Below are 288358 nucleotides of genomic sequence, written 5' to 3'. Positions count from 1 at the left end.
TTTTTGAGTTTATGATGTGTTAAAGCAGAGTTGAGTTCTGTAGTGGTGTAATATGGGTGATGCAGTATTTTTGTGATTTGTGGTGTTTGTCTTCCTTTTTAATTTGTGAAAATGGAATGGGTATGGGTGAGGGATGGTGGGCAAGCGTGGTGGTCTAGTGCTATGAGTCATTGATGAGCGCATATGAGATCTGTGGATGAGTTGGTTTGTGTGGTGTTAAGCAGTGTTGAGTTCCCCTGAGTGATTAACTTGGTAGATGAGGGAGATTGGGAGGATGGGGTTTGTAAGAGGTGAGGGTGGGAAGGTCTGTGATCTTTTCTGATGGTAAGGCTGGTTATGCTATCAGATGAAGGTTGCAGGTGAATGGTACTACATATAGAACGTGCTTGTGAGTTTGGGGTTGGGGGTTAAGAGTAGAGATAGTATTTTATATCAAATTTGTTATAGTAGATGTTAGTGGTAATTGGAGGGAAAGGTTATATGAGTTAGGACAGGGAGTTGGGGTATGGTAGATGGGGAAGATGCATGTGGTGCAACTGTGGGAGTCAGGGGTGGAGGTGACAGGCTGTGTTGGGTGCAGGATTGCTGTAAGAAGGGATAGCAGGGGAGTAGAATGTGTTTAGTTGGGTAGATCGACTGGGGAAGTGATTGGTGGTATTGATGTATTACTTGTTGAAGTGTGGTATAGGTGTGTGGGAAGTGAGGGAGGCCATAGGTATTGCAGTAGTTGTTTGGGGTAACAGTGTGAGAGAACAGTGGGTATGGAAGTGAGGTCGTGCATAAAGGATAAGGTGTAACAATAGTGTGTAGTTGGCAGGATGTGAGTGTGGCTACATGTGTTGTTTTTAATGTGATGAGATGTGATGTGTTCTAAGATTGTGTAGAGGTTACCAGAGCTGAAGAGGGAGTGGGTTTGCTACAGTAGTTTGCTATTTACCTTGCATGTGGTGGAGATATGTCTGCTTACCTGTTGTGAGTGGCTTTTCAGACAAAGCTTCTAGCCGTAGGCCATTTCCCAGCCCGAACAGATAGCCCCCTTAATTTGGCACCTTTTGCCTGGACACCCGGGCCAGACACCTTAAACCCTAATTTTAAATAACCCTAGTGATTACATGAACGGTGCCAATGGTAATCCTGCCCATGGGAAATAATAGGAGCCCAAGCCCTAAACCCAGACCAATAAAACCCCAGCCCTATGGACCAATAGGAGGCCAAGCCATAGACCCAGACCAATAAAACCCCGGCCCTATGGACCAATAGGAGGCCAAGCCATAAACCCTATAGCCAATAGAATCCTGGTCCATGTGGAACTTGTGGGAGACCAGTCCCTAAACTGTACAGCCAAGAGAAACTCTAGCCCAATAGGTCATGTGACCTCAACACGTCTGAAACGTAAGGGGCTGTGCAAGGTGGTCTGGAAGGAGGAATGTCTCATTCAGGTTAATCTGGGCCCAGACCAATCGTTTAGCCTACAACAGGTGTGTTGAGGGAGCAAGGAGCTGGTGTCTGCTCAGAATCCCCTTGTTTATAGAATGCACACACTTTGCAGCTCGTCTTCAGCACTGCAGGCAAAGTCCAAATTTAACCACTTTGAAATGTTTTCATGCACGTTAAAACCTCAAGTGCTAAACAGATTCTGTGACACAGTTTCAAATAAAAAAATACAGATTAAGCAGCCTCTGTGCACTTAACTCAAATTGTGATTTACTTTGCTTTGGTTTTTGGACTTTTTAACACCTTAATACAGTTGTTTAAATAGGAAGTCTTTTTATCTGGCCCATACACATAAAACAACAGATCCAAACGAGAAATTTCATAGCAAGAGCTGCCTCTTCTTATCAGCATTGATTTAGTGGCTACTCTGAGGTCACAAAAGCTGTGGGTCATTTAAAGAAGATAGCTATCTTGTTTCTCCTCTACCAAACTAAGTCAGTTGTCATGTGTACCCCATATGTGACCTAGATTCTTATTATACATGGATCAACAGTATATATTGCATATCCTCATAACGTACAACAGGGAATACTTTATTCCTTATAATACATGGTCACACCATTACCCTTCCCACACGCTGCTTTAAGTCCCTAGTGTAATGCTCTTTCATGTTCATTGCAGACAAGGTGAACAAAAACAAAATATGTACATTAAATTTAAGCACACCAAGAAGCGGTTAATAATATTTGCCAAAGATATTAAGATCAGTGTATTTCAAGCCAGATTAACAAAATGCTGTGACTCAAATTTTGTTGAAACATTCAGAGATTCTAGCTTTCCTCTAATGACCTGTAATGTGGCAATCATGCTGTGTTGGACCTGGGCCTTCTCACAGGGTCATCCCCAAACGTTTTACCTTCCTCCTCCTATTTTCTTTCTGACCATTTTTATTGACTTTAGGGATATCTCCTTTCTGCTGGTTTTCATTTTCCAAAAACATACCAGAACAGTTTCTGCTTGTTTAAAACACATCTGTAATTATACTTCATGACCCACCTTTCACATTGGATGCTGGCAGCAGGGATTGTGAGACGCGGAGTCAACTGTAATTATTACTTTTTACAGTTGAGGAGATGCATCATTTCTTCATCACTGACTAGACACATCAAAAGTTGCCTGTAATAAAGAAATTAGAGAAGACCTTTACACTATCATTGGAGGCTCCCATGTATTATTGATTATTGACTGTTAAAGAAAACCGTTTTGTGTACAGCGCACACACTGAACTCACATGTTTGACAGTGCTCACATGTGTGATAATACAAAAAGTGAGACTAGATTAAATAAAACGATTGCCTAGGATCCCACAATTTGGTCAAGTAGGGAGGCCAGGATTGATCTCAGAGTTTCTGGTTCCCCATTGTGCAGATCAGCTACTAATGGGTAACTCTTCCGCTTGCCAGTTTTGCATCAAGGTCACTGCTTAGTCTTTAATTCTTGGCGCAAGAGGTGCAAGGAGAAGCCACGTGACAGCTCAGGTTGTTTTGGTGTTGGGGATCCAAGATGACTTCAAACTGAGCCAGGTATCGGGCTCAAGCGTTGAGTGGCTCACCCACCTCTACTGATGAGATGCTTTTTACCCAGGAGGCCATGCTCGTTCTGCTGAGGTCTGCCTCTCAAGGAGATGTCATGCTCTGTCTCCAAGTAGAAGCTTTATGTCAGCGGTGGACAATCGCTCGTGAAAGGGTCTGTTTCTCAGCAGAGAGAGATTGGATGACTGAGACGAAGGGTGCAGTCAGGGGTGGGATTGGGATCAACAACAGGCTCCTAAAAAATAGTGTCCCACTTTTGCAATCTCAGCCTTTCATGAAACACTGCTATGTTAACATCAGGGGGCTAATGTGTGGTGAACTGAGCATTTGAAATCTTATAAGGGTTGGTAACATTGGCCAACACTGGAAAATCTGCACATTTGAAAACTGAAAACTAACTTGCAGTCTCGCTGCCTTGCACAGTGAAGTAAGAAATCCTATCCCAGCCAGCTATGTCCTGGATTCTGTGTATCTCTGAAAACTAGTCCAAAGCAAGATGGAAGGGTTTAGATAACCCTGCACTGGTTAGGCCTCAGTTGGAAGGGAGTGGAGTTTAAAGGTGAAATAAATGGTGGTCTGGCCCTGTGGCCCCCCTAGCTTGCCAGAGTTACAGACATCGAAGGGCTGAATGTCCCTGGTTGGTTTTGGCTGAGAGGGTTCAGGCCTGCCTTCAGCCTGGGTCTCAGAAGTTGGACTGGGCCACTGAAGGTCTTGGTCTAGGGTAGGAAATGGCTGGGGCATAAGGAGATGAAGATGTGTTCTGAAGCAGCAGCCTATTGGAGTAGGGTCTCCAGTGCACCTATGAGCTGAATAGCACTTTGCTGTGTCCTCCTGCTGCAAACGTTCAATTAGATTCTGCTAGTAGTGGGCAGTGTGGAGTCCAGTTGCTTTTATTTCTCTCACCTGCTAAATGTGGGCATGGAAATCAGGAGGCAGGAAGGAAGTCAGTCTAATTATCACCCCCCTTCTCTTCAGAAACCTCGCCTCGCTGGCTGGATGAGAAAGGGGTGAGGTCAAAGCCTCAAAACAGAAACCTTAAGGATTTCTGGGGCTCCAGGCAAGACCAATTTTGAGAGAGGGGCAGTTCAGAACAGTTATGGATCTTTTTTTATTTATTTTGAGCTAATGTAACCCCTCATGATGTCAAACAACATTGAATTATACATTAGCCTTTCAGAAATTACAGTACACAAACACAGTCAAAAGCTGAAGCTGCCCAGCATTGGTCATCCAAACAGTGCCAAAATAAAGCTTAAACAAGCACTGATAGTCATTCCTTTTTTTGAATTTAATTCTAAATATTTTGTTATGCAAAAACAATATTTTACATACAAATCAGTGTCTAACAATACTGTTCCTGCCATTGTAGGAAGGCACAGCAAGGGTGACTTGATGGATGTTTGGGGGACCAGTGCATAACATTAAAACTGATGCACATAGTTCTTGAAACTGTAGCTTGTATTGTCAAATATCTGTAATCACAAATAAATACCCTTTCACCACTGGTCCTCTTGCTGCAGTAGTGAAAAAGCAATTCTTTGAGCTTTCACTGTAATATGAGATGAAATAAAATATTTTTCTGCATAATTACTTCCACTGCCTTGTCCCTCTTTTCTTTCTCTGTCTAGATAGTGATCTCCAGCTCAGCTTAGTAAGTGTTGGAAATGGCCCTTCTGCAGGGTTATCCCCACACTTTTTGCCTTCCTCCTTCTCTTTTTCTGACCTCATTTTTGCTGGCTTTTAGACTCTGCGCACTATATCACTGCTAACCAGTGCTAAAGTGCATATGCTCTCTCCCTTTAAACATGGTAACCTTGGATCATACCTGATTGGACTATTTAATTTACTTATAAGTCTCTTGTAATGTGCACTATATGTGTCTAGGGCCTGTAGATTAAATGCTACTAGTGGGCCTGCAACACTGGTTGTGCCACCCACTTAAGTAGCCCCTTTGTCTTGTCTCAGGCCTGCCATTGCAAGGCCTGTGTGTGCAGTTTCACTGCCACTTCGACTTGGCATTTAAAAGTACTTGCCAAGCCTAAACCTCCCCTCTCCACATATAAGTCACCTCTAATGTGTGCCCTAGGTAACCCCTAGAGCAGGGTGCTGTGTGGGTGAAAGGCAGGACATGTACCTGTGTAGTTTACATGTCCTGGTAGTGTAAAACTCCTAAATTCGTTTTTACACTACTCTGAGGCCTGCTCCCTTCATAGGCTAACATTGGGGCTGCCCTCATACAGTATTGAAGTGGTAGCTGCTGATCTGAAAGGAGTAGGAAGGTCATATTTAATATGGCCAGAATAGTAATACCAAAAGCTGCTGACTGGTGAAGTTGGATTTAATATTACTATCCTAGAAATGCCACTTTTAGAAAGTGAGCATTTCTTTGCACTTAAATCTTTCTGTGACTTACAATTCACGTCTGGCTGGGTTTAGTTGACAGCTCCTTGTGCATTCACTCAGACACACCCCAAACACAGGGTACTCAGCCTCACTTGCATACATCTGCATTTTGAATGGGTCTTCCTGGGCTGGGAGGGTGGAGGGCCTGCTCTGACACAAAGGACTGCCACACCCCCTACTGGGACCCTGGCAGACAGGATTGAACTGAAAGGGGGCCTGGTGCACTTCTTAGCCACTCTTTGAAGTCTCCCCCACTTCAAAGGCACATTTGGGTATAAAACAGGGCGTCTGCCCTACCTCATCAGACACTTGCTGGAGAAGAAACCTGAACCAGAACCTGCATCCCGCCAAGAAGAACTGCCTGGCTGCCTAAAGGACTCACCTGACTGCTTTCTACAAAGGATTGCTGCCTTGCTGTTGCCCTGCTGCCTTGCTGAACTCTCGCCTTGCTGCTGAAGTGCTCTCCAAGGGCTTGGATAGAGCTTGCCTCCTGTTCCCTGAAGTCTCAGGACCAAAAAGACTTCTCTTTTTCATTTGGACGCCTTGTGCGCCGAAATATTTGACGCACAGCTTGCTCCGCGGTGAAAAATTCACTGCACACCGATACAGAAATACGCCGCTCGACGCGATGCCTGCGGTGCGACCAGAACTTCGACGCACGGCCTCGCCTGGACAAACGCCGCCCGACTTCAGAAAGGAAATCGACGCGACGCCTGCCGTGAGGGAGAAGATTCCACGCACAGCCCACCGGAACTACGAGCAGCCGGAAAACAAGCCTAGGATTCCACGCACAGACCCTGGGACATCTGGTAATCCAGCGAACCACAGAAAGAGACTGTCCGCACGCTGGAAAATGACGCCTGACTTCCCCGCATGAAAAATAACGACGCAAGACCGTGTGTGCAGGGGAGAAATCAAAGCACACACCATTTTTCCACGTATCTCTTCTTCTGCGGCCCTTTGCGGAGATTTTCCACTTTAAACCAGGTACTTTGTGCTTGAAAGAGACTTTGGGGGTCATTCTGACCCTGGCGGTAAATACCGCCATGGCGGAGGTTGGCGGTAGCACCGCCAACAGGCTGGCGGTGCTCCGCCGGGCATTCTGACCGCGGCGGTACAGCCGCGGCCAGAAGCGGAAAGCCGGCGGTGTACCGCCGACTTTCCGCTGCCCATGGGAATCCGCCATGGCGGCGCAGCTTGCTGCGCCGCCATGGGGATTCTGACACCCCATACCGCCATCCTGTTCCTGGCGGTTCGCCCGCCAGGAACAGGATGGCGGTATGGGGTGTCGTGGGGCCCCTGGGGGCCCCTGCAGTGCCCATGCCAATGGCATGGGCACTGCAGGGGCCCCCGTAAGAGGGCCCCACAAAGAATTTCAGTGTTTGCTTTGCAGACACTGAAATTCGCGACGGGTGCAACTGCACCCGTCGCACTTTCCCACTCCGCCGGCTCCATTCTGAGCCGGCTTCCTCGTGGGAAGGGTGTTTCCCGCTGGGCTGGCGGGCGGACTTTCGGCGGTCGCCCGCCAGCCCAGTGGGAAACCCAGAATGACCGCCGCGGTCTTTTGACCGCGGTACGGTCTTCTGGCGGTTCCAAGCTTAGAATCAGGGCCTTTGTTTGCTTTTTAAAGACTTAAGACACTTTATATCACTTTTCAGTGATATCTCTACAATTTCACATTGCATCTTTATTCGTTTTGACCTGCAATTATCCAGATAAATATTATATATTTTTCTGAACACTGTGTGGTGTATTTTTGTGGTGCTATATTGTGTTATTGTATGATTTATTGCACAAATACTTTACACATTGCCTTTTAAGTTAAGCCTGACTGCTCGTGCCAAGCTACCAGAGGGTGGGCACAGGATAATTTTGGATTGTGTGTGACTTACCCTGACTAGAGTGAGGGTTCTTGCTTGGACAGGGGGTAACCTGACTGCCAACCAAAAACCCCATTTCTAACAGTAAGCAAAACAGGAAGACTATGGAAATGTCACAGCGGGATGTGAAGTAGAGGCAGTGGTGTAACAAAGGACCCCGCAGCCCTCCTGGTGTAGGGGGGCGAGATTCAGGGGGCCCCCTCAGCACAAAACACTGTGCAGGGGGTGGGAGGACTGGGTCCAGAGGGGAGGGAGCTCCCTCCAGGTACTTTGCAGGGCCCCCTCAAGTTTTGTTACGCTACTGGGTAGAGGGAGAAGGGAGGTAGAGACGGGGGTGTTGCAGAGCAGTGCTTCACAAGCTTTTTACAACTACAACCCAATTTTTAGAACGACAAACTTTCGCGACCTACCTAGCTTTAATGGGTATAGGGTGGGGCACATTTTTACTGTAAAGGTAGGAATCTGCTGCCTGCAATTATGACACTGCAGGATGGCACATGGGGCATGTGTGTGCATTGTCGAAGAGTTGCGCTGTGGCACGACCATGCACAGTCTGGGAGAACAAAATGAGATTTTTGAGCCCCAGGGACTTTCTTCAGCTTGTGTTACAATAAAAAAAACAGGCCTTGTCAGGGCCTTGGAATTATGTGATTGTGAGGCTGAGTGTTTTCGTCATTATTATGCCACGTTTGCCACATAATTCATCATCTGCTGCATAATCTGCAGATTTTAACAAAAAGAAATTCTAGATCAAATGGATCAAAGGTTAATGAAATTACGATGCCCTGCGTTGCAGTGCAGTGGAAGGCCCTATGCAAAGGTAGGCGGGCATCTTTCAGCTGTTTATTACTGTATATGGCTATTAAACCAGTACTAACGAGGTAAATTGTCCAGACAGTGATAATGTGAAGCAGTGACAAAAGTATGAAGTAAATGTATCACAAAATGTGCTGCATTAGGTCACATAATTTGCCTTTTCTTTCTGCATAATTTATTCAACTCAGCCGCATAATTCCAGTGACCCTGAGTATTGTTTGCTTCTGACCCCTGTTTTGCACAGAAGCAGGAATCGTACTCCTTCGATATTTCTTCCACCACAGATATTCGTGACCTCGACAACTTTGCAGCATCTGCTTTTTTGTTGTTTTTGCAGATCAGTTTCCTCCAACCGAGTTTGGAGTTGGAGCTTCCAGTGTCTTGTCAGCTAGGTAGGCACTTTAATGTAATTATTTACAAGGCAGAAATGCTGAAAGGGTAGTAGGGCTAGGTCTTGTCAAATCAAGCTTATGCTTAATTTGTAACCCATTCCTCCCCAGTCTTAATAGGCAGAATACTTTGCTCAAAATGTAAATGCAACATGACAGAAGTGGACAGGTGTGCTTATGTTCCCAGTGATGTGTGTGATTACCTTCAAATGTGTAAGTTCAGGGTGTATGCTGTACAAAAACCTCTTGTAGTTGATTTAATAACCTATATTAAGGGCCATTGGAATTGTAAGATTCTGTGGACGAGGCGTTTCTGCATATTTATAGATTTGCTGCATAATCTATCAATTGCTGCATAATCTGAAGAGTTTAACAGAAAATGTTTCTCGCTCAAATGGATCAAAAGTTACTATAACTCACAGCAACCCATGTTGTTCTGCAGTGGTAGGCCCTATGCAAAAGTTGTCTGGTCACCTTTCAGTTGCTTATTGCTGTATTTGGGTGTTAAACTGGTACTAATGAGGTGAAACCTTTTCGCACACTGTGTTAACATGTAAAACTGACATAACTATCAAGTAATGTTATTGCACCACAGAATTAATAATTAAATAATAAATAATAATACTATTACAGGCTGCATTACACCGCATAATTTAATTTTACTTACCTTATAATTTAGTCAGCAATGCTGCATAATTTGGTCCTCCCCTGCTCAATATTTCCAGTGGCCATACCTGCAATGTTTTTCCATCCATAATAAGAATCTAGAATAATCTAGAACAGGTATAAGCCCACATGACAAATGACTTGCCCCTTAGTTCACTAATAGCATTTGAATCAGGGCGGGGGCAGGTATGTTTCTCAGTTCATGTTTATAAACTCTCACTTTTAAAAAGTAATCTTGATGCATAGATATGATCGGATGTACTAAGGTGAAACACATTGGTGTGATCAAGAAATATACTTTATTTAATTTTGAAGACATCTTATCATATTTCAACACATTGTTTGTTGAATGATATATGTGCCAAATATCTTCAAGGCTTGGCTTGTGCATGGGCTGTTAGACCTACAGCAGCCCTTGGCTCAGCTCTGGCTTGGCTCTTCCTGTTAATTTGTTGGCTCGCCCACTTGTACACATCCCCAGGGTGCGGAGCCAGCGAGGCTCATGGGCTCCCTTCTATTTCTGTTATCTCTCGCTCTCCCTCTCTTATGTACATGCAGACAGAATTCTCGCCTTCTCACACACCCTTTATCTCTTTATTTCTCATCCTTCTGCTTCCTCTTCTCACCGTATATGATCTCTCGATGTATCCGACAGCTCACCCCTCTCTATTTTGTCCCCTTGAAGATCTGTTCTTTCTGCCCCTCCTTACTAGTTTACTTCTCTCTCCTTCGCAGGTGAGACGGTGCCGCTTGAAGAACCACGCCAATTTTAGTGTCCAAAAGGCCACTTTAATGAATCAGGTGCGTATCACAAAACAGTTGCTGGTAAATGCCTTAGTGACTAACTATTGTCTTCACTAACATAGCAAGTCAATCCTGATCATAAATCCCACCCTTAAACACCCCAACAGACTTCGACCTAAGTGAAAACTCTGTAACGATCCCCACTCAAATGATGTCTCAAACACACTTCCCTAAATCAGGTCCCAGAGCCAAAACCATTTAAATGAACATTGTTTCAACACATAACCTCATCACAGCACCCCCTCAACCTCACTCCTTTTTACCCGCTTCGAGCTGGGCTGCCTGACCAGTAGCAAGACCACTCAATGCGTGCAACCTACAGCTACAATCCTCTCAACTTGCAGCGCACCTGCTCATCAACGACAATTATAATGCCTTTCCAAACCAATTTGCGCATCGGTGTTAACCCAGTGGGCCCTGTATTCCTCAACGTCTGCAAATGCCTATTCTGTCAAGGCAACCCAATCCTTCACTACCCCAAACTATTGCCTTTCCTAGCCCATGAGAGGAAGAGAGGGCTCTAACATTACCTCTCCCGAACCCCACCGGGTGAGACAGCACTGCACTAAGAATCACTTCATTCCACAGCCATATCACAACACCCCCAACCACCTTCCCTTGAGCTGATCCGCTCGGCCACTAGTGACACCAACCAATGCTTGCAACCAACAATTAAAAACCTGTCACCCAGTTAAATACTCCAAGAGGAGTTTTTCTGCTCCTAATCCAACATATTTCCTAACAAATTTGCCAATTTATCTCGCAGTTCCATCAATTACAGCTCCATACACATCACTGACAAATGTACTCTATCTCTGAAATAATGTGCATCTCCAAAACGAATCTGCCCATGTGTCTGTGAAATCCCTCTTCCCAAAGGAAAGTTACCATTTCCCTATTAACTTTCCTATGGCTCCGTCCATCGCTGCTTGCTTCAGTGCATCACTGCATACCCTCCTGCGCATCAACTACACATACACACAATAGACATAGCTACCCACAACTGCTTAATCTTGCGTATGTCTCTTTACATGTACTTCAATAAAGCCAGACCCTCCAGCTGCACAAGGTCATTCTGCCCAAGATGTACGACCAAAACATCTGAGCAACCCGTCCTTAAACAAATCTGCCTCTTCCTGCCTGTCCCAAATCCCCTTGATTTCCTGCTAATTCCGCCTTGACGGAATTTCTTAATGATTGTGTTTCCCCCTACATTTTGTACATTCATGTCTAAATTTGCATAATTTGCTGTTGTGCACACCTTTGTTACACCTTTCATTGGTGGGTCGCCTCTGAAGCGGCTGGTAAACCACTGGCAGTGCAAGTTGTAGGAGCAAGCTTGGACTGAGTCATCTTCTGTAGCCATACATTTTGGTCCAATTTCTTCCACTTCTCCTCAGTGTCTTCGGCTAACCTTGCTCTAAATTCCTCGTCATAGCACACCCATGCTAATAACCCCAAAGTCATGCGTGCCTTGCAGATAATGCCAATATACTTAAAAAGCTCAACATATCTTTCAGGGTGTTTCTCACAATAAATGCTGGCATAGATCAGGAATGATGCAATCCAACTCTCATCTGTGACTGGAACCTTGGGGCATCTCAGCAACTCCCATTCTTCCTTTTTGGGCTATCTTAGCTCTCACTTCCCTGAGTAACAGGTAAAACCTCCACATACACACGCATCTATATTTTTTTATCATGTGGTGTACATCATGTGCCCCCAAAGGCTTAGTCACGCCCATGTGTAGCATCTTTTTATGTGTAATTTCTTTACTTTCTTGTTTTGTCCCCTGTAACGTCCTTGCCCATCAACGTATGTGACTGACCATTCTTTTTGCACTCCACCTTCATCTCAAGCTCTTCGGTATCTATGACCTTCTATACCACATATTTCTTATTTCCGCAACTTTCTTTCCAACGGCACCACCCCCCCCCCCCCAACGGCAATGGTACATGTGCTTGTGGCTTCTTAGTTGCCTCCGAAAATACCTGGTCACACCACCGGGACACGCAATGAAACCTGCTGATCTGCCACCAACTTCTTGTTCTCTTTCTGTTTCCATTCTGAAGCCTTATCACCTCTTTGTACCTGTACACATTTTGTTTCTGTTGCCCTTTTGGAGAGGAACTAGGGCCTCCAATCGTCCATTTTCCCTTCATTGCTCGTCGTGTTAGTGACAGCTACCTTGACCAAGCCCGGCTTCTCCTTGCATGTTGGCTGCCGAACCCAAACAGCTACTGCACCGTGCCTCGTGTGGGGTCCGTTTTCCCAAGCAGGTCAAATGTGTTCCTCCTCACTGCTCGCAGGGGGCCCACCACATCTAGAGGTAAGATATGCGCTCCTCTTCAACCTGCTGCGCTCCTCCCATGCCTGCACCACTACCTGGAACACTGAAGCAGCACGCCTCCTTCACTCCTGCTTTACCACTGTGACCCAGGCCACTTGCCTAATCATCCCTGCCCATGTGGCGTAACGAAACTTGACGGTCTCCACACCCGCAAAGTACAGTGAGCCACCAACGCCCCCTCACCTCCCCAGATACAGCTGCCAAGGTTTCAGATTACTGTGAGAGACACTTTCACAATTTCAGCGTAATTATGAGTGACATTTGAACAACTATAAGTCACACTTACTTGCAACCAAAATCAAGCAATGAAGACGAAGGAACCATATAAATATCGTAATACATCAAGAATCCTGTACCTCCCGTTGTACACCAGCGCCAACCTGTGACCATTGATAAACAATACTCGGAGCTTACCTAGCAATGTGAGAAACTGGAACAAGAAGGTTTTACTGCAAGTCAGGACTTGCGCAACAATCTCAGGCATTGCGGTAATGCAGGAAAATGACTGGAAATGCATTATTCTAACGTGAGATGCGTGACACTTGGCACGGCTGCCCGGACTTACTCAGGAGCTTTCTAGCCTGGATACTGTGCTGAGGGGCTCCCGGGAGCTCAGGCCTAAACCAAGGAGAGTGTAGGGACCTTTGTTATGCCACTGCCCTGCCCCATCTGCCCCGTCTTTGCAACGCCCAACTTTTTTGGGACACAGGGGTGAGCAGGCCCAAACACCCACCGCCAAGCTTCTGCCTCACAGGTCTTCCATTCCTTGGGACCCCGGCCTGATCCCGGACCCCTGGAATTAACAAGTCCTCTCTACTGGTGTCCTGCAAACCCAGTAGCACATCCTTTACAGCCTTCGCCTTACTCTCCTCCTTATGACAATCCCATCAAATTCAACAAAGTTTGATAATGTTTGTGGTTGTTTGGTTTTGTGGTTGTGTGTAGTTAGTGGAGAATTTTTTTAATGCTAACTTTCAAAATAGTTTGTGTAAATTGGTATGTAAGTAAAATTAGATGGATCTAGTAAACTCTTTGTGGTGTTTAATTTGTTCAACTGGGTGCGCTGAAGAAGTTTTCTGTGTTTTCTCTTGACCGGGCTCGACTGTCTGTGGCTCGTCACGGAAGAACGAGTTACTTACCTTACCTGGTGGATACATTAGCTACCTGTGGATTCCTCACCTAATGAATACTCCCATGGCGCCAGCATTCGACGGAAATAATCTTCCTAGTCTCTGCACGTCGACGAGGACGTCACTCTAGCCCACGCGACGCCGTCTGACGTCATACAGGCAATAAGAGGTCCTCGACGACGTGCCGACGTCAGTACCAACATTTTTTACGTGCATGAGAACAACCACCCAATGCAATGAAAGAGCAAGGCAACATCCCATAACCTTGTAAAATACACAATATTGCAATGAATAGCTGTAAATTTAATATAACGAACAAATATATGCAAATCATGTATGTACACAAAGATATATACACATATATATATATATATACAGATAAATATACACAAGTATCCATATATACAACGTCTATTGCAACCTTGAAGACCAAGAGGAGCGCACTAAAGGATTACTTGGTAAGACCAGAAAGGCAACGGGGAGGCGGGTGGGACCGTGAGGAATCCACAGGTAGCTAATGTATCCACCAGAAAAGTCGTTACCGAAGGTAAGTAACTCGTTCTTCTGATGGATACAACTACCTGTGGATTCCTCACCTAATGAATAGAGTCCCAAAGCAGTACCACGCCCGGTGGCGGGTGCCTAAATGGTCAAACCAAGAAATCCTGCAGCACTGACCGTGCAAAATGGCCGTCCCTTCTGACCTCAGAGTCCAAACAGTAATGTTTCGCAAAAGTGTGAAGGGACGACCAAGTTGCGGCCTTGCAGATGTCAACCACAGGAACACCCCTGGCCAAGGCCGAAGTGGCCGACTTAGCTCTGGTGGAATGAGCTCTAATGCCCTCAGGAGGGTCCTTCTTTGCCAAAGAGTAACAGATTTTAATGCAAAGAACCACCCACCTGGAGAGTGTTCTCTTGTGGACTGCCTTTCCTCTCCTCTTGCCCACGTACCCGATGAACAGCTGATCCTCCAGCCTGAAATCCTTTGTTCTATCAATAAAGAAGCTCAACGCCCTCTTTGGGTCCAGACGGTGCAGTCTTTCTTCCTCTTTAGAAGGATGAGGCGGAGGATAGAACGTGGACAAAGTAATTGTCTGAGCCAAATGGAAGGGTGAAACAACCTTCGGGAGGAAAGCAGCCTTGGTCCTCAACACCACCTTATCTCCATAAAAAGTTGTATAAGGGGGCTTTACCGATAAGGCCTGCAACTCACTCACTCTCCTTGCAGATGTTATAGCTACCAGGAAAACTGTTTTTATAACCAAATACCTTAAGGGGCAAGAATGCATAGGCTCAAAAGGGGACCCCATAAGGAAAGTCAGGACCAAGGACAAATCCCATTGCGGCATAACGAATGGTTTTGGAGGATATTTATTTAGAAGACCTTTCAAGAATCTGATAACAATAGGGGATTTAAATAACGATGGTTGGTCTGGAAGACAAATGAAGGCTGACAAGGCCGACAAATAACCCTTAATGGTAGCCACTGCACAACCTTTCTGCGCTAGAGATAGAGCAAAAGACAAAACGTCCAATAGATGAGCATGTAAGGGATCAATCTGCCTCTCTCCACACCACGCAACAAATTTAGACCACCTATTAGCGTAGATAGATTTAGTGGAGTGTCGCCTGGCCGCTAATATAACATCCATTACATCAGGCGGGAGAGAGAAGGAACTCAGGTTGCCCCGTTCAATCTCCAGGCATGTAGGTGCAGACCCAGGTTGGGGTGTAAAACCTGCCCCTGCGACTGCGAGAGGAGGTCTGCCCTGAAAGGGAGACGGAGCGGAGGGCACATTGAGAGTTGGAGAAGGTCGGAGTACCACACCCTCCTTGGCCAATCCGGAGCTATTAAGATGACTAGCGCCCGGTCTTGGCGAATCTTCCTCAATACTCGAGGAATCAAGGGTATGGGAGGAAACGCGTAAAGCAACTGGCCGCACCAGGTTATTTGAAACGCGTCCCCCAACGCTCCCTGCATCGGATACTGGAGGCTGCAGAATAACGGACAATGCGCGTTCTCCAGAGTGGCAAACAGATCTACCCGAGGAAACCCCCACCTTTGGAAGATCAAACGGGCTTGATCTGGATGGAGACGCCACTCGTGGTCTGCAGAGAATTGGAGACTGAGACCGTCCGCACGTACATTCAAGACCCCGGCCAGATGATTTGCTACCAAGCAAATCTGATGGTCCTTTGCCCAGGACCATAGTCGAAGAGCTTCTCTGCAGAGAAGGTACGACCCTACTCCTCCCTGTTTGTTTATGTACCACATCGTGGTAGTATTGTCCGTCAGGACCTGTACCGACTGACCACGAAGGGAAGGGAGGAAGGCCTTGAGAGCCAGACGTACAGCCCGTAACTCTAACAGATTGATATGAAACATCTGCTCCTCTGGAGACCAAAGGCCTTTGATCTCCAGATCCCCCAGATGAGCTCCCCACCCTAGAGTGGAAGCATCCGTTATGACCGTGGCCACTGGTGGCGACTGCGCGAACGGCTTTCCTTGTGAAAGATTGTTGCTCGCAATCCACCACTTCAAGTCCACAGCAGCATCTCTGGAGATCTTGACAGCACCTTCTAGATCTCCTTTGTGTTGAGACCACTGCCTTCGGAGGCACCACTGAAGAGCCCTCATGTGCCAGCGAGCATGCGTGACCAACAGAATGCAGGAGGCAAACAGACCGAGCAGACGAAGTACCTTGAGGACTGGAACTACCGCTCCATTTCGAAACATTGGAACCAATTCCTGAATATCTTGAATCCGCTGAGGCGGAGGAAAGGCTCGACTCAATGTTGTATCCAGTACTGCCCCTATGAACAGGAGGCGCTGAGAGGGCTCCAGGTGAGATTTGGGCTCGTTCACCGAAAAACCCAGGTCGAACAACAACTGAGTCGTTGACTGCAGATGATGCGACACAAGCTCCGGCGACTTTGCTTTGATCAACCAGTCGTCCAAGTAAGGGAATACTGCTATCCCTTTCCTTCTGAGCTCTGCCGCAACCACCGACATCACCTTCGTGAAGACTCGAGGTGCTGAAGTAAGACCAAACGGAAGGACCGCATACTGATAGTGCTGCGATCCCACCATAAACCGGAGATACTTCCTGTGTGACTTGAGTATCGGGATATGAAAGTAAGCATCCTGCAAGTCGACAGACACCATCCAATCTTCCTTGTTCAACGCCAAAAGCACCTGAGCTAGGGTCAGCATCTTGAACTTTTCCTGTTTGAGGAACCAATTCAAGATCCTCAGGTCCAGGATTGGTCTCAACCGACCATCCTTCTTGGGAATCAGGAAATACCTTGAGTAACAACCTGGACCCCTTTCCTGCTCTGGGACCAACTCTACCGCGCCCTTTGAAAGAAGGACTTGTACCTCCTGTTCTAGCAACAGGAGGTGTTCTTCTGAACAATAAGATGGGCGGGGCGGGATGAGGGGCGGGAACTCCTGAAAAGGAAGGGTGTAGCCTTTTCCCACAATACTGAGAACCCAAGTGTCCGTTGTAATAGTCTTCCACTTGCGGAGAAAATGCTGTAATCTTCCCCCTACAGGAGAGGAGTGAGTGGGAAATGGTGAAAGCCTAAGGCTGCCATCCCTGCTGCACCCCTCCAGAGGACGAGGAAGAGGCAGAGTGCTGCTGAGAGGCTCCTCTGGTGCGGGCCCTCCCTCTCCCTCTGAAAGATCTATAGGGATGGGAAGAGGTAGGTTGCTGGAATCTCCCCAGAAAGGAAGAGGAGGAAGAGCCACGCCCAAATCCCCGAAACCTCCTGAAAATCCTGGAAGAGGCAGAGGAAGAAGGAGCTTGGAGTCCTAGCGATTTGGCTGTGGCCCTGCTCTCCTTAAAACGTTCTGTAAGGAAATGCCTCCTTGGCATGGTTGCCCCCTGACTTTTTGCCTTTGCTGATGCTATGTTTACAATTGAAAGTGTGCTGAGGCCTGCTAACCAGGCCCCAGCACCAGTGTTCTTTCCCTAACCTGTACTTTTGTATCCACAATTGGCAGACCCTGGCATCCAGATAAGTCCCTTGTAACTGGTACTTCTAGTACCAAGGGCCCTGATGCCAAGGAAGGTCTCTAAGGGCTGCAGCATGTCTTATGCCACCCTGGAGACCTCTCACTCAGCACAGACACACTGCTTGCCAGCTTGTGTGTGCTAGTGAGGACAAAACGAGTAAGTCGACATGGCACTCCCCTCAGGGTGCCATGCCAGCCTCTCACTGCCTATGCAGTATAGGTAAGACACCCCTCTAGCAGGCCTTACAGCCCTAAGGCAGGGTGCACTATACCATAGGTGAGGGTACCAGTGCATGAGCATGGTACCCCTACAGTGTCTAAACAAAACCTTAGACATTGTAAGTGCAGGGTAGCCATAAGAGTATATGGTCTGGGAGTCTGTCAAACACGAACTCCACAGCACCATAATGGCTACACTGAAAACTGGGAAGTTTGGTATCAAACTTCTCAGCACAATAAATGCACACTGATGCCAGTGTACATTTTATTGCAAAATACACCCCAGAGGGCACCTTAGAGGTGCCCCCTGAAACTTAACCGACTGTCTGTGTAGGCTGACTAGTTCCAGCAGCCTGCCACACCAGAGACATGTTGCTGGCCCCATGGGGAGAGTGCCTTTGTCACTCTGAGGCCAGTAACAAAGCCTGCACTGGGTGGAGATGCTAACACCTCCCCCAGGCAGGAGCTGTGACACCTGGCGGGTCACCCCTTTGTCACAGCCCAGCAGGGCACTCCAGCTTAGTGGAGTTGCCCGCCCCCTCCGGCCACGGCCCCCACTTTTGGCGGCAAGGCTGGAGGGAACAAAGAAAGCAACAAGGAGGAGTCACTGGCCAGTCAGGACAGCCCCTAAGGTGTCCTGAGCTGAAGTGACTCTAACTTTTAGAAATCCTCCATCTTGCAGATGGAGGATTCCCCCAATAGGGTTAGGATTGTGACCCCCTCCCCTTGGGAGGAGGCACAAAGAGGGTGTACCCACCCTCAGGGCTAGTAGCCATTGGCTACTAACCCCCCAGACCTAAACACGCCCTTAAATTTAGTATTTAAGGGCTACCCTGAACCCTAGAAAATTAGATTCCTGCAACTACAAGAAGAAGGACTGCCTAGCTGAAAACCCCTGCAGAGGAAGACCAGAAGACGACTACTGCCTTGGCTCCAGAAACTCACCGGCCTGTCTCCTGCCTTCCAAAGATCCTGCTCCAGCGACGCCTTCCAAAGGGACCAGCGACCTCGACATCCTCTGAGGACTGCCCCTGCTTCGAAAAGACAAGAAACTCCCGAGGACAGCGGACCTGCTCCAAGAAAGGCTGCAACTTTGTTTCCAGCAGCCTTGAAAGAACCCTGCAAGCTCCCCGCAAGAAGCGTGAGACTTGCAACACTGCACCCGGCGACCCCGACTCGGCTGGTGGAGATCCAACACCTCAGGAGGGACCCCAGGACTACTCTGATACTGTGAGTACAAAAACCTGTCCCCCCTGAGCCCCCACAGCGCCGCCTGCAGAGGGAATCCCGAGGCTTCCCCTGACCGCGACTCCGTGAATCCAAAACCCGACGCCTGGGAGAGACCCTGCACCCGCAGCCCCCAGGACCTGAAGGACCGGACTTTCACTGGAGAAGTGACCCCCAGGAGTCCCTCTCCCTTGCCCAAGTGGAGGTTTCCCCGAGGAACCCCCCCCTTGCCTGCCTGCAGCGCTGAAGAGATCCCTAGATCTCCCATAGACTAACACTACAAACCCGACGCTTGTTTCTACACTGCACCCGGCCGCCCCCGCGCTGCTGAGGGTGAAATTCCTGTGTGGGCTTGTGTCCCCCCCGGTGCCCTACAAAACCCCCCTGGTCTGCCCTCCGAGGACGCGGGTACTTACCTGCTGGCAGACTGGAACCGGGGCACCCCCTTCTCCATTGAAGCCTATGTGTTTTGGGCACCACTTTGAACTCTGCACCTGACCGGCCCTGAGCTGCTGGTGTGGTAACTTTGGGGTTGCTCTGAACCCCCAACGGTGGGCTACTTTGGACCAAGAACTAAGCCCTGTAAGTGTCCTACTTACCTGGTTAACCTAACAAATACTTACCTCCCCTAGGAACTGTGAAAATTGCACTGTGTCCACTTTTAAAACAGCTATTTGTCAATAACTTGAAAAGTATACATGCAATTTTTATGATTTAAAGTTCCTAAAGTACTTACCTGCAATACCTTTCGAATGAGATATTACATGTAGAATTTGAACCTGTGGTTCTTAAAATAAACTAAGAAACGATATTTTTCTATACAAAAACCTATTGGCTGGATTTTTCTCTGAGTGTGTGTACCTCATTTATTGTCTATGTGTATGTACAACAAATGCTTAACACTACTCCTTGGATAAGCCTACTGCTCGACCACACTACCACAAAATAGAGCATTAGTATTATCTATTTTTACCACTATTTTACCTCTAAGGGGAACTCTTGGACTCTGTGCATGCTATTCCTTACTTTGAAATAGCACATACAGAGCCAACTTCCTACACGTTCCAAGGCCGAATCTGCCTTGGCGCCAAAATGCTTGTCCCCATCAAAAGGGAGATCCAATAGGGTTGACTGCACATCTGCAGAAAACCCCGAATTACGGAGCCAGGCCTGTCTCCTTGCCACCACAGTCGTGCCCATTGCTCTGGCCACCGAGTCGGTCGTGTCCAGCCCAGACTGAATAATCTGGGTCGCGGCAGCCTGGGCATCTGAAACAACATCCAAAAGACCCTGGGGAAGCTCCGTAAATGATGAGGAAATGTCATCCATAAGAGCATGAATATATCTCCCCAGGATACAAGTTGCGTTGGTGGCTTTCAACGCCAGACTGCAGGACGAAAAGATTTTCTTGGACTGCGCATCCAGTTTCTTCGAGTCTCTGTCCCCAGGCACCGTCGGGAAAGAACCAGGCGCTGATTTGGATGAACTGGAGGCCTGCACCACCAAGCTCTCCGGTGTAGGGTGCCTAGAAAGAAAGCCAGGGTCAGTTGGTGCAGCTCGATACCTCCTGGCTACGGCTCTATGAACCGCTGGGGAAGATACTGGTCTCTTCCACACCTCTAGCACCGGATCCAGCAAAGCGTCATTAAACGGCAATAGAGGCTCTGCCGCAGCTGAGGCCGGATGAAGCACCTCTGTCAGAAGGTTCTGTTTTGTCTCTGCCACCGGCAAAGGCAGGTCCAGAAAACTAGCTGCCTTCCGTACCACTGCGTGAAAGGAAGGAGCCTCCTCCGTGTATTCCCCTGGAGACGAAAGATCCCACTCAGGGGAAGTGTCCAGCCCACTGGCTGTATCTAGACCATGCAGTCCATCACCCGAGTCCTCTAGTTTTCCTTCTTCCAGGACTCGTTGGTACTCCTGCTCCTCTAATAAACGGAGAGCACGTCTCCTCGAATGAAGCCTCTGTTCGATACGCGGAGTCGACAAAGCCTCCGCCGAAGCCGAAGATCGGCGCCGATCTTCAGAAGCCACCGACGCCGCGTCCGGCGCCACAGGTAGCTTCGGCGCCGATGAAAGAGCACTCGGAGCGGATGGACCCACCGGAGTCACAGGACGAAATCCGGACGACGGAATGGAAATCTCCAGGACCAATCCCTCCAAAGTCACCGGAGCGGCCACCGGCGCCGACACCGGCGCCGAGCCCACGTTCCCAAAAGGGAGAAAGGGCATAAAGGGTGCCGGCCGTAGAGGCGCAGGATCACCCAATGAAAAGGCCAAAGGGCCAGCCGGAGCACCCCCTGGAGCCATCTGTTGGAAGATGGTATACATCGCATTTAGGAATGCGGTACTATCGGCTCCAGGGGTGGGAAAAGCCGGATACTGGGGTGCCTGTATCGAAGGCGACCCCGACGCCGGCCTCGACGTCTGCGACGCCGGAGACAACACCAGAGGCTGCACCACTTCAATCACCGACGCCTGTCCAGGTGAAGTCGGTGACGCCGGAGAGGGAAACGGCGTCGATGGATGCGGCGTGACCGTGGGACTGACCTCCCAAGTCCTCCGGCGCCGATCCGAAGACCTGGAACGAGTCTCCTTGCTTGAATGGCGCCGTGATTCTCTACGGCGCCGGGAGTCTCGATGACGCCGATGCCTTGGCGAAGAAGACTTCTTATGATGTTTTTCTTTCTTCGACTTCGCCATAAACAACTTCGCCTCACGTTCCTTGAGGGCCTTTGGATTCATGTGCTGGCATGAATCGCAAGTCGAGACGTCGTGGTCGGAGCTTAAACACCAAAGGCAGTCGGAGTGAGGATCCGTAACTGACATCTTGCCCCCACACTCACGACAAGGCTTAAAACCCGACTTTCTTTGCGACATTATTACTGCAGCAAAGGACTGCGCAGCAAAAAATACACTGTAACCACGAAAGTAACAGTTGCTCCCTCGAAGATAACCGTTTCGAATGCACGGAAAAAAGGGAACTGACGTTGGCACGTCGTCGAGGACCTCTTATTGCCTGTATGACGTCAGACGGCGTCGCGTGGGCTAGAGTGACGTCCTCGTCGACGTGCAGAGACTAGGAAGAAGATTTCCGTTGAATGCTGGCGCCATGGGAGTATTCATTAGGTGAGGAATCCACAGGTAGTTGTATCCATCAGAATATGGTGTTTTTATATATATCTTTCACTATCCAGGTTGTTGTCCAATGATGCAATGTAGTTAGTGTGAAGGTGTGTTAGGAATGAGCTAGTACTCCCCAGGAGTAAATGTGGTGATCGTCATATGCTCGGAGCAGGGAATGTTGTGACATCATGATAATGATGTCACGGCATTCCGTGTTCTAAGGTGACAGTTGAAGGGTTTGAGAGCTCTGTGCCCCTTTCGTTGTATGGACGTTTTCTCTTGAAACTGAATTTTATAGAATAAAAGAATAATATACTCAATCTACTGTGGAGAGAGATCATTTCAGTGGCAACGAGGATGAAAAGGAAGCTACTTCAGACACGCTAGAAGTGGAGAAATCGGCCGTCTGATGGAAAGGAAGCTACTTCAAACACGCTAAAAGTGGAGAAATCGGTCGTCTGGAACTGAAACACGCTAAAAGTGGAGAAATCGGTCGTCTGGAACTGAACATTTTTACGTGAGCCGTTTTTTTATTTTTTTTATTTATATTTCGCGCTGCCGGGGGCACAGAGCTGTTTGTATTGTTAAGTATATCCTCGTGCGATAGCACGAGCGTAGGCGGTCTCAGATTTGCTCGTGCGACGGCACGAGCTCAAGCAGCTGTCACACGCGCGTCTTCACGAGCGCAGGCAGCTTTAATTCTGTACAGGACAAGCGCGTGTAAGCTCTGTATTAAAAAAAAAAACATATCTCCGTTTAAAAAAAAAGAAAAGGAAGAAGAAAGAAGTAAACTTACCTGAGGTCTCCACGATCAGAGTGTTTTCGAGTCTTTCATACAAATAAAAAAAAAAAAACAGCATAGAAAAGGGCTTCAGCTTTTAACCTCACCATTGCAATAGAGGAAGGACAATTATGTGAAGCTCGTTTTTTTAAATTTTGCAGCCATCTTTTAGTTGGTAATTTGACTTGTATTTCAAGAAGAAATAAACAAGAAGTAAGGCATTATATATATATTTTTTTTACAACATCTAAAAGAAAATAACATCTAAAAGAAAATAATAATAACAACAATAATTAATTATGCAAAACGTTTCACCGCCAGCACCTTTTTTACAAGATCCTGGTGATCCACCTCTTGAATGGAGATTGTGGCTACGTTCTTTTAAGGCATATCTTGGTGCTATAGATGGCCACATATTTAGACCGGTAAGAAAAAAAAGTTTATTGTATTATCATCTCGGAGTTGAAGGCCAAAACATCTTTGATCATCTACCGGCCCATGAATTGGCTGAAGAGGAGGAATTAGATGAGTTTGATATGGCCATTGCCCAACTTGATAAATATTTTATCAAAACAAAGAACATTGTGGTACATCGTTACAATTTTTTTACAAGATCACAAAGCTCCAGTGAGAGCATAGACACTTTTATAACTGCTTTGAAGGTTTTAGCAGCCAAATGTGAATTCGAGAATTTTACTTCACAACTCATCAGAGATCAATTAATTGCTAGATGTCACTCAAAAAGAATTCAAGAGAAATTACTAACTTGCAAGGATCCGTCGTTAGACAAAGCCATTGACATTGCAAAGAGCACTGAATGCTCAATGGAAGATGCCAAACAGCTAGAAGCTTCTATGGTCAAAACAACAACTTCTGGAGCAGTTCTTAATGTGCAAGGCAGCAACAATAAGAAACAAGACAATACTTTTGTTCGGAATAAGTTTAATCAGAAACTAACTTGTTACAGATATGGTTCCTCAGCACATGTGTCATCCTTCAAGAATTGCCCAGCAATTCATTTACAGTGCAAAAATTGTAACAAAACCGGACATTTTGCAAGAGTATGTAGGAGCGCCAGAAAGAACAATGTTCGTTGTGTATTGAGTGATGATACTGAAGGTGTTATGGGCGAACAAATGAATGAGTATGTTTTAGTTGTCAAAGATGTTGCTAATACAAACAAGGTTGTCAATGATCCAAACATTGATGTAATGATCGATGAGACAAAAATTAAATTATTAGTTGATACTGGGGCTAGAATAACCATTATAGCACAAGATAATTATAAGGAAAATTGGGTCTCCAAAATTCTCTTTCCTCCAGATGTAGCCACGGTTGCATTTGAAGGTAGCAAAATTGATTTGCTAGGTTATTTCTGGGCGTCATTGACTATTTTAGATAAGACGTTACGAGGAAAAGTTTATGTAGCCAAGAAAGGCATCAATGTTTTAGGGCTACTTCATCAAGCTGAATTCAATCTTGCAATTATGCCAGGTCGAGACAAACCCGTGGTAATAGAGAGAGAGTCCTTACCCAATTAATGTTGCTTCAAACTATGTATATGATTGGCAACAAAAGTTCAAGAAGTTGTTCTGTGAACAGTTAGGTAAGATTACTCACTACACTCATAAAATAAAACTCAAGCATGATGTTGTCCCTGTTAAACACAAACTAAGGAATGTACCCTTAAGTGTAAGGTCTGAATTGTCTAATTTGTTGAAACAAATGTGTGAACAAGGAATAATAGAAAAAGTTGAAGCAACATTGTGGTTGTCTCCTATAGTTTTGGCCAAGAAAAAAACAGGTGATTTAAGAATGTGCGTGGACTTGAGAAGCTTAAATGAAGCTATATGGGTGGACAGTTTTCCTCTTCCAAGAATCGACGATCTCATTGCAAAAATAGGTTCATCCAGATGGTTTCCCAAACTAGATTTAAAGTCAGCTTATCATCAAGTGGATTTGGATGCAGACTCAAGACATTTGACAACGTTCATCACTCCGGATGGAACCTTTCAATTCTGCAGATTACCCTTTGGATTAGCTTCGGCGGCCGCAGCATTTCAAAGACTGATGTCAGACATGTTTCTTGATAACCCTAATGTTGCAGTTTTTCAAGATGACATTTTAGTTTTTACTGGTGATGAAATTTCACATGATAAGATTTTAGAAGAAGTTCTTTGTACACTAGAAAATAGAGGGGTGACTTTAAGAGGTGACAAATGCGTTTTCAAAGTTGAGGAAATTGAGTATCTTGGTCATATCTTTTCAGAGGGTGGCGTTAAACCAAAGCCAAGTTTAGTCAAAAGTATATTAGAAGCTCCTGCTCCCAAGTCCAGGGATCAGATGTTGTTGTTTCTTGGATTGTGTGAATTCTATGCTAAGTTCCTTAAAAATTTCGCAAAAAACACAGAATGCTTTAGATCAGCATTGAGGAATTCTGTATTCGTGTGGTCTGATGAGTTTAACGATATGTTTGAACAGATCAAACGTGAAATTGTAAGCGTTCCTGCCCTACAACCATTTTCAGAAGAAAAAAAATACTGTTGTGACTGTTGATGCGTGTGAATATGGTCTTGGGGCTGTTCTGTCACAATTGTCCGATGATGGACATGAAAGCACTGTGGGGTTTGCATCAAGAACACTAAGACAGGTCGAGCGTAAATACTCTGTTATTGAAAAGGAACTCCTGGCTTGTGTGTGAGGTATTGAAAAATTCAGACAGTATCTATGGGGCAGACCTTTCACGTTGAAGACTGACCATAGACCTCTGGTAGAAATACTATCTGGCAAAAAAATGCAACGTTCAACGGCGCGAATAGCTAGACTATCTGCCAAGTTACTGGAGTTTACATTTTCAGTTGAATACATTCCTGGTGGGAGGAATAGGAGAGAAGACTGTCTATCTAGGTTACCTATTGAAAATAGTGAAGAACAAGATTGGGAAACTGAAATTGAAGAATGTTTTGTTGCTTGTGTCACGGAGAATGATATGCCTTTGAATGAAGAAGAGTGGACAAAAGCTGTGTTAAATGATGGTGTTTCGGCGATGTAATGCGTATGGTCAAAGCAGGTTGGCCCAAGGAAAAGTGTTTATCGTTGGAGTTACAACCGTATTGGAAAGTTTCTGACGGACTGTCTATTGAGGGTAGCAAATTAGTCAGAGGAAAGAAACTTGTTCCACCAGTGTGTTTGAGAAAGAATTTAATTGCTACATCACATACTGGTCATCTGGAGGCAACAATCACTAAAAGACGATTGAGGTCTGACTTTTGGTGGCCAGGTATGGATAAAGAAATTGATGATTTTGTAAAAAACTGTACAAGGTGTTGTACCAGTGACAAAGTTTTGATTACTGAAGGGTTGACCAGTACCTTTGTTCCGTCACCTGCAAGAGCTTGGCAAAAATTGGGGCTTGATTTTCTTGGCCCTTATCACATTTTACCTCCTGACATGAGATATTTTGTGGTCATAGTTGACCATCTATCCAGATGGGTAGAAGTTGAACCAGTGAGGTTTCCCACCACTCGTCTTGTGATTAATTGCTTGAAGAAAATCTTTAGTCGTGAAGGTTTCCCAGAGCAAATTCTGACTGACAATGGGGTTCAGTTTGTGTCGTCAGAGATGCTTCAATTCTTGAGTAAATGTGGAATCAAGCACATAAGAACACCACTTTATAATCCACAGAGTAATGGCATGGTAGAGCGATTCAATCGTGTTTTAGTAGACTGCATTCAGGCTTCCTACAGAAATCACTCATCTGTAGACCAGGCTATAAAGGAACTAGTGTGGTCTTATCGCACTTCACCTCATGTTGCCACGGGAAAAACTCCATTTGAACTAATGAGGGAGGTTGGCATCTACGGAAATATGTCCTTTTTGGATGGTGAAGTTGTTCCATGATGGTAGTGACTTGAAGGAGGTCTGGCAGGTTGCCAAACACAATGCTAATTTGTGTGGGTTACGGAGAGCAGAGGAAAATAACAGAAGTAGGGAATTGCAGGTGGGTGATTGGGTGAGAGTGAAAAACCCGGTGTTAGTTAAAAAAGGCTTATCTAAATTTAAAGATTCTCAACAGATACATGAAGTACGTAAAAATGCGGTGATGTTATCTGATGGGAGTTGGTTGAGTACTTCATGCATAGCTTTGGATCCAGCCGTAAAAAAGAAAAAAGAGGTTGAGAATACTCAAGTCAGTAGAATGAGCAAACCGGTTAGTGATTGTCACAGAAGTAGAACAAGTACTAGAATTTGTTACAAACTAAAGAGATTCCAAGACTTTATCACGTCTTAGTAATATTCACATAATATATGTAACAGTACAGTTATTGTAAATAGGAAGGTTGTAGTAGTGTACTGCACTATTTAGTTCTGTTAAAAAAAAAAAAAGGGGAAGTAATGTGGTGATCGTGATATGCTCGGAGCAGGGAATGTTGTGACATCATGATAATGATGTCACAGCATTCCGTGTTCTAAGGTGACAGTTGAAGGGTTTGAGAGCTCTGTGCCCCTTTCATTGTATGGACTTTTTCTCTTGAAACTGAATTTTATAGAATAAAAGAATAATATACTCAATCTACTGTGGAGAGAGATCATTTCAGTATCTAGGGTATATGTTGGTGTATAAGCTATTAATACATAACTGTTGGGCTCCTTTCCCTTGGTAAAGAGCTCTGGGGGGCAACAGGAAAGAAAGGATTGTGTGTTTATTCCTGTGATCTGTTAGTTTGTTTGATCCACTGTCTCTCTTTCCTGTCCCTGTGTCTCTCCTCTCTTGTATGTTTCCTCCTCTTACTAATTTCTGTTTGCCGCAGACTCACAATCATGTGTGTCCTGTCTGCTTTACAGTATCTATTTTCTGTGCGTTCTCGGTCCCCTCACAGACTGTCTACCCTGCACTCTGAATATGTCACTTTTAGTCTGTCTCTCTTGCATTCTATTGCCCCTCTCGCGTGACCTTCATCTACAGTGACTAGTCTCTTTCTCCCCTGCAGACTGTCTCCCCTTCCTCCATGCAGGCGCTCTTGCTTGTAGTGTGACACATCTGTAGTCTCTCACAAGTCGGTGTCCCTCCTATAGTGCCCGTCTCCCCTAAAGAGTACACCTCGCGCCTACAGTCGCTGAACCCCCAGAGCTGTATGTCTGAGAGAAGAAACAGAGGGAAAGGAAAGCGCAATAGTGAAAACAAGGAGATTTTGAGAAACACAGATGAAAGAGACATACGAGGTAATGACGAGAAGGGAGAGGCGGAGGGGAGATTTAGTAGGTAGAGGCAGTACTCAATTTATAAAAGAACAAGGGCCGTGCCCAAAGTTTTGCTTAAATACCACATCCGGCGCTGTCAAAGTTTGGGGTTGTATAATACCAAGGTTGTGTAGTCCTGATCCAACCTCATGCCTTTCGTCCACCACCAGACACTCCCTGCCCATCTATCTCACTCCTGCAGCTTCTTATTTCATCCTGCTTCCACACTTTGTCACTTTTTCCCCATTTTCTCCCTTCCCCCTTTTGTATTTTTCTCTCAGTCTAACATGACTGAGGAAAATGAGTTCCAGGTTCCCAAAAATAAGTCCCGTGGGGCTGATCTGCAACCACCAGCTACAATTAGGCATTAGCCAGATGGGACAGAGAGGATAAGGTGAGACTGAAAAAGATGGAGCAAAGAGATGGAGGGTGATGGAGGAAGATGCTGATGATGGGATGTAGGTGATAGGACAGGAGTCAAAGAGGACATATGACAGGGGGAGCTACAAGAGGGCTGCAAGATGGGTCAGGTAGAAAGAAATTTGACATAAAGAGGCAGCAGAGCACCGATGAAAGAATGGAAGAGATCTTTGTGGAGAGAAAAGGAAGACTTGGACTGTCTTGTCAGAGCAGTTCAATTTGGATTGGATTCAAACCTTAATGACTGCTGAACACTCTGGCATACGTCTTTGTTAGGCTACCAGATTTTATTTTAAGTGCTGCTACTTGTACAGGTAATGAGCCTTTTATTCAGTTTTGGATTACAATTCTTGAACTGCATGTGTGGAAAAATGTTGTAGAAAATTGATATTTCGCCTTTCAGAAATTCTTGGGTGGGAAGAAAACACCCAAGTCACCCATCCTTTACTGACAAACTGCTGGTTAAGTGGTGTGGCTCGTAGGGGGTTGGTGTGAGAACACCTCCAGCCCAATGAGGTGGAATACATTCAACAACTTTGAGATCATGTTTTATATGGTAGAATAATGCTTTATTGTACTGAATAAAATAATTGACCATCTAATATGTCAATAAAAGAACCCAGTTGGCTGGCCTAATTTACATAAACTAAAATAAATGTTAATCACAGCCATAAGGTATTTAAAATTTGAATTTAAAATGGAAGAACATAGAAAAAGTGTGGTAAAATCAACAGTGCAATGTCCAAGTCATACTGAAGGGTTGCCTAAGTGTACTATTGCAAATATAAGGAAGCATGTAATCTACTCCATGTAGTTATATGTTAGCAATAAAACCATGTGCCATAGATTCACAAACTCTCCTACAGTGTGATTCCCTAAAGATCAGGTATAAAAACCTTCACCTTACATGAAGTAAAACTGGGCAAAAGTAAATGATATGTTCTAAATTTTGCAATATGGCAGCAGATCCACTTAGTCTTTATGATAAAAAAAAAGCACATGGTCATGAGTGTCACAGGACCTGTAGCTGATTTATGGTCTCCAGAGAGGTGAGCAAAACCAGGAGGACCACCTGCAAAGCAGCAGCCTGAGCTATCAGGCTTGCTTGGATTAAAAGAACCTTCTGTACTGTTCCTGATGCAGCCCAAGGATGACTTCAGGCACAGCTACAGAGGTTCCCTCAATAGTCGAGTGTCGAACCAAAACCTTTAGCCAGCTCTTCACTAACTTTCTAAATCTAAGATGGTGCTCAATTAGCTGAATTGGAACGAGGCAGAACATCCCCTATTACACACTTTGAAAAGGCAAGTTTGCACCATCACAGCAGACTTTACACATTTTCAGCAGAATCAACATTCTTTGATCACTCAATCTGCTTTAAAGCAAGAGTGCAAGAGGTTCAGATCCCATTTGGCTCTGGACAATCCAACTGGGGAAAAAGGAAGAGGATTCCTCCCAAAAATATCTCTAGTCAGTGATGAAAAAGACTCCTCCCGTGTGATCCTATAAGTGTCTCTTGCTGTCACACTGGATTTGTATGTCTCAGTTTGGATACTTTATTTATTTATTTTACTTTATTTATGGAGCAAGGTCTTCACCATCTAATCAATCAAGCAATCATAGCATTTGTGAAGCACACTACTCACCTGTGAGGGTCTCTATTTGAATAAATAGCGGAAGAATGGGGGGCATGTGTCGTAGGGCACTGGACACACAGGATGCTGGGTGTGATACCTGGCCACAGGCCAGGCCCTGCAGCCATACTTCATTGTGCTGGCTGGACGTTGTGAGTAGTGGGATTGGTTGCCTCCTGCATTCAGAATAAGGCCTATGCTTAGGCCAAGTGACATTTTAAAGGTAGATGTATGGGAAGTCTGCAAACTTAGGTTTAAGTACTGTCCACACACTAATGCTCCAGCCATCTCTTTTTTTTTTTAACCCTTTCAAGCCCACTGACAGATTTTTGTAATGCTAATTTCTTGAAAACTACTGAACTGATTTATTCCAAACCAATCAAAAGAACTTTCCTGAAAATATTTTTACTTTCATTCCAAGATTGATGTAATTCCATCCAGAATTTCTTTCTGTAGCAGAGAGTGAAGTTTCCTATCAGAGCTAAAACGCACAGTGCTGCTTTTTTGGCCAAGCCTTTAAGTGTTCCCCAGCCCCAATGAGTTTCCATGGAACTCAAAACATCACAAGTAAGTTAAACTGAGTAAGTGTCTGCCAAGTGTTGTGCAGATCTGTAAACTGTGCCAGAGTTATTAGCAAAGTAAGGATTTTGACCCCCCCTCTTCTTGGATCTGCATACAACCTCAGATTCCTGCACTTGGCCTAGCATGCTAAGAGCCTGCTAGATTTCATGCAGATGCCTTACATGGCACCAATGTTATTAGCACAAGAAATTGTTTTTGCCTCTTGTTCAACTTTGCTCCCGCCAAGTTACTGAGCGTGCTTTAATGAGATATGACTGGTGATTTTACACTCAGGAACACAATCAGAGATTCACAGAGCGATCTGAATATGCTCATGTCATTGACCCTAAAAGCCTCTACTACATCCTAATGCTACCCTTCCCTGAACCTTAAAACCTCCTTACTTTATGAATTTCCACAAAACGTCTCACTCGCCTGTAGTAATATTGATTTGGTCAGGGGTGGATCTGGTAGTCTACTTTCCAATGCGCTGGTTTTTATTTCTAGTTGAGTCAGCTCCCCCTCCAGAGACTTTCGAACACCCACAACGTAGCTAATGCAATAACTGGAAGCCACAAGTTTAAGAGCATTGCACTCTATATTTGTGTGTGCCATAGTGCTGTGACTGATGTGAAAATATTCCTGCAAAAGTTCAGACAGGGGATATCTGAACATGGGTTTGTGCATGTAAGGTGTCAGTAGTTTCCATGTGGGGATAGGGGATGGCCTCCTACCCCACTCAACACTCATTAACAACGGTTTATGATCTGACAACCTTCAATCCAAGGTACTCTATAAACAAAACATGAGGGCCAAACTCAGGGGAGAACGCTAGTTAGTCCCAACTCACATGTACTGTATAGCGTGGACTGGGGAATAAAAACAATGTGATCTCTGCATATCATTTCTCTTTCGCCGAACATCAATATCACAGTTCCTCAACCATCCCTGAAAGGCCTGTGCCAGTCGCACACATGGGGAATCTCATGGTGGGGGGTGGACCTATCCCGTGAGGGATCTGCCACACAACTGAAGTCACTTTTTAGCACCATCAGGGAGGGACTGTGTATTGTAGGAAGCTGGCTCTTTATATGGTATATCAAAATGACATATACCGTGCAAAGAGTCCAGGGGTTCCCTTACTAGTGAGACAAAGTTTGCTCTAGCAATCTCAAGGTGCTCTTGTAGTCTTGCTCTTGGTCGAGCAGCCTTTGGCTTATCACAGAGGGTGTCAGACATCTGAAAATACACACACAGTCAATAAATGAGACAGACAACTCAATCCACGCGAACTTACAAAAATAACGAGTATCTTTATATATGTTTAGGCACCAGAATCAATACGATCAGGTAAGTACGTTTTGCAACAGAAATCTTTACAGTTTAGAAAAGTTGACACAGTGCACTTTTTGAAGCTGCAATGTAATCCTATGGAGGAACAACAAATGTGGCAAACAGGTACAGTACAGTGACTTCCGAGACCAATCTCCTGGAATTAAGGTGGGTATTGGGTAAGGGTCAGGACCACACCAGCAGGTCACATCGGGCGGGTCTAAGGCTGCCGGGTGCAAAGGTGTAGTGTTGTGTTGGGTGCCCAATGTTAGTCAATAGGGATGGGTTCAGTTGGAAAGAGGCTGCAGTTTAGGACTGGAAGTCGTGTTTGAGTGAGCCACCGAGTGAGCTCACGTTTTGCGATGCTCAGGGACGTAAAGACACCATTGGTCCTCTTCTCCTCAGTGGGGGGTGGCCGGGTGCAGAGGATTCTTGGACTTTCGAGTGTCCAACACCAGTCGCGGTGGAGGGGGCCCACAGAAACAGGCTGCAGGAGTAGACTGGAGGACCAGTCCGAGTGAACTAATAAGTGGGCTCAAGGCTCACAAGCCTGGGGGACGCAGAGACACCAGTGGCCCTCTTCTCCTTGGGGCGTCCGGGTGCCAAGGTGCAGTGGACCGTCTGGGTTGCCGTCACTGGGGGCGGTTGCGGTTCAGGAGGGCCTGCAGAAAGAGACTGCAGGTCAGAGTGAAGGTCGCGGTGGGGAAACCCACAATGGACTTCGTCTCTGGAGAGGCTGGGGACCAGGTTGACACCATTGGCCCACTTCAACACGGGCTAGGAGGCTCGGGTACAGTGGTGCTGTCCAACAGTGTTTTTGGTGGTCCGGAGGCCTCTTCAGCTGTTCTTGGATGCCTGCAAGGATGCAGCTCCGCTACTCCGTTGGAATTTCCTGGTGCTGAGGTGAAGGCTGGCAGTCTTCCTGGGCTTTTGGAAGTTTCAGCAGCTGGAGGATGAGGCGACTTTGGCACGAGTGTCGAAGCTGGCAGGCAGGGTTGCAGTGTTGGCACTGAGTCCATCACAGGTCTTCAGTTCTTGCGTCTCATGATTGTCCTTCTTTTTCATCTCAGGGGGATCTGATTTCCTGGTGCCATTGTCTCCCCTAAATACTGAATTTAGGAGCATTTCGGGGAGTGTAGGGTAGCAGCCAATGGGCTACTTAACCCTGGGGTCACTACATGCCCTATATGACCACTTCCTGTTGGAAATGGGCATAACCCTGTGCCAGTGTTCCTAATTCTGCCAACACCAAGATGGCAGATTTCTAAATGTTGTGTCCACATCAGGCAGCTCACCTTAGGGGTGGGACTGACCTGACAGGTGGATACACCTCCCTGACTACTAATTTTCCCACCTGTCCAAGAGCCAAATGGCCCCTGGGGTGGAGCGGTCTGCATCCACTCCTTTGAAGGAATCCAGATCTACATATCAAGGGCAGTGGGCTTATTTGAAGCCCCCCGCCTTGGAATTCACATTCACAGGTCATCCTGTTGGAAGGGTGCTAACACACCTGCCAGAACAGGCTTTGTTTCGGTCCAGCGGAGAGCAAAGGCATTCACCACTAGGAGTCAGAAACGTGTCTGGTAGTGGCAGGCCAGGGAGAACTAGTCATCCAGCACACAGGTAACTGGTAGTTTTCCAGGGGGCACCTCTAAGGTGCCCTCTGGATGCATGTATTAATAAATCCATCACTGGCATCAGTGAAGGTTTATTAATATGAGATGTTTGATACCAAACATCCCCATTTTCGTGAAGCCATCATGTAGTTCGGGAACTCGTATTGACCAGTGTCCAGCACATGTACTTATAATGGCTTCCTTGTTCACTCACTATGTCTAAGAATCGACAAAGACATAGCAGGGGCATATCTGCTTTTGCAGGTATGTCCTTGCATGTAATATAATCCACCCTGCCTTAAGGCTGGAAGGCCTGCTGTAGGGGTCACATACATCTATTGTACACAGTGTAGGGGGACTAGAAACACAGGCTGTGCACCATGTTGTGTTTTCACTTTTAGCCCCACCAAGACACGCAGCCTGCAAAGGCATGTGCTAAGTGAGGGGTCCCTGAGGGTGGCACAATACATGCTGCAGCCCTTGGGGACCCTCGTTGGTACCCACGCCCTAGTTTTCAGGGGTACCATTTACTAGGGACTTACAGGGGGACCAAAGGTATTGCCAATTGGGGAACAATTGCACATTTATAGGGAAAGAGATTAGGCACAGGGGACCTGATTAGCAGGAACCCATTGCACTTTCAGTCAAAATTGCATCAAATACCAGGCGAAACATGGGGGTGGCCATGTGTAATGATATTTGTGTTTTGACCACTGACTCCACGTTGCACTTAGCCTAGCAGCACACTGTCACATTGGTGGCCACCAGCTCCATTTTGATTACAGAGTCCATTTTGTACCTGACTTAGTTTTGCTGCCATGTTAGAGGTGCAAGTATTTTTCTGTGCACAACATCTTATGCAATGTGTTTTTCACTCATGTTTTTACTCTATGTGCCTGCGTGTTCTTTCTCATCAAGGGCTAAGGCATAACATGGGGGAGTCAGAGAGATAAGGATGTACCAGGATGATGTTCATGGTACGGCAGGGAACGGTTTGGTTTTGGAGAAGCACCTTGGGATCTTGGCGAGTTTCAATGTGTTCCTTTCAAAACTGACCTAAATAGCCAGCATTTTTTAACAACAACTTACGGAGGGGAGGGGTTTTCTAGAATTCTCCTCTCTGGCTTGTTTAAGGTATGTAAGAGACCAAACCCGGTTTGACCATGAGTGAACCAGACCTCTGGCAGGATCAGGACGCTGATGCTTGTCATCTTTCCCTGGAGGGTAGGTCTCTCGCTTCACGGTCGACCTGGGGTTTGACAACATTTTGCTGGCAGAAGACATGAAGCAAATTCAACCTTTCCCCATGGTGATGCATTTTTAATTCTTATTATCTGCTTTGCATTGTGCATGAATATATATCTGTATATTTATATATATTTTTTGTTTATAGATTCAAGCAAAATGTTCTGTGTACATGTTCCTATTTCATTGCTGTGACCATTTTCAAACGTGCATTTTTAGTCTTACACTTTTGACCTTTCTTTGCGAGCCTCACGGGGTGATTTAATAAATGTAATTCTTAGACTAAGAGTTGCATACCAGGAATTCCTTTCAGTGTGTGTGTTTTATCTTGGTCCGTAGTGAAGAAAAGCACATGTCAGAAGGGGGCACTTACCTATCTGAAGCAAGCATGGGCATGTAGGAATCAAGAAACTGTGACTGCTCATGGACGTCAATTCATCGAAATGCCTGGGGTAGCGGAAGTGACATCACACGCCCTTTGACCTCCATGTTCACATACACAAATTTACACTTACACACAGCCGCTCACATACATACACTCTCAAGCATGCACACAACATACATTTAAAATGATTTTTTTACTTACCTCAGCTGCCATGGAAGGGCACATTCCAGCTGAGTACTCCATTTTTTTTACACTAATAGTGAATAATATAATATTATTATTCACTATTAGTGTGATAAGTGATAACAAGAGTGGAGCCCCAACTAACGTCCATAAGGACGAGCTCCCACTGTGTTCTTGGCACTGAATTTGCAAACTCTGAGGCTAGGGGTCGCTGCTGCAATATTCAGAACATAGACGCACCCCAATGATACTTGTATTCAGTTAAGTGTCCCCTGAATCAACATAGTGCCCCCCCTTGTCAACGTGCACATCAGTAGATTTGAAGGACACCCCTAGTTTTATCCAAATCAATGTTGCCTTAGAAATGAGGGGTAACCCACGCCTTATAGTTTCCCTCGCCATCTCCTTTTCAATTTATGGACCTCTCCTTCAGCCCGATGTGTTTCCTGTATGAATGTCACATCCACTCTCCTGTGTTTCAGAAATGACAGGATTTTTGTATCTTTTGATAAGGCATCCCATGTCTCTCACATTCCATGTGAGCAATGATTAACTAATCAACATAGTGCCTATTCTGATATGTCAGGTTTCTTCTCACTACCAATTTGACTTAACCTGGCCACCTGGTCTAGATTCAGAGATGACTGGTGATTTTACACTCAGACACACAATCAGGGGATCACTGGAAGATCTAAGTGTGCTTATGTCATTGGCCCTAAAAACCCTTAGTACTATTAAAGCTACCATACATTGAACCCTAAAATCTCCTTACTTCCTTTAACACAACCCTTTCCTGAACCATAAAACCTCCTTAAAACTCCTTAACACTCCTCCTCCAAGGGAGGCAAAGGTGCATTAATGCAATGGGAAGCTCAATACAGGTCCAGGTCTGCACACACTGCTACTCACTCAAATGTTTACGCTCAGTGATAGGAGCGATCAAACTGAGGCAAAGCTACAGTGACTCAGTGAAGTGTCTGCACTCGTGGCTACTCACTCAGGGCTACACTCTGGGATCGGAATCCTTCAATCAGCATTCAGCACAAGTCCAGGTTTGTGCACACTGCAACTCACTCAGATGATCACTGGATCAGAACCCTCGATTGGCTATATACTGATATAAATTCATTGAATTACCCATTGATTGCCACTGTATAGTTGTGGTTTATATGATGTTTCAATTGAAAATATGTGTTTTGATTTGCCTATAACTTTTGGCCCCATGGATGGATTTGCATGAAACTTAGCAGTCTTCTTTGGCATGGCAAGCTTTGTAAAGATATTTCCACTAGAAAAATAGTCCAGTGGGTTTGAACAAAACATTAGTGATTTCCCATTTTAGCCAACATAGGAAATGTTGCTGGAATCTATAGCCCGAACAACTGAAAAGATTTACACTGAACTTGGCATGAAAGCAGAACTGAACCTAGATGCAGGTCTTTAAAGACGTTATTCAGCGTGCTTTAATCAGACATCCCTGGTGATTTTACACTCAGACATACAATCAGGGGTTCACTGAGGGATCTGCATATGCTCATGTCATTGACTCTAAAAACCTCTATTATCCCTCAATGCTACCCTTCCATGAACCCTAAAATCCCCTTGCTACATAATCACTGAAAATATAAGTTTGTGAGTGAATGACTCAGTATGTGACAGAGAGGAAATGAATGCACCTCAGTGTTTCCAGGTATGTCTCCAAACTTCCTTAGGTTTGTATATTAGTCCCTCGCGATCAGCATATGTTGATATTGAGTGTGTCTATAAAATGTGTCCTTCTAATACTGTACCAACATGTGTCTCCAGGTACTTTTAGACAATGATAATTCCGCATTTTAATGACGTGTATATATCAAAACCATTGACATTAATTGAAAAAACACAGCTACTATTTTTTGGCTCAAACATAAAAGACATTGAAATTCACCATACCTGATACCTACCCCCTGCGTACTGAAGATTAAACATGATTTCAGTGATGACACCACAAATAATAATATTGATTACATCTATTATAATATCACCATTTAAATCGTTGCTTGAACCACGACCAGTGCTACTTTAGAAAATAAGGTTTCCTGCTGGGGAAGACATCTGAACAAAGCATACAGTGGTCTTCTGAATGAGTATTTGCTTTTTCTCTGAGCCACCTATAATGATTCCCAAAGGGGAACCCATCCAGGCAAACAGCACTCCTTTTGTGAATCACTTACCAGCCCAAATCAGTCTCAGTGTCAGAAACTGATCAATAGTTTGCCACTGCACTTGTAGTCACTAACCTTTAACTGATACCACTGCAAAGCCCCCTCCTTTCTCTTTGCAGTTCCAAAAGCCATTTTGCAAGTTGGAAAGACTTTTTAAACATTTAAATTGGTTTGTCTACATATCAAAAAGGTATTTTGACATCTCAAATACTGTATTTTTGGCAGGCGTAGGCTTGGTAACCTCAAAATGCCTTTGTACATCTGGCTTTAAATGTCTGGAGAATCTTCCCCCTTGTACATAACAATCTAACATGTGGGATATGTAGCAGAACTCTTGAATAAGATTGCAGCATCTTCTCTGATGACTGTTGGTTAGATCGTTCCATGAGGAAATATCTTTCTTTTTCACAAAATACTTTTTGCATGAAACATGCAGTTCAAAATAGGATGTGTTACTTCATATGAAGGCACTGGAGCTGCTATCTGGAATGCTGACTTGTAAAGGTTTGAATGAACTCGAGATTCTTTAACATGCTATCTGGTAAGCCAAGACAACAGTGACATTTTTCCTCTACATTTCTCGTGGATCACTACACCTTTACCTCACGCTTCTCTGTAAAGCGCTCTGTTGCCCAGCTGAGTCTGGTTCGCCACTTTATGAAGCTGTGAACAAATAAATAAACCCTGGTATGTGTTTAGATTTAGGATTTTAGTGTTACAGTGGCACAGTTATTTAAAAAAACACGTTCTTTAGAAGTAACTAACTCAATCAATGTGAAGCCAATCAGTGGTGTCACAAATTCTGAGCATGTGGCTGGGAATGCCCAAGTAATGACTTGAGCTGACAGTTTGCTACATTAAACTTCAGCCGCTGGGTGTACCCTGACCTGCCTAAAGAATGCTCCATCACTCGTCTAAGTCTGCACCTATTTGACATACATCGTCAACTGGTATCAATTAAATTCTGATGTCTCCTGCCATCAGGACAAATATTGAAAACATATAAGCAGATTTTACCTTCATCCCAGACAAGGCTAGAATGGGAGATCTTTCCCTTACTGGTATGATGTTCATTTACACAAGAAAGCAGAGCGAGGATGATTTGTGGATCACCTACTGGTCTGTTTGTACCGACTATTGTGTAGGCCCCATTCAGATCATTGCTTCTTGGAACAGTAAAAGTCAAAGGATCCTGAAACCCTAGCACTGGTGATACCGGTAGGTGGAATTAAAGAGTGTCCACCCGCGCTGGCAGATAAGTTCCCCATCACACTCCAGATCTCCTCGTTCCTTGTCAATATTTATTGCTATTACAGAATCACTTGAAGGTGTTCTCAATGGTGAGATAGAAGAGAGGTTAGAACAATAAGGGATATAATTAGTGGTTAACAATAAAGGGCAGTGCATGCCATACAGGCAATGGTGAAACCTAGTGTGCTTCTTCCATAGCTCAAGAAACTAAGGAATGTTTAATATTGTCATATCTACTCAATTGCCACTGATAAATTATGCTCTTTGCATTTGCACCTAGTCTTGTTATGTTATTTAACTCCTATAGTGTGCCCTGCTCACAAGTCGAGGACTCCTGGGGGTATGACAATAATTTATCTCATCTATTTCGGGGCACGTCTAAAAACAAGATAGTAGTCCATCATCCTAATGCGGGCGGACAAGTTATTTCACAACCAGCACGGGGAAGAAACAACAACTTCATTAACTTAATTGACAGTCAGGCCTTAGGAATTAAATTGAAGGCATGTGGTGTTGCTATCTCATTCTGATGAAATTAGCAAAAGCTCATTGCCTTAGATTGTCCAATGAGCAAGGGAAAGAGGTTTACATTCCCCTCTTTTACAGTCAGGAAGCCACTAGAGAGAAGCAATGCAGGTGAGATGTAATCCTTAAATCCCAGTTAAGGAAACAAGTGGTCAGCAGAGCTTAGAAGGCACTGCAGTCTGGTAAAGTGGTAATTTTCCTTCTTCTGTGATAGAGAATCAAGTCTGTTCTGCAATTGCATAGCCCAAACATCCAGCAAGTTCTGCAGTGGTTGTAATCGTGAATGTTTCTTGTTCAAAACAATGTCATGGTGGTCGGCTGTCTCTTTCAAAGCACAACCCCTGCATTTTTGGCTATTTGTGGAATGGTCATACATTGCAACCCCTTAATATTCCTTAGACAAGCCTCATCACAAATTGTAACAATGGGTCACAATACGAGCCAGTGTATAAAATTTGTGATGAGACCCTTTGGTAACTAGGCCTCATCACAAATTGCATATGCATATGGCAAATGACTAAAAGACTTACACACAATCTCGTGTGATTTTATTTGAAACCCCATGGACAGTCAAGTTACAATCAGTGCCCCATATACAATGGCCTGCCCATCCAGTGGGCTAGGTAAGCTAACCATTTTAGAAACATTTAAGCTTTTTTTTCTTGAGTCCTCTTATTGTGCATGGTGTGGTTTTATTCCTAATTTCAGGAGGGATATGAAGTGGTGACCTATTTATTTATCTGCTTCACACATCACTGTGCCGGATCTCACAGCACCTGGGTATAACTCTAGACATGTAGTGTGAACTCAGCTTACAATGTCAAGTTAAGAAATGTATTCAGAGACTCTGCCGTGTTTTGCTACTGCCACTAATATGGTCTTTGGGCAAGCCAGGAAATTCATAGGGAGAGCAACAGCACAAGCTGGGCCTTCAAAAGATTCAGTATAGAAATAATGCAGCAAGTGTCATATAAAATCATGACTAAAAACTCTTTCAGATTAAACAAGTATTGGCAAAGCCAATAGGTTCCCGTTTGGAACCTACTGGCTTTGCTAATGGTTGTTAGATGAGCTGTACAGCATCCTCGATGCTGTGAAGCATAGCTAAAGAATTTAAAAAGTAGCCTTTGATATAGTCTTTTTTGTAATTCCTGATCCAAGTTGGATCGATAATTAAAAAGAAGAAAAATACATTAAAGTGTTTTTTTTTGTTAAGTGGGTTGGGAGAAAGCAACACGGGAGGCCGAAACAGGATGGGAGACTCTAGCAAGATGGGACGTGGGGCACAGTAGCAACACAGGTTGTTGGTGCGGTGGAGAGGCGAAAACAACACATGGGTGCAGACTGAGTACTTGGTTCTGCAGAACTGTGAGCAGGACAAGACTCGAGGGTATATGTGGGTAGACAGCACCCACCCACCCTTTTCACAGGGTGGATGCCGTCTACCCTGCCAGGAGGTTGGGCCCCAAAGAAATATGCTAAACTTGCCCTGGTAACAAGTTCATTCAAACACGTCTGCATGTTGTCAACTGTGGTTTCAAGCAGCAACGTGCAGGTGGGGAGGGGGCGTATAAGATTCCAGCTGGCCCCATAACAAAGGTCACAATTAAGGGAACATCAGACCTTCTTTTTTGGGAGTATCCTGACTGGAAGGTATATGGAGCCTCACACCTGAAGGCAAATGAAGGGGAAACAAAGACAGTTTATCACTTCACAGCTACTTAGGAGAGGCATGCTATAGACTTTGTAAGAAATATGCATACACTGTAACAAAGTCAGATATGTTGGTCTGTCCCAATATGTACACAGATAAAAATGTAGATACACTATTTTGTTTTATTTCTTTTATAGCACTATAGTGCTACTCATATTGCAGGGTGCCAGAGCACTTTACATCACATATACACATTATACATTGACAATAAATCATATGTGTGTAAATCAATGTGTAGGATGTGTTATATAAGACATTGAGAGTTACAGGATGGCAGGGTTTTAAAAATTAAATGTATAAGTTGAGGCCCAGATTTTGCATCAGGGTTGTGTCACATTTTTGGCACAAGCATGATGCAAAATCTAATTTGTTAAATATTGTAATGTGCTCATGACAGACCTGCTAAACATATGTGTGAGGTCTTAAGATCTGATGTCATTTCTTGTGATGTCACTTCCTGTGAGTTCATGGGGTTTGATGCCACTTCCTGAGATTCGACGTGTGATGTCACGTGCTGTGATGTCATGACGCGTTCCATGATGTCACTTGCATATTGCCTAACTTGGACAGTCCTCCTCTTTTCTTTTTTTAGGACTTGTGCCTGGATTGTGAGTGAATGCAAAGTGCGTTTTTGGTCCTGTTACGTGTGAGTAACCTCAAAGCGAGTTCTTGATCCTGCTACAGTATGAGTTAGCACAGAGCGAGTTCTTGGTTGCATATAGTTTTTACTTACGTTTAAAAAAGTAGCACTAAGTAAAGTGCAAGATCCTAGTTCTGGTGAAGTGTAAATGAGCACAGAGCAAATCCTTGGTTGTTCGGAAGTGTGGAAAAGAAGGGAGTAAGTCACTGAGGAGACAATTATTTTGGGCCACGTCATGCGCAGTATCCACCTTGGAGATGACTGGCTATTCATGAATATGTAATGTTAATGTTTAAGCTAGTGATTTGGGACCCATATGAAAGACACTATTTGCTTCTTCTAAGCATGGAGTGTGGTTACCAAATTCACCACTAGTGGCGTGTTGGCAAAAACGTAACACCTCACCCAATGGTTGCCATTTTGTCTTGATACCCAGACCCTTGGTGCAGTTTAGAACTGTGTGCTGCACTTTTCATTATGTTTTGTTACATGTCACTTCAGCTCTGTAAACAATGTGCCCAATTGCAGCAGCATTAAATAGAAGCCTCGCCTCCTTCACAGGGTCCACCCACAGGTACTATTATCTTCTCAGCACACAAAATTCATCCTTTGTCACCAAGGATACATAGAAAGTAGGAATCCTTGTTACGGTGAGCAAAACAGACTCCATCTAGCCCCTTTAACCCACAACTGCTTTTTCAAGAGACTTCACTGCCCAGGTCACTAGGACACTGATAGTAATATAGTACAGTGGGTTCATGCACCTGGCCCAGATTACCTCTATGCTGCTGTGATGAGTCTGAGGAATTACCTGACTGCATGATGTGGATTCCTCAACTGGACACTGGTGCCACTGACGTTCATCTTATCTCCCCACAGGATTGGGGATACTGTTTCTTTAAACAGAGCTGTCGTCAGGAGCCAGAAGAGAAAGAGCATGGCCCGGATATCTTTCCGCGCCCTGAGCCGGAAATCGTTGTTCGCCCAAGAGAAAAGGGGGAAGTGCTGAGTTCCTCGATGGGAGAAGAAATTGGAGAATATGGAAGACTTATCACCAAAGAAGCACCTAGGCAGTGGATACCAGAGGATGCTGTGAAACCTCAGGGACCACCCGAACGACAGAGGCCAGACACCACCAGCGTTCCCCAATGGATGCCAGAGTTGAACAAGGAAGCAATCGCCGGCGCTGAAGGGAGAAACAAACAAGTCCTACATCCCAGCCACATTCCAAGAGGGGCATGGCTAGACCAGGTGTGTGCCAGGGTTTTGACGTGGGGGCGGCGAGACCAAAGGCATATACGAAGCACTAAGAGAGAAGGGGGCATGAAGGAAAGAAAGTGTTAAATACTTCCTTCCCTTTTTTTGTTTGGTGACCTGTGGATTCTTATTTTTTTGGGGGCACATCACTTATTATTTGAAACTGTCACCAACGGTGGAAGTGAATGCAAGAGGCAGTTGTTGCCAGCCTTTCATTGCCATAAATGTTTCTTCGATGGCATGTTTAGCTGTAGATGCACATGCTTTGCATAGGTCCACCATCTAGTGTTGGGCCCAGAGTATTACAAGCTGTTTTTCTTCTAAGAATATTTTTGAATAACGAGATCAAGTGATTCCTCCTCTCGGTGATATTGTGCATGGGCATTGAGTCCTTTGTTAGATTGTTTTCTTTCCACCGTCGGGTTCGGATGTGTTTCCTCTCAATTTGTGAATCTCGGTTTGGTATCTTCTGAACTTTATTCTACCTTTCTTTTAACTTTGGTATAGTCTTCTATTGTGTTTTCTATACTTTATAGTTGATCCGATTTATATCGTCTGGATCGATTTTACGCCTTTAGTGGCGTCCATGCTCTTTTTGGGCCTACTTTGACAAACTTTATTTGAAGAATGATATGCTGATGGAACGAACTCCGTTTCTATTCTGTCCTCAGTGTCACTCCAAGTTTCCCTACACCTACCAACACTTGGTGTGTAATCTGTGTCTGTTTCCAGAACACAGGGAAGACACCTGTGACGCCTGTAGATCGTTTCGATCAAAGCAGACTCTCTGGGACGGAAGAGTGTGTCAACTAAAAATGGCATCCAAGTCAACAGAAGACACACCCAACATCTTCAGAGAACAGCATGTGCAGGAAGAAGGAGGACAAAGCACAGCCTTCTCCATTAGAGACTCTGACTAGGATTGAGACCGGATGTCGAGAGCCAATCCATCCCACCAGTGTAGTACAAAAGTACATTAACCCTATCACACCAAAGACTATTAAAAATACTCCTGCATTGGTTATCGGTCCTCCACTGCCCCCTGGCCATGGTCGGAGCTGAAAAATACATTCGGATGACCAACCTTCGGGTTCAGCACCGAAAATACATAAGTCCAAAATGCATTTGGCACCGACCAAACAGACAGCTACATCTATTTCGGTATTGAGACAAAAAACAGACATTTCTACTTCGGAGATGAAAAAGTTAACATAATTTTCGGAGCCAACATTTTCAGATCGAGTCAAGCATTTGGTGTCCAAACCTTCAGAATTGAAAAACTGCCATCATTAAACATTCTGCAGTTACTAAGGAGTCATCTTCCATAGGACCAATACTTGAAGTGATGGACCCTAAGCAGTGCATGCTTCAAGCCTCTTCCCCTGTGCTAATTAAGAAGAGACTCACATTTCAAGAGACTTTGGATGCTGCACATCCACCTAAGTATGTCTCTAAGGAAAAGGAGAAGGAAAAGGCAAGGAACAACATCCGCCTTCACCACCACATTCTGCTTTACTTCCTTTCACCCCACCACCTCCTCCCTCACCTACATATTCCACACAATTCTCTCCACAAACATCATCAGCATCACCTCACAGAGATGACTTAAGTGAGGTTTAACAGGATGTAGTCCCATGGGATCGCTATGGTCCTGATCCCATTTTGTTTAATGACCCAGATTTATATCCAGCAAGGCCATCTCCCCCTGAAGATTCCACAGCTTATTATCAAGTGTTAGCTAGAGCAGCTGCTTAGCACAACGTACAATTACATACAGATCCAATTGAAGAGGAATTCTTTTTTAATACTTTAACAAGTACACACAAAGAGTCAGAATGTCTCCCTATGCTACCAGGCATGCTTACACATGCCGCTGATATATTCAAAGAACCAGTCAAGGCAAGGATCAGCACACCTAGGGTTGATTAAAAAATACAAAGCTGCACCCTCTAATCCAACTTTCATCAAAATGCAATTACCGCCTGACTCCATAGCAGTGAGTATGTCACAAAAGTGTGCCAATAGGCAAATCTACAGGAGATGCTCCTCCTCTAGACAAAGAGAGTAAGAAATTTGACGCAGCAGCCAAAAGAGTGGCTGCTCAGGCTGGTAATCACTGGAGGATTGCAAATCCTCAGGCACTCCTGGCGAGGTATGATAGAGCCCACGGGGATGAAATGGAAGAGCTATTTCAATAGCTTCCACAGAAGCATCAAAAGAGAGGGCAGGAAATAGTAGCAGAGGGACAGGCTATTTCAAACAATGCAATCAGATGTGCTACTGATGCATCTGATACAGCAGCAAGGGGGTGAACACTAGCATAGTAACAAGGAGACATGCATGGTTGAGCTGTTCAGGTTTTAAACCTGAAATTTAGCAAGCTGATTTAACATGACTTTTGATAAAGAACATTTATTTGGGCGAGAGGTGGATACCACTATAGAGAAATCTAAAAAAGACTCTGAACAGCTAAGGCTATGGGTGCACTATATACCACACCCACTAGGGGCCCTTTTAGTAAGCTATAATTTAGAGGTTGTGTCAAACCATCACTCACAGAGCCGTTCACCTCGCAACAAAAACAGGGATCACACTTCTACAATAGAGGTTCATTTAGATGTTCATACAGAGGCTCAGACAATAGAGGAAGAGGTAAAACATCTGCCTCCCGAGGTTCCTCCACCTCAACAAAACATTGAATGAAGATGCTTATTTCCATATTCCCACACATCCAGCACACCGCAAATATTTAAGACTTGGCATTGCAGGAAAGCATTACTAATTTAAGGTACTACCATTTGAGGTAACAACAGCCCCAAGAGTATTCACAAAATGCTTGGCAGTAGTAGCAGCATTTCTCAGAAGACAACACATACATGTTCTTCCATATCTAGATGATTGGCTCATAAAAGCCAATACCATTCAAACATGCCAGCAACACACTCAGTACACAGTAAATCTTCTACACAATTTGGGGTAAATTACCTCAAATCGCATCTTCAACCCTCACAAATACAGCCTTATCTGGGAGCAATTCTGAACACTCAGTCAGTATAAGCATATCCAAATCTGATAAGGATTCAAGCTTTTCATAATCTCTTCTCTCAATTACAGGAGAATCATACTTACACAGTGAAACTGGTGATGCAACTGTTGGGAATGTGGCTTCCTGTTTAGCCATAGTTCCCCATGCAAGACTACACATGCGTCCACTGCAACAGTGCCTTTCTCAACAGTGGTCTCAGTCACAGGGTCATCTTCAGGATCTAGTGTTGTTGGACCGCCAGACTCACCACTCTCTGCAATGGTGGAATCCCACCAACCTTTCAAAAGGGCGGCCCTTTCAGGACCCTGAGCCTCAGATCACTCTCACAACAGATGCATTACTGACAGGTTGGGGGGCTCACCTTAACAACCTCACCATACAGGAGAAATGGGATCACATTTAACAGACTTATCACATCAGTTATTTGCAACTGCTAGCATTCAAAGCATTCCTTACACAAATCTCACACAAGGTAGTGTTAGTCCGCACAGACAATATGACAAAAATTTTGCAAAAACAGGGGTGGGGGTGCATTAATCTCAATTGTCCCTTCTAACTCAGACAATTTGGAAGAGGGTGATTCACAATCACATTCAATTACTGGCAGAATATATCCCAGGAATGGACAATGAGTTAACTGACCTATTAAGCAGGATGCAGCAACAAGTCCACAAATGGAAAATTCACCCACAAGTACTCCACCAGTACTTTTAATTGAGAGGAACACCAGAGATATATCTTTACCCCACCGCAGAAAACTCAAGATGCCATAACTTTGCACCCAGATACCCATACCCTCAGTCCAAGGGCAATGCTTTATGGATGAATTGGCCAGGGAAATGTGGTTATACTTTTCTGCCTCTCCCACTCAAACCATTTCTAATACGCAAATTGAAACAAACATCACTCATCATGATTCTTGTATCTTCCACATGGGCAAGTCAGCCTTGGTACACATCAATGGTGGAACTGTCCATGGTTCCACATCACAAACTTCCAAACAGACTAGATCTTTTGACTCAAAAGAGAGGTCAAATCAGACATCCAAACCTCAAAGCACTCAATCTTGTGATATGGATCCTGAAGTCATAGAGTTTGGCTACTTAAAACTTCCTTCTGAATGTGTGGACATTCTTAAAGAAGCACACAGACCTACAACTAGACAGTGTTCTGCTGCTAAATGAAAACATTTTGTATATTATTGTCGACCTAAAAATATTGATCCACTTAAGACGTTGTCTATTATTTGCTACATTTGCAAAAGGCAAATCTAGCATACTCTTCTATTAGACTTCATTTAGCAGCCATAGATGCTTACCTCCAAAAAAGACAACATGTTTCTTTATTTCGAATTCCTGTGATTGAGGCATTTATGGAAGGCCTTATGAGAGTTATTCCACCCAGAGTTCATCCAGTTCCTGTATGGAAACTTAACATTGTACTTACCAGACGTATGGATCCACCATTTGAACCCATGCACTCCAGTGCTTTACAATTCCTTTCATGGAAGGTTGCTTTTTTAGAAGCTATAACTCCTTTAAGAAGAGTTAGTGAAATACAAGCGTTCACTTTAGAGGAACCCTTCTTCCAAATATGTAAAGACAAAATAGTACTCAGAACAAATCCGAAATTCCTACCTAAGGTAGTTTCACCATTTCATATTAATCTATCAGTGAAGTTGACTGTATTCGTCCCACAGCCAGACTCACTCGCTGAAAAAGCTCTCCATACACTGAATGTTAAAAGAGCTCTCATGTATTACATTGACAGGACAAAATGTTTTAGGAAATCAAAACAATTATTCGTAGCTTTTTCAATTCCTCACAAGGCAATCCAATTTCAAATCATGGATTAGCTAGGATAGTCAAGTGTATCCAAGCTTGTTATCTTAAAGCTAAAAGACCACTACCAGTAGCTCCAAGAGCACACTCTACCAGAAAAAAAGGCCTATGGCCTTTTTAGGAAACATTCCAATAGCAGATATTTGTAAAGCTGCTACTTGGTATACACCACATACATATACTAAACACTACTGTGTAGATGTTATAGCTCGTCAACCAACAAATGTTGGCCAAGCAGTCCTTAGGACATTATTTCAAGCTACCTCAACTCCTACAGGCTAGCCATCGCTTATTTGGGAGGGGACTGCTTTACAGTCTATGCAAAGCATGTGTATCTACAGCTACACATACCATCGAACGGAAAATGTTACTTACCCAGTAGACATCTGTTTGTGGCATGTAGTGCTGTAGATTCACATGTGTTCTTCCTTATCCCCAGAAGCCCGTGGTTGTTGTAGTACAAACACCCTAACAAAGAACTCAATGCACATGCGCAGTATCACTGAGAGGAGGAGTCACTCGATCTGGTGACTCAAAATTATTCTTCTAGGAAAAATAACTTGTAACACTCTGAGCCCCACACTAGATGGCAGGCTTATGCAAAGCATGTGAATCTACAGCACTACATGCCACAAACAGATGTCTACTGGACAAGATTACACAACCCTCGAGCACAAACACTTCCGGGTATACTGATGAAGGGTGGCAGTGTACTGAAAACAGTGAATTATGGGTACGTACGGTTTTGCTTATTCCAAGATCATTGGAGGGGAAACTCCGACCTCTGCGTCACCGGCCTGAACCAAGGGAAGAAGAGAAATCCTACCAATCAGGATTATTCAACCTCGTATCCGCTGTCAGCATAAATAAACACCGAATAAGCAATATACATGTATGTGTGTAGTTATCTGGCCCAAACCGGACAACTGCCCATAAAAAAGGCATATAAAAGGAACAACATTATGGCAGTATCCCCTTCAACACTGTGCTCAGCTAGTATACCAGCTGCAGACATCTGTGTATGACCTGTAGTGATGGCACGTCATACACCCGTCCTATGCCTGCTATGACAGTGCAGTGTTAATGCGCTTGATGAAGAGGATGGATGAGGGTTGGTGCGTTTACACATGGGTCTTGAGCAAAAGTGCACCTATGGAAGCTTGTACACCAAATCCTGTGCACTGGCCATACTGATAAGATGATTGGTGAATTAATACACTTGCTGTGTATTCATGCAGCAAAGACAATATCAAGCAGGTCTCTCTCGTCTGATTACAGAAAACCTCAACAATCTCATTTTTGATTCTTTGATACAGTGTTTTTGTTGGATATGGGAATGCACACTTCAGTGGTGTCCGGAGTGAGATGATGGGGTCATGTCCCTGGGCAGGGGTGGTTAGTCTGCTATCACATAGGAGAGTCTCACACCAGCAGTTTTTGCTAACGTGGAATCCTGTAATTTCTAAAGAATGTGCAGTAACACATGTGCAGGGGAGTGAGAGTGGTGCAGACACCAAGACCCAGCGCCTTCATCTTACCTCAGCCTTGTAGAAACCAAGGAAACCACCAACCATCTACTGGAACAAACAGATTTTATTAAGTCACCCCTGAGCATACAGAATGATTTAGGTGTAGTGCATTCCACCTGAGATGCACCAAAAGTGAAATGTGCCCACAACTTAAAAATATACACCTGGAAGGTGTGAGCAATGGAGTTTTATATCTGCACAAAACAAAAACTTTACATCGAAGTCCTTAGTATGTCTATGCAGAGCTAGTGCTTCGAGTAAGGACACCAGATGCAGACCGCCTTTTCAACAATTTGCTCATGAATATCAGAGGAAGAGTTCTGTTGGTCTCTTTAAGGCACTATAGCAGACCAGGCACTGCAACAACCCACACTACCCAGGTGGTACAAGCAGCGGCACCACTCTTTGCGGACAACTGCCCTTGCACCAGCATTACAGGCCCACAGTGCCTGCCTGGCCTCATGTCTACCAAGGGTCAAAGGAGGGCGGGGCAACTATGCTGGCCTCCCACCACACTTGGTGTGTTTAAACGTCATACTAAATGGCAATTCTGAGTTCCAAAAAGGGTGGGATTCACAGGTGCACAAGAAAAACCAGTAAGTAAAATATAAATTAAAAAAGCAGAGTTTTCATTCATCCACGCCGTTCTCAAGCAGCGAGGCAGGAGGTGGTTGGGGACATTTGACATTGGTCTTTGAATGCACAACAAATGTAATGAGATGAGAACAAGATTTACAGGCATTTGGAGGCATTAAAAACTTCAGGTGTGCTTGTGTTAAGTGCTCTTTAACAAAGAAAAAAGTATTTCCTGAAACAGAACCTAAAATGAAAGCAGTGGAGTGATAGTGTAATAGGTCCCTGCTCTCGGGGAGGGCTAACCACAGCACGAGGTATGAAAAATGCATGCCATGGGCAAATGGGGAGAATGGATATGAGAGCAACGACAGAGCCAGCAAATGGACAAACGGCGAGAAAGAATATGAGAGTAACGACAGAGCCAGAAAATGGGAAACCTATGGGCGGTCTGAAACCCACAAAGTATATTCAAAAAGTCACAAAGAGACAGCGCAAGTGTGGTCTAGCCAGGACCTAAAAAGGGTATTTCATTAATGCATGTTTCACTTTAGTACATTAGATTAAATCACTTTACAGATATTTGCTAAAAGTATTCATTTTTAAACCTGAACTTTTCCACACCTCTATTGAGCTAACAACACTAACATGAGTGAACCAAGAGATGTAACTTTATTGTATGTTCTGTATATTTGGACAATGTTACTGCATATAGCACTTATCCTGAATTATATTTGTTCAATATGATTCCAGGTTTGATACTCAATTAAAATATGTGCACAGTAAAGTAAAGTGATCTGTATAGGATCACACAATTTGGTCAGTGGTGAAGCTCGGTTGTGAATCTAGTTATTTGGTTACTCATTGTGCTGTTCAGGTACTGGAGAGGACTATCCCCCTCCCTGTTTCCTTATCACCAAAGGGCAATGCATTGTGTTCAAATATTTTGTGACAGAATTTCACCCAATGTTCTTTAAAGCATGTTACTTCAGACTGACATATAATATATATATATATACATTGTCAAAACGTATTTTTTAACAACATAATGCAGGAGGGACTGCAAGAGAACTATTTTATGTTAATATCACTACCTACCCCTGAGTTACCCAAGAGTAAATAGGGAGATAGTTAGCACTTCAGTGATGGCAGTTACATTGGTTAGCAAAACAAAGGGGACTCTGACTTCTCAAAGGACTTCAGTGAGGCACATGCAAATTGGCGCTCATCTTAACAGCACACACACACAGCAAAAAAGCAGCTACCTAGATTTTTTACATTCAGGCATCATGAGTCTGATTTTTTTTTTGTGCCTGGGATGCTTATCGCTGTTCTATTTTGGCTTACCAGTCCCCATGGTACGAAGCGTAAAGCCAGAACCAGTCATTTAGCACAAGCCAGGATAGAGCCCAGATTGGCTTGCTCACTTGTACTAACAATACAATGGAACATATTGCCTGCAGGTACATAGGGACTTGTACATAAAGCTTTGTTCTTGGGACTAATTGGCATATTTTATGCTTTAGATAACAAGACATTTGACACTAACTATGCTACAGGGTAACAGATGAAAACTCCTTATGACTAATTAATGGACTTGAAGATTAACTTGTATTGAATAGGTTCAGAATAAATGTGGAAAATGGATAATTCCCAAGTAGTGGTGCAGAAAATAAGAGCTTCTACTAACAGGACATCCAGCTGTAGGAAGACTCTCCTTGTCATGTGAAGGCTTTCTGAAGCCTAATCAGCTCTTGGAAGCTCCACTGCATGCAGCAGCACTCTGAACAAGAGGTGCATCTAGAGGGCTTGCTCTAGCCCTTCTGCAAGGCGTGTGAATCATTGTGATATGGGGGTGCTCATAATTGCTTTCAAAGGTGTGATTCTCACTCATAATCATCAGAGTTCTCAAGTTTTAAAAATTCCTGAAAGTGTTAATTAGCATATGTGATTACACCATCACAAGTGACATCAAATAACTTTTGACATGAAGGGTGTGATAGAAAGTAATATCAGCTTACTTACATAAAATATTGTAAAAATAATAAAATTACACCAACATCATGTCATAGAAAATTCATGGCTTAGACTTGCACTGAAAGGCTACAATATACAGGGCACAGATTACATGCTGGCCATTTTATCCACATAGTAGTGGAAAATGTCACTGTGTTTGGCTCCCCTGAAGGATTTATATATCTGATGCTCCTGTTGTGGCAGGGTTTCCTGTAGCCTCTTCAGCTCCACCAAGCTGCTTTGCATTCGAGTCAGAGTTACGCTGCTGCACAAGCTGTTATATTTAGCCTGGTGTGAGGGTGGAATCCAACCTCCCAATGTGTGAGTCTCACTCGCAATGATTGAAACTTGAGTAAAGTCACCTGATTTTGAAAACCAAAAACTGGGATATGCTAATTATGGAAAAACAGGACTAAACTTTTGCAGAGAATGAGTTAACTGATAGCACTCACTCATGTAGAAAAGGAGTGACAAAAAAGCACAGAAAACCTGGGGCCATATGTACATAGCTTTTTCTTGGTCGAAAACGGCCTGATTCACAGAATCGCACCGTTTGCGACCAAAACAAAGCATTTTCCAATGTGCAAACCCAATTCTGCGACTTGGTAATCTGTTTACAGAATGGCAAAACGGGTTTGCGAGTCACTATTACGAAAGGGCTTCCTAATAACAAGTGGCAGTGGAATGCATGATTGTTTTGTGACCGTGAATGTGGTCGCAAAACAATTGCAGTTACCACCCACAAATTGGTGGTAACCCAATCGCAAATGGGAAGGAGCCCCCACGGATCACTCCCTATTCTGACAAAATGAAAAGGAAACTTTTCTTTTTTTTTTTGTAATGCAGCCTATTTTCCTTCAAGGAAAATAGGCTGCATTACAAAAAAACTTCTCTATTTAAAAAGCTGTCACAGACATGGTGGTCTGCTGACCTCAGCAGGCCACCACCCCTTTGAGTGCAGCCATTCCCAAATGGGTCGCAATTTGCGACCTGAGGCAGGTCCCTTGTGACCCATTTGAGAATCGCTAACAGTGCCTGAGACAATGCTGTGCATCAGGTTTTGCGAGTAGCAAAACCTGACCTTCCTACATCTGTCCCCAAGATTGGTATTTTTATGGTAACTTCGATACACAGTGGCCCTCAATACAACCTCTGTGGTCTTTTCCAGAGACTGCCGAGGCTGCAGGCGCCAGAATACTGCCAGTGCTGGCGGTATTTCTGGCTCCCTATTATGACTTTTCCGCTGAGCTAGCAGACGGTAACAGTATTACCGTCCGCTGGCCCAGCGGAAAAGTCACATCAACATTGCTGCGGGCTCGTAATAGAGCCGGCGGAAATGCTGATGTGCAGCGGTGCAGTAACACCCGTCACGCATTTCACTGCCCGAAATTCTTGCAGTGAAATGCGCGATGGGGCTATGCCTGGGGGCCCCTGCACTGCCCTTGCCAAGTGCATGAGCACTGCATGGCCCCCAGGGGCCCCCCAAGTCCTCCTTACTTCCAGCCTTTCCATGACAGTGTTTACTGCCGTGGCCAGGCTGGCGGTCAGGGACTCATAATCCCCAGGGCAGCGGTGCCCTGCGGATTATGACCGCCAGGCGGAAGCCTAGTGGTATAGTGGAGGGGCCGGCGGTATGGCCATGGCTATTGCGCCACGGTCATAATAGCTGGCGGAACACCGCCAGCCTGTTTACAGTGTTACCGCCAGCTTACCGCCGGCCGCCAGGGTCATAATGAGGCCCAGTATCTAGTCGCTTAAAGTGCTTTGTGTTTTCTTTCTACTAATTCTGCACGGGTACACACGAAGACCCTTTGCCCTCAGTGCAGGTTGCTGCCATTTTATAAAACTGGCAATGTAATTCATTTACAGACAGTAATGATAGTGCTATCCTGGCAAAACTGGGACATCAAATAGGCTTGCCACCCGAAAAGGTTTTAACTAGTTTATACTGTATTTTTAAGTCCGGGACGGTAACAATATTTTAAAAAGCAGACAAATTGAGCATTTTCCATTCTGAAATATAACCCTAAAGCAGCAAACAGATATATCAATTAAAAAGTATTTGAGAGCTATCTAAATCGTTTCAAAATGATCATCAGGGCAGTTATCTTATTAGAGTAAACAGAGGGATAATTACCATGTTACAAGAGAATCTCAGCAATTTTACCTTAATTGAACTCTACTCTGACAATTTCACACAAATTCCTTTTCGCCTATGGAGAGTTGGTTCAGTGGAGGTCAGGGTATGTCGTCTGACTCCTGCATTCAGACTAGGGGCCAGATGTAGTAAAATCCGATTCGCAAAATCGAATGCAGAACGGTGTCTCAGACACCGTCTGCGAATCTTAATGGGGTCGCAAAGACCGACCTCATTAATATTAATTAGGTGGGTCGCATTTTGTGACCCCATTGAGATTCCCTGCACTCACAGGGATGGTGGCCTGCTGGAGACAGCAGACCTCCATGTCTGTGACTGCTTTTTAAATAAAGCAGTTTTTTTTTGTATTGCAGCCCGTTTTCCTTAAAGGAAAACGAGTTGCAATACAAAAAAATAACGAAACCATTTGGTTTCGGTTTTTCAGAGTAGGCAGTGGTCCAAGGGGACCCCTTCCCTTTTGTGAATGGGTTACCACCAGTGTGACATTGGGGAGAACTGTGAATTGCTTTGCGACCGCGTTCGCGGTCACAAAGCAATTCTGCATCGCGGTGCGAGTCGCAAATAGGAAGGGGACACCCCTTTCTATATGCGAGTCACATTCATATTTTGCGAGTCGGTACCGACTCGCAAAATGGGAATGTGCATCCCGATGCGCGTTTTGCATGGCGCAAACTGCGATTTTTGCAGTTTGCGCCATGCAAAACGCTTCCTACATCTGGCCCTAGATTTTTACCTTACAGCATGTGCTGGAATGAAAGGGGAACCAGTTGGATCTCCCATCTGGCAGATATTATTACTCAAACAAATCCGGAATCCATCTCGCCCCAGTAAAATTGGTTGCAGTGTAATTTGCTAACACCGGAACACAATTCAACAGCGCCTGCACATTGTCTGCTTGGAGCACCAACTTGCAGGTGGTGAGGGGGCTTTTACTTTCTCTTAAAGCTTGGGCCCAAAAACAACGGACATTTTAAACGGCCATCAGCCCTCTTTTTGCTGGAGTAGAATCCTGGCAGAGAACTATCTGCAGTCTAAAAATTAGATGCCACTGCAATGGGGAAAAACAGGCACACAGCTTGTTATCACTTCACAGGTACATAAAAGAAACGTAAGTACTTAAGAGAGAGGAGGCTCCTTTTTACTTTCTGCAACCTGTTTGTAAGAGATATACTTGCACTAGAAGAATGCCAGACGAATGTATGAGTATTTACATGCATAGCAATTTAAATAGCACTTGATTTTTTAAAATACTTTTATAGTGCTATTCATCCCACTGTAGGGTGCCAGAGCGCCCTACATCACACACATATTATAAACTGACAATAAATCATACAAATGTGTAGTGTAAACCAATGTATAGGATGTTACAGAAGGCAAAGAGGGTTTCAAGATGTAGGAGTAACACATCATCTTTACTGTTAGGATTATATGCTAAAAGTGCGTGGCCGGGAGAAACACAAATTCAGGATTTAATATGTGACACGGTGCTTTGGGTCCTTTAATGCTACCCCAACAAACACATTTTAGCAGCCTTACAATAACAGACTGAGAAAATTCAATGCAGTTTTTATCCCGCGACTGGCAGTTTGCATGCAAGTCCATGATGCTAGTTCATAGCTCACTGTGCTTTATTAGGGTTGCAATTTATGAATTGCAAGTAATAAAAGATATTTGTGTCAATTGAAGTGACCCACTTACCTATCTACATAACAATCTAAAGAATATTGTATCTGCATGTTAAACAATCTGCTTGTATCTCTATACTTCATGAGTCAAAACTGTGGCTGAACAAGAAAAGCGATCTCTCTAGCAAATGCTTTAACAACCAGTAGTCTTACCATTATTACTATTATTTACTGAGATTTCTTGGGCAGACAAAGCTCTCTGCAGAGGTGATTTAACCCCATAAGTTATTTTAAAATGCCATTTACCACCAATTAATCCAGAACAGATTTACTGTCACGTTTCTCCTTTGTGCCAATTTCCTTGTGGCAGAGAAGTGTTTTTTTAGGTCAAGCGCGCTAGCGCTCTGGCCTGTTGTAATCTACCACACCCACCGCATGCCCATACCTATCATTCGTCCGTGGGTTTGCCTTTCAAAAATCCTTTATCATTGGTAAATGCTGTACGTTTGTCCCTCCTTGGGGCAGTTTTGTTACCGCCTTGGTCATCACCCTGTTACATGGATAATTGCACTTTTGCTGATCTGTTTGACTGTGAGCAAACTTCTTTTCCCTTTTGTGTCTCTCCTTTGCGCTCATGGCGGTCATGTCTCTTTGAATCTGCTCGCTTATGTCAACTGTTTTACTTTTCATTTTCAATTTATGTGGCAAGAAAAGTCCAGTTAGGAATTTACAACGCTAATAGCTCTAAGTCAAGCAAACACAAGACCCACTGCATTGCAAATGCTTGTTTTAAATGTAAAAGCTGGCTTAGAGTTGTTTTTATGACACAGCTACATTTTTGTTTACGCCTTGTGACTCTGCACCATTCTTTGTTGCCCACCTAGACTAGGCTGACCACCTGTCTGTAATTTTCACGGGCTGCCCGTAATTTTGCCCTGCCGTCCGTAGTCGGTGACGAAAGGCTTAACGGACAGCATTTGTCCGTGATTTTAGCTTTTCACCTAAAGGACAAAATGTAATTAGGACAGATCAGTTTCCCCGGCTGGAATGTGCTCTGAGGGAGGGAGAGGCAGACAGATAAGAGGCCTTCTTTCTAGGGTGTCTCCTTCACTAAAGAAATGCAAATGTGCATAACTGGTAAATCTGCAAATGTAAAGGGGCTTGGAAATCTACATTGTCTTAAATCAAAGGAGTCTTCTGATTACAAAGATATTTTCTTTTAGAGATGTACTTTAAGGGTGTTCCAAGGTGAGCTGTGGAGTGGGTGGTTTTGTTGGACTGTTATAAAAAAAAAATGTAGTATTAGGTATAAACTATATATTATTCAAATCTGTATTTAGAAGGACTTTTTTAATTTACCAAAATGTATTCATGCATTTTGTAGCAGCTTATATTATGATGTGTATAATGCATGTTTAAAATAAGGACTGACACATTCACAGTTGTTTCAGGGACCTCATAGTACTAACAAACATTGGCAAAGGCAATAGGTCTCGTCTACACAAGTGTTATTGGCTTTTCCAATGTGTTTTAGCCATGCTATACACCAGAGTGGCTGCTGTTCAGCATGGCTAAACGTTAGTGGCATAGTGGTGTAGAGTGGAGTAGGGTGGCATAGGAGCAGTGGCGTAGAGCACAGTGGTGCAGAGTAGAGTGCAGTTGTTTAGAGTGCGGTAGTTTAGATTGCAATGGCGTGGCGTGGGGCAGAGTAGAGTGGCATAGAGTGCAGTGGAGCAGAGTGGCATATAATATAGTGGCAGAGAGTGCAGTAGTGCAGAGTGGTGCAGTGGCAGAGTGCAGAGTAGACTTGTGCAGCATAGAGTGGAGTAGTGTAGAGTGGTGCAGTGCAGAGTATAATACTGTAGAGTGCAGTGGTGTAGAGTGGAGTGATGCAGAGTATGGAGGCATAGAGTGCAGTAGTACAGAGTAGAGTGGTGTAGAGTACAATGTCGGAGAGTGCAATTTTGCAGAGGAGAGTGTCAGTGCAGTGGTGCAGAGGCGTACAGTGCAGATGTTTAGAGTGCATTGGCATATAGTGTGGCGGCATAGAGTGACATGGGTCAGAGTAGAGTGGCATAGAGTGCAGTGGAGTAGAGTGGAATACAATAGAGTGGCAGAGAGTGCAGTCGTGTAGAGTGGTGCAGTGGCATACAGTGCAGAGTAGACTTAAGTGGCATAGAGTGCAGTGACGTAGAGTGGTGCAGAGTAGAGTAGTGTAGCATGGTGCAGTGCAGAGTATAGTGCTGTAAAGTGCAGTGACATAGAGTGGATGTATGTAGAGTAGAAAGGTATAGAGTGCAGTGGAATAGAGTGTATTGGTGCAGAATGCAGTAGTACTGAGTAGAATGGTATAGAGTATAGTGGCGGCCAGTGCAGTGTTGCAGAACAGAGTGTCAGAGTGCAGTGGCGTGTAGTGCAGTTGTTTATAGTGCACTGCCGTAGAGAGCACTGAAGTAGAGTGCAGTGGGAAAAAGTGGCATAGAGTGCAGTGGCGTAGAATGGATTGTTTCAGAGTAGAGTGCAGTGGCATAAATTGGAGAGGTGTAGTGTAGAGTGCAGTGGCGTAAAGTAGATTGTTTCAAAGTAGAGTGAAGTGGCGTAGAGTGGAGGGGTGCAGGGTAGAGTGGAGTTGCACAGAGTGAAATAGAGTGTGATGGCATAGAGTAAAGTGGTGTGGAATGCTGTGGCATAGAGTAAATTAGAGTGACATACAGTGTATTGATGTAGAGTGCAGGGGCATAGAGTTGAGGGTTACAGAGTAAAGTGTACTAGCACAGAATGTATTAGCATAGAGTGCAATGGTGTACAGTGCAGTGTTGCAGAGTGGCATAGAGTGGAATTGCGTGGACTAGATTGGTGTTGCCTAGACTGGAGTGGTATAGCATGCAGAGACACAGAGCGCACTGGTGTAGAGAGGTGTAATGTGCACTGGCATAGAGTAGAGTGGTACAGAGCAGAGAGGTGTAGTGTGAAAATAGTACAGAGTTGAGTGGCATGGAGAAGAGTGCAGTGGCCTGGAGTGGTGTAAAGTGGAGTGATGCAGAGTAGGGTGCAGTGGAATGGAGTGGTGCAGAGCACAATGGAGTATGCACGGTGTGGTAACACACTGGCATTACAGACAACACGTTTTTGATTGAAATAACCATTACATTGCTCAGACATACAGTTTTTCAAATAAAACTACACAGTGCACAGCCGATGTGTGGAAACTGCATCACCTAATGCAATGATCTGTTTTAATCATATAAAGGTATTTGTTTCCAGCACAGTTCAGAATTAACAAAAATTTGCTTCATTTGTACTCCTAATTCTGATATATTCTGAAGTTTATTTAAATGTTATAATGTGATAGAAAAAACTTTTTCTTAACCCCAGTATCCAGCAAGATTGTCACATAAATCCTCTCAATTTGAAATCAGAGAAAGAAAATTAAACACTAAGTTCCCACCGGGACAGAGCTTGACATTTGACCTTGTTCTTTGAATGCACAGCAAATGGGATAAGATGAAAAGAACAAGATTTACAGGCCTGTTTATGGAAAGGGAGCACTCTGAAAGGTACTGTAAATAAGGTTTGGGCAAGGGAAGGAATGAACTCAAGCTGCATAGCCTAAAACAAATAAAGCCTGCAAACTGAAAGCAACAAAATGTGAGTTACAAACCACAAAGCCAATGGCAAACAATGGGCGGAATGCATTCCCAAGGAAGCTGTATGAAAGTACTTAAAGTGATAGCCGTGGGATACTTTGTAGAGAGAGACCAGTTTTTTAAGTCCAGTCCGTATCTTGCAGAGGTTTTGCCACATCAATGACCGAGGTAGTAAGACAAGAAGACTTGGAGTGGTGTCAATGTTGCAGGAAAGGCCTGTACACCCATTCTATCAGTTTGCCACCAATCCCTATGGTGTAGAGCTTCTGGCACACCTCATGAAATAGGGCATTTAATGATTGTTGAAAGTGGTTGTAAGTAAGGAGTTGACCGGGGTGATGGCAGTCTGCCACAAGGGTTTGGAAATTTAGTAGCTCACTGTCCAGAAACAAACCCCCAATTTCAAGACACCTGCAGCATGCCACTGATGGAGTTGCTCAGAGCACAGACGTCCTTTGCGTGTGGGAAGGCTTAGCAAAGGTAGTGCAGGATCACAGGGTTTCTTTGTCTCAGTAAGTTTACAGGTTCTAGCAAGGCAAGAGAAAGCTGTCCATGATACCTCTGGATGGTGATCCATAGGATGGTCAGTAGGAAACAATAAGCAGCACAGTAAGCCCTCCTTAAAAGTCTTTACGAATAAAACCCATCTCATGCAGGGGGGCAGGCAGAAAGCCAGCGAGCCACCCATTGGACCTGTGCAGCTAAATAATAGTGTTCTAGGGCCGGAGCCAGGATGGCACCGGGAACGGACGCTCCTGGAAGAGCTCCGTAACGGCCCCCGAGAAATCCTGCATTCTTATATTTATGCTCCCCGTTCTGGCCCGGGGCCGAATATGAATTCACCGGGCAGTCCACCCGAGAGAATGTGGCGGAAAGCAGCTTAGCAGCGGCCGCAGGAAGAAAAAGGAGTGCCCCCCGTCGGCCGGCCTGGGCCACCAGGAACGTCTTGGGCTGGAAGCAGGCCCGTTGGACAGAAACGAGCCCTGCATAGGGCGGACTCCCCAACGGTGGCAGAGGCGGCTGGAAATGCCTGGAAGACAGAGAATGGCAGATGGCTGGGTCCCCCGAGAACACCGGTGAGCATTTCGCTATACTCCGACCCTGAGAGGGAAGGCCATAGAGGAGGAGGCTGGCAGGGGCTCCCCCCTCTTGAAGAGACCTCCCTGCCCCCCCTTAATGGTTGGGGGGCTGGAGCGGGCACCGGAGGCTGATTGGTGATGAAGGTGCTCCTTGCAAAGAAGGAGTGGAGGGCAGAAGGGGGGACCCCGAGTGCGCCAGCAAGTTCGCGCCGGAGGAGGGGTGCTGAGGGAGTCGTTGGGGTGGAGGTGTTGTCATCCCCCCGGGGGAGAGAGATGAAGATACTATAGAGCCTGCAGACCTGAGGTCCGAGTGGCCTAAGAGATACCTGAGGGGGCCAGATAGGCTCCTTGGCAGAGACTAAATATAGTACTGGAGCGAGGTGCCTGGCAGGACTCCCGGGACCCCATTTCTAGATGGCAAGAGATAAGGAGGCCAGACCGCCCCGGCAGGGCAAAATGGATTGTTACAAGAAAGTGATGAACCCCCCCCCCATCGCCAGCCTCTGATCCCCCGGTGGCCCCAGACAGTGCCACTCTCCTATTGGCGATACAGGCCTCTAGGGAGGCCTTGAAGGGGCGAGTGGGGGAGGTGCGCTCGGAGGCATTCTGCGACAGGACCTGCGAAATGTGGCAGAACCAGTAACCACAGCAGATACAAGGGTTTCAGATCTCGATGACACTGTCCAAGACCTGCGAAAGGTGATGTCAGCGACCAGGGTGCTCAATAAAGATTTCTAAATTACCAGGACCTTGACATGAATGGAGGTACGCGGAATGATAGAGGTCCGATACGACAACACTAAGATCCTGATATTCCCGGACTATACTAGGGAAGTCCAGAGACAACACCTCACCTTTGACTCAGTGAAGGTCAAGCTACGCAGTCTTCAAATGCAATACAGGCTTCTCTTTCCGGCCAAGTTGAAAGTCCTGTTTCAGGGGAAGGCGCATTTCTTTCAGTCCCTGGAGGAGGCCTGGGGGTGGCTGGAGAAGAGGCCCTAGCTCTTTGGGAGGGGGAGCGGAGGAGCTGATGTGTGGATCAGGAACGAGGAGGGAGCACAACCGAAGGAATGGTCTCTCCCCAGACTATGGGACGAAGAAGACAGAGAGGCAGAGGGGACACGCCGTGGCGGTTTCCCCGACGGACCATGGGTGGACCAGATTCATCTGACTCCGAGAGACACCGTAGTATGAGTATCCAGTAAAGGGACAGAAAAGAGGATACTGATTCTGCTTCGCCTGGGGGCTGCTGTGGACCAGATAAGTTGATGGAGGCCATAAATAGTCTAGAGGATGACAGCGAGCCCCCCGGGACCAGTGAGACTGGAGAAACAGCACTATGAGCGGAGGCCGGAAGAGCATGGACTGGCTTTCTTCCATCCCCCCCAGCAGATAGAGAGCTCCCATATGGATGTTGGGAGTACTGTAAGGGGATAACAAGCCCCTGCCTGCAGTGTGCTGAACTGAGGGGTACTCGCCTCCACAGCAAGGGTTCCCCTTAAACCTTGTTCTTAGTTTGACAGTTGGGACAGAGGGAGGGAAGAGGGGGGGGCTACAGACCTCTTGACCCCTGTGGAGTTGGAGTATGGGGGTTGATACTCACAGGGGGCTGTAAGAGGCGTGGTGGGGGGTGGGAAGACGGTTTCTTCAGGGGGGGTTTCTTTTTCTTTGGGTTCGGGTTCATAAAGTTCATCCACAGACACAAGCAGCTGATAGATATACCTATCACACAGTTAATCATCAAGCCAACCCTTCATGCTCCTGGGGACCTAAGTTGCTGTGGAGCTACTTCATTCTTGTCCTTTTCCTTAGTGGCTCTAAATGGCCCCCGTGAGTAGTGAGACAGGGCCTCCATTAGTGGACACACAGGGCCTCACGGTCCTCTCCTGGAACGTAAATGGACTGGGTGATAGGGTTAAGCGTGGCTTAGTGTCCCAGTATATAAAGAGGCTGCAACCGGATGTAGTACCCCTCTAGGAGACACACCTTCGGGACACAAAGTGTATTTTTTTGGGCAGAGGGCCTTATGCCATGCTGGCACATGAGGCCTATAGATCTGGGTCCAGAGGGGTGGCAATCTTGATTCACAGGTCCCCCCTTTCGCATTGCCCGTCAAAGGGTAGACCCAGAAGGCAGATATGTGGGAGTGAAGGGGTTCTGGGGGCGGAGAGAGATGCTGCTGTTGAGTGCATGTGCCCTGTCTAGGCTTTAGGCCCCCCTGTTGGAGAAACTGGTGAAGATCTTGTTAGGAGTAAATTTCCCGCTCCATCTTTTGGGAGGAGACTTCAGTGATGTGATGGTGGTGGATATGGATAGATCTGTGAGGCAGGGAACTCCATGCCCCCCTACCCCACTTTATGAGTTTGCCACCGCCCTGGGGTTGTCGGACCTGTGGAGATGGGCCCATCCCGTGGACAGGAAGTATTCTTACTATTTTGGGGCCCATCGGGTCTTTTCTAGATTGGACTATATATTTACCCCTGCAGGTGAAGTAGGCACTATACACCAGGTGGATTATCTGACCAGAGGTCTGTCGGACCACTCCCCTCTGGTGATCCGTATAGAAAGTCAAGTGGGAGGAGACAGGAGATGGAGGCTGGGAAGTTGGGATCTCCAGGATCATGAGGTGGCACACGGGCTTCGGACTGACACTGAATTATACTTTAGAGAAAATGTGGGCTAAGTTTGGTCTGCAGTGGTGATATGGGAGGCATTTAAGACGGTGCTACGTGACTGCCCAAAATGTAGCAGCTCAGAAGCGAAGGAAAGGGAGGGAAACCCTGAGGAAGCTGGAATATCAGCTGTTAACACTTGAAGTGGCCCTGGGACAGGAGCCGTCTCTCTCTGCACTTCGTCAACTGGAACTGGCGAGAGCTGAATACCGGGAAACTGCGGAGAGAGAGGCTAGGAGCCAGTTGTGTGCTGCCCAGTATAGACTTTATGAGGCTGGGGACAGGGCCGGGAGGCTCCTCGCTTGGCTCAGGAGAAGAGAGACTGAAGCAAGATGGGTACAGGAGGTGGAGACCCAGGAAGGGGTTAGAGTGTCCTCAGATAGAGACATTGCAGAGACCTTCGCCTGCTACTATAGTGATTTTTATAGAGCAAGGCCACTGGAAGAGGTTGATTGGATTGCTGAACACTTAAAAAATATAGTTGGGCCCATCATGGATGCAGAGACCCAAGCAGAACTGGAAGGTAATATTACCCTTGAGGAGGTCACAGCTGCTTTGACAGGGCTCCGACCGGGTAAAGTCCCTGGCCCTAACGGATTCCCGGCTGAGCTATTCAAGAGCTTGTGTGGCATCCTGGCCCCTCATATGTTGAATATGTTTCTGGAGGCCCAGGGACAGGGGGTTCTCCCTCCGGATTTACGGAGGGCTGAAATACTTGTCATACACAAGGAATGGAGGCCTAGATGTTTGTGTGCATCTTACAGACCGATCTCCCTCCTTAATGTGGAGGTGAAAGTTTGGTGTTATTTCCCCTCTAATTCATATGGACCAATTGGGCCTTTGGCCGGGACGCTCTGCAAGGCACAATTTGAGTAGAGCACATAACTGGCTGAATACCATACTGGACCACCCAGACCCACATTTATATTTAGCTCTTGATACTGGGAATACATTTGATGTGGTGCAGTGGCCCTTCCTGGAAGCCACAGAGCGATTTGGATTTGGCTCCCGATGCAGGGGATGGGTGAGGCTGCTCTACTGTAATCCAGTAACGGCAGGTAGCGTGAATTCCTCTGAATTTCCCATTGCGAGGGGGCACTAGACAGGGATGTCCCCTGTCTCCCCCTTGTTTTTTGCCCTCACTCTCGAGTCCCTGGCGTGTAGGATCCGGGCACAGCCTGGACTTCATGGCGTCAGGTTAAAAGAAAAGGAAGACGAAGAGGAACGCATTTATCTGTATGCAGATGATATACTCTTATAAGTTGTGCGCCCCAAGATATCCTTACCGAAACTTTTTAATTTGTTTGAGGAATATGGGAGGTACTCTGGGTACCGCATTAACTGGGACAAATCAATATTATATGCTCCGCAGGGAGACGTAGTAATTCCCTCCCTTCCAATACACCTGCAAACCTCTATTGAGATTAAAATATCTCTGTATTTTTATATGACACATAGGATAGAACTCTGCAAAGCCAATAATCTAGGGAAGAAAATGAGAGAGTGCTGGGCGGACCTGGAGAGGTGGAGAGCTCTCATGTTGATGGGACGGGTGGCCATGGTTAAGATGATCCCTCTTCCGAAATTCCTCTACGCAGTGCAAAAGACGTATTACCAGATCCCTCCGGTACTCTTTAGGACCATAGAATGGGACATGCAGCTTTTTTTATGGGAGGGGAAGCACCAGAGAATAGCCTTAAAAGCACTACAGTGCAATCACTATGCAGGGGGGATTATCTCCCCCCGATCTTGAGGCGTATTATTGGGCAGCGCTTTTGATCAATGTAAATGACTGGTTGTTCTCACCTGGAGACCATCCCACTTTCCGTTTGGAGAGACTACAGTGGGAAGGGAAATCCTATAAATATTACTTGTATGAGGGAGGGAGAGGGTCGCCATCTTCTGCCGGCCACTCGGGTGGCCCTCGGGCGTGGACTAGGGTCAACAAGATACTGGGATGGCACCGCCGCCCCACGAGAGAGATCTCCTTATGGGAGGGAGGCTGGTTACCAGAAATGAGAAAATTGACAGGCTTTGAGATTTGGGACCGCATTGGTATCTCCAAGGTGGGAGATGTGATGGAAGTGGGAGATATTATGCCCTTCGAATACCTCCGGGTTGAATACAAGCTGAGCAGGACAGTTCTTCCACTACACACTATTGCGTCATGCTTGGAGGGCAGATGGTCTCCCTGGAGAAGGATTACCGGCTTACGCCCCATTAGAAGGTTGCCTAATGATGGAGGGCTTGGTCACCAAAGCCACGTCGTCAACATATAAGGCCATAAATAACATGCCGATCCCACTGCTAAAACTGCATAGGCGATGGAAGGCTGACCTGGGGGAAGTGGAAGACATATATTGGGAGGCGGCACTGATGTTTCCAAGGGAGGTGGCTATCCGGTTGAGACTCAGGTTAATTCAATTTAAAATCCTTCACAGGATATATTATGACAGACAACGCTTACATGTGATGGGAAGGGCACAGCAACCAAATTGTCTTAGATGTCGAGGAAATATTGGAACCTTCCTGCATACACTGTGGGATTGCCCTGTGATCCAAGATTATTGGAGAGAGATAGTGGGGGAGATGGGAGGGGTGCTATCAGAGGAGATCCCCTTGACCCTAAATTTATTATATTAGGAATATCCAATGATATTGATCTGCCCCGTAGGAAGCTCCTACTCTGTGGCCTTGGAATGGTGGTGGCTAAGAGAGACATTGACCGCCTTTGGGGATCCGAAAATTCTCTCACTGTGGACATATGGAGGAAGTGAATGGATGGGTTCATGATGGGAGTGAAGGTAATTTATGCGGATAGAGGATGCCCATGAAAATTTCAGAAGGTGTGGGGGGATTGGATGACATATTACTCCCTTGATGTGTAGTAGCCTGCTGAGCGATAACTGGTGGGACAACAGGAGGGCTATATGCTTTCACATTTTGAATAGCCTTGGGAGGTGAGTAGAGAAGAAATGGAACTTGGAACTGCTCAAATTTATAGCGAGTTTGTGTGTCTGGGGTAGGTTTGAAGGGGACGGAGGGGATTGTTTGTTATGTTCGCATTACTCTGGTGCTTGGACGATATATTACAATGTAATGCCTATTTGGATATGGTATGCACCTGTTGAAAACCAAATAAAAAGATTTAAAAAATAAATAAATTGTTTTTTAAGTCCAGAATTCCTAATCCATCCGCACTCACTGGTAGCTTTAGAGTGGAAAGAGCTACCTGATGGCACCCCAGCGACCGGATCAGATATGTGGCATGTCTGAAGAAGGAAATAAGGACAAGCAGAGGAAGGTTTGCAAAATAATACTATCATCGTGGTAGCACACAATCTTCACTACTGGCACGTGGCCCACAACAGAAAGCGGAAGAGAAGACCAAAAAGCAAACTAGGCTCAGAGGGACTGTGACGCTCTGCCGAGATTTTCATCCTGCAAATCAGTGGGAAAATGGTAGATATTAATCACTAGGTATCGAAAGGTAATTGGTTCCCAGTTGAATCTGAGGTCTAATTGTATATAAAGGGGAAAACAGTGCCATATGTAAAAGAAACACTAATTAGATTTTAAAATGTTTACATTTTGTTTGTGCAATTTACATCCCAAATATTTTTAAGATTCTATAGTGTACTTGACATCTGGAGATAACCCAGATCACTAGTTTGGGTTCTGCTCAATTTCAAAACCATTTTAAGACATAGACAAAGCAGGCAATTGCCTTGCACAACCTTGCAAGGGGTCTGGCCCCTGCTCACCCTTCACAAGCACGAACAGCGGACCATGGCACCAGAAGAGTTTGATAAGGTGGGTGGGTGCTGCTTGTTCAACCACTTCAATCAATTAATCAATCAGGGATTGTAAAGGGCGCTACTCACCTGTGAGGGTCTCAAGGTGCTGAGGGGGGGGATAATTGGGGAAGGGAGGTGCTGCTACTGCTCGAATAGCCAGGTCTTAAGAGGTTTCCTGAAGGTAAGGAGGTCTTTGGCCTGGCGCAGGTGGGTGGGAAAGGTGTTCCACGTTTTGGGGGCGAGGTGCAAGAATGATCTACCACCGGTTGTAGTTCTGTGGACGCATGGGACAGTTGCGAGGGCAAGGTCGGTGGAGCGGAGAGGCCGGGTTGGGGTGTAGAAGGAGAGTCGTCTGTTGAGGTATTCTGGTCCGGTGTTGTGTAGTGCTTTGTGAGCGTGAGTAAGGAGTTTGAAGGTGATTCTTTTGTTGACTGGGAGCCAGTGCAGGTTTCTCAGGTGGTCTGTGATGTGGCGTGGGATGTCCAGGATGGGTTGTGCAGAGGTGTTCTGGATGTGTGGCAGCCTCTTCTGGAGTGTGGCTGTGGTTCCTGCGTAGAGGGCACTGCTGTAGTCCAGTTTGCTACTTACGAGGCTTTGGGTGACTGTTCTTCTGGTTTCAGTGGGTATCTATTTGTAAAGTTTTTCGGAGCATGTGAAGGGTGTTGAAGCAGGAGTAGGAGATTGTGTTGACTTGCCGGGTCATGGATAATGAGGAGTCCAAGATGAATACTAGGTCGCGTGCGTGGTCGATGGGAGTCGGAGCGGCTCCGAGAGTGGCAGGCCACCAGGAGTCATCCCTTGCAAAGGGGGTGGAGCCAATTTCTATTTCTTGTGAAATAGTTTGAGGCAGCTGCTCTTTATCCATTCGGCGATGGCCTACATTCCTTCGTAGAGGTAGTTCTTGGCAGAGTCCTTGTTGAGGGAGAGGATCTGCTGGGTGTCGTCCGAGTATGAGATGATGTTGAGGCTGTGGGATCGGGCGATGTTAGTGAGCAGGGCCATGTAGACGTTGAAGAGGGTCAGGCTGAGGGACGAACCCTGGGTACGCCGCAGACGATTTTGGTGGCCTCTGAGCGGAATGGGGGGGGGGGAGGTCGGACTCTCTGGGTTCTTCCGATGAGATAGGAGGTGACCCAGTCCAGGGCTCTGATGCAGATTCCTACTTGACAGTGCCTCTTCTGTTTCTCTCCTGTCTGCAGAGACAACTCCCCAGGTACCCAATACCTTCCGATAGTCTTGGTGGACCCATCTTGTCTCATTTTAGGAATTGTCCCACCTTGTTCTTCTCTTCCTTATTTAACTAGTTCTTAGCAACAACCTCGCATTTGATCTTGATTTCATTCTCCTCTTTAATTATCTATGATTGGTAGTCCGGGCTCCCAGTTTGGAGATAAATGTAGAGTCCCAGACATACACACTCTAGTGCTGTGAGACTACAGACAAGTTGTGGGTACCTCACATCCTGCCATTAGGTGTGAGACTGTCGCCCACACCATCTGCCCTGCCTCATTACAATTTATTTTTAGGTCCAAAGTCCATGGGTGGTTGGGGTGAGCCAGATGTTTTTGTTCAATTTGTTTAAACTGGCATAAGGTTAATTACCTTAATGTTTCCCATACTGTTTTCCGGGGTTTTTCAAATGTTCTGAAACATAACCAGGTGGTTGTTACTTTCTCTTCAGGAAGGCTTGGGTACATTTGGGTATGGCCGATGGCCTTCACACAGTGCTGAAGGGCATTAATTCACTACTGAACAAGGACCCAAAGTGACTCCTGAATGTAGCATAGCAGGAGGCAATCACAAAATGACCACAGTGAATAAATAGTGCTATGTTAAAAATGAGTAAATAAATGCTTTGATAACATAGTGAGGCATGGCCTCTCTTGAGTCTGTCTGTAAAACTGACGTTCGTGAACTTCTGTCCTGAATTTTGACCCCTTTTCCTGAATTTGTACAGACCTGTCCAGAATTTGCCTCAATGCCAGGTGGCCACCCTAACCTAGAACCCCAAATGTGTGGGTTCCCAAAGTAAAGTGTGTCCCATTCCAGCGCGTGGCACTCTGTGCCTTCGGAGTCCTTCCTTGTGAGCAGTAGCAAAAAGGGAAGAAGAAATCGCCAAACGTTGTGTTTTGCTGACGAAAATCACCGTCGGCAGCTGCAGCCACGCATGGCCGCTACACCGGAAGCGTTAAACCCAACCGCTCCTCTCTTGGGCCGTTACGTAGATCGTTCGTACGCCCACTGAGCGGCGCGTCCGCTCGTGACGTCAGTGTCCCGCGACGGCTCCTGACGTCACGCCGCTGAGGCGCGCTTCTGTCCTACGTCTCCTCCGGTGCTTCCAGTGCCAGACTCTGGAGTCGGCGGCGGCGGCGGCGGCGGCACCACCATGTCGCTCCCGCTGAGCCTGGCCGAGCTGCACGGGCGAAACCTGCGGGCCAAGGCCAACCTGCCGCGGGTAAAGCGCGCTCACATGCTCCGGGGGGCAGTGCCGTGAACCTGGCTAGTAGTGGAAGGGGCTGTATATTACTTTGAAAAGTTAAAATGACAACATGTAATTTCAACTGTTGGTGATTTTTTGTGGATTGTTTTAATTGTATTGAAGTGCCATGTAGCCTTATAGGCGTGCAGTTTTGTAATAACTATTAGGTGCCAATCATGCTTCTTGTTGATGAGCAGGTGCTTTTTGTGCGCTAAGTAAAATGTGATCGTTAAAAGTAGGCCTGTGTCACCGGAGTAGGAATGATGACTCTTGTGAGCTGAAGAGAGACCTGTATTCTCACCCGGAGGAGGAATGGAGAACTGTGTCAGCAGCATCATGTGAAGGAACAGATTGGTGGCATCTGAAGATGGGGGAGAGACTTGTACCACCCGCAGGAAGGGAATATCATTTGGGAGTGATGTTTGATGTCTCTATGCCGAGTGATAGGGATGGCACCTGTTTTTATTAAGCCCGGTCTATAGACACATTCTTCTGTAAACCGTTATATATCTAGATCGACCCAAACATTATATCTCTGAAAACTCTCAGGTTAGGGTTATATGGGGGTTTGTGGTGGTCTCTGAATACTGGAATGATTTGTACTGGTCTCTCAATACTGGAACGATGTTGGATTAGAATGCAACTGGCTCCTCCAGAGCAATTTGAAGTACTTTAACCCTTCAGAAAGTAAAACATAAGAATCTTTGTGAAATAGGGTCATTTGAAACAGTCGGGGGGTCCTCTGTCACTCACACGCAATTGTACTGTTATTTTGCTCCCCTATATTTCAAGTATTGTATTTTGTGTTTCATTTTAACTAATTAAATGTTTTTGTGTAACATGAGCCTTGCTCTGATTAGTAACGGGCAATACAGGTTGAGTGTAAGTCAGGCATTGGACGATTTGGTCACTACAATCCTGTTTGTATTTTCTGAATCCTGCGTGAACAATATTTTGTATTGTCTGTTCATTGTTGTTTTTTGTTGTTGTTGTCCAGCTGGTTGTGTGTTTAAAAAAAAAAAAAAAAGGTTCTCCCTGCATGTCTGTTGTTGAAGACCTGTTATGGACAATACTTACGGTGGTCTTTGAGCAAACTCATTGCTTATCGTCGATTGGCTTTCTTCTCAGTCTCGTTTTTTATTTGATGTCTTTCTTTCCTTGTTTTTGTCCTTCCCATGGAGCATAGCTTCCTTAACATCGTTTTGATGGGATGACTTGAATCCTTACACAGCTCACAGGGGGAAAAGTCCTGAAGTGGGAAGAGAAAAGGGAAGTTTAAACATCCCTGAACTATAATTCCAGTTTTATTTCTATTGCTTTCTACTTCAAGACGCTTTAGTACCCGAGAACACTGTGGCAATTAAATTTGCAATTATAAAGATACTACACTTGTATCTTACTAAAGTGCCTGCCAGTGACTAGAGGAGACATCTAAACATTTTGAAAGTAGAAGACCAGTGTTGAATAACCTGTAAGGGTCAAATGGACCCTTACATTGAGTATTACCAGCCCCCTTTCCTGTATTCTGGAAAACAATGTGAACATGTATTGGTGTGAAATTTCTCTACCAGTGAGTGGTTAATTTGTTTAAAAATGACTGGTACCCTCAGCGTTTCTCGGTATCCTGTCTCTACTCCTTACTCTTATTCTGACTTAGTTTAAAGTGGCCTCGAGTATGTCCAAGCTCATTGTACGGGATGATTTTTTTCAGCGTCTAACTTATTAAAGAAGTCTTGGGTGTGTCACATTCAATATGTTACAAGGAAATCTGTTAATAAAATAAGACAGATCAATTTGGCAAAGTAATATAGGTTTAATCGATTTTCAGCTGGGAACAACAGGCAGTCTCAACATAGAGGCCATGACTGAAGTTCAAAGTTCTAGTTCACAAGCAGTGGCATTTATACTGTAAAAACCACAAAAAACTACGTTCACAAGTTCAGCATTGATGTAAGCAAGAACAAGCAGTACAGATAAGATAATAGGGGAGAGGTACCAGTCGCCTCATGGTGGGTAAGTAACATTGACGTCATTCAACATCTCTATCTTTCTACACGACAAGTGATTATATGTTACATGATGCTCACTGTAGCCTTGCGCAAATGCTTATCTGACCCTTACACAGTGAAGATTTTGAAAGCGGCAGTTGGTGCAGCTCCAAAGAAAAACTCTAATTCTAATGTAGCATGGGCCTCTTATGTGTTTCAGCACAGCTAACTTAACAATGCAGCATGTGTATAAGTTACCTAAGTAATGTGTTTGTTTGTCCTAAATATGACCTGCCTTTTCTATTAAACCCACGGTCTGTCTTTTTTAGCATGTCGTGTATTAAGTCTTTCACTTACTTACATTGGTCTACAACTATCCCTAGCCTAAAATGTTTGTATTGCGGTTTGGGAACTTATGTTTGTATGTATGTGATGTATATGATGTGTTCCTATTCTTCCTACATCAAACATGTTGTCATGGGCTTGTCCTTACTTATTGAACCATCTCTGTTCTGTCTCTGAGTATCTTATTGAAGATCTCTGCATGACGTCTAGTTTTGCCAATGTTTCCAGAACTTGGTTTTTGAAAGTTTTGTGACATAGCAGAGTGTAGTGATCTGGACCCATATTTTTGTTTGGTTTTAGTGCACAGATTGGTGCCAGAACTTTCCTTGATACTATGTGTTTTTGAGCTTGTTTGCCCGTTCTTCGGGAACCTGCTCCATTTGGATCCTTGTGAGATATTTTCTCACCTCTGTCTTGGTCTTAGGGTCTTCGCATTATGGTTTCTGGTAGAACCTGTGCCATAATTTTCTTCATGCCATCTTGTTATTGGGTACAACCTGTCCTTATTCCTTTGGGGTATAAACACATTTGTATGTTTTGTTTTCCCTTGTAAAGCCAGAAGCTTGCCTGCCTTATATATCCTTTCGTGAAAAATTGCTTAAGAAAGGAAACCTCTGCCCTATTTGTGTGCACAATGCATTGCCCATTGTCTTCATAACGAGTTGTTTCCTCAGCATCTCTACTTCTCCAGTTTTTGTTCTTTCTCACATTTCACCAATTTGTTTGTGAGCCGGGTTTCTAATAATATTTATTCCCCCGATTTTAGTCCCAACTAAAATAACTGTTGTTGTTAGCCTCACTGTAGCTTATAGGCATCCAATGCTGTAGTCTGGATGTGTCCTCAAAGGATTCTGTAGTTCTCTCAGACATTTCCACTGTGCGCTTGGTGTGCTTGCTATTTCAAAGTGTTCCCCCTTATAGGGCAGTGACAAATATGTAATCTAATTAAATGGAGACCATGTGAGAAGAAGAAAAAATAAATCCCTTTCACAAGGATAAAATCTCAATGCATCACTCAACCCTTGTCACTAACAAATGTTACCTTCATTAACTCTTTCTGGTGAATACTTGTTGATTGCCGGTTCATCACCCTGTCATGTACCAAATAATCTACATTCCTTTATGGTGTTTCTGTGCTCTACTTGTCTGGGTGTCTGTTGTAATATTTACTGTTATTTGCTAGTGATTCATCCCTTGACTGTGCCAGTGGACGTTTCTTTAGCCATCATGTTTCTCCCTGCATTATGCAAAAATTTCAACCCTGTGAATCGGTGTTTTCCGCCATTTAAACAACAGGGGTGGTTTTAAAGGCCTTTTCTAACAATAGCACTAGATACATGTTTTTAATTGGTTCTGTGCCGCAGACGTAATGGTTACCAGCGCGACCAAGAGGGGAAATAGATTTGTTTCTCCTCGGTACGGGGGGGCAGGGGAGGCAGAGAAGCATGAAAAGGGAAGGAAAAGCTTTTCCTTCCCTTTTCATGTCTCTCTGAGCATTCCTGCAGCACAATTGCATAGAGATAGTGCTGCAGGAATGCCCACTAGACACCAGGGACTTTACATTAGGTAAACAAAGAAGGGGAGCGCCCCCTTGGGCAAGGGTCGCTCCCTAAGGGGGGCAATTTATTATAAGGCCATTTCTGTCCCCCCCGCCCCTGCCGATCTGCCCCCCAGGGGGGTGGGGGGGGGTCATTAGACCTTTTCTGCCCCCTCTCCCCGGTTGGCCCATATTAATTAGGCTGATTTCCCCCCCCCCCCCCCCAACCCCCGGGGGCAGAAGCTACTAGACACCAGAGATTTTTTTTATATAGGCATGGCAAGGATTGCTCCCCAGGGGTATTTTTTTTTATTGGGCTGATGTAAGCCAACCACTGAAGCCACTAGACACCAGGGATGTTTTATTTTTACATTTTATTTATGTTGATAATGGGAGAATCCTTTAGACAAGGGTCGCTCCCTGGGGGGCGCAGGGGATTTTTTTTTAAAGGCCTTTTCTGCCCCCCTTAAGGGCAGATCGTCCTATTTCTATTTAGGCACCATCGATATGTGTGTTTTGTTGGGGGGGGAGGGGTGGTGGGGCAAGGGGCGCTCCCCATAGAGGCACATTACTGTTGGCCATATCTGCTCCCCTTGGGGGCAGATCGGCCTATTTTTGGAAGGCCCATCTGCCCCAAGGGGGGGGGGGGGGCAGAAATCCAACCAGAGACCAGGAAAGATTTTTTTCTTCTTCTTCCAAATAAGAGGGTGGGGGTATGGCTATACCCCCACCCCAAAATAAACCAAACCACCCCGGCGGTGGGCAGAAAGTCTACTAGATGCCAGGGAATAAAAAAAAAAAAATAATAATAATTTGTGTGGTGGTGGCTACCACCTCTTCCCCCCCCCCCGCACACTAAAACATCTTATCCCATAGCAAGCAAGAGGACATTTGATTATTTTTAGGTTTATGTTTTACATTTGGGTAATGAGAGCTTGTCTAACTCTCAAAATCTTTTGGACTTTAGGACACTGGCATTTAGAAAAATCTCCAAGACCTAGACACATCTGAAAACTAAACATCTGGGTTAGTCTAGGGTGGTGTGCTTCACATGCCCCACACCAACGACCCCAACACAGGAGCACACAATCTCTCCAAATGGATCACTACCTGCGCAGACACACTAGCCCCCCTCAGAAAACACATCGCCACCCGCAACATCAAGAACGCCCCATGGTTCACCCCTGAACTCCAAGACTCCAAGCGCAAATGCCGCCAAGCTGAGAAAATATGGAGACTAGAACCTTCCTCAACCAACTTCTCCACCCTCAAAACCACCATTCGCACCCATCACCAAGTCATACGCACCGCAAAAAGATCACCACTACAAGACACGCCTTGACAACAACTCTCAAAACAGCAAAGAACTCTTCACCATCATCAGTGAACTTGCCAAACCCAAGCCAGCAACATAGACCCCACACACACACAGCCCCTATGTGATGCCCTTTCCAACCACTTCCTCCACAAAATCCTGGACATCCACAACAGCTTCATACCACACACACCCCTCACTCACCCAACCCCCACTCAGGACCCCCCCCCCCCACCACACTCTCCACATGGACCCCCACCACACATGAAGAAACCGAAAAAACCATAAACTCCGACCCCTGTCCACACCGCATCTACAACAGAGCTAGCCCTACCATCGCCCCCATACTCTACAACATAATCAACTCCTCTTTCGACTCCGCCACCTACCCAGATCCCTGGAAGCACGCGGAAATTACCGCTCTGCTAAAAAAAAAAAAAAAAACGGTGACCCAGAGATCCTCTCCAACTACCGCCCCATCTCCCTCCTCCCTTTCCCCGCCAAGGTTGCAGAGAAATTAGTCAACACCCGCCTATCCCACTTCCTCGAAGCAACCCCTCACAATCTGGGCTCCGCAAGAACCACAGCACAGAAACCGCCCTCATCGCATGCACTGACGATATCAGGGACAAAGGCGAGACCGTCGCACTCATCCTCCTAGACCTTTCCGCAGCTTTTGACACCGTCTGCCACCACACACTCCAGACACGCCTCCACAGCATAGGAATTCATCACAAAGCCTTAGACTGGCTCACCTTCTTCCTCACCGACCGGACCCAGAGAATCCGCCTTCCACTACAACACTACCAAGATCACCTGTGGAGTCCCCCAAGGGTCCTCCCTCAGCCCCACACACTCCAACATCTACGTGATCCCCCTAGCCAACATCCTCCGAGCACACGGTATCACTATCCTCTCCTATGCAGATGACACCCAACTCGTCGTCTCCCTCACCCGCAACCCCACCACCGCCAAAACCAACCTACACGCTGCTCTCCTCGACACCGCCAACTGGATGACCACTAACCACCTCAAGCTTAACTCAGACAAAACCAAGATCGTTATCTTCGGCCCCAACAAAACCACATGGGACGACTCCTGGTGACCCACCGCCCTAGGCCCAGCACTCACCCATGCACGCACACAACCTCGGCATCATCCTCGACCCCCTCCCTCTCCATGACACAGCAAATCAATGCTCTAACCTCCTCCTGCTTCCACACACTCCGCACTCTGAAAAAAATCCTTCAAATGGATTCCACCAGAAAGACAGTCACCCATGCACTCATCAGCAGCAGACTGGACTACGGTAACGCCCTCTATGCCGGCACCACACTCAAACTCAAACGCAAACTCCAGAGAATCCAGAACACAGCCACACGCCTCATCCTTGGCCTCCCCCGCCACAAACGAATCTCACCACACCTCAAATCCCTTCACTGGCTCCCCATAGACAAGAGAATCACATTCAAGATCCTCATCCACGCACACACATCCCTCCACAACACCGGCCCAACCTACCTCAATGAAAGAGTTAACTTCCACACTCCCACACACAACCTCCGATCAGCCGACCTTGCCCTAGCCACAGTCCCCCGCATCCAACGCACCACCACAGGAGGCAAGTCTTTCTCCTACCTCGCCCCCAAAACCTGGAACTCCCTCCCCACCGACCTTCACAAAACCAAAGACCTACTGGTCTTCAGAAAGAACCTCAACGATGAACCATGGTTGTTTGATCAGTGACCCTCCATGCCCCCCCCCCCTTTACTGGATTCCCCTCCCCAGGGACTAGCGACCTTCACGGATGAGTAGCGCGCTGTACAATTTGTTTTGATTGATTGAACTTTGCTGGAAATCACACATTTTTTCCATATTTTTGTGATGGAACCTTCCGGAATCTGCAGGAATCCACAAAATTCCTACCGCCCAGCATTGTCTCATCTATACCGATAAAAAAATTCTGCCCCCACTTGTCAGTCTAAAAATGTTTTTTTTTCTCCAACCTGCCCTTTTGGACCCACTTTGGTTCCCCTTCAATTTCAACATGTTTTTGGCTGTTCCCTGTCACAGGCACTTGGCCCACCTACACAAGTGAGGTATCATTTTTATCGGGAGACTGAGGGGAATGTTGGGTGGTAGGAAATTTGTCCCGGTGCGTTGATCCCACCCAGAAATGTGGGGAAAATGTGATATTTTTTTAAAGCTAAATTTGAGGTTTGCTGAGGATTCTGGGTAAGAAAACACTGGGGGATCCACACAAGTCACATCTCCCTGGATTCCCTCGGGTGTCTAGTTTTCAGAAATGTCTGGGTTTGGTAGGTTTCCCTTTATGGCTGCTGAGCCCAGGACCAAAAATGCTGGTCCCGCCCCCGCAAAGACAGGTAGTTTTGTATTTGATAGTTTTTATGTGTCCAGATAGTGTTTTGGGGCACCTCCTTTCGAGGTCACTAGGCATACCCACACAAGTGAGGTACCATTTTTATCGCAAGACTTGGGGTAACGCTGGGTGGAAGGAAATTTGTGGTTCCTCCCGGATTTCAGAACTTTCTGTCACTGAAATGTGAGTGAAAAAGTGTTTTTTTGGCCAAATTCTGAGGTTTGCTAAGGATTCTGGGTAACAGAACCTGGTGAGAGCCCCACAAGCCACCCCACCTTGGATTCCCCTAGGTGTCTAGTTATAAAAACACTCAGGTTTGGTAGGTTTACCTATGTGCCGGCTGAGCTATAGGCCAAACTCTACAGCTAGGAACTTTGCAAAAAAACACGTCCGATTTCAATGTATAAATGTGATGTGTACACGTTGTGTTTCCTGTCGCGGGCCCTAGGTCTACCCACTCAAGTGAGGTACCATTTTTATCGGGAGACTTGGGGGAACACAGAATAGGAATACACATGTTATTGCCCTTTGTCTTTCTCTACATTTTTTCCTTCCAAATGTAAGACAGTGTGTAAAAAAGATGCCTATTTGAGAAATGCCCTGTAATTCACGTGCTTGTATGGGCGCCCCGGAATTCAGAGATGCTCAAATAAGCACTGCTTCTCAACACCTTATTTTGTGCCCATTTCGGAAATACAACGGTTTTCTTGACACCTATTTTTCACTCTTTATATTTCAGCAAATTAATTGAGGTATACCTGGTGTAGGAAGTTGGCTCTGTATGCACTATTTCAAAGTAAGGAATAGTATGCACAGAGTCCAAGGGTTCCCCTTAGAGGTAAGATAGTGGCAAAAAGAGATAATTCTAATGCTCTATTTTGTGGTAGTGTGGTCGAGCAGTAGGCTTATCAGAGGGTAGTGTTAAGCATTTGTTGTACACACACAGGCAATAAATGAGGAACACACACTCAAATACAATTCCAGGCCAATAGGTTTTTGTATAGAAAAATATATTTTCTTAGTTTATTTTAAGAACCACATGGTCAAGATTTACAAGTAATACTTCAAATGAAAGGTATTTCAGGTAGGTACTTTAGGAACTTTGAATTAGCAAAATAGCATATACAGTTTTCACATAAATGACATATAGCTATTTTAAAACTAGACACAGTGCAATTTTCAACAGTTCCTGGGGGAGGTAAGTGTTTGTTAGTTTTTGCAGGTAAGTAAACCACCTACGGGGTTCAAAGTTGGGTCCAAGGTAGCCCACCGTTGGGGGTTCAGAGCAACCCCAAAGTTACCACACCAGCAGCTCAGGGCCGGTCAGGTGCAGAGGTCAATGTGGTGCCCAAAACGCATAGGCTTCAATGGAGAAGGGGGTGCCCCGGTTCCAGTCTGCCAGCAGGTAAGTACCCGCATCTTCGGAGGGCAGATCAGGGGGTTTTTGTAGAGCACTGGGGGGGACACAAGTCCACACAGAAAGTACACCCTCAGCAGCACGGGGCGGCCGGGTGCAGTGTGCAAACAAGCGTCGGGTTCGTAATAGGAATCAATGGGAGACCAAGGGGTCTCTTCAGCGATGCAGGCATGCAAGGGAGGGGGGGGGGCTCCTCGGGGTAGCCACCACCTGGGCAAGGGAGAAGGCCACCTGGGGGTCGCTCCTGCACTGGAGGTCGGATCCTTCAGGTCCTGGGGGCTGCGGGTGCAGAGTCTTTACCAGGCGTCGGGTCTTTGAAGCAGGCAGTCGCGGTCAGGGGGAGCCTCGGGATTCCCTCTGCAGGCGGCGCTGTGGGGGCTCAGGGGGGTCAACTCTGGCTACTCACGGTCTTAGTCGCCGGGGAGTCCTCCCTGAAGTGATTGTTCTCCACAAGTCGAGCCGGGGGCGTCGGGTGCAGAGTGCCAAGTCTCACGCTTCCGGCGGGAAACGCGAGTTGTTTCAAAGTTGCTTCTTTGTTGCAAAGTTGCAGTCTTTGGTGAACAGAGCCGCTGTCCTCGGGAGTTCTTGGTCCTTCTAGATGCAGGGCAGTTCTGAGGCTTCAGAGGTCGCTGGTCCCTGTGGAACGCGTCGCTGGTGCAGTGTCTTTAGAAGTGGGGAGACAGGCCGGTAGAGGTGGGGCCAAAGCAGTTGGTGTCTCCGTCTTCTCTGCAGGGTTCTTCAGTTCAGCAGTCCTCTTCTTCTTAGGTTGCAGGAATCTGAGTTCCTAGGTTCTGGGGAGCCCCTAAATACTGAACTTAGGGGTGTGTTAAGGTCTGGGGGGTTAGTAGCCAATGGCTACTAGCCCTGAGGGTGGCTACACCCCCTTTGTGCCTCCTCCCTGAGGGGAGGGGGGCACATCCCTAATCCTATTGGGGGGAATCCTCCATCTGCAAGTTGGAGGATTTCTAAAAGTTAGTCACCTCAGCTCAGGACACCTTAGGGGCTGTCCTGACTGGCCAGTGACTCCTCCTTGTTTTTCTCATTATCTCCTCCGGCCTTGCCGCCAAAAGTGGGGCCGTGGCCGGGGGGGGCGGGCAACTCCACTAGCTGGAGTGCCCTGGGGTGCTGTAACAAAGGGGGTGATCCTTTGAGGCTCACCGCCAGGTGTTACAGTTCCTGCAGGGGGAGGTGTGACGCACCTCCACCCAGTACAGGCTTTGTTACTAGCCACAGAGTGACAAAGGCACTCTCCCCATGTGGCCAGCAACATGTCTGGTGTGTGGCAGGCTGTTAAAACCAGTCAGCCTACACGGGTAGTCGGTTAAGGTTTCAGGGGGCACCTCTAAGGTGCCCTCTGGGGTGTATGTTACAATAAAATGTACACTGGCATCAGTGTGCATTTATTGTGCTGAGAAGTTTGATACCAAACTTCCCAGTTTTCAGTGTAGCCATTATGGTGCTGTGGAGTTCGTGCATGACAGTCTCCCAGACCATATACTCTTATGGCTACCCTGCACTTACAATGTCTAAGGTTTTGCTTAGACACTGTAGGGGCATAGTGCTCATGCACTTATGCCCTCACCTATGGTATAGCGCACCCTGCCTTAGGGCTGTAAGGCCTGCTAGAGGGGTGACTTATCTATACCTGTAGGCAGTGTGAGGTTGGCATGGCACCCTGAGGGAAGTGCCATGTCGACTTAGTCATTTTGTCCTCACTAGCAAACACAAGCTGGCAAGCAGTGTGTGTCTGCTGAGTGAGGGGTCCCCAGGGTGGCATAAGATATGCTGCAGCCCTTAGAGACCTTCCCTGGCATCAGGGCCCTTGGTACCAGGGGTACCAGTTACAAGGGACTTACCTGGATGCCAGGGTGTGCCAATTATGAAAACAAAAGTACAGGTTAGGGAAAGAACACTGGTGCTGGGGCCTGATTAGCAGGCCTCCGCACACTTTCAAATCAAAACTTAGCATCAGCAAAGGCAAAAGGTCAGGGGGTAACCGTGCCAAGGAGGCATTTTCTTACACCTGGCATAGAAAGAAAACCCATCGCAAGCTGCAGATCATTTATTGGCTCTGGGTACCTAGGGTTCTTGATGAACCTACAAGCCCTATAAATCCCCGCAACCAGAAGCGTCCAACAGACATAACTGTATATTGCTTTAAAAAATCTGACATCGCAGGAAAAAGTTAGAGTAAAACGTGGAGAAATGGCTGTTTTTTTTTTTTTTTTAACCTCAATTTCAATATATATTTTTTTTAATTTCAGCTGTTATTTTCCGCAGGAAAACCTTGTAGGATCTACACAAATGACCCCTTGCTGAATTCAGAATTTTGTCTACTTTTCAGAAATATTTATCTTTCTGGGATCCAGCTTTTGTTTCACACCCATTTCTGTCACTAACTGGAGGGAGGCTGAAAGCACAAAATATAGTAAAATGCCAAAATTGTGTTGAAAAATAGGTTTTTCTGATTCAAGTCTGCCTGTTCTTGAAAGTTGGGAAGATGGTGATTTTAGCATTGCAAACCCTTTGTTGATGCCATTTTCAGGGGAAAAACACAAGCCTTTTTCTGCAGCCCTTCCCCCCCCCACATTAAATAAATATATATATATTTATTTTGCTGTATTGGCTAATTTCTTGGTCTCCTCCAGGGAAACCCACAAACTCTGGTTACCCCTCGAATCCCTAGGATGTTGGGAAAAAAAGAACGACGCAAACTTGGCGTGGATAGCTTATGTGGACAAAAAGTTATGAGGGCCTAAGCGCGAACTGCCCCAAATAGCCCAAAAGAGTCTCGGCACAGGAGGGTAAAAGGCCTGGCAGCGAAGGAGTTTGTCCTGGTTTGGTTGATGGAACAAACCTAGGCTACATCCTTCAATATGGTAGTTGACTGTAGCACGAAAAGGTCCTCTTGCATCTTTCCAGAATTCTCAGGCAATCCCACATCATGTGCTTGAAGTCAGCATGTGTGTTGTGGCTTTGGGGGTATTTCATAGCTACCCCAGAGTAGATCTTATCCTGTATGTTGTCTGACAGACCTTGTGTAGCTTGTTAAATTAAACAAATGTAAAACGGGTATTTCAGGAGTTCTTTTGTTGGTAGCTTAAGGTTTCACACCATTCCTTTACCACCTAATCCAGTTTCCTACTCCTCCATTGATTGCAGGGATATTCCTGTATGCTCTAGTAGTGTCTTCTAAGACTAGCTCACTAATGTACACCCTTCGACTATTATTGCAACACCAGTAGAACTGTGTGACTTGTCGTGTATAATTAAGTGTTTCTTCACTGCTTTCGCAATTCTACTATATCACAGGAAGACATCCTCTTCATGCACAGTCTGAAAGTTTGTTAATTGACTCTGTCTAAATAGGTTCCCCATTACTGCGATTACTATATCTTCCCAGTGTACAAAGTTGTCAGCCCTTAAAATGCTTGCTTTTGTTAATCCTTTCAGGGGTATTATTGGTCAAGTGGTTTCACCATATGTTTAAAACTTAAGCTTTTTTGTGGATATGCCAGCAAAGCCTAGACTAATCTGGGAATACACTTGGAACTTGGAGCAACATGGAAAAAAGTATTCAGTGCACCTTCCTGGTATTGTGTATTCATATATCTGGTTTCAGTTAGATGGTGATTGGTTAACCACTAGGCTGCCCATTGCATTTTAGCTGCTAGACAACAACTCTGGGGTGTCTGGGCCATGCTTTTCGACAGGCAGTGTAATTTCTACAGTTCAACTCTGCTCCTGCCAGACCCCCCTTACGTCTCCAAGTTCTTTGTCCATTCTCACAGAAGTATTTTTTATTTTTTTTTAGAGGTATTAGCAAAGTGTTAAAGTAATGTGGTAATACTATCATTTTTGCAAAAACACACAGCCCATAACTGACAATGGGAGCGAGGACCACAATGTCACCTATGATCGTAACGCTCAAATGTATACTCCAATAATACCATCCAACAGCTCAGTGTCTGTGATATACTTTGATACCCGGGTAACAAATTTGCTGCTCCTTTTGCAGCGGACCCCACTTCCCAAATTAACTGTCTGTTGTGCTTGTGTTGGTTTCAGTGGAAAAGTATATGGCTTATTCCAGTTAACCCTTTAGCTCGATATGTTTGAGTGCCCCATATAAAAGACAGGCTGGCACCCACGTTCCTCCCATACAAGAGTGTCAGTGGCATACAGTAAAATATTTGTTTGTGATCTCCTTGATCTGGAATCCCCTATACTTTCCCCTTGAATAACCAGTGCAGGGGGGGGGGCATAGGAGGGAGAACTTGGGGTCTTCAGTCATGGGGGAAGCAGCGCAGAGTTGATGCCTTTAAGTGGCTTCATCTCATCATGTCTAGAGGCGGAATTACGTCAAATCAGAGGTGGCTGATGCTGTTCTCGGTGTGTAGGGAGTATTGGAAGAATTTCTGGATCCAGTCAGACAAAATGGGAGATTTACTAGGTGAGGAATCTATGGTTAGGAGTTGACTGTAAGAAGATTGTCTTGACCATCTTACTCATGGCCCTCAAGGTTGATTTGGAAGGATTGGCAGCAGTTGATTTTGGGGTCCCCAAAAAATGTGATTTGCTCAATGTATAATAAATCTAGCCCAAACAGGTACACCTGATCCATGCATGACTTGCCACTTAGTTTACTAATAGCTTTGCCATCAGGGCAGGAGTTTTTCCTCAGTTTGTTTAAACACTCACTTTTAATAAATATATTACTAAAGCATGATGTGGTAGCGAGCGCACTGTCATTTACAGACAGTACATTTCCAAGAAATGTCCAAAGATCCTCCCACTAACTTGCAGCTTTTCTGATACAACTATATAGTGTATTATTAATAATCTGTGAAAATTGGGTTTTAGAAAACATTTATCATTTGCACATCGCGAGTAAAGTGTTCTGACTTTTTCATTCTATTAAAATATTTTTTTTCATCCCACAGAAGTAGAAAAAATTGTCTTTCATAGCTACTGAAATATATTTTGAAATGATTGTAAAGTCGACTTAGTTATATAAATGTTGTGTGTTAGGAAAAACCTAATACCAAAAGCCTTTCATTTCACATAGGTCAGGTTACAAAATCCTGGAACTCTGCAGTCACAAGGAAAAGTATTTACATTGCAAGAAGACAAACTGACTGTTGATCTTTGTCTCTGGACACAGAGCAAATGTGAAAAGAGTAAGATTTAAAGGCATCTTAGTTGCTAATTCAGTTTCTGACTGAAGAGTACACCTGTTCTTTGTCCACTCGCCAGAAGGGTCTAGTGGAATTTAAAAATAGCCTGACCTCCTAAACTAAAACTCGCATTAGGGAGTTCTTGAGTAGATTTTTCAAACCCTAGTGACAACAGAAGGAGGGTGGGCAGGGAAAAATGCAACAGCGGCAGCAGAGTGTTGGTGGGTGGACACTAAGCAACAGTGGCAACCGAAGGAGGGTAGTCTGGAGGATAGAAGCTTTGGCAGAAATATACAGGGAGAACAGCACAGCACAAGAGGTGAAAGTAGAGGGTGGGCTAGAAGCACATGGGTGGAGGACCAAGCAACACAGAGGGAAAGAAGGCAGGGCACAGGCGAGAGACAATGTGGAGTGTGGGGCCGCAGAAGAACAGAGGAGAGGAAACAACTTTGTTTTATGGGTTGAGAAGAATAGCACACAAGGGAGATAGCTGGAAAACACATGCACTCTAATGGCGTGCTTCATGAAAAAGTATAAAATTAGTTCAATGAAAGCAGACACTAGTGGAAGCATAGAAGGAGCCAATCATAAAGATGATATATAGGCTATGCTCCATAGGAGGGACAAACATAACCTGGATGAGCTAAAACAAAGGCAAACAAATGTGAGTAACAAAAGACAAAGCAAGTACGCAATGGGGGGGGAATGCATTCCTTGGTAAGTTTTTGGTATGTTTCTAATATGGCTTTCTAACCAGACAGCTGTTCAGTGTTTTAGGCTTTGACTTAAAAAGATACTGTTTAGTTCCATCTCTGTGCCTGTTACTCATCCTCTGTCATACTTCCACCAACCATTCTCCCCCCCGAAATACAATGCTTCCATTTGCATTTCCAGAGGATAGCAGAGAATGATGAATATTTTATCAGTGCATACCTCATTCATTTTCTTGACTTCCTGCTCATTTGATTCGAAACATTATCAGTCATATATGGCTTTGTCAGTAGAATCTTATTGACTTTAGAGCATGTCATCAAATCATTTAAATAGTTCTTCAGTGGTCACCGAGATATTGGCCCGATTATTATTATTTTTTTTTTTTCATTTTCTTACTTCTGCCACTCATGGGCTTGGTTTGTCTTTGTCCACATTGTCTGTCTGTTTGGATTGGGTAGACTTTCCATATCTCTGGGTATGCCACACACTTCCTGGTTTACATTCCTCAAGTGATGAAATTGTAGTCTTTTTTTTTTTCCATTTGTTCTGCATCCCTCCTGTAAATTAATCTATATCTGCTCTTTAAGGTCAGTCTGTCCCTCTGGAATACCATTTTACTTTGTATGTTCTTTCAGACCTGAACCAAGCGCTCTGAAGCTTTTTTCCAATACTTCCCACAACATCTTTTTTTTGTTTTTTTTTTTAAACGCTATTTATTGGCATTTCAAAATATAATAGTGTACTGACTGTTTCCAGGCAAGGTTATATCAATTCTACATTCGGATAATTTCCATTTTATTGTATTCTCGTTGGTGGGGCTTGGCCTACATTAGCTAAGTAGCATTACCAGAGTTGTTGTGAGCTGCTTACCCAATGTACATGCACGAAAATATCTGTGGATGGAGAATTGTGTGGCAATCGTCTTGGTTACCATAAAACCATTGTGAATGTAATTAAACTCTGAACAAAGCACCTGTAGGATCCGTCATGTCAGGGATGTGTATAGCATGTTATGGTAGAGGGGGCATTGGTTGACATGATAGGGATATTGCGCTCCGGAGTGGATGCGGGGTTCTCTGGGGGATCACCAACATATCGAGAGGCGGCATGGGTTGGTTGGTTGCTATGCGTCACCCGTGAGCATCTATCTTGTGGGTGTGTACTGTTGGGGTGTCGGTGTGCTTATCTCACAGTTTGGGCTCCTAGCGGTTCTGTGTCGGGCCACGCTGGGGTTTAGTGTCTCGCTTCCTCTCCCGTCTGGCCGTTTGTCTGTTGACCTAGTTCCTAGGCGTCTGCCACCTCAGTCCACAGGGGGGTAATGGAGTAGGTACGCACACCATGTGCTTCTTCCCTTTTTGCAATGCCCGCTCCTCAGCCCGTGCCCATTTCGTCACATCTCTTCCCCTAGATCTCCAGATTCGGGCCTGTGTGGGACTTCCAGGTCATGGTCGCCCGGGTTTAGCCAGCACCAAGGCCAGGTCTAGGAATCTATTCCTGAACTTTTCGGGGGTTGGCCTGGGAAATAAGCCCAGTAGGTAATGGGAGGTAAGTGGTCAGCCTAGTGTATCTCCAAGTCTCCCTATGACTCCGTCCCAGAAGTGATGCAAGGTGGGGCAGTCCCAAGTCAAGTGGCCAAAATCTGGGTCAGAGTGTCACATCGGGGACGTCCTTTGGGTTCGCCTCCATAGATGGTTCAAAGCCTGTGTGGAGTTAATTATGTCCGGTGGGTGTAGTTATATTCTATGTGTTTTAAGCTGGGATTTGCGGGAGACCCTGTGGTGGTAGGCTAGCACTTTCGTCCATTTGGGGCCTGTGATCTCCCTCCCCATTGTTGCCTCCCATCATGTCTTAAGTGTGTCCAGGTACTTCATGGTCAGGTCACTGAATCTTGTAGAAGCAAGCGACCAGGTGAGAGCCCGCTCCCATGATCAGGAGAAGCTGAAGGACTTTCTGTGTAGCGGGTTCCGCATTTATTGTCCCACAAGGCATGGGGCATTGCCTTATAGGTGAGGAATTGCCCCACTGGTAGACTTGTTGGTCCATCAGGTCTCCAAATGGAAGAAGGTCACTGGACTGGAAACAATCCCCCAGTGTCTCCAACCCCAGCGCCGTCCATAGCTCCGTCTTTCATGCAGAAAAAAAACACAATTGGGCCCCCGGGGGGGAACAACCACCAGCAGTAATTCAGTGCAATGGGATCCTCACCCTGGTGCGTCACAGTCCCCGTCTCCAGCAAGTCAATGCCATAGTCAGGAGGACATTTGAAGCGGGGATACAGACCCTGGCGTCCAGTATTTTAGCCAGTAGCAAGCCCCTGCCTGTCTCTTTGACCTATCTTGGAGAGGTTCCTGCCCACCAACCACTTAGTGATCCACTGAAGTTGGGCCGCCAAGAAGAATAATTCTAAGTCTGGCACCCTTAGCCTGCCCTCCAGTGCAGGGTGGCGGAGAGTGGACAGGGACGTCCTCTGGCGTCCCCCATCTCAGACCTGCTCCCTGAGGAGTATTTTGAGGTCTTTAAACCAGCGTGTTGGGATTTTCACTGGGAGATTGACAAAAAATATAGTAGGAGGGGCTGCATGACCATTTTGAAAAAAACGCTATCCGCGCCATAGTATGACGTTTAAGGGAGTGCAGTACACAAGGATCTAAGATCTTTACCCAGGTTTCCGTCCCGTAGGTCCGCCAGGTCGTGGACTATTTGTAACCCTAGGTATTTGAATGTATGTTGAGACCCGGGTATGTCGGTGAGTGGGGAGGCAGTGGGCGGACAGCCTCCGTGGTCGGTGGGAGTAAACATGTTTTTTTTCTGTTCACCCTCAGGCCTTCGGAGTGGCCAAATTCTTCCAAGAGCTGTAGGGCCCATGGGGCTCCCATTTCTCCATCAGTAGGTAAACTAACAAGTCGTCCGCATATAATGAGATGATATGGTTGGTGTGACTATCTGCTATACCCCGGTCCTGTCTGTGCATACAGAACTGGTCTGCTATGGGCTCAATGGCGATGGCAAAAAGGAGAGGCAAAAGGGGGCAGCACTGTCTAGTGCTGCAAAATATTTCATAAATATCGGATATTGTTTTCCTAGTTTGCACCCTCGCCATGGGTGGCAATACAGGAGGTCCACCTACTGCACCCAGTTAGCACCCAGTGTCCTGCGGGTAATCACTGCCTTCAGGTAATCCCACCGCAGGGAATCAAAAGCTTTCTCCAGGTTTACTGAGATAAGCATGGTGTTGGGATACTGTGGATATCCTGGAGCATACAGGACTGAGTATAGCCACCGAAGGTTAAGGGCAGTGTTGCGTGTGGATATGAATCCAGTTTGGTCGTCTTGTATGAGCTGTTGCATGTGGGGTAGGAAGCGGTTCACTACGACCTCACTAAGTATCTTAAAGTTGCAGTTCAACGTGGACAGGGGTCGGAAGTCAGTCACTGTGATCTTTCTGGAGGTGAACTTGGGCAGTGGGATCACCAGCCCCTCTCTCGTCGTCCCTGGGAGGATGTCCCTCTCATATACCCCCGCATACAATTCAACTAATTTGGGAGACAGTATTTCAGCAAAGGTCTTATAGAACTCCATGGGGAGACCGTCGGAGCCCAATGTTTTGCCAGTCAGTAGTTGTTTAATGGCAGCCCTGGCCTCCTCTATGGTAATCTGTGCCCCAATGGGGCTCTTGCCTCCAGTCCGAGAGACCGCAACTGTGGTGTCTATCATCTGTACAGCTCCAGGTCAATATCAACGGGCTATGGTCCAACAGGGTGCATCCTAAATACTCTGTGTGTACAATACATGGGCTGATGGATTTAGTGCACACAAAGTGATCAGTTCTTGTGTGGAGGTGGTGTAGCTCGGAGTAGTAGGACTGATCTCTGCCCAGAGGTTGCTGAATGCGCCTGGGGTCCTCCATATCTCAATGGTCCTGCCAGGTGATCAGCCCTGCAGTCTTTTTAAGAGCTACTGCCCCAGGGAAAGGAGTTGTGGAGCGGTCCAGTCCTGTGTCTAGTACACAGTTAAAATCTCCACCCAACAGATTTGGCCCTCCTGACAATTGGGCTAGTCGGCCCAAGAGGGGTGTGTAGGAACGGAATTTGGTCCTGGTTTGGTGTATATATGCTACCCAGAATCACATGGTTACCATGCACCCTACGAGGGTAACTGCCCCGCAACCATATTAGTGCATCCAGTGCGAATGCTGAATACGAAGAAGTGTATAGTTGGCCCTTCCTCCAGTGCTGAACCTCTCTACTTCTTTTGTAGTGATTTGTGTTTTCTGTAGTAGGACTACGTGAACCCCTCGTCTCTTAAGGTATGCCAGAACTTTGTGCCGCTTAGATGTGGACCCTAGTCCCTGGATGTTTAGTGTTTTCTGTTTATGGTCAGCCAGTGTGGTGGTGGTCATTAAGTGTTGGGTAGAACATCCAGTGCGAATGCTGAATACGTAGAAGTGTATAGTTGGCTCTTCCTCCAGTGCTGAACCTCTCTTCTTCTTGTGTAGTGATTTGTGTTTTCTGTAGTAGGACTATGTGAACTCCTCGTCTCTTAATGTATGCCAGAACGTTGTGGCGCTTAGTTGTGGACCTTAGTCCCTGGATATTCAATGTTATCTGTTTATAGTCAGCCAGTGTGGTGGTGGTCATTAAGTGTTTGGTAGAACAGTGGCGTAGGGGGCCCATGCCCTTGTTCTCCAGTCCCCCCCGTCCCTCTCCCTCGCCAGTTTGGTAATGTACAATGACACCGGTGTGGTTGGATGAACCAGCACTCACCCAGGTCGCCGCCATGGTGTCATGCCTCGGCTAGGTCCATAGGCTTTCCGTTCTGGGGTATGCGGGCCACGCAGCCTCCCCTGTGCTCAAGGCCTCGTCCTCTGCCCTGGACAGCAGGGGGTGGCTCCCTGTGTGAGGTGCCCCTTGCTCGCCGGCTGTTGGTAGGGTCCACTGGCCTCCACCCCTGTCTCACCAATATCAGCAGAAGTGGTCATGGGTGAGCAGTGCCACAGGGCCGCAAGTGGACATTACCAGGCACTAACTGTGCCCCGCACTCCCCTGTCTGCTCGCTACAGCGGTCTTCAAAAGTGGGGTGGAGTGAAAAATACACAAGCATCCATCCGAGCCGCCGCTGCGGTCTCTCCCCTGGCCAGTCCTGTATGTTTTGTGTGGGGCCGCAGGGCAGCGCAGCTGCTCGGCCAACCAATACCCTGTTGATTTATTTAGGTTTCGTCAGTTTCTTGCTTAAATGTGCGCCTGAAACTCAAATGATGGCACTTCATTATCATGTGGGGCTTGACCCACAGTGCCCACAACATATCTTCTACTTCCTTTTTCCATTTCAAACCATAGATCAAAGCATTCTAATTTTTGTCATTAATTATGCATTTTAAATGCTCCATCAACCAGTTTCTGATGGGGTGTAGACCTAGTGTGCTTTAACCCAACAGCCTTCAAAAACTCCTCCATCTTCGCAGACACTAATTGGATGCCATTAGCAATAGCTATCTCCTCCAGATATCCTGTATTGAAAGTGGGCATGAATTCTATTATTGGCGTTACGCAAATTTGATCTTGGGCCATCTAATCTATTACAACTGTGGCATATTATGCAGTACTTCCTAGGACATTAGAGGCTCAGAAATGACTAATGTTAACATAGGTAATTCCACAGTCTGACTGATGATGTAGCCGTCATTGATTTTTTTTCACTCAACACATAAGTATTTAATTTTCTGACTGAATGGTCCGCCTCTCAATTTACACCTGGCCACTTAAAATCTTCATGGTCCAAACTCAAGTATGCCTGTCATGTGCTACCTGAAAATATTTTCTCTTGTTATGACCTCTGCCACCAACACATCTGCACACCTAATTAAGCTTTAATTATACCTCAATTGATTTGAAATATGAATATATGCCTTTCATAAAACTGATCAATTATGATATTGTTGATGGAGCTGTCCCTTTGCTACTCGTGGTGTTGCATGTGCTCCTGTCCCTGTAACGAAAAAATATATTAATGGTTTATGGTTGGCATGCAAAATCAACATCACACAGGGCACACAGGTTTTTAAAGTACTGCACACACCATTGTAGAAGGAGCGCCTATCACTATACAGTAGACATGTATTCCTTACCTTGCAGGGCATGTTTTTAGGTTTATTTTTAGATTATTTGTAGAGCTCACAAATGCCTGTGCTTATTGGTGCTAGTTAAATAATATAAACAGCATGTAGGCTCACAAAATCTTTTTTTTAATTTTTTTAACTGTGGAGTTTTAAGGCCTTTCTTAACCCCTTGGCTACCCAGGATGTAACTGTTAGGTCCTCGTTTGCACCACTCGGGTGATAAAGATGTAACCGTTACATCCTGCTGTGGGCCCTCTGGGGAAATGCTAGCGCTCACCTCGATGGCCAAGCACCCCCCTCCCATGGGCAGGAATGGAAGGGGAATCGCTTCCCCTTCCACTCTTGCACCCCCTCTTGACCAGGCCAGTGACATCTGATAACGATCGCACGCTGACCTTATAAGAGGCCTCCCTCACTGTGCTGGAAGAGAAGTGCAAAACCATTTCTCTTCTGATCACTTTCTCTGGGCGGGAGAGGCATCAAAGGAAAGGTCGTTCCTTTCTTTTGATGTCTCTCTGAGCAGTTCTGCTGCCCGATCTTGAAGCGAAACCTCTAGAAGCCAGGGATCCCTTTTTTTTTTAATATACTGTTTTTTACACATGGGGAGCGACCCCTTAGGCATTTGATTAGGCCAATATGCCCCCAAGGGGAGCAGAAGCCACTAGATACCAGGTATTTTTTTTTTTTTTAGGTCAGTTTCACATAAGGGGAGCGACCCTTAGGCAAGGGTCGCTCTCCTGGGAAGGAGGGGCAAATTTGTTTTAGGCCATTTCTGACCCCCTTTGGGGTCAGATTGGTCTATTTTAATTAGGCCGATTTGCCCCAAGTGTGGCAGAAACCACTAGGCACCAGTTTATTTTTTTTTAAACAGATGGTGAGCGACCCCTTTGGCAAGGGACGTTCCCCGGGGGGGCAAATTTATTTTAGGCCATTTTTTCCCCACTTGGGGGCAGATCGGCCTATCTTTATTAGGCCGATCTGCCCCCAAGGGGGTCCTAAACCCCCTAGGCACCAGAGATTATTTTTTTGTGCCAATTTCACTCAAGGGGGAAGAGACCACTTAGGCACCAGGGATTGGTGTGTGTTTGTTTTGTTTGGGGGGGCAGCCCCTTTGGCAAGGGTCACTCCTCGTGGGGGCACATTACTGTTGGTCATTTCTGGCCCCCTTGGAGGTAGAGTGGCCTATTTTTGTAAGTCCCATCTGCCCCCAGCGGGGGCACAAAGCCCACCAGAGGCCAGGGCAGTTTTTTTTTTTCTTCTAAAAAAAAAAAAAAGAGGGCGGGGTATGGCCATACCCCCACCCCAAATAAATGGGGACAAAGTTGTTCTGCCCACCGGTGAGCAGATGGGGCTATTACCCCTGATCTACTCCCTGGGGGGGGGGCATAAAGCCTAATAGATGCCAGGGAATTGAGGGAAAAAAAATTGTGGGGTGGTGGCTACAAACCAGTATGGGCAACTGAAGGGGGTAACAGACTTTAGGCTCTCCCCCTGCACACTAAGACATCTTATCCCGGGGCAAGCAAGAGGACAACTGATTATTTTGGGTTTTGGTTTCTCATTTGGGCCATGAGAACTTGTCTAACTCTCAAAATCTTCCCACTTGGAATGGTGAGGGCTGCACGTTTTGGACTTTGGGACGCTGCCATGTAGAAAAATCTACGAGACCTAGGCACATCTGAAAACTAAACATCTGGGTGAGTCCAGGGTGGTGTGCTTCACATGCACTCTGCACCATTTTCTTTCCCACAATGCCCTGCAAACCTCCAACTTTGCTTGAAATCAGTCATTTTCCCCCACATTTTTGTGATGGAACCTTCTGGAATCTGCAGGAATCCACAAAATTCCTACCACCCAGCATTGTTGCATCTATACCGATCACAATTCTGTCCCACTTGTCAGTTTAAAAACGTTTTTATTTTTCAAACTGCCCTTGTGGACCCACTTTGGTTCCCCCCTCATTTTCGACAAGTTTTTGGCTCTTCCCTCTCACAGGCACTTAGCCCATGTTATAAATGGGGTTTCTGGTTGGCTAGGGTATGAACCTAAGCCAGGCAGAACCCACCCACTCTAGTCAGGGCAAGGGAGTTACACGTCCAAGATAACCCCTGCTCACCCCCTTAGTAGCTTGGCACGAGCAGTCAGGCCTAACCCAGAGGCAATGTGTAAAGCGTTTGCACAACACACGTGATGCAAAATGTACACCACAAAGTAAACACAACATTGAGCTATGTAAAAATAAATTGTATTGCAGAATACATAATGAGACCAACATTACACGTAAGTAATACCCCGCTACCTTAGTAACTTGTGTAATGTTCGGACAGCTGCCAATACTCTGCAAGAATAAGCAGTTGTCACATTAGAACACGTAAGTACTCTGCAACGTAAGCAGTAGTCAGGAATTACAGTAAGAATTCTATGCACTTGTCATGAATACCTCGTAAGTACCCATGAAAGGAACATTAGTGAACGTATCACAAGTCATAAAAAATGCATATCAGCATGTCATGCCCATAAAAGGAACATCATCACATATATGTAGTATCAGGAAAGCAGGTAGAAACATATACCCCCCCCCCCCCAAAAGGTTCATACTAGGTTCACTGAGGCAAAAGAAGGAGTGTTCTGTTCCTACGGCAGCAACCAGGTGAAGGGGGCGAAATGAGTTTTACAGAGGTCAGCGGCCACAACACCCTGCCTCTGGCGACAACAAGATAAGGGGCTCAGGGCTGACGAACCCAGCTACAGGCCAGCACACAAGAGGATGCCAGCAGTGGGAGTTTCTCCTAGGGACCAAGCAGGTCACAGGTCAGCACAGCAGCAACAGTCCAAGGTGGTCCTGGTGAGTCCTCTCAACAGCATCCTGTCCAGCTCCAGGTAAGGTTTCTGGAGTCCCAAGAATGTCCAAAATGATATCTAAATTGTTGGGAAAATTCCACTGTACTTATACTAGGTTTACAGTGTGTTTTGCAATGGGGAGGAGAGGGGTTTCCAACCAGTTACAACTGGTTCTGGCAGTGCCTTTTCTCTTCTCCAGCACAGGTTCGAAACATCAGTGGGGGATAAACGACCTTATTGTGCGAGGCCAGGGCACAGCCTTTACAAATATAGGTGTGCCCCGCCTCTCCCTTCTCTCAGCCCAGGAAGGCTTTACAATATTTAGATGCACCTCTGTGAAACCTCCACCCTCCCGGTGTGCAGGCTATCTGAAAAGTATGCACAAAGCCCCAGCTGTCAGTCTGCCCAGACATGGATTGGAGGCAAGCTGCAAAACACCAGTCATAAGGACAGATAAATGCGCACTTTCTAGAAGTGGCATTTCTGTGATTAGTAATAAAAAATACACCCACACCAGTAAGCAGCATTTCTCATCACTATCACAACCATACCAAACATGCCTACGCTACCCCTCATAAATCAGATAATACCCCTTACACATAAGGCAGGGCATTTAATTTACAGGCCCTGGGTATAGGGATACCACTTTACAAGGGACTTATAGGTAAATTAAATATGCCAATTAGGTATAAGCCAATCATACCAATTTTGTAAGGGAGAGCACATGCACTTTAGCACTGGTTAGCAGTGAAAAAGTGCTCAGAGTCAAAACGTCAGCCAACAAAGGTCATAAAAATAAGGAGGCGAAAGGCAAAAGGTCTGGGGAATGACCCTGTAAAAGGGCCAGGTCCAACAGCCCACCTACACAAGTGAGGTATCATTTTTACCGGGCGACTGGGAACGTTGGGTGGTAGGAAATTTGTGCCGGTGAGGTGATCCCACACAGAAATGTGGCCAAATGTTTTTTTTTTTTTTTGTTAAGCTAAATTTGAGGTTTGGCTGCTGAGCCCAGGACCAAAAATGCAGGTAGTTTTGTATTTGATAATTTTGATGTGCCCATAGGGAATTTCCTGTCAGGGGCACTGGGCCTACCCACACAAGTGAGGTAACGTTTTCATCGGGAGACCTGGGGTAACACTGGATAGACAGAAGTCTGCGTCTCCCCTCTGATTCCAGAACTTTATAGCACCGAAATGTGAGGAAAAAGTATGTGTGCGTTTTTTTTTTTTTTCAAATTTTGAGGTTTGCTAAGGATTCTGGGTAATGGAACCTGGTGAGAGTCCCCCAAGTAACCCCATCCTGGGTTCCCCTAGGTTTTCAGAAATGTTCAGGTTTGCTAGGTTTTCCTAGGTGCCGGCTGAGCTAGAATCCAAAATCCACAGCTAGGCACTTTGCAAAAAACAGGTCAATTTTCTTTTGGAAAATGCGATGTCCGTGTTGTGTTTTATGACATTTCCTGTCAGGGGCACTAGGCCTATCCACACAAGTGAGGAACCATTTTTGTCTGGAGGCTTGGGGTAATGCTGGGTGGAAGGAAATTTGTGGCTCCTCTCAGATTCCATAACTTTCTATCACCGAAATGTGAGGGAATGTGTTTTTTTTTTTTTTTTTTTTTTGCCAAATTTTTATGTTTGCAAAGGATTCTGGGTAACAGCACCTGGTGCGAGCCCCACAAGTTACCCCGTCTTGGATTCCCCTAGGTGTCTAGTTTTAATAAAAATGCACCGGTTTGGTAGGTTTCCCTAGGTGCTGGCTGAGCTAGAGGCTAAAATCCTCAGCTAGGCACTTTCCAAAAAACAGCTCTTGTTTTTTTTGACAATTTTGAGGTTTGCAAAGGCTTCTGGATAACACAACCTGGTAAGAGCCCTACAAGTCACCCCATCTTGGATTCCCCTAGGTGTCTAGTTTTAATAAAAATGCACCGGTTTGGTAGGTTTCCCTAGGTGCCGGCTGAGCTAGAGGCTAAAATCCTCAGCTAGGCACTTTCCAAAAAACAGCTCTTGTTTTTTTTGACAATTTTGAGGTTTGCAAAGGATTCTGGATAACACAACCTGGTAAGAACCCTACAAGTCACCCCATCTTGGATTCCTCTAGGTGTCTAGTTTTAATAAAAATGCACCGGTTTGGTAGGTTTCCCTAGGTGCCGGCTGAGCTAGAGGCTAAAATCCTCAGCTAGGCACTTTCCAAAAAACAGCTCTTGTTTTTTTTGACAATTTTGAGGTTTGCAAAGGATTCTGGGTAACAGCACCTGGTGCGAGCCCCACAAGTTACCCCATCTTCGATTCCGCTTGCTATCTTCTTTTTAAAAATGCACAGGTTTGGTAGTTTTCCCTAGGTGCCGGCTGATCCAGAGCACAAAACCCACAGCTAGGCACTTTGCGAAAAACAGCTGTGTTTTCTTTGGGAAATGTGATGTGTCCACGTTGTGTTTTGGGGCATTTCCTGTCGCGGGCACTAGGCCTACCCACACATGTGAGGTACAATTTTTTTATCATGAGACTTGGGACTTGGGGGGGGGGGGGGGGGGGGGGAGTGACACAGAACAGCAGAACAAGTGTTATTGCCCGTTGTCTTTCTCCATAGTTTTTCTTTCCAAATGTAAGACAGTGTGTTTATTAAAAAAAATATATATATGCTATTTGAGAAATGCCTAGTATCTCACATGGTAGTATGGGGACCCCATAATACAGAGGTGTGCAAATAACCACTGCTTCTCAACACCTTATCTTGTGTCCATTTTGGAAATACAAAGGTTTCCTTGATACCTATGTTTCACTCTTTATATTTCAGAAAATGAATTGCTGTATACCTGGTATACAACCAAAACCCATTGCAAGGTGCAGCTCTTTTATTGGCTCTGGGTACCTAGAGTTCTTGATGAACCTACAAAGAATGTTTTTTGGACAGCACAGGGGGCGCCAGCCTCAGCCCACAGAAGCCCTGTTCCCTCGTGGGGACAGGCAGTGCAGCTCACTGAAGGCATGGAGTGGGGTGTGTGGACAGCACAGGGGGCGCCAGCCTCAGCCCACAGAAGCCCTGTCCCCTCGTGGGGACAGGCAGTGCAGCTCACTGAAGGCATGGAGTGGGGTTTGTGGACAGCACAGGGGGCGCCAGCCTCAGCCCACAGAATCCCTGTCCCATCGTGGGGACAGGCAGTGCAGCTTACAAGAAGGGAGCCTTCAGCCTTACTGAAGGCATGGAGTGGTTGAGTCACCGGTTGTGTGGATGATAGCCGGAGAGCGCAGGCACGTCGCTGGCCTTGAGTCTGGCTGGTGCACTGCTGCTGTGGTCAGAGGGACCCTAGCTCACGGAGATGTACCCAGATAGAGAGTTCATGGAGCGATTCATAACCCGCCCATTAGTTCACTGATTGGCCTCGGTTCCTGGCGCCCATTCAGAGCAGGTAGTGGGAAGGTTGTGTGTTGCAGCTGGGCCTGTGTGGAGGGGTTGGGTGGGGTACAGCGATGTGCTCCGAGCATGGCGCAGCGCGTACTGCTTATGGCGCGCATAGCTGGCAAGTTTCCAAGATCCATGCGTCATGTGCAGGGCCAGTTCATGTGGGTTTTTTTTTGGGTTTTTTAATGCTGGGACTTGTAGTCCTTTTTAGGTCGCAGCCTACAAAACAGCACAGCTATCTAATATGCGAAATGCACCTAATGGAGTTTCCGAATTTTGACTTGGAAATGCATTTTGCCCGTCGCTTGCAATTTGCTTTGTAGCTCACGTTTTCTGGCTCTTCATTTGCTGGCTTTATTTGCTTCAGACTGTCCAGCTTGAGTTCGTACGTGTGCATGCGATTGTCGTCCACTGTATGCTTCCCTTACCTCGTTTTCTAACAAAAGGTCTTCAGATCTTGTTCTTATCTCGCCTCGTTTGTGGCCATTCGAAGACCGAGGTCAAACGTCAGGCGCTGCTTTCTGAAGGGCTTGTTTTCACGGGTTCTGTCTTACCGTTCCCCAGGCTTTAGCAAGTGGTAAATCGTCGCCCTATTTCTTTGTGAATTCCTGCAACTTTTTTCTGCTGCTATTTTTCCTACCTATTTTCATCCATCTGAACAACACTTTTTTTTACTTGGTGCTACATAAGAGAAGGTCCAAATAAGAAACTTCCTGTGTAAAATGCCAATTCGTTCAGCAAACGTGGGAACTTGAACCGGAGGATATGGACCCTCATCCCCCATTTTAGAAGTATACTTGCAGGTATATGGTAAGGTCCTACTTCTAGTAGCAATAATTTGAAGGCATCCAATTGCCTAATGTTCTAATGTTGAACATTAGGCAATTGGATGCCTTCAAATTATTGGTACTAGAAGTGGGACCTTACCATATACCTGCAGGAACACTTTTTTTTACTGTTAGAAATATCTGTTTTCCTTTTTGTGGCGAAGGTGTGTGTGTTTCTGCTGCATTGAGTGGTGTTGCATCAGCAGGATGGATGCAGCACTGCTCCTGGGCAGTGCCCGCTGTCAGCCCTATCCGCAGGGCTCGGCTGGTTAATGTGCCTGCTTCAGAGATGTCTGCGCAAGCTCTAGGACATAGTACATTTCAATGGTGGCGGGGGGACAGCCTTTTATCTTTGCGATGGAGGTTGAAATGACTGCCCTTCACACTAAAGGATGCTGTTTATATTTAGGTTTGAGTAAACTGGGCAGGACGGCTGTTTCCCGACTCTTTAGTGACTGTGTTTTTGCTTGCTGTTGTGGTTTGAGGGGTATTGCAGCAATGCTTGTTCTTTACTGGGTGTTCCCTGTTCACCATGAAACCCAGGAAACGTCGTCATCTTGTGTCCAAACAGGTGGCGACTCTTTGAAGGCCGGCTGTGCGCAGGATCGGGGGCATTTAAAGCTTTTCCCGACAGTGCACAAAATAAACATTTGCCGAACATCGCTTCCGCAATTTACGTTTTGTTGTAGACAACTAGAATGATATTAATACGGACATCACGTTTAATAACTTTTAGCACCTAGTAGGTTAAATGCCACGTTGCTAGTAATGCTTATAAATCACAAACTATTTTCTTCCCATTTTTCTAAAACGTAAACTGCACAATAACAGGATGTAACGTGACAACGTAAAAGGCAATTCTAGTTTTTTGCTGACATCCCTTTCCCCCCAGTAAGTACAATTCGCGTTCGCAGTAATGCTTCCACTGCAGAAAGTGAGGAATGGGCTTTGAAAGTGTTAATTCAGCACCGGCCGAGAATTCTATCTAAACCGGATTTCCTCTTGGTTTATAAAATGGCGGGCCGCGCTGTAGGACATAAAGCCCGAGCACATGGTGACGCCCTGATTACACACAGCGAGTGCAGCATCCCGGTCAGGACTAGGAATCCGGCTCTCTCTACAGTGCAGTGCAATACAAACCTCGAGCACCGTCTCAAAGGCCGGTTTTAACATCACAATTGGCTTTTGTATACATCTTCGCACTGCATTTCGGTAGTGTCTAAGTGCTGTAAATACAAGGTGTTTCTTGTACCGAAGTTCAAGGTAATCAGTTTATCGACTTCAGAAGGAAGAAAGGCTAAGATGGCTTTGAGGGGTTTCACACACGTGACCTTCATATCACTGCCCGCTTCAGGGGCGATAGGTTAACTCGCTGCGCTCTGTCACCTGCAATCAATACATTGTGCGAAGGTGCAACGAGCCCAAACGTTAAAAAAAGGATCAGCAGGAGCCTCTACCTTGAGACTCTGGTGATGCACATGTGGCAAGCACGCTCTTTCCAGCTGAATTCGTCCATTGTAACCAGCATTACAAAATATACCGCCCTGTAAAGAGTAAATCATTACAGAGTGAAACAAGCATTGGCAAAGCCAATAGGTCTCGCCTATATGAGATCTATTGGCTTTGTCAGTGTTCCTTAGCCATGTTGCAACAAGACTGAAAGTAAAGAAAAAAGCTATATAACAGCCTGCGCTGACCACCTCATAGCGCTTTTTGTTTTCCCCGTTAAAGCCATGCTGCACTGAAGCTAGCGCTGCTTTACAATATAGCTAAAAAAACCTTGATAAAGTGAATCAATCTCACATAGGCGAGAACTACTGACTTTGCCAGTGCTTGTGTATAATGCAGTATACAAAGCTACAAGTCCCAGAATTAAAAATAAATCAATACATAAACAAAGCAAATGAAAAACCTGGACTCTTGCAGCATGTCACACACGGACCTGGGAAACTAGACAGTGCTGGACGTGACGTGTTGCTGAGCAGTTTTAGAATAAATACAGTTATACAAGAAGGTATTTTTTTTTTTTTTTTTTTAATCTTTATATTTGAAGATAAAAAGAACAGTAACTTCACATGATATCTATAGAAATGACAAGATAATGCACTGCTTTCAATACTGTAGCATTGAAGCAGGGCCTGCAACGCGAAAGTTACATCAACTTATGAAAATGTCCACAAAATCTTCCTCCGAGTACCACCCTAAGTCCCCACAGAACATTCCCCCATTTGGAACAAGGTTGTGACCTCGACATATCCTGGTGTTCTATTAAGTATCAGTTTTGGTGCTCCGCTGTATGCACGAGGAAGTAACGTCTGCCATTTCAAGGCTTTTCAAGAGTGTGATCAAATAGTGCTGATGTCTTGTTTGGTACTAAGAAGTTAATGAAGGAAGAATGATCCAGTGCTGCGACAAGATAGAGGTAAAATGCACTTTGCTTTAAAGATCGTGCCTCGGTTATAGGCCTCTAGACAAAGAAAGAAGGCCCACTCTCGCCAACACTTGGCTGAAGAGGGAAACGTGCAGGAGCATACACAGTGTGAGACAAATACAGGCCTAACCAGGGTACCATGTTAAAATGGAGTACAGGTGCAGAAAGAAAAACGAAGGAACAGGCCAGGTGCAGGGCAGAGCAGTTGCAGCCGGTCCCTGCGTACCATAGATCATTTAAAACGCCACACACACGATAGCCTGAGCCACTTCCTGATACAAGTATTAGGAGGAGGGGTACATTGTGGCAGACCTGAAAGGAAGACATGGGATTCTTGTGAGTGCCAAGGTTGGTAGAGGGAGGAGGACAGGCTGTAAAACTTCAAAGTGTGGGAGCAGTGTAGGGAGGAAACACAGATGGAATTCCAAGGATGAGATCAAAAGAAACCATGCTCGTTAGAGGATGCATACGTATATCATATACGCTGCAGCTGCATTTTTAGTGACAAGTAGTCAGATGGTTTTGTGAGAATTATTGCTTGTGCTAAGAATGAAGGTAGATAACATTATATTGAGCTACTGTGTTAAGTTGAAATATGATAAAGCATATACGAATTAAGCCTATAAGACACTTTGTAAAAGCTGAGTTGAGTGTGGTTTCAGTTACAGAACTGAGCTGTGCACCCGGCCAAATTATTTTTTTGATAAATACTATATTGCTACCAGAGTTGTCACTTCTTTACTCCTGAAAACTCGACTACATGTCTAACCACTGATAGCCAGGGTAATGATCTGAAATCTTGCAAGAGGAGTATGGATTGGTAGGTTGTCGTGTTACTGCATTCTTGCTTATGTTTAGGACTTTAGGCAAGGGTTATGCACCATCACATTAGAGCTACATTTCCTTGGCTAGGTTCATAATTGCATGGTCAGTCTGACTGATCGTGAGCAGAGTGAAGACATAACTAGTTCAGATACAGCAGGTTTTTGTGGATGTTGTTGCTGACTGTAAAATGAAGGGAACTGTGGGTACAACCTCCGTGCAGCTGATCCGGTCACAAGGTCCCCCATATGTGATCCTTCTTCCATCTCCTTGAGTCTTGTAGATCTCTTGAGTTCCTGTCTGTCTGCTGCTAAGCATTGCTTCCCTGCAAGATATTGTTCCCCAACTGAAATCCCACTGTCTAGGCAGGTGCATGCTTCCTAAACTTTTGAGAATCACTCCCCGCCATTTAGAACAACAAACTTTCGCGACCCACCCAGCTTTAATGGATGAGACTGGCCGTTTTTTATTTGTAATTATTCTTTGAATATTGTCTTTTTCCATATATTAATCAAGAAAGAAATCTGCTGCCTGCAATAACGACCTCTGCTTGCTGGTGCACAGGTCATTTTGTGGGCATTTTTAAGGACGTTAGCTATGGCACGACCATGCGTAGTCTGGTAGAACATAATCAGCTTTTTGTGCCCCAGGGACCTAATTCGGCTTGTGTTATGTACAAATGAATACAGGTATAGTTTGCTTCTGACCCTTGTTTGTACAAAAGCCTATACACTGATAATCCCGACCTTGACAAACGACAGCATCAGCTTGTCTGTTTTTGCAAATCACTAACCTCGGCTTGAGTTTGGTGCTGGAGCCTATAGTGTCTTGTCGGCTGTCTGTCCCTCTTTTCAAGGCCAGGGGAGGACTATGCTACAGAGACCGTTTAATGTAATAACTTGCAGCCCAGAAGGGCTGAGGCAAGAGCCAGTTACATTCAGAGCTTTTGCTTGAGTTGCAAGTCACTTCTCTCCTATCCTAATGGTCAGAATACTTTATTTACAAAGTAAATACAACCTAACACCAGCGGATGGGTGCACTCGGGTTTCCAGTGAAGTGTGTTCTCTGCATTGTCCTATTTAAATGACGTTGCAACAGATTAACCACCGACATATTTTCACATCCTCAAATCTCCCCATCTTCGTTGAAAACATTCCTGTTCTTCTTGAAAAAGACTTGGAAATACATTGATAGTTATTGTGCTTTACCCTGATTTAAATAGGCCAATCCTGAGAACGCACACATCGCTGGGTGCCACCACAAATCGGCTCAAAACCCACAGTTTGGGAAACACTGGTCTAGGCACTTGTACCAAAAGTCCTTTCCCAAATCTGTTGGTATTTTCAATACTTTGGCATCAAACCGATGGTGTTGTGAATTTTAGCCTCTTGCCTGAATTCACCTCTGAGAGAGACTCTGGATTACCATTATATAATCTCTTAAATCCTAGGAAATTGGTGGATTGATGATAATAGGTCAGATCAGATATACCACTGTTCATGATAAACCCAAACTTCTGAAGAGCATGTTGGTCCTTGAACCTAAATATTCCCTTCTTGTAGACTATCAGTCGGATTTTAATTTGATCCTTAGCGAATATCCCACAGGCTGCAAACTTTTAGTGAAGCTCCCCTTAAGGAAAATGTAAAAAGATTAGAAGCCCCACCAATGCACACGTCTGCCGGGAGAATTGTAGAAATGTACGTGTTGAGAGAAGGACAGGCCCACGCAGTGTACAGAGACAGAATAGAGAAGGAGCCCAGAGGGAGTAGGACTTGAGCTCAGTAAGTTCTGGTAGACAGAGACAGAATTAATAAACCCTCACAAGAATGGAAAGTTACAGCATGCACCCCCTCTCCCCGAGCAAGGGCGTGCTTCTGAGAAACTATGTGTATAAAGGCAGTTCCAAGTAGGGTGCGGGAAACTCGCCAGGCAGGCTGTGAAGCAGAGCCCCACAGACGCGTAGGGAGGCGAGGACTCTTAAATTTAAAAGCAGAAAGACAGTTGAAGGACGCCGGTGGTGCGTGGTATGTGGAAATGTATTAACAACATGTCAGACAGGGTCACATCCTGCAACTTGTTTCTAGTTGTTTTAGTGGAACTCTACTGCGCACTGCTGAAACTGTACAAGGAGAGCATGCTTAAGCAAGCGCTTGACCTACATGGTAAGGCACATGTATGACATTGCGGTCATGAGACTATATACGACGCTGCCTGTGTGCAGTACTTTTGAGTTCGGTTCTCAGTTCCGGGGAGCGGACTGACCTCCCGGCCATGTATTGATAAACCTACACTCTAATGCCAGCAGAAGTGGTGTCTTCTCTCTTTCTCTACCACACACCCGTAGGCCCAGAGTCTGGGCTGTAAACTCCTGCAGCCTCCAGAGAAATGACTGGAGCCTGCGGTGCAAGGTAATGCCAGGGGACTTCCGGGTGTGTGTTTCACGGCCAGTGCCTCCCACTGGATTTCCTTAACCACGCCCCCCCTTGAATGTCTTCTGTACAAACAAGCATTGAACTCCCATCAGTTTGATCACCAGAAGGAGACCCCTGTCTTTTTTTTTCCCCTCCACTAACGATACATTTCTGATGAATGGTTGCGGTATAAAGATATTGCCCTTTGGGCTCAGCTTCTGCCACCACTGTCTGTAGCATCTGTGCCCCAAGTTATTAGACTCTAGCTGTGGATGAAGTGAGCTAACCTTCTCCACTTCCCCTCGCACCTTATTGGGGAAAAGCAGTGTTAACTATTATCAAAAATATTATAGTTGCTGTAATCTTATCCATGGCTACCAACAGCTGTTTCTTTTTTAACTCATTTCCCTGGTTCATCTCTTTGAAGACGTCAGAAAATGCCTCAAGTTTTCATTAAATCAAAGCCACATTGCGAAACTTTTATTTTCTACGAATGGTTCTCAAGCAGCCACATGTCTCACTCTTTCTGTGAGTCCTAGATTACATGCAGATGCATGCACACGCGTACCACTAAACACGTGCACGCACACAACATTAACACAAATAGCAACACAGACACAAAACCGAAAGGCATATCCTTGCAATGCATACATGGATGTCGATTTTGTGAAATGTCAGGTGTAGTGTAAATCACACCACAGACCCTTTAGTCACTGACAGCATCATAACATTGACCCTGAACCTTTACTGCTTTGATAGGCCGGGTGAACGAAGAGTTGTCGAAAACACAGAAAGTAAACGGGACTCGCAGTAGCGTCTGTTCTTGCTTCTGCCTTCATGACGTCTGAGACCTCGGGTCGCGCGGCAGTGCAGGCAGGATCAAAATGGCAAGCCAGGACTTTCAAAGGAAGTCGGGACCACCAAACCCTTTATTTACGCCAGTAAATGCACCCGATCACGCCTAGCCCCAGAGATCATAAAGCAGAAATGCGTGCCTAAAGCGTCTCTTCTGGTAGTCCACGCTAAGAGACAAACACACACGTGCACCTAAACACATCTGAAGTCTTGTGCTGGTTTCATGGGTCCAGAACTCCGGGCTGCCATACTACATTCTGGCGAGCAGAGTCAAGTAAAGACTGAAAAGGTGCATTAGGTTTGTCTCATGTATGATCAGGGCTACTGGAATTATGCAGCAGGGGAGGCCAAATTATGCAGCGGCCTTGAGTAAATCATGCGGCAAGAAGGGGGTAATTGTGTGGCATATTTTGCAATAGCAAGAAGTCCTTATTGCATCATTTGTAAACTTGGTAACACTGTCTGGGTACTGGTTGTATCTCAGTACCAGTATAAAACCCAAGTGTAGCAATTAGTAACAGAAAGGTGACCAGTCCCGGCTTTACAAAAGGCCTTTCACCGCGCAGCAACATGCGTTGCTGCATTTTTAGTAACTTGCTCAGTTTGAGCTAGAAACATTTTTTTTTTGTTAAAATCTGCAGATTATGTGGCAGATGGTGGATTATCTGGCATTTTCAGCAAATCTATAATTATGTGAAAATGGCTGCGGCCACACAATCGCATAATTCCAGTGGCCCTGTGTATGATGTTAGTCTGATGTGTGCGTGAAAATGGCTTTGCTACTTACACATTTGTTTACCAATAGCTGTCTTTTGTCAGAAATTATGTCGCTGATTATCCATATTGCTGAAAGTGCTTGGTTTAAATGTTGATTTACTCTATAAAATGAGCAAGACTGCATCAATTGATGTGCCCCATTTGGAAAAAATGCAGGTATTGTTAATGTTGATCTAGTGCTGATCTGTGGTAAGTTACGTGAAGTGTATGTTAACTGGATTCATAACTGCACTATAGTCTCTTTGTAACGGGTTGTCCTTGTGTCACAAATGCATGTGACATGGCTTTCATATTTAAATATTATTTTAAATTGACTATTTCCCCAAGGCGGTCATGTCATTCCTATTAAATTATTACAAAGAAGAACTTTATTTGGTAGATATACATAAGACAATACTCTGCATAAGGTGTCTAAAAGATGGAAGAATTTTCTCTAGGAAACTCTTGACAAATATTAACCCCTAGAAATAGTACCTCAGTTAATTCAATTAGTCTCACCAAACAATCACTTTCATTTGTAAATTAGAGCCAGACGTGCAACGCCCATTGGTTTAAAAGGGCTTCAGCCCCCACCCCCTGTCATGTACCCTAGCTCTGACTGGAGCTTCATGGGTGTTAGTCTGAAATAAAACCTGGGCAGGGCACTAGGCTTCGGAGAAAACTTATTCTTTACCAAAGACAGACAAGTTCTGCCTCTAGCTCTGCTGGAAAGTGTCTTGGAGGGAGCAGTCGAGGTCACCAATGATTAATAATACGCTAGTTCATTGACCCCGCGGTTGGGGGCTGAGGCTCTGGCTGTGCAGGACTCTGTATTAAACCATCCCATTTTCTTTTAAAGGAGAAGACAATGATTGCTCATTATTATTCGTTGAGGGAGTTGTTTGGGGGCACCTCTGCTGGTGCAGGGGTGCCCTCACACACAGATACTTGCACCCTGCCCTCTGGACTATGAGGGCTACCATAGGGGACCTGGTGCAGTGGCCCGTAGTGAAAAGGGTTCCTGCAGATACACTTTGCATGGATGGCATAATACATGCTGCAGCCCATGGGGATCCTGTGGTATCCCAGTGCCCTGGGTACCATATACTAGGGACTTACATGGGGGCACCAGTATGCCAAATGTGGGGTGTATGTGGTTCAAGTTTAAAGGGAGAGAGCATAATCACTGGGGCCTGGTTAGAAGGATCCCAGTGAACACAGTCAAACACACTGGCAACAGGCAGAAAATGGGGTAACCATGTCAAGAAAGAGGGTTCTTTCCTACAGGTGAGAACTTTTGGCTTTGCCAGTGATGGTTCCTACAGTGATTTGAGAGCCATTTGATAAGCTCCAAAACTTTATGGCATTCCAAACTTTGAATGATTTAGTTTTGTCAGTAAAGAAAATGTCACATTTTGGATGACCATGATTTTTCTTCTTTTCAGTTTAACCACCAAGGCTTTTACTTTGCAGTTGGTGTTTTGTTTGAGGTTTTCTTGAGTAGAGGCAGATCAGTCTTGCCACTGCATAAAGTGGATGTTATATCACTTTGGTGAAGGTAGCTTAGATGACCATCCCACCCTCATGGTACACCCTGGAGTCTCAAATGCGATTCACAGGCAATGTCCACTATTTCTCCTCCTACCTTTCCAACCAATACTAGTCCGTTCACATGGGTACCTCCTAGCTTTCAAAAGATCCCATTGCATGTGGAACCCCCCAGGGTTCTGTATGGTCCCCTGTCATCTTCAGCCTCTATAGGGATCCACTTGGTGCTCTTCCCACAGATAACAGCATCAAGATTCACCAACATGCTGAGAATACACAACGCTATGTTTAAACTCTTCTCTTCTTCAGACATCTAATGCCAGTCCTGGGTGTTCAGTGCATAGATGAAGCTAGATAGAATTCCTGTTATTTCGGAAGAACAGCAAACTAGAAACAATGCAAACCTTGCTCAGTGACATGAACTTAGTCGTCTTCAATGCCAGGTCACCTGGATTTACCCTGGACACCAACCTCACCCTTAAGGAACACATTCCAAAAAAAAAAAAAAGCAACCTGATACCTGCGCTTTCTTCTAAAGATAAGGAAAGTAAAACCATTTCTTCCAGAAAGTGACTTCAGAACTGTTGTTAAAGCCCTCATACTTTTGCATTTGGATGGCAGTAATGTCCTGCTCCATGGCTTCCTGGATTTTACACAGGGATTGCTAAAGGGCATCCTGCGCACTCCCGCACATCTCATCCTAGGCCTGATAGAACTCCATTGGCCCCCCTTGCCAGCCCACATCATCTTCAAAACCAGCTGCATCGTGTACAAAGTTCTCACAAGCCGCAGCACCTGCTTACCTTGCAGATAAGCTCATCAAGTCCGGTGAGTCCTGGGACACCCGTAGAGCATAGATGAAGTGTAAAAAAGAACATAACATAGCAGGCCTTTTCCATCTATACACGAGGGTCTGAAACAAAATCCTTCCATCCAAAAGGACTACTTCAGTGCTTCTCTAATTTAGGACAGAGTTGAAGAAACATCTCTTTAAAGAACACAGCATCACAACAGTCCACAAACTAGCTACTGATTTTCATCACTTGCTACCTTCATACTGGACATGGGATGTGTACATTTCTCTGTCTTTTTCAAAATTCTCCTGCTATTTCTCTAGTTGTAGCATCATATGATTACTTGTATGTTTGTAGGCAGTTCACTTTGTTTACAGTACATATGTCCCTCCAATCTCTTGTGTAGTCATATAGCGTGGTGGACCACTGTTACCTAATTTCAGATATCTATTTTCAAATGCATACACACAGAGTTAAGTCAATATTGTGTATTTGTTTGTTGGTTCTATCAACTGTCAGCTACAGGACGGTCATGTAACCGATGTTTAGAGCTGAAGTTGGTAAGATAACTTAGAAAATAAGACTATGTGGACCGAGGGCGTTGAGTGGGAACAGGAGGAGGCTGCTATATGTTGTTCAAGACTACAGTCGTGTTTCACTAGGTAGCGAGCCAAGACTAAAATGTCAGTGGCAAATTTCTTGGCTTTTGGGTGTGGAAAATAGCTGTGTCCTGCTAGACAGAAGCAGCGCAGTTTGAGCCCTACAAGGAAGTTGACCTAAAATATGATAGAATTGCTGCTGTTGATGGACACTTATAATCAAGGAATTAAGAGAAACCAACCATGTATGTTGACTCCTATTTTTTCTTGTGCCATGTTATTTGTTTTATCACATTTGGAAAACTCTACCATTTATTTCTTCTGTTGAAGACACTATATTTAATTCATAATCTGGGTCGAAATGTCTGTTTTCTGTTGTAGTTGGGCACTGCGTTTACAATTTTGCTAATTGAACTTTAATTGTAGTCTGTATTGACTAAGGATTTGCTTTATACAGACAAATTAGTCTTTGTACGTTTGTTGTTTTAATGAGCACCTACACTCTTATCTTCACTAGTCACTTGCAGTGCACCATCACACAGAGCACCTATGTGTCGATTATGGTTTGCCTGAAATGATGCACTTCCAGTGAACACTACTTCACTTTTGTTTTACCAGCTTTAAAAATCATTTTTTATGTTCTTTTCGGGTTGGCGTGATTTGGACTCTCTTACAAAACGAGAAATTCCATATTTAGTGCATCTGAGGGAACCATTGTTTGTTATTGTGAGGCGGTCTCCAGCCACTAACCATTTCAGAGCCTGCATGTATTTGCTAGAACAAGAACTGAAAATAGTAAATATTTTTTGAAAGCCCACCACCGTTCTAATGCATTGACTTTTTACTACCATTCTGAAAAACTTCCACTTCAGTAAGGAGTTAGAAGTGAGGCTTGCCTTTTCCAACACACCAATCTATCCCACTGCACTCCAGTCTGCCCCACTCCAATCTACCAGAATCTATTCCAGTCTACCTCACTCCTTTCCAATCAGCGCTAACCTAATCCACCCAATCCAGTCTATTCCACCCAGTCCAATTTATCCCAGTAAAGTACAATATACCCCAGTCCCACCCCACTATTCCCCCAACCTACCCCACTTCACTCCAATCTCCAGCCCTCCATGTCACTCCAATTACCCCCACTCTTCTCCACCTTACACCGCCCCATCCCATTCTACCTCACTCCATCCTCCCCACCACTCAACTCTACCCCACACCAGTCTACCCCATCCACTCAAACCTCCCCACTCCACTGTACTCCAATCTACTCCACTCCAGTCTACCTCGCTCTTTCCCACTCCACTATATGCCACCCCATCCCAATGTTCATCACCCCACGCTACCGTACTCCACTCTACCTCACTCCAGTCTACCACAATCTAATCTACTCCAGTCTGCCCCATCTATCCCTCTCTACCCCACTGCATTCAAATCTACCCAGTCTACCACACTTCAATCTGCTCCTCTCTAGTCCAGTCTACCCCATTCCACTCTTCCACTCCTTTCTACCCCGCTCCAGTCTAGCTCCCTCCACTTCAGCCTACCCTATTCTATCCCTGACTAGCCCAGTCTATTCCAGTTTACCCTACTCTAATTCACCCTGTCTGCCCAACTCCACCCCAGTCCAATCAACCGGAGTCTACCCCAACCCACCCCACTCAACTGTTCTCCAATCTGCCCCCACTCCACACTTAACTCCAGTCTATCCAACTTCACTCCGCTCTACTCCACCCCACTCCACTGCTATCTACCCCACTCCAATCTACTCCACCCACTCCAGTCTATTACTCTCAGTTCCGCTGTACTCCACTCCAGTCCAATTTAACCCATCCATTCCTCCATCTCAGGTCTACCCCACACCACTGCGCCTCATTCAATCCCATGCCAGTCTGCCCCACTCTGATCTAACTTAACCCACTCTGATCTCTCACCCTACCCCAGTCTACCCAGCTCTGATCCATCCAAGTCTACCCCACTCCATTCCAAGCTACCCTCCTCTGACCCATCCAGTCTACCCCACTCCACCCTAATCTACCCCACTCATGTCCAAGCTACCCCGCACCATTCTACCACATTGCACTGTTCCCCAATATACCCCACTCCAACCTACTTTATCCCAGTCTATCCCACGCCACCCAATCTACCCCACTCCAATATACCTCACTCCCCCCACTCCGCTCCAATATAACCTACTCTACTCCATTCTAATCTACCCTATCTACCTCACTTGAAGCTACTCCAGTCTAACTCCTACACTTCTCCACTCCATTATCTTTAGCCACGCTGAACAGCAGCCACACTGGTGTACAACATTGGTAAAATACATTACAAAATCCAATAGCTCTCCCACATGTGACACCTTTTGTCTTTGCCATTTTCTTTTTTTTTTTTTATTGTTGCATAACCAGTAGGTTGAAAAGAAGAGTACTAGGGAATTTCCATTGTAAACATGTTGCTCTTTGTGTTGAGAAGTATCGTAGTATGTAGAATTTCATACGTTTTGCTGTAGGGATATGTATAGAGTTCTGTACTATGGAAGCATTCTAGATCCTCTTTCTCCTAGCACAGCAGCCATTTTTCCCATGTATACATTATTGGGTGTCTCAATGTTGCTGCTGTTCAGCAAATTTAGTTTTGAAATACTGTTCCCGTCATTGCATAGTTGTGGCATCTGCCACTAGTGTGGCCTGCGGTGCCGTAAAGCTCATTATTTGTATTGCAGTGCTACTGAGCATTGTTCCTGTTCCTAGTTGCGAACTTGACTTTTACGCCTCTGTGTTCCAACTGTTAATCCAGGGGTCCTGGGTGTTACCTCCAATACTCTCCTACTTAGACAACCTTTCTTTTTAAGAGTTATGTTGGGCTTCACCCCGCTCCATGGCCAGTGTGGCACCCAGCACCAGCCAACAAACTCCCCCATTTCTGTAGGGTCAACTTGATCCCTACCAAAAGTTGTTGGTGGGTGAGCGGAGCTCTCTGGAATCCCTCTGTTTGGCAGTCTGTTTTGCTGACGCTTCTGTTCGGACAGTGTCCTCCTACCTATCCATGCATCATCGCTTGATGCTTGCATCTTTGCTGCGTCATCGATCATGGTGGTCAATATATGGAGGCAGTTGAACAGGGAGATGAAATGGGAGAAGTGGGTGGCCCCCAAAATGCTGCTGTGGTAGGGCAGCTGGCTGGGACTAGTGGGAATATTGCAGGAATTCCAAAAAATGGGATGACATCGGGATATCCACGCTAGCTGAGGTATGGGATGCAAACACGACAGTTCCATTTGAACACCTAAAGAAGGAATCCCAAATGTCCCTGACTCAATGGCTCAAATATAGGCAGTTGAGACACACGCTACAGAATCGCCTTTTTGGAGGAGGAGGAGACCCAGGAAGAGTCCCCACTGGAAATGAGATTGCTAGACAAGGAGGTCCATGCAGAGGCCAGCTCACTGACCTGTGGGATGCTTATGAGAAACATGCAGAGGACCTTGGTCAATAAAAAGGTAGGTTGGAAGATGCCAGCTGCCACCAGAATTGTGAGCTGGAGGGCTCCTTTTACCATACTCTATGGAGCTGCCCGAAGGTGCGCCCTTTTTAAGAAAAAATTGCTGAAGCAGTGGGGGTGGTGACCGGGTGGGGGAACAAGTGGAACTGCAGCCTAAGTTAACATTAATGGGGATGGGATCCCACAGATGTAACCCGATATGAAAAGATCCTAGTGAATATTAAGTGTATGGTGGCAAAAAGAGACATTGTTCAGAATTGGGGTCAAACTCCTAGCATAAGGAACTGATAAACAGTAATGGATAACTGGATGCAGATGTACAGAGAGGTATATAGGGCAGGGGATGCCCGCTGAAATTTGTGAAAATGTAAGGTGGGTGGGAGACTGAAAGCGGCAGCTAAGGCAACCTGCATAGCCAGCTGGGTCACAGAGGGTGGGAACCATAACCACTCTCGGACCCTTGGGATGGGAAGAGGTGCTGTAATTTTCCGTCTCGAAACTGAAGAGAGATGGACAGTCTGGCTCTAAGGCCGGGAAGTAGATTGATGTGAGATTTTGTTAATTGCCTCATGCTCCTGATTGCTGGTCTGTGGGGATGGTGAGGGTGGACGGATCTGAGATAGGGAATGTTGTGTAAGCTTTGTCAAACAATGTTACTTGAATATTTTGTTTGTGATTTAAAAAAAAACAGTAAAAACAAAACTTATTATAAAAAAAATATATATATATATATATATATATCATAATTCGAACATATAATATGCCCATGAAAGCGCATATATAAAATCACTCTTCGTTTTAAAGCTATTAAAACAATACATTAAAATCCTGGCCTTAGTACATTATAAAATCAGAAAAACATAAGACTCCTAACACGTAGGGTGCTTTTGCGAAATGAGCTAACACTAGAACAAATCAGTGGTGAGCTCAGTAACTGTAAATGCAGTAGGGCAGGGTCTGCATCTGGTTATCACAGAACCCCTCAATATTGGGAATAGGTAGTGTCTTGAGAAACGAGAATACAATCTACGGAAAAATGTGAAATGTAGCAAACTTTGTGGGGAGCTTTCGTTACATGGCAAACGAGAATAGTAAAGGATTCTTCTTGCCCAAAGGGGAAACCTAGCTGCCATTTAATATACCCTAACCTAAATATGGTTAAGAGGACCCTGTCCCAAGTGGCAGTCAAAAACCCAAAGGTGATTTGGATTTAAGTGCAATCCTTATTCTGTATCTTAATTAGTTCACCTGCTTCACGTTCTCAGTGCCTCATTTAAAAAGTGAAAGTTGGAATTCAAAGCCATCAAGGTTCATGCCATTGAGCCAGGTTTCTGCTATTCCTTGTTTATTACTCTTAGCAAAAAAACAGGGAATGCTGTCTTGGTTAGGTGGAGCTTCAGGTAGACGCAGGACATCCATGTGTGGATGTTGTGCAGGCAGTGTTTGAAACGTTTATGCCTGAAGCAGTGTCAAATGCACATATTTGCAGATACTTACAAATGCATTTACAAAGGAGTTTTGACACGGAGAGCCGGAGTGAAAAATCAATGACCAAAGGTCTGTTTATTTTTGCTGCAGCAAAGAGGACAGGTTTACAACTGGCATCCCAGGCCCGAAGTAAAGTGTGCTAGCATAAAGCGTTTAACAGTGATATTTATACTCATACATCAAAGGATACATAAAATGTGTAAATAATAATATACGTCATACAGATATTTTAAGGAGTTAATCAGTTTCCACACACTGGTTCCATTCCCAGCTTTGTCCTTGCCTCCCCTTCTGCAGCTGCCTGACTCCCCACATTCTTGAGACCCTTCAAAGGATTACGTGGTTCAAAGGTATAGATATCAGCCTTTCCCTCCCCAAAATACCACAGCCGAGGTCAGTTAGTCATTTGAACACACAATTATAATGAGTACAGTGCCCCAGTTAGGGAAAGAAACCAACTGCAAGCCTATGGCGTGGAACCAGGCTTATTTTACCTAAACAAATATACATAAGATAACATATGTGATAGACAGTGCGTTCAGAGACAACAAAAGCTCAAACTTACACGTGTAAAAGAAACGAAGCAATTCAAAATGAATTCTAACAATCGACCCTTTTTGAGTTTTTTTTCTTCTGAACATAATAAACGTTTTGAATAGTTCTAAATTTCCTCATATATGTTGAATTTTACTCCTACTTCATTGAAATTTGCATTCATGGGGACATAAACAACCGATGGGTATGAGCAACCAGTATCTGTAGTGAGGATAGTGGGGTCAATAGCCATTAGGGAATTTATCTCTTCTCTCTGCATCATAGCTCGATTGGTTTCTAGTATTTTCACTGGCGGAAGTTTACACAATTTTAAACAGGAACAGAGAGCAGGTAAGCACTGTACTAATAAACAACTTAATACAATAGCTATTATTATAAAAAGTATGTCTTTAAACAACCAGCCCCACCCCCCAAACCAAGACCATAACCATGATAAACTCCAATCGCCTCCTTCATATTGGCCCCCCTTTTCAAATACCTGTACTGCTTCTTTTATTTTCCCAATATCCAATTCTATCTCTGATGACTTGTTGACAAAATAACAGCACTTTTGCTGGTACTGATGTTGGATTAAAACACATACTCCTCCTTGTTGTACTGTAATCAAGTCTAGGGCAAGCCGATTTTGTATCGCCAATTGGGCTGCAGAGTTTATCTCTATCTGTATACTTCCTATGGCCTCTCTGGTGGCATTAAATGCGATGGCTAATTCAGCTGACATATTCATCATTGCCAGTTGTAAATCGAAAATTCCAAATCCTGGAATAAGAACATGTAATACTTGAAATACCCAGTTCTTTCGCTCCTCCAGTATGGGTGTCCCTCGTTTGTACCTATGTGCAAAACTCCCCATGTTAAGGGGCTGGGAAGATGATATATTTGATATCACAGTAATGTTGGGTGCCAAATATGCCAGTGAACATATCCCTTCCCAGTTTAAAGGTAGTACTTTATATGCAGTTCTTCCACACACGAAGTACATGCCTCCCTGGATTTGTGAATTTATAATGCTGTATTTTATTCGGGGCAATCCTACACCCTCTGGGGTGTCATGCTCAGAATTATTGCAATATTTGTAATCTTCCCAGATTGTATTTAGCAATGATACATTTGCCCAGGGTGCAACATATGAACATCTAGCCGTCCAGAGGGGGCCAAGGAAAATCCGGGACAATATTACAGGTGAATTTTTCCCATTTCTATCTTGTTCTCTGGAGGGATCATATAACAATCCTTCTGGATCTACTAGAATCTCATTTTCTCCCACAGTCAGGTTCCAATAATTTACAGTGTAATTTTGATGAGTCCCATTAATTAACGCTGTCCAATTTCTGTCTATTTTCTCCTCTCCTTCAAGATCCCAATTCCCTGTTTTTATATCAAATAACAAAGTGTAAACACACTGTTCAGGAGGGATCTTTCCCATGTATTTTGCCTCTGGGTTTTGCCCATAAAAATAGGTACCAAAACATATGGGAAACATTTTAAGTGTGGCATTCTCTCCAGGCATCGGGGAGAGCTTGTATTCTGCCTGGGTATTAGGAAGCACCGCACACCTAGGGTACCATTGATATTCTTGTTGGTCACATCTCCAAGTGGTATTTGGTACAAGACACACTTCCCCTCTTTCATATTCGCTTGGTGATACTGGTACTTCATAAAGGCCTATAGGATCCTCGGGGTGTCTAGACAAGTGCCGGCAAATCCAGCAGTCAGTGAGACTTAATGTCTCCGCTAATTTTCCATGAACCTTTATCAATGGATGTAAGGTAGGATTTTGCAACAATGATGCAACACCACTGGACATTATACATATTAACATAAGGGTCACTAGGTACTTCATTATTGTTTTGTAGAAATAGTTATAAGGCCACTCTTCCCTATTCTCTAGAGGGATATTTGTCCTGCCAAATGGATATATTTTCATAATTTTATTTTGCTCTCCTCCTTGGTCCTACAACCTTTCTATGATACCGTTTTACTCGTCTCAACCGCCTACGCGTGTTCAAAAATATACCCACACAATTACCAAATATGTAAATGCAAAATATTGATATCACTATACTAATAATCATATACGTATAGATACAGATAAGTAAATTTTCCTTCAATGTTCACACCCACTAGGGTTCAGCACCGCCGTGCTTTCCACTCTAGCAGTTAGGCTGCACCGGTTGGTCCATGAACAAGTTTTTTCAAATACAGGACAATAGATGTTGGCTTGATCCTAGGTCCCTTATCTTCTCCTTTTCAAGTTTTAACTCCTGGTGAGTCTCAACTCCCAGTGAGTAAGTCGCGATACTTCAAAGTTCGTCTTCAGTATAGTTTGTCAGTTTCGTTCAGTGTCTCAGCAAAAATGAGGGCGGAGGCCAGCAATTTTCAACCAGATCAGTGATGTGCTTGGGTATTAAACAGAAAAAGGGCACCTTTTTTTTTAACCGCTGGGACTACAAACCGCACCAACCCTAATGGCTGGCCGCTTCCGTAGAACTGGTACTTGGTTTTTTCTCGCCAGTCACAGAACTGTTAACTCCATTTACCCACTGCTTGAATAGCGTTGCACAAGCTGCATCCCACTATACTTGTGTTCTCGTTGAGACAATTGTTCTGACCAATGTTCTGGTGTCGTTGCACAGGCTAGTCACCCGTGTTCCTGTTCATGCTGGAAATTTAGTCATCACAGTCATTTACAACCTCGTCGCCCAAAGTGTGCGTAACAACAGTGAGGATAGCTCGTTTTAATGCTGGTACATCAATGGCATCGGAAATGCCGGTGGCGGTGAAAGCGGGGAACTGTATTTCATGAAGGCAAGCGTGCCGTATTCTGCTGAGCAAAGGATTCCTTGGCCATTCAGAAGAGACCTCAGTTTGCAGTTCCAAGCTAGGAGCTATCAGGGTGATGTAAATGTAGCTTTTCGTAGGGGTCACCACCTTACGCACCTTCAAAATTCTGTTCATTTAGATGGGCGAGGACGCAGGTTGTATCGATGAGTTTGTTGATCTTCAAACAGTAACTCTTCGTCACTGGGCAGCTGTGTCACCTCAGGAGCAGAAGTAGCACTTGAAACCTGTGGAGGTGTTTCCTGTCTCCCTACTTTTCTGTAACCAGGAGACAATGGTAATTCTGCTGTTAGAGTACTTTGTAGTGGAATTGGTGCACGCTTACAGTGGCTAGCATGTATCCAGTTTTTCCTTCCTTCCACTTTCACCGCTGTCTGTGTTGCAAGCAGTACCTGGGCTGGCCCCCGCCACCTGGGCTGAAGACTGTTGGTTCTTTGAAAATTCTTTGTCATAAGCCAATCCCCTGGCTTAAAAGGGTGACCAGGGCCTTCAAGAGGAGTCGGTAGGCTGGCCTTGACCTGTTGGTGGATCAAACGCAAATCTTTAGTCAATTGTTTACAGTAATCTACAAACAAAGGATATTGCACTTCAGAAAGCTTCTTTGGTCGTGGTACCCCCCAGATATTGGCTGGCCTTCCCATGACAACTTCATATGGGGATAATCGTGACTTGCTACTGGCAGTCATCCTGATGGACATTAATGCTAGGGGTAAAGCATCTGGCCATTTTAAGTTGGTCTCAGCACAAATCTTAGCTATTTTGCTCTTCAAGGTGTAATTATACCTTTCTACAAGGCCCGCTGATTGTGGGTGATTTGCAGCATGAAATCGATGTTTGATGTTAAGGGCGGTACAGACCTTCTCCATTACCTCATTAGAAAAATGACTGCCATTGTCACTCCAGACTAATCGTGGCAAGGCGTATCTAGGAAAATATTCTTTTAGTAATATTTTGGCGGTAGAGAGGGCACCATTGTCTTTTAATGGGTAGGCCTCTATCCATTTTGAAAACATGCATACTACCACTAACACGTATTTCAGTTTGTTACACGGTTCCATGTGGATAAAATCCATCTGTATAGCTTCAAAGGGGAGATCAGGAGGGGCAAAGTGACCAGGGGGCGTAGGGGTCCCTTTTCCTGCATTGTGCACTGCACACACCATACAACTTTTAACCAGGTTATTAGCAGCTTTGGATATCAGAGGATTACTCCAAACATGGTCCAAAGTTGTCTTGATGCCTTGGGCACTGATGTGTGCAGGACTGTGGGCCATAGTAACCATAGCGTGTACATAACAATTAGGTAACATCCATCTTCTTCTGTCTGTGTCATCTGTGTAACAACCCTCACTGTCTAGTCTACCGTTCTTCTCCCACTGTTCCCTTTCCTCTGCTGTTGCTTCTGCTTGAATATCTCTCACACACTGCATGGTATTTTCTAATACTTCGTTCTGGGGCTCTCCCTTGATGCTACTCTCAACATATGCATTGTCAACTGGTGCTCGTGCTGTTGCTTTCGCTGTAGCATCTGCAAAAGCATTTCCTCGTCCTATATCATCAGTAATTTTTTTGTGGGCACTACACTTAATGATTGCGACCTGACGGGGCAGGCTGAGAGCATTCAAAAGTGTCACAATCAAGTTGCCATGCTGAATGGTAGTGCCATGTGACGTGATAAAGCCTCTATTCGCCCAGAGTCGCCCAAAATTATGAGCTACTCCAAACGCATATTGGCTATCAGTGTAGATGTTAACACTAAGATGTTCACTTATTTCACAAGCTCTGGTGAGGGCAATTAATTCTGCAGCCTGTGCCGAATTTTGCAGGATTCTATGAGATTCAACCACTGTTTTGACTGTGGTGACGGCATAGGCTGCAGTGGTCGTACCATCTGGTAACTTGAAGCAAGACCCATCTACAAACAGCTCTCCCTGTGGGTCAGATAGGGGAGTGTCTGTTAAGTCTACCCGTCCCTTGGTTTCTTCCTCAGTGGCAAAAATGCAATTATGATCAAATTCCACATTGTCCTGAGGGAGGGGTAGTAACGTAGCTGGGTTCAAGACATTGCACCGCTTCAAAGTAATATTTGGACTGAACAATGTTAATTCGTAACCCGTTAGACGAGCACTGGTGAGGTGCTGCGTCTGTGTCTTGTTTAACAAAATATCAACGGCATGAGGAACCATCACAGTGAGCGGATTGCCACCAACAAACCCTTCACTTTGTTTCACCGCAGCTGCTGCAGAAGCCACTCCTCTAAGACAAGTAGGCAAAGCTTGCGCCACAGTGTCCAAGGTGGAAGAGAAGTATGCACAAGGGCGTTGTCTCCCACCTTGGTCCTGTGTCAAAACAGACAATGTACAGCCATGCTTTTCATGCACAAATAAAACAAATGGTTTGCTGTAATCCGGATTACCCAATACAGGAGCAGAGCACATCGCCTTTTTTAATTCTTGAAAAGCCTCCTCACATTTGTCAGTCCAAGGTACAGGAGAGGGCACATCTGAAAGTGTCAGAGCAGTCAATGGTTTTGCTATAAGTGAAAAATTTGGAATCCACTGTCTGCAAAAGGATGTAAATCCCCAAAATGCTCGGACTTCAGAAGGGGTGCGTGGTGCAGTCATTGTATGAACCAGTTTAATTCTGTCTGGATGTAATCTCCTTCCCTCCTTAGAGAGAAGGTGTCCTAGATAGGTGACCTCCTCTCTACAATACTGCAATTTTGGAAGGGACACCTTATGGCCCAGAGGTGCTAAATGATGTAATAATGCAACAGTATCAGTCTTACATTGTGTCATGGAATCTGAGGCAATTAAAATATCATCAATGTACTGCAACAATGCAGAGCCTAAAGGTGGATTGAATTGGTCTAATTGACGTTTAAGACATTGACTATATATGCTCGGGGACTCAACAAATCCCTGAGGAATTCTTGTCATCGCGAATGATCTACCAAAAATCGCGAAGCTAAACAAATATTGAGATTCTTCGGCAATTGGAATGCTAAAGAACGCATTCTTCAAATCGATTACGGTGAAAAAACACGCAGAGGGTGGAATCATGGTGAAAAGACTATTCATGTCTGGGACCACGGGAAACTGGGGAATTACTATTTTATTAATTTCTCGGAGATCAATAACTAATCGATATACTGTGTTATCAGTAAATGATTGCTCACCATCTAATCTATTAGCATCATTTCGTTTCTTTACAACAGGAAGGATTGGACTGTTACATGGGCTGCTCACTATTTCCTTTATGACACCTGCATGCACAAGATCAGATATGACTGCCTTGAGCCCTTTTTCGCTTGATTTAGGTAATTTGTATTGAGGAACACGAGGTAACCGGGCACCTGGTTTGATTTTTATTACAATAGGGTCGATATCCATAATGCCTACATCATTCTTGCCTTTGGCCCATAAGCGAGGGTCTATTTCCTTTAGCTCTGGGGGTAAGTCGTATTCCTGTGAGAACATGCACCGAGTTGGGGAAACACTATCCATAGTTACATAGACACCATCCATTGAACAGTGAATAACTGCATTTAATTTCTTTAACAAATCTAATGCAAACAAGTTTTCATTGCAACCTGATGTTAAAGAGAGTGGCGTGTGTACTGTAAATGGGCCTACAGTTACTCTCATAGGTGTTGAGATGGGGCTCACCACGGGGATTCCAGAAATCCCAATTGATGTGGTATGAAGCCCAGACAGGGGAGCCCCGGGGACTGCAGAATGTGCAATAGATGTTCTGGTGGCACCAGTATCTAGAAGAAACTTATGGCCCTCTCCTTCGATTTTTACATCAATGTAGGGACCATTTTGATCTACAGGAATACTTACTCGCCCCTTGCCCTGTCTGTGGCTGTCCTAATAATTGTAGGATTCAGAAAAGAAATCATCAGCATAATATTGTCGTTCAAATGCATTGTCAAAAATATTAGTGTTACGCGGGACCTGATTCTTATTCTGCGAATTCTGATCAGTTCTACCTCTTCCTCGTCCTCGTGCATTACCTGCCGCGTTCCCTCTATGAAGTGACATACTTTGTCTTCCTTCCAGTAATGGGCAAGTATCACGCCAATGTCCATCCTGCTTACAGTAGGCACATTGGTTGATATTTAATCGGCGGTCTTGGGGTGGTGCAGATGCGCCTCGACCCCTTCCCCGTCCCCTTGGTGGGCCACCCCTTTGCTGAGGGGTTGTATCCCGCTGAGGGTATGCCTGCTGTAATAATACCTTTTTCTTCAATTCTTTTACTGACTTCTCATTCTTTTCTAATTCTTCCTTGTACCTGCTCTCATAGTATTGTGCCATCTGCAAAATCTCTGCCTGTCCCTTCGTCATCCACGAACTCTCTGTTGCTTTTAATTTTTGTGATATTTCAGGTAGAAGGCCATTAACAAAGCGTTCTACAAATAGTGTGACACCTGTTACGGTGGCGAGGTCTTGACCGCTAAAATCTATGAAAGCTTGTTCAATTCTAGTAAAATAATCTGGGACATCTTCACCTATTTTCTGTTTATAAGTGGCAAGTTTTCCCCAATCCACAGTCTGAAGAGGTATAACAGTTTCTAACTTAGTCAATATCCGGTTAGGTAAATCTAAAATATCCTGATGCGGCAGGGTTCCTGGTGCCCTTTGTGCTTCTCGTGCTTCTAAACCCCCCCATGTATTTCCCAAAGTAGGTGCATCATCTACTCTTCTAATTTTATGCCAAACTTCAGGACCCAATAAAACACCAAAAAAATAGTCAATGTCTTTGAGTGTCATGGTTGTGGTGGAAATGGCAATTCTAAGGTCCCGATAGAATCCAGCTGGATTCTTTCGAGGGTCTGGCAAGTCTTTCTTTATAGCCATTACCTCCTCCCTTTTCCATGGTATATGGACAAATTGGGCCACCGGCCCGGGAGCTGGTTGTCCGGCGGCAGCTGCTGCTGCAACTGCAGCTGCAGTGGGCATATCAGGGTGCACTTCCCTCATTGGGTACCCCTTGTCATATTTATTTAGAACATCTTCCCTGGCTATGACACAAATGCGTACTCCCTCATTTATGCTGTTACTATCAAGAATACAAGCCAGACTGTCCCGCCATAATTGGTTTAATTCTTGTTCATAAGGGAGAGGGGTAGAATCTGTAATACAAGACTTCCAATCCCTCTCCAATTTTTCAATCATATACAGCAGTGCTAATTGCTGTCCAAAATGTGACATCTGTTGTATTGTGTCCATAATATCGGTGTGGGTGTAAATAGGATGTGACATCCAGTTCTCTGACTGATTCTTGATAACCCGTTTTTCCCCATCCCCAATAGTGGAGCGGGTACTAGGGGGCGAAATCGACTCAATAGGTGTGCTCCATATGGGTGAAAGTGAGTGTATGGCTGTGCACTGTCGGCGTTGTCCATTTGGGGTATTAGGGGCAGGGAACATTATTTGTAACCTTGCAGTGCTGGCTGGTAGTGGTGGGGCAGGTGGTGGAGGGATTAGGACTTGGGCTATTGGGGTAGCTTGGGCTAGAGGCTGTGGTGGTTGTGGCACATGCTGCTGTAGTGGTGCACCTGGATTTCCCAAATTGTGTCCTTGCCCTTGCTGCTGTTGCTGTGCCCCCATGATAGGTTGGGCTACTGCAGGGGGTGTGTAAGGTGGAGGTGCAGTAGGGCTATTATCTAATAGCTGTAGCATTACCTCATCTTCCTCTAATGCATGTTTGGTTTCTGTTGGCTTTGATACATAACTTCCCTCCACCTGAGCCCTATGGACTCTATCTTCAGATTCAATCCCTTTCTGGGTCTGGGACTGGTGATAAAGGGCGGCCTTTTGCATGATGGTTCTCCTATTTTCCCTCTCTATCAGTTTATCTGATTTAATTTTTCTTTTATTGGCCTCCATTTCCCATTTTCTGTATACCTCAAACATATGTTGTCTAGCCTTTTTATGAAACAAACATTCCTGTAGGTAGGTTAGTTTCTTTAAATCAAAAGACCCATCCTCTGGCCACTGGAGGTCAGGACAATGTCTAGTATACCTGCGCCATATACTATTATACAAATTATTCTCTAAACCATAATCCTTTAACATGTCCCACCCTGGTGTTCCCTCTTTTGGGATTGGTTGCTTTTTATCTAAACGTGGCACATGATTTCGGCGAAAACAAAGACATAACCCTTGCCAACAGTTCTTATTTCCCATATCTAACCTTTTAAATTTTCAAAAGACAACACACACCAAACTTTAAAATGTAACATGCACCAAAGAAACCCTTTTTCAAATGTGCACCAAAGAAGAAAAAAAACCTTTTTCAAATGTTTACCAACTTACAAATTGCTCCAGGCCTGGGCAAATTACTCAAACAAGAAAAACACGTGTAATACAAATTGTCAAATGGTACCTTGTACAAATGCAAATTTACCAAGAACTAATCATTCCCAAAAATGATAAGTTATCCAAAAACAATTATTCTCTCAAATGCAAGTTAAAGCAGACAAATAGCCAGCGAGGAACAGTCTTACCTGACTATCTGCTTTTTCCTGGATTTCTCTCCGGCCGCCCGTGTCAGACTAATCAGTCAAGATAAACACCGATGTTTCAGGGACTTCGCTGGGACATCATGAGAAAGCGGGGAGAGGCCTGCCCGGTGGATAAGATGCAGCTGCTTTTGAAACTAAGTCTTTGTGCAGGGGCCCCTGGAATCTACACCTCCGGAACGGCGTCCCCCCACTGGCAGCACGTCTCTTGACAGAGCCACTGAAGATATCCACTGGAAGGTCCCTATTCGGGCGCCAAATTGTCAAATGCACATATTTGCAGATACTTACAAATGCATTTACAAAGGAGTTTTGACACGGAGAGCCGGAGTGAAAAATCAATGACCAAAGGTCTGTTTATTTTTGCTGCAGCAAAGAGGACAGGTTTACAACTGGCATCCCAGGCCCGAAGTAAAGTGTGCTAGCATAAAGCGTTTAACAGTGATATTTATACTCATACATCAAAGGATACATAAAATGTGTAAATAATGATATACGTCATACAGATATTTTAAGGAGTTAATCAGTTTCCACACACTGGTTCCATTCCCAGCTTTGTCCTTGCCTCCCTTCTGCAGCTGCCTGACTCCCCACATTCTTGAGACCCTTCAAAGGATTACGTGGTTCAAAGGTATAGATATCAGCCTTTCCCTCCCCAAAATACCACAGCCGAGGTCAGTTAGTCATTTGAACACACAATTATAATGAGTACAGTGCCCCAGTTAGGGAAAGAAACCAGCTGCAAGCCTATGGCGTGGAACCAGGCTTATTTTACCTAAACAAATATACATAAGATAACATATGTGATAGACAGTGCGTTCAGAGACAACAAAAGCTCAAACTTACACGTGTAAAAGAAACGAAGCAATTCAAAATGAATTCTAACAGCAGATGAGACCTTCAAGCAGAGTTGTGTGTCGTCATCATATTGGGGAACCAAGGTACTGTTTCCTGTCAGTAAAGCACCAAGCTGCTCAGTGTTTGGTGTCTGTTTATTGCTTGTTAATGGTAAATACTGAGGACTTGTCGATGTGTTAGCAGTACAACCAGTTGTATAAACTTTATTGGTAGCTACAAATTTGGTGTTAAAAAAAGGTGTCGTAATCAAGCTTTTTTTCCCCAGTATTCATGGTTTGAGGGCATTGATCATTATGAAAGTAATAGTTATTGGTCTGCCTTGTGTAGGAGCCATTGGGACCTTACTGGCTGCTATTGAAAGTGTTGTTTTTACCTGCTCCACTACTACGCACAACTAAGTTAGTTCAAGTCACTATTTAGATTTCCCAGTGAACAATAATCCGTTTGTTTCTACAGTGCATCATCGTCCAGTAACTTGCCTCTAGGTCCTTTCTTTTTTCACCAAACAGGGCAATTGCGGCTTGGTGATCAGCCAATTTTCCAGGACCACACCTTATGATTAGATGGGGATAGCTGAATTGAAACTCTTATTCCTGGTTCCAATTTCTGCAACTGTCACTAGTACTGCAGTCTATGATTGTCCATGAGTGTTAGGCGGATGGAAGCAGTCTGTTGTTCTAACGATCCAGAGGCTTCACCACATCATTATTGCAACAAATTCCAGAATTCTCCTCCTTGTGTAATTTTTTTTTTTTTAGTTAGTTCTATTTTGTTTTGAGATTTTTTTTTTATTGTTTTTTTTTTACCGTCCTATCACAGGAAGACAGTAGTATAACAGTTTACAGTAATCCCCCATTTCAACTCTAAAGGAGTTAACCCATACCCTCCCCCCCCCCCCCTTTTAACTAAGACAATCCCCACACCATGACTCCTGTGGCGGATGTGTTGAAAGCGCCAGTTATCCGCTATGATCATAGTCACTGAGCAACAGCAAGTGTGGCAATCTTATGTTTCATGAGCGAGCTAATAGAATTTGTGACATCCCCCTGAATAGGAGGCAAAGGGGTGGGAGTCATGTTTCAGGTGTACCCCTTCATGGCAGCATCTCATCATCTTTTCCATTATATTTAAAGGCTTGGAACCGCATCTCATAGCCTCACGTCTCTTCTCTGCACAGCCCCCCCACTCCTTTGTCACTGTCTCATGTTCCAAGTCCTTCTTCCATGAACCCAATTGGGGAGGCAGTGGAGTCTTCCTGTGCACAGCGACTGTCCTCTTAGCCAGTAGGAGGACTAAACTGGCAAATTTAGTAGCAATTCTGGTAGTTTTTGGTTAGTGTAAATGCCCAGCAAACAAGCCTCAACTGTGGTCAGACACGGTCTAGTAATCACCTCTGCTGTTGCATGCGTGACTGCATCCCAGAAATCACGTAGTTTACCACATGTCCGGAATATGTGTTGTAGGTCAGTTGTGTCTGTTTGGCATCTAGACACACAGGAGACGCCCCAGGGAAGATTAGATTTAATTTACTGTGCATGAGGTATGCTCTATGCAAGATAATATGCTGTACAAATTTAAACCAAGCGTTTCTGGACATTTTCCAATGGTATTCTAGGGCTTCTCGCCACTCAGACTTGTTAAATGCTTGCTGTGCATTGTCCTCCCATTGCTCCCACAGGGGCCGAAGAGACACATCTGTAAGCTTAAGGATAGCTTTGAAGAGCCACATGATCAGCCTGCGTCCATTGCCCATAGTGTGTATGACCTGTGTAACTTAGTGGGTGCCTGGTTCACTGCCGTCTGCGTTACAACAAATTTTTATCTTGTGCACGATTTTTCCATACAGCAAGAATCGTCCTTGACTCAAGTTTTATTCTTCACCTAGAGTTGGGAAAGTCAATCCAGTGAATAAGTCACCCACTCTGTGTGTTACCACCACCTCCCAGCATGTCAGTGTCCATGCCTGGAGTGTACCTGTATGTGTGGGGAAGCCCGGCAAAGGGAGTTATGGTGCATAAGGTAGTGGTTTGAGAGAATAGTAGACACGACACTGCAATATTAGTACTGCTGTCCGTAGCAAGATAGGGAGATCTTTCGGGGGCTTGACTGCTGGGAATAGAATACTATGTAGGTTGCTGGCCCAGATCTGCTTCATGGACATAGTGGTTTCACTCAAGTGGTGCTTCTGTGTCCAGTAAGTCACCCACTGGAGCTAGGCTGCATACATACAACCCTGGAAATCACTGACCCCGAGCTCACCCCAGGCCTGTGACAGCTTCAATTTATCTAGACCTACCCTGCACTCCCCACTGCCCCCAATAAGGTCAATGAGGAGGGAATCTATTTGTTCAAAATAAGCGTCTGGTAGAAGTATTGTAAGGTTTATAAAGTAGTACAATAGGTGGAGGAGCATCACCATTTTGGCTATGGTTACCCGGCCGGGGACTGCCAGTGACAGGGTTGTCTGGAAGGCTACTTGACCTTTTAATGCTCTCTGGGTCCGCTCCTGGTTTCTGCCCAACATGTCTTCATGGGAGTGATAGATGTTGAGATCTTGATATCTGAATGTACAGGGAACCCACTATATCGCTTGGCTGCCCGATCTTTCTGGTGCAGCCTGCCGCTGAAGGAATGCTCGGATTTGGTAGGATTAACACAGTTAGGAGAAAACACCTCAAATGCGGCTTGTATGATGCTGGGGTCAGCCGATACATCCTTGACATAAAGGAGATACTGAATGCACGTCTTTCATTCTGGAGATATCACATATGCACCCCTGCTCTCTTAGTCGTATAGCCAAGGTGTCATGCAAATAGCAGGAAGAGCAGGCATCTCTGTCTGGTGCCTCTGCTTAATGTGTAGCATTGCGATATATGACTGCCAGTCTTTACTCTGGCAGTCGGGGCCATGTACAGGAGCTGGATCAAGGCTATCATTTGATCACCTAATCTGAGGGCATGGAGGACTCGCATGAGATAGACCAGCCTAGGGGTACCAAAGCCTGCTTGACGTCTAGGACTATGCAGGCAGAGATAGGCCAGTCGGTGACAACTTTGTCGTAGATTTGGTAAAAGCGTCTGATTTTGAGTGACATGCTCCGGCGCGGGATAAAGCATTTTGGTCTGGATTAATTCCAGTAGGAGCGGAGGAGGCCTATACTCCAGTATTCTACTGAAGATTTTATGAGTATTCAAAATGGATAGCAGCTTGTATAAAGATAGTTGTAGGTAATCACGCCCTGGCTTAGGGATGGCAGTAACCAGGGCTTCATTCATTGTGGAAGGAAGACACCCTTGCTTTTAGCCTCGCTATGGAGCTTAAGCAGCTGAGATTTTAAGAGTGGCTCAGAGGCAGCATAAAATTCTACAGGTGGACCGCTCGTGCCTGGTGTTTTGTGCCTAGCCAAGGATCGGATGGGATCAGTAGTGCAGTCAGGAAGCTATCATTAGTGTCTAATAGACTGTTCGGCGGAGAAGAGTACAAGGTAGTATAGTAATTCCTAAATGCATCGTTAATTTTGTTTTGCATGTGTGCTGTGTGCCCTGCTGGAGTGTTGCAGAAATAGGGTATAGAGGGTGAGGTGGGTGGATTAACCATGCTAATAAGTACTGTTCTTTATTTCCTTCTGCATAGACCCCTTCTGTGTGTGTTGCTCTGTCTAGGCATGTGAGCCGTTCCAGTACGGCAGCATGTGCCTCACAGCCCTCATTAAGGTGGGAATTTGAGTTGGGTCACTTGCTGCAGCTAGTTCCAGTTTCATGAGTGTTCTCGGTCTCTTCCAGCTCTGTCTGTTGCATTCCTCTGACCCCAATTGTGGCACTGATGCAAGTTTGTCTGACGACCACCTTAATTATAATTATCTTCATGTGTCCAAGCATTTTGGGGAGGGGGTTTCAGTGCAAGCTTCCTGGGGGATATGGCCGTGATCTCAGTACTTGGGGAGCTGCGCAACGTTCAGTCTGGGGGAGGGGTGGACTCCTGGTGGCAAGCGCCATGTCACACCTGGTGGGCTGTCTTGACCACATACATCGGAGACAGCCCCTGCGGAGACACCTCCTCCCAGAGCCAATTCTCTATGTATTGAGATGCCTGAGCCCTCTGTGCCTTCCAGCATGCCCACTATACTCGGATTGTTTTGCCTTGTGCGGTCTTATGTGTGACTCTCCTAGAAGGTAACTTTCAGTCGGGTCCTTCAGGGTTCTGGCATTATCTGTGCATTAGGGTATCACTTTTTTTTTTTTATTGACTCCTCTGTAACTTGTACCCTGGTTCATAGGTTCTGTTGGTCCTTACACAGTAAGTCTAAGTCCAGACCCAGCATATCTATTTTATTCTTTAGTGAAGTTCTGTTGCCTCCTAGCTTATCCGATCTTTAATCCTACGTGGGCGGTACGCCCAAGGAGAGGAGAGATGGGTGGTGGAGTCATGGATGGTTTATCTCAATTATGGGTGATGGTCTTTGTGAAGGGTTTGTTTTCTACCAAAAAGCTGTCCAGGTGCTGGATCCCAGGGAGGTGGGGGGAAGGAAAAGACAGATAAAGATGGGTCATCTTCTGCTCACCTGACACCTCTTTGTGGCATTCTAGTGCCTCCATTAGGTCTGCACGAGCAGCTAAGCCTAAATAGAGTGCCAACCAACAGCGCTCCTCCTCCTAGGGGATCTGCTGTCAGTGGTGGAGACGACTGGGGTGAGCATAGGCCAAGAGTTTTGACAAACCCCAGGCTTTCAGCTGGTCTGGGCCCTCACCCATTCTGCTTACGGGCCATGCAGGTTATAGTCCCCTAGAAAGGAGGAGAAAGGCAACGGCTGGCCTTGCTTCTCTTTATCTTTGACAGTCCAGCTGCCACTGCCCAGTCTCTGCATGTGGCAGCACCCGTCCCTTTAGTAGATCTCAGTTGTGGCAGTACAGGCCCATCTCAGATCCCGGATCCAGACGAGGATGGAGGAGAACCCAATAAAACCAAATAGCTTGGTGTAGTCTACATCCCATGTATTTATGGCTTGGGGCTGGAGTGTTTTCAGTGGGTGGGGTCACGGTAGACCAGAGCCGCTGTATAGCAGACTTCAAACCTGTTGTAGAGGAGGAATTGACAAATACCCCCCCCCCCCCCCCAAATATGCAACATTAATTTGCCTCAGCTTCTCAAAAGCGAGCCAGTGCTCTTGGATGTTTAGATCACCCAGAATGGTTATGCAAGCTTTGTGCTAGTACCGAAGTGCCCCAGAGCTAAGTGGGCCGATAAGAGTCAGAAGACAAAAGTGGGGAGATAGCAGGATCAAATAGGGGTAGTCTGTTCTGTGAGTGTTGGGGCTCAGGTATAGCAAAGTAAAACCACGTGAAGCAGCTTGTGATGTGTCCATAGACATTGGGGCTTGGTCAGGAGGAGAGTGTAGAGGCCTTTTAGTGAAAACGCGGATGCTGTGGAGGCAGTCTCTACCACGAAGAGGCCCGCAGCCCATTTGCTCAGCTATTGACCATTTGAGCTGTACAACTAAGTAATAAAGATCAAAATGTGGGACTCCCAGCCCACCTGTTACAGTGAAAAGACTGAGTTTGGCAAGGGCCACCCTCCGGCGCCTGTGTGCCAGATCAGTTTACTAATAAAGTATCTATACCTTGGAAGAATGCAGGAGAAGGCACCAAGGGAATATTCGAGAAATTATATTCCAGTCAGAGGATAATCATCTCGGAAAGGGCAATGCTCCCAATTAGGGTCACAAGTTGAGTCCTCTAAAACAACACCTATATCAAGATAGCGGTCACCTCCCTGGTAAAGTTGCCCTCCATCAGGTCAGAATCTTCCTCCTTAATGCCAAGGTATTTAATGATGGTCTCCTCCCACTGCAAGGAGCCGCTCCCTAGTTCAAGATGGACTGGAGGGACATTTGGAGGGAATATAGAGGACTTGCATCAAAAAACGTGAAGTCCCGATACAGCAGTAAATTAAATTCTAGTATATATGCTAATAGAAAAGTAGGACCCTGAAAGTCCTTTACATAGGGGAGGAGATTGTCGGCATAAAGGGAGACTATCTGGATGCTATCAGAGAGGTGGGATTCCCCAATCAACTCCTTTCACTCGTAGATGGCATGAGAGAAGTTCCATAGCAAAAAGTAGGGGAGGGGGCAGAGGTCATCCCTGACTGGCTTCGCAGGCTATTTTGAAGGGGGGGTGTTAATCTACTTGCCTATACATACCCAGGCTACCGGTTGTGAATAAAGGAGCTAGCTTGATGCACTTAATGAAGCATGGTCCAGAACTCGACGATCGCAATACCTCAAATTGATTCTCTTATATGACAGTACTGAATGTTTTTTCAAGGTCCAAACTTAACAGTGTGGCCCTAGGCCAAGCCAAAGGATTGCTTAAAATATTCTGTAGAGACAACAGAGATGTAAATAGGTATTCCATCGGGAGATAAATCCATATGTACGAGGTGTGGAAGTAGACAGTTGATAAGGAACTCAAGGATGTTGCTCAAAATCTTCTAGTCCAAATTAATTATGGTTTATGATCAATAGAAGACTGGGTCCTGTAGGGGACGGCCCAATTTCAGTATTGGATACAGGAGAGCCTCTCAGACTGAAGAAAAACATCCTCTCCCAGAGATGTCAAAAAGAGCTCTGCCAACTTAGAAGTCTTGGTGCAAAGGCCTCCTGGCTCCTCGTACTCTAGGCTAGTTAATTTTATATTTAGTGGTCAACTTCTAAAGGCTATAATAGGGGCATTTCACCTTGCGTGCAGTGACAAAGCTCTTGTTAGTCATTTATGACATTCCTAGCACTTCATCCCATGTCCTGGTCTCTTTCCCTCCTGAATGCCAAGATCCCTTCTTTCTATGACTGTTTTAAAAAAAAAATACATAAATATCAAAATAGAATTTTTCAATCACTTTATTACAAAACTGTTTATTCTACAGTGTTAGCTGAAGGTGGGGAAGCCAGTTCAGTTTAGGGTCCCCTTGCACCATCTCTCCGTTGCCATGTGTGGTCGTGAAATGTGCCTACGTCTTTCTAAATTTTGTTAAGTGTCCTCTGATTGACGTTTATATAGGATTTGTTTTCTTCTTGTCCTATTGAGATGTTTAAGGTCATTTAACACGGCCCTCTCTCCCTTTCCATGCAGAAACCGCCTTCTCCAAGCCGCCAGGATGGTCCTGATTTGCGGGTACTCGAGGGAAGTGAGAAAGAGAGCAGCGGATCAACCGACATTTTTGATTCAACGCTAGTAAACACTACCGATGTGACTGGGGCATCTGACCCTCTTGGCCAGCCAGTAGCACATGTAATCGACTTGGTCAGGTAAGATAATCAGGCGTCTAGAATGGTGACTGATGTGGCACTCAACAAGGCAGGGAATGTAGCAGTGATAGTAGAACAAGTGGTTATTTATCAGGTATTTTGGGGTTATGCCAATACCTCCCCCATTGAGCATCCATCTGGTCTCGCCCCAAGTCAGTCCAGTGGGTCCAGAGGGGCATCAAGCGGCCTTTGGGGTTAGCTGTTCAGTCCCTTATAGAACCACATGACCAGGTGATTGACAGATCATTAGCAGAAGCTGGAGGACCACATGCGTGTCTCCCTGTCTGCAGGTTTCCTCAGGCCAAGCTCTGATAGGGGCGTTCCATCCAGTCACTTAGTAGTCAATTGGAGCTGGGCCGCAAAAAAAAAAAAAAATAATTAAACTCTGGCACTACTAGCCCACGTTTCAACGGGGGATGACGGAGGGCAGACAAAGCGACCCTGTGGGGTCTGCCGTCCCAGATCAGTTCGCCAAGGAGCACATTGAGTTTCTGAACCCAGGCCACAAAGAGTGGAGTGAGTATTTTGTGGTCGGCAGTTGGACCCCTTCATACTGAGGACTTGTTAACAAATTATTTGAGGAGAGTAACATTCCGAACACAGGTTTTTAGTGATGCCTTTTGAAGTCAAAGGAAAGGGACACAATGGATTACATTGTTTAATTGGCCAAGTAAAGTGGCTTATATTTAAAATGTAACCAGAGTCAGCCAGTGACGATATCAATGTAGAATTTATATGATCCCAATGATTAAGTCCTTTGTATTTTGTTAATGGAATCTGTGAAGCTGTGGGCGGGATTAAATTGCAGTCTTCAGAACAGGGAAAAATAAAGATGCCATCTACAGACACTTTTTATATGGCAAAGAATGAAAAGCAGATCAGAATGGGCAGCTGGATATAGCAGAACATATTGTGTAACTACTTTTAAAGGTGCCATTTTGGAAAGTTGAGACTAGCTTTACCTTAGGATTTGTATCTTCTCTACTAAATCTGCTGTGGCTGGAAAGCGTAATTGATCAAGCCAAAAAGTGTTAATCAGAATGGAGTTTTGTAAAATGGCAGTAGAAGTATCAATGCGTTTTGTCCTGCTGTGGCACAGCCGATCATCTTTGACACAGGACCCGATTAAACGATTACAGTGGTGATGCAAAGCCCCACTCATCTAACCTTGAGGAGGATATGTGTGCGTGTGATCTAAAACATTCTTGGTGAAACAAAAATATTGGAAAAAAATTAGTGAAAGGGCTGAGTTCCCTGCTACTCAGCTGTAGAAATTTCTTTTAGAAAAGTTATACCGAAGAGTTAAGACGAATTGACATTTCTTGATTTGGAATGAAGCATTGTAGGTCAGTGTAGTATTCTGGCTACTGACCTGATACAGTCTTGAAAAGAGTACCTGATGGCCAACGATGCAACAGGCTGCTGACTGGTCCAACACCACCACCTTAAGCGCACCTCCATAGATCACACAGGGCAGCCTTCATCATCGGCTAATTTCCAAAAATGGCAAAGACCTGCATGCAAATGGTTACTCACAGTGTAGTATTGCAAGTCACCATATTGTGCCATGGCTGTAATGGGGAATTGATCACAGTGCCACTGCCTTTTTCAGGGAAGGTGGATCCACTTCAAAAGTAGAATGTTAACAATGATAGCATTCATTTAGCCGTAGAAGGATAATGTGGATGCCCAGAAAAGCAAGTGACAGAAGCCAGCCAGTGGCTTCTTTGGAGCAAGGTGGTTATGAAGACACGTTGATGAGGGTGTGGCCAACCATCATAGCTGAGCGGACGCGATCCACTGTGGCTCAGCTTCAAGGCCCACAATTAGTGTGCTTATAAGGGCCAATGATCGCTAGAATAAAGTCTGCCGGGCAAGTAAACGATACAGGAATGCCAAGAAGGCAGACTTGAGGTGCTAGAGATTGAGAAATGACCATTCCGTCGTGAGGTGGCCTAGACTAGGATGACCGCAAGCTAAGATGGTGGGTGTTGAGGCGCAGGGCTGCAAGGAGGCAAAAGAGACGTGAGCAGCCTGCGGCTTTGAGGAGCCCGAAGTATGAAATAATATCGTGGAGCCTGGGAGGGAACCCCCTGGAGGACCCAAAGGTGTCAGAAAAGGAGCAGCAGCGGATGGGCCTTGGGATAAAGCCCACACGCCTGCTAGATAGGTGAGAAGAAGAGTGGAATGCTGCGGCACGAACACCAGAGAAGCGATGGGACCCTGAACAAAATAGCAGGTAAATCCTCAGGTGGGGGGGAGGGGCCTGCTGGGGGGAGCTGCTTGGGGTGGCTTGGCTGCTGCACATACAGGGTTCCGGGACAAAAAACAGAAGATTGTGAGAGTTTGCGAATGCCTGACCCTAAGATGGCGGAAGGTCAGGCAGAGAGTAGTCAACCGTGCACGCTATGGCGCGGCCGGGGCTGTGCATGCCTGGAATCCACACTTGCAGTGCGATCAGGATCAGCAGGGTTAGAAAGTGTGCTAACTGGACACAGAGTTAGCGGTTGGCAGTAAGGGACAAAGTTCCTCGCGAAGAAGGGAGTGAAAGCACTACACATGGGGGCGTTTGCGGGAGTCGTCTTCAGATCTCCTCTCTGTCAGAGAATGAAGATGGCAGAAGACGACCTGCTGTGATCCAGGGAATGGCGGACTTTTCCATGCTGTAGTGAAGTGTGGGATTGTGGGGCCAGAGGGTGAACCTCTAGAAAGACAGCTCCACGAAACTTGGATGAAGTTCAGCCCCTGCCTTCTATCAAAACACGGCACTGACAACATATGTCGATGTCACGCAAGAGGACACAACCTAATAGGGTGCCCAGTTATTTCACTCCTGCAGAGACCCGTTCAGACGACAGAGCCTGCCCGACGGGCTACAACATGGCCCTCAATAAAGAGGACCTCCTGACTTCCCTGCGCAATTTAAAAATGAGCTGAAGAAGCAGCTCAAGACTGACATTAAGGCCACTTTTGAAACTTGTAGAGAAAAGATTAACTCTCGCCTCACTAGTCTCCAGACAGACTCAGTGGGCACACACACAATAGATCTGGAGACTAAAGTTCAGGACCTGGAACAGCAGTTTCCAGGTGAAGTAAACGCAATTCATTCCCAATTACGATCTATGGTGCTAAAAGTGTGAAGACTTGGAGAGTTGTTCCCGCTGGGACAATATAAGGGTGCAAACCCTGTAGGAGCCCTGCAAGGGCCATGATCTTGAAGCCTTCATGGTGGGAATGTTCGCGGAGACTTTAGGGGACAATCTCCCGGAGGTACGGGTAGAAAGGGTGCACCGGGTGGGTATACTCACCGCCGGAGAAGGGAAGAAACCCAGAGATATCTTAACTAAGGTGAGTTATTTCAAGGACAAGGAGCTGATACTGTAAAAGGTCCAACAGCAGGATGTCATGAGCTTTCAAGGAGAAATTTGCTCCCTATTCCAAGATGTTGCTCTAGCCACCTTAGCGCGTGGGCAACAGTTTTGGCCCATTACAGGGGCCCTCTGATCCAAGAACATTAAATAGAGGTGGACGTTCCCATATCAGATTGCATTCGAGATGGACAATAAGTCATACCACTATGTGGATTTTAATGAGGCAGCTTCCCAGGTGGGGGTCTCCAGAGGAGAATCATCAAATAACTTGAGACCAGAGTAAGCGCAACCGGGGAGACCCGGGAACAGCAGAATCCCTAATGTGTGGCACCGACAATGGATTCCACAAATTCCCATAGAGCTTTGGGGAGCGGGGGAGGTGTTTTCTTAGTTCCTAAAGGCTATGCTACAAGAATTAGGCCTTGTAGACACTTGGCATACCTGTAACCCTGCCATAAGGGACTGCACTTGTTCCCCATACGCATAGCTCGTTTTCTAGACTTGACTACATATTTGTCAGCCAAGGTCTCCAATCTGCAGCTCAGTCTGCTACCATCCAATTCTCATATCTGATCATGCTCCCCTTGAGGTTATCGTCGACTGGCCGGCCCCAAGTTTAAGAAATGGTACTTTCCCAGTGCTCTGGTGCAAAACAGACAATTCAGAAACAAACTTAGAAAGACGATAAGGGAATTTTTTGACCTAAATGATCCTAGAGATACTTCTTATACCACGAAGGGAGATGCTTTAAGGCAGTTATACAGAGCAGATGTATATCACTGATGAGCACATTACAAAAACAGAAGACTACAGAATGGTTGGCGTAAGAGGAGGAATTAATCCTGGCGGGGAAAGCCCATAAAACTACACTGCAACGGAAAGTAGTATCCTTAAAAGGTAAGCTCCGCGCAATCTGTGCCAGTAGGGCAGAACACACATTACTATGCCTGAAGCAAACTATTTATGAAAAGTGCAACAAGATATGCCCTCTGATGGCAAGGCAATTAAGAAGAAAGCAGGAAAAGGAATATAAAGGGCTGATCAGGGATGAAGGCCGCAACATCAGGAAGATAAGAAAGCCCAAGCATTTACAGAATTTTATAAGTAGCTTTACACTACTGACCAAGTCGGGGAGGCAATTGACTTTTATCGAATTACTAGATTTGCCACATGTTCCCCAGGATATTGTTGAGGATCGGACTAACCCCATCACAAGAGAGGAAGTGCAGGAGTGTATAGATTCCCTCAAACTTAATAAATCTCCAGGTCCTGATGGACTGACCGCACACTTTTATAAAACCTTTAGTTCTGACCTGACGCCACATTTGACCACATAGGGGACGGGGTTGAAGTATCGCCCTCCATGAGCAAAGCTCTGGTCACGTCATTCCGAAACTGGGGAAAGACCCCCAAAGATGTGCTTCTTATCAGCCAATTGCCCTTCTTAATCTTGACGCTAAGATTTATACCAAGGTCTTTGCCTCAAGATTGGAATCTGTTTTGCCTGATCTGATCCATCCAGAATAATTGGGCTTTATCAAAGGCTGCCAAACACATGACAATTTAAGACGTGTGTCTCACCTGATAGACATGTAAAGCACGTTTTAATGATACTTACAAATGCATTTACAAGGTTTGACACGGAGAGCCGGAGGGAAAAATCAATGACCAAATGTCTATTTATTTTTGCTGCAGCAAAGAGGACAGATTTACAACTGGCATCACAGGCCCAAAGTAAAGTGTGCTAGCATGGAGCATTTAACAGTGATATTTATACTTATACATCAAAGGATACATAAAGTAAGTAAATAATGATATACGTCATACAAGAATTTTAGGGAGGGAATCAGTTTCCACACACCGGTTCCATTCCCTGCTTTGTCCTCGACTCCCTTCTGCAGCTGTCTGACTTCCCACATTCTTGAGACCCTTCAAAGGATTGTGTGGTTCAGAGGTATAGATATCAGCCTTTCCCTCCCCAAAATACAACAGCCGAGGTTGGTTAGTTATTTTTACCACATAATTATAATGAGTAACGTGCCCCAGCTAGGGAAAGAAACCAGCTGCGAGCCCGTGGTGTGGAACCAGGCTTATTTTACTTAAACAAATATATATAAGATCACATATGCGATAGGCAGTGCGTTCAGAGAGAGGACTTAAACTAAATGTCTTAAAGGAAAAGGAGCAATACAAAATGGATTCTTACAGACAAGGTAAGTAATAAATAAATAAATAAATCACTGCAATTTTATTGGAATTCGATGCTGAGAAGGCCTTTGACCGGTTTGATTGTTCCTTCCTGGTGGCCATATTAAGGAGGTTTGGATTTGTGGAACAGATCATTAACAGGGTAATGGCTGTCTATGCATTCTCTGGCTCCCAGGTTGTGGTAAATGGGACTACCTCAGGGTCCTTTAAGCTGATGCGGGGGACGAGACAGGGATGCCCTCTGTCCCCCCCCTTGTTTTTTGCGCTCAGCATTGAACCATTGTCAGCTAAGATCAGAACCAATCCAGAAATTCAAGGAGTCCATTTTGGGGCTGACTAACATAAATTCTGCCTCTTTGTGGATGACGTTTTTTTAGCTCCTCGGTCTCCCCGCAGTTCACTTCCAGTTCTACAACAAGAGCTACAAACTTACGAGGCAGTCTCTGGATTCATAGTTGACACACAAGTCTTATCTGCTTAATCTGTCGATTCCCACACAGGAACTGGAGACCATCTCCTCCCAGCTTCAGTTCCAGTGGGCCAAGAGTGAGATTACATATTTGGGAGTAAAGCTCACTCCCTAAATGGAGAATCTGTATAAAGCAAACTTTCCTTCTGTAATCCGACATTTGAAGGCTGACATAAAACGATGGGCGTTTGGATACCTTACCTGGATGGAACGTATAAACGCAATCAAAATGACTGCACTACCACGCATTTTATATCTGTTTCAAGGGCTCCCGATAGAAATACAGAAGGATTGTTCATGGAGCCATGCTCCCCGTATTGTGTAACAGGGCCATAGAGTGTGACTCTCTTATAAAGTTCTGACTCTGCCCAGAGAGGCAGGGGGGCTTGCACTACCAGACATACAAAATTACTACTGTGCTGCACAACTCCGAGTAATAGCAGAATGGTCACTCAGGGAGTCAGATAAATTATGGCTACATATGGGCAGAGCAGTTATGGGGGGGACAATATGGGATGTGTTGTGGAAGCCTCAGCAAGATTATCCGCGTAATGCATATCTGAGTATTCCCACAGCCACTACAATTAAGGTGTGGGACACAGTGAATAAGACATAGGGCAACTCTACATGCCCCTATCCACTCAAATCCGGCCTTTCCACCAGCCCTTCTGCAGGGCCCCTTTGACGCATGGCGGGAGGGAGGCTGCCTAAAGATCTCAGACTTGTTCCGTGGGACAGATCTGCTAACGTTTGAAACTGCTGCTGGGTTTGGGATTTTAAAATACAGGTCTCAGAACTTTTTCATTATACTCAGTTGAAACACTGGGTGTCTCAGCTTAGTGTACGGAAGGCAGCCACAAGGGACTTACTACCAGTGGAGTACTTTGTGTGACAGGGAGGGGCTTCTAGAGGCTGTATCTCTACTCTTTCTGCTTTATTACAGGAAGCCGATCGTCCCCCCGCCACATGACATTTTGGAATCGAGTTCTTGACACCCACAAGCTTTGGGCCAAGTTATACAGCAATATTTTTAAGTTTATGAGCTCCTTGGGGCTCTGGGAAGCACCTTATAAACTTCTCTCCAACTGGTACCTCTACCATGAGAAACTTAAAAAGATCTTGTTGGAGGGGATGTGGGATATTGGGAGACTTCCGCCACATATGGTGGGATTGTCCGACAATTCTTCCTTTTTTGGAATGAGATACTGGCACAAATTAAAGACATTCTAGGATATCCCATTCCTAGTAAGCCGGAATGTGTGTTATTAGGTATCCGAGACCCCACTCTGAGTTGCCAAACCATGGGGGACCGCTAAATTAGGTTTGTCTGGGGGCAGCTAAGAGGGCCCTGGCGGGGGGTGGAAGAAGCCCGAGGCCCCATCTAAGTCGCAATGGTACGCTGTAGGAAGTTGGCTCTGTATGCACTATTTCAAAGTAAGGAATAGTATGCACAAAAGAGATAATACTAATGCTCTATTTTGTGGTAGTGTGGTCGAGCAGTAGGCTTATCAAAGGAGTAGTGTTAAGCATTTGTTGTACATACACAAGCAATAAAGGAGGAACACACACTCTGAGACAATTCCAGGCCAATAGGTTTTTGTATAGAAAAATATATTTTCTTAGTTTATTTTAAGAACCACAGGTTCAAATTTTACATGTAATACTTCAATTGAAAGGTATTGCAGGTAGGTACTTTAGGAACTTTGAATAATCAAAATAGCATACACAGTTTTCAAATAAATCACATATAGCTATTTTAAAACTAGACAATGCAATTTTCAACAGTTCCTGGGGGGAGTAAGAGTTACTTAGTTTTTGCAGGTAAGTAAACCACCTATGGGGTTCAAGTTTGGGTCCAAAGTAGCCCACCGTTGGGGGTTCAGAGCAACCCCAAAGTTACCACACCAGCAGCTCGGGGGCGGTCAGGTGCAGAGGTCAAAGTGGTGCCCAAAACGCATAGGCTTCAATGGAGAAGGGGGTGCCCCGGTTCCAGTCTGCCAGCAGGTAAGTACCCGCGTCTTCCGAGGGCAGACCAGGGGGGTTTTGTAGGGCACCGGGGGGGACACAAGTCAACACAGAAAGTACACCCTCAGCAGCACGGGGGCGGCCGGGTGCAGGGTGCAAACACGAGTCGGTTTCCAATAGAAATCAATGGGAGACCAAGGGGTCTCTTCAGCGATGCAGGCAAGGGGGGGGCTCCTCGGGGTAGCCACCATCTGGGCAAGGGAGAGGGCCTCCTGGGGGTCACTCCGGCACTGGAGTTCCGATCTTTCAGGTCCTGGGGGCTGCGGGTGCAGAGTCTTTACCAGGCGTCAGGATCTGGGAAGCAGGCAGTCGCGGTCAGGGGGAGCCTCGGGATTCCTTCTGCAGGCGTCGCTGTGGGGGCTCGGGGGGGCAACTCTGGCTACTCACGGTCTCGCAGTCGCTGGGGAGTCCTCCCTGAAGTGATTGTTCTCCACAAGTTTAGCCGGGGGCGTCGGTGCAGAGTAGCAAGTCTCACGCTTCCAGCGGGAAACGCAAGTTGTTTTAAAGTTGCTCCTTTGTTACAAAGTTGCAGTCTTGGGTGAACAGGGCCGCTCTCCTCTGGAGTTTCTTGGTCCTTCTAGAGCAGGGCAGTCCTCTGAGGATTCAGAGGTCGCTGGTCCCTGGGGAGAGTGTCGCTGGAGCAGTGTCTTTAGAAGGGGGGGAGACAGGCCGGTAGAGCTGGGGCCAAAGCAGTTGGAGTCTCCGTCTTCTCTGCAGGGTTTTTCAGCTTAGCAGTCCTCTTCTTCTTAGGTTGCAGGAATCTGACTTCCTAGGTTCTGGGGAGCCCCTAAATACAGAATTTAGGGGGGTGTTTAGGTTTGGGAGGGCAGTAGCCAATGGCTACTACCCCTGAGGGTGGCTACACCCTCTTTGTGCCTTCTCCCAAGGGGAGGGGGTCACATTCCTATCCCTATTGGGGGAATCCTCCATCTGCAAGATGGAGGATTTCTAAAAGTCAGTCACCTCAGCTCAGGTTGCCTTAGGGGCTGTCCTGACTGGCCAGTGACTCCTCCTTGTTTTTCTCATTATCTCCTCCGGCCTTGCCGCCAAAAGTGGGGCCGTGGCCGGAGGGGGCGGGCAACTCCACTAGCTGGAATGCCCTGGGGTGCTGTAACAAAGGGGGTGAGCCTTTGAGGCTCACCACCAGGTGTTAACGTTTCTGCAAGGGGGAGGTGATAAGCATCTCCACCCAGTACAGGCTTTGTTACTAGCCACAGAGTGACAAAGGCACTCTCCCCATGTGGCCAGCAACATGTCGAGTGTGGCAGGCTGCTAAAACCAGTCAGCCTACACGGGTAGTTGGTTGAGGTTTCAGGGGGCACCTCTAAGGTGCCCTCTGGGGTGTATGTTACAATAAAATGTACACTGGCATCAGTGTGCATTTATTTTGCTGAGAAGTTTGATACCAAACTTCCAAGTTTTCAGTGTAGCCATTATGGTGCTGTGGAGTTCGTGTTTGACAGACTCCTAGACCATTTACTCTTATGGCTACCCTGCACTTACAATGTCTAAGGTTTTGCTTAGACACTGTAGGGGCACAGTGCTCATGCACTGGTGCCCTCACCTATGGTATATTGCACCCTGCCTTAGGGCTGTAAGGCCTGCTAGAGGGGTGACTTATCTATACTGCATAGGCAGTGTGAGGTTGGCATGGCACCCTGAGGGGAGTGCCATGTCGACTTACCTGTTTTGTCCTCACCAGCACACACAAGCTGGCAAGCAGTGTGTCTGTGCTGAGTGAGGGGTCCCCAGGGTGGCATACGACATGCTGCATCCTTTAGAGACCTTCCCCGGCATCAGGGCCCTTGGTACCAGGGGTACCAGTTACAAGGGACTTACCTGAATGCCAGGGTGTGCCAGTTGTGGAAACAAAAGTACAGGTTAGGGAAAGACATTGGTGCTGGGGCCTGGTTAGCAGGCCTCAGCACACTTTCAAATCAAAACTTAGCATCAGCAAAGGCAAAAAGTCGGGGGGTAACCATGCCAAGGAGGCATTTCCTTACATACGCCAGGCTATGACGGGCACCGTCTATGGATCGTTTGGCCAATATGTTGACAAATAACAGGGCAAATTTTGACTACATTTGGGGACCCTTAGTGAAGTTCCGATCCAGGGGATTTTCGCTCTTCTCTTCTCATCCCCGCACAAGGGCTCTCCGTTTATTCCAGATATCAGATTTCCCCCATGAACCCCCTGACCCCTCCCCCCCCTCCCCCCAATGCGGCACTCGACCCCCTGATGTAATAGTCCTCCTCGTCATACCAACCCCGTTGATGGAAATCTATTTTTTCTTACTTTGACCTCTCTATGCTTGTTGACTCGATGTTCTGTAGTTTCAATGTTAATGTAATCCTTGTTAGGATGTTTTACTATATAGTGGTACTACATTGCATGCCTAGAATTTACTGACAAAGGGATAAGTTGTGCTCTATTACTCTGTTCTTCGTGATAATGGCCAGTCAGTTTGCAGTTGGCTCCAGGCCCTGTGGTCAGTGCATTGATGTCTGTACCAATACAACCTTAATAAAGAAAGTTTCACGAAAAACCCATCCTGATTGGGGAGAAGTCCAGAGCAGAGTGTGCCACCATAATTCCTTCTACCATCCCATGCCTGTGGTGGAGAAAATTTGGCTGGCATATTCTCCTCTGAATTTTACACTTACTCCACATGCTGGAGGCTTTTTGGTGTGTATACCACTGTACGTCTGCTCCGTGTGGAGCACATTGAGGTAGGTAGAGCATTTGATTACAGTTAAGATCAGTACATCCAGTGAGTGTATGGTGTAAGGCATTCTGTTGCTAAGTCAGAGAAGATTCAATGATCTCAGTCTTTCTGTGGAAATAGTCCACTGGTTGTTCACGTGATGTCGTTGAAAGTTACTCCAGCTATTGGAAATCTTTGAAGAATGAAGCGCTGTTAGTATCTTAAGATTCTTTATTACTTGTGTGGTGCACACCTGGGGGAAGTGTCAAGAATGGACTCGATATTGTGAGTGACCACCGTGTACATGGGTAATACTGGTCACCCAGTTGTAGGTAAAACAAATGTATATAATAACGTGAAAAAGTTTGACTAACTTTTTTATACACCTGTTTTAACAAAGATGAAAGGCTGTTTTTTTTTTATGTTCTGTATACACCAAATTAAACAAGGACCAGCGTGCAGTGAAAAACCCATTAGAGAAACCGGTTCCCTTTGACAGAAATAATATTGATGAAAAGTGTCACAGAAGGTGCCACAGAGCAAATTAACCTTGTACAAAAGGCTGTTCCAAGTAGGCAACTGGTTAAATTTTAAAATGTTATCCCTTAGTACCCAGAGACCATAATCTCTGTCCACGTATTGATTGACACTGTTCCAAACGAATGCAAGGCATTTAAACTGTGTATTCATTCACATAACTGACTTTGTTTGCTTTTATATCAGTGTGTAGTATGTTTCATGTTCTTCCTTTTTTTGCTAGTGAGGAGGATGGTGCTGAAGCTGTTGGATGGGGTTCCCAAATTTCAAATAAGCATCCGTCTGTTGGAGGAGAGCCACCCAGCGTAGACTTGACAGAGCATGAGGGAAAAGTTGACGTTGAAGCTGCTTTCCGTCTCTGCTTAGAAGCTCTCCAGATCCCAAAGCCGGAAACCGACCAGTGCAACAAAACGCCCCTCCACTCAAAGACTGACGGCAGCCGTCTGAGCCGCGCAGAGAATGAGGAAAAAGGCTGCGTGAACAAGGACCCCCCGGGACTGAGAGGAGAGCATTTGGTCTGCAGGAAAACTGGGAGCGGTGCCAGCAGCTCTGGCACCAGGAGTGGGAGGGTCAGCAGGAGGAGCAGCAGCGTTAGCAGTAGTAGCAGCAAGAGCAGCAGCAGTAAGCTCAGACAGCCAGACCGAAGCAGCGGTGGAGCCCGTGCTGGGAGCAATAGCAGGCGGAGGGGCAGAAGCAGCAGTAGACACAGAGACAGGAGCAGTCCTAGAATTAGGAGCAATAGTAGACACCGGGGCAGGAGCATGAGCAGACACCGGAGCAGGAGTAGACACCGGAGCAGAAGTAGACACCGGCTGAGGAGTAGAAGTAGACATCGAACGAGGAGCAGGCAGCGAGTGGGGAGCTACAGTGCGTCCCGGGGAAAGACCAGCAGTGGGCCGCAAGGAAGGAGCAATAGTAGAACTCAGAGTACGAGCATCAGCAGAAAAAAGACCCAAAGCAGCAGTGCAAACCAGCACAAAAGCACAAGCCTTAAACGAAGTAAGAGTCCCGTTCCTAATCCCCGCAGGCTAATATTGGAAAAGAGCCTAAGGACAAAGAATAATGAAGTCACCATTAACGTAACTTTATTCAATGATGAGATACAGAAAAAGAAAGTTGATGTATCATTAGGTTCCCTGATTCAGAGTTCAGCCAAGATGCTGCACCGGCAGGATCAGTCGCTGTCCATTAAGAAGAATAAAGCTGTAAAGGATGGCGTGTCATTGAGTCTACCCAGTCAGGTTTGAGCACTATTTCCCTACATTTGGAAGCTGTTTGAGTGTGAATAGGTGGATGTAGAGGTGTCTTAGCTGTAGACCACAGGATTACTCCTTTAGTACTTGCTCTGATTTTAAAACACATAATGTCTGTTTCACAAAGTCCAGGAAATGTCCCTCTTGTGTAAGAGTATCATGAACGCAAATGTCTGCATCTTCCCTTTGTTTGTAAATCCATTGTGCAATTAATTGTTTGTTTGTTATTTTTAGTTTGTTCTCTTGGATAGGATCATCACTAACCCCCCCCCCCCCGAATGTTCCAAATATCCGAGTTTAGGACCCTAAAAAGCTTCAACAACAGTGTTCTGTTTTTGTTTTAATTATTGTTTTTCAACTGGATTAAGACAAAGCAGCACAAATTGACCGATGATGATGATGATGATAAGGACTCATGCCCTGATTCTGCATCTTTTCACCTTTGGATTGATTCTCTCAGCTTCTCACAGAGGATGTTTTGGGTATTTGTTTTCATGGCACTCTTTCCTGGCTTATTTGAGGGAGAACTGCACTGCTTCCAGTGCCTGTTTTGAAAAAAATGCAGACTAGAATACACCAAATAAATGCATTGCCTCCTGTTTGAGAGTATGGTTTCGAAGGCTGAGACCAAAGGTTTCTAGACTGTCTAACTGGCTGTAGGAACGAAGAGCTCTGAGGTTTGCTGACCTATTGCAGGTGTTCGCGATGCTGTTGAGATAGTTGCTGTACGAAGTTATCTTGTTTTACGTGATGGCAGGCAAGGGCATGTCCTTGGTTTTGCCTCAGTCTGTTTGCCTGCGTTCTGACGTCTTTAAATAAATTAATAGAAGGTAATGTCTTTGACACTTGGACTTCAGTCTAAATGCTTATAAACTGATGGGGTAATCCAGTGTACGTCAGGGCCTGGGTACCAATTGTTAAAATCAAAAGAAAGCATTGTGGGTACCAGCAACAATTTTATGGAACAATCTGTATTTCTTTAAGGATCCCACCTATGTGGTGCTTTGTATTGTGTGTGAACATATTGTAACTTTACCACTTGCCACAGGTCTTAAGTTACTGCATAATTGTGCCCATATGGGCCCCCAACATATCTGTTTAAAGAGCTGACTGTTTTAAGTGTTATTACATTGACCCACCACGTAACTGTATGAAGCGCTGATAGTCTTTCAGCAATTATTCACATTTGATGTGAACAACCTGCCACATTATTGGATAAAACACTATTGTTTTTAAAGCTCTGACCTACTATGGAAATGTACACAGGGCTGATGTGAACACCTGCCACACAATTGGGTAACAAAAGGAAACAAACACAAATGATGGGTGGAATGCGGAACCAATCAAACATTCACCCCCAGTCACAGATCCGGGTTTAATCCATCAATTCTTTTGCAATTCAGTCTTGAACGTGTTCCCCATGGAAGCAGTCTAGCCCGAACTGACAGACCAGGTTCTCTATGGGCCGGTTTCAGGGTATCACCCTTTATCTGGCAGGCTAGCTTAAATCCAGTGGCATAGTAAGCCCGGGACCCACGTCTGGGCGTTCCTGGCGCACTTAAGGCGACAAAAGCAAACAAACACAAATGATGGATGTCCAGGGCTGTGGAGTTTTGTAGAATGTTGGCGTGAAGCCACCTGAGCCTACATCCCTAGAGATCTTCGGGAGTTCAATCATGTTTTATTATTTATTCCTTCGCTATGCCTTTGGTGTGACAGGTGGTAAGTTTATAGAGTCCTGTGCTTGTGTATTCAGTCACACGAGTTGGGTTTGCTGGGTTGGGGTTGTAAAGCTGCTTGTGGTATCAGTGAACCAATTGACCTTGCTTAGTAGCCTTGTACTATGCTGGTTCTTAATACTTTCCAGAAAAGAATGCACCCATATTGCCTTCTATGTGGTGGATATTAGTCTCCAGGACTTCTTGCCCCCTAAATTCCCCTCCGTCAAAATTTGCACAACCTTGGCTAGAGCGTGCTCTGCCTTGTTGAGGTCTGACAACCTTAATTGTCCCCAAAGTTTCAGAACCTTAAGCCAGGTGCTCCAGAAGAGATAATGTCTTCATGAGGCCTCAGCTTATTGCAAATCATTCTGCACTTTGTCCCGAACCACCTTGCTCGATCTCATAAGACCAACCCCCTAAGCTATAAAACTTCCACATACCACCTCCTTCAGAGCGCACCCAAGTAGTTTACAGACTGCAATTGTTTGAATTGATAAACTTGAGGAATTCAGTACAATTTTCTGAAACCACATGTTCGATGGCATCTGTCGCTGTAGATACGCATGTTTTGCATAGCTCGCCATCTGGTGTTGGGCCGGAGTGTTACAAGTTGTTTTTCTTCGAAGAAGTCTTTCGAGTCACGGGACCGATTGACTCCTACTTTTGTCTCCATTGCGCATGGGCGTCGACTCCATCTTCGATTGTTTTTTTTCCGCCATCGGGTTCGGACGTGTCCCTGTCGCTCCGAGTTTCGGAACGGAAAGATAGCTAATTTCGGAAGATTTTCGTCGGTATTGTTGCGTTCGGGGTCGGCGTAGTTAGATTCAACACCGCGTCTAAGATCGAAGAGCTTCGGTGCCCTTCGGGGTAATTTTTTCGATTTCCCCCGTCGGGGCCTGGTCGGCCCGACCGCGTGCAGAAGAACGCCGATGGAACGGACCCCGTTCCGTTTCTGTCCCAAATGCCACAATAAATACCCCTATACAGACCAACACTTGGTCTGCAACCTGTGCCTGTCACCTGAGCACAGTGAAGACACCTGCGAGGCCTGTCGTGCGTTCCGGTCCCGAAAAACTCTCCGAGACCGTCGAGCCAGAAGACTTCAGATGGCGTCCGCGCCGACAGCCCACCGGGAGTTCGAGGAACAAGAAGAGGAGGGAACCTTTTCGATCCAAGAATCGGACTCCGAAGGATTCGACGATACACAAACCGTGAGTAGGACGTCGAAAACCACTCAGAAGAAGATTTACAAGGCCCAGGAGACGCCACTGCCACCAGGCCATGGCTCGACCCATAAATTCGGTGACCGACCGTCGGCACCGAAAAAGGCCCAAACAGTGCCGAGATCGTCCGACTCCGGTCGAGACACCGGCACGAAGCCTTCTCGGGACCGAGAAAGTGCTGGAGACAAGCATCGACACCGAGATACCGGTGTAGACACGGCTCGACGCCGAGACAGCGGCACCGAAGAAGATCGACGCCGAGAGGTTTCGGCCCCGAAAAAGAAAAAAGTCACCTCGGAGCCGAAAAAAGATGCAGACAGGGTTTCGGTGCCAAAACAAACTGCAACCGACCCAGTTTCAGGCTCTTATACAGAAGAGCACTCGCTAACCTCCCAAATGCAAAAGCATAGGTTTGAGGAAGAACTACACTCAACTGATGTAGACCATACGCAAAAGCGTATTTTCATACAGCAGGGGACAGGAAAAATAAGCACCCTTCCCCCTATTAGAAGAAAGAGAAGATTGGAGTTCCAAACTGAACAAACACCACAAACAAAAGTGGTGAAAAAAGTTACCCCACCACCCTCTCCTCCACCTGTGATTAACGTCTCACCAGCACAAACTCCATCACATTCCCCAGCTCACACCACCATGAGCCAGGGTGACCAAGATCAAGACGCATGGGACTTATACGACGCCCCAGTGTCAGATAACAGTCCGGAGGCATACCCTACGAAGCCATCTCCACCAGAGGACAGCACTGCGAATTCTCAAGTGGTGGCTAGAGCAGCACAATTTCACAATGTAAGCCTCCACTCAGAACAGGTCGAGGATGACTTTTTATTCAACACACTCTCCTCCACCCACAGCTCCTACCAAAGCCTGCCTATGCTCCCTGGTATGCTCCGGCACGCAAAAGAAATCTTTAAGAAGCCGGTCAAAAGTAGGGCAATCACACCAAGAGTGGAAAAAAAGTATAAGGCGCCTCCTACAGACCTGGCTTTCATCACTACACAGCTGCCACCAGACTCTGTCGTTGTAGGAGCAGCTAGGAAAAGGGCCAACTCCCACACATCTGGAGATGCACCACCCCCAGATAAAGAAAGCCGCAAGTTCGATGCAGCTGGTAAGAGAGTCGCAGCACAAGCTGCAAACCAGTGGCGCATCGCTAACTCCCAGGCACTACTTGCGCGCTATGACAGAGCCCATTGGGATGAGATGCAACATCTCATTGACCATCTGCCCAAGGACCTACAAAATAGGGCAAAACAAGTGGTTGAGGAGGGACAGACCATCTCCAACAACCAAATCCGCTCCTCCATGGACGCTGCAGATACAGCTGCACGGACAATTAATACATCTGTAACTATCAGAAGGCATGCATGGCTCCGAACGTCTGGATTTAAACCAGAGATTCAGCAAGCAGTTCTCAATATGCCTTTTAATGAAAAAGAACTGTTCGGTCCAGAAGTGGACACAGCGATTGAGAAACTCAAAAAAGACACGGACACTGCTAAAGCCATGGGCGCACTCTACTCCCCGCAGAGCAAAGGGAATTACAGCACATTCCGTAAAACACCCTTTAGAGGGGGGTTTCGGGGTCAGAGCACACAAGCCAGCACCTCACAGGCAACACCGTCCAGTTACCAGGGACAGTACAGAGGAGGTTTTCGGGGACAATATAGAGGAGGGCCATTCCCTAGGAATAGAGGAAAATTTCAAAGCCCCAAAACCCCTACTACTAAGCAGTGACTCACATGTCACTCACCCCCTCCACACAACACCAGTGGGGGGAAGAATAAGTCATTATTACAAAGCATGGGAGGAAATCACTACAGACACTTGAGTTCTAGCAATTATCCAACATGATTATTGCATAGAATTTCTACAATTCCCTCCAAACATACCACCAAAAGCACAAAATTTGACAAAACATCATTCCAATCTCCTGGAGATAGAAGTGCAGGCACTATTGCAAAAGAATGCAATCGAATTAGTGCCAAACACACAAATAAACACAGGATTTTACTCACTGTACTTTCTGATACCAAAGAAGGACAAAACGCTGAGACCAATCCTAGACCTCAGAATAGTGAACACATTCATCAAATCAGACCACTTTCACATGGTCACACTACAAGAAGTATTACCATTGCTAAAACTACACGACTACATGTCAACTTTAGACCTCAAGGACGTGTATTTCCATATACCAATACACCCATCGCACAGGAAATACCTAAGGTTTGTATTCAAAGGAATACATTACCAATTCAAGGTACTGCCTTTCGGATTAACAACCGCACCAAGAGTCTTTACCAAATGTCTAGTGGTAGTCGCTGCACACATCAGAAGGCAGCAAATACATGTGTTCCCATATCTAGACGACTGGCTAATCAAGGCCCATTCGTTAATAGAGTGCTCAAATCACACAAATCAGATCATACAAACCCTCTTCAAACTAGGGTTCACCGTCAACTTCACGAAATCCAACATTCTGCCGTGCAAGGTACAACAATACCTAGGAGCCATAATAGACACAACAAAAGGAGTAGCCACTCCAAGTCCCCAAAGAATTCAAAATTTCAACACCATCATACAACGCATGTATCCAACACAAAAGATACAAGCAAAGATGATATTACAACTCCTAGGCATGATGTCTTCATGCATAGCCATTGTCCCAAACGCAAGACTGCACATGAGGCCCTTACAACAGTGCCTAGCATCACAGTGGTCTCAAGCACAGGGTCATCTTCTAGATCTGGTGTTAATAGACCGCCAAACTTACCTCTCGCTTCTGTGGTGGAACAACATAAATTTAAACAAAGGGCGGCCTTTCCAAGACCCAGTGCCACAATACGTAATAACAACAGATGCTTCCATGACAGGGTGGGGAGCACACCTCAATCAACACAGCATACAAGGACAATGGATCGTACATCAAACAAAACTGCATATAAATCACCTAGAACTTCTATCAGTTTTTCAAGCACTAAAAGCTTTCCAACCAATAATAGTTCACAAATACATTCTCGTCAAGACCGACAACATGACAACAATGTATTATCTAAACAAGCAAGGGGGGACACACTCCACGCAGTTAAGCCTGCTAGCACAAAAAATTTGGCGTTGGGCAATTCACAACCAAATTCGCCTAATAGCACAATTTATACCAGGGATCCAAAATCAACTCGCAGACAACCCCTCTCGAGATCACCAACAGGTCCACGAATGGGAAATTCACCCCCAAATTCTGAACACCTATTTCAAACTCTGGGGAACACCTCAAATAGACTTGTTTGCGACGAAGGAGAATGCAAAATGCCAAAACTTCGCATCCAGATACCCACACAAACAGTCCCAAGGCAATGCCCTATGGATGAACTGGTCAGGGATATTTGCTTACGCTTTTCCTCCTCTCCCTCTCCTTCCTTACCTGGTAAACAAACTCAGTCAAAACAAACTCAAACTCATATTAATAGCACCAACTTGGGCAAGGCAACCCTGGTACACAACGCTGCTAGACCTATCAGTAGTACCCTACATCAAATTGCCCAACAGGCCAGATCTGTTGACACAACACAACCAAAAGATCAGACACCCAGATCCAGCATCGCTGAATCTAGCAATCTGGCTCCTGAGATCCTAGAATTCGGGCACTTACAACTTACCCAAGAATGTATGGAAGTCATAAAGCAAGCCAGAAGGCCATCCACCAGGCACTGCTATGCAAGTAAATGGAAGAGGTTTGTTTGCTACTGCCATATTAATCAAATACAACCATTACACACAACTCCAGAACATGTAGTGGGTTACTTGCTTCACTTACAAAAATCTAACCTGGCTTTCTCTTCCATTAAAATACACCTTGCAGCAATATCTGCATACCTGCAGACTACCTATTCAACTTCCCTATATAAGATACCAGTCATTAAAGCATTCATGGAGGGCCTTAGGAGAATTATACCACCAAGAACACCACCTGTTCCTTCATGGAACCTAAATGTTGTCCTAACTAGACTTATGGGTCCACCTTTTGAACCCATGCACTCCTGCGAAATACAGTTCCTAACCTGGAAGGTTGCATTTCTCATCGCCATTACTTCCCTAAGAAGAGTAAGCGAGATTCAGGCGTTTACAATACAAGAACCTTTTATACAACTACACAAGAATAAGGTCGTCCTAAGGACTAATCCTAAATTTTTGCCAAAGGTTATTTCACCGTTACATCTAAATCAAACAGTGGAACTTCCAGTGTTCTTTCCACAGCCAGATACCGTAGCTGAAAGGGCACTACATACATTAGATGTCAAAAGAGCATTAATGTATTACATTGACAGAACAAAGAACATCAGAAAGACTAAACAACTATTTATTGCATTTCAAAAACCTCATGCAGGAAACCCAATATCAAAACAAGGTATAGCCAGATGGATAGTTAAATGCATCCAAATCTGCTACCTTAAAGCTAAACGACAGCTGCCCATTACACCAAGGGCACACTCAACCAGAAATAAAGGTGCTACCATGGCCTTTCTAGGAAACATCCCAATGCAAGAAATATGTAAGGCAGCCACATGGTCTACGCCTCACACATTCACCAAGCACTACTGTGTAGATGTGTTATCCGCACAACAAGCCACAGTAGGTCAAGCCGTATTAAGAACATTATTTCAAACTACTTCCACTCCTACAGGCTGAGCCACCGCTTTTGGGGAGATAACTGCTTACTAGTCTATGCAAAACATGCGTATCTACAGCGACAGATGCCATCGAACTGAAAATGTCACTTACCCAGTGTACATCTGTTCGTGGCATCAGTCGCTGTAGATTCGCATGTGCCCACCCGCCTCCCCGGGAGCCTGTAGCAGTTTGGAAGTTACCTTCAACTATATGTATCATCTCAACCTTAAATAGGTACATACTTAGTCACTCCATTGCATGGGCACTATTACTACAATTCAACTCCTACCTCACCCTCTGCGGGGAAAAACAATCGAAGATGGAGTCGACGCCCATGCGCAATGGAGACAAAAGGAGGAGTCACTCGGTCCCGTGACTCGAAAGACTTCTTCAAAGAAAAACAACTTGTAACACTCCGGCCCAACACCAGATGGCGAGCTATGCAAAACATGCGAATCTACAGCGACTGATGCCACGAACAGATGTACACTGGGTAAGTGACATTTTCATTGTGGCTGCTTGGTGAGACAAAAATGCATTATTCAGTCCACTGCTCTGTCTTAGAACCATTTCTCTGGCTGTAAGTGATGTTCCATTGTAGCATGGTCTGAAAATATTACCACATGTTCTGCCTCCGTGACCATGTGTGAAAGAGCTGTCCAAGAATCATACAGACATGCAAATGTTCTGTGAGTGCCCAATTAATCAGAGTAATCTGTATTAATAGGATTTGGGTATGGTCATGTGTCGGTTAAGTCCACCTGTGTTAGCCATTATACTGCCTCTGTATATAGTGATGAGGTACCTATTGTGTCATGTTACCATCCGGCACCAGATTCCAGCCACCTTCCACTGCCAAAGATCTTGTGCCAATGAAAGCAGCATTTGAAGTGTGGATCTATTGAAGGTGTCCTTTTTTTTTATTTTTAACACTTTATTTATCATTTTCAGATGTAACAAAAAACAAGCCCATAGCAGTGTCGGTCTAGCGAAAAACTGTTTTACACACAAATGGCAAGTCCTTATTTCGGAGTACAGGCATTACTATTTGACAAGTACAGGGTGTACAGGTTCATGACATTTGAAATGACTGATCAGAACAGGAGTATAATCAGTGTCCTAGAGGCAACATGTTTGGCACAAGGGTGCCGAAAAATAGGGGGAAAGACAGGACCACAGGTGCATCATGCTTCAATAGAGGACTGTGAGGACGGTGGAGAGGTGACCTGTATACTCAAGTAGTCCCTCAATGGCTACCAAATATCTTTTGGCCTAGATGTCACAGGCTGTAGCGATGCGTAAAGTTCACTGTTAGTGTCGCAATATGTCAGACTTGTTAACCAGGAAGTGACGGTTGGCGTACGTTTAGTGCCCAATAGAAGTGCCATCTCGCGTTCGGCCAATAAAAGTGGAATAGCTATGAGGCGCCTAATAGTTTTTGGTATATCTCCAGTGTAACCCACAAGAGCCATGAGCCGATCAAGAAGGAGAGGCCATCCCACAATAATCGATAGTTGATGAAACACCTCACACCAAAAGTGCCTCCTATTTGGACAGGTACAGGTTATGTGTGGAAAGTCAGCGCATGCCATTTGAGGCAAGCGGGGGAGCGGTTCTGATCAATGCGGGCTGTCACTAGGGGTAATATAAGCTTTTCTCAGGAATTTGAAATGGATCAACTTATGGCGCTGGTTAAAGTAGACAAACCATCTGTGCACAAACACGCCTTTCAAACTTTTTAGTATAAGGGGCTTCCCGGGTCCCTTTCCCAGGACTCTAGTCGTGCGTCCGAGTCTGGGAGGGCCTCAATACATACACAATATAGTTTGGAGACCAGTCGTGCCCGAGTCCGCTGAAGCGACCAAGGTAAGTGGCGCAAAATCAGGCGGATCCAGTGGATAAGTGGGGTACCGTGAACGCAGAGCGCTCTGTTGGCTACAAAGTGTTGTAAATGGGTGGCATCCGTAAAGCGGGTATCCACTGTGCTCAAGAATGTGGTCATTTGGAAAGACATCACCCAGGGTCTGGAGTGTGAGCCTTTGTAATGTTCGCTGAACAAGCGCCTCCTGCGTAATAGGTAAAAAAGGATAATTAATCAATATCCGCGCTGAGGACTATAGCGTGTTATATTGAAGTAGGCGGACCAGTCTATGCCATGTCCGGCTAGTTGTAGAGAGAGTTTGCATATCTCCGCAGTTCAGGAGGACTCCCCTAGGCAAGAGGGCGTCAAATGGGACAGGGGTTGCCAGATTTCGCTCTGGGATTGAATAGGGAAGACGATCGTCTGGGTGGTACCAGTGGTGCAAATACTGACATTGCACCACAAGATAGTAGAGCTGAAGATGAGGAATCCTGAAGAACACCCCATTCATACGAAGGGTAAGGACCTCCCAGCGAATACGGGGATGCCTGTCTGCCTACATCAGCCGAATGAGCAAACCCTGGAGTGTCGCAAAAAAGGAGTTTGTGAGCGGCACAGGGATGTTCAAAAAGATATAAGAATTGTGGGAGAACCACCATTTTAATAAGTGAAATGCGGCCCACCATAGACAATGGTAGCTTCACCCATCTGTCCACTTGGGCAGTGAGTCTCTCCACGGCAGGCCTATAGTTAAACAAACAACCTGGTCTTTGTCTCTGTGAATATGAATAATGAGGTACTTCGCGGAATAAGCACACCATCGCAGGGGGAACTCAACTGTGGGTGGAAGGGTGCTGTCGGTCAGCGTTGAAAGCTCTGATTTGATCCAGGTAATATGCAGCCCTGAGAATTCACCAAAGCGGACTACTTCATCTACAATGGGTTTGAGATTAGTGGCAGGGTGGCAGATAAACAGTAGTATATCTTCTGCATACAGCGAGACCAAGAGCAGCCCGCTGGTAAACTGTAGTCCTCTCTGTATGTGCCCCTGCCGCAAGTGGCGTACCAGAGGGTCCATCGCTATTATACAAAGCAAGGGGGAAAGTGGGCACCCTATTGAAGGCTTTTTTAGAAGTTGTGGGCATATGTTGAGATTATAGCGCTCTCTCTCCCCTTCAGTGTTGCATTCAAGAGTAACCACGTGCCATCCTTATCCGTGATGATTCAAACAATGAGACTCCTGAATGTGTCTCAAAGATGTATTTATTGGGTGGGAAAGTACCCTTGCTGACTTGACCGAAACATTAAGTCTTCACAAGTTAAATGGAGCTGTTTTCGAATGCCAGCCAATTGGGACTCTTCTAGATTATCACAATCACTCTTGTCTTGTTCTTCCTTCTAAGCAACTGTGAGTTGGATCTCCCACCCTCCATTGTGTGAACTTGAACCTTACCCATCCCTTTCTCAAACAGTTGGGTGTGTACCCCCACCCCCTCTCCCCCTGCCCACAAAGTGAAACCCAGAGAAGATTAGATCACAAACTAGACTAGATTGCAGCCAATTCGACACAAACCGAATTTCAGAACCCTCTTCCCACCCCATCCTGCCTGCCTTCTGCGCTTTACACACCCTCAAGCCGTAACTCTCCAGCAATGCAGAACATTCTGAACTTTTGCTTGAGGGTGGGTCGAAATCCTTGCTCCAGAGGTGAAAGACAACTATCTCATTTTTCCATTGGACAGTGACCGGGGCTGTTATATGAAACCTTTGGGCAAAAGGGGGCTCACCTTTCTGGACTCGTAGAGGTGATCAAGCACTACCTCAGCTGGGATTCTTTTGTTTCCCTGGAGCATCTGGGCTGTGACGATCTCTTGGTTCCTGGGCAGCGTCTGTTCTTTGATCTGTCCTCCTGATGATGACGATGCCCCTTCTAGTCCGCTGGCCTCTGGTCTCTCTTCATACAGCTGTTGCCAATTGTAGTCAAACTCTCAATACACGTAGGTGCTGTTCTGAAGGCATCCCATTTCTAGAGCGAGAATAGCAACCAGGTAGATTTTTAACTACTGGTCCTACAGACTTCCTTACATGGGTGAAAAAGCTTCCATTGTGACCAGTCAAAGGTGAGTCTAATACTGGCTGAGAGGACCTATACTTATACCTGTCTGTTGGCCAACTCAGTGTAACGGAGCAAATCTGAAGGTTTGTCGATATTAAATGTTACAATACTCCCCCAATCCAGTGGTAGAATTTTACCAGTTACTGCTAGATGAATTTGTACACTTCTTACCTAGCATCCAAGCTGAGAATAGTTCGAGTAGGTCTGCTGTGGCCTTTCTAAAGAGCTGGTGCTATGAAAGATGTCTACAACACAAAAACACAGCCAGAGAAACCTGGGCTAACAGAATGTGTTCTGAGCTGGATGACTACCATGCCTACCAGGCACATCAGCTTCCTGGAGTGCTCTTTTGCAGTGTCCAGAATGGATATTGCCTACCAAGTATAAACAGGACTGGAACAAGGTGGTTGATGCTTAGCGACGCACATCTGAAACCAAGAAACAAAAAACAACAAACACAATAGTATGTCGTCAGCAAGTCCTGTGGCGGGTGCCAGCCTGGTGCAGAGAAACCCAACCACCGAGGGTTCCAAGGTGCACACACACAAAGGTGGATGGCGACAACCACCTCTGTCGAGCGCTGTAGGTTACAAAATCTAAGAAAAGAGCAAACCGGGGCACTCCAAACAAAGAGAGTCCAAAAGTCGGGTGACTTAGTGTGGAAAAGTTTAATCCTCAGTAATTGGTCGTTGAGTCATAGTTCAAAATTGTTTGAATCCACATATGAGAAAGTATATAGCAGGTTACAATAACAAACTGACTCCTCAGAATGAACAGGCATAGATGAGCAACAAAACAGCCAACACGTGTTTCGTCCTCTCGGACTTTTTCAAGGCTCTAGGTATACTTTTTAGGTAAAGAATGGCTGATGGTGTTCAGTTAGATATCCACACGATGAAATAGACCTGACTGTTTCTAACCGTAGAGTTCGGGAAGCAAATAACAAAGGCGTATGTGCTTGCCACTGCAGCGTCTGATACCGCTGCCGTTTCACCACGTACTGCAGGTATCAGACGCTGCAGTGGCAAGCACATACGCCTTTGTTATTTGCTTCCCGAACTCTACGGTTAGAAACAGTCAGGTCTATTTCATCGTGTGGATATCTAACTGAACACCATCAGCCATTCTTTACCTAAAAAGTATACCTAGAGCCTTGAAAAAGTCCGAGAGGACGAAACACGTGTTGGCTGTTTTGTTGCTCATCTATGCCTGTTCATTCTGAGGAGTCAGTTTGTTATTGTAACCTGCTATATACTTTCTCATATGTGGATTCAAACAATTTTGAACTATGACTCAACGACCAATTACTGAGGATTAAACTTTTCCACACTAAGTCACCCGACTTTTGGACTCTCTTTGTTTGGAGTGCCCCGGTTTGCTCTTTTCTTAGAAGTATAAACAGGACACCTTCCTCTGCAGCAGACATATGTAGCCCAACAGGCTCCAGCTCCCAGCAGTCAGTTTGCAACAATCAAGCACCCTTCATAAGTGTCCCATGCTATAAATTCTGTTTATATGATGACAGGCTGTTTTCTTCAAGGATGCTGATCTCATAAAGAGCTCCTCTTTCTCTCAATTTCCCAAGAAATGGGCAGGATCTCTTTTGTTCAAGTTTGGTCTTCTTAATGAGTGGTTGACTGTAGAATACCTTGATTTCTGCATGTGAAGTGTGAAGGAAGTACTGACTAAGTTCCAAGTGATTATTCCAGTTATAGTAGATAGTACGATGTTTTGGTCGATTTGTGGTTGCCAGGGGTCAGATGGATAGTCCGCTTGTCCACTGGCCATTCCACATTGTGGAGTTAAAGCACTGGCAGGTGATTAAATGATATGAGTGAAAAGTGATCTTTTATTCTGCTTAACCCACTTTGTCTTATCCTCAGTGGCCTGGAAGCCCAATGTCTTATTAGGAAGATTAATTTACAGAATCTTACCTACGGCCATAACAATGCCTGCAATGCATTTTCAGAAGTCTTGGAATGAAGGAGACTTGATGTAGGTGCATTATAGTTCGCTGAAATCTGATAGGATTTGGTGGAGCTTCCTTCTAGGGCACTTGATATTGGAGATCTTCTTAGATTGATGAAGCCTTTTGACTCTATTAATGGTAGCTTTGTAGATCGTGTTTAATCTCTGCAGCTGGGTTTTGGTGAGTGTCTATTTTGATTTCTTCCATCGACCCATTATATCCTTTAGTAATTTAATGATCTTTGTTTCTTATTTCGTACACATCTTCCAACATTAAGGTGCATAAAAATTTTGGTTGTGAGAGTTAAGTTCCTCCTGGTCAGGTTTGTTCTAATGTCAGTGGGTGGTAGAACAGTAATGTTGTGGTGGGCTGAGATGAATTGGTAGTCACTTAGGCAGATGATTGTTTATTCTGTGATCATTATGATTCCAGGAGAGCCAAGTAGTATGTCCAAAGTATGGATTGCTGTGAATGGACCTAGTGAATAGTTTGCAGAGATTGAGTACTTCAAGATTCATTGTAACGGTTCTTGATAGTGGTCTTTTTGAGGATTGGTCAAATTAAATGTCCAGGTCTCCCAAGAATGAACAGTTTGTTTGGTGGAGAAATCCAATGAGGCATCTAGACAGCGATCTGTGAAAGCTTCATCCTTTGTGGGGGCATGTTCATTAGTAAAATGCACATAGAAGAAGGTGAGTGTAGATTTGATTTACCCTAGATTCGATTTGCGTTCTGTTGCATTTATGTCTCTGTGGTTTGTTTTGACCCTCCTCTGACCTTTCTGACTTTTCCATGGTGCTTTTATGTATGGCTTCCATATCCTGTTGAGATTGCCTCACGAAATGTGGTACGGCCTCGCCTCCAAGCTACGCTTCAGTTATGAAGTGTGTGCTTGGTTTTTAGTGTGATATCTGGTTGAACATATTTTGTATGTTTTGTTCTTTGAGTGTATCTCAAGTAGGAGGGAGTGTAAAGAATAAGGACAAACAATAGGAGATACCAAGCTTTGAAAGTTTACTCTTCAGCCTTTTACAGGCTTTCCTCTCCTTTGAGTCCTCCATGGCCCCTACCTGCATCAGCACCATTTGGTGCACAGTCGTGCCTACGTATGCAAAGAAACTAAACAAATCCATGCTTTCATCTCGGTCAGCTGCATGTAGCGTTCTGAATTTTAGGCTGAATGTGGGAATGTAAATGTGTGTGACCTGAAATACATGTTACAATATGTGTTGCTAGGATTGTTCAGATGTGTAGGTTTTACGTTGTGATACTAGGATTGTTCAGATGTGTAGGTTTTACGTTGTGTTACTAGGATTGTTCAGATGTGTAGGTTATCTGGTATACACGTTACCTTGGACAATGTTTTAGAGTTAAATATTTAATTTACAACATTTACAACGTGAGGAAACCCATTTACTCCTTTAAGATTGTTTAAAAGTATATTCTAGTTTTCTGATAATATTCCGTAACAAAGACATAACATTTATGTATTTTTATCCTTTCAAAGGTGGGAAATGTTTTGACAAACGGTGTAAAAGGTAAAGAGCATCCTCTTGCTACAAGCCTTCCTTTTCAAAAGGTTGAAAGTCCATTCTCTCCTGCAGTTCAAAGACTTTTGGAAATATTTAACCTCAGTGGCCTTGACCAAAGTGATGATGATGCATCGGATGAAGAAAAGAAATGCTCCCGACTGGCTAGTAAATCACCAGTTCTTGATGCAAAAGAAAAAAACCTAGAAAGTTCCTGTATCATTGAGAATGAGGCTATGTTACGTTGTGACAAGAATGGGACTTTGCAGAAACTGGATTCATCTGTTGATATCTCTGTTCAGAGCGACTCAGCGGTCCATAAAGCTGGAGTAGTCAATCAGCAGAGCCCTGCCACACATCCTGTAGTGCATGAGTATGAGATGATCCAAGACGTACTTCAGGCAATTGGACTTAACATTGGAGTCTCAGAAATCGGAAAACTATCGGCCCGTGCTCAAGGGCGAAAGAATGAACAGAAAGAATCTACAGGGTCCCCCGAGCGCCATAGGCCTGCTGAGTCAAGCACCCATCCTTCTGCATCCACAGTATTGGAAACCAACTGCTTGGAAAAGTGTAAAGATATGGTGCCACAAACTCCTGCACCTGTGGGACAGCACATTCCCCCACCAGAATTGGGCCAACACATTCCCACTCCTGCGATTGCAAGTGAGGCTGAGACTCTTGGATTCGCTCATAAAAGCCCAACTTCTGCCTTAGTACAGCAAATACCTTCTTCAGAACTGGGGAAGCAGGTACCTGCTCTGGAGTTGGGGCAACAAATGAAAAGCCCCATTTTGGAGCAGCACCATGCTCCGGTTCACAGTGCACCTCCTATTGTAAATTCCCCGACCAGCGTCCCTGCGTTCCATACTACAAACTACACCCCTGCTCAGGTGCCTCAGAATTACCCTCCACCTGTACCAGGCACACCTTTAGCTTACGGGCAATACGTGCCAGCACGAGGATGGTCTTCATGCCCACCTCACCAACCGATCAACATGAGCCATACTACCACTCTACCACCTGCCATCAATGTTAACAACCCTAATGTGGGAACAGGAGCTTTGATGCATTCACCAATTCCTGTCAGAGAACCACTGTCCGACGAGAAGAACGAAGAGTTCCAAAAAAAGAAGGTTAGTCTTTCAAGCATTTCCTCTGTTTATCTACCATGTCATGTGTTTTTAGCAGTTAATTACCTTTGCGCTGCAGAACTGCTGATTTTCATAAATGCACAGTTGGAGAACACCATGCAGAGCCCCGTCACTTACTCAAATTGCTAAGTACATTTTATCCAGTTGTAATCTCTGGTGCTTCTTTGCCCTACTACATGGCCCAAATGTAATATGCATTGAGGTTATATTTTGAGTATTGCCTGCCTTACTTTTTCATTATGCTCAATTATCCAAGGCTTCTTTTCTTCTTCCCTAGCTTGTCCACCTGAAATGTTTCCTAGTTTAAGGTTCAAATGCAGAGAAATACTCACATAAATCCATTCCCAAAAAATATAGAGGCACTCTTCCTCAATGGCCTGCCTGTTTATAAGACTCAAGCTAAGAACCCCCTGAGATTTTGCTTTTATTACTGACTAAAAGGCTTATGTAGTGCACTGGCACAGTCGTCCACCTTCCACCTGAAAGCTGCCATCTAATCCCCCTTCTAGAAAAGCCTGCTATCCCCCTGGTCTCTCCTTAATCTGTTCTGCACTATGAATCTCTGTAACTCAGCCACACTATCCCCTTCCCTTCTATGATGTCTTCCTGTTGATTGATAGATATTGTATTCCTTTTTATCTTCCTTGTGCGTTTTAGGTCTCACCTGCGAAGGTGCATGCGCTGAAAGTACTTTCCCTTGCAAGAGATATTGTATACAACAAGGGGCTTCCAGCGCAACCATTTCTTACCAATAGTTGGCTTCGTTGTCACTCTTATTTACTGTCTTCTAATTAGCCAGCGTCTGCCAGCTTCACTCCAACTTTTTTCCGGTGGAGGAAGTACTGATTGCTGCCCTCCCGCTGGTCATGCTGTGATTGAGCTGCTATTTCTATTTTTTCTTGTCCCACAGTCATCCTTGTTGCTTTATGCTCCTTGCTATGGCCCTTAACCTGGTCTGTGCTCTTTGTTCACCTACTTTGCGATATCCAATGAATGTTGTTTATTTTCTTGAGAAAGTACGGATGGTCACACATAGTAAAAAATGATCAGAGGGTTCATCAAGGAAACGCCAGTCTGCAACTGATTTCTTGTTAACCATTTCATTTTTCATAAACCATCTACAGGTAAATGTTTTTTTTTTTTTTCTCTCCAGTTCCCTGAAGCCATATAAACAGCAGTGATGGGTGTAGGTGTTCAATATTTAGTAAGTCTGTCCTTGAGATTGAAACAAATATCTCATGTTTCCATTCTGTGCTGCTGCAAACATGCCATACATGACACCTCAGAGGCTACTATTCTGAGACTACAAGCACATGCATGCATCTTTGTAATTAAGAGAGGCAGTCACCTCACATCCCTCCCTGTTGCTCTGGTATGAAAACCCATTCCTCCAAGCAATATATATCATATCTACTAACTGTGAATTCCTGCTTCTTTGTGCAGACAGAAGCAAATCTCAGTCCTGGCATAGCTCCTAACCAAATCACTGCAAAGGCATAGTTTTGATAAAAAATGAGCTTACCTCGTTCACATTTCCTTGTTCAGCGTGACCAGCCCTACAGCACTTGTTCATCCTTCGCTATGTCAGTGCATCACAAAGTGCACATTTATTTCATTGACTGCAGGGAGAAGGTTGTCTCTGGAAGTTGAGCGCTTGCTCCTGACAAATGTGGTTCTTGGTGGCAAACTCAGCCTTCTTCCTTCTGTGGTTGGTTAATCTACTTCTGTAACCTGGGTAATGGGACAGAGACACTTACTGATGTGCAGTCTCAACATCCTTTACTTACAGTGCTCCAGAACAGAAGAAGAGAAATGTGAAGCACTGTAGTCAGTAATTACGCTTTTCCGAATGACATTGTAAAGGGAAAGGGTGAAAGCTTAGCAAATGTTCTATGCTGTAAGAAGGAGATGCCCAGTTCTCTCTGAAATGATGTTCCAAAATAAAGCTACCTTTTGATACTCACCCCGATTGTTGTTAGTTGCCCCATCTTTCCTTGCCCTATTGTTGTTGCTGTCCCCATTCCCTGTTGCTTGATTCATCCCGGTGCCCTCTGGGTGTATTTTACAATAGATCCCACACTAGCATCAGTGTGCATTTATTGTGCTGAGAAGTTTGATACCAAACTTCCCAGATTTCAGTGTAGCCATTTTGGAACTGTGGAGTTCGTAATTGACAGACTCCCAGACCATATACTCTTTATGGCTGCCCTGCACTTACAATGTCTAAGGTTTTGCTTAGACACTGTAGGGGCATAGTGCTCATGCAACTATGCCCTCACATGTGGTATAGTGCACCCTGCCTTAAGGCTGTAAGGCCTGCTAGAGGGGTGACTTACCTATGCCACAGGCAGTGGAATGTGGGCATGGCACCCTGAGAGGAGTGCCATGTCGACTTAGTAATTTTCTCCCCACCAGCACACACAAGCTGTAAGGCAGTGTGCATGTGCTGAGTGGGGGGGGTCCCCAGGGTGGCATAGGACATGCTGCAGCCCTTAGAGACCTTCCCTGGCAGCAGGACCCTTGGTACCAGGGGTACCATTTACAAGGGACTTATCTGTGTGTCAGGGCTGTGCCAATTGTGGGTACAAAAGTACAGTTTAGGGAAAGAACACTGGTGCTGGGGCCTGGTTAGCAGGGTCCAAGCACACTTTGAGTCATAACTGACATCAGCAAAAGGTTAGGGGGTAACCATGCCAAGTGAGGCATTTCCCTACAGGTCTGGATAGACTTTTGTAGATTTACTTGAAGACCGAGGGTTTTGAAGGTATTCAAAGTGACTTTGAAATGTTGCATCGTCTGGACTGAAGTGCTGCCTTTCAGTAGCCAATCATCGAGGTATGGGTAAATTGTGGGCCCAGTGAGGATTTTGAACCCTCTGCTGGTATGGATTTCTGTCGTAAGGTCTATATCTTCTGCGGTATTCCTTGGATTTTTCTAAACCCACGTCCTTGAGTGTGTCCAATTCAGACTTCATTTTGGCCATTTCTTCATCTGTGTGGGTCCCAAATAGAGAATTCCCAGTAAATCGGAGGTTAATGATGTGATGTTGTGCCTCTGGTTTGAGTCCTGTTAGGCACATACCATGCGCATATCCACGAGCAACTAGATCTGAACCATCTGCAGCCGCGCTGATTACTTGATTGGCTACTAGGCCATCTTCCTGTAGGATTTCTTGAAAATCCTGTCCGTCATCTCTAGGGAGTTTATAGACAAATCTGTTTAGAGAAATCCAGAGAGATCGCTCATATCTTCCTAAAAGTGCAGATGCACCTGATACCTTTATAAAGGAAGCAGAGGTACCACACAAATTCCTCCCCGGAGTTCTGATGCCTGCTTCTTTGTCTGGAGGAACTGTCGATGAGGACGCCACTGAATGGGTTTTCCTGGCTGCAGCTAGAATGACAGAATCGAGTGGAGGATCGGTTCTGAGAAATAAAGGGTCCTGGTCTGGGGCCTTGTATTTCTTTAGAATTCTTCTCATGTTGCACGTAGCTTTGCTGGTGTAAGGAAAGTATCCATGACTAGTTGCATATGTCCTGGTACCATAGGTAGAAGCTGCCTTGAAGAGGAGCGATGGCGCAGCGTTTCAGATATTACAGACGATGACTCTGCAGGTTCAGGGAGGTCTATATTAAGCTTATGCTCTCCTCTAACCAACACTTCAATAAAGGTGTTTGTCGTCCACTGGAGAGACTCTCACCGGACCAGTGTCTGTTAACATGGGCGAATAGTCTTTAATATAAGACGTAGATGCAGTAGACCAGGAAGATGATCTGTGCCTTTGGTGATGGGATCGAGAGGTCTGATATCTTGACCTTTGTCTGGATGTCTGCGGCGACCTACTCTTTGAGCGTGAATGAGGAGACTTGTGCCTTTTTTTGCAGTGCGGGGTGACCTGTAGAAGATGGTGCTGTCGCCCGCTTGGCTGGAGGCGTTGGAGATGGTGTCCTTGGAAGGGATGCCGAGGGGGAATACAGCCGTGAGTATTGTGAGTCCGGTGATTGATGGGCTTGTTAAGGCTTTCCAACCATCTTGGCGAAAGATTTATAGGAGAGACTTGCCCAGACTGTGACGAGGCTCTGAAGGATGTGAAAGATGACCTACTTGGTATGTTTGTTATAGGGTCATGCGTTTGAGGCACCAAAGTCGTTAAAGTAGCTGTAGGTGAAGTTGCCGTTGGTTGATGTCGTGGAGAACATGAATTGTCTTATTTCCACGTTGATCGAATAGGTGAGGTGAGGTGTGTCGTCGACGGAAACTGCTCATGTCTTGGCAGCGATTGCCTTGGCGTCGACTGTCTTGACGTCGAGGGTTCCCCCACCTTTGGAGTGTGTCTCCACGTCGAACGGCATCTGGTTACCGTTGGAGACATTGATCTTTGCCTTGACGTCGATGTTGTCTTTGACGTTGATTGCTTCGACGTCAATGGGTCATGGTGGGCCCTAGGCAGAGTATCAGCACGTTGGTGCTGGCTTGACATCGAGCGGTGGGTGACCGCCAAGAAAGACTTATCCTTTGAAGTTAACTGAGTCTTCGACATCATGTCCCTTGACGTTGCATGTATCGCCGTTGAGTGCTTCTCGACATTGATGTGACAATAGAACTGATGACGCTGACTGGGAACAAACAGTTATTTTCCTACCTGCTGAGGTAGATCTTGCTTGCCGTTCGTCCGTAACATCTTTTTCTCCCTGGAGACCTTATGAAGAGAGATGGATGTAGTTTTCTCGCTCTCCCGTAGGCCATGGAGACTAATCCTTTCTCTGTCTTTCAATGTTCTTTTTGAAAGATTCCGGCAGTGTTTAAAGGTCTCAAGAGAGTGGCTTTGAGGTAAGCACATTATGCAGACTGAGTGTGGATCAGTCTGAGCCTTCTTTTTTACCACAAGCCAGGTATCTTACTAAAATGGAAGGCATTTTCTTCAAAGAAAAATGCGATTTTAATCAGAAAATGAAAAAAGACGTCAATTAAAATGTAGAAAACTGTTGTTTTATCAAATTTTTCTGGTAAAAACAAAAACTCAGAAAATTAGAGCTCAATGCTCCAGGATCCTAAAGAGAAGGAGCCGGATAAAAAAAACTGACCTAACTGTCGCCCAACTGTCACCACACTCTCACCTCTGAGGCATGGTGGGATACTGGAGGTTCTCAGAGCATTAAAGGCACGTGCCAGTTTGTTAATTAGGATGCAGCCTATTGCTTAATAATGCCTTTGTATTTTCACTGCAGTTTTTCTCTCTATATGAGATTGCTAATACTTTCTAGGCTCTCCTCTTTGATTGCAGAAAGTGGTTAAATCTAGTTAAAGAGTTTTGTTAAAGAAAAACTTCACAAAAATAAGACGTTTTTATCCTGTTTAACATAGTCTGCATGATTGCTTACACATTTATGATATATATATATATATATTGTAATTCTCTACACGATTTTTACTTTTACATATATATTTAAGGTATAGGCATGTGTGTTTATATATGCTCCGGGGTCCCGCACGTGGGTGGGAATATTCAGTGATTATGACTATTGATGGGTATTCCCTGGAAGAGAATGTTAATGACCTGGGCAATAAAATTAAGTGCACAATTGTTTTACAGTACATTTGTAGGCATGCCCCGGACACTGTCCTCTTGCAGGAAACCCACCTGAAAGGCAATCGCTACAAAGCATTCGATCGAATGGGGTATGTCTTACTGCCCAGGCAGGTTTTGCCACCAACTCCAGGGGTATGGGAATCCTTGTTGAGTCCTTGTCTTATTCTAATCTGCGCTGGCTGGCGCAGAAAGAAAAGGACTGACGTCGGCATGCCAGGGTGGCACCTATGTAGGTCCTGCGATGTCATATCCAGGACACAGCTGTTTGCAGGCAAACAGTAAGAGGGAACGGGGAGTAAAAGACACAAGCCCTGCTCTGCAGGTCGGTGGCTGAGCTCACATGGGATAAATGTCTTTGGTGAGGTTGATTGCCTCACAGAGGATCAGCTCCTTGTACATCGAGCATAGACCCTGGTTTCCCGCTACAGTGGTCATATTGCTGTGGTTTACAGCAATGCTGCTTCAATATGGCTCAGGGTTCAAAGCCTGTATTGGCATCATTCTGCACTGACATACTGCCACTCTGCAGCACAGTGTGGTGTCCGCTAAAGCCTCTCTCAATCGCCCCAAATAACTAGATTTTGCCACAAGCATAGAGCTGCCCTAACCCATTTTGCGAAGTGGTGCAAAAGGTATACCCCACCATGCTAAGCCAGGAGTCTTGGCGTGACTGCATTTCTATCCATGCAGGAAAGCTTTCTATCTCTCTTGGCATGTTCACAGTCAGAACCACTTAGAATGTGTATGGGAGCCCTCTGATGAAAGAGAAACAGACCACACAGACTAATTTATTTATAGCCTCTTTTGCCTTTCCTCCTATTGCAGTAGATCGTAGACAGCTGGCGCTTATTTAAACAATGTGGGACAGAGACTCGCACAACATGGCAGTTGTGACTTAACACATGACACTCTGACCCTCTTAGGGTGGGGAGACGGTACAATTTCCCCCAGCATAAGTCCTGAAGAGAAGACACAAGGGGGAGAAGGCTGACCCCACGCATTAAAAGGAAAACTGATGAAGTAACACAAGCAGGTTGTCCGGTGCCAGATAACAGCTTCCCATGGAGAGAAGCACTAGACAGGGGACCCTGACACACTCAAGCTGACCTAACCAAAGTCTGGCACCTATGAACTGGAAACAGGAAGGTGAGGCTGGCAAGCACCAATCTGTGGTCTGGAGGGGATTTGAAGACCCCATATGAGTTACGTCCTCCAGTTCAAAATGGTATGATAGGAGGAAGCCAACAGAGATGCCGGACCTTGCAAATGAGCTTCTATAATCCCCACAACGGGCAATGGGGAGGGAAGGTGCGCAACCACGCAGGACACAGCTGAGGAACTGATACCCAGAACACTAAGAACGGATGAGATAATGACCGGGCACAGTGAAGCAATCAAAAACCTGCAGAAAGTGTGACACAACCCTGAAAGGCAGCAGACTAAGGAGGTGAACAACAGGATGACATGAAAGCACCGGCAACCGATGGATGGATAACTGGGAGGTTACAAAGTTTAGGTTGGGGAGGGAAAGTTGAGGGAACTCTCAGGGAAGACACTTATGGAGAAAGGTCAGCTAAGTAACATAGACAGACCAAAGCAGAGGGGCAATACCTGCTGGTCACTTCATAAGATAGGGACCTCACAATCAAAATAAATTATGTCTGTGTTTTTAACAGCTTATCAAGTCGCCTAAGGGTGCAGCATAAGGTAGATCAGCTAGGTGCTGACATAGGATTGATATAGAAGACCCATTTAATGGAACGAGACTGACATCACTTTCAATCCTGAAACTACTGCTACATCACTTCTCAGCAGGCACAGAAGCAGACATCTCAGCAGGCAGACAGCCAAGCAAGGGGGATGGGTGGCAATATGAGTCACATATAAAGGGAAATATGTAACACTGGTATCCATATATGCACCCATTCATGGTCAAGACCCTCACCCAAAAGTCGCTATAAAACACATTGCTTGCGCAGTAGGGGGCATCCCTTCACTATGGTCATGGTTGGGAAGCTGAATAAGCCACAAAAAGTTTTGGTGGGGGAGTGGTGGACAACAAAAACTGAAAGATCTAGAGATGGTTGAGTGCTGGAGATAGACACCAGCTAAAAGTAGAATTTTCCCATTATTTAGCCAATACTCGTGAATGTTTCAGGAGATAATATAGAACAGGAAGGTCACTTATACCCTGTCTGAGGCCATAAACTTGGTCATTCATAAGACGGGTTAACTAACCAAAGAATGTTCATCATACAGACTGGTCTTGTTGCTGAATTCAGAAGCTAAAATATGAATAACAATTCTTAATTTTTGACTGCAGGAAGTAAAGACATCCCTACTACACCCGTACCAAGTGGGGTTCTCTCTAAAAAGGCAAGCAGGCGACAGCACAAAGACAAAGCTACATTTAATCGATATAGACCATAAAGGGACAGGGAAATTGATGCTCCTTGTTTTTAGAAACGAAAAACTTAAAACACAGGTTAGGCTCAATAATGATTTGTCAAACTATGTATACACTGAGCAAGCATGAGCCGTGTCTGACAATACTCATGGGTAGCTAAATTCGAGACAACAGCACCACTTATCTTCTTGGAGACCATCATCTTTTCTTTCAGGATCTGCAGAAAAAAAAGTTCACATTCCACCCAAGGAAAGCCATATGCAAATTACTGCCCAGAATCCCACAGGGGTCAATCGTGCCTGCCCAGAACAGCAGCAGCACTTGCCATCTTCATCGCTAATGTGTCACAGACTTTCTTATCCATAAAAATTAGGCATTTATTCACTTTGTTTGGAGAACTGTTATGAGGTTCTTCTAAGCAGCAGGCACAATCACATTTTGGAAGAGGATCCGATCTGAAGAATAAAGTATCCTGCTTAAGTGGTCTGTTTCTTTTGAAAGCAAAAGGAGCAGTCTTCACAGAAGAAAAAGCTAAAATTTGTTAATTTACAGGCTCCAGGAGGCCTAGAACCATTGGAAGTATGCATGACCAATGCTGATGCTATGACTTGAATGATTGATGCAATGTCTTGAATGACTGATACTGCAGATGTGGAACCCATGCTCAAAACATTTTGAAAGTTATTAAGATCATCAATAGGATAAATCCTAGCCTGAGGTAAATCCATTAACTTCAGAACACATCTTATAGCCCTTCGCCCATAAAATAAAGAGGACAAAGTTGCTGTCCTTGGAGAAAGGTTTGGAGTACTACATCTCCTCAAATATCTGGAATGGTGAGCAATGTCGAGCTTGATGTGTGGCACATAGTAGCAATACACAATATCTAACTGGCAGTCTTGGATCCTCATTTCCTTCCTACATTAGGGGTGTTGTGTGGTCCTAATGGTGTTACTATTAAAAGCATTCCACGAGCAGCAGTGAACAAAGAGATGACATACCCAGTGGAACAGGTAGATAAGGAGGAGATTGAGGCCTTGACAAAGGAGACTGTGGATTTCACCCACCAGTATTGTAGTAGAGTACATCTTTACAAACTTATGAGTCTGAGATGGATGGGAGCCATCTGGGCTTGAACTTGCAGATCCTCTTCATAGACAAATAGAGACATAGATGATTCTATAAGTTGCAGTGTAAAATAGAGCAAGTGCCTCGTCAACAGCGACGCAGGCTTTGATGACAAGCTGTACCTTGAAGTGATATCAGGGCCACAAAATGTCATTTGTTTGAAAAAAAAAAAATAAATAAATATATATATATATATTTTCGGTGGCATGTGTAGCTGCAGATACACATGCTGTGCACATCCCGCCATCTGGTGTTGGGCTCGGAGTGTTACAAGTTGTTTTTCTTCGAAGAAGTCTTTTCGAGTCACGAGATCGAGGGACTCCTCCCATTTCGGCTCCATTGCACATGGGCGTCGACTCCATCTTAGATTGTTTTTTTTCCGCCATCGGGTTCGGACGTGTTCCCTTTTCGCTCTGTGTTTCGGGTCGGAAAGTTAGTTAGAATCTCGGAAAAATCGTCGGTACTGTCTGCATTCGGTATCGGGTTAGTTATAACAGATCGACACCGACTTTTGAAGAGTTCCGGTGGCCCTTCGGGGTTTTTTCGATCCACCCGTCGGGGCCTGGTCGGCCCGGCCACGTGTCTCTTCAAGGCTGATGGAACGGACCCCATTCCGCTTCTGCCCAAAATGCCATAACAAGTATCCATATACAGATCAGCATCTGGTCTGTAACTTGTGTCTGTCTCCAGAGCACAAGGAGGATACCTGTGAAGCCTGTCAGGCGTTTCGGTCGAGGAAGACATTAAGAGACCGAAGAGCAAGAAGACTGCAGATGGCGTCGGTGCCGACAGGACAAGGGCGTTTCCAGGAGGAAGAAGAAAGCTTTTCCATCCATGAATTGGACTCGGACGAGCTCGATCCCGAAGAAACGCCGAAAACCGTGAGTAAGACGTTGAAACATAAAACTCACGAGAAGACAACAAAAGCCCAGGGGACGCCACCGCCAACAGGCCATGGCTTAACCCGAAAAATAGGTGACTTATCATCGGCACCGAAAAAGGGCACGCTGGTGGCGAAGTCATCCGACTCCGGTCGAGATACCGCCACACAGCAATCTCGGGCTCGAGATAGTGGCTCCGAGCAGGTTCGGCACCGAGACAGTGGCACCGAAATGAGTCGGCACCAAGAGACCACGACGCCGAAAACAAAAAAGGTTTCGTCAGAACCGAAAAAAGTAGCCGAAAAGGTTTCGATACAGAAACATCCGGCTTCGGAACCGAAATCAGGTTCCTACACAGAGGAACAAGGACTGTCCTCACAAATGAAAAAACATACATTTGGACAGGAATTAGAGACAATGGAGCCGGACTACACCCAAAGACGGCTCCACATCCAAAAAGAAACGGGAAAGATCAGCGCTCTCCCTCCTATTAGGATGAAACGCAAACTTGCCTTCCAGGAGAAAGACAAGCAGCCACAGGCAAAGGTGGCTAAACAAGTAACCCCGCCACCATCTCCACAATGCTCTCCGCAACCATCACCGGTAGCCACTCCACCTATGATGCAATCCCCGACCCACACAGGGATGAGTCAAGATGACCCTGACGCATGGGACCTTTATGATGCACCAGTGTCAGATAATAGTCCTGACTGTTATCCAGCTAGACCGTCGCCACCAGAAGATAGTACAGCCTACGCACAAGTGGTGTCGAGGGCAGCGGCATTTCATAATGTCAGCCTACACACATGCAGAGCCCATTGAAGACGACTTTCTATTTAATACACTGTCGTCCACACACAGCCAGTACCAGAGTCTTCCCATGCTACCTGGGATGCTCAAACACTCCAAACAAGTGTTTCAGGAGCCTGTAAAAGGAAGGGCCATTACTCCAAGAGTGGAGAAAAAATATAAACCGCCACCAACAGACCCCGTATACATCACACAACAGCTAACACCGGACTCAGTTGTAGTAGGGGCAGCTCGCAAAAGAGCAAACTCACATACTTCAGGAGATGCACCACCTCCAGATAAGGAAAGTCGCAAATTCGACGCAGCAGGCAAAAGGGTGGCGGCACAGGCACCAAACCAGTGGCGTATTGCAAATTCACAGGCTTTGTTGGCCAGATATGATAGGGCTCATTGGGACGAAATGCAACATTTTATAGAACATTTGCCCAAGGAGTTCCACAAAAGAGCACAGCAAGTAGTTGAAGGACAGAGTATCTCCAACAATCAGATACGGTCAACTATGGATGCTGCATACACAGCTGCTAGAACTGTCAACACAGCAGTGACAATAAGGAGACATGCATGACTGCGTACATCAGGATTTAAACCAGAAATACAGCAAGCTGTGCTCAATATGCCATTTAACGGACAGCAGTTGTTTAGGCCGGAGGTGGACACTGCTATCGAAAAACTTAAGAAGGACACTGACACGGCCAAAGCCATGGGCGCACTCTACTCCCCACAGAGCAGAGGCACATTTCGAAAAACACAGTTTTGAGGGGGGTTTCGAGGGCAAAGCACAGAACCCACGACCTCACAAACAAGGCCCACTTATCAGAGCCAATATCTGCGTGGAAGTTTTCGGGGACAATATAGAGGGGGACAGTTCCAAAAAAATAGAGGAAAGTTCCAAAGTCCCAAAACTCCTCAAAATAAGCAGTGACCTACAAGTCACACATCCCCAACACAACACCTGTGGGGGGGAGCCTAAGCAAGTTTTACAAACATTGGGAGGAAATAACAACAGATACTTGGGTCCAGGCAGTTATCCAGCATGGTTATTGCATAGAATTTCTCAAATTCCCTCCAAACGTCCCACCGAAAACACACAATGTCAAAACAACATATAGATCTTCTAGGACTAGAAGTTCAGGCGTTGCTACAAAAAGAAGCAATAGAATTAGTACCAAACCAACAGAAAGGAACAGGAGTTTACTCTCTGTACTTTCTCATACCCAAAAAAGACAAGAGTCTGAGACCTATATTAGATCTCAGAACATTAAATACCTACATCAAATCAGATCACTTTCACATGGTGACATTACAAGACGTAATCCCACTGCTCAAACAACAAGACTACATGACAACACTAGACCTAAAGGATGCATATTTCCATATACCGATACATCCTTCACACAGAAAGTACTTAAGGTTTGTATTCCAAGGGGTACACTACCAATTCAAGGTGTTGCCGTTCGGAATAACAACTGCGCCAAGAGTTTTTACAAAATGCCTAGCAGTCGTAGCTGCACATATCAGAAGGCAGCAAATACATGTGTTCCCGTACCTAGACGATTGGTTAATCAAAGTATGTCATAGAAACCCTCCACAAACTAGGTTTCTCAATCAACTACACAAAGTCCCACCTTCTGCCGTGTCAAACACAGCAATACTTAGGGGCGACAATCAACACAGCAAAAGGGATTGCCACGCCAAGCCCACAAAGGGTTCAGGCATTTCACAATGTAATACAGGCCATGTATCCAAATCAAAAAATACAAGTCAAAAAGGTAATGAAACTCCTAGGCATGATGTCCTCATGCATAGCCATTGTCCCTAACGTAAGGTTGCACATGCGGCCCTTACAACAGTGCCTAGCATCACAGTGGTCACAGGCACAGGGTCAAATTCTAGATCTGGTGTTGGTAGACCACCAAACATACACCTTGCTTCAATGGTGGAACAGTATAAATTTAAACCAGGGGCGGCCTTTCCAAGACCCAGTGCCACAATACGTAATAACAACAGATGCCTCCATGATAGGGTGGGGAGCACACCTCAATCAGTACAGCATCCAAGGACAATGGGACACTCACCAAAAACGCTTTCACATAAATCACTTAGAACTATTGGCAGTATTTCTAGCGCTGAAAGCTTTTCAACCCATAATAAGCTACAAACACATTCTTGTCAAAACAGACAACATGACAACGATGTATTACCTAAACAAACAGGGAGGCACACACTCAACACAGTTGTGTCTCCTGGCACAGAAAATATGGCATTGGGCGATTCACAACCACATTCGCCTAATAGCACAATTTATTCCAGGAATTCAGAACCAGCTAGCGGACAATCTTTCTCGGGAATCACCAACAGATCCACGAATGGGAGATTCACCCCCAAATACTGAATACTTACTTCCAAAGTTGGGGAACGCCACAAATAGATCTATTTGCAACAAAGGAAAACACAAAATGCCAAAACTTCGCATCCAGGTACCCACAAGATCAGTCTCCGGGCAATGCGTTATGGATGAGTTGGTCAGGGATATTTGCTTACACTTTCCCCCTCTCCCACTCCTTCCATATCTAGTAAACAAGCTGAGTCAAAACAAACTCAAACTCATACTAATAGCGCCAACATGGGCAAGACAACCTTGGTACACAACACTACTAGACCTCTCAGTAGTGCCTCATGTCAAACTACCAAACATACCAGATCTGTTAACGCAACACAAACAACAGATCAGACACCCAAATCCAGCCTCGCTGAATCTAGCAATCTGGCTCCTGAAGTCCTAGAGTTCGGACATTTAGACCTTACACTGGAATGTATGGAGGTCATAAAACAAGCTAGGAAACCTACCACTAGACATTGCTATGCAAATAAGTGGAAAAGATTTGTATATTACTGCCACAATAATCAAATTCAACCCTTACACGCATCTGCCAAAGACATCGTAGGATACTTACTACATTTGCAAAAATCAAAGCTAGCTTTCTCTTCCATTAAAATACATCTTACAGCAATTTCAGCTTACCTGCAAATTACGCACTCAACTTCTCTATTTAGAATACCAGTCATAAAAGCATTTATGGAAGGTCTAAAGAGAATTATGCCACCAAGAACACCACCAGTTCCTTCATGGAACCTCAACATTGTCTTAACACGACTCATGGGTCCACCTTTTGAGCCCATGCACTCTTGTGAAATGCAATACTTAACGTGGAAAGTTGCATTTTTAATTGCCATCACATCTTTAAGAAGAGTAAGTGAAATTCAAGCATTTACCATACAAGAACCATTTATTCAGATACACAAGCATAAAGTAGTTCTACGAACAAATCCTAAATTTTTACCAAAAGTCATATCACCGTTCCACTTAAATCAAACAGTAGAATTACCAGTGTTCTTCCCACAGCCAGACTCTGTAGCGGAAAGAGCACTACATACATTGGACATCAAAAGAGCGTTAATGTACTACATTGACAGAACAAAACTAATTCGCAAAACAAAACAATTATTTATTGCTTTCCAAAAACCTCATACAGGAAATCCAATTTCTAAGCAAGGCATTGCTAGATGGATAGTTAAGTGCATTCAAACCTGTTATCTTAAAGCTAAAAGAGAACTGCCTATTACACCAAAGGCACACTCAACTAGAAAGAAAGGTGCTACCATGGCCTTTCTAGGAAATATTCCAATGACAGAAATATGTAAGGCAGCTACATGGTCTACGCCTCAGACATTTACCAAACACTACTGTGTAGACGGGCTAACAACACAGCAAGCCACAGTAGGCCAAGCAGTACTACGAACATTGTTTCAGACAACTTCAACTCCTACAGGCTGAACCACCGCTTTTGGGGAGATAACTGCTTACTAGTCTATGCACAGCATGTGTATCTGCAGCTACACATGCCACCGAACGGAAAATGTCACTTACCCAGTGTACATCTGTTCGTGGCATTAGTCGCTGCAGATTCACATGCGCCCACCCGCCTCCCCGGGAGCCTGTAGCCGTTTAGAAGTTGATCTTGAACATCTGTATATTTGTAAATATATATATTACTTTAAACTACATTATGTACATACGTATTCACTCCATTGCATGGGCACTATTCCTAGCATATACAACTCCTACCTCACCCTCTGCGGGGGAAAACAATGTAAGATGGAGTCGACGCCCATGCGCAATGGAGCCGAAATGGGAGGAGTCCCTCGATCTCGTGACTCGAAAAGACTTCTTCGAAGAAAAACAACTTGTAACACTCCGAGCCCAACACCAGATGGCGGGATGTGCACAGCATGTGAATCTGCAGCGACTAATGCCACGAACAGATGTACACTGGGTAAGTGACATTTTCCATATATTTTCAGCCCCAACATTACAGAAAAACACTAACTCTCAAAGGACACCTAGTGAAACAACTTTAAGCAGAGTCTGGAAAGATTTTCCAAGCAAAAAAGGCCACCCGCAGAAGAGCCAGACAAAATGTGAAACAACTACTACTAACAGGGCATGATGGCAACCTGGAGGACTTGGATTTGATAAGAGTCCTGCTTGGACTTCTTGTGTTTAATAAGGGCATATCCCTAGACTTCACATTCAACTTCCGCTATGACAGCAACTTGTAGAGGACCCAAGAACCAGAATGAAAACAGCCCCATGGCTTGGAGAGTGATCTGCCCAGTTTCTTGTGCTTTGGTAAAATATTTTCATCTCATGCCACCTGATTGCCTTTGGATTCATCAAGAAGCATTTGTTACATAACTTCAAACCATGCTTAGACCCTGGGCACCACAGGCAGGCATCGGGCTGACCAGAGACCTACATCCTGTAGTAAAGGTAGCGTACATTTCACCAAGCATACTGTTGTAAAGACAAGTATTTTGGAGTCAGCACATCACAGATAAAAGAGCTGTGGGTCTGTGTCAAAAAGTGCATAAAGAAAGGAATGGGTGTCAAAACGAATGGGTGGTGCCTATGTACAGCTCAATGCTGTCACTGCAAGAAGCGGGGCAGTATTGTCGTGAAGTACATTAACATCATTTGTTGACAAGCTGGAACAATTGCTGGAAAATTTATGGTCCCAGATTGGTGTCTGTGTGTATGAAAAAGATGAGGAATATGCGCTCAGAAGTATCGATTAGAAAGTAATTTTTTCCCAAGACTTAGATTACCAAGCCAGAGAGGAAAATCTACATTCTTTGATGCTACTTTCATAAACACAACCGTGTCAGCTGAAATGTGGCTACAAAAAGATGATTTTGCAATGATGTTAAGAGACTGTCAAGCATGTATCTCTGCATAATAATGTGTGAAGTTATATCGTTATGATGCAGTATCACTAGCTCTTCTCATGAGATGCTGAATCATTATAAGGTATATGATGAAAATGCAATAAAGTTTGTTTTGAAAAAAAAAGAAAAAGATGATCTTGCAAGTTCCATCTTGAAGGGAAAAAAGTAGCAGGAAGCTTCTTTGTACAACTCTATTTTGATCAAGAAACATTGTTCACCATCATTTGTTACAGAACAGGAGCTGAGCGTGGGCAAACCCCTTCTCACTCTGTACAGCAGAGGGGAGACTCTAATGCAGTTGGCTCCTCTCCGTGGCTGTGCTGCGTTCTGTGCCTCAGGGAAGATGGGATGGGAATGCTTAAGTGAGAACATGCCAAAGGGGGCAAGCGGTCCTCTTTCACTTTCTCTTAAGAGGGCTTTTTGGTCATCATTAGTTCCTCTCTCCTACTCAACAACCCCAGAAAAAAAATGAAAACAATAGAGGGAGAGAAAAGGACTCATGAGTGACGTCTGCTTGTCCAGAAAGGATGATGACAGAAGGCAGCCAAGGGAGGACTAGCCTTTACTCCAACTGGATCACTTTATTCACTCTTAAAGATGGAGATAAGCTTGACGTATCAGTGCACCAGTTCACCAGCATCATGGCCAGAAAGAGAAAGTCAACACATTTCATGATCCAACAGCACAGCTGAGGACCTCTTCACCCATATAGGGAGTGTCCTTTAATCTGAGAGTGAGAGCACATCTCTGCAGTAGAAGACACTGACATTTGGACCTTGAAAACTAGATTGGGCTAAAGCACATTGTCGGATACCAAGAGAAATGCAGCTAAGGAGTTTCATCTGTACTGGGGTCGCTCCCACAACTTAAATAGAAACAGTAAGTGTGACCTCCACCATTACTCTGTGTGCATACACATCAGACAGTTCTTAAATGACCACATACCAGTTTTAACAACGCGAGAATGAATGTGCACTGGATGACGGTTTCCCAAACATGACATACAGAGATTATTAAATCCAGATGATGAAAATGGCTATTGATTTTGACATGCATGGCTTAAAGCTAGAACTTTGCGGCATCAGCAGGGGGACAGAAATTAAACAAAAAATGTGGTTTGCTTTCTCTGAAGCGTTTTAATTGGTACTTGTTTCACGCTATTTAAATTACACAAGGCTCAATCCCACTTTAAACTTCTTTGTAACAGTCTTTAAGCAAGCCATGGTATATAGGTACAATCAGAGTTCAACATCATTAGCAAAATGAGGTTCACAACAAGTTTCACACATGGAAAAACAAAGCAATAGAAAATGTTACCACCATTTATTACAGTTCTGTACTAGGTCATTGTTGGACATGGGGGATCCACTATAAGGAAGAAAATCTACAGTGGGAGAATACTGGAACCAGGTCAAAGGGCGTCCCAGGAAACGGGGAAAGGACATTGTCTTCATGGAGAGCTGCATGAATAGAATGCTGTGTGAAGCTAAGAGCGAGTGTGTTAGTGATTTGAGTGATTAGTGTGATGGACTGTAGTTTGGATGAGTAAATTATCAGTTTTGCTATCAATCATTATGTTTTTCAGGCAATTGGTTAATGAGAGAACATTGGCTTCATAACTGATTTCTGAAGTATTTCTTGGTAATCCACAAAGGAAGGATGGAAAGTAAGAGCAGTTGTTAAGGAGGGAAAGGGGCAGCAGAGGAAGAAGAGGAGAACTCATACTTTTATCATTTCTACTGGGCAACAGGTCTGTGGTGGCAAAGGAGATCTCCAGTCTATATGAATGAATGCATAAAATATTTGTAAAGTGTGATAACAGTCGCCCTAAGTGATCGAGTCCCTAGAATGGATAGAGAATGAGAGGGACTTAGTAGAAAAGATTGGTTTTGGGAAACTTTTTAAACAGTTCGCTGTTATTTTGCTTGCAGACATCAAGAGGAAGAGAGGATCGGTGCCATAACAAAATAGGCTAGTTTGCCCAGGACTGCTCTAGAAAAGAGTTGAACAGTCAGCAAGGGCAGCAAACTACACCAACAAATACACCTAGCAGAACATCTTGGTAGCAAGTTCTGGAAGAAGGTTGGCCGGTCTCAAACATCTCTATCACGTAAACTCAGCACTTTCTTTTGGATTCCCTTTGGCACCAGGAGCCGGTGAGTGGGTTTGTCAGCCTCAGAGACTATCACACTTACGCAGATTATGTATGGACCTTACCGCCATCTTCAGAACCCCTTGCAGTCCACATATGAAAGAAGATGTGAAGTCCAAGTAGCAATCACTCCCATAATCTAATCATGAATTAATGGCTGCACTGTCTACAGGAGTCTTAAACTGAGAGGAAAAGCAGAATGTTGTTGAGGATTCTCATTTCGAGAAAACAAGCAGAAGACAATGCATTGGTTTGTATTGCTAGCATATGGTTGTTTTCCAAGCCTAAAGCCTATTCTTTTAACCATTTGAATTAGTACAGATGCAGCTCCCAAAAAGAACAGGCAGAGCCAACTACTTTAAGGGGAGAGGGGGGAGTTGTGTGTTGGGGAGTGGGGGTGTCTAACGGTAACATTTCAGTTTTGACCTATTCTCAATGGGATGCATCCATTTCAGGATAGCCGAAGGACATCCTGTCATTGTTTCTTGGATCTCAGAGAAGAATGTAAGGCCCAAAATCAGCTAGGTGTCTGAGTGTGTGCTTCATTTATTGCCTCTGTGTGTGCACAAATGCTTTGCACTGCCTGCTGATAAGCCTAACTGCTCGACCATACTACCACAAAAGAGAGCATTAGTATTATCTACTGTAGCCTCTGGTAAACCTCTGGGGGAACCGCTGGACTCTGTCCACACTGTATCGCATTTTGATATAGTATATACAGAGCCAGCTTCCTACACCTTGTAAAAGGTACCATGGGCTCTGTGACCAGGGAGGGTCCCCAAGGGCTGCATCATGTATTGTGCCACCTAAAGGGACACATGCACACTGCCACTGCAGATTGTGTGTGTTTGTGGGGAGCAAAAGATAAATTTAACATGGCAACCCTTCCAGTATGCCATGCTCACAAACCACTGCCTGTGCCATAGGTACCTCACCCCTCCAGCAGGCCTTACAGCCCTAAGGAAGGGTGCACTATAACACAGTAAGGGCATAGCTGCATGAGCAATATGACCCTACAGTGTCTAATTCCATTCTTAGACATTTTAAGTGCAGTGTGACCCTATTAAGCACATGGGCTGGGAGTTTCTCATTACAAATTCCACAGCTACAGGATTGCTTCACTGAAGGTTGGGAAGTTTGGTATCAAACTTCTCAGCACAATAAACCCACACTGATGCCAGTGTTGGGTTTATTGTAAAATGCACACAGAGGGCATCTTCGAGACGCCCCCTGTATTTTACCCAACCCTCTAGTGCAGGGTTGACCAGTCTCTGCCAGCCTGCCACTAAAGACAAGTTTCTGACAACATGGGTTGAGAGCCTTTGTGCTCCCAAGGAGCAGAAACAAAGCCTGCTCTGGGTTGAGGTGCTTCACACCTCCCCCTGCAGAAACGGTAACACTTGAAGATGAGCCTCAAAGGCTCAGACCTCCTGTTACAGTGCCACAGAGCACTCCATCTAGTGGAGATGCCCGCCCCGCCGGACCAGGCCCCACTTTTGGTGGCAAGTCCAGTGGAAAAATTAGGTAAAACAATGAAGAGTGACCACTGTAGGTAGGATAACCCTTAAGATGTCCAGAGCTGAAGGGACCCCCTTCTTGCAGAATCCTCCATCTTGGTTTGGAGGAGAGGGACCAATAGGGACAGGAATGTGTCCCCCTCCCTAGAGGGAGGGGGCACAGGAAGGGTGTGGCCACCCTCAGGGATAGTAGCCATTGGCTACTGCCCTCTGACCCCTCTAATGCCACTGAATCTAGGCGTCTGGTCTCTGGCGGAGTCCTGGCACCACATCAATCTTTTGGAGCTCAGGGTGATCAGACTGGCATTGAAAGCATTCCTTCCCTCTCTCAAAGGAAAGTATTGCAGGTGTTCAGACAACACCACCACCACATGGTACTGCAACAAGCAGGGTGGGGCGGGGTAGTGGACCTTTTGTCAAGAGGCTGTGTACCTCTGGACTTTGCTGGAACATCAGGGCATTTCCCTGAACGCCAGAGCAGTCAATCTCAGCTGACAATGCATGGTCGCTCACGATTGGGGGGGTCTCCATCTGGTGGTGGTGCTAGGTCTCTTTCAGCAGTGGGGAGAGCCTTAGTTAGATCTGTTCCCCTCCGCAGAGAACGTGCATCGTCAGCAATTTCACACGTTGCAGTTTCCAAGGTGGCACTCACTCAGCAACGCTTTTTGCTCAAGTGACGCTCATGCCTTCTGTATGCCTTTCCGCCCATGCCACTTCTGCCCAGAGTTCTCAAGAAGATCAAGAATGACTGGGCCCAAGTAATCCTTGTGGCTCCGGACTAGTGACGAATAGTCTGGTATCCCAAACTATTAAGCATGGCCATTGATCCTACGATAAGACTGCCTCTTCTGGAGTATCTTCTGTCTCAGCAGCAGGGGAGGGTTCTACACCCGAACCTTTCCAATCTCTGCCTTCTTGCATGGAGATTGAGTAACGTTGGTTGACAGCTTTTGACCTTCCGTCTGTAACGTTACCTTGGCAGCCAGGCTTCCCTCCACCAAAACTGTATATGCCTGTTGATGGCACAAATTTATAGCATGGTGCACAGACAAGTCTGTTGACCCCCTTTCTGCTCATCTTTCTGAGGTCCTCTTGTTCATACTTTCTTTGGCCCAGCAGAGCTCTACTTTGGGCCCCCTTAAAGGTTATTTGCCTGCTATCTCTGTTTCTGAGATTACCTGATCAACCCTCTTTGTTTAAGTCTCCTTTAGTTATTAGGCTTCTTAAGGGTCTTACCTTCATGTTTTCTCCATTACCATTTATCATGTCCCTATAGTATTTGAATTAGGTTCTGACATTTCTCATGTGTGTTCCTTTTGAGCCTCTCAGGCTTCTAACATTGAAAACAGCCTCCCTGTGTCCATTACATCTGCCCGCAAGGTGAGTGAGCTGGAGGCATTGTCATCTAAGCCACCCTACCTTTACATCCATCCTGACACAGTGGTGCTTCACACCAGGGCTTCCTTTTTGCCAAAAGTGGTCACGCCCTTTCATGTAGGCCAATTCCTCACCTAATTTTTTCACACCTCCTCATTTTTGTAAGGAAGAGGAGAGACTCCACCGACTGGACCCAAAAAGAGCGTTGGTGTTCTACTTTGATCGTACCAACAATGTGGATGATCAACTCTTTGTTGGCTATGTGAGTGCGAAGATTAGTCGGGCAGTGCAGAAGAGAACCATCTCTACATGGGCCGTCCTTTGCATTAAAAATGCTTGCATTGGCTAAAGGGCAAACCCCAGAGGCTTTGGGTTCTCACTCTACCAGAGCAACAGCTGCAACCTCTGTGTTAGCACATGGGGTTCCAGTCCTGGACATCTGTCCCGCAGTATTGTGGGCACCCCTGCGCATGTTCATCAAACATTACTGTCTGGACAGTCGGGTCCAGTGGGACAGGTACTGTGCCTGTTTGGTCCTGCAGGACTTCCTAGTATGACCTTGGTTCACTAACCCGCCTTTGGGGAAGGTAGATAATCTGCAACTAAAAGTCTCTATTGGATTAACAAGTTACTTACCTTTGTTAACATTTTATCTGGTAGAGACCTTTTCTAGTTGCAGATTCCTTACCGAGCCACCTATCCTCCCCTCTCTGCAATCTCATTCCTAGAGCCAGGGACTTCCCTTTCAGGGCTGTAGATTTGATACACCAGTGGTCCGTGTTCTTCGTGGCTCCATGCTTCGGGTATGGAAAGTCATGAAAAGAAACGGACGTCAGCAAGCCGGGGTGGTGCCTATTTAGGTCCTTCGACATTATATCCAGCACGCACAACAACAGATGCACAGCTGACCGACACCAAGTGATGGTGCACAGGGATACTGCTCTAGAAAAAAAGTCTCTGGATCCAGGCTGACGTCTTGGGGAATTTCTAAGGTAAGGAATCTGCAACTAGAATATGTATTAACCAGATAAAGCGTTACCAAAGGTAATTAATTTGTTCTTCAAACTGAATTGAAAATAGATGTTGTCTAAAGTGAATAATGTTCATTACTAGGACTTCTCCATAATTGTTTCCTTTGGAGCTGTTTCCTTTACCTGAAGAATACCATCCTGGCTAATTTATCCCTGTTTTCTTTCAGGTAATCGAAGAAAGACAGAAACTGAAGGAAGTTCGTGAGACTCGACAAAAAAAAATTGCCTTCTTGGAGGAGAAGCTGGGGCATACACGTAAACAGCTAGGTATGATTCCTAGTACATTTTACCAACATTTTACCTCTGGTGAAATCCATCCTAAAGCAGACAAGTGCAGAATCCTGTGTTCCCTTGTTCTGACTGAGTCCTGTAGTGCATGTAATATGTCTATGTGGAATGTACGCATTCCCTGATTCCAGTAGTGTCTGTCAGAAGGGTCAGGGAGAACCTGGAGGTTGAGCTAGAAACATCAACACCTCTTCGTGGGTTAAGTATTACCTAAGAAATGTAACCTTCTATGTAACCAGGGAACTACAAATAAACACACTTTTTCTTGTATCTTAATCGTGTGAAAACAACTTCTTTCTACTAATGCAACATTGGTGACTAGGAGAACTAAAGTGAGTGTTTCAACAAGGACCTTAAGAAACTGAAACAGAAGGAGAAGAGAGTAAGTTGGACAAGTAAAAAAAAAAAAAAACTATTACCCACCGATCAAGCAGCCTCACACAAGAAAACTAGCATTTCCATTGCAATATGTCTCAGATTTGTGAGAGCTATTGGCTTTGTAAATGACAATGTCTTTTACCTATGTGTTTTGGTTTGGAGTGTAGTGGATGTATGCCAGGTGCCATAGCAACCCTCGCAGGCTTGTCTCTGCAGGAGATGGGACACAACAAGCCTGCCATCTTAAGAGTGTTTTTGCCTCACTCCTAAAGAATGGCTGTGATACCCTAGAGATGCAGCCCTTTCTAGGGTGTTTACCTATACTTTTATAGCACCAAACAAGCCACAAAGAGGCACCTTTGTGGCATTTAACCCAGGGGATGAGGGGGTCAAAAGAGTTAGGAGCAAAGAAAAGGAGCAGCCTTATATTTCAGTTTGTTAAATGTTTAAAGGAATTATTCCTCTACTTTGGCAATACCAGCCTAACGTTTAAAAACATTAACTGTCTGATGGTTTTAAAGTGAGGATTATCTCGGTTGGGGTGGCTACTCAAAGTTTGAAGTCTTGGCCTTGCCATCTGGATCACTCAGAGTAGAGTGGGAAGCCTGGGTTTGGACGATAGTGTTTTTTTCACCTAGACCAGTGGTGCCCAGTGAGGCTCCTACAGGGCTAGTTCATTGGCATTTTTTCGGGCTGTGAAAAGGATTCAAATGTATGTTTTTCGTGGGAATCCAAGGTAGGTCCCCAACCATATCAGAGTTTCTTGGTACCCACATAAGATAAGTTACATAAAAATAATTTATATGGAACTTATTTACACAGTGGTTACCCTGCAAGCCTGACATGGATCTCGCCTTCCCAGTCCTTCAATGGACATGCGTGTCCTGTAATGACATGCAATAAAGTGTTCTAATAACCTCAATGTATACCTATAATATGTACATAGCACATAAGAACAGCAACATAAAAATGAAATAAAAAAAGCTGCTGTGCAGTGCACTGCTTCATGTGTCACCTCGTGTCCTATAAATAGGCTCGCACCATCGGCTCGTGAGGTCACGGACGTCTCATCTCTCTGAGTGAGGAGAATGAGGCCAGAGGACCAAAGCGAGCATTACCAACAAGTAGAAAATCCAGTATTCAAAATATTTGAAAAGAAAGTACTTTAGGCCCCATATGAATTATGAAGTGAAAAGTTACCCAGACCGAAGATGCTGTGAAGCGGCCATGGCTTTGCAGCCCGAACTGCAGATGACTTTTTCACTATGCAGACATGCAACTAGCAAATTAGGTCAAACTTTTGTGAACAGAAGCAAAGACTTTCTGATGGATACATCTACCTGTGGATTCTTCACCTTTTGAATACTCCCATTAAGCCAGCATTTGACAGAATTGTTTTCTTTTTAGTTCTCAACATCGACAAGGGTGTCACAATGGAACAGCTCTTCATGTGACTCCATCTGATGTCATCAGAGCCATAAGAAGTTCTTGCTGGTGTCAGTAACTGTTTTTCTACCTCTCTGTATGGTTACACTGTGTCGAGGTAGCTTTATTGTTGAAGTTTTGTTTGTGCGACAATGTTTCCACCCAAGAAGTCTGGCTTCCAACCCTGTACAGAGTGTGGAGGTAACATGTTGGTCACTGACCCACATGAAAACTGCCTGTAGTGCCTAAGTTAGGATCATAACGTCGGGGGATGCTCTTCTTGTCAGAGCATGAACCCTAAGGCACTAAAACAGTGGTTTCCAACCTTTTGACTTCTGTGGACCCCCACTTTATCATTACTGAAACCCGGGGACCCCCACTGATTCATTATTGGAATTCGGCCCTACCCACCCACTTTCCTCCACTCCTCCCAACACTGACCCCCCCACACCCCTCGCCGGTGACCTAATCTATTAATATAAAATTTTCTAAGCCGTCGCAAACCCCCTGAAGAGGCTTCACGGCCCCCCAGGGGTCCCAGGGCCAAAGGTTGGGAATCACTGCACCAAAAGAAAGGGAGGTGAAGGTGTTCCTGGCGAAAGCTAAGCAGGAGAAATGGGGCCATCCTAGAGCCACGCTTGTAGCAGGTGTGTTAGTTGTGATAAGTGTGAGGGTCACAATAGTCCTGTTTTTCTATATAGTGATCCTCGTCCAGCAGGCTTAGGAGGCATTTTGTTGGGTCTGTGTGCGTTGGTGGCTGAGAGTGACATGATGAGTGTCGTGCTTTTTGTAGTGTAGCCTTATTTTGTAATAGACAAGGGGATGTGAAGTTGTTAAGAGTGGCCTGTTTATTTTGTTTGCTTCTGCTTATTGTGGAAGGAGTATGGGTTAGGGGTGGTGGTGGATCATGTGGATCATAATGTAAGATTCTAAATTGTGCAATGGATGAGAGGCAGATAATTGAATGTTGCTCTGTTGGGGTGCTTGTGGTAGATGTTTGTGAAGAGTGAAAATTTAGGAGTAAAGATTGGCCCGGATGTGTATTATTTGTGTTGTCATGAGGTTGGGAGTGGATGTGACGGAAAGTATTTATGAAGGTTTGAGTTATTTTGATGCACTGATGTGTGTGGTTTGTTTTGTTTTTATAGAGTAGTGAGAGGAGAGATTGATGTGATGGTTTTCTGTGAAGGATTTGTATGTGTTAGTGCTGGTGAGTGGTATTAGAATATTACAGGGGGTGTTTGTGTTTAGGAGAAAAGTGTATGAGGTGTGTAAGAGGGAATGGGTGAGAGTTAGGGATGTTCGTGTTAGATTTGATCACTGGCAGAGGTAATATGTATAGTGGACTGTAAGGATTGTATGGTTGTGTGTAATTGGTGAAGAGAGGGGGAGGAAGTTTGTGGATGGTGTGATGGAAGGCTGAGTTTAGGTTGTGTCATGATAAAAGGGGTCTGTCAGGAGCAAGTAGAGGATAGTTTGCATGAACAGGGAGTGTGTCTAGATGGCTGAAAATAATGTAGTATTATGTTGTGTGGGTGATGGCTTGATGTGTTAGTGGTAATGGGCAGAGTTGTATTTGGTGTGAGAATGAAAGTGCCTTAATGTTGTAGTTGTGGTGGATATGTGTGGTTTGTGCTGTTGGATGAGACATTGCGATCTGAATGTGGTCTGTTTATGGTGCATGAGTAGATGCCCAAGTTAACTAAAGCCCGAGCCCCTGTGTAAGGGAGCAGGGAGGTGCTCCTCCATTCAGAATCTCCTTGGATACAGTCAGGCAGAATCCACATGTCCAAGCTAGCAGAGTCTACTTTCCAGGTAAGGGACAGATTGAAAACTTATTGAAATACTGCTTGTCACACACTCAGATATGTGGCTGGGGGAGGGGGGGGCTTTATGCAGTCTTTTGTCACAAACTGTGAGGGAAGTTTCAAACAGTCACTGGTTGAAAAACAAAACAAAAAAAACAGCAGTTTAAAAACACTAAGCTGGCTGAAACACAGGGCACCTACTGTAAACAAACACGGGTAGCAGTACAAACACTTTTAAACAAATAACAAGAATTCCCAGCAAGTCTGGGGTTCCTACCAGTCTCCTAGGATTTCTTGATCACTGGGCCATATTAGGGCGCAGTGAAAGCTGGGCTCACAAAATGGAGGTGTGGTATTCTGTATATCTGCTTCCCTGTTAAGTGTTCTGGTGAATGAGAGAGAGCGAGAGAGAACTAGCTGGTGGGATCAAATGTTGCAAGAGTAGTTGAACCATACATGTAACTACAAACAAACCGAAACATGTGAAGTAGACTTCCTTCAACCAGTGCAACAGTAGACTTTCAAACTGTAGATAAAGTTGCTGTAAACTAGTGGCATGAATCGAAGTAAACTGGTAAAAAACAGTGAGTCAAGTGTGATAGTTCAATAGGTGGACAGTCAGAATTTCTGAAGCAACCTACTGTTTCAGCCAGTCTCAGTTATCACTTCAGTCAATTAAAATGTATTTCCATGTTCTGACTGTTCTGCATTAGGAGTGAGAAGCCAGTCAGGCTATCTAAGGGGTACTTGACCCTTTCTAAACTGTTTTACAGTCCGTTGAGTAATCTTCCAGTTCCTCCAAGGAGTTTTTTTTAGTTGCACAGAAAATCATCTGCCATGCAGGTGGGAAACAAACTACTACTGCTTTTTGGTGGAAACATCCACCTAGTGTCGCTCTTGCAAAACAGCAGTTTAAGTATGATGGTTGTAGGACCTTCAGAGAAGAGTAAATTAAGCATTATCAAAACTTAAAACTTTAGATGTCTAATGGATCTTTGTACCAGGGAATAAACATCTGATATGTGGAGTTATGTGATATTTTATTGAGACCAATAAAGTGGTTGTGGGGCAAAAATCCTAAATGATAGCCTCCATCTGATAACTAAATTTGTATGGGTTTACACATTTAGGAAGCATATCTTTTTCATTAAAGATGTTGTTTGCCAAAATAGATACCCATACAAGTGAGAGGACTCCCATAGCCAAAGGTGATAGAATGTATTTTGTGGTGACTGCTTTCACTTCCGGTCAGTGCTGTCACCTCCTTATCTCAGTCTTCAGTGTTTCTAGTGCTGTATTGCATTACAGAAACACTAGACTGGTGACTGCCTTGAGTTTGCTTTCAGCTTCATAGTGTGAACCTATTCTAGATTACCATCTTTCTAGCTCTTGTGTCTGGAATGTTCTTAAAATAAAATATTTTTACTTTTTTGGCATGATCCAGTGGTGGTGACGGTATCCCACTGACCTCGACTCTAAGTGCACCACTACGTGACCACCATTGGTAGATTTTTTTATTTTATTTCTGGTTTCAGAAGAGAGCATAAATGCTCCTGATATTTGTTAGAGCAGAGGATTAATACTGAAGAGCAATTCAAGACATTGCGCAAAGCTGACAATCTATTTTTTGGAAGTTTTCTACCATTGGGGGTCTACAGGTTGTAAAGAAATAATGATTATTGTTGCATTGTTTCAGTGACATTTGTACAGTTCTCCATTTTTGATTACGGAGTGAAAACATTGTATGTTCTGTTTGGTTACCATCAAATGTTTGCTGCTAATATCAAGCACAGTGTTTGCATCTTATATACTGCTGTGTAAACACAATGCTGAGAGGTGTGTTCTTTGTCTGAATACAAGTCAAGAAGACTGAAAAAGCTAGACACTGGCCAAAAAAAGCACTATACAGATAACATGCCTTTGTTTTGAGCAGAAGCATGTCATTGCATTTCTAAAACGGTAACAGTAGTTAACTGCAATGTTTAAATAGGTCTAGACATATTTAAACATTGCCATCTTTATAAAACAATTGTGAAAAATTATGAGGGTGGCCCAATGATTTTTATTTTTCAACTGGGAGGGGTAGCAGTGGGACGTGGCATTTAAAAGGTTTGGAGACCATTGCCTTGGAGAGTGATGTTTTGGAAAACCTGTTGAGCAGCAGAGGAACAGATATGGAAGCATGTAGAGCCAGACGCTCCACAGTCTGGGATTGAAACATATTGCAGTAGGTTGTCAGCCCCACATGACCTCCTGCTCTGCTGTTCATGACAGGAGATATCTAAAGTGTAAATATGATGGAGGATGAAAAAGGGCTGTGAAGTGCAGTTTTACATTAGGAGCCAGATACTAGAGGTCATAGCCGTAGATTCGGGCTCTTCAGATGTGTGGGACAAAGGCGATCAGGAGGTTGGCTGAGCATATGTTCAGGTAGTTGGCATCTGGAGTGCGTAGTGCTTTGTATGAGTATTTTGAACAGTGCATATTTGTGTATGAGGGACTAGTAGAGGTCTTTGAGGTAAGTGGACATTTGGCCGCTGCATTCCAAATGATCTGGAGCGACTTGGTGACACTTTCTGACAGTGTGTTTCTGAGGTCCAGCCTGCAGGTGATGAGTGCCTGGGTGATTGTTCGGCAGGTTTCGAGAGGAAGCCACCTCAAGCTTTTATTAAGGACGCAGGAAGAGGTAATCGTGTTTTCTTGGTTGGACACAGATAGTTTGTCAACCATGATCCCAGGTTCTGGTCTAGGCTGGATGGGGTGATTGAAATGGCAACAGAGTAAGATTTCCAAAGTTCTGCTACTGGTAAAGGCATGGAGAAGAAATCCAGAGCCTCAACTCAAGATACAGTTAATGTTAAAACACATATAGAACAAGATTCCCTATTCTAAAATAAAACTGACAAGAATAAGATCCCCCTATTGTGGGAATTACTTCTGATCCACCACTGTACAAATAAAGCAAACGATTGCACGCATTTGCTTGGGTGGGCAGAGGTCATTCAGTGGTGAATTCCTCGCTTCGTAGAGGCTTTAAACCTATATGAATGTTTAAAAATGTGTAGGAAATTCTAGATCTGACCTAACATCTTATTGAGGAAAAAAGACTGAACTAATATTACATCATAGCTGAGTCAGCAAGCAGACAACTGAGGACTGAAACTTTAGTCAGAATATATCTTGGTTTAGAGTGTTATTATTTAGATGTGAAGTCCAAGGTAACATAATTAACATGCTGATGAATGGTAGACAGTTATTTGTGAAAAACTGGATTAACCCGTCGTAGAAGGGGTGAAAAGAACAGTTCTGTAGTCGAGCCATAGCAGCCCTAACAGGCAAGGCAACTTTCCTAGGAACGATAGTAGCACAAGAAGACTCCCAAGACACAGCCCATCCAGCCATAGTGAAAGATACATCAACAACAAACTGAAGGTCCACAGCCAACCGCGCTTTGGCTATCGATATCCCATCAGAGGTAACCTCACCCGCGTTGTGATGAGACTGGTGCATAACACACATATCGAATTAAAACCGAATATAAGTACCCTGTACTGTGGTGTGATCGGCCATTGTATGCTTAGGTAAAAAGTAATCTAAAGGATATAAACACCAACAAAGTAAAACTATATTTTCTTAAAATTCATTCTCTGAATCCAGCTATTAGAGGATTGGCTAGTGCACCAGTTTTGACTGTAGAATAGTGTTCAAGCCCCTAGGGATGCCGGGGTTTATAAAGCAGTGGTCGACTTAGACTGGCAATATGCTACAATTTTTGTGAATTTTGAGAGTAACTCATTTATATTAAAGTGCCTTCCTCCTTTTTTTCTCTTTGAGCAGCAGAGATGTACCTTGTGAAACGTCAGGACAGAGACGGCCATTCAGACCATGCCTTGAAGGAGGTGACCCAGGCACATGATTACCTTTTTGGTGAGCTCACTTTGTTGAAAAAAGAGGAAACTTTGGCATCTGAGAAGCAATCAGAGCTTGACGCAATTGCAGAAATTCTGGGGATTGATATTGGAAAACCACGAAAGCAATCGACAGACCGAAAACGAGAGCGGTCCAGAAGCCAAGAAAAACCCAACAGACGAGGAAGGTCCAAGAGCCAAGAAAAGACCAACAAACGAGAGAGGTCTCGGAGTCCAGAAAAGCTCAACCACCGAGGGAGATCGAGGAGCCAAGAAAAGACGAGCAAAGGAGTGAAATCCAAAAAAACAGAGAAATCCAGACCCCAAACAAAACACAGCAATTCGGACATGTCCAGAAGCGGAGACAAATCTACTTCCCCTGTCACGGTAACAGCAGATTTGCAGGTTTGTATTAATGCCTCGTCCTTAAGCATAAGACATGTTTGTAGATGTTCATTAATAGAATTTTAGAATAATAGGTACAGACTTGGTACTCATGTACAAATGCATCATTATCTCATGGGAAGTTGCTTTTTGTTGGATGGGTGAGCAAGTGCAAGTATATCTCGGTCTGCTAACCTGTTGAGCTGCACCTCTAGAGCCTATTTGTAATGTCCTGTATGGCTGTTAATATTAAGTTATACTTAAGTCATGGAGTGAATGTATTCAGCTGAAGGGAGTGTTTAGAAGTAGTTGGCGCACAGCTGTCTTCGTGGGACTGGTGTAATAGACATTTCCTGGACTCCAGCCTTTGGGTAATACAGCCTAGTTGCTTTCTTTTACAATTGTACTACATCTGGTAGTTCACTACTTTAATCCTTTGCTTACCTTGTCAGCTGGGTTGGCAACTAATTTAACATCAGTACGTCACTGTAAGAAAAACTCCATGATGGACTGATATCACTGCTCGCTTCCTGCTGTTCCTTGTGCCTTCAAGAGATCAGCTTAACCAAAAACTAGGGGAGACAGATGAAATGCTGCAAAAATCTCAGGTTGCATTCCAGTCCATCATTATTTGCCCACTGTGCTGCTTAAGGCTGGAAACAACTCCATGCAAATCAGTCTTGGTCTTCCTCCAGCAAGAACAGTCTCTTAACTGCCTGGCCACATCCCCTTGGGCTGGGAACATAAAGGAATCTCAGAGCAGTTTTGTTGGCCTAACCAGTGCGATGCAGCTTAGATCCTATGGGACAGAGAGCAAAGTAATTATTTTTGAGCCTCCCCCTGGCAGCTGCGTCATCACATTAAAATAAAATAATAGGTGGAAATTTTACAAATGTGTATGCCACTGGCAATCCCTCTAGAAGACCATTAATTGAGGATGGGCTTCTTTCCCCTCAGTTTTCAGCTTGCTATTTTGATTCTTTGCCACATTTGGGACAGCATGCTGGCCTTTGATCAAACCGTTTTTAATTCTTCCGCCAATTTCAGCCAGTGCCTGACTACATCGCATACAGATTTTCGGATTTTGCAGTTAGTAGGGGCTTTCCTTCCCTTTATATGGCCCTTTTTTAAGAGTGTTGTAATTTGGTAAACCATGTAGCTGTTATATAACTTATTTTGCCTTAACACTTTAAATCTGACTTTGTGATTTAAGATAAGATTTATGTCTCTGAACTATCATTCAGGAGTATCTGCTCCTTCCAACATAAAACCTTTTATGATTGCAGACAATTTACCTGGTGCAGAGGAACCTTCATGATATTTCCCCTATACAGCAAAAGTATAGACATTCAGACTCGTGAGACCTGAATTAAAGTATTCTGGAATGGCAAAAGAAGTAAAATGTTTGAACTTGCTCATACCTGCTAAATCGGTTTCTTCTCAAGAGTTTAAGTGTGGCTGCATTGACTGTACTAAAGCCTCTGCCTGGCATTCTGTTCTCCTAGATAGAAAGGTTCATTGCCACATGGACCAGACCTGACTCTGTACCGCCATGCTTGTCTTTTAGGGGGGGGGGGATGGGTGTGTGTGTGTGTTCCTGCTTTGAAAGAACATGCATTCTACAATGTAGATTTTCAAAAACATAACCATCAGTGAATATTTCCCTGCAAAATGTTTAACCTATTTTTAATTCTTAGTTTGTGTCCGACTTAATTCCCCTCATGTTTTGGGATTAGGGTAATTTTCTCTTCCAACACCAGTCCTTGCATATTTGGGATGCGGGGTTTGGTGTGAAGGGTTTGTAGAAACATTCTAACCAGGTTGATATTCTTGTAGAGTGATATTTATGAAAGGCAGAGAACTTAGTTTTTTTTTTTTTTTGTCCTGGTTGCTGCAAAATATATTTTAACATGCTTCTATTAAAACACCCAGGGATGATCAGTCTGTGGTTCCAAGACGTTTATCAATTCACTCTGCTGTAGTTATTGGGACATTAGATAAAGAACAGGCCATGGTATTGGACGAACAGACAGAAATGTTGGTGAATTGTGTGGAAACAATTCAAATTGATGGTCTGTCTTCCTTAGTCCAATAAATGCAGCTTTGGTTATGGTTACCTACAATGTGCAAATTTGATAACTTTTTTTTTTTTACAATGTCAGTTTCTTGTTTCTGATGATGTGGAAGAATTCTAGGTGGTGTACGCTATTCCCTCTTCTGGCTTTTAGAGAGAAAGGAGATGGTGTTGCAGTAGTTGCAAATAATTTAACGGCTAGTAGACGCTCAAACTAGGCTAATGACTTGGTTTACGTGTACAGGTACTTATGTAGGCTTCCGGAAGAGCAGAGAATGTCCCTTTTTTACCTTTGAAAGGTAGCACATTGGAAAAATGTGAAAGTGTTGCCAGCATGTAAGCATAGTCACCATAGTGCCTCGTCAAAGGCCTGTGAGTTTTTCAAGTGCAGGCAGCAGTCTAAAGAGCGCATAGAAATCTAAGTAGAGGGTAGAAAACCTACATTTATTCCAATGTTGGGAAGGAGTGGTTCTATAATTTCTTATTCCCAACTGCATACAGCTTCTGCTGGGTTTGTCTTATACTAGGGGGAGATTATAATACCACCACCTCCATCCCCGCCCCCACAGATCATTGGATCCTCTGTTGCATCTGACCTCTTCCTTAATTTTAGATTGCAACTCAGAGCTCATCTTTGAGACCTCCATGGAAAAGCAACAAAATTACTATTCGAGACTCAGTAATTACAGCCTGTATCCAAAATACGGTAAAGTGCTATTTTCAGGAAAATGCTGAAAACTAAGAATCCTGGATTATAGTTTGGAATGCCTCAAAAGCTTTAATCAGGGGAGAGTTGATTTAGTGCACAGCTACATTCGCTCAGGTGGTGAAGCAGAGCAAAATAGCCTTCGATTCTCAGAACTATGGTTTACAGGCTCAACATTAAAATGCCTCTTACCAGATTCTTTACAAATACCTCTCAAAGACTAGGGGGCAGTTGAAGTATTTCCTATTTAGTCACAAGGCCAGGAATCTGTGTTTGTAGCATGTATGGCATGTAGTGCTCTGCATTCTCCTGCCACCTCGTGTTGGGCATAGGCGTTTTCAAATTGTTTCGAAGAAGCTTCAGTCACAAGTTGTCTTATGAGTCCTTCCTTAGCCCACAGTGTACCAGGACTAAGAATCCACGTCATATTGTTTTTTTTTCCCCCTACCAGGTTTAAACGTTCTAGCTTGGGAACCATAAACAAGTTCCTCAGAACATTTGGTGTCAATCATCAAGAACTGATGGTAGTACTCTCTACTGTGTCAATGCCCTTGTGGGATTTGGTGTTGAACCTACTCAGCACAGCTTCTTCAGTGGAAAGTATCTCCTTTCAAGAATGACTGTTGGGGGAGGGTGTTATGAAGAAGACACCCTTGCATTTTTTTCCTGAATGCAACAAATTTCCATGATCCTCTCAGCATTGGGTCTTTAACTTCTCCCAGTCTCCAGGGCATGAGTAGTTGACCTGCATGGCATATAAAACACCATCTGATATCACCATGAACACCGCTTGGTCCACAACAAAATGCAGCATTGAGACCCATCTGAAGAACCAGACCTATTCGGACCGAGGATCTTGCTGATTGTGAGCACAAAGAGGGAGGTCCTTCACGTATCCTGCCGGTACAGGTTAATGAGGTCTTGTCCTCTGACGTGTCAAGTTAGAGGAGGAGGAACTCCCATTGTGCTGGATCACTGGGCCCAGGACAAAAAACCCTAGGCCTTCCTTTTCTCCACAATCACTTAAAGACCCCCTCCCACCATGCCCTCATTTTCCCAACAATCACTTCAGGAGCAACCTCACCCACAGTTAGTGACCCTAAAACTATTCTTATACCGAGGCAGAGCACAACTTCCTTAATAGAATTGGCCATCAAGGCCAGAGGCTACCCGAAAGAGGCACTAATGTTTGCATCCATTCCTGGCTCCAAAAGATCTCAGCCCCCTACAGTTGGCTCCAGGAGCATCTTCAGCCACAATGCTGAGTTGGAACCCCATTGAGCCTCCTCTCATCCTGGAGCTCAAAGAGGGGCCCAGTGTTAGGCAGAGAAAGATCTTCATACACCTCTCCACGGGAAAGATCTTAACTCGTCCAGCCCCACAGCAGGAGACACATAGACCTCAGCCAGGACTAAAGGAGGACACTCCCTTTTGAGGATTAAATATTCCAGGAATTAGAGTTCTCTCCAGTCCCCAAAAAGTATATGGGCAAGGCGACCAGTGCTCCCATCACAGCACCCTCTCTCTAGGGCCCAGCCGCAGCCATGACCTCGTACGCCATCACCACCTCAGTTACCACAGCTGTCCGTTTGCTATCCTGATTCATATCCGGGCAACCCATATGATCCACCCAGGGATGCGGATCGTCCATGAGAGGGTTATCATGTGGGCTGCCAGGGAGATGGTGATCCAGAAGCCCTATACTGTTTAGGATAACAGTGGCTTCTTAGTCTGAACTCCTTCTAAAACCAAGACTTTTGTCCCCTGCTCGCCCATGCTAAAACACATGACCAAGTGCAGTACTGACAACTTCAAGAACCCAGTCAAGGTGAGAGTTATCACCCCATGGGTTGAGAAGAAATACAGTGGAGCCCCCGATGACCCAGTGTGTAGCAGGGACCTTGTCCCATCAAACCCTTTGGTGGTGTATATACCACCAGAAAGATCTTCAGCTCCAGCATCCGGAGATACTCCTCTCCAGATAAGGAGAGGAAGAAGATTGATGCAACAGGGAAGCAAGTGGCTGTGGGTGTAGCCAGTCTGTGCAGAATCACCATTTCATGTTACTGCTCTCTGTATGTGGTCGTTATCACTGGGAGGTGATGTAGGAGTTAATCAAACACATCACCGAGGCGTATCACAAGAGGGGTCAATAACGCATTGCAGAGGAGAAAAGTTCTCTTAATCACTGGCAGATACTGCTCAGAGGTTCTACAGCACCTCATTAGCATAAAGTTCAGTGGCCAACATCGCTTCGGCTCGTAAGTTTGACAGTATGCTTAACAATTTTTTAAAAGATACAGAGACTGTTAAAGCCTAGGACACTGCAAACCCAAATACCCTGGTTTGTGTTTTGCAACCAGCAGGCAAAAGGAGGTGCAGAGCTTTCTATTGCTACCCAGAGGCCGGAATATCAACAACAGCATTTCTTTCAAGATAAAGACTGAAAACCTTCAGCAAAAGTGGCTACAGTGGAAATGGCAGAAGCAAGGGTAGAGATGGCTCGGGCATTGGCACCTATTTCTCCAAACAGTGATCCACCAACCATCCCCTGAGATTAACAGTTCCTGTCCGGGGAAGGTTCTGAATATTCCTTCTGCAGTGGGAAGAGAGGGCAAGTGGGTTCTCTTGGTGGTACAGTGGATAACTGCCTAAATTTCCCGACCTTTCCACCAAACTACCTGTTTGCCACAATCAGTCAAGATGACCTCCTACAAATATTGTAGAATAAAGTACAAGCGATCCTCACTAAAGATGCCCTAGAACTGATTGCCCCGCTTCACCAGCAGGGCCAAATAGCCTACTCCCTGTACATCCTCAACAAGGATAAAACTGCACCTCATCCTTGACATCAGGCCATTGAACCGGTACATTCTTCAAAATGACCACCCCGTAGGAAGCCATTTCATTACTCCGCACAGGGAATGCCATAGCAACCTTTGATGCAAAGGATGCATGCTTCCACATCCCCATAAACCCAACACATCACTGCTTCTTGCTTTTTGTAGAAGTAGAAATCAGTACCAATTCAAAGTGCTACCTATAGAGGGTCACTGCTGTCCTAAGGTTATTCATCCAATGTCTTGCACTGGTAGCTGCACATTTATGCGAAGATGCAATCCACGTCTTCCCTTACAAAACAATTGTCTGATAAAGAACAAGAGTGGAGAACGATGCCTAGAACTCTGGCAGCAGTGTCCTGTTACACAGGTTTGGGTTCAGTCTGTGGCAAACAATGTGCATCCTGTGCCACAGCTGATCAAACTCTTAATTCCATCGAGGTGGAAAGCCTACCTAAACCAAAAGAGCAGAGGTCTTTCCAAAATTTGCAGTTTCTTTTTCAGGCACAACCTCCCCTGCAAGACTGTCCGATGAGGCAGAACCCAGCGCACTCTCTAAGGGTGGAACTGCAAAAATGTGTTGCTGGGTAGGCCTTCCTGGACACTTAACCGAAGGTAACCATTACCGTAGATGCCTCACTCATTAAGTGGGGAGCACACCTCAACCGCATCACTGTTCAAGGTAACTGTGCACAATAGCAACAGGGTTATTCTGTCAACTACCTGGAGCTGATAGCAGTCCAATTGGCTTTCAGGACATTTTACACTCCCATTCGAAGCAAGATAGTCCTGCTTAAGATGGACAGTGTGTTACTTCCAGAAGCAAGGTGGGTGATTCACTTGTCTCAGCTGTCAGCACTAGTCCACAAGAGCTGGTATTGGACCACTGGCAAACTTATTTAGCTTCCAGGGCCGCATTGCCAATGATGGACAACAATGTGGCAGACCTATTAAGCTGGATGCATTGTCAAATCTATACATGGGAGACTGAATCCACAGGTATTTTCAGAAATGGGACACTCCCACAGTCTGTTCACCACATTACAGAGCGGAAAATACCTTCAGGTACAGACACAGTCCGTGGGCAATACACTATGGATTAATTTGTCAGATCGTTGCTTGGGATTTTCTTCGGCTATACCTGATTCCATGCGTTGTGATGAAAATGAGGTATGCATCTATGACTCATAATGATAGGACCAGCTTGGGCAAGACAGTCAAGATATTTGATGTTGCTGGACATATCTGTACACCTGCAGGACCAATTACTGCTCAAACCAGATCTCATAACTCTTTGTTAGTGTCAGATCAGGCATTCCAGTTGAATCTATCAAAGTCCTAGAATTTGCATACATTAAATTCTCAGAGGATCTGAGCATAAACAAGTCATGCACAAGGCAGGCAAACCCACCAGGCATCCCCGCTATCCTGTAATGTGGTAAAGATTTGTCTGTCACTGTTTAGGGGAACCGACAGGACACCTCTGCAGAACATAAAACACTTGTCTCTTTAAGGTACCTGTGGTCAAGGCCTTTATTGAGGGATTCCTCCAAGAACTCCTGAAGCCCAACCCTGGAGTGTAGTACATTTATCACAAGAACATTGGTCTTTCTTTCGCACCATAACACTTTTGTGCGTGCAGTTTTGTTTTTTAAAATAGCCATGCTGTAAAATCTCTGGGGAACATCAGAAAGCAGCAAGTTCATAGAGAATGAGAGAGAGAATGAGAGAGAGAATGAGAGAGAGAGAGAAAATAAACCCACGGTGTTGTTTAAAGGTGGTGCCCCGCTTTCATGTAACCAGACTGTTGACCTGGAGACTGTGGCATAAAGGGCATTGCACACACTTGATGTCAAGATAGCATTAATGCACTAAAATGATAGAACTAAATCCATCCGCAAAACAATGGTTTGTTGTTTTTGCAAAAACTCAGACCTATTTTCTAAGGATGGTATTGCTAGATGGAATGTTAGCTTTATTAGCATTAGCTAATACCAAGCATACATTGCATGTAGTACCTAGAGCACATTCTGCTTGAAAGTAGGCAGCTACAATAGCCTTCTTAGGGAATATTTCTATAGCAAACAGTTATAGGACTGCTACCTGGACAACACTGCACATGTTCACTAAACATTACTGTGTGGATATTTAAGCTCATCAGGAGGCTGTGTTAAGGAGTTTGTGTCAAATGTCTGCTTGCTAGCTCCTGCTGAGGTTAAATACTGCTTTATAGTTCTCAGAGCATGTGCATTTACAGCAACACCTACTGTGAATGGAAAATGTTAACCTTGAGCCATGTGTTCGTAGTGCCGTAGAGTCGCGTACACCTTCACTTTTTTCCCAAAAGCAAGAAATGATCCAGTACGTTTTTTTCCCTTCATCCATCACCCCATCTCGGGTCCTCGGTACCCAGCTCCCTCAGTGTTTCATCCACAAGATCAGAACCATCTGCTTCATTTTTGATCCCAGCCAAACCTATCCAGAGTAGTAGCTCTCTTGATTCACAAAACAAATCTTCAACCACACACAAAACAGTTATCCAGGCCCTTATCACCAGGAAATAGGATTATGGCAATGCTGTTTATGTTGGCATCATCGCTCAAATGATCAGAAGGCTTCAGGTCATACAACTTGCAGTGGCCAGACCCAAACTTAATCTCCCACTCCACGCTCATCACCTCAAAGCGCTCTACTGGCTTCCTATCAAGGAGTGCACACTCTTTAAACTCCTCACTCACTTGTATAAAGCTGTGCACAATCTAAGTCCCTCTTACCTCAACAGCTGCATCACTTACTGCACTGAGACCAGAAACCTCTGCTTGACTGGCCTCCTGCCTGCACACATACACTACATCCACAGAGCCAGAGCCTGCAGCCGTGCTTTCTCCTGCCTCATGCCTTGAACAACCTCCCTCTGCACATCAGAACCACTTGCTCTGTCCTGGAGTTCTGCAAGAAACTGAAGACTTTAAACTCCCTTACCTGCCACTTAGACACCCTCACAGGTGGGGCACCTGCTCTACAGATAGTCATAACATAACATTTTTCAACCTGCACAATATATGCATTCTGTCTTAACTTCACTACACTCCATGAACATTCATCGCCTGTTGAGTGAAGAATAAGCTTTGTCCTGGTGCATTACGGCCTAAAGGAGGATTCAGGAGACATTTTGTGACTGAAGCTTCTTTAAAGAAATACAAGTTACAAAAGTCTTTGCCCAGCACTAAACAGTGGGAGTATGGAGAGCATGTGAATCTACTGCAGTACAAGCTACAAAAAGATTGTTAAAGGTTAAGTAACATTTTTCTCAAGCAAAAATATTATGAATGGGGAGTTATTTTGCAATTGGAGGAACCCATTTCAGAAGAGTAAGTCAGCACCTGATGTCTTCACAGCCGTATTTCAACAACTTTTATGGATTTGCATGTGTCTCCGCTCACTTCATGGGCTCAATGACAGTCAACTTTGGCACTACTAAAACCTGACAAAAACCCACAACTGTGAGGCTTGTTTGGACTGATGTCTTGCTAAATCAAGATGTGAAAATCTAAACATAAATTCTGGTATCTTTTCTGAAGTTCATTTGGACTGAGTTGATATCCTTTTCCTAGTTCTGTTTTGTAAAAAAAAAAAAACATACACACCAGTTGAGATAATATGTGCTTGTAGTACATGCAATTTATGTTAAGTCCTTACCGTTTGGCTCTGAGTTCATTGGATGCTGAGATACCATTCAATAGAGTTGAAGGGACACTATTGACTGAATTGTTGGACAAAACAGGTTTGGGTCCAAACATGAAGAAATATATTTTATCAAGTATTCAAAGTCTAAAATAAGGATCACTCAGGAATATTCTGCGGTTACTCTTTCCAGATGGACTAAGCATGGTTTCCACTTCTCGACCGTTCTCTTTGCGTTGACAGTAGAGCCCACCCAGGACATAAAGTTCAGGCTATTGTGCCTGAGAGAATGTTTTTTGGGCCTCCGGCTTCAGGGTCGCCATCTTTGAATCAGTGGACATAAGTGTAGCAGATCCACTAAAGCAAATCAAGCCCATTGTTGGAGGGTTGTTTTAACTGAACCAAAGGCCTAATTAAGTATTTAGGATATGTCTGCATTCACCTCTGCACTAACTATAAGGCTGCAATAGTCCTTATGTCTTTGACGTGTATAAGGATTTATGCAGAGATTGAAATCTTGTAGTTTAGGAATCCTCATGTATCAAAATAAAGTTCATGCCGCACATCCTATACATTATCTAAACTCTGCTTCTCGGTTCACCTCGATCGAGGCCCAAAGCCAGGTAGCAGAAGTTGGTAACGTACTTGAGGCAACTGTACTCCCAGGATAGCCAAAGAGACGCTGTGCAGACCAGTGTCCGTGGGGAGTGTGTTTCCTAAATTAGGAAAATTATATCCAGTGAACCCGATTGCGCCCTTCGTACCTTTAAAACAGTTAAGACGCCTTCATGTATATCCATGGATGTTGATAGAGATCGAATCATCTATCACTCTTTTGAATTCCTTTAATTCAGAGCAGCCTTAAACCTGCCTTTGGTTTGGTTGGACTAAGAGTGGATCTTTCATTTTTTGATAGTGATTTGATGACATTTGTTTTATTCTGTCAAAGCTTCAAGTATCACATTTTGAAGCATTTTAGACAAATAATTGTCTGTTGCTTTTGATGTCTGCTCTTTATTATAGGGATTCTGCCAAAGTGCCAAAAGTCTCAGCGATAAAACCTCGAAGTTCATCAAGTCGCCGTCTCACTCTGCAGTGCAAGGATCAGGGGATTACGAGTATTACGATGCTGGCAGCCACTGGTGCAGGGAATGCAACACCTTCTGCGGGACACTGCTTGATTTTTTCTCTCACCTGCATCACAAAAAGCACCAGCAGGTATGTCAAGGTTTCTTTAACATGTTGTGCTGTTTTACAAAGTTGGGACAGGTGAAGTAGTCCTACAGCACAACAGTTCCACAATGACTATACTTATTTATTGTATGAGAGATATTGCTCCCTTTAATACTTTTCTGCATGCATTCTTATCCCAGCACACACTGATGAATAGTTTGTAATTATATTTAAAAACATTGGTTTGCACCCTTTGTTCTTTGAAAGAGGATATGCATTTGTAACTCCTAATGCAGTGCCTCTGATGCCACGATTGATGCCCGCGTCATGCTCTTTTCATTTCAGCAGGACTAATATCTTTTCTTTTACATTGACCACTTCCGTGCCCACGGTAGAAAGATTAATTATGGTGCTTATTAGCCGAGTAGCTCAGAGAAGGCAGGCTTAAAAAAAATATATATATTAAGTTGATGGTACTTGAAGTATTGAAACAGAAGCCATTTTTTTACTCGGAAGTGTGGCGTATGGACAGCAGAACATTAAGGAATTAGTATTTGGAAAAAATAGATCTATTTATTAACTTTTTTTTTTTTTTTCTTTTTACATTTTTCACAGGTGATTTTAGATCTCAAGTTGTTTGTGTGGAGGGTGATGGGTGCATTTGGGGTTATAAGGAAATCAAGAGCCTTATATTTGTAAGCTATTAGTGCTCAAATGATTAGTCCTAATTATATTGATCATGTGTATGTGTAATAATAGTGATATCTGCACTAGCCTTCATGTAGTATTAGCTTGTACACCTCTGTCGCTGTAACTAGACTCTGAATCCTGACACGCGACCGTGGGCTTCGAAGACTCTTAGCGAAATGAATCAAGAAACAACAAAAGATCCCAACAAAGTAGCTGTACCTGCCAAAGGTAGGTTCCAGTACCTGGTTGCTTTACATCTCCACCTCTGCAACTGTTGATAAAATGTGGCTGCCTGAAAATACTATTTTTGTTGCCAAGTTTCAAGACACGGGCATGTGCAGCTTTGAACACTGTTGAGATATTTGTTTTTTTGGTGATGTAGTAATTACAGGCATTTTGCCTTTAAAGCAGATCCTGTATACCAGTGGTTCCCAACCTGTGGTCCGGGGACCCCTGGGGGTCCGCGAAGCCTTCTCAGGGGGTCCGCGAGAGCCTAGAAAATAAAAAAATATCAACAAATATTGACAAATTTAGTCCCCAGCTTCCAGTAATGACTCAGGCGGGGGTCTCCGGATTCTAATGATGATTCAGTGGGGGACCCTGGGTTCCATTAATGTTAAAGTGGGGGTCCACAGAAATCAAAAGGTTGGGAGCCACTGCTGTATACACTGCCCTGCTTTAGGACACCGTGCCATGCCAGTTAACAAGGTTTTTAAATACCTACTTTGAAGATACTATATATCTCTGATTTTGAATGTTTGATTTGTGGCCTTGTTGATGTTAATTTTAGTCACAGGCTCTTTTTTTTTTTTTTTTCAATATCTCAGAGAAACGTCTTCTGCATAGATATATGTAGATTTTTACATTTGTGACTGCAAAATATACATCTCTATGGGGCTTAAGCACAGACATTTTGTTCACTGTACTGGGTCATGTCCCTGTTCCCTAGGAAGGCAGTATTTTTCCATCACTTCTTTTTCAAAAAGTGATTGTGTTGTGTAATTTGTAGTATTCTTAAACATGGTTTGCTGACAATTTCTCATCCTCTTGTGCCTCTCCTTCCTCAGTCGTAAAAGGGAATGACGCTTCTCCAATTATTATGAAGAGAAAATCTTGATTTCATTAAAGGCTACGGAGGCTACCATTATTCAATATTTTATCACTGCCCCAACATCCAACCCTTTAAAGAATATAACTACATCATAAAACATTAGAATGTTCAGGAAAAAATAAATATCCAGCACAGTCGGGTCTCTTCCTCTTTTAAGCTGCAACGAAACACATCCTCTTTCTTTGCCATTCCTTATATTTAGTTTTCTGAAAATCTAAAATTTCAAATCAACCTAATCGCAAACAAAAATTAGCAAAGCATTTACAAATCAATTAAACTAGTCATTACAACTTTATTTTCCAAATATGTTTCTTTTTATTTCTCTTCAAAGGACGAGGAGGGTGGGATAATGTTAGCCTCCATAGATTCTCTCTGCTGATAATTGGATGAGAATCATTTCATTATTGGATGAGAGGCTACCATTATGCGCTTTTAAAGCCATCCAACGCCACAATTTACATGTTGTACAGGACTTCCATATAATTTTGCAAAAGTGTTTGCATTTGACCAATCTGCTGGTTTTAAGATTTCGGACAGTGATCAACCAGCCCAAAAGACCTTGCTAGCCAGAGCACCCCTTGAAGAATATGCACCAAACCATGAAAGGTCCACGCCAGCTTCACTCATAACCAGATGTACCCATCTGGCTAAAGTAGCTGTAGATACTGCTTTATAAGGTCTGACATATGACAACAGGAACTAATCAACTCCATGCGCTTTGTACTCCAGACTCGTGCTCTCATATCTTCTCATTCTCATACAATGCACTACACATAACTGTTCACACTGGCGATAGAATGGGTAAAATACTGATTCAGGCATTGTTTTGGTTCTTTTCCAAATGTCAAAATGTTCCCCTTCAGGAGAATGAATATATGTTAGATATTTCTAAAGCATCAATGTCTGAAACCCTTCTAAAATAAATTGGACAAAGTAAGCGTGCCAATTTTAAGGAAATTAGGGAAAGGTAATTGTCACCTGGCCAAGAGGTAAAAAGTTTGAACTCTGGGAGGCCTTCTCATTCTCACACCTTTCATAACTCATCTTATTAAAGGGTCAGATCCAATAGCAAAATTATTACCAATGCAGGACCTGCAGAAATAGCAGATCTATAACAATTAATTGTCCTGTATGTAAGTCCACAGATAAACAATTCTGCCAGATAATTTGTTACTTCGTGCACAAGAAAGTCCACTGGATCAAATCTCCTTTCCACGCAACAACTACACCAATTTTTACAAACACTTCTGTATCTTTTCCTTGTTCCCAATGCCCAAAATTCAGCCAGTAATCCTTTAGCCTCTCCTGAAAGGCTTGAATATCTGCTTGTGCGGCCTGAAATCTTCCAGGTTTTATTTTCCCCTCTAACACCAAAGGATGTTCCTGTCCGATTGACTCTTGCACAAGACCGCATGATACTGGAATCAACTGAGGTACTGCATGTTCCATAGCTCCTGGGAACCAAACTTCTGACTCCCAAAAGGGGGTTATCAAAATAATGCTGTGACCTTCTAACTTTACCTTTCTCAAAACTCTGTATCATGGCGAAAGGGGGAAAGGCATAACCTCCTTTCCCTTCCCAGTCTTGCAGAAAAGCGTCCAATGCCTTTGGGTCTGGATCTGGGCTCCAGCTGAAATAGCTGGGAACCTCATGTGTCAGCCTGCTTGCAAATAGGTCCACATGAATTGGACCCCATAAAGCATGAATACATTTTGAAAATCTCTGGATTCAACCTCCAATCGCTGGAATCCCAGAAAGACCTGGATTTCCAATCTACCCTCACATTCTGAAGTCCTGAATAAATTCTGCTTTTAAAACAATTTTTAGTTCCTAACACAAATACCAAATTCTCGTCGCCAATGTCTTAAAACCACCCAAATGGTTTATGTAAGATAAGCTGTGAAGCTGTCTAATCGAATAAAAACAACTGAATTAGACACATAATCATTGAAACTCGTTAGCGCAATCAAATCAGCTAACATTTCCAAACAATTTATATGAAATGGCTTCCTCTTTGGACCATTTTCCACCTGTTTCTAAGTTGCCCAGAGCGATCGCAGCCTGAATTGCTGGCATCTGATTCTAAAACTAGGTCGGGCACATTCCCAAAAATTGCCTTCCCAATCCAAGCATTTAGGTTCCTCAGCCACAAGTCAAGATCTTCTTGAGCATCCATAGATAGGGGAAGACAATCCCTACACAATAGGCCTTTTCTCAGTCCCCAGGCTTTCGTTTTCCGGAAGCCCCTGTAATGTAAAGGGCCAGGTGACCGTGCCTGAATGGAGGATGACTTGAGCAAGGTCCCTGCAAAAACATTTTTTTCTTTGTTAATCCAGTTCTTGCGTCCTTCTTTATCTTTGTTACCTTATTCTGAGGGAGAATTAACTGAGAAAGAAGCATATCTACCTAGAATCCCGAAATGTCTAGATTTTAAGTAGGAACCGTGACAGATTTTTCTGTATTCACTATTAAATGTAGACTTTCTAGAAGCTTCACTGTCCAATTCAGATTATCTAAAAGCTCTAGCCTATACTGAGACTCTAGTAAAATGTCATCCAAGTAGATGATTAAAAAACAAACCCTTCTGTCTGAAAAAAAACTAGCACTGGATGTAGTACCTTAGTGAAACACCACAGGTTGAGGACAGCCCGAAAGCGGGCAAAGGAATTGGTAGAGGAGACCCCATCAGCTGAAAGTTCAATATTTTTGGCTGGCCTCCTCCATAGGTGACATAAGCGTCCTTCAGATCTAACTTCACTAACCAATCTTTTGTCTGCAATATATCTCTTACAAGATGGATGCCTTCCACCTTGAAGTGTCTGTAGATCAGAAATGTGTTCAGCTCTCTTAAATTTTCACAGGTCACCAACTCTTGTATTTTTCTTTACTAGGAAAACTGTACTCACAAATCCTCCTGATATTTTTTGATCTGGAACACGAATCAGCACCCCTTTTTGTAACGTTTGCGTTACCCCTGAATCCATCGCAGACATCTTTTCTGCATCTGAAAGCAACTCCTTGTGTTGTTTAACCTGAAGTGGAATTTCCCAAAATTCTATTGTGATACCAACAATGGTTTCCAAAACTCAAATGTCTTTTGTAATTTTTCCCAGTTGTGGTTAAAATATTTTAGTCTTCCCCCTACTTTTAACTGAAAGAAACTACTCACCTTGTGATCCAGAACCTGAAGATCTAGATCTTCAACTGCCTCTTGAGCTTCTACCGCTCTGTGGGTAAAAGTTTGTATTGGGGTGGAAACCACTAGTATAGACACCATAGTTCTTTGGTTCCTGCAGGTAAAACTGGGACCTGGAGGCAACACAGCTGACAGCCAGTCCTCTTCTGTCAGCCCATCCAAACCACCACCAGGAGCCAAAGATTCTTCTCATATTTGTTTGGGCCTTACAGAAGGCTGCAAATGTTGACACGTATTTCCCCAAGGACTTTACAATTTTTTCTCCAAAGAGGAGCCTTTTTGAATCTCCCATGTCCTCCCTTTTGGACAAGTCAGATAATTTAGGGTTCATCCTTATTAGGACCAATTTTTCTCCCTGCTTTTGCTTAACATGCAAATGGCACGTTGTGCCCAACCTTATAAAAGATCAGTATTTACTTTACTATTTTGTTTGCCCTGGCCTCCTCAGCCATATCAGGGATACAAGTAAGTGGACCCAAAATTTCAAGGCCCTTGTCTTGGCACTGTTTTTAGACATAACTCAATGCCCATTGTAGAGTCTTTACCGTACTTAAAAAGAAAAGTTATTAGCTCCAGATCCAAGTTAGAGGTATTGCAAATTTTATCCTCAGTAGAGGTTCTAGGACTGGAGTAAATTCCAGGCTTCTTTATCTATAGATTTTCTGACCCAAAGTCTTAAATATTTTGCGACTTAGTCCATTGGGCCCCACTCTGCACTATGTGGGCATTTAATCATAGTAGTGCTAAACCTTTCTCCCCCTAAGGGGTCCTTAACTTCATTGGAGGTGGAGGCCTGCTCTAGATCATCATCCAGGCCTCCTAAAAGATTGCAATTCTCTTGAGGATCAAAAACATATTTGTTCTAATCTATATCATAAAAATCTCTATTGTCTAAAGTGGAAATAACTCTCGTGTCATGAAGGTCACTTCTTTCAAAACATGTTGTGATGGGCAACTTTTCTTTGTGCCACGTCAAGTTAGCCCTTTCTTTTTGTTCTGCTAGGAGCCCCACTTTCTATTGTAGCGCAAAGGCTACTTGTGCCATAGGTGTGGTTTACCACCACCTCAGTGTGTTTACTTTTATGGGAAACCTTTCCCCCACCACGGTGTTCAGGCGTAGAAGTGGAATCCCCATCTGAGACAGAAAAGTAATTCTTTTCTGAAGGGGGTTCCCTCTTCCTCTTTTCTAGTGCGGCATCCACCACCTCCCTTACAGAGGACCAAAGAATATATTTTTTCTTTTTCTGCAAGAAATAAAACAGCCAGTTTATACCAAAGCTGATGCTCGTCCTCCCAACTGTAGCGATTGCCAGGATATGCATTTGGCATGATGTTCAGCAAAGGGGACAGCAACGAAGGACTTGCTTCTTGAGCAAACAAAGCTCATACCCTGTTTTAAATGTGTGAAAAAAATTGTTTGGCAAGCGTGTATTAAATACTTGTGTCTCACCTCCAAGAGATAGTAGTAACGGCTTCCATGGGCATACCGATTATATCGCCGGAGATGAGAGCTCCACACATGGAAGTAGCCTGAAAAGGCTGAAGAAATTAAAAGCTTTTTTTTTTTGTTTAGTTTTTTTTTGTAGCCCACCCATAAATATAACCATACATATATAGCATATGTAACCATACTAAACCCAGCCAAGTTTAGGCAACGTGGTCTATAGATGAAAGTTAAAAAGGTACTTATCTGTTGAGGAGCCGCAAATAGAAGAGGAAAAGGACTGACTGCGCTGGATTTTTTTTTTTTTTCTGAGCATTCTAATATTTTAGGATGTAGTTATGTCCTTTAAAGGGCTGCATGTTGGAGCAGCAATAAAAGGAATTGCATAATGGTAGCTTTCGGTTTTGTAATAAATTCCTTGATAATGTTGATATCATATTGTAACTCTGGTTGTGTGGCCTACTGTCTTTACAAAAGAGTGAATGGAATGTTTCCACACATGATGGCATAACTCTTTTTAAACACTGAAATATTGATCTCACTTCTCTAGTCTCTGAAATCAAGACATCAAATACACATTGAAGACATCTGAAGCACAGAGCTGTAAAATGCTACGTTGAAAATTGCTTCTACCACAGTTGTGCCACAAAACAGCAATTTGTTTGATATTAGTATGATGTTTTTTTTTCTTTTTGTTTTTAAAAAAAAATAATTTCTCTACTCTCTTGCTCCCTTTAGGTTCGGAATTTGTGATTCCCTTGAAAGCGTTTTATTGCACACTGTGTGATGAGATTTTAGGGGATAAAATCTGTATCGCTGAGCATGTCAAATGTTCTAATCACAACCAGAACTACAAGGTTTGCTTTAATCCCCTAATTTGTATATGCATGTGTTCAAATTCGTGCCTCACCCGCTGCCATCTGTTCTTTTCACCAATACTTTCATCTGCTTGTTCTTATAGCCGCCTTCTCCAAGTTGTGCTGGCATAAATAATGTATTTCGTTCCTTTATAATGTAAGAAGTAATTGTAAGGCCTCGTCTCTGCTTTGCTTTCCATGGCCCCTTTTCAAACTGCAATACCTTGCTTTTGTGTAAGCTTACTCAAGTTGCCTCTTTGAGCTTTTCATATAGTTCTGCACCAGTTACTCAAACTGTATGTTGTTTCTTGTGGTGCAATGTTGATGCTGAAAAACTAATGATCTTGTCTTACATTTTATTCAGCACTCAATCTTAATTGTTAATTTAAGATGCAGTACACAAATGAAGTCTACATGAATTGTTTTAGTTGTGTCAAAATTCTGTGATTTTTGTTTTTCCCTACAGAAATATATAGACCAGCACCTTTTGTATGAAGAGAGGAGAAACCTGGACCGGCAGGCAGGCCTTGCTGCAGCCATGGAAGCAAAGCACCGTCGTGAAAAAGAAATGAAATACAAACTCCAGGAAGATTTGAAAGAGAATGAAAAAGGCATTGACCCCAAGTTCGCAAAAAAAGTAAATGATCAGAGTACACATGTGCAAAACAAAGTAACCAGTAGCACGGAAACTTCTCAAAAGATTCTCAACAGAGACAACTCTGGAAAGCAGCAAGACACTAAATCAGGACGCGAAAATAGTGAAGAAATACATACTGCAGATAAGGATGCTGATGGGAACTCATGCACAGACGCTAATAAAACAGCTCCAGTGCAAGAGGGCAAACTGAAGCCCATATCAATTACAATTGCTAAGAAACCTGTTCTTTATGTGCAGTCCAAGATACGTCCCAATTTACCAGTCCCTTGCATGGTTCCGAGAAAAACTGTCACAGCCAGTATATTCAAACCCGCTCCACTGAACACATTTTTATCACTAAAAACTGGTCCCACCTCAAAGCCTCTTTTTGTTCCAGATAACCCGAAGGGAACCGATATTGGCCTAGTGCCTCTGAAGAAGACTGAAAGCAGCCACAAAGCACTGGTGACTGAGTTCTCTGACAAAACTCCAAAACCAGCCTGGCGAGTGGCAGTTGAGCATAGAGTGGGATTTCTTACAAAGACTAAGCAAGGTCTCCTGGATTCTGATAAACAAGAATCCAGAGTCAAGTGTCAGAACCCAGCAGCATCATTGGGATTGGGTATTGAAGAGGTGACAAAGGAATCTCCAAGAGATACTTCAGAAGTGCCCAACTTTTCTCAAACACCAATGCACGTGAAATATCCTCTGCAAACGTCACGCAGTCAGGTTAATCAGAGGTATGAGTTAGCCTTGAGTTCAGGTAACTTAGAATCAGGTACCTCTGATAGGCCTACAGATGTGATAAAAAGTACTAGGTCACAGGACAGTTGGAGGACACAAGATCCTTGGACTGCCGTAGTCAGCAGAGGAGATCAGGAAATGAGTGACACAGAACCATTATCTGTCTGCCAGAAATTTGAAGAGGAGAATGGTGACAAGTCAGATCAGGCTAATGGTGGTCTGAAATACGTATCTTTCCCATTAGCAGAGGGTTCCAATACAACTCAAGACAGTGAGATACCCAAAGATGATTTGACAAAGAAGGGCTCTTACATCTACGACAAAATGTTAGACATGATTGCTCCACAGTCTGATATGCTGGACACACACATAGATCTGTACCAAAAGACAACAAGCATTGAGTCTCTTGAGGTATCAGATGTTTCAGAGACATCTGTCACTTCCACAGATGAGGCCAAACAAGAGCAGCCCATCCTCAATTGCCCAAATGGGCAGGATCATTCAGGCAATTTGGGATTGGAGTTATCGACCCAACAACTGGACGTCGAAGTATCTGAAGCCGATGAACTCCTGATACCAGAGGAAGACGCTCCCATGTCTGAGGTCTCCAATGTAAGCCCTGCACTGAATTTAAGAAACTCATATATATCAGATAACATCACAATAAATGGAAAATTTAAAGAAATTGTCTCAGATACTCAGTTAACGAGTGGGCAAGATCATTTAGATGAGTCTGTGGTGAAATTGATTGATCACAAGGCACACTCAAATGTTCTGGCCATTGAAGTACAAGATCTACCCAAGGTAGACACTAACCTAGCTGGCACAGATTCAGACTTTATTGTTGTGCATGGGTCTAGCAAATTGTTACCATCCAATCCTGATGAGAGCTCGGAAAGTATGACAGTAGCTGGACCAAGGACTCTTATACCTAATGAAGTCTCTGGGAATGTCCTGACAGGCAGTGGTGTTCGGTCATCGTTGGTGCTTGATCCTATTGTTGACAATCCAAACAGCCCTGAAGATTCTTCAGAAGAGGCAGCCTATCTCAGTGACTGAGGCATACTTGGGAGGAAGAGGGGTTATTGTATTTTACAATGCTGGTACATAATAGGCGCACATCTGAGGGTTGTATCACCTTCTGAATTGTCTTTCATAATGTGGACCTGCAAGTGTGCCATGTAACTTGAAGTTCTGCGTTCCTTTCTTTATTATACATGTGACATACTCTTCAGGAAGAGTGGTATTTTGGTGCTTGATGAGAGAGGATTTACAGATTTGTTAAATGCAAATATCCTTTCCACTCATCAAGAAAAATATGTCTTTTAAAAAGACTTTATTATGAATATTGAAAATATCTTTGAACCGCGATGTGTATATATAGTCTAAAAATGGTAAAACATTTTATTTAAGGAAATAATTGAGAGGTATGTTTTTTGAAGAACAACATTTGTGTTTGCAGTTAAGTATGCATAACATGTTTAGCACCATCTGCAAATTCCCTATAAACCTACACATGAACTACCAGGAAGAAGGACTGAAGACATTTTGCACAAGCTTCCAGATTTCCTGTCAATAAATGATAAATGGAGCTATCATTGAAAATAAACGTAGAATTTTTATGTGACTATCTAGATCAAAATGGAAGCTTTCCCTCTGCACCAGAAACGTTAATTTTTAATGATTTTATTTTAATTTTAAAATTGCTACTTTTGTTCATATTTGTAACATTTACATAATTACATTGATAACGATTATCAAGCAAACTGACCAAATATTATTCATGGTTTTGTTGATAAATATTTTCATTATGCTTGTCCTTGATCATCTTCAAATACTCTGAAGTGGTATAAGTGGTTTATTGTTCATCCGATTATCCATTTATGGTTTGTATGTGTTTTAAAAAAAATCCTGCATCTTATTTTCATTTGCTGTGAGAATGCTGCTTTCTTAACGAGTGGACAACTCTTGTTTTTCAACGCGTTCGGGGCACAGCTTGAAGGCCACATACAGAGCAGGTGAGGTGTGGTTGGTACTGACCCACAATATTATTATGTGTTTTATCTTTTTATGCCCTGCGTCTCCATAACCTCTTGTTGTTAATTCTTTAGCAGCTTTCCAAGCTTTGAAAAACTGGACGGCTTGCATCACTGGTACTTGGATAAGAATGGATCGGCATCATCAATCATGGTGACCAGAGCTGCACTTCTGTGGGATGGGCAAGGTCATTGATCTCTTTAAGAGCTGTTTTTGCTTTTTTCATGTTCATGCTAAACGCTTTATGCTTTTTATTTATTTACAAAAATAAAGGACAGACAAATCTGAGTTTTTGCTTCTGTTTCTCATATTTGTTCTACATTAACCACATTTCGTTCTGTCACTGGTAGAGCTTTTCCCAACACGTGGAGAATGTTTAAAGAAAAGAAAGCAAAAGACACCCAAATACCTCTCAGTAGACATTTAACATTGTCCCAGTAGCGACAAAGTTAAATAAGCATATACCTATGCCAGTTTAACTGCAATAGCATCTTTAGAAGAAGATAAGCAAAAGGACTGCATTTCCCATCATCCTATGTACAGGAAGTGACCCCAGAGCATTTCCCATCATCCATCTTCAAAGGAAGTAACCTCACGTCCTGCCTTCTCCCTCCTTCATTAAGCTCTTCGGGGTGTTGTATCACTCAGCAGACACCGATCAAGGCATTCCCTGTTTGGACCAGGAAAGGCCTTGGGCCACAACACCTGTTCAGTGAAACCTGCAAGGTGTTATTATAAACATGGCTCATCCAGCACCCCACAATGCCTGTCCCTGTGATCACACCCAGTTATAGACAACCAGACATTAACATAGCATTCACACAATACATAGACCAAGCTTGTACACAACCTACTAACTACCACACACCCTCAAACTACAGAACCCACATTCCAACCAGTCCTCATCGATGCTTGCTCTGCAGTACTCTACACACCAGACATCGCACCCCTCATCACCTATCATAAGCTTGGCTCCCTCTTCGTCACAGAAACACACATCTTTCACCTCACATCTTTGCAAATCATAAACTTCCTTCCCACGGGCTACAACATCCATTGTTTGTACTAAACACATGAGAAGGGAGGATACCTTGCTGTTATCCATAAGTCCTCCGTGGTTGATTTACAGGACAAATCAAGACCCTGCAAATCCGACACCCATTTTAAATCACTCCGATAAGCCTACTGGGCTTAACAAGAACTTCCTTAATGAGTTCTTTACTTCGCTCTTTTCATCTTCATCCTGGGCCCTCCAGCATGCCCACACCTCCTTCTTGGTTGACTTTAAACTCCCAGAAAATGCAAGCTAAAAACAAACAAGAGACACCACCTTCAACCTCACCTTACACTGAGCACGGTGCAGCATGTTTCACAACCAATTTCACAACCAACATACGCCAAAGGCCACATTCTTAATCTCGGTATCACTAGCAATCCAATGCAAATCACCCATACCTTTGGACTGACCTCTTTGCCATCCTTATCTCTCAGCTCAGCCTACCACCAACAAACCAAGGTCAACACAAAAGAGAAGACCAAACCTTCAGGTCCTTCAACGACTTCTCCATAAAACAGCCTAATGTCTGAACTCGCCTCTCACTCCATGAACTCTGATTGACGTCAACACCCTTCTAAACAATTTCATGTTTTTGGAAAGCTATGTGAACGTACACACCAAAATTACATCTTGCAAGTGCACCTTCAGCACCCCTGTATTCTGAAGACCTTGCTGACAACAAAGGACCATCCGCCGACAGTAAAGAAAATGGAAGAAAAACTGAATTCCCAAAGACCTCTTGTTACTGAAGGCCCTCTGCACAACATGCAGACAGCTCATCACCTCAGCAAAAGTAAAATACTATTCCATCACCATACATGAAATTGCTAACAGAAGCTGAACACTGTTCAAGGCAGTTATCCCCCTTCCAGCCCCACTTAGTCCTCAATCCACACAAGTGCAATGCCATCAGCCTCTTCAGTGAAAAAAGATCCTACAGAACATCTAAAAATGCCAAGCCTGTTTTATCTCTCACTCCACCTGTAAAATCCTGCATTGGTCAGCCTTCCCAGATCTGACATACCTCCCTCAAAGTCCTTCTTATGAATGTGATCTTACCATCAACTTTCATTAAGAGCTGTCTCATAGGGTGTTTTTACCCTTGCTTACCGTTCACAATGCCTCCCCAATCCTGGATGTTTAAAATTACCCATATCTGGCTTTAGAGCTACATTGTGCCAGAAGCTGTGAAGACTGGCCAGATATTACCACTCATAAAGAAATCTGCACTAGACCCTGATGACTTTGCCAACTACTGTCTTTTCACTCAAGTACAACTCATCTGGAATATCATTGAAAAAAAAATCTGTTTAACTCCAAGACCACATCAACGCTAACCTTCTTCTGCACAACTACCAACGTAGATTCAGATCATGCTCTTGCATTAATACCTCCACTTTATGCACTGTAGGCGATTTCCTCTTGATGACAGATATGACCCATGCCTCCTGATTTTACTCGACACAGTCAACAATCCCACCCTCATACACACCCAAGGTTTGCAAATGGGATTCACCAGCAATGTCCATCACTGCTTCTCATCCTATCTTTCTAGCCAGCACTAGTGTGTTCACATAGGCATTGCCAGGTAACAAAAGATCCCCATTACATATTGAGTTCCTCAGGCTGCTGTACTGTCTTCTGCCATCTTCAACCTCTGCATGGTGCCGTGTGGGACTCTACTCATAAATCCCATCAAGATTCAGCAATAGGTCCAGCTCCTTAGTCACTGCTTGCTCCTCATCCAGACCTGATGCCCAATCCAACCAAGACAGAATTCTTATTATTAACCAAGAACAACAAATAAGATACAGCTCAAAAATGGCTGCAACATGAACCTTGATGGCTTGGAAGCCCACCTTTTACCGAATGCCAAATCAATTGGATTCACCCTGGACACCAACTTACATGACGAAATGTTATAACATCGACCCATCCCGATTGGACGTCACTAGTTCTTGCCAGCCCGCCCTAACTTCAAAGCTGGCTGCATCAGTTACAAGACCATTGTAACCATTGCTCCTGCTTACCTGGCATCTCTCACCATCTGTGGTTAAACGTTTACAGCCTGGGCAGCAGCTTCAGACTGCAAACTAACAAGTGTTACAAAAAAAAAGAAAACTGAAGCCCTTGTCTGTCTATGCGCGCAGGATCTAGAACATTCCTGTACCCTTCTGGACTGGCCCAAATCTGCTCCAATTTAAGAAGACTCACCTCTTTAAAGAACTACCTCACAATGCATTAACTGTCCTCAACTCCGCTTCCTCTCCTCATGCTCTCTTTAAACTTACCTTTGAGCATATACAGCGCTCCACTGCCTTTCAGCTAAGTTGGTGCTATAGTAACAATATGTTCGATGGCATCTGTCGCTGTAGATACGCATGTTTTGCATAGCTCGCCATCTGGTGTTGGGCCGGAGTGTTACAAGTTGTTTTTCTTCGAAGAAGTCTTTCGAGTCACGGGACCGAGTGACTCCTCCTTTTGTCTCCATTGCGCATGGGCGTCGACTCCATCTTCGATTGTTTTTTTTCCGCCATTGGGTTCGGACGTGTTCCTGTCGCTCCGAGTTTCGGAACGGAAAGATAGCTAATTTCTGAAGATTTTCGTCGGTATTGTTGCGTTCGGGATCGGCGTAGTTAGATTCAACACCGCGTCTAAGATCGAAGAGCTCCGGTGCCCTTCGGGGTAATTTTTTCGATCCCCCGTCGGGGCCTGGTCGGCCCGACCGCGTGCAGAAGAACGCCGATGGAACGGACCCCGTTCCTGTCCCAAATGCCACAATAAATACCCCTATACAGACCAACACTTGGTCTGCAACCTGTGCCTGTCACCTGAGCACAGTGAAGACACCTGCGAGGCCTGTCGTGCGTTCCGGTCCCGAAAAACACTCCGAGACCGTCGAGCCAGAAGACTTCAGATGGCGTCCGCGCCGACAGCCCACCGGGAGTTCGAGGAACAAGAAGAGGAGGGAACCTTTTCGATCCAAGAATCGGACTCCGAAGGATTCGACGATACACAAACCGTGAGTAAGACGTCGAAAACCACTCAGAAGAAGATTTACAAGGCCCAGGGGATGCCACTGCCACCAGGCCATGGCTCGACCCATAAATTCGGTGACCGACCGTCGGCACCGAAAAAGGCCCAAACAGTGCCGAGATCGTCCGACTCCGGTCGAGACACTGGCACGAAGCCTTCTCGGGACCGAGAAAGTGCTGGAGACAAGCATCGACACCGAGATGCCGGTGTAGACACGGCTTGACGCCGAGACAGCGGCACCGAAGAAGATCGACGCCGAGAGGTTTCGGCCCCGAAAAAGAAAAAAAGTCACCTCGGAGCCGAAAAAAGATGCAGACAGGGTTTCGGTGCCAAAACAAACTGCAACCGACCCAGTTTCAGGCTCTTATACAGAAGAGCACTCGCTAACCTCCCAAATGCAAAAGCATAGGTTTGAGGAAGAGCTACACTCAACTGATGTAGACCATACGCAAAAGCGTATTTTCATACAGCAGGGGACAGGAAAAATAAGCACCCTTCCCCCTATTAGAAGAAAGAGAAGATTGGAGTTCCAAACTGAACAAACACCACAAACAAAAGTGGTGAAAAAAGTTACCCCACCACCCTCTCCTCCACCTGTGATTAACGTCTCACCAGCACAAACTCCATCACATTCCCCAGCTCACACCACCATGAGCCAGGGTGACCAAGATCAAGACGCATGGGACTTATACGACGCCCCAGTGTCAGATAACAGTCCGGAGGCATACCCTACGAAGCCATCTCCACCAGAGGACAGCACTGCGTATTCTCAAGTGGTGGCTAGAGCAGCACAATTTCACAATGTAAGCCTCCACTCAGAACAGGTCGAGGATGACTTTTTATTCAACACACACTCCTCCACCCACAGCTCCTACCAAAGCCTGCCTATGCTCCCTGGTATGCTCCGGCACGCAAAAGAAATCTTTAAGGAGCCGGTCAAAAGTAGGGCAATCACACCAAGAGTGGAAAAAAAGTATAAGGCGCCTCCTACAGACCCGGTTTTCATCACTACACAGCTGCCACCAGACTCTGTCGTTGTAGGAGCAGCTAGGAAAAGGGCCAACTCCCACACATCTGGAGATGCACCACCCCCAGATAAAGAAAGCCGCAAGTTCGATGCAGCTGGTAAGAGAGTCGCAGCACAAGCTGCAAACCAGTGGCGCATCGCTAACTCCCAGGCACTACTTGCGCGCTATGACAGAGCCCATTGGGATGAGATGCAACATCTCATTGACCATCTGCCCAAGGACCTACAAAATAGGGCAAAACAAGTGGTTGAGGAGGGACAGACCATTTCCAACAACCAAATCCGCTCCTCCATGGACGCTGCAGATACAGCTGCACGGACAATTAATACATCTGTAACTATCAGAAGGCATGCATGGCTCCGAACGTCTGGATTTAAACCAGAGATTCAGCAAGCAGTTCTCAATATGCCTTTTAACGAAAAAGAACTGTTCGGTCCAGAAGTGGACACAGCGATTGAGAAACTCAAAAAAGACACGGACACTGCTAAAGCCATGGGCGCACTCTACTCCCCGCAGAGCAGAGGGAATTACAGCACATTCCGTAAAACACCCTTTAGAGGGGGGTTTCGGGGTCAGAGCACACAAGCCAGCACCTCACAGGCAACACCGTCCAGTTACCAGGGACAGTACAGAGGAGGTTTTCGGGGACAATATAGAGGAGGGCAATTCCCTAGGAATAGAGGAAAATTTCAAAGCCCCAAAACCCCTACTACTAAGCAGTGACTCACATGTCACTCACCCCCTCCACACAACACCAGTGGGGGGAAGAATAAGTCATTATTACAAAGCATGGGAGGAAATCACTACAGACACTTGGGTTCTAGCAATTATCCAACATGGTTATTGCATAGAATTTCTACAATTCCCTCCAAACATACCACAAAAGCACAAAATTTGACAAAACATCATTCCAATCTCCTGGAGATAGAAGTGCAGGCACTATTGCAAAAGAATGCAATCGAATTAGTGCCAAACACACAAATAAACACAGGAGTTTACTCACTGTACTTTCTGATACCAAAGAAAGACAAAACGCTGAGACCAATCCTAGACCTCAGAATAGTGAACACATTCATCAAATCAGACCACTTTCACATGGTCACACTACAAGAAGTATTACCATTGCTAAAACTACACGACTACATGACAACTTTAGACCTCAAGGACGCGTATTTCCATATACCAATACACCCATCGCACAGGAAATACCTAAGGTTTGTATTCAAAGGAATACATTACCAATTCAAGGTACTGCCTTTCGGATTAACAACCGCACCAAGAGTCTTTACCAAATGTCTAGCAGTAGTCGCTGCACACATCAGAATGCAGCAAATACATGTGTTCCCATATCTAGACGACTGGCTAATCAAGGCCCATTCGTTAATAGAGTGCTCAAATCACACAAATCAGATCATACAAACCCTCTTCAAACTAGGGTTCACCGTCAACTTCACGAAATCCAACATTCTGCCGTGCAAGGTACAACAATACCTAGGAGCCATAATAGACACAACAAAAGGAGTAGCCACTCCAAGTCCCCAAAGAATTCAAAATTTCAACACCATCATACAACGCATGTATCCAACACAAAAGATACAAGCAAAGATGATATTACAACTCCTAGGCATGATGTCTTCATGCATAGCCATTGTCCCAAACGCAAGACTGCACATGAGGCCCTTACAACAGTGCCTAGCATCACAGTGGTCTCAAGCACAGGGTCATCTTCTAGATCTGGTGTTAATAGACCGCCAAACTTACCTCTCGCTTCTGTGGTGGAACAACATAAATTTAAACAAAGGGCGGCCTTTCCAAGACCCAGTGCCACAATACGTAATAACAGATGCTTCCATGACAGGGTGGGGAGCACACCTCGATCAACACAGCATACAAGGACAATGGAACGTACATCAAACAAAACTGCATATAAATCACTTAGAACTTCTAGCAGTTTTTCAAGCACTAAAAGCTTTCCAACCAATAATAGTTCACAAATACATTCTCGTCAAGACAGACAACATGACAACAATGTATTATCTAAACAAGCAAGGGGGGACGCACTCCACGCAGTTAAGCCTGCTAGCACAAAAATTTTGGCGTTGGGCAATTCACAACCAAATTCGCCTAATAGCACAATTTATACCAGGGATCCAAAATCAACTCGCAGACAATCTCTCTCGAGATCACCAACAGGTCCACGAATGGGAAATTCACCCCCAAATTCTGAACACCTATTTCAAACTCTGGGGAACACCTCAAATAGACTTGTTTGCGACGAAGGAGAACGCAAAATGCCAAAACTTCGCATCCAGATACCCACACAAACAGTCCCAAGGCAATGCCCTATGGATGAACTGGTCAGGGATATTTGCTTACGCTTTTCCTCCTCTCCCTCTCCTTCCTTACCTGGTAAACAAACTCAGTCAAAACAAACTCAAACTCATATTAATAGCACCAACTTGGGCAAGGCAACCTTGGTACACAACGCTGCTAGACCTATCAGTAGTACCCCACATCAAATTGCCCAACAGGCCAGATCTGTTGACACAACACAACCAAAAGATCAGACACCCAGATCCAGCATCGCTGAATCTAGCAATCTGGCTCCTGAAATCCTAGAATTCGGGCACTTACAACTTACCCAAGAATGTATGGAAGTCATAAAGCAAGCCAGAAGGCCATCCACCAGGCACTGCTATGCAAGTAAATGGAAGAGGTTTGTTTGCTACTGCCATATTAATCAAATACAACCATTACACACAACTCCAGAACATGTAGTGAGTTACTTGCTTCACTTACAAATATCTAACCTGGCTTTCTCTTCCATTAAAATACACCTTGCAGCAATATCTGCATACCTGCAGACTACCTATTCAACTTCCCTATATAAGATACCAGTCATTAAAGCATTCATGGAGGGCCTTAGGAGAATTATACCACCAAGAACACCACCTGTTCCTTCATGGAACCTAAATGTTGTCCTAACTAGACTTATGGGTCCACCTTTTGAACCCATGCACTCCTGCGAAATACAGTTCCTAACCTGGAAGGTTGCATTTCTCATCGCCATTACTTCCCTAAGAAGAGTAAGCGAGATTCAGGCGTTTACAATACAAGAACCTTTTATACAACTACACAAGAATAAGGTCGTCCTAAGGACTAATCCTAAATTTTTGCCAAAGGTTATTTCACCGTTCCATCTAAATCAAACAGTGGAACTTCCAGTGTTCTTTCCACAACCAGATACCGTAGCTGAAAGGGCACTACATACATTAGATGTCAAAAGAGCATTAATGTATTACATTGACAGAACAAAGAACATCAGAAAGACTAAACAACTATTTATTGCATTTCAAAAACCTCATGCAGGAAACCCAATATCAAAACAAGGTATAGCCAGATGGATAGTTAAATGCATCCAAATCTGCTACCTTAAAGCTAAACGACAGCTGCCCATTACACCAAGGGCACACTCAACCAGAAAGAAAGGTGCTACCATGGCCTTTCTAGGAAACATCCCAATGCAAGAAATATGTAAGGCAGCCACATGGTCTACGCCTCACACATTCACCAAGCACTACTGTGTAGACGTGTTATCTGCACAACAAGCCACAGTAGGTCAAGCCGTATTAAGAACATTATTTCAAACTACTTCCACTCCTACAGGCTGAGCCACCGCTTTTGGGGAGATAACTGCTTACTAGTCTATGCAAAACATGCGTATCTACAGCGACAGATGCCATCGAACTGAAAATGTCACTTACCCAGCGTACATCTGTTCGTGGCATCAGTCGCTGTAGATTCGCATGTGCCCACCCGCCTCCCCGGGAGCCTGTAGCAGTTTGGAAGTTACCTTCAACTATTTGTATATGTATCATCTCAACCTTAAATAGGTACATACTTAGTCACTCCATTGCATGGGCACTATTACTACAATTCAACTCCTACCTCACCCTCTGCGGGGAAAAACAATCGAAGATGGAGTCGACGCCCATGCGCAATGGAGACAAAAGGAGGAGTCACTCGGTCCCGTGACTCGAAAGACTTCTTCGAAGAAAAACAACTTGTAACACTCCGGCCCAACACCAGATGGCGAGCTATGCAAAACATGCGACTCTACAGCGACTGATGCCACGAACAGATGTACACTGGGTAAGTGACATTTTCAATACATACATAAGTGTAATTGCTTAAAACAAATGTAATGACAGACACCCCAAACAACATTAGGCAAGGTGCAGTTGGCACTCGTCATACAATTGTAGAGGCCTACTGTTATACCTCATCATAGATCAACCATGACTCACTAGTTGCACCAGGCTTGCCGCACACTAATGGGGAGTCTAAGCCAAAGGTAATTCTGGATCTGAACATGAAGGTATAATATTTAGTGGATTTGATTTCATTCGATTTTTGTAAGCATGCAAGTACCTGAAGGCGCCCTGCTGCTTAAATAAGCGCACAGGATACCCTGTATATCTTTTCTGGAGGAGAGGGAAGCAGCATCGCATACATATTTGTAGCTTAATTAGAATAAAGGTCTCTCAGCCCTTTTCTCTTAGGGCCAAGTCTTCATCCTGAGTGAATTACTGCTCACCTCTCCGCAACGAAGACAGCAGTGTCCACAAATCTGCACATCTTCAGTGGTATACCTACTACATATCTCACTATTGCTAACGTCAAGGGCCGCAGTGGCATCATCCTCCAATCAGATTAAGTGAAAAAATCCTATTGTGCACGGTGAATGCCTTATGGCATCACTATTCAGAAATTAGCAATCAGAGAATGGCAGTGAATGACAGTGATAATATGCATCCTCCTGCGTCCCATAATCTTTGAGATTCTTAGATATGTAGTAAACATGATGGAGGAATTTATACTGAATCAGTGCCGATTGATAATGTTGATTGATATCATCTCTTCTGTTGAGTGTGGTTCCTTAAGAAATTCTGACCACCCTCCTGGCAGAATTGCACATAGACTGTCCTATAAATTGTAAAGGATTGTTCATTACCTCAGGTGGCGCCATCTGACTCAGCTGCTCTGTCTCACTTCAGGAAGGGATGACCCAGACCACACTTTTGAGCTGACATCAGTTCCTCTTTTTCTGCACTGCACCCTTTGACACAGATCCAAAGTTCTGTTCCGAGCTGTTCACGCTTTACCAAAATTCTTTTTTGCCAATGTGCATGATGTGTTCCCCTAAAACCACAGGGTTTAAGTTTTGCCGCACCTGTAGGAAACCGATGTCACAGTCCCACATGAAGTCTGTCTCTGGTGCCTGGGCTCCAAGCAAAACTCTAAGGCCTGCGACAAATTGTCCCTGATTTATCCAGTTGCCATAAAGGAGTATGAAGCCAAGCTATACGTTGCTGACCTTAAGAAAGCAGGATGGTTCTGTCCAGGGTCCAAACCCCGTTCCCACTCCCCGTACTAGGACAATGGAAACACTAAGTCAAAAGAGAAATTGTGGTTGAAACACAAGTGCAAGTGGGGTTGGACCACCGTTCCTACTCCAGGGAAGAGATGTGCAGTTGGCACTCAATCTCTGACTCAGGCATCATCTTCCTTTTTAGGCCCAATTCATGATTGTTGCCAATGCACCCCAAATTTTCCAGGCTGTCATCGCTTCCTCAGCAGATTGAGGTCTTTAAGGAGGCAATGTTGCAGTTACTGCGGACAGTTCCAGGTCCCTCTGGTAGCATGTCTTTGGGCCACATGGACCCGTCTGGGTCTTCTACCTTCATACCCTCTCCTGGGATCAACCGACCATGCCCGGCCTCCGCTTGGTTCCAGGGCCATGCCCTGTCACCTCTGCCACAGGCCCTGCTGGTAATGCCCAGATTGTCTCTCATCCCAATTCTAATGTCAGATCCAGAGCGGACTTCAACCAAATCTCTTCCTACATCAGGCTCTGAAGCGGGTTGTATGACATGACAACGCGTGCCTTTACTGCGCATGCCTTTACTGCGCATGCTTTTCCGCGCATGCCTTTGCCAAACATTTCTAAGTATAAGAAAGCCTCCTTTTTCAATTAATTCTTAACTTGCCCTTACCACTGTCAAACCCTAAACTCTAAAGTTACCCATTCCTCCCCTTACCACTACCAGCACCATACCCTAAAATTACCCAAACTACCCTTTACCTCTACCCACCCCACACCTTAAAATTTACCCTTACCTCATTTTAACACTACCCACCTCTGAAGCTAAAAATTACCATTATCACCATGTAATATACATACCTTACCATTACTTACTAAGTGTTTTGTAAAGGCACAAATCCTTACCACTACCCACCCCAAAACCCTAAACTTACCCTTACCTCCTTTTACCACTGCTGGTGCATAAACTATGAAATTACCCTTACCTCACTTTACCACTACTCACCCCTATGCTCTAAATGTACTCCTTCTTCCAATTACCACTATCCACCCTACACAGTAAAATTACCTTTACCACTAACCTCCCCTAAACCCTAATTTAGCCTATGTATGTTTTGTTTTTTTACTTACCATTACATAACACTCATTGAAAGGGCACAAACACTTGCATCCTTTGTAAAGATATATGCGTTAAAATCATTGCGTGGTAAAAGCATTGTTGTAAAGGCGTTTTCCCTCTGATTGTATGTTGTATAACATTGCAACACATGCCTTCACCACACATGCCTTTAAAGCCTTTACCATGCTTGCCTTTACCACACAGATGCCTTCACCAAAAAATAATAAAGTTGTATATAATTATTATTATATATATTTTTTTTTTCATTTGGGAGTTTTCCCCCCTTTTTAATTTATTCTTAACTTGCCTTTAGTGCTCCCCAATCCTGAATGTTAAAAATTACCCATATCTGGCTTTACAGCTACCCGCCTATAAACCATAGTTACCATTACCACCGTTTACCACTACCCACCCCTAAACCTTACATTTAGCCTTTCAATTATTTGTTATGTAAACTCCCACTTCCAATGGTGCAGACCCTCAAGGCAAACATCACATGGATATAAAGCACTTATGGAAACGGAACACCGTGTTAGGCGTTACTAAGAGTGTGGGCATGTTTCTGGAGACTCAGCTGTCAAAAATGAATATATATTGAAGTAAAATGAAATTGAGGAACACGGACAGTCGAGCTACTGATTCAGTGGAAGGATACTTTTATTATATATCAGCAGTGCAAAGGGAGAGTTTACCGCCATTGGTAGATAAAAGAATAACAAGGGTTAAACGAGTGAGCAAACTTCTGAATGACGAAGGCAAAACCGAAATAAGTGGAAGTGGCACAGATGGTAAATAAACGGGAAAAAAATGAGAACTCCAAATAAGATAGTAAAAGAACTAGAGAATGCACAAAACTGACAAATATAAGTCTAATGAAGAATTAAAAGAACCCTCAGAACAAATGGAAAAGAATGTCAATAAACATGAAGCAGAGGTAGAAACCAGAACAACCAGAAAATTTAATAGAGTTCAACTAGACTTCACAAGGAGATTTGATGCAATAAGAAATAGCGACATCGTGGACATAGCCCTCAAACATAAGAAGACACTATAACGTATTGAAACCTCAGAAATTATCTCTGCAGATGAATACACCTCCACCACCAGATTGGATTTTTCTGGAGAGATGTGAATAATCCACATGTATAGAAGACAAAGGGGTGGGGGTGTCCCCAGAAGGGGCAGAGGGAGAGGAAAATTAAGATACAGAGAAGCAAGAGAAGATGGAAGAACAAAATCACGAGGCGAAAAGAGAAAGTAAAGTTAAGTGAAAAACTAGCAATGGGGGATCTGGTTATCAACCTCTTCTCTAAAACTCTGAGTGAGGATCAACCAGTGGTATTAAACAAGGGTTTGTCTTTCTGTCCAGATGCTAAAGTAGATCTGGCAAATATACAACTAGATTTATATAATTTCACACGGAAATCAAAACTAAAGAAATATTCTTTGACGCATCCCAATAAATTCAGGGGAAAGAATTGACAAAATAGTGGAGTCTATAATAACAATTAAAGATTTACCTGACTTGAAAGCGCTGGCAGCACTGGAAGAAGAATCTGGGAAACTGGAAAAAGGAGAATCTTTGCAGAATGTATCAGACATACAAAGTTGACAAAATATGGGAATAACAGCCTAGAAATCAGGGAAAAGCAGATGTAAATCCCAGTCTCATTTTTGCCCACAGATGCCTGCTGGAAATAAAATTGATTTATTTCAAGAAATAGTAGTAGAAGATATCAATTGTTTAGCCCGTAAGAAAACTCACAAAAGAAGACAGACGCTAACCTGTGGGGAAATGAAGGCCATAAGAGTTACAGGAAGACCAGCAAATAGTGATCAAGGCCTCTGACACGGATGGAAGCATAGTGATCCAAGACCGCATTAAGTCCATGTCAGAAGCAGAAAAAGAATTGAGAAATAAACTGCATTATATGAGGTTAAATGAAAATCCATTTAAGGAAGTGACAATGGAATATCATTAAAAAAAACTGAAATGGCCTAATCTAGATTTAATATTACCTTGAGGAATATAACTATCAGAAAACTGAGCATCCGGTTGTCCCAACTATTTATTTTCTACCAGAAGTTCATGAGGACTTAAATAATCCACCTGGTCATCCAAATGTGAGCTCAATAGGTTCTCTACTGAAGAACACATCAAGATTTATAGATGCATTCTTATTCCAATATGTAACAGCACGACTGTCATACCTAAGAGATTCAGTGGACTCTTTAACTATGATCCAGGGAATTCCATGGAAGGATAACTATTTAATGACAACAGTATATGTGACCTAGTTATATACATCATTCTAACACAATGATGGCCTTAGAGCATGTGAGCACTTACTGAGCGAGAAGCCAGTGAGTTACATTGAGCACTCAAATATGCTTTTGAAATGGACTGGCACAGAGATATGTCATATTGCAACGTACAGTCAGATACATACTGCAAACTAGTGCCACAGTGTTTTCGCCCTAAAGACGTTTGGGGTCCTTACCAGGAGTATCTGATATCTTTAATTGCTCAGCATGATGGTGCTGTATCTGATGAGTAGTTGCATTTAGAGGAGTCATACCACAATAAGGAAATCTACACTGGGGACGGTCCGTCACCGGGATGGCATTTTAAGGGCTCAGAGGGTATTTGATGTTTTAGTTAATGTTTTGGAGATGTTCTAGAGTTCTGCAAGGGGCTTTCTTTGCTAATGTGTTGGTTAGAACGTGATGCAGCGATTGATGATTGGTCACTTTGCTACACGCAACCAAATATGTACATAAATGTCTCTGAATGGCCAGACGATTGTTGTACCATGTCATGTGCTATGCTTCGTTCGTGTTCCTTATCTCTACCTGCATCATGCCGATGTATAAAATGCATGTTAATGTATAATGGAAAAGAAAAAGGAAATGTTCGAATTTTGCTGGACTAAAAAAAATATGTTAATTTTGAATGGAACATACTACCCCCAGACGGAGGGAACAGCAATGGGGATGTCTTTTTCCACCACATAGTCAAACCTGTTAATGGGATATTGGGAAGGAAAGATGGTTTGGACTGATGAGAATAAAAACCTGCTGGCTAATGTAAAATTGTGGACAAGATTTATCGAACTATTCAATGTTTGGGAAGGTGATGATGAGAGCCTGGTAAGTTTCATCTTGTCCCTGAATAATAACCGATATAACCTAAGCTTCACCCATACCATAAGTGCAAATCAAATTAATTTCTTTGACATTGAAATTTACACTGAAAATATGCAGCAACAGTCACTGCAAAGCGACTTCATGTAACTACATATTGCATGTCAATATTAGGCACCCCAAGACTCTGAAGTGAAGCGTGCCCTTTTAGAGTGATGTTAAGAGTGAAACAAAACTACTTGGAAACCGCAGATTTTGCAGGCCAAATAAAAGAAAAATGGATCAGACACGAGGGAGCCATCGGAAGGGCTTGCTTCTAGATGTGGGGTTAGGTTTGTAATTTTCACAGGTCAGCAACAAGTTATGTTTATGAATTGTGATTTGTTGGGGAATAATGTTCAAATATGTATATTAAATTTCTTGTGAGAGATTATTTTGCTAAAAACAATGTGGTTTGAATAAAAATGTTACCCCACTGATGTCCTCCAAAATACCATGGAAAGAGCCTGAACAAAAGTAAGAGAAGAAATAGTAATACTCTGTTACAGAGGAACAAAGACTTAATACTGCTGTGTGATTATGGATTATAATATCGAACATTTAGAATCGAAGCAGATACTCCAAGAAACGGGAAATGTTACTGTTAAATGAAAACTTAAAGGAAATCCTCACAGAGCATCCAAGGATAACATACTAAAAAGTTGCCTCCTTGGGAGATTTTGGAAGTGTGCACAATGCAGGGCATGGGATAAATAAAACAACATATGAATTGTATGATACAAAACAACAAAAGATCAAAGAACACATCACATGTGAAACAAGTTGTGTGATCTATGTTTTACAGTTTATCTGCAAAAAAAACTATGTGGAAAGTACAGAAAACAAGGTAAAACTCTGGATTCTCCAACATGCTATAAAGTATGATTTTACCTACCCGATAGCCAAACATTTCTGAGAAAATCCTGAAGGAAATACAAAAGAAATATCTTATTATGGCATCAAGCACATTAAAGCAGGAGAAAGAGGTGGCAATCAAGAGTTAGCCCTATGGAGAATGCAATCGAGACTGATTATTCTAATGGGAACAGAAGCCCCTTTTGGACATAACTTGGATGCAGAATTGTACATTGATATATGAGGACACTAGATGTTTGATTTTAACTGTGTTAAAACCAGCCCTCTAGGTCTCAAAACAAGAAAGATAAGGGCATAAAACACCTTGAGGATTGTAGTTACTCAGCACTTTACTGCATATGCACTTTTTTGAAAAGGAGATTAGTGCAACATATGCTTGAAATGTATTGAATGGGAACAGTGTGCATATGAAGATGCACAAGGGCTATGCATTATTTATATTGTCTTAAATGGGTGCATTGGCGCTTTAAACTTTTGAAGTTGCTGGAACTGTAGAGGGGAAATGTATAAAATACAATGTCCCAAATTGACGTACAGTCATTTTATGCTTATATATATAAAGATACATGCAGATTTGATCAAATGTAGAATATTCAAGATGGATGCACTTTATATTGTGGAGTTCATGGAATAATACAGGAAGTGTGTGCAATATAAAATGATTCTACAACTGCACTGGCATTTGATTGGTGCTCAAAATATGATCTCGGATAGATATAATGGATGATAGAGAGATCTGTGGAGTAAATAACCATCTAAAACAGAAACTATAATTTTGAAGTTTTGAAGTTCTAGAAGTGTATCAGGATAAATGGAATAGATAATGGAGGCACCTTTGTGATAAGATTGTGACACTGACCGCAATACACCAGCCCATGGGAATTTAGGAACCATCCGGAAACTGGGACTACTGATTTGAATTGTACTTTAAGGACAATTAGAATCACATCTACTGCCAGCTGTCAAAATTGGGGATGCTTTGCAATGTATACTGTGCCTGATGACGTTTTACTGTAATGCACTGTACAAAGCAGTAGCACTTTAATACAAAAACAAAATTTCACTCCCCTGTAAATGCACTAGCACTTTACATTTATTTATTATCATAACCATTGCCAGTTGACAAAGTTGGGATTCTTTGCAACATATACCTAACATACTCCTGATGACGTTTTGTGGTAATGCACTGAACGCACCTTATAAAGCAGTAGCACCTTAATACAATGACCAGATTGTATTCCCCTGTAAATGTACTAGCACTTTATAGTTTATTATGATATGTATTGCCAGATTTCAATTTTTTGAACTTTATGTAATATAGACCTCATAAGCACTTTTCCCAGTGACATCTTGTAAATGTATTAAATGCACCCAACAAAGCAGCAGCACTTTAGTACAAATACAAGACTGTATCTCTGTGTAAATGCACTAGCACTTTCTTTACCAAAACCTGGGATTTTGTGCAATAAGTTGAACGGAGGATACTATAGGCAATTGTACTAAATACACTTTATAAATTATTAGCACTTCAGAATATACGTGAAATTGTACCTATCCGTAATGTTATTTTCTTTAACATGTACCTATTTTCTTGGTATGTGTTGGTCTCTCAGGGCAATGAGAGGTAAAATAACAGATAGGAAACTGTCCATGAGTATGCAAAGGCATTTCTAAATGAATCTGGTCATTTGAAGATTGTGAAAAAAGAAAGTTACATTAATTTCTGTTATCTTTCTGCCAAAAGATAAGATCATGCTGAAATTACATTATCTGCATGAAAATCAATAAGCTTGTATACAATGAAATAGTAAATTGAAATGTACTTTACAATTATTTGCTTAGGGATTAGGTTAATGACATCAGCTTTTAGATCTGATGTAAAATGGAAGCGTGAATCAGACCGCTTTGTAGCAAGAGCATGAACATTCTAGTTGGTTTTATAACGGAAAGAAGTGATGGACAAATAGGTATTGTCACTTTTAAGAAGACTGTTTATGCGTGCGGACTCAATGGTCCAGTTAAAGGTAAAATGCTTAAACACGTTCGCCTTCTTTCCCTAACTTTGCACTGTTGGTGAATTATGAATAAATGAAATTAAGACTATCCTGTTGGCTCGTGGTGCTGCTTCATCCCTTTACTGTTGTGAAAAGATCTTGGAAGTTTGTTTAGATGTATAAAACTTTGGGTAGTTCAGCAGTTTAGGTGGAGAACAGCTCTTGTATACACCACCCTACAACTCCAGCAACATTCTTAATCTGCTCACCTCAAATGTCTGTTTTTCTAGCAAAATGTTTAAGAATAGGTCAAACCGTGCATCCACGCTGACCTAGAAAGGGACAAAGTATTTTGCCATTTCTACAGCAAACTCTTTAAGCATAGAATAAGCACAGTGCCATTCACGCCATGCTGTTAAATGACAAAAGCCTTTTACCACTCCAGGCACAGTATTACATCTTTGAATTGCTAAAATACCATCCAAGCCAACCTGGAATAAATAAAAGCAATCCCTGACATATATTTCACTGTCATTCTAGCTCTCCAGAGGTATTTGTCCAGACACAAGGGAGCACCCAGTTTAGGTCAAAACAATACCCTTTCAGTCCTAGAGGGCCGCATTAATTGTGAAAACGAAAGCAAAGAACTATGGGTAGTTTCTACGCTTAGTTGGCGAGCAGCTCGTGTATAGATCACCATACAACACCAGCGACACTCTGAATCTGCTCACCTCAAATGTCTGTTTTTCTAGCAAAGTTTTTAAGCCCAGAATTAGCACAGTGCCATGTATGCTGAGTTAGCAAGAGATAGTCGTTTGCCATTTCTACAGCAAACAATGTTATTCACTTAGATAGGTATTTGAGATCGGTGTTGGATCTCAGACCTTTCAACACCTTCCTGACAAAGGACAAGTTCAAAGTGGTGAGTTTAGGTAAGGTCCTGGAAGGCCTTGCATGCCAGAAACTATATGGTGTCCTTACTCTTGCAAGATGTGCACTTTCGTGAAGCAGTCCTGCAGTCCCGCAGGTGTTTTCTCCTGTTTCTCATGGGGTCGGAACTCTGACAGGTCATTATCCTGCCCTTCTTGCTTTCTTAGCTCCCCTTGGTGTTCAGGAAAGTGATGTCACTGGTGGTGGGTCATCTTCCACAGGTCAAGGATCCACTTATTTTTGTGGCTCAATGGCAGACCTCATGAAGAGCTCACCTCGGTTGGTCTGAGACCATTTGGAAACAACCATTCCATTGCTGTTCACTGAGGTTTTTCATCAAAGAGCTAAATTCCAATTTCACCCCATTCGAGGGGTCTCTTTATAGGGGCCTTCCTTGACGCAGTGACTTTAAAGACCTTTCACCCTCTGCAATGAGTCTGGGGGCATTCAGGCAATGATCCCGATGTTTTGATTCTGGCATGGATATTGCTAGGGCTTTTAGGTCTCCTGACCTCATGGATGCTTTTGGTGTGTCATGCCCATTAGCACATATCGGCTCTGCAGTAGAACTTCCTCTTCCATGGTCCCACCACTCAGGGTGCCTCTCGGATAATACCTGCATATCAGAAGAGGCGGGACAGGACCTATAGACCTTAACTGCTACAAACCTTTTACCTTCACTTCCCAGAGCTACCTTCAGGACAGACGCTTCATCTCTAGGGTGGGAAGTCACCTGTTTGAGGTGAGGATCAGAAGCCTCTTGTTTCTGGCAGAACATTATCACCATATCGACCTTCTAGAGCTGCTCCCCATCTATTTGGTTCTTAAGGCCCTTCTGCCTTCCATCAGGGACAGGCCTTGACAGACCACACCAATGCCATGTGATAATGAAAGCAGTAGGATGGAGTGGTATTAGACCTGACAGCCTTAAGATAATGTGAAGATGGAGTGGATTGGCTTTGGGTAGAGTGGGTGGATAAGACTAGATTGGTTTGGGGTGGGTGTATTGGATTAGAGTCGGGTGAACTAGAATGAAGTGGGGTAGATTAGGCTAGGCTGGAGTGGGTGGATTGGATTAGATTAGGATGGGGTGGATTAGGGTGGATTGGAGTGGGGTGGAATGGAATAGAGTAGATTGCAGAAGTCTGAATTGGACTCAAGTGAGGTAGATTGGATTGGGTGGAGAGTGTTAGATTGAGGTGGGCAGGGGTAGGGTATATTGGATTTGGCTGAATTGGGGTGATGTGGATTGGAGTGGGGCAGATTGTTTTGGATCGGAATGGGCAGATTGTTTTGGTTCGGAATGGGCAGATTGTTTTGGATTGAAGTAGAGCAGATTGTTTTTGATTGGAGTGGAACAGATTGTTTTGAGTTGGATTGGGGCAGATAGTTGTGGATTAGAGTGTGGCAGGGGCAGATCGGAGTGGGGTGGACTGTGGTAAATTGAACTGGAGTGGGGTGGAATGGGTAGGCAGTGGGTTGAGGTGGATTGGAGTGGGGTGGACTGGTGGATTGAACTGGAGTGGGGGGGATTGAGTAGGCAGTGGTTTGAGTTGGATTGGAATGGGGTAAATTGGAATGGGCAGATTGTTTTGGATTGGAGTGAAGCAGATGTTTCTTCACTGGAGTGGGGCAGAATGTTTTGGAATGGAATGGAGTGGGGTGGATTGTTTTGGATTGGAGAAGGACGCGTTGTTTTGGTTTGGAGTGGGGCAGATTGTTTTTGGATTGGAGTGGGGCAGATTGTTTTTGGACTGGAGAGGGGCTGATTGTTTTTGGACTGGAGTGGGTCTGATTGTTTTTGGACTGGAGTGAGGGAGATTGTTTTTGGACTGGAGTGGGGGAGATTGTTTTTGGACTGGAGTGGGGGAGATCGTTTTTGGACTGAGTGGGGCTGATCATTTTTGGACTGGAGTGGGGCTGATTGCTATGGAATGGAGTGAGACAGATTGGAGTATCTTGGATTGAGGTGGATCGGACTGAGTGGGATGGATTGCATGACTATGTGTTAAAGCATAATTTCAGAAATTACTCCTAAGAAACAATGTTGCTTTGCAATATTTAGAACAAGATAATACTTATCTTTTGAGAACAGCACCCACAAGCAAAAACAAAAGAAAACATGAGTGCAAGTGGGAAAAGAAGACCTGACAAAATAAAAAAGTTAACTATAGAAAATAAATGTTTGCAGTTTTGTTTATCCTGCTGGGCACGTTTTTGCAACTCACACTTCTTCTGTTTGCGTGGCACTAAAATTTGGAGAAAAAAAACAAAATAGTACCTCAACCACGTAGCATTAAGTTGAATCAATCAGTGCTTGGTCCCTGCTCTACAGAGAGGACGGGAAGTTATACTCAGCCTGCAGTGACAAATTACCAAACTGTAAAGAAGAGTGCCACGGAAGCCAACAAGCCCTTACTTTTAACAACAGTGTCACGCAAGGAAGACATGCGCTAGTGCACGCTCTTGCAGACTTGATCTTAAAAATGTAAGTAATGTGCTATTAGATAGCATTTTTACTGTAAAGAGCGTTGCTATAAGTAAGTATCTTGCTCAGAATTTCCAGAGTGATAGTTCTTATATTGCTGTGTGAAAAACTGGGCATCTGAGAAGTTCTCAAACAATAAGCACAAACTTTTTTATTTTATTTATAATAAAACAAATACTCACTTTCGATACTAATTTATTTAATCTGTTCCAAGCCTAGTGGATGCAGGAGCCTGAATCAGTAGCGGTACAAGGATTGCTGAATTGATCCACAGAATAGATGCTAGTAACTGAGGTCGGCTACATCGCTCTCCTTCACTATACACGAAGATGTGATTGAGGAATAAAACAGGGGTAGATGTGATGGCTTGAGCACTAGCATATAATTCAAAATCTGGAGCTGTTAATACTACCTCATTCTGTTGTCAGTGCAGAGTTTTCAGTTGGTGTGGGGAATTATATCCCATTCCAACTCCGCCATGAGTAGTCTAAGAGAAAAGAAGGTATGGTTAAGTCAAATCGGAATATTCCATAAATTGTATGATAATTTTGGTAATAGTATCTGTAGGAAGCTGCCTCTTTATATACTATATCAGAATGAGAGATGGTGTACAGTGTCCAGGGGTTCCCCAAGAGCGTTGACAGAGGCAATAATAGATAATTCTAATGCTCTATTTTATAGTAGTGTGGTCGAGCAGTAGGCTTATCAGAGGGTAGTGTTAAGCATTTGTTGAACACACACAGGCAATAAATGAGAACACACACTCAATGACAACTCCAGGCCAATAGGTTTTTATATAGAAAAGTATCATTTTCTTAATTTATTTTAGAACCACAAGATTCAAATTGAAGGTAAGTACATTAAATGTAAGGTACTTTGCATAGGTATAGATAGAACTTTGAATCAAAACAGTAATGTACACAGTTTGGCATAAAATGGCAATAAGCTATTTTAAAGGTAGACACAGTGCAAAATTCAACAGTTCCTGGGGTGTGTTAAGTACAGGTTAGTTTTTGAGGTAAGTAAAGCACTTACAAGTTCAGTCTCCGGGGCATAGGCAGCCCACTGTTGGAGGTTCAAATCAACCCCAAACACCTAGCACCAGCAACACAGGGCAAGTCAGGTGGATAGGTCAAAGAGGGGCCCAAATAACATAGGCGTCTATGGAGATGAGGTGCTCCGGTTCCAGCCTGCTAGCAGGTAAGTACCTGCGTCCTCGGGGAGCAGACCAGGTGGGGTTTTGTAGAGCACTGGGGGAGGTCCCAAGTAGGCACACAAAATACACCCTCAGCGGCACAGGGGCGGCTGGGTGCAGTGTGCAAACCAGGCATTGGGTTTGTGATAGAAATCAATGGAGGGACTGGGGGTCACTCAGATGCTGCAGGCAGGGCACAAGGGGGCCTCTTGAGCCAGCCACAGACTGGGCAAGGGTGAGGGCCGCCTCCTGGTCACAGCTACAGAGGTGGTTGGTTCTTTACAGGCCTGGGGGCTGCGGGTGCAGTGCTTCTTCCAGGCGTCTGGTTTCTTTTCAATGAGAAGTTGCGGTCAGGGGGTCTTCGGGATTCCCTCTGCAGGCATCGTGGTGGGGGTGTAGGGATGTTGGCTCACGGTAGACACGTTGTCAAGAGTTACCTTGGGGTCCTCTCTGTGGCACTGTTTTTTCTGGACACGGGCCAGTGGCCTAGGGTGCAGAGTGGTGGGGATTCAGGCTTCTGGAGTGAGGTGGGAGTCCCTTTAAAGATGGTTTCTTCTTGGTTGTTTAAACAGGGCCACTGTCCACGGGAGTTTCTTGGTCCTTTGGAGTTGCAGGTCAGTCCTCTGAGTCGGCAGAGGTCGCTGGGCCCACAGGATGCATCGCTGGTGCAGGTTCGTGGAATCTGGAGACAGGCCGGTAGGGCTGGGGCCAAAGCAGTTGTCCTCTCATTCTCTGTGGGGCTTTCAGGTCAGCAATCCTTCTTGTTAGGTCATCAGGAATCCGAGGTCCTGGGTTCAGGGTTGCCCCTAAATACTGCATTTAGGGGTGTGTTAGGGTCACAGGGCAGTAGCTAATGGCTACTGTCCATGAGGGTGGCTACACCCTCCTTGTGTTTACTCCCTTTGGGGAGGGGAGCACATCGCTACCCCAATTTGGCTAAATCCTCCAAAACAAGATGGAGGATTTTCCAAGGAGCTCTGGTCACCTTAGGGATGGACCTGGCTGAGGGGGTAACTCCTCCTTGTTTTTCCCATTATCTTCCAGGACTTGCTGCCAAAAGGTGGGCTGTGTCTGGGGGGCGGGCATCTCCACTAGCTGGAGTGCCCTGGGGCATTGTAACACGAAGCGTGAGCCTTTGAGGCTCACTGCTAGGTGTTACAGTTCCTGCATGGGGGAGGTGTGGGCTTTGTTTCTGGCCTCAGAGAGCACAAAGGCTCTCACCTCAGGGGGTCAGAAACTCGTCTCAGTGGCAGGCTGCCACAGACCAGTCAGTCCTGCACTGAAGGATTGGGTAAAATACAGGGGGCGTCTCAAAGATGGCCTCTATGTGCATCTTTCATTAAATCCAACACTGGTATCAGTGTGGGTTTATTATTCTGAGAAGTTTACCAAACTTTCCAGTATTCGGTGTAGCCATTATGGAACTGTGGAGTTCGTTTTCACAAACTCCCAGACCATATACTTAATATGGCCACACTGTACTTACATTGTCTAAGAATGGACTTGGACACTTTAGGGGCATATTGCTCATGCAGCTATACCCTCACCTGTGGTATAGTGCACCCTGCCTTAGGGCTTTAAGGCCTGCTAGAGGGGTGACATAACTATGCCACAGGCAGTATTTTGTGTGCATGGCATCCTGAGGGGGATGCCATGTCAACTGCCTTTTTCTTTCCATCAACACACACAATCTGCAATGGCAGTGCGCATGTGTTAGGTGATGGGTCCCTTAGGGTGGCACAACACATGCTACAGCCTTAGGGACCTTCCCTGGTCACAGGACCCTCAGTACCACTGGTACCTTTTACAAGGGACTTATCTGTGTGCTAGGCAGGTGCCAATTGTGGAAACAATGGTACATTTTTAGTGAAAGAACACTGGTGCTGGGGCCTCTCAGTCAAGTCAGCATCAATTTCAGGCAAAAAGTGTGTGGAGAGGTGCGGGGGGATAACTGCAACAAGGAGCCATTTTCCTACAGTATCATTTTCATGAGTGTTGTGCTGACTGATGGGTCATTTTGTCAGTTGTAATTCCATAATTATCTCAATTCTCATCTGTGCTGCAGTGTATCTTTATTCCGAAACACTTTATCTATTCTTCACACCATTACAGGTAGAATTGTAAGTCACAAGGCGCAAGTCAGTGCAAACCCTGATGGTGTACCCAATTTATGGTTAGGCCTGAGAAACCTCTGAAATTTACACATTCACTAGTAATAGGCTATGGTTGTCTTATCTGTTTCTAACAAGTAGCAGCATTTCATGTCTGTGTACAGATGACCTGAAACACAGAACCATTCTCGTGTGGTGCTTGTGCAGAAGGCTTACCAAGGGCTCCACTGCTATGGGAAATAGTATTAATGATAAGAGGCAGCCCCTGATGCTGTCCCCTCTTGTGATTGATGGGCGGAACAGGAAGTTAAATCAAGCTGTTGGCTGCCTATCTAGAGCTCTCCGGTACGGAGTATAAAACTCTATTATATGGCATTAATGGCTGTTGCTGCCTGAACAACACTGCCATTGTCTTTACCTCTGGACTCAGCTGATGTAACAATGAGAACAAAGTGGCAGATGTACAAAGCATTTTTTCGGTCACAATTGTGAGTTTGTGATTGCAGATTTTTTTTTTTTTTTAATATACTAATCCCATTTTAGGAGACAGTAAATTTTAAATGACTCCTAAATTGGAATTGGGACCCAATACCAAGTCGGTATTTGGACAGGGCATACTGTATGCGTCCCTTCCAAATACCAAACCCGTATGACATGTACCAGTGTTTTGAGACTGAAATCTAGCAGCAAAACATTGAAAAATGTCCGACTCCCAAGTGAGGGCGGAAATCCATTCTCAAAAGGCCACCACTGCCAACTCCTAAACAAATTTTTAAATAAAGCCTTTCGGTTTTAAACACAACACAGCTACTTTTAAGGAGCAATTGCAGATATGGTGGTGTGCTGACCCTAGCAGGCCACCATCCCTGTGATGGCAACCAGTCGGAGTGAGGTAAAACTTGTGACCTACCTCATTAATACTCATGCAGTAGGTCAGATTACAATCCTCTCCGAATCGGAATTTTAGATACTGACCTATTAGCTCATACATTGCTTAGTAAACTTCTTTACTAGTCGTAAATTGTGTGCAGCTTGTAAGAGGTGGACTGGCTTGGCATGAAATTAGATTGATGTGAAAGAACAGGACCCAATAAAATTGACTTCAGCCGTTTAGTAATGCACTGAGCCAGTATCCTATTATCAGTGTTATAAGAGTGAGAGGGCAGTATGATTCACGTTTTGAAGAGGTTTAGCTGGTTTAAGCAGTGTCTCAATCAGAGCCTCTCAGCAAGGGTGGAAGATATCAGCTTTGCCTGGCCTCCTCATACATTGATAAAGGGGCTGGATAAGCATGTTAGTATATACTTTATAGAGCTATCATATTAACCCGTCAGTCACAGATGCTTCAGCTGTATCGACTTATTGTTTTCCCTTGGAAGGAGGTTCCAACAATTTTACATGAGCACTACCATCAAGCCTGGCTCATGCAGTCCGAGCTAGGTAATCATGATTTTCTTTTCCTTCTATTCTAATCTGCATGGAATTGAGTTCTGTGTAAAAAGAGGCAAATTCTGAAAGGATTACATATTTGTCAAGTCACCATTCTTTGTCTCTATGAGAAATGTCATTAGTTGCCCATGGTGCTCCTGTTAGCTTTGCAAGCGTCCTACTAGGCTGCTCACCCTCATTATCCGCTCCAGAAGTGGCATACTTGCCCAAGAATTTGATTGTGCGATCCACTTCCTTTCTAGCTTGAGGTAAGTGCCACTAGCACTTGTGTGCTGCCGGTGTCGCAGTATAGGATCTTAAGCTTTTATAGTCTGGTTTTAAGCTGCTGATGGTGGGCTTTTAGTGCCTTTAAGATTCCAGTGTGTTTTGCCATGCATGCTCACCGTATGAAGGCCTCTTACATTGTCCCACTACCAGATACGGATGCAGAATTTTGCTGAACATACTCTATTATTGCTTGTCTAAGCTCATCTTTGAATACTGCATCCATTAAGGCCACTAGAGGAAGTCGCCAGTGCCTAGCTCATATGCGTAGGCCAGGGAACTTAGTGCCTTAAGCAGAGTTTGACAGACTGGCTGTTTCGTCAAAGCGCGGCTGATATCCAGTTCACCGAATTTTAAGCACTATGGACTAGAATGCACTTGTAACACAGGACATACACTATTTTTGTGATGAAGTATACCGTCATCCGGACTCTAAAAGAAGACATTTAATTTCTAATGATACTGTTGGGTGATATGATAATGTCCTTGCCAGGTGTCTAATGAACATGATCTAGGCCTCCACACCCTTGTTACCCAGCTAGTGACCTATGCTGCATATTTTGTACTGTAGAGTAAAATGTAAAGTCTTTATCTCCAATATATCGATCACACCAAATGTCAATTAGGTAATGTTGCCTCATCAGCTGTAAGTGGAGCTTGTCAGTGGCAGTGGGCTTTCCAGGTGCAGCATTCATATTTTGTTTTAGGGTACAACACTTTATTAAAGTCTGTGAGAAAACAGGGCTGATTGCAGAGGCCCCATAACTTTTTGCCCCCATTTTCCTCTTTTTGCTGGTGTTTTCCTGACTTTGATGGTGCCCTGGGTACTGCTAACCAGTCCCAGGGCCTGTGCTCTGTGTAAAATGGATATGCAAATTAGGCTAATTATAATTGGCTAAGTTAACCTACCTATAAGTCCCTAGTATAAGGTAGGGCATGTAGGTTTAGGGACCACAGCATAGGTGGTGCACACCTAGGTGCACTGCTGAGGTGCCCAGTGTCATTTTAAAAGCAAGCCTGCCTTGCTGGCTGCTTTTAAATTAAAGTTATATGCAAATTCGACTTTGGAATTAAAGGTACTTCCAAAGTCTTAAACTACCTTATTTTTACATATAAGTCACCCCTAAGGTGTGCCCTATGTGCCCCTAGGGCTGCGTGCCATGTAACTATAAGCAGGGACTTTATAAAAATAGATTTATAAGCCCTGGTGAGGTAAAAACAGCCAAATTCGTTTTTCCCTCATTGAAGTAAATGGCCTTCATAGGCTAGAATGGGCAGACTTTATTTTAAATTTTAAAGTCTCCTTAAATGTTACATACCAAGAATTTGGTATCAAATTGATTGTTGTAATAAATCCCACAACTTCCAGTTGTTGGATTTAATATAACTTGTCCAGGTAAAAAGTTTAGACTTTACCTAAAAAGTTGCCAATTTCAGCTCTGCATTCTTTTTGCTGCTGTGCTCTGATTGGCCAGCCTGCAGCAGCTTCTGCCAGGCTACTTTAATGAGGTGTGAAGTGGCCTGGCTTCACACAAAGGAATGTGCTTGGGGAGAGAATCTGCCCTCAGCAGATGGTGAGGCAGGAAGGGGGAGGGCTGCCAAACTGGTCTTCAAAGGCAGAGAAGGACATTTGCCGAACCCAGCAACACCCCCACATCCTGCAACCCCAGACAATTAGGTGTCCCCTTGATTAGATTAGGAGAGGGCAGGAGAGGGGTGTGTTTATGATTTTTAGCCACACCAGTGGGTGGGCTCAGCCAGATGTAACCTCCAAAAATCAGATTCATCCATGTTGGATTTTTAGAGACTGTTGCCTTCTGGGATGGATTTTTGCCACACTTCCCAGGAAGTGGTCATCACAGGGGGACGACCCTGTCCCTGATTGGAGAACCAGGGCCCCCCTGCTTTTCACCCAGGAGCAAGGATAAAACTGGCAGACCTGCACCCACGCCTCAGATCCCCTCCAGAATTCAACAAGAAAGGAACTAAAGAAGAAGAAGGACTGCCCTGCTGGACCCCTGGCCTGCACCTGGAACCTGCACTCAGAAGGACTGCACCAGCTGCACACTTGGGCTTCACCACAAGAAGGACTTTGCCTGGCTTCAACTGGTTCAAGGAGGGACTCCCTGTTTGCTACAGGTGAAAAATTGCTAACCAGAGTCCCCTGCACCAACTCCTGAAGAAAGCGACCAGCTGACCACTGTCCAGTGGCCAAAAAGGAGTTTGCGCCAGGTGCATTCTGGGAGTTGAAGTCCGCACCCCCCAAGGACCATCACAGAACTTCTGGACCCTTGGGGTGAGCTGCGGACCCCAAAAGAACCTTAAAAGAACATCTGGGTGAAGCCCCAGAAGTTTGGAAAAGATTGGAGATTTTTTTTTTAAAAGCTCCATAAAGTGACCGACCCGACGCGGAAATTCTAGCCGGCTTGCCTCAACCGCGACCCGGCCTGACTTCGTGGTTCGTCCCGGTAAAGAAAAACATCCAAAAAAGAGACTAAGTCCAAACGTAACAAGTTGACCAGGACCTTCCAGCCATCGTATCCGAGAAGGGCTCCACGGACGTCGGATCAAGATCCAGGTTTACCCCGGTCGAAGGATTTTCATCTCGAAAAAACGACTAAGTCCGAAGGTAAAAATCACCACCGAGGAAACCGACTTCGCGTATCCGGACAAGGGCTCCAGGAGGTCGGATCCAACTGGCAGGTTCGTCCCGGGGAAGAAAAACATCAAAAAAGAGACTAAGTCAGAAGGTAACTTTTTAACCGAGGCCTCCCGCGACTTGTAGCCGAGCAGGGCTCCATCGCGGTCGGCCTGAAAGTTTGACTTTGCCCCGGTCCTGGTGCAACCAGATGACCCGATTGGCGCTTTTTGTTTCTAAGCGCTAGAAAATAATAATACTTTAAAAATTCATATCTCCGGTTCCCCTGAACCGATTTTAATCGTTTTTGTGTCATTTTAAAGATAAAAATATAAGCTATTTTTATAAATTGGTTTTGGATTTTTAAACTGTTTCCTGTGTTTTATTTAATTACTGTTTTGTGATATTTGAATGCTTTACACTTTGTCTCCTAAGTTAAGCCTTGACGCTCGATGCCAAGCTACCAAGGGTAGAGCTGGGATTAATTTACTGAGACCTAACTGTACTTATGTGGAGGTTTGTGGCTTGTTGCTAGGTGTAGGTACCTACCTGCCCTACCAATAACCCATTTTCCAACAAAGTCCTTTCCCCACATTATTGTGTATAGATTTAGCTTCATAAAGTATACATTACTCCTTTAGGGAAGGGCTAACAGTCTTAATTTTGGAGTGTACATATTGATTATTGTATTGTGTGTAATGCACAGAATTCCCTTGATGGTGTGTGTGTATGTAAAGCACACTATCACCCATGAGGGTATCCTGGTGTGTCTGCAGGCCCTACCTGTGGTATGTTGGTTAATTAAAAAGCCAGGTCTTCTGTTTCTTGTGGAATTCAAGAACAGAGGAGGAGGTTCTGATGTGGAGTAGGAAGTCTTTCAAGACTTTAGGAGTGCAGTGTAAGAACTCCCATCCTCCTGTGTATGTGTGCAAGTAGGTGTACTGCAAAATGGAGATGCATGGGTGATTGGTGTTCAGGTAGGTGCGGCTCTAAGCTGGGTAGTGCCTGGAATGTGTGTTGTATATTGGGGGCCAGTGGAGCTCCCTGAGGTGTTGTGTGAGTTCTGTGTGGGTGGTTGAGGATGAGTCTGGCCGCTGTGTTTTGAATGGTTTGTAGTCTTCTGGTGAATTGTGTGGTGATCCCATCATAGAGGGTGCTCCTAATACAACTTGCTGGTCACTAGGGCATGAATGACAGTTTTTCTACTGTTGCTTAGGAGCCATTTCAATATCTTCCCCAGCAGTTTTTGGGTGTAGAAGCAGAATACAGTGATGACGTTGACTTGTGCGGTCATGTCAAGTTTGGTGTTGATTATTCTGTGGTTCCTTGCATGGGTTCTGGGTGTGGGTCCGAGTTCAGCTGGCTACTAGTTGGAGTCCCTTTGTGAGGTCTTCTTGCAGAACATCACTACTTCTGTCTTGGTGGTGTTGAGCTTGAGACAGTTGTTTTTCATCCTGTTTGCAACTTTCGTCATGCAGGCAGTGAATTTGTTTCTTGTGCTTGTGGGGGTCTTGGTCGACGGGGAGAGTATAAGTTGCTTGTCATCTGTGTAGGAGAGGATGTTGTTTGGGCGGAATACATTGTCCAGGTCTTGAAGAGGATGGGGCTGAGAGATGAACCTTGAGGCACTCTGCAGTTGATTTTTGTGGGCTTTCAAGGAGTAAGGTGCCCGGCTGACATGTCAGGAAGGAGCATATCCAGTGGAGAGCTGGTCCTTGGATGTCAGTCTCATGCAGGTGCCTCATGAGGATGGGGTGTAGGACCATGTTATGTGTTCTTTTGGCTATCTCGCCCCCAAGCTTTGCAACTCGCTGGGGGGGCAGTTAAGACAAATGGAATCAAAGCAAATGTTTAGGAAAGCCCTAAAAACTAGGCTGTTCCCCTAAATCTTTTGCCAGGGAGCAAATGCCGAAAAGCCCTTTTGGGTAGCTGTGTGCTTAAGAAATCCCGGAGAGTAGAATAGAATGCTGCAGAGAGGTCCAGGAGAATGAGGGCTGGCTCATCTCCAGTGCCAGGGATCATGCATGTCATCTGTGGTGGTGATGGGTGCTTGATTAGGTGATAACCCCCTTTGTGTGTGATATAGTTTGTAATGGGAAAAAGTGTGCCACGTTTAAGTACATGATAGCTACATGAGCTGAGACTATATGAGCATGAGCTGAGACTATTTCGAAATTTCAACGTCAGGAGGCCCTTAGAATGTCCGCCATGGTGGCTGCCAGACAACAACCAATATGTATTTGTATTTTAATGTTCTTTAGTTCAGCTGCCCCACACTGTAACCCTTGTCAATGTTAATAAATTACATTGGATTACAATAATGATAGTAGATTAAATTGTGCATTTATTACATTTAGTTAACTAAATTTGAAATCAATTACAAGAACAAAATGCAGCAGGCCTAGAAAGAACACGCATCAGTCCCTAGAAGTACCCAGTGTAAGACAACAATAATTTAGTGAATATGGTGTGCAACTCCACCCTGGCCCCTGCTGCAGAAAAGGACCAATAGGGCAAAAAAAGCCCCAAAACTACAAGAAAATTTTAGGGGGTGCACCACTGTGGAAACATCCAAAGGTCACAATAAGCAAAAGAAGTCCAATATCGCAGAAATAATGCGAAGATCCTTTCAGATTGTTTTCCCAAGGTGTTTTATTGTTGGCAAACGGAGCTTGTTGTAACAAAAGGTGCATAAACACGGAAGCAGCCGTTATACACGATTAAGAATACGGGCGGCATACAGCCGGTCCCTTAAACTAGTTCAGACCTACCGGCCTTGATACTTTTTGGAGCGAGCAAGTTAAAAGATAACAAGCTCTTTCTACGAACTTTCCAGGCTTATTATATGCCTTCATGTGGTCGCTTTTTACCATTTTACTTTTACATCATCAGGAATATCTCATCGCCCTGAGGAAGCCCCTTCTGTATGGGGCGAAACGCGTTGGCTGCGTCCGTGTTTATGCACCTTTTGTTACAACAAGCTCCGTTTGCCAACAATAAAACACCTTGGGAAAACAATCTGAAAGGATCTTCGCATAATTTCTACGATATTGGACTTCTTTTGCTTATTGTGACCTTTGGATGTTTCCACAGTGGTGCACCCCCTAAAACGTTCTTGTAAATTTTAAATCAGTTTGAATGTTATTTTGTTTGCAAAGTCTTATGTATTTTAATAAATTGTCATGGATTTTATTTGTAATGATAAATTTGGTCCTAATCCTAAACATGTTAAAATGCTTTATTAAATTTATTTGGAATATATTAACAGAAATAAATTATTACTTTTAATAATTCACTTCCCTCCATAAATTCTCTTTTGGAAACTTGAAATACAACTGTGGTTTTAAATAGTTAAACTAAAACTTGTTGTTTTTAACATTTTAATTTTAACATGTTTCTTCTCCTTTTCTCTTATAATTACTTTTTTAAAAAGATAATTGCTTACCTTTGAAGCACATGTCCAGATGAAATAGCCACATTGATGCTAGCTTATATGATGGCATTCAAAGTAATGGGATAGATCAAAGTACCATGGTACAAATGTTGGTAGACTCAAAACTATAAATGTTTGTGTGTTCTATCTGATACAATTTGATTTAAGCATATTTAATTTGAAACTTAGTTCAGTCTTGAACGGTCTCAAACTCGCCCTTAATACCAAATTTTAACTTAAGTATGGACCTCCTAACTCTTACTCAATTATGCTGTTTTGTGGCTTCATCACTTCAGATTAACGCATGATTGATTTTTTTCTTTTTTGTATTCATTCAATGTTTTTTTTTCAACAATACTTGATCAGTTGAAGTTTTCTCTTTTAAGAATTTGTAAATCTCTTTTCTAACAAAAAACCCCTCTGCTTTTCAAGGATTCATGAATCTACATTGGTTTTTATAAAAGAATGTATGAAGGACAACTTTTTCATATTCAGATTTCCTGCAGTAAAACGCATGCAATATTCCCAAGTTTTAAATAAGCAGTTTCAGAATTTTCTTATGTAATCACTCAACCCATTCAATATTTTTTTAATTCAAACCTGTCACTAAAGTCTGATTTAGCATCATGTATTATCTGCACGTGTTGGGTGGTAACTACTAGCTTTAATGTTAGTGTTGCCCTCTAATGAGAGCCAGACACTCCGTTCCAGTATATACCTAGTCTGCTTTTGTCTGCAATGTCAATTGTGCTTCCTTGATGTAAAAGTCCTTCTATAATGGCAGCCAGGAACTACCTTCCGGTTTTATTTAAGTTCTGCTGTCATTGAAGTGTTTTATTTCTACTGATTTTCTAATGTTTATATACAGCTCATCATGGTACATGACAATGTACATGAAATAGGTATTTCTCATGCTTCCATTTAAATTTCACTTCACAGTAGTCTAGATTTACAGCCAAGCAAAACAACTTAATTTCTGTGGTTAATTTAGACCTATTGGTTTCAGAGCTGTCAATAGTTCTATCCGGAACATATCTGGTCTCTCTAGTTTTACACGGTTATTGCCTCCGCTCATATTCTGTTTTACCATTTTCAAAACATGGTATTTTATTTCAGGCACTTGGAGTCTATTTTCTAAACAAAGCTTAACCAGTGAGGGTTTAACATTTTTTAATGATAAATGGGGCATTTAATTCCATAGCTACATTCTTCAATTTCACAAGTTGCATAATCAATTTGTTTTATCTTTTTTTCCCCAGTGTACGAATGGTAAACACAATCTCCTTTTAGAATATAGGCACAGATTGCACAATTCGGAAATGGAATATTGCCTCTGTTTTGAGGTTTAAGAAATGTTTGTTGTTCTTTCTCTTTGGTTGCGCTTATCAATTCTTAAACCAGGCATGTTTCCATTTCAAATAGAATTAAATCTGAGTCAGTCAAGCAGGTATTTGTAAAGCACAGCACTGTAAACCCTAGGGGTAGCAGGGCGCTGAGGGTGCTAGGTCTACGTCAAACAGCCCGTTCTTGAGTTTTGTTCTGAAGTCCCGTGGCGAGGGTGAAGTTCGAAGGTGGATGGGCAGGTCGTTCCAGGCCTTGGCAGTGATGTAGGAGAAAGCGGGCCCCCGCTACAGCTGCAATGTATGCGGGAGGGTTGCAAGGGCAAGTGAGGAGGAGCGCTGGTTTCTTTGGGAAGAATAGACGTTCTGTTGATTGTTGATGTAGGATGGTCCTGGATTATGTTGAGCTTTGTAGGTGTGCGTGTGGATCTCAAACTGGCATCTCTTCTGGATGGGGAGGCAGTGGGAGTTTCTGAGGTAGGGGATGATGTGGGTCCATTTGGGGAGGTCTAGGATGAGTCTGGAGATGCTGATGTAGAGAGCATTGCCATAGCCAAGGTGACTGGCGATGAGGGCTTGAGTGACAGTGTCGTAGTTTGGACTCTTGCTCTGAGCAAGACTGCTGGTCTCAGGATGACAGTACTTTAGTTTGTAGGTGACTAAGTTCCTTCCTACAACTAGTTGTAACTGTTGTCCAAACCTTACCGGCTTACTAGCAGTACCTCACCAGAAACACAATAGTAAAAGGTGATTTGTAGCAGTCGCTTACGCATGGACTCAAAGTATGATCTCTCAGGGTTGTCGTGGTTAAACGGAAATTACCCTTTTCTCACAGACTTATTATGTCTCATACAAACAAAGGCAATAACACAGATGCAGTGATGTTATAATAGTTTTTATTCAACATAACTGCAATTTGCGATAAGTTGCATGAACTGCAATGATTAGGATAATGAATATACCAAGCAACAGTATTGTGAAGAGGAGAGTCATTGTTATAAAGACCCCCACCATTATGCAATATATGAAAGAAATATATGTATATGTAAAAGAAATGGAATAAGCCCTAATACCCTAAGGAGAGTAAGTCTAACCTCCTACTTATAAAAGGAGAGCTGGGTTCTTTAAACCTAATCTGCCAAAGCCGTGTCCATGAGAGGAGCCCCCAACCCTCGTTACCTTGGAATGAGGTCTCTATCTCAGACTCCGCAGGGACACGAAGACTGGGTCAGCGTCAAGATGACTTTAGCATCGGTATCAGCGATGGTGGCGATGCCCTCTGGTCGGAATCCCTCTGATTATCTGTCTAAAAGTGTGTTGTATTTATACAGATTTACAAGGTCCCTTGACATAAGTGTTATTCATAACAATAGATAACAGGCATGCTTGGGACGGCAATTAATATCAACAATCCCTCGAAAGTATAGAGAGGGAAAATCCCTAAGTGTGAATGCCTACTGTATGTTTGCCTTTCGTGCTTGATCTTGACGCCTTGGCGCAGTGACACTGATAATTGAACCCATAACAAGTGGCCTAATTATAAACAAGCCCGCCATTTTAAAGGAAATAAATAATTAAATGGTCTAAGACAGAGCAAGCTAAGTAGGTTAAAAGTCACTGGGTGACGGGGGCACAAGTTTACAAGCCTACGGCTAAGCTAACTCCTGTTATCCCGCTAAAACAAACTAGGATTCACCACACCCTCCCCATTGCCGTAACAGGTATGATGAAGGGAAAGAAATCCAAAATGCTAAAAAAGCTGCTACTGAACTAAAAAAGCCAATTAACAAATAGATATTTTAATATCAACCATGACAAGTAAATCAAACGTTTAATATAATTGCAAATTTTGGAACCGGGAACTGGTAAGCAAATTGGATCAAATTATGTGCTATACGCAGGATCTTGAAGAATGTCATCGAAGTCACCATTCAATGATCTTAAAAAAGAGTCAACATCGTCTGATGTGAAATTTAGAGCTGGACGGACAAACGGATCCACAGAGCAGAAGTGAGCCATATTCATCGGTGCATCGACACTCGCTGCAGCGTCCTCATCCATGTTAGTTTGTATAACAGAGGCTCATAGGTGGCCTCGCGGAGCAACCGTAGTCTCAAGGGGCATGACCGTGTATGAACCCTCATCGGGGACATCAGCAGTTCTTGGTCCACAGGAGATGTAGGTGCAACAGCAAGACAGACCATAGGCAGATGTTCAAAGAGACACCATATGCAGCGGAACACCGGTTGTACACACCAGAGTAGAGGCCGGAATGACAATGATCAGTCAAATTCTAGTTCCACCAGCAAAGGTGTACCGAAGATCCGAACCATGCGTTCACGGCACAGCGGTGTTGACGGGAGTGGCTCCATTGCTCTGTGTCGCTGGAAAAAAACAACCACCGCGAATCAGAAAAAATAGTAGTAGTAGTCCGCCAATTAAAGCCAAAATAATTGGAAAGCCACCAAACACACTGGAAAAGAGAGAATGGATGGCTGATGGGATGACTCCGAAGACAGCCTGGAAGATGGACACAAAACCAGACCCGACAGCCTTAAAGAAATGAACAATCCCAGTGGTGCTTGAAGCATTGAATATTCTGGATACCAACTCTCCAAAGTGTTTGGGGAAATCAGTATTTAAAAGGGATTGTATCTCAGCTGATGATCTCGCAATCTGGAGAGCATACGTCTCTTTTGCGGATGTCAAGGCGACCTGTTTTTGAAACAATAGCGCCTTCAGTCTGCTCAACTTGTCATAGTTCACATTAATAGTATCAATGTGGGGCCACATTTCTGATACTTGTATCTCTCGTGTGGGAGGAAACAAAACATGGCCACAACACGTAACGACCTTCGTGACTGGGATTGCGTAGGCAATTCTGGGTCGTAAGCCGCAACAGCTGTCATCGCTCAGTAGAACATAACTCCCATTAGAAAGAACATGAAACACTGAACGAATCAAGGGGACGGGAGTACCCTTCAGAAAACAGGCCAAATTGCGACCCCCGCATTGCAAAGACCGTGAAGAGACACCTGTTTGCATATCATGGAATGACGAATAGTAGTCTCACATTCACTTCCGCTAAGAAAGACCTCTTGTTCACCGTTCAGACATCGATACTCAAAGGGCAACTCCCACTCTTCCTTAATAAAGCTATCTCCTAGCCGTTCATATCGTCCCACTGCAAGATGTTTTAGGCAGCTTGTGAAACGAAAGGTCGAAAACGGTAAATTAATTATGCCTTGTAAAAACCAAATAGTTGAAGGACTTTCTGCAACCGTGAAGGGCAACTTATCTAATTTCTCTACTTGAAGCAAGGTGAAACGAGCCTCCCTTTTAGCAATTGTCTCTTGTTCCCTGGAAAAATTAAAAGCAGCGAACAGTTCACTTCCATTAATATATTTCCATGGAATGTGGCCACTTCTCAGTGTCTGTAATGCCCAACCCAGCTGCATGATGGAACGCAGCTGTGTTTGCCCATGATATAACCAAGATAAATCAGTCTGAGTGATATCAATAGCAGATGACACTATATTCGACAGTGAATGAATCCGATTCGATAGCGTGTTCATGCCATTGTCGACAACAGCCAATGTTTTTTCCAAATTTTCCTTATCAAGTTGCCTTAAACGTGCAGCAGCCTCAATTTGAGAAAGCTTCCAAATCTCATTATACATAGCATATAAAAACCGTTTTGAACGTTGTTTCTTAGGACCTAATAGGAAATCTTGTAGATCTATGCTGTCAGAAAGAGTGTTCAAGTGTTGTTTCACTGCTGTTAAAGTGTTTGTCTGCACCCATTGCTGGCACAGCTTACCCACACTGTATGTTGTTATTATACCACTATGTTGACCCGATAGAAAGCGAGGGTCTGGCCTATGAATGGAAAAACCCACTGACGAGTTCAAAAAACGCTTCTGACATTCATCAGTGTCGGTGGGCCATACCAACCATCCCCCGGGACGGGAAAGTGAAGAATTATAAGCACCAGCCTTAACCAATGCATCTAGCCTATCCTCTGAAATATTAGGAAAGTGTTGCCAATCTCTAAATTTCGTCGGAGTAGGGATATTGGGCGTGTTTAGATCTTTAATTTTTGCTAACCCCAGACATGATGTCTGCTCTACAGTATCATTTAAAAAAATCATTTGCACAGGAATTAAGCAGGCGCGAAACAAAGCCTCCCTACCCTGTATTTTCCAATCTTGTGTTCCCCATACACTCTTCAAATCGACAGTGTTCTTCCAATATTTGTAACCCTCAATCGATAGTCGGGAAACAAAGGGATCTGAATAAATCAATTTTGTATCTGTCAGCAAAAGTTTCCTAAATTGCGCTGGAGGTAATTTAAAATAATACGATTCAGCATTCTTTGTATCATGTCCAGAAAAGTATGTGAATTTATCACTGTAAAACTTTGGACTCCCCACCTGCGGTGTAGAACAGTGTTCCCATTGGGTGTAGTTAAAGAGAGTCCTATATCTAGTTGCACGGTGTAGGTAGTGATGTCCCCAATTGTTATAGCAGACCATTTCCCCATAATTCATTGAGTAATCATATACATCATCACTTCCAAAAGCGGAGTAGTCCTTCATTTCAGTCAGCATTGAATCAACTGTTTGGACATCCCAATCATCAGAAACAACATTAGGTGTAATAACATCAGACATAGAAATCTTGAACACGTATGGTATTTGAATTATCTCTGTGGGCCCGTATATATCGAACAGAACTTTGTCCCATACAATTCCATCAGGAATCGGAATAGCTGTAAAATTGACAGGGGACAAATCACATCGGGCCCTATGTGATGAATGGTGTGGTGTCAAAATTACATCAACAGGCTCCACAGAGGAGCGGTCAGCGATATAGTGACCATTAATAAGTAAAAAGAAAACAGTCACAAAACCAATCCAAAAAAATAATGCAATAAATGTCAAACAGAACCTGAGATAGTTCCAAGGATATATATCAAATAGTTCTTTCGAAGCCATCGATAAAATTTGCTACCTCTCGAAAGTGTGTCAGTCACAGTTGAGGATGAATCTGAAGAAAAATCATCAATGTCTACAAAATAGCCAGAGGAAGTCTCCGCAAATACAGGACCCATTGAATTCCCATCCACTGTTGTTGGAAGTTCTTGATAGACAACGTTATTAGTGGTGGAAGTGTTTGTGTAAAAAACAGCCAAATCCTGAATCGGGGGGTTCTCTGAAGTTGTTACTGGAACCAACAAAAGTTCATTTGCTGCCCTCCCCATGGTCGAGGAAGTGTCCGGAACAGCAGCTGACATAGTTGCATAATCAGTAGTAGCGATAGTCATCCTACTATGTAGAGGGATGTCCTGTTGGGTAGTGAGAGGGGATCGGGAACTACCCAAGGGACCTCCTGGTCTACTGTGAAGAATTGGCCACATGGTGTAATTTGATGTCATCTATGGAGATGAACCTGTTTGATTTAGAACCAGACAATGGTGGAAGGATGACAGTCCTGGTGCCTTTTATTCCCAAGACGGGTACAGGTGCTCTGTATGACGGACCAAACTCTTTTTTCACAGCGATCTTCTCACGAACCAGATCCCCAACGTTAGGAATCCAGCCAGTCGAAGTTTTCGCCAAGTCCCTTATTCCCAAGGTGGCAGCACTTGCAGATGATTTATCATCACGGAATTGTGTAAAACAGCGAGACGTTCTTTTATGTCAAATGGTGTTTTTGCTGCCACCATACCAGGGGCATCAAGATCGTGGACATACATAGGTGTCCCAAAGAGAACCTCATATGGAGACTTACCCCCCAAGGACCGTCTTGGCAGATTATTCAGTGCTCTCTGGACCCCATATAGGTGATGTAACCAACTGCGGCCTGAACCTAAAACTCGAGCTGTTAAGGACTGCTTTAGATCACAATTCCGCCTCTCCACGACCGAATTTCCCTCGGAATGGTATGGTGAGGAGTAATGGAGTTCAACACCCATCGTCCTCATGGTGTCCCTGAAAGCCTTAGAGGCAAATGCAGGGCCCTGGTCCGAATGGAATGCTGCAACTGCATATGTACCGATAAAGATCAGCAAATCTTTTATAACAGTTCGGGCGTCAGCCGATGCTGTGGCCATACCCACAGGAATCTAGAACAGGAATCAACAGCCACTAAAATGTATTTGTATGCACCATCAGGTTGTAATGGACCACAATGATCCAGGTACACACAATGAAGTGGCTTGTCTGACACTAAGAGAGATGTCTGCGGAGGGCGTTTGATATTAGAACCCTTAATCTGCTGACAAATGTCACAGCAAAGGACATACTGTTTAGTCCGTCTGCATATACCAGGCCACCAGTATCGTTGTTGTAAAATGGTGATAGTGGCCTGTATACCAGCATGTGCAGAAGCGACACCCTCATGTGCAGCTGTAATCAGCTCCAATCTTTGGTCTTCATTTGGGATCACTCGATCACCAACATCAGGAATTGTTACAAAAGCAACATTCTGTGCACTGATATGATAGGTATAGTTCGTAGGGTATCCTTTCGGAAGGGTCTTGCCTGCAGCCGATGCTTTGACGGCAAGCAATATTTCATTATCCAACCTCGTCCGAGAACGGGTCACTGCAGCTACAGAAGCCGTAGCTACTGTTGCTTTGGCCGCCTCATCAGCCAATGTATTACCGGCAACATGTATTCCTACACGCTGGTGCCCCAATGTATGAACTACATGGACACATGGCAGCTTATCTTTAAGATCAGCCACCCTTCCCCACAACGTTTTGTGTTTAATGGTGTTCCCTTTAGAATCTCTAAACTCGTTCAGTTTCCAATGATTGAGGTATTCATTGTACGACTGGACGCAGTAATATGAATCACAGACAATTAATGTCAGTGTTCCTGGCTCTGAATGTTCGAGCGCTAGAAGTAGAGCCTTAAGCTCGGCCAACTGGGCTGTGCCGTCCCCTAAGGTCTGAGTGTAGGTATTATGAGGATGGAAAACGCCGTCTTCCATTGTCCCGCACACAGCTGCGCAAGCTGCTGAGTATTGATGTTTAGTACCCACAGCCAGTTGTGCCGAACCGTCAGTATAAATGATCGTATCATAACTGTCAATTGGCAATATGTGTATGGGAGCGGGGTACTCCTGTTCATACTGGAGAAATTCTTGTGTCTGAAGTCTTGGATCAAACACATAATCAACATCAGTGGCGGTCAGAGACGTTGCCTATTGAATCCAGCGTGGATGTAATGCTTTAGCGTTTGGAACGCTTGCTTTAGTGACAGCCTCTAAGGCCGGCACTGGGGAGACAACAATTATGCGTTTCCCCTGGGCAAGCGGTCTCTCCTTTATGACGGCCATCTGAACTGCTGTCAGAATTTTTTCAGTAGGAGCAAAATGTTTCTCTGCATTGGAGTATAAATGTGATTTGTATGCAATAGGCACTGTGTCACCCTCATTAAAGGTGACATATGTAAATCCAAGGGCACCAGCTATTACTCTGATGACCAAGTTTGTTTTGTTATCACGTGTGTATAAGTGTCTAGCTTCCAGCATGTCACGTTGAATATCCCTAAGGATGTGTGTGTGTTCAATTGTCCATCGCCTGCTAGAAAAATTTGGTTGTATCAGGTCATATAGTGGTTTGATGCGTTCAGCATAATCTGGAATGTAGGTTCTGCCAAAATTAAAGAAACCCAGTAATGACTGTAATTTCTTAAGCGTGTTTGGAGGCTGTAGCTGAGCACATTTTTCTAGAAAGTACGGGGCCAGGCTCTTTCCCTTATTTGATAGTTCATATCCCAGGAACAATACACTAAGATAAGCTATCTTGCTTTTCCTAAAATTAAATTTATATCCGAAGGCAGCAAATCCCACAATTATCCGATCGACCCTCGCAAGATGAATGTCAAGGGTATCATCTGTGAGATAGATATCATCTACATACGATAATGCCTCGGGATCTAGCTCCTGCAATATTGACGTTACACGGGCCGAAAACAGCCCTGGGCTGTTTTTATAGCCTTGTGGTAAACGACAAGAGCGTTTCTGAGAGCCTAAGGAGAATGCACTTAAGTCCCTACTTTCATGTGCTAAATTCTGGCAGAAAAATCCATTCGAGATATCCAATGTAGTTTTGGATTTTTTACGCACTATATTATTAATCACCGCTGTGCAGTGCGAATTTTGTATAGCAAATGTACGTGTATGACTATTCAAGTGTCTGTAATCCACCACTATTCTATATGAATGATCAGGTTTCGCAACGGGAAATAGCGGATTATTCATTGCCGATGTACAGGGCTCTATTACTCCCTGGTATTCAAGTTGTGACAGTATCTCCGTCACCGGAGCTTTCGCTTCATGTTTAACAGGGTATTGCGGCTGCGGGTGAGGTGTAGATCGGACGGGAATAACATGACAAGGAGAGTCCTTGTCCCAACCTACATGATTACGGTATAATGCAGGTGCCTGCGCTAAAGCCCATTCAGCCGCATAAACTTTTTTGTCAGCCTCTGGAACAAGATCGGAGAAAGAAGGCAAAATGACATCTTCCCCATGCGGGAGCATGCGGACATGTTCAGGTGGCCAATCTCTCTCGGCCAACAGGATATCACTTGTTAGTTCATCCCAGAATATTACACTAATAATTCGTTCCACGTCTCCCTCTATCTGAATTGTTAAATCATAAACCCGATCGGGCGGGAGAACGCCGCCATCCGCCGTTTCAACTGCGATGTAATCGCTAGTTGCTGTCGCATCCAGATGATCTTTCAGACTCTGGCGACATATCGTGACCTCTGCCGCGCTGTCCAACAGAGTCACTGCCCACCTCTTGTTCCTCAACAGCGTTCTCAATATTACTGGCATTTTTAATAGTCAGTGCTGCCACTTTCTTCTTTTTGAATTGTGGCTTTTGTTGAGCAGTCTTTTCTTCTTTTTTAATGGTAGACTGCGGTGAGTCTTTCTTTTCCTTCACGTATTCCGGACGTCGATCTTGACGGCCCCCTCTCTCGCTACGTCTATCCGGTGCGTCCTGAAAGGAACGAGAAGGACGTGAATCAGTATATCTGTCTGGAGTTCTAATGTTATCCCTATTTCTGAGATTATACCTCCTTTCGGAGTACTCCGGATGTGGAGAATCAGCTCTTTTATTTCTCCTGTCTTTGAAATCTTTTTGTTTGTCCCAGCGCTTCTTAGAGCCCTCTTGTGCTTGCTTTGTACCTTCCTTATGGGTAGTACTTGGTATGTCCAATTTTTTAGGCTTGGCCCCCAATCCATCCCGTCCTATACTAGTATAGGTATCTGATATTATTTTTGGTAGCTGCCTCTCCTTTTCCACATGTGGAGTTTCTCGGAGACGTTGGCGTATTGCCAGTGCTACTGCTTCCCCTTTAATATTACTTAATATTATCGAGGAGACAGCGTCAAAGTTACGCATTAATTTCATCCCCAGATCCAGGGCCGGTGCAGCCCCATGCTCATTTTGTATTTGTTTTAACACTTCCGGTAAATTGGCAAGTGTAGGGGTCCCATGTGTGGTAGAATAAACGGCAGCAAAGACTGAACCCCAAGTGGCACAATCATCCACAGAGGGAACCATCCCAAATGGCAAGCACATAGTGAGCAATCTATGTTTTTCCTGTGGCCCCGTATGGGGGAACACAGCTTCTAGCTGATTTGTTTTCTGAGCAATCCAGAACTGTATTTTTTCCCGTTCCGAGGGCACTTTACCCATGATGGTATGTACTGTTTGTGGATTAATCCCAGTAGCCAATTGATATCCCCCAGCGACCGGCGGTGCTGGACGCGCTGGTGTAGTGTTCAATGTTCGCATTACGAACTGAACCAGTCGTCTATATAATGCCACTAATTCATTATATAATATTCTTAAATCTACAACCGGCATATTCTGTATGCCCGGGTGAGGTGTATATGTGGCAAACATGGGCCATGTAGGCCCTTCATTACTTAAAGGACCTAGCCTCACTCGTCGTAGTACATGTGGTAGGGCGCCTTCAAATCAGTTTTGATGCTCTTGATATGTGAGCGATATTTCATGATAGTGGTATGCTTCATATCGTACTGGAACGTCCGCAATGTCATATGTTTGAAATGTGTGCGTTCGTTGGTCTGCCCCTGGAAAGGCAACCCAACAGTAAAACGTTTCAGTTTGGTATGCTTCAGTTGCTTCTATAATTAAAGTAACCTCCCCGCCCTCTTCTGTAAGGCCATGTGCTAATAAATGTTGTGTAAGTGCATGTCTAGCATTTGCAGGAATGTCTATGGTATTAGCAATAGTTGTTTAGAGAAACAGAACACCAAAATACGGGAAGTTTTTCCTTTTGTGAGTTCGAGCTCGAACAACCTACAGCCTAATTAGGGGTTACCCGTTCGGCTGAGGAGGATTCTCCCAAAGACCACGGACGTCTCCGTATAATGGTACTGAGGGTACCTGTTGTCTGTGAGACAGTGATAGTCAGGGTATCCGTAAATTAGTGCCTAAACACCATCGTTGGTGGCGCCATGTCGTAGTTTGGACTCTTGCTCTGAGCAAGACTGCTGGTCTCAGGATGACAGTACTTTCGTTTGTAGGTGACTAATTTCCTTCCTACAACTAGTTGTAACTGTTGTCCAAACCTTACCGGCTTACTAGCAGTACCTCACCAGAAACACAATAGTAAAAGGTGATTTGTAGCAGTCGCTTACGCATGGACTCAAAGTAAGATCTCTCAGGGTTGTCGTGGTTAAACGGAAATTACCCTTTTCTCACAGATTTATTATGTCTCATACAAACAAAGGCAATAACACAGATGCAGTGAAGTTATAATAGTTTTTATTCAACATAACTGCAATTTGTGATAAGTTGCATGAACTGCAATGATTAGGATAATGAATATACCAAGCAACAGTATTGTGAAGAGGAGAGTCATTGTTATAAAGACCCCCACCATTATGCAATATATGAAAGAAATATATGTATATGTAAAAGAAATGGAATAAGCCCTAATACCCTAAGGAGAGTAAGTCTAACCTCCTACTTATAAAAGGAGAGCTGGGTTCTTTAAACCTAATCTGCTAAAGCCGTGTCCATGAGAGGAGCCCCAACCCTCGTTACCTTGGAATGAGGTCTCTATCTCAGACTCCGCAGGGACACAAAGACTGGGTCAGCGTCAAGATGACTTTAGCATCGGTATCAGCGATGGTGGCGATGCCCTCTGGTCGGAATCCCTCTGATTATCTGTCTAAAAGTGTGTTGTATTTATACAGATTTACAAGGTCCCTTGACATAAGTGTTATTCATAACAATAGATAACAGGCATGCTTGGGACGGCAATTAATATCAACAATCCCTCGAAAGTATAGAGAGGGAAAATCCCTAAGTGTGAATGCCTACTGTATGTTTGCCTTTCGTGCTTGATCTTGACGCCTTGGCGCAGTGACACTGATAATAGAACCCATAACAAGTGGCCTAACTAAACAAGCCCGCCATTTTAAAGGAAATAAATAATTAAATGGTCTAAGACAGAGCAAGCTAAGTAGGTTAAAAGTCACTGGGTGACGGGGGCACGAGTTTACAAGCCTACGGCTAAGTTAACTCCTGTTATCCCGCTAAAACAAACTAGGATTCACCACAACAGTCTTTCTGGTGTTGAGTGGAAGCCATCTGAAGATTCTGCAGAGCATGCAAAGGATGTGGAAGCAGTAGGTGGTGACTGCCTTGATTTGTCGTTTCATGGTCAATTCTCTTTTGAGGCTGATCCCTAAGTTGTTTGCATGGTCTGTTGGTGTTGTAGTGGGTCCGAGTTCTGCTGGCCACCAGCTCTGGTTCCAAACAGGTGTTCTACCCAAAGTTCAGCCCTTCTGTCTTGTCGGAGTTGAGTTTGAGGCAGCTGGCTCCCATCCAGTTGGCTACTCATGGCATCACAGAAGTTGTTTTTGGCACTGGAGGGGTCCTCGGTGAGCGAGAGGATAAGTTGAGTATTGTCTGCATAGCAGATTATGTAGAGGCTGTGAGATCTGACGATGTCTGCGATTGGAGGGGAGGGGGAACATGTAGATGTTGAACAAGGTGTGGCTGAGGGATGATCCTTAGGGCACCCATCATATGATGCCCTTGCTTTTTGAAGGGGTTCCTTGTGGAGCGCCATTATTTTCCAGTTGGTAACAGTTGTTTTAAATAAAGTTTTCTCTTTGAAATCTATTTACTCTGATAGTATTATTATGAGAAGTTCATAACAGATCACTATCCTTGTTTTTGTTTTTATTTACATTGAAATAGTTCTTGTCTTTGTATCTTCACTCCAGTTGTAGTTAATGTTTCTTTGTAACCACACATTCAAAATGTTTCCTTTAGTTTATCTTTATGCATTTTTCTTCCTCTGATACGATTATTTCCGTTTAGTATGCTTTTTCAAGATCTTTGCATCTAAGAAATGTATTTTCTTGTATCTCATAAGTGAATCTGGTTCTTGAGTGTTATAGTAGAGTTTATTCCTATTCTTTTTTAGATTTTCTTTTTTGTTCGACTATGCTATGAAATGGGAAACCAACATATATATTCAATACGGACAAATACAGGCACTATTCTGAATTTACAGGCTAGGGCTTTGGTACATTAATGTTTTGTACAGCTGCCATGTTTAGTCTCTCTAGTCATTCTCCAGATGGACTCACCTGTTGTGACTTACGGAATAATAGACTGAGCACCAAAAGAGAGCTTTCAAATGTGACTGAACATGTCACTATACGGGGAATCAAATTTGTCATCATGGAATGTTAAATGACTAATGCATCCTTTATTTTTGACATGCAGAATTTGTAGGTCTATGGAACTGTCCAGGTATATTAGGAATCTCGCTAGGCCTGGCCAGGCCACATATGTTACTAGTATACATATTAAAGAAACTCTTGCTGGAATCCTCCTTCATTAGATGTTTAGATGTGGGGAAGTCCTGATCGAGCTGGTGACTCAGGAAGAGCTACGGGTCTGTTGTAGGAGGTGGTGGTTCGGATCAGAAAAGGAAACATTGTCTCATCACAATTTTCTCCAAAAAATCTTTTCAACACCGTTAAAGCGATAACACAATTTAAGTTGGAATAATGGGGGTCCCTATTGGTTAGCCCTGAAGAAGACCCAGGGAGGAGCTTTTGAATTGGCCCAAGAGCGGAAAGGGGGTCGAAATGTCGACGATGATGCTCTAGCCTGAATTTGGTTACTATATATAGTGTGGATGAAGGACTAAAATGGCACTCTAATGCCTTTTGAATCGCGGATTGGTTCAATGCAGAAGATTAACCAATAGGCTGTTTTTAGAATATGTTATGTTAGGTGGTTATGAAATTAATTATCTCTTGTTTCCTTTTCTGATCAGGAGCACTTGATCTTTGCACTTTTTTCTGTCCTTCTATTTTAGGGTGTTGAGATAGGGATTTCTTTTGAAATGTCTTTTATGTAAGATTGTGGTTTTACTTTGTATATATAATAATAAAATAAGCTCTTTAATTGAATATATACCCATTCTGTTTGTTATGTGGAGAATTTTTTGTTAGTAATGTGGTCTCCTACGGGGGCATTGTAATTTTTGTAACAAAGTTTCCACCCAGCCCCCTGGGGTTATTTGGGTTACCCTCTGTAGTTTGTACTATATGTCATCCCTAAACCAGCAGACTCGCCTAGGAGCAAGAGTCCAATTACGACAATTGTCAGTGTAATTTGTATCGTTATTCGATAGCTTGCCTTCCTCTTGTGTTTATCACTTTCCAGGAGCACAGTTCTTTACCATCCTTTTGATTGGCTGACTTGTATCTTTCCACTGCTCTCTTTTATGGAACCACGATTTTGTTTTTATTTTTATTATAAAACATTTCAACCCCCCCCCCCCATTATTCACATGAACAAAACCAAAGTCCAGCAGCACAGTCACGTTTGTAGCCTCAATGGTCCTGCAAAAACCTTCAGGACAGAGTATGAAACGTACAGTACATTAACATTCAAAGCAGATAACATTGTCAGTCCTACAGTGGCGCGGGATGCCTCTCATGGATGTGTCCAGGGACATGAAAGAAACAAGGGGGATGTGCAGTCCCTGGCGGCCCAGGGGTGGGTGGCCCTCCCAGGACTGACTGGAAGCATTCAGAGTGGACATCACCGCTGTTCTTCCAGGGCCCAAATATGCGCTCATACTTCTGTGGTGGCCCATGCACTTTGTAAAGCAGTTTATCCATTGCTGCACAGTAGTCGATGCCCCTTGTCCACTTGTGATACTGCGGAATGCCCTGGCTAGAAGGGGGCGTGTAGTGCGGGTCCACGACCCTCAGCTGTATGACTTTGGGGTCCAGTTCGCGACTGACTACATGCCCGATCCTCCAACCAGTACCCCCGCACCACCGGGCATTCCCACAACAGACGATACCGATAGCCCGGGGAGTGGCGCCACACGGGCACCCCAGCCCGGGGGTGCGTTCCCTGCGCCACAGCCCTCCATTTTTGTTTTCCATGAAGCACTCCATAAAAGTGCATGTGTTTTCCAGGCCTCTTTGTGCTGATTACCCCCACCTTACGGTTACCTCCCTTTGTCCCCCTACTGTGCTTCCTAAAACCCTTTTCGGTCCTTGAAACAAATGTTTTAATTTAATTCTAAATGTTACGGGGTGCCTGGCAAGTGCCGTTTGCCTCCTCATTCCAGTGCTTTCTCTCGCCACCCTCCCCTCCTGCTGCTTTGCCAATCCTGTCTCAACACCCCTTGTGAGCAGTACAATATTTTTGGAGGGCTCAGCAGCTGCCAGGCCCCTCTGCTTTCCTATCTGAATGGCGTCTGCTTAGGTCTGTAATTTAAACAACAAAAAAGACAAGCATTTGCAATGCAACGGGTCTCGCATTTGCTCATGTTATAGATGATAGCGTTGTAAACTCATAACCCGACTTTTCACCTATCGGCAAAAGTGCATTTATGCACGTAACCCGAAAAGTGCAATTAACTATGTAAAGCGCTCGACTTCTGCCAAGCGAAATCACGCTAGTAAATTAGAGAAAAAGTAGTCCACGAGCCAGACAGAAAACAGCGAGCCTCGCATGTTTTCTGTACTTGGTCGCTGCGCTCGAGGAGGCCTGTCTTAGATTAATGAAAGCAAGCAGATTTTAATAGGCAAGTCCACGAACCAATGAAAAACACGGACGTGACGTCGACAGGGCTCCGAGCCCTTTTCTAAACACTAAAGTGTCTCGCTGCGATACGCATGCGCGAGTGCATGCAACGCAGGCTCGATCCTAAAAAATGGCTGCCACGCCATCGCACCTTAGTTTTTTGTTTCGATACAAAACGCATCGTTGAACCCAGATGTTCAACAAAACGAGACCTATTGGCTTTGTCGTTCGTTCGTTCGTTAAACTTTATTTCGGCAAATATTGCCATAAAAGTCAAGACAAGAGATAAATACAACATACATATATACATTTCACAATTAAATATAAGATACAATACATACAATTGGCAAGAGATATATGGGTGTCTCCATGATTAAGCAGTACCGCATATAAAAATATAAATAACAGTTTATAAATTAATTAAAAGCCAGAACTGAAAAATTAATTAACTTGGATCGAAGAAACAGTGCATCATATACCTTTACAAGGAAGGGAAAGAGCGGGCCACCTAACAAAATATTACAGCTTGTGACCGAGTCGTTTTCTGATAAGGTACACATTAAATAAAAATCTACTCGTGCCAAACACCACTAATTATGAAGTATTAGACTGAAATATGCGCTCTGCTTCTTTGTAGGATCTAACCCCCACATATTTACAAACGTGTTTGATCCAACGATCCCTTGATTTCTTGTATACTGGGCAAAAGAAGAGTAGATGAACAACATCTTCTTTAGCCCCTAAAGTACAGAGAGTGCACAATTCACAACCCTTTACCCCTCCCCAATTGCATGTGTAAGCATTAATCTGTAAGACCCCATACCTAAACTGTAGATATAGTGTTTTTGCCAGTGGGGGACCGATCTCATCCAAAAATTGTTCGAATTTAGGTGTATCTTTTATGTTCAAAAAATTCAAAGTCAGAATACCAATCGATGAACTATGCAATAGCTCGCCGTTGACATAAAACCAAAAGGTGTCCTTTACATATTTCCTGGTACATGTTGTCATGTTCTGAGGAACTTCCCATAGGTGTGATAAACCTAATCTCTCATACCACTTAGATACATATTTTAACCAAGGGGTATTCATATGACCATCTATCTGAGTTAATTCAGTCAATCCACTCTTGTAATCACTCAACTCCGGGGTTACCCATAGCCTGACCCAATACAGCAGTGGTCTTAATAATGCTTGATAGTCTGCTCTTTTAAGGTTAATATCAAGGAAAACAGGGACTAGAGGAGTTCTTGTCAGTATTTTAAGTAGCCTTCGTACAAAGTGGTTTTCCGTTTTTCCAAAATTATTGTTACAATAGTAGCCCCAGAGTTCAGCACCATAAAGGGCGGCCGATTGGGCCTTCGCTTTATATACTTCAAGTGCCGGTGAGATTGCTTTAGAATAACTAGCTCCGTGTACTTTTAAAATAGGCATTGAGTTTTGTTTAAGGGATAAGATGCGTTTATCCATCTGTCCTTTCCAGGACAGGTTACTATCCAGCATTAACCCCAAATAATTAAAACTCCCTACCTGTTCCAGTTTTTGATTCTCCAGGGACAAATTAATCCTGAGGGATTTCTTGGGGTTTATGGACATATACTTAGTTTTGGTAGGATTTATTTCTAGCCCCTTCCCCACACAATACTTCTGGAAAGAATCTACCAAATTTTGCAAACCTCTCGGAGTTTGGGAAATAAGGATGGTATCATCGGCAAATAATAATGCCGTAACCGGCTCACCACCTAGCTTCGGGGAGTCATGTACACAATTCCTTAAATAGCTCGGAATATCGTTAACATATAATGAGAAGAGTGTAGGTGCTAACACGCAACCTTGGCGCACACCACGGTCTACAGGTATGGCCCTTGAGGTTTCACCTTCTTTTCCCCATCTAATTTTTGCATAGTTCCCTGTGTGAAGCTTGATAAGTTCTTTAAGTAGTTCCCCAGGGACCGCCATGTTCCTTAATGTAATCCACAACAAATTGCACGGAACAAGATCAAAGGCGGCCCTTAGATCCACAAATGCCACATAGAGACTACCCTTCCTTATGTTTATATACTTCCAGCAGATGCACATAAACCTAAACACCTGGTCAACCGTACTGATTTTTATTCTAAAACCAGCCTGATATTTGGTTAATATTTTAGTCTCTTCAATCCAATCTAAAAGCCTATTTAAAATGTGTCTGGCATATATCTTTTGAAAAATGTCTATTAAACTTATTGGGCGGTAATTACTTGGATCATAGCGATCACCTTTTAAAAAAATTGTTATGATTTCTGCCCCTTTCCATGAATCGGGGATCGGTGTGCCTGCCACAATGGAATTACTTAGGTAATTTATATAAGGCCCCCACACATCCACATCATATTTTAGTAGATCGCCGGGAATTTTATCAGGGCCTGGGGCTTTGCCCATTTTCACAGCTAATCAAGCCTTATTAGTTTCTTCTAAACTAAAAGTTAATGGAGCAATACTCATTTCTAAGTTTGTCTCGTAGTCCCCGAAGGGCAAACTCTCCTTTTTGTTAGCATAGAGCTTAGTGAAGTGATCACACCAAGTTTTTTCATCTAGGAAAATATCCTTTGTTGATCTACCCTGCTTATTTCCCTTAGCGATTAAATTCCAGAACATGCTCTGATCCCGTAACTTAGCTGCATTCAAGACATCCTCCCAAAAACTTTCATCCCATGCTTTTTTATCTTGGGCCATAGTGTTTTTGTAGGCTAGTCTACCGCTTTTTATATCCAAACAGTTCCCGGATTTTACTGCCTGGATCAGTCTTGATTTTGCTATTCGGCAATCTTTATTATACCATGGGTTCGCTGTCTCAAGATGGTTCCTTATCCTATTATCATCTTTTTTATAAATTTTACTCAATAGTGCATCTACCAGCTTAAGATGTAAATCAAGAACACCTTGTGTTCCCACTAATGCTGACTGTAAGTCTCCTACAGTTTCAGTAAATACATTGTAAATATTTATCAGCGTCTTTTCTGTTCCCAAGATATATGGCCATCTTAGAGCACGCCTGTTATTGGTTACCTCTAACTCAGCGACCGTGGTATTTAATAGGGTCTCTTCTTCGGATCTAATAATAAATGATTGAGAGTCCAGCCATAGTTGGAGGGGGAAATGATCACTCTCCGTCCTATGGTCTATCTTGAAATCGGTTATTTGGTCCCATATATTCCGGGTAGCCATTACAAAATCTATATGTGACCTGGAATTTCCCTTAAAATAGGTTGGAGCTGCTGGTCTGTCTGATCGAAATCGACCATTACAAGCCCTTAGATCATGTACCACAGTCAACTGTAAAATCTGTAAAGCGGCTTTTGTGCTTTTAACTGAACTTGCAGATTCTAAGGGCAAGATATCATTAGCAGCATCTTGTTCATCAAGTAATTTTTCCAACCCCAAGACAGGCTCATCTTTACAGTTAAAATCCCCACCAACTAACACCTTTACATTATCTCCTAATGAATCTAGAAAGGAATCCAAGAGTTCTACCACCTCTGATTCCTTGTTAGATGGGGACGGTCTATTATATATATTTATTAAATGTATGGTATCTTTCCCTCTTGTATCAATTTTAAGGCCTAGTAGGTCCGGAGAGGGGATGGATAACTGGGTGACATCTATTTCTAGAGTCACTTTAACCCAGATAACCAGCCCCCCTGAGGCTCTACCTCTAGTTGATGGAATAGCATACGAACAGTATGTTTTATACCCCAACCTATGAGGGGTTTCTACCATCCAAGTTTCCTGTAGGAATATGATATCGTAATTCTCAATATAGGAACACCATACCACATCCTCAAGGTTCCTGGCTAGGCCAGCTATATTCCAAGATATCAGTCTAATAATTGTTTTCCCTATTACACAGGGTGAATCTAATACTATAGGTAAGTTGTCTTTTTCTGTAACATCCTCTAGTTCAACTAAAGGATTTAACTCTTTGTCTTGATTATAGTCTTTACTAACGTCATTAACCTCCATAGTCACTGTGAGGCACTTATCAGGTAAGCCCAAACTGATTACCTCACTCAAAGTAGAATAAGGGAATTTAACGCTGTTTACCAATTTAACTGTCCATGAATTTCTGGGGCTCGACGGTACTATAAGTTTCGGTTCTAAATGTTCTATACTCTGTTTTTGTTCCCACGTCTGGGTATATACTAACATTTCTGTGATAAATTCTCCTGCTCGTGGGAGTCAATCGTTTTCATCCAGAGTACTCAGTACCGAAAATCTATTTTCAATTGGAGTATAAAAATGTGTGTTTCTTCTATTAGTCAAGAGTATGTGTTTTTTAGGAAGTTCTGATGTACTGGCTAGATGTCTATAAAAATAACCCAGAGGATGCACACCCACGTCAGACTCCTCTACATCCAAAGAAGCTGCTCTAAGAAGAACAGTCGCAACATGTTGAGGGTGCCTAAAATTAACAATTACACAATCCCCCTTACGTTTTTTCCTCGCGTTTCCGATCCATGGTACCCGTCTAGTAGACAGTATATGATCGGATAGATGTGGGGGGAAACCACAATTTTTGTTTAACCAAGCAACTGATTTCCGTTTGAGAGAATCATGTGATTCCTCACGGAAATTCATTGCTGTTGGGTCTAAGGGAGGAACATTCGAAAGGACTATGACATATGGTTCACAATCAGGTGGGAGATTAATATGATTTGGTCTGTTCACGGGAGTAGTGTGCCTCACGGTATTAGATGCAGCTGCTTTTATATGAGAAGTACTATCCACCATACATGGTGGCTCCCTAGGTTCTGGTAAACATGGCCTCTGTGCTACAACCAATTGTGCAGAGTTACCGGATTGGACGGGTAGCTCAGACTGTTTCATAGTCTGTTCCTTACACATCTTATCTAAAAGACCACCCAACCTAGATACCTCCGTAGATAACAATTCAATTTTTTCCATAAGAGGTTTAGTCATATGGTCTAGTTTTTCCTCATATAGCTTAGCGATGTGACCCAAGAGATCACAATTCACATCGTCCTTATTAATTATAATCTCGTTATTAGCTACATTACTTCTATGACCATTTTCTATCGTTGGTTTAAGATGTATGTTCCCCCGCTTAATTTGCGTTTTTCTGCATTTTCTAACAGCTCTCTTAGGAGGAGAGTGAGACAATACAGACTCACTCGGGGCTCCAATGGGTCTTGAATTGGTGGTTCTAAAACTGAGGGTAAAATGGCTGGGTTTTCCAAAGGGAAAGCTTCAATATTAGGGGGATCCACCACAATAGAACCGCTACCATCGTCTACAGAAGAAACAATTTCTGAGGTCGACTCCTTCCCTAAGGATTTCCTTCTATCAATGTTTATCTTGCTCACCATTTTAACCAAGTAATTATCCAGGGTGGAAATATTTTTAGCCATTCTACACCACCCTCACGTATATAACAACCACTACTAGTATTGATAAAATACTCGATGGGCTGTCTAGTATTTATAGCCCTGCCCTACACAGAGCTTTTGTATCGTAACAAAGTATAGGGCACCTACATATATCAGCAATAACACAGAACAACAGGTGTATATGACCCAGAAGGCACAATAACTCAAATTAATGGAGCCCAAGTATACAGCTTACTGAAGCGTTATCAGATTAAAATAGAAGCAATTAGCAGCTTAGCGAATTGGCCCAACCCGACCCCTTCCGGCCCCCTAACGGCCACACAACGGCCCGCAGACCCGCTCAGCCAGGGGCAGGATCAGTTTAAAAGCGCCTTCGGGCGCGCAAAATGCGTTAGTTCCGCTTCCGGGGTGCAAGGGGACCTGGGTAATGTAGTCCCGTCCTGTCGCCGTCAGACGCTCCCCCCACACAGCGGTCGCGATGTCAGGCGACGGCGGGGGGGAGGTGTGGAGGCCAGCAGAAGGAAGGAACAGCAGCCCCGAGGACCACAAGGGCACACAGATATGCAGCACGATGCGGGCATAGGTAAATTCACTGTAGTCTCTGACTTGGCCCCGTGACGTAAGTGACCAACCAAGATGTTTACAGTTCCGTTGCTCACAGAAAGGAGAGGTGTAAAAGGAGATTTGGGGTTTTAGGTAACCAAAAGTGAGGATGGAGACAGTTCCAAATGAGTAAGAACGACAAGCTGATAGGCTGTAGTTTCAACCAGATTGCGCCTTTGGCAGACGTGGTAATCGGTCCTCCTGTGCCTCCTCTCAACAACAGACACCACAGAGGAAACGTCAGTGGTAAAGCCTGCACTTAGGACGGCCAGAAGGCTCCACAGGCCTTAAGTCATGGAAAGTCACCATACAGAAGTAAAGCCGCTATAACCGCCTTTGAAGGTATTCAGAGTCCCAGTGTCGCAATACCAGAATCCCTCACGGAGTCGTCGGACAACACACTCCGTAGCACGGCCCACCACTTACTTTGTCCGCTCTCTGCCACTGTAGCTGTGGCTGCGTCAGCACACAGCCTCCTCTCCGTCTCCCTTCAGTGGTGTGCCCAGGGTCACAGGAGGAGGGGTCAGTGGTGTGCCCAGGATCACAGGGTTCTGACACTCCACAGTCTGCAACTCCGGCCTCGCCTCTTCCCGTGGTCTCACCTCGTGTCCGCTTCCGTCCTTCCCCCGGGGTCTCTGGAGCCGCTTGTGCCCTCGGGTCGGAGCCAGAGCCTGGGGTCTGGCAGTAAGGGCACAAGCTGCGGCTCTCCGCGGCGGCGTGTGCTGCTCGTCGGCCGGCTGGGTGCTAGCGCTCTCCCCCGGTGCGCTCTGCAGCGGCTCGGCACTTCCTGTCTGCTGAAGCCGTCAACTTCCGCTTTGTCATTCCCAGTCCATTGTTTATAAATGTTTAGTTGGGTTATTGGGAGATTGCCTGACGTCAGCAGAAACTATTTAACACAGTGACCCATCTTGTCTGCTATTTAGTGTATGAGGTGAAATGCTGCGCTGCGTGACCAAGGTAGAGATAGTGATATTTGAAGATTAAAACCCACCCTGACGTGTCCACAATGACCACATTAGGGACGGGGAGCTATGGGGTGGCCGTGCCCCAAGATTTAACTTTAGTTGGTGGGAGGCCGTGCTCGTACGTGGTTCCTGGGTGAGCAAGTGGTGGTGTGAGTTGTGGGTTAGCGGTGGTTTGCAGTGTTTTTGTGAGGGCCAGATGATTTACTTTGGTGTGGGTGTCGTTTCTAACATTGTGCAATACCCTTGAACTGTAAATCTACATTCTTTAGGGGTCGTTTTTCATTGGCCAAGCAGCCAAGAGTTAGTGTTTTATTTTACTGAGTTGTGAACTTCTTTTTATTTGTTTAGTTGTGGTTGCTGAAGAGTCTTACTTGCCTTTATAGTGGGTGAGTGGTTTGTCTCTAATTTTCCTGTGAGCACTCTGGTTGTGGGATTCCAAACGTTTGATATTTCAGAAGACCTAGATAGTGGTAGATGCCATATTGAAATATAACTTTTTTCTAACTTTATTTTCGAATTTTCCAGTTTAACAATACAGCATCAGGCATTCACATTTACATCACACGCAGGGTATAGTTGATACATATGTGTAGTCAACAATGAACAGGACATTCGATAAGGCGTACAAATAGAGTATGACATATCTTCCAGATACATGGTACATTTTAGGGTGTTACTAACAGTATACGTTAGGCCCTACAGGTGATTCTAGGATGAACAACAGATCAAGGGCTACAGCGGTACATATATCAAACTTAAGCACATGCATCCTACAGCGTAATGTCACCATCGGTCTCTCATCTATATAATAACTCATAGTGGCCCCGCCAATCCCATAGCTCCCACCCCGTGCCTTCATCCTCATCTGTATCTTTGGACTTTCTCATCATATAGTCCTGAAATGGACCCCAGATATTTTGGGGGCGATCGTGGGGCGGCATAACATCATGATATGTATCAAATTATTGAAATATAACATTTACGGTGGTTTGATGATACGATTTACCACTTTGTGGTGAAGGCAGGAGGGCAGGGATCCAACGCTAGAGAAGTTAAACAGTAGAGCTGAGGAGTCTTAACTATTGATTGTACGTCAGTCCATTGCAGTGGGTGAACCCTAGGCTTTTGCCAAGGGACCTTGAGCTGCAAGACCACCTTAGGATGGTTGTGATTGTAGTTATGCAAAGTGGCTGTTTTTGAGCTTTTATTACATGGAAGCTCCTCAGTAAGTGTGCTAATACAGAGGTCCACCAGAGTTCTTTAGAGTTTCATGTTAGTCTAAGTGGCGATACCAGGTAGAATGGAGTATTCTCGCCCAGGAGTCTAGATGAAGTCATGGTTGACAGGGCCGATGGTGACTAGAGTATATTGGCAGGTAACATCATAGAGACTTCACAGTTCACCCGGTGGGCTCCTTATGGAAAAGGCCCCAGAGGGAATTGCTGTCAGTGTTTCACTTGTAGGGACGCAAACCATGGATGGGAGATGTCTTAAATTTCATAGACGTCTGAGAGGTAACCGAGTGTGGTTTTACCAAAGGGCAAGTGTCTCTCTCGTTCATGAACTGCTTTAAAGGCGTTGCCCACATTTTTTAGTAGAACCAATAGTTGCATGGTCAAGGCAGAATATCTCCATTCACGTGGCAAGCCATAGAGACAAACGTGCTCTGCTGAGTGAATGAGCATGCACAGCCCCTTTTTCAACGAGGGCATGGTTCCAGGTTTGTCACTTCTGCAAGCTACCCATGCTCTTGTAAACCTTTTAAAGGAAAACACCACGAACTTCATGGAATTCTGTTTGCGAACTCTCGATCTACAGCCTTAATTGATTCTGTTTTATTAATTCTTACTTGGTTTGTAAAGCGCATGGCTGTTCCAGCGGAGTATCCCAGAGTTGAAAAAGCAGGAGACAAAATAAATTGAGCAGGAAAATACTAGAAAAGGGACGTGTTCAAGAGTTTCTTGAACTTTTCAGACGTGGAGCACAGTCGCAGCATAGGAGGAGGAGCGTTCCATAACTTAGGTCCCAGAGAGGTGAAAGAGCGCCCTCCCTCGTCTGGCTAGTTTAAATCGAAGGGGCAAAGCCAAAGTTATATATAAAGCTTATGAAGTGAATAGATCTTTACCTTACATGGATTTGGCAGAATTGTTGAGTTGTTTTATTTTTTCAACAAATGTTTTAACATGCGATCGAGATTCTAAAATATTCTGTCTCGCTCCTCATTAAAAGATTATATAAAAAGTTGGAACCCTCGGTTTATATATATTTTTTATTCAGAAAGTCATATTTTTCATTGACAATGTATTTAAAGGTTGAATAAAGGTAACCTATTCATGGTGGTGAAAAAACACTTCCGCTACAGACAGATGAGTATGTGAATAGCGCTGTGAAGTCTAGGTTGAGCTTACTTCTAGGTTAAGACATGTAGCGAAAGGGCCGGAGCTCACAAGATGGCAGACAGTGTTTTTTTTTTTTTTTAGCTGTGGACCGGTGGCCCTATAATCGGACAAGATCCTGTTATGGCAGAGGTCTTCAAATGTTTTTGTTCTGAACACCCCCCCCATTTCCCCCCCCCCCCCACACACACACACACACACACACACAAAGTATTTTTAAGTTGGGGGGGCCTCCAAAACTTTATGGAAAGCCTTGGGGGAGGGTTAGGACTGAGCACAGCGGGTGGAGCCTATGAGAAGGGCACTTTTTCTGTTGCTTATACTCCACAGTAAATGTGAGACATATAAAAGAACAAACACTCAAAAACTGAACTAGGCAAAAAATACTACTACCATTAATTCATGTCCTCTTACTCTTGGGTCCCATTGCGCCTTCGGCACTAATTATACCTGCGGCCCTGAATAGTAGGCTATCCCCTCTGCCTCTTTCACATTTTCCCCACCACATCTGGCCATCACTCTCTTCTTGAAACAGATCGTCTGTCACATTCAGTAAAAATGAGCGCCCATGTATGGCCACATCATCCCTAATGCTCTCCGCATGTCTTATTGTAAAGTAAGACAGACGTCGTTGTGGAGCAGTGCCCCCATCCTACTTCTTACCATCTCCAAACTAATGCTAAGATGTCTCCTCTGCTCTAAATATCCCCTCTCTTGGGCCATTGATCTGATGCCGAAAACAACACTGGCACAGGAAGGGGGCACAGAGCCCTCACGCAAGAAAGGAGTGAGTAAAGCAGCCTAATAGGGGTCCAGTTGGATTCTCACACCGGTGCCACAGTACCTGCAGCACCAGTGATGCCCACTTCTCTGCTTATTCCACTGGGCAATATTTCTAGGCCTGAGACCCAAAAAAGACTGTTTGCTCTGTTCTTTTAAAAAAAAAAAAAAAAAGAGGGAGGAGAAGAAATATCCATATCTACCCTGTTCGTATAATCTGGGCCCCAATGGTGACAAGGAAATAACCATTATTAAGATACATTGGCCCCTCACACCATTCCCCCAATGCACCTGCTGCACTAATGGAAGTGATGGCTTTTAAAAAATGAGCCCGCATTTCTCAATACTATATTCAGGGAATCTCTCCGAAGAAGGGGGAAATTATCTCATTTATAAAAGAAAAAAATGAAATTCCACATAGCGCCACCTCCTCTGGGCCATCTCTGTGACTCAATCCACAGATGTTGTTCCTCTACGCATTTCCTGGGTGATCACCTCAAAACCTTCTGTGTGGGACGATCAGGCCTCTGAGTATGACCCTTTTGGCCTCCTCACTTCCACCCTTTCGACTCACCTGAAAGGACATCTGGAATGTAAACAGAGGCCAAAGTTGGCCGGGTGTATGAGGACTAAAGGTGCCCTTGTGTTTTTAGTCCCCATCACACATGTGTTAATTGGGACCTGGAGATACCTCTGTGTGAGAGTTAAAGAAGGAAGTCTAAAGTGATTTAATTTATGGGGTCGTTTGAAACATCGTGATGACAATTTTTTTTATTTTTTTTTATTTTATTTTATTTTTTTAGAGGTAATGTAAGGATGCTGAGTTTTAGAAAGTGTCCTTTTAATGGACTTGTAAATAAAAAGGCTCTAGGTACAGTCTGGTTAGCTGTTACTCATGTATTCTTTGAAAGCACTTGTTTCATCTTATACAGGGCCACTAGAATCATAAAATACTGCAGACACAGCATTTTTTTTCTCATAATTACGGATTTGCCAAATCCACCACCTGCAGTATGATCTGCAGATTTTAACAAAAACAGTTCTGTTTCTAGCTCAAATGGATCAAAAGTTACTAAAAATGTGGTGACGTGTTTCCAAGCTCTGAAAGCCCTTTGCAAAGTGTAACTGGGCGTCTTTTAGTTACTTTTTTCTGTGTCTGGTTATTAAATTGCTACTAGTGTGGTGGGATATTTGCCCAGAAATTAGTAACATGTGAAAAAATGTCAAAATAATAAAGTAGTACTAGCAAAAAATATGCCACTATACCGCATGTTGGACCTGGCTCTTTTGGCAGGTTCATCCCCAGACTTTTGCTTCGTTCCTCCTATATTTTCTGACCTCTCGCTGTTGGCTCTAGGACACTGAGCACTTTATCACTGCCGATCAGTGCTAAAGTGCAGGTGCTCTCCCTCCTAAAGTTGGTCTGATTGGCTTATACCTAATTGGCATATTTAATTTATCTGTAAGTCCCTTGTACATTGGTACCTCTATACCCAGGGCCTGTAAATTAAATACTACTAGTGGACCTGCAGCGCTGCTTGTGCCACCCACTGAAGTAGCTTTTCAAACCTATATCAGGCCTGCTAGCGCTGGGCCTGTGTGCACAGTTTTCTGTCACAGGGACCTGACATCTAAATTTACTTGCCATGCCCAGAACTCCCCTTTTACTACACGTAAGTTACCCCTAAGGTAGGCCCTAGCTAGCCCCAAGGGCAGGGTGCTATGTACGTAGAAGGCAGGACATGTGCCTGCTTGCGTGGCCTGTCCTGGTAGTGACAAACAGCTTATTTGGTTTCTCACTGCTGTGGGTGCTGCCTTCTCATGGGGTTACATTGGAAATGCCCTGCCTTATGTCTAGGGGGTATTGTCTGATTTATGAGGGGTAGGGTAGGCATTTTTGGGATGGTTGTAATTGTAGTGAGAAATGCTGCCTACTGGTGCGAAAGTAGATTTTTATTACTATTACAAAAATGCCACTTCTAGAAAGTGAGCATTTCCTTGTGCTTATGACTCTGTTGCAGCTTGACTCCAATGGACGTCTGGGCAAAGTGACAGTTTGGCTTTTTGCATACTTTTTAGACAGCCTTTACACAGGGAGGGTGGAGGTGTCACAGAGGTGCATCTACATTTTGAATAGTCTTCCTGGGCTGAGAGAAAGGAGAGGCAGGGCACACCTGTATTTGTAAAGTCTGTGCCCTGCCCCCACACAAAAGGGTTGTTTACCCCAAACTGATGTTTGGAACCTGTGCTGGAGGAGAGGAGGGGGCACTCCCAGAACCAGCTGCAACTGGTTGGAACCTCCTCTCCCCTTCTTTAACACACTGTAAAACTGAGTATAAGTACAGGGGAGTTTTCCCTGCAATTTGGTGACTCTTTGGAACTTACTTGAAACTGGACACAGAATGCTGGAGGGACCAGCAACTGCCATGGACTGCTGCTGCTGTGCTGATCTGTGACCTGCTGGGTCACCAGGAGGAGCTGCCACTGATTGCATCCACCTTGTGCTGGCCTGCTGCTGGGCCCTGCCGCCCTGTGCTCCATTATCCTTTGTCTCCCAGGGGCTGGGTGCTGTGGCCCGGACCCCTGCAACAAGTCCATAGTGCCTGGAGAGCGCTGTGATAACTCTTTCTGAAGCGCTTGGAAAGTGTTTCCTTTCAGGTGCATTTTGCTCTTGAAAGCATGTCCTTGTGCTGGGTAAGTGCCTTTCTGAATCCTGGAATCACTGCAGCGACCTGGGCTATTGACAAATGCCCCAGCACTCGTAAGCATTTTGCTCATTCCGAAAATCACCGGGGCACCACTGAAAGTAAATAGAGGAGCGAGTTTGCTCCTTCTGTGCCCCTGGGGCACAAGCAGCCACCTACTCTGGTGCCTGTGCATCACTGCGGCTCAGGCAGGTCCTTTTGAAGTTGCAGATTGTGTGGTGCACGGCAGGGTGGAAGGAAGTCTCATCGAGGCTCCCTCTGCCCCTTGGAGCCATGTGTGTGCGGTCAGGGTGGGTGGGGGGAGCCTCATCGGACGCTGCCCCAGCCCCACCAAAGCCCTGAGTAGCCTTTTGGGAGACCGCAAGCGGGGTAGAAGCCTCGCCAGAGGCCTCCTGTGCCGCTGGTCCCCCGTGATGGCCCCAATTGTGCACTTTGGCCTCCCCGGAGGGCCAGTTGAGGCCCAGGGGGGACCCCCAGAAATAGCGGGCCTCAGGAGGGACACGTTATAAAAACCAGAGGGGGTGCATGTTACTCCCTCCCCTAAATCATCCCTAGGCCCCCGTTTTCACGCAGTGGAGCGCTGCCCTCCCACCCCCCCCCCCCCATTGTTCTTCTTGGTACTGGAAGTGCCTTTTCATCATAAATGAGGTACTTTTAAAGGACATACATTGTTCTTATGTTCCTGATATGGACATGGTATATTCTTATTTTAACCTGTTTGTTTTATGATGTGTTGCATATAGGTGTTGATGTTCCTTTTATGGGCATAACATGCTGATATGTTTTATGACTTGCCAGGGATTTTATAATGCTCTTGGTATAGGCATTAATGATACTATAATGACAAGTGCATTTCTTTTGTAATGTGATTCCTAACTACTGCTTATGTTGCAGAATAATATGTAACCTGTGTGTTATATGTGACTACTGCTGGTTCTGCAGAGTAACTATTGTGTAACGTTCTGACAACTGCTTGAGTAGCATGTTGTGTTTGGTCTAATAATTGTGTTGTGGACAATTCAGATTATTTTTATATAACTTGGTGTTGTGTTTCCTTTGTGGTCGGAATAGTGCGTCACATGTGTTGTCCAAACGCTTTACACATTGCCCCTGGAATAGGCCTGTCTGCTCATGCCAAGCTACCAAGGGGGTGAGCAGGGGTTATCTTGGACGTGTAACTCCCTTGCCCTGACTAGAGTGGGTGGTTTCTGTCTGACTGAGGTGCATACCCTAGGCAACCAGAAACCCAATTTCTAACACTGCATAATTTGCCTTTCTTTTCTTGCCACATCATTTTGTAAACCCTGCTGCATAATTTAGGGCTTCCCTGCTGCATAATTCCAATTGCCCATATCACATGCACAAAATCATTGTGTGGCAGACTGTCTTATACAATGTGTAGTACAGTTTTAGAATAACTGCTTACATAGTCACTTTGCTTTCTGTTGCATGCTGGCACTTTATAATACTATAAATAATCAAGTCACTATTATGCACTGCACCAGCCTGGTTTCAATCAATCAATAAAGGATTTATAGAGCGCACTAATCACCCGTTAGGGTCCCAAGGCGCTGGGGGGGGGGGAGCTACTGGTTGTAGAGCCATGTCTTGAGGCGTTTTCTGAATGTCAAGAGGTCTTGGGTCTGGCGAAGGTGGAGCGGTAGGGAGTTCCAGGTCTTGGTGGCTAGGTGAGAGAAGGATCTTCCTGCGGTGGTGCGGGGGATGGAGGCGAGGGCGAGGCTGGCGGAGCGAAGATTGCGGGTGGGTGTGTGGAAGGTGAGTCTGTTGTTGAGGTAGGCTGGGCCTGTGTCGTGGAGGGCCTTGTGTGCGTGGATGAGGAGTTTGAAGGTGATCCTCTTTGATACTGGTAGCCAGTGAAGGCCTCTGAGGTGGGGGGAAATGTGGTCGCGGCGTGGGATGTCCAGAATGAGGCGGGCGGATGCATTCTGGATTCTTTGCAGCTTTGTTAGGAGTTTGGTTGTTATTCCTGCATATAGGGCGTTTCCGTAGTCCAATCGGCTGCTGACCAGGGCGTGGGTGACAGCTTTCATGGTTTCAACGGGAATCCACTTGAAGATTTTGCGGAGAGTGTTGTAGCAGGAAGAGGAGATGGCATTTACCTGCTGAGTCATGCTGAGTGTGGAGTCCAAGATGAAGCCTAGGTTGCGTGCGTGGGTGGTGGGTGAGGGCGCGGTTCCTAGCGAGGTGGGCCACCAGGAGTCATTCCAAGTTGAGGGGTTGGTACCAAAGATGAGGATTTCTGTCTTGTCTGTGTTTAACTTGAGGTGGCTTGATTCCATCTAGCTGGCGATGGCGTGAAGTCCGTTGTGGAGGTTGTTCTTTGCAGTTGTAGGGTCTTTCGTGAGGGAGAGGATGAGCTGAGTGTCGTCTGCCTAGGAAACTATGTTGATGTGGTGGGTTTGTGCGATGTTGGCGAGGGGGGGCCATGTAAACGTTGAAGAGCGTGGGGCTGAGCGAAGATCCTTGGGGAACGCCACAGAGGATTCTGGAGGCTTCTGACAGGAACGGTGGGAGGCGGACTCTCTGGTTTCTGCCTGAGAGAAATGATAAGATCCAGTCGAGTGCCTTGTCGCGGATTCCAGCGTTGTGGAGGCGTGTGCGAAGAGTGTGATGACATACTGTGTCGAAAGCTGCGGAGAGGTCCAGGAGGATGAATGCTGCTGTTTCTCCTTCGTCGAGCATGGTCCTAATGTCGTCTGTGGCAGCAATGAGTGCAGTCTTGGTGCTCTGGTTTCTGTGGAATCCGGATTGGGAGGTGTTGAGTACCTTGCTATCTTCTAGGAACCGGGATAGTTGGCTATTTATGATTTTTTGATGACCTTGGCTGGGAAGGGGAGGAGGGAGATCGGCCAGTAGTCTGTGTCTCCTTGGTCTCACATACAGAAATCTGCAATGATCACATTAACCAAGCCATAGGCAGGGAGTGATTCCTGGAGACCGCTCATCGTAGCAGCTTAACTGCTGGATGCTGGACAGCTTCAGTGCAGTCAGGAGTGGACCAGTTGTATTGGGGTCCAGCAGTTGAGGCGAGAGGGTGGTGCAGATCAGCAGCAGTAAGTGCAGAGCTTTAAGTGGGCCGGGTCCTGCCAGTGCTCAAAACCAGCAGTTCTAAAAAGCAGGTGCTGAGATGGGTCCCTATCGGGCTCTCCATTTTTGCCTTCACCCGTACCACTCTGCTCTGCCTTTGATGTAACTTCTAAGAGACTTGTTATGGTTCTTTCACAGTCTCACCATTTCAGAACTGAAGCATTTTCAATATTTTATACAACAAATCCACTTTTGTTGCTGGTTTATCTAATGCAATCGACAACTATTGACAGAGCCAGTAGTCTGGGCTCGTAAGTGTAATGTTACTTGTTGTATTATTTATCTGGATGCATTGACAGAAAGTAGTAGCAAAATACCAGTCGGGCGGCACATTATGCTAAGCACATATTTTTAGCTTACGTGTTTTTAAGATCCTCCAGTTTTTTCATCCCACTTAAAGTCCTGGGTAAGTGGTGGACTCCTGTGTACTCGACGGCAGCCTATTCATCCCAGCCACATGGGTCGCAAAGATTGGGAGATCGGCACTGGAGTGACCCCAAGGGTGTGCCTGCGAGGACCTGACACGGTCAGCAGCCGGTGACCCATGAATGTGAAAGGGAAGCCTGGTGTGGTCTGGATGATAGGACAGAGACTGACAGGAAACACCTCATGGAAATAGGATGCAGGTACTTGGATGTCCTGGGCACAGTAGAGGGGTAGCAGGATTGGGTCACTGCACAATGGCTGTGGCTGGGAAATGGCTCCGGGCCACAATAGTGCCTCCTGCCGTCTGGGGGAAAGGGGTCTTGTCGGCTCATGTGCACTGCTGTCTTTATGGAATTGCTAGTGGGCTACCTGTGCCCTCTGCTCTCTGGGCAGGTGGGCTGGGACTGGCGTCGCCCACTACTGAAAGCAGGAAAATAAAGGGATAATAAAGGCATTTTATTATCCTTTTATTTTTCTGCTTTCATAGGGTGGGGATGGCCTTCTCCACGTCAACAAGTGGAGGAGGAGTAGTGCTACACTTCTAAGTGCGCATGTCAGTTTGATTGCCGTCCGAGGCTGGCCAAACTGATTTGCGCACTTAGAAACTCTCCACCCGGCTGTAAAACACAACGCAGTACCCTCCTCCCTCCCTGAACAGCATTTCTGCCTGCATTTCTTTCACACAGCAGGAGACAAGTGCTGGGTTTGCTTGGGGAAGGAAGAAGACAAGAGGCGGTGGGAGAGGCAGATCACGGAGGGGCAGGTAAGTTCTTTTTTTTTTTTTTGCCCCGTGCTCTAAAACTCCCCATGCCCTCCCCACCCTCCCCTGGCAGCAGCCGCAACTATACATACGTGCAAAGAGACAAATTCAAAACTCTGCGACCAAGTAGAGGATGCCAAGCGGTGGTCCTGCTGCAACAATTTGAGACATGTGGGCAACTCCGAGGGAGTAGAGGGGACGCTCAGCTCACTTCTTGGAACAGTGGCTGAAGCAATGTCTTCATAATGCATAGTTCTCTACATGCTTATTTATGGAGAGGGCTGACTGCGCGTTAGGCCTGTGGCCACCTCCCAGTGTATAAATTGCCTGCTTCCTTAATTATAGGGACTGGGACACCAGGCTGCTTTGGCATGGTATGCAGGAGAGCTCTGATTTTCCCTGACTGTAGTCCGATAATACAGCGGCAACAAGCTGAAGCAGAAACTTAGGACCTGCAATACATGCCATTTCCATCTAAAGGGCCCGAATTCTGAGGTGTTTTGCCAGATCCAATGGAGCAGCGCATGCAAACATGTTTGTTGTGCCCAAGGAAGCTGAGAAAGACTGAACAACATGTAGAAGGGGTAAAGGACCGTGGCTTCCAGGGAGATACCTTAGAAGCTAGAGAAGTGGGGATGCCTGGCGGAGAATGGTGGAGAACCATTACTGTGCACTGTTTGAATCTTGTATGGATGCCTGCAGTGGCTGAAAGAGGGCAGTGGTGATGCTTCTCCCTTGGGGCTGACATCCGGATTCACCAGCTGGTCTTTACAAACTGAGGCCCAGGAAGTGTGCCAATGTTGTTAATTGGAGTCTGCTTCCTCTAGCTGGAGCTGAAGTCTGAACTGCATGGCAACCATCTAAGCTGGAAGGGGGTTGTCCCGCCATTGATTTGCTACTGACTAATACAAGTGGTTCATGCCCCAAGTTGCCTCTGCTTTCACTGAGTGTGTCCTGACATTTGTGGACTCACCATATTACTCCCCTCAAGTTAGTTGTTCTCTAGAGGAATGTGTTGGCTATATTGGGGCGATGGATGGATGCGTCAGGGACAGAAGTATAAGATGAGGGGATGTTGGGGGGGGGGGAGCTTGTTTTTGTTATGGTTTTGTTGGTTTTCATTGTGTTGTACACCAGACAGAAGAGCCAGTCGTACTTCAAGTGGTTCGTGTCCAGTGTGGTTGACGAGTTAGCAGAAGCTAGCCTGGGCCGGGGCGTTGGGTCATATAATGTCCTGGAATGTGAATGGACTGAATAGTAAAATCAAATCAGCATGGTTACGCTATATGAGAAGTATCATGCCCCAATGTTCTCCTCCTTCAGGAGACCCACTTGGAAATGGTTTCCGATCAGACACTCATGTACCCAAGTATACCACTCTGGTTTCACTAAAGGATCCAGGGGAGTGGCAATCCTACTACGCAAGACATTCCCCCTGTCAGTGCAACATGTCTACACAGACGCACTCCTAAATAGACTACTAATACCGTCCGTGCGTGGAGCATCACACAGTAACCTGGTGATTGCTACATGATGAGTATTTGCGGGATAAGATTAGCAAATATTTTGAGATTAATGCAGACTGAGTGGATCGCCATGGATACACATATTACGGGTCTGGGTTGGAGCAAAGGCCACAAGGACAGAATATCATATTTGCAGATGACCTGCTTCTCTGTGTACAGAACCCAGATAACTCGTTACTGAGAGTGATCGAAATCCTTGATATCTGTGGTGGATTCCTCAGGACTGTGGCTGAATTGTTTAAAATCGATCTGCTTTCCTGTTATAGGAGATGCTCTGTCCAACTTGTCTAGCCCTTAGTTGCAAGTCATGTGAGACCATTTTTGATACTTGGGCATGGAGATAGCTAACTTGCGAAACAGGAGTTGGCAATCGAATATTGCCACCCTGGTGTGTACCATGAAATACACGCTTTGGTCCCAGGCAAATCTGCCCCTCTCACTGCTGGGACAGGGAGCACTGTTTAAAATGATAATTCTCCCCCTAAGTTACCTTCATGTATTTTCACCTGCCTTTTTCACAGATATCCAATCGGTGGTCTGTAGCTTCCTGTGGGCTGCTGTGGTCTTGCGGGTTTCATTTACGAAATGCCATCGGCCTCAGTATGGCCAGTTGGGCAGATATACAGCTCGACTACTGGGCAGCGCAGATGGGCAATTAGTGATTGGTTGTATGGAGGCAGACATGATCCTCTACAGAAGTTGGAACTTCCCTGTGTTCAGCGATATGGCTTTCTTCGTTTGCTCTCTGGGTGAGAGGGGGCGATCCCACACTCTTTCCCCTCAGTGTACCTTGTTGTGTTGGAATGTAGCACTGAAGTCTATCAAGTGTTATGATAGCCTTACGGCAGCAACGCCATTGTGGCAGGATGGATAGTTCCTTCAGGGATTTGTGCAGTGGGACTTGATTGGCATCTCAATGCTTGGAGACGTGCGACCATATGAAATCCTTTGTGGATGTCAAGGTAGAGGAATCCTCACTAGATACCTCATGATTTTATCACCATCTTCAGTTGAGGCATGTCTTGGTGGCTCATGCGGATAGATTGGGAATGATCCAAGATAGTAATTCCTTAAAAGACATACCAGTTTTAAGCTGAAAAAGGTATTTCACAAATTTACTGAGCTCTGATACTAAACACACGACCCTCTTGCACACCTCCGTAATAGATGGGACTTAGACGTGGGTAAATTCAATGGCACACGGTGTTTTGTGGTGTCCTTTTGTTTGCGCCTCATCAAATTTAAACATTTGCCCAGAGACATTACTCACCAAACTGTCTCTGGTACATGGGCAGGGCACTAACGCCTAAGTGAACCAGAACTAGACGTAAAGCTGTAGAAGGAAACTTTTTCCATATGATCTGGTCATGCCTGATCACAATGAGGTACGGGGAAACTATAGGGACGCAGAGGCTCCTACAGCTCCAGATAAACAAGGGGCATGGACGTCTGTGCAAAAACGGAGGAGCTGGTTTACAAGGCTCAGGGAGCTAGCCAAAAAAACAAGAGGATTTGGGAAGGGTGGTGGGTCCGTTCACAAACCTATTTCTCTCCTCAGTGCACTGCATTGACTTGAGTGCTCTAGATTGGAATATACTGTATGATGTAATGGGCTCTTTAATTTACTTGAAGTGCTGTCTGTCACCTATCTCATGTTATTCAAGTTTGAAAAAAAGGTTGAAATATTTTAGTAAAAAAAGATGTGCTAAATGGTTGTGATAATAAAAGCATAAATGTAAACTGTACATGTGGCTTATGTGAAAAATCTTTAATTTACATAAAGTTTTGTCTGTCACCTATCAGATGTTATTAAAGTTAATGTGAAAATTTAACAATGGTGGAATTCATGATGTGTTTGCAATGTTTCCTGAGTAAGAGGACGCCGCGCTGCAGTTCCTACACTAGAGGAATTGTCCATTTGGGGTAAAGTAATGAAGTAACAGATACATCTCTGACCGTAACATGTATAACACTACAAATTGACAGACTAGTAAAATACAGTCATTCAGTTGTAGAATTTTCTATCTGGTTCTCCTGTTCTGAAGAAGACCCGTTCCAAGTAACCCACAGTCGAAACATTCGCAAATCTTTATGCATGGCCACTTTTTCAAATATAGGCACGTTCCTTATGCTGTAATTTGTATCTTGGAGATTGGAATTGGAATGTTGTGACCATTGCATTTTCACACATACAGTTTACTTCACTTTGCAACACTTTCACTGCACCTTTACCAGGAGCACCTTTGTCTCTCTAATTAATTTTGTAAATATCAAGTTTTCCTCCAAAGCTTAGAAAATTTCTTCAAGAAATCCGAAAGAACCTTTGCTTCCATATTCTTCGAGCATTGCTACTGGTTTCAAGGAATAGATGGGGTTGTTCCCTCGCATATTATTCCTTCTGATGTGATATAAGCAGGGTAATCTGAAAGTAAACTACACTCCTTTCTGAAGTGAATACATACATTTTGAAAAGGGCTGTCAGGTCAGCTTGTTATTAAAGCAAAACACTGAACAAATAAAACCCTCAGCACAGGGCCCTGAAATAGATTTATATCCGATTTATAATGAATAATTATTGTACTTTTGTAATTTGCTGTTACGAGGATGGAAGAGACCAGTGGATTTATTTTGTTTGGTTTGAGGCCCACCTGTCTGCTACATGAAACAGGTCACACATTAATGCAGGAAGGAGTTAACCAGGGGCCTGGGATCTCAGATGTGGCTCCTGGACGATTTAGAGAGAAAGCATCTCTTTCCCCATTTTTGGTTTGTGTCCTCCAGGAAGAAGAACCCAACTCTACCAACACAAGACTGGCTCGTTGCCTTTTACCCAAATACTTCAATTTGGCAACAACAGATTTGTGCCAGCAGTGAGCCTGTTTTACCTCAGAGCATTGTAAGAGTGGGTGGAGCGAGGAGGCATACGTTTAATAAAGCTTTTGGACGCTTGCTTAGTTTTAATATTGAAGCTCTGCAGCCCCACACAACAGAAAATAATTGTTAGAGTTGTGCATGAATTTGTAGCCAGACTTAGAGAATATGCCATCGATTGTCAATTCAGGCCTATGACCAATGAACTGATTAAGAATCAATTAATTGTTGAATGTTCCTGCTCAAAAAAATGCAGGAAAGTTTATGGGCTACTAGCATGGTGCCAAAGGATGCCATTGCTATGGGGGTGGAGGTGGATTGGAGGGGGGGAGACGGACGGACGGACGGATGGACTTGGAGCCTGTTATGTTTTTATGTTTTGCACTTTTGGGAAAGCATATGTTCAAGTGCGATTTCCCTTCTCTGTCGGACATTTTGGTGGTTCCACTAATCAGGTTGGTCAGCGGTCTAGCCCCAAGTTACGAGGCCCTATTTAGGATAGCCGGTGAGTGGATGAGTGCAGTGGGCACATGTAGGAGGCTGGACTGGCTTGTAGTGAGTACCAAGGGGTACTTGCACCTTGCACCAGGCCCAGTTATCCCTTATTAGTGTATAGGGTGTCTAGCAGCTTAGGCTGATAGATAATGGTAGCTTAGCAGAGCAGCTTAGGCTGAACTAGGAGACGTGTGAAGCTACTACAGTACCACTTAGTGTCATATGCACAATATCCTAAGAAAACACAATACACAGTTATACTAAAAATAAAGGTACTTTATTTTTATGACAATATGCCAAAGTATCTTAGAGTGTACCCTCAGCGAGAGGATAGGAAATATACACAAGATATATATACACAATAGCAAAAATATGCAGTATAGTCTTAGAAAACAGTGCAAACAATGTATAGTTACAATAGGATGCAATGGGGAAACATAGGGATAGGGGCAACACAAACCATATACTCCAAAAGTGGAATGCGAACCACGAATGGACCCCAAACCTATGTGACCTTGTAGAGGGTCGCTGGGACTATTAGAAAATAGTGAGAGTTAGAAAAATAACCCTCCCCAAGACCCTGAAAAGTGAGTGCAAAGTGCACTAAAGTTCCCCTAAGGACAAAGAAGTCGTGTTAGAGGAATAATGCAGGAAAGACACAAACCAGCAATGCAACAACTGTGGATTTCCAATCTAGGGTACCTGTGGAACAAGGGGACCAAGTCCAAAAGTCACAAGCAAGTCGGAGATGGGCAGATGCCCAGGAAATGCCAGCTGCGGGTGCAAAGAAGCTTCGACTGGACAGAAGAAGCTGAGGTTTCTGCAGGAACGAAAAGGGCTAGAGACTTCCCCTTTGGTGGACGGATCCCTCTCGCTGTGGAGAGTCGTGCAGAAGTGTTTTCCCGCCGAAAGGACGCTAACAAGCCTTGCTAGCTGCAAATCGTGCGGTTAGCGTTTTTGGATGCTGCTGGGGCCCAGGAGGTCGCAAATTGGACCTGAAGAGAGAGGGGACGTCGAGCAAGACAAAGAGCCCTCACTGAAGCAGGTAGCACCCGTAGAAGTGCCAGAAACAGGCACTACGAGGATGCATGAAACGGTGCTCGCCGAAGTTGCACAAAGGAGTCCCACGTCGCCGGAGACCAACTTAGAAAGTCGTGCAATGCAGGTTAGAGTGCCGTGGACCCAGGCTTGGCTGTGCACAAAGGATTTCCGCCGGAAGTGCACAGGGGTCGGAGTCGCTGCAAAGTCGCGGTTCCCAGCAATGCAGCCCAGCGAGGTGAGGCAAGGACTTACCTCCACCAAACTTGGGTTGAAGAGTCACTGGATTCGAGGGACCTCGCTCGTCGTGCTGAGAGGAGACCCAAGGGACCGGTAATGCAGCTTTCTGGTGCCTGCGGTTGCAGGGGGAAGATTCCGTCGACCCACGGGAGATTTCTTCGGAGCTTCTGGTGCAGAGAGGAGGCAGGCTACCCCCACAGCATGCACAAGCAGGAAAACAGTTGAGAAGGCGGCAGGATCAGCGTTACAGAGTTGCAGTAGTCGTCTTTGCTACTATGTTGCAGGTTTGCAGGCTTCCAGCGCGGTCAGCAGTCGTTTCCTTATCAGAAGGTGAAGAGAGAGATGCAGAGGAACTCGGATGAGCTCTTGCATTCGTTATCTAAAGTTTCCCCAGAGACAGAGACCCTAAATAGCCAGAAAAGAGGGTTTGGCTACTTAGGAGAGAGGATAGGCTACTAACACCTGAAGGAGCCTATCAGCAGGAGTCTCTGACGTCACCTGGTGGCACTGGCCACTCAGAGCAGTCCAGTGTGCCAGCAGCACCTCTGTTTCCAAGATGGCAGAGGTCTGGAGCACACTGGAGGAGCTCTGGACACCTCCCAGGGGAGGTGCAGGTCAGGGGAGTGGTCACTCCCCTTTCCTTTGTCCAGTTTCGCGCCAGAGCAGGGGCTAAGGGGTCCCTGAACCGGTGTAGACTGGCTTATGCAGAATTGGGCACATCTGTGCCCAAGAAAGCATTTCCAGAGGCTGGGGGAGGCTACTCCTCCCCTGCCTTCACACCATTTTCCAAAGGGAGAGGGTGTCACACCCTCTCTCAGAGGAAGTTCTTTGTTCTGCCATCCTGGGCCAGGCCTGGCTGGACCCCAGGAGGGCAGATGCCTGTCTGAGGGGTTGGCAGCAGCAGCAGCTGCAGTGAAACCCCAGGAAGGGCAGTTTGGCAGTACCAGGGTCTGTGCTACAGACCACTGGGATCATGGGATTGTGCCAACTATGCCAGGATGGTATAGAGGGGGCAATTCCATGATCATAGACATGTTACATGGCCATATTCGGAGTTACCATGGTGAAGCTACATATAGGTAGTGACCTATATGTAGTGCACGCGTGTAATGGTGTCCCCGCACTCACAAAGTTCAGGGAATTGGCTCTGAACAATGTGGGGGCACCTTGGCTAGTGCCAGGGTGCCCTCACACTAAGTAACTTTGCACCTAACCTTTACCAGGTAAAGGTTAGACATATAGGTGACTTATAAGTTACTTAAGTGCAGTGTAAAATGGCTGTGAAATAACGTGGACGTTATTTCACTCAGGCTGCAGTGGCAGGCCTGTGTAAGGATTGTCAGAGCTCCCTATGGGTGGCAAAATAAATGCTGCAGCCCATAGGGATCTCCTGGAACCCCAATACCCTGGGTACCTCAGTACCATATACTAGGGAATTATAAGGGTGTTCCAGTAAGCCAATGTAAATTGGTAAAAATGGTCACTAGCCTGTTAGTGACAATTTGGAAAGAAATGAGAGAGCATAACCACTGAGGTTCTGATTAGCAAAGCCTCAGTGAGACAGTTAGTCACTACACAGGTAACACATTCAGGCACACTTATGAGCACTGGGGCCCTGGGTTACCAGGGTCCCAGTGACACATACAACTAAAACAACATATATACAGTGAAAAATGGGGGTAACATGCCAGGCAAGATGGTACTTTCCTACACAACCCCCCCCCAAACGAAGGACAATAAGACTAGCCATGACCTGATGAGTCTTCATTGTCTAAGTGGAAATATCTGGAGAGTCCATCTGCATTGGAGTGGCTACTCCCAGGTCTATGTTCCACTGTATAGTCCATTCCCTGTAGGGATATGGACCACCTCAACAATTTAGGATTTTCACCTTTCATTTGTTTTAGCCAAAGTAGAGGTTTGTGGTCTGTCTGAACAATGAAGTGAGTGCCAAACAGGTATGGCCTCAACTTCTTCAGAGCCCAGACCACAGCAAAGGCCTCCCTCTCAATGGCAGACCAACGCTTTTCTCTAGGGGTCAACCTTCTACTAATAAAAGCAACAGGTTGATCCTGGCCCTCAGAATTAAGTTGTGATAGGACTGCCCCTACTCCTAATTCAGATGCATCAGTTTGGACATAGAATTTTTTAGAGTAACAAGGGCTTTTCAGGGCAGGTGCAGAGCACATGGCCTGCTTCAGCTCCTCAAAAGCTTTCTGACAGTTTGCTGTCCATAATACCTTTTTAGGCATTTTCTTGGATGTGAGGTCATTAAGAGGGGCTGCAATGGAGCCATAGTTCTTAATGAACCTCCTGTAATACCCAGTGAGGCCTAGGAAGGCTCTCACCTGAGTCTGAGTGGTAGGGGGAACCCAATCAATAATAGTTTGGATTTTCCCCTGAAGTGGTGCAATCTGTTCCCCACCAACAAGGTGTCCCAGATAAACCACCTTACCCTGCCCTATCTGGCACTTTGAAGCCTTGATAGTGAGGCCTGCCTTTTGCAGGGCCTCCAAAACTTTCCATAGGTGGACCAGGTGATCATCCCAGCTGGAGCTAAAGACAGCTATATCGTCCAAATATGCTGCACTGAAAGCTTCCAGCCCTTGCAGGACTGTGTTCACCAACCTCTGAAAAGTGGCAGGTGCATTTTTCAAACCAAAAGGCATTACAGTAAACTGGTAATGTCCTCCAATGGTAGAAAATGCAGTCTTAGGTTTAGCATCTTCTGATAATTTGATCTGCCAATACCCTGCAGTCAAATCAAAAGTGCTTAGATACTTCGCAGATGCCAGTGTATCTATAAGCTCATCTGCCCTGGGTATAGGGTGAGCATCAGTTTTGGTTACCAAGTTGAGACCTCTATAGTCTACACAAAACCGCATTTCCTTCTTTCCATCTTTAGAATTGGGTTTTGGTACCAGTACCACAGGAGAAGCCCATGGACTGTCAGAGTGCTCAACCACTCCTAGTTCCAACATTTTCTGAACTTCTTGCTTTATGCAGTCCCTGACATGGTCAGGCTGCCTATAGATCTTACTTTTGACAGGTAAACTGTCTCCAGTATCTATAGTGTGCTCACACCAAGAAGTGGTACCTGGCACAGTAGAGAAGAGTTCAGAGAATTGATCTAGGAGATTTATGCAATTATCTTTCTGCTCAGCAGTAAGACAATCAGCCAAAACTACACCTTCCACAAGAGCATCTTGTTCTGTGGAAGAGAAAAGATCAGGTAGAGGATCACTGTCTTCTTCCTGTCCCTCATCAGTTGCCATGAGCAGGGTGAGATCAGCCCTGTCATAGTAGGGTTTCAGGCGGTTGACATGGAGCACCCTAAGGGGACTCCTGGCAGTGCCTAAGTCAACTAAATAGGTGACTTCTCCCTTCTTTTCAACAATTGTGTGGGGACCACTCCATTTATCTTGGAGTGCTCTTGGGGCCACAGGCTCCAAGACCCACACTTTCTGCCCTGGTTGGTACTGAACCAAAACAGCCTTCTGATCATGCCATTGCTTCTGGAGCTCTTGGCTGGCCTGAAGGTTTTTACTGGCCTTTTTCATGTACTCAGCCATCCTTGATCTGAGGCCAAGTACATAATCCACAATATCCTGCTTAGGAGCTTTTGAAGGTTGTTCCCAACCCTCCTTTACAAGTGTGAGTGGACCCCTAACAGGGTGTCCAAAAAGAAGTTCAAAGGGGCTAAAGCCCACTCCTTTCTGGGGTACCTCCCTGTAGGCAAAAAGGAGGCATGGTAGAAGGATATCCCATCTCCTGCGGAGTTTTTCAGGGAGACCCATAATCATGCCTTTGAGAGTTTTATTAAATCTCTCCACCAGTCCATTTGTTTGTGGATGATAGGGTGTTGTGAACTTGTACGTTACACCACACTCCTTCCACATGGCCTTTAAGTATGCAGACATGAAATTGCTTCCTCTGTCTGATATTACTTCCTTTGGGAAGCCCACCCTGGAAAATATTCCCAGGAGGGCCTTTGCCACTGCAGGAGCTGTAGTGGTCCTTAAAGGAATAGCTTCAGGATATCTTGTGGCATGGTCCACTACCACCAAGATAAACCTATTGCCTGAAGCAGTAGGAGGGTCAAGGGGGCCAACTATGTCAACCCCTACCCTTTCAAAGGGAACCCCAACCACAGGCAGTGGGATAAGGGGTGCCTTTGGGGTGCCACCTGTCTTGCCACTGGCTTGACAGGTTTCACAGGACTTACAAAATTCCTTTGTGTCCTCAGACATCCTAGGCCAATGAAACAGGGGAACAAGCCTGTCCCAAGTTTTCATTTGTCCTAGATGCCCAGCTAAGGGAATGTCATGTGCCAGTGTTAGGAGGAACTTTCTGTACTCCTGAGGAATCACTAATCTCCTGGCAGCTCCAGGTTTAGGATCCCCATGCTCAGTGTACAAGAGGTTGTCCTCCCAGTAAACTCTGTGAGAGTCACTGACATCCCCATTAGCCTGTTTGACAGCTTGCTGTCTGAGACCCTCTAATGTGGGACAGGTTTGCTGTGCCACACTCAGCTCCTCTCTGGCAGGCCCCCCTTCACCCAAAAGCTCAGCAGTGTCTGCTTCCAGCTCCTCTGGTGTAGGTTCTGCACAGGGAGGGAATTCTTCTTCCTCAGAAGTAGAATCCACTGTAGAGGGAGGGATAGTAGGAAGTGGTTTGCTTCTACTAGCCCTAGCTTTAGAGAGCACTTGGTCCATTGTTCCAGGATCCAAGCTTCCCTGTCCTTTTTGCTTTTTGGCCTGAGCCCTTGTCAAAGCAAAAATATGCCCTGGGATGCCCAGCATTGCTGCATGGGCCTCCAACTCCACATCTGACCAAGCTGATGTCTCCAAATCATTCCCTAATAGACAGTCTACAGGTAAATCTGAAGCTACCACAACTTTCTTTGGACCAGTTACCCCCCCCCAGTTGAGATTTACAACAGCCATGGGGTGGCTTTGTGTTATGTTGTGAGCATCGGTTACTTGGTACTGGTGTCCAAGTATGTGTTGTTCAGGGTGCACCAGTTTCTCAATCACCATTGTGACACTGGCACCTGTGTCCCTGTAGGCCTGGACCTCAACACCATTTATTAGGGTTAGTTGCTTGTACTTCTCCAAGTTATGGGGGCAAGCAACCAAAGTGGCTAAATCAATAGCCCCTT

At 44.6% G+C, this 288358-nt stretch overlaps 1 protein-coding gene across 3 annotated transcripts; it reads left to right on the top strand.

Annotated features, from left to right (window-relative positions):
- The first annotated feature begins 69339 nt into the window (after positions 1 to 69339).
- Positions 69340 to 211527, top strand: LOC138296815 (zinc finger protein 318-like). 3 transcript variants are annotated; one of them, XR_011203906.1, is made up of 11 exons: positions 69340 to 69478; positions 130673 to 130848; positions 142387 to 143404; positions 158500 to 159657; positions 182022 to 182121; positions 189591 to 190066; positions 200373 to 200567; positions 201341 to 201440; positions 207703 to 207821; positions 208288 to 211220; positions 211317 to 211527. XR_011203906.1 is itself a non-coding variant. In XM_069236269.1 (10 exons), the coding sequence occupies exons 1-10, from the start codon at positions 69410 to 69412 to the stop codon at positions 210259 to 210261; spliced, it is 5385 nt and encodes a 1794-aa protein (XP_069092370.1). In that variant the 5' UTR covers positions 69340 to 69409; the 3' UTR covers positions 210262 to 211527. The 3 variants fall into 3 exon arrangements, 1 of the variants encoding a protein (XP_069092370.1); XR_011203905.1 differs by having other exon boundaries at positions 211314 to 211527; XM_069236269.1 differs by having other exon boundaries at positions 208288 to 211527.
- Positions 211528 to 288358: the final 76831 nt, after the last annotated feature.

Source organism: Pleurodeles waltl, chromosome 5 (assembly GCF_031143425.1).
Source record: "Pleurodeles waltl isolate 20211129_DDA chromosome 5, aPleWal1.hap1.20221129, whole genome shotgun sequence".
NCBI lineage: Eukaryota > Metazoa > Chordata > Amphibia > Caudata > Salamandridae > Pleurodeles > Pleurodeles waltl.
The sequence above is the reverse complement of the archived record's forward strand: the minus strand, read 5'-3'. Positions and strand labels throughout refer to the sequence as shown.

Excerpts from the sequence above, each read along its gene's own strand:
- LOC138296815 (XM_069236269.1), top strand. The coding sequence starts at position 69,410 with ATGTCGCTCCCGCTGAGCCTGGCCGAGCTGCACGGGCGAAACCTGCGG. Across the intron at positions 190,067-200,372 it reads CGGTAACAGCAGATTTGCAG|GGATTCTGCCAAAGTGCCAA; the intron begins GTTTGTATTAAT and ends TCTTTATTATAG. Across the intron at positions 201,441-207,702 it reads AGTAGCTGTACCTGCCAAAG|GTTCGGAATTTGTGATTCCC; the intron begins GTAGGTTCCAGT and ends TGCTCCCTTTAG.